Source organism: Mastigoproctus giganteus, chromosome 5, assembly GCF_048544385.1.
Source record: "Mastigoproctus giganteus isolate SK-2022 chromosome 5, ASM4854438v1, whole genome shotgun sequence".
Lineage (NCBI taxonomy): Eukaryota > Metazoa > Arthropoda > Arachnida > Uropygi > Thelyphonidae > Mastigoproctus > Mastigoproctus giganteus.
Genome location: NC_143579.1, coordinates 16510484 through 16721051, shown reverse-complemented (window position 1 = coordinate 16721051; position 210568 = coordinate 16510484). Strand labels below are relative to the sequence as shown.

The window sequence follows — 210568 nt, the reverse complement described above, 5'->3', positions numbered from 1 at the left end:
TAAACTGCTAGGATCTAAAATAAAGACGTTGTATGTGAGGTGACCAGTTTAAAAGTTTCCAGGGAGAACTCCGTTCCCAGTCAGTTTCACAGTTTGCAGGTTTCACTGCCTCAGAGACACTATCGCTACGGCGACCACGTGGGTTTCCAGAGGGAAGATACAACGATATATTCACTCGCTTGTAAAATGGCCTTCACACATCAAATAAAATGATAAAATTTTACCTGCAGGTAGAGGAAGCGATGCTGCGTCCACTGAAATGGTTGTGACAGTCCAGGGAATTGACAATCCAAAGTAGAATCCGTATTTTATGGGAACATATATATATATATGCCCCACAGGTCTAAATCTAAATACATCAAAATTATTGCCCGATCTATTTGGCCCTAGAACAAGTTATCAGCGAACAACCCTACGCTCTGTTAAAATTACAACCGTTGCTTAAGAAACAGCGATCATTTCATTCTCAAATCTGGTCCTAGCCACTGAAATCCCAGGAAAGTAGGTGGCAGGACCCGCCAGAGTACTCTAGAATCAGTGGTGCACCCGGTCAGCCTCCCCGCGGCACGGTGTGGTAACGTTGGGTCCCACTAGGGGCTCGGCGGCTAATAGACCGGAGGAACGAAGGGCACAACACAATATACAGCACATGACCCCCACATACTTCAAATCTCTGCCCCGATACAATGTAAACCCGCGGAGATGGGAGAAATCCCAGGAGCCGTTAGACACTAACATACCTTACACTTTACTTGATTGGACCTCTGTGTAGGCTAGACGATTACCACCGGACCTGACAGTGCAGTTCTGCTGCAATGCGCCCTATTTGCGATCTAACTTGCTCCCTGTCTGGATTTACTTTATACCATCCTACCTGTTGGGGAGACGGTTCTCCATCTCCTCCCCTTCCTGCAACCCCTCCTTTGCTCTGGTAGGGCCCGGGTAGGCCCCACTGACTACCTGGGTCGTCTTCTCTATCATCCCCATTCTTCTGTCATTTTCCCCAGTCTTCAGTCTCCCTCTCTATCTATACACCACAGTACGCTCCACACGTCAAAATTGAACTTCGCACAATAACTTTTGGCTACCAAATTCTAGCGTTTTCCTCCCTTTTTTTTTTATTAAATTATTTTTTTATTTTATTTAATTACTTTTTATTGTAATTTATATTTTTAATTATTATTTATTGTTATGATTTTATTATTCGCCGTTTTCACTCAGCTGGAAGGTAGGTGGAAGGACCTGGCAGAGTAAATAATATCTAAACTACTGGGTACCTGGTCTGCCTCCATGGGGCAGAGTGTGGACAAAGTTGGGTCCCATTAGGGGCCCAGCGGCTAAATGACCAGAGGAACAACGGTACACGACACCACACATATACAAAATACATACACTTTTAAACCTCTGGCATTGACAGTTCTATTTCACACCCACAATGTATAGTACGCAGAGATAGGGGAAACCCCTGCTGCCGTTTGACACTAAACACCCTCTACACTCTACCTAAACATCACCAGTAATGCAGTGGTGCCGTCACCGTCCTCTCCACAAGGGGTGGAAAAGGCTCGGGCTCGAATCCCGTCGATGATGCGAACTTGAATGGGCTTTTTCAACCCTGTGGCTGAGTTAGTTGGTCTCAGGCATAGATAGCAAGGTTTTCTCCCCCAGAAACTGGGATTTTTCGTCCAGTAAAACAGACAAATCGACCATAGAACATACGCAATTAACAGACATAAGATACACAGCACATCAAATGAATATGCTGTACCCACTAATTTTCACAGTGCTATCTCTAACCGTTTTGAGACTAGGGGCTCCTGAATAGGAAAACTTATTTTATGACCACCCAGTACATTGTATTCCCATTATTCAAATGTCTGAGTAAACCATGTCTCTACTATTCCTACATTTGCTGACTTAACCATACTACAAATAAATCAAATTAGCTTCTAGCATTTGTGTGCATGCACGTTTTTACTTTTGTTTCCTTTGCATAGATCCTGTATTTACTAATTCCGTGACCCACAGCAGGGACTGAAATTCCTAACACCTTGCTTTCCCCAATATAAGCAAGCTAGATTCATCTATCTTCACCTTGGCCTGCAGCACTAGTTTGTTTCCCCTCCCTCAAGCTAATTTTCCAACCCACCTATCCCTACCTCAATAGCATCAGAAAACATTCCTGCACCCCTTCTATTTAAGTGTATCCCATCCTTTTAAAACCAGTCGCTCCTGTTAACAAACACAGACCACACTTGGAAAAAGTCTACCCCATTTCTTGCACATTTTCTCCAGGACCGAATTGATTGACAAAGCTCTTAACATATACTCCCTCTTATCGTTTTTGCAGGATTTTAGGAGCGTAAAAACCATGTTGCTCCATAGGCAGTCTCTTAAATTGCATGTTCTGAGGTAGATTTTCTGTTTTTCTTGACAAAAACTCATTCCTGGGAGCAAAAAAGACAAAAAATTGCTATCATTAATAGAACTGAGGTGTTTTCGACGTGGTGTGGAGAGGATGGTGATCCTACCAATTATGCTACCCACACTCCATAGGCCCTCCTATCGGGTCTGACAGAATTGCAAACACTTCCAAATTCAATCGTAACTTGCAACTTGTTCCAAACTTTGCTGAGTACCATGCGTACAATATTACCTTTTGTAATATTGTACACATGGCACCCTTAAAAAAAGTTGATATCTGCTGTATAATGTCCTCAGCTTTTGCTTCTCACAGACATCCCAGTCTTAGTCCAAGATCTTTTTTTTTTTTTTTTTTTTTTTTTAGCTGATGCTGTATAAGCTTGCTTTCTTGCATTGTCAGTCATTGGGCACTAATGGCAATTACATGGGTACAACTGTTGCTACTTTTCCCCTCATTCTGTTAGTGGGCCATCCAGTCTGCAGCTCACTAATTCTCCCATTCGGACCTGCCTTCTTGCTTATTTCCTAATGCTCTTTTCTTAAGAAAAACTTTTCTTTTTAAACTTTCTCTGCTATGAAGCTCATGCAACCGTGGCAGAAACTAGCAAGCCTGGCTGACCTAATGGTGTGTACAGGGTCTCACAGCCAAAATCAAGTTAAGCAGCCACCAGTGGTTATGGGGAACCACTGGTGGCTGCTTAACCTAACCCTATGTATATCCCTTTATTCATATCAGTAACTTAACATTACCAATTGTGCCAATTTGCACAATAATCTCTTTGGTACAACACTATTGGCTTTTCTGAAATCAAAGTATATGAAGCCAAATTATTTTTTGCTCTTAATGCATCATATTATTCAATCAAATTGGATACAGTATCATCCCTTTATTTTCTCTGGCTCACAATTCAACCTAACAGTTCTGTAAATTACTCATGCCATCCTCTGTAAATTAGGGATACATTTCCACATCTCACATGAATCCAAGGGTGATCTCAATTATATCTAAAGGTTTGATTTCCTCTTCATCCATATGGATTACGGTTCAATAGCGAGGTATAACAATTATTCAAGTTAATGAACTGAAGTACAAACTCCATCAACCCTTTTCAGCAAGTCTTAAAACAGCACAAAGTGCTACATGTCTATATATATTTTTTTAATGAAAACCCCAAACACAAGATATTATAACCTATAGTACTTGGGTTGGAAGTTAAGACATTTGACTTGAACTTCTGTAGACTATAATTTTCAAGAAATATGTACGAAAGAAGGTTGTTCCAGAATACGGAGGTTGAATGAATAAACGATGAAAAGTTGGTTCTGAGTTTGAAGTTGGACAGTAAATGGATGTTGGCGGCACAGGTTCGGACTGTTTTCAAAGCGAGTGGGAATAATAGAAGCCAATTCAGAAGTGCTTATGGAAGTATCTGTAGAAAACGCATGCAGAAGAAACAGTACGTCTATAAGACAGCAAGGGGAGAAACTGTTAGTCATTACTTAACCTAACTGCCCTCTTCTAAATGGAATCAAAGCCTGAGAGGTTTTGGGGCACTGCCCCAGATGTGGGAACAATATTCCATGGTAGGGCAGATTTGCTATTTGTACAGATGTTTGGAAGAAAAGTAATGCCAAGAGCAAAAGAGAAAAACAAGCTTTTTTAGATGCAGAGGAAGCAATATTCGTAATATGCTTGTGCCAAGAGATTAGAAGTCAGGGTAATCCCCAAAAGAAATATCAACTTGCCTAGAAATCGGAGTGTCACCAAAGATAAGCATAGGAGCAGAAGAATCATCTACCATCACTGAAGGTAGATGGCAGAGCCATCTACCATCACCTTCAGTGAGCAATCAGAGAGAAAACTGGATAACCAATTACAAAAAACAATTGGCAAATCATATGGTTTGCCTTTGAGATGTCAAGAGCAACTGCTTGTGTTTCACTGAACTTTTCCATTGAAAATGTCCAAAAATAGGTAACATAAGCCAGAATATCACCAGTGGATTGGCACTGACAATCCATACTGGCGATCGTTGATCGGATGTAAGGTTTCTAGGTAGTTTAAGAATTGGCAGTTAATTCATTTCTCCATTACTTTAGAAAGAGTAGAAGTAATTGCAATGCAATGATAATTGGATGGGAGGGATTTGTCACCCTTTTTAGGAACTGGTTGGATATGAACAAATTTCGAAGCAGAAGGAAAACACTTTTGGAATAAGAAAGTGAAAAAAGGCAGCCATGAACAGGAGTAAGTTCGGAGCACAGGTTTTGATAACAAGTGGAGAAATACCATCAGGACCTGAAGCTTTCTTAGCATCAAGATTCGTCAAAATCCTTCTGATATCCTTTTGACGGAAGAACACAGGAGGTATTCAGTGGAGTGTGTTGGGAGGTGTTTTACCAAGATCATCAGTACATGGGATGCTAACAGGTGAGCTTTATCCACAGCTGCAGTGACAACAGCACCATCTGGTGTTGACAGAGGTGGGAGCAAAGATGGGCAAAAGTTGAGGCCAATAGCTTTGGCAAGAGACCAGGATGCTCGGCTACCATTAGGACATGAACAAAGTTTTCTACTCTTAACTTGTTCAAAATCTATTTTGGACTGATTAATAACTGCTTTACAGTTGTTGCAAGCAATGAAACTAAAGAATTGGAAACAAGCCAATTACAATATGCAACATTCTTATCTTGAACAGTCTTAGCACATTTATTGGAAAACCAAGGTTTAGACAAAGGACAAGAATAATTTCACTGCCACAATCTGAGCAAACGTTGACATCAGAAGTTTTGAAACAGTAATCACACCAAGGAAAAGAAATTTCGCAGGTCATTGCATTTTGTATTCTTGTAATGCCAAACAATACAAGGTTGGGAATAGGCACAGATGAACTAATGAGGCATATGGCAGAGAAGAAAAATGCATGGGATACATACAAATTAACACGTGACACGGACGCCTATGATAGATACAAGTTGATCTGTAACCAAGTTACAAAGGAGGTTAGGCAGGCGAAGGCAGATTACAAGAGATCCTTGGCAAGGGATGCGAAGAAAAACAGCAAAGAGTTCTTTACCTATGTAAACTCTAGAAGGAAGGGGATGAATCAGATTGGTCCACTTGAGATCGATGGGTCAACTGTTGATGACCCTGCTCGGGTAGCTAACAAACTAAATGAATATTTTGCATCGACATTCACACATGAGGAGTTATTCAGCGAGGGGAATGCCAGAGGTGTATTCAACTCTAGCAGTAAGCTAGAGAATCTTGTAATAACTGAGAGCAAAGTGGAGGAGAAATTGTTGAAGATAAACACAAGAAAGGCACCTGGGGTGGATGGGATCTATCCAGTTATATTAAAGGAGGCAGCAAAGGAGGTAAGCAAACCCTTAGCCATAATTATGAGAGCTTCGTTGGACTCAGGGGAGGTACCCATTGACTGGAGATGTGCAAATGTGACCCCAATTCACAAAGGGGGATCAAAGGCTGACACAAGTAATTATAGACCTGTGAGTTTAACTTCTGTTCCCGGAAAATTAATGGAGGCACTGGTGAAAGAAGCACTGCAGGATCATCTAGACAAGACTTCAGTTATAGCTAGGACACAGCATGGTTTTGTTAAGGGGAAGTCTTGCCTGACCAATTTGATTGGATACTATGATGCAGTCACAAAAGAACTGGATGCAGGGAATAACTTTGATATTATATACTTGGATCTTAGAAAGGCTTTTGATACTGTTGCACATGGAAGACTGCTGCACAAATTGGAGCAGTGTGGCATTGGAGGCAAGTTGCTGCTATGGATAAAGGGGTGGTTGAGGGGGAGAAGACAGAGAGTGGTAATCAATGGACACTGCTCATCGTGGACTAATGTTATTAGTGGAGTCCCTCAGGGTTCAGTATTGGGGCCTTTATTGTTTTCTGTATTTATAAATGATATTGATGATGGTATATCAGGCTTAATGTCCAAGTTTGCAGACGATACGAAGGTTGGCAGGGTTGTCAAGGACACTACTGACACTATGCTGCTGCAACAGGATTTGGAAAAGTTGAGCAGATGGGCTTCGAGGTGGCAAATGAAGTTTAACATTGACAAATGTAAAGTACTACATATGGGAAACAGCAACCCCAGAGCAACGTATCAACTCTGTGGTACTACACTGACAGTGGTAGAGAATGAAAGGGACCTGGGGGTGGTGGTGCAGGCAGATATGAAGTTCTCTGAGCAGTGCAGACGAGCTGCAAGAGTAGCTCATGGTGTATTGTCAATGATATATAGGAATTTTTCTAGCAGGGATAAGGAGGTGATTATTCCCTTGTATAAGGCAATGGTCAGGCCACACCTAGAGTACTGTATACAGGCCTGGAGGCCTCATTTCAGGAAGGATGTAGAGCTGCTGGAACGAGTACAGAGAAGGGCAACTAGATTGGTGAATGGGACAAAGGGGTTCTCTTACGAAGAAAGGCTTAAGTTTTGCAAATTACAGTGTCTGGAAACTAGGCACCAGCGGGGTGATCTGATAGAGGTGTACAAAGCCTTGAATGGTTTGAGCATGCTCAATGCTGATGGGATTCTTCCTCTAGCTCAGAAAAATCACCTGAGAGGGCATAAATTCAAATTGAGGAAAGACAGATGTAGGATAGATGTGCGGAAATTTGCCTTTAGCCAGCGGGTGGTTGGTGGGTGGAACAGACTTCCATCCCTTGTCGTGGAAGTTGATAGCCTAAATAAGTTTAAGGCTCAGCTGGACAGGTATTTCGAACGAACAGAGGGGTGAAGTGGAAGTGGTTATTTTTATTTATTTATGTTACTTTTTTTTTTTTTTTTTTGGCTGATGCTGCATAAGCTTGCTTTCTTGCATCAAATGCCTCTACTAATGCTAATGCTAGGCAAGAGATAAAGGCTCCATTGGAGAAGAGATAATCACCAAGTTGTGATCTGAGGTGCCTAAAGGACCACTCACTTCAACATGTACTTAAAAGGGTTGTTTGTGAGAAAAAGATCAAGCATGTTGGCTGTATGGTTAGGATTGTCTGGTATTCTTCATAAATACCTATGAAGTGTATACCAAACATTTACAGAATTGCCATATGGCAAAATAACTACATGTAGTACCTTAGATGACCCTGAAGTAATGATTACAAAGAATTAGGATGTTGTATAATTGGTGTTAAAGTGCATTGTAATTTTCATAGCAGATTAAGATGGCCAACATTAAGGAACATTTTTATCAAATTTGGGAAACAGCTTTGTTGACTGTCAAGTCAGACTGGAAAGTGCATCAATGAGGGTAGACAGACAACATACAATATGACATTCTAGGCCTATGCATGTATCATATGCTACATGCTAACTGAAAATTTAATGAGTCATTGCTTACAATCCTATATATAATATTGTTTAGGGTTAGCATAACCCACTTATTGCAACTTTTTTTTGAGAGACAATGCTACATTAGTGCATATTTATAAATCCCTATAGTAATTAAACAGTTAACGTTTTTAAATACAATTGTGGTCATTCTACTGTCTCCAAGTTTGTGGTGAATAGAACAGACGATGGTTTTTTTAAATTATTAACCAAGCTAACAAATAAATTGAATTTATAACACAAACTCCCACTTTATGGAATTTTGATAGGATCATGAGTAGACCAATTTTTGTATTAGATTTTTTTTTTTTGCTACCATTAATTTGTTTCATCTACTACTCTTCATTACCTATCTAAATTTATCTTTACCCACAAGTTCTGTACTGGTTTTAATGCAAGGTAACTGACAGGTTTAGCACAAAAAATAAACTTCAGAAACTACTGCATTAATTTCTTTAATGGTGTAGTTTGAAGTGAAGGGTATTTCAATTAAAATGCATTGGGGTCTAAATATTGCTTGATTTTAGGTTTAGGCTATTTTTAACCTGGAGTCTTCTATATGACAACTTTTTGAATTTGATCTTAAAATTTGACTAAATATAAATATTTGACTAAATATTAAGAAATATAATTAGAAACCAAACTTTAGATTGATTTCTAATTAAAAACTTTTCTTCATCAGCTGATTTCTCAATGGGAAAGTTGTTCCCAGTGCAGATGTCAACTGCATTTGTATCCACCCATGCATACAGAAGATGAATATCACAACCATTAATTTTTTTTCCTTCAGATTTTATTTGAAGGAAAAAAAAATTAATGGTTGTAATATTCATCTTCTGTATGCATGGGTGGATACAAATGCAGTTGTGACATCTGCACTACAACTGTTGGATTTGTTTTAGATAAAATCTGTTTGTTTTTGAAATACAGAGATGGCAACATTTTTAGACTAGATGGATAATGGGGAAAAACTTTCCCACTGATGGGAGAGAAAAAACCCATTGATGCTACAAAATTTTAAATGCAAATATTTATTCCAATTTTAATCTCAATTTTTGATGTGTGAAAGACAATAAGCATGCAGACAAGGTGTCCTAAACCTAGAAGTAGGAGAATAGACTTCCCCACACCTTTTATTGAAACAAGGTATATGCAGAAATGTATGTACACCCAAAATTTTAAATTTGGTTCCTTAAAATAGTTTTTAATAAATGAGAATGGAAGGAATTGATACTTTCATATTTACACCTTTTTAAAATTTGGGCAGAATTAAGTTATTGCACTGAGAATGTAAAATAAAACAAAGTAACATTAAAATGTTAGTACAATCAATTAATAAAGAGTTAACCATTAACTGCAAACAGAATAAAAAAAAATTAGAAAGGAGAGAGAAAAAAAAGAAAAAAAAGCTGGTCACTTATTTCACAACTGTTTGCTACAATTTTAAGCTCAACTACTCCTTGGTTGAAATAGTACTTGTTCAAGCCAGGAAATCTGAGTTGTTTTATGGCCATTCCTGTATTCATCTGTTGTGAAGTCTATATTGTGCCTTACTGAATTTTAAAAAACTTCTCCCCAACAGTACTGCAAATATCAACACCAATCTTGCCCTTTTCTGCAAAATATTTCAACTATTAAGATTGATAGTACCATTAAATATATGAATGCAACATACTCAATAAAAATACATTCCAATATGTTGAGTTTGACAGCAAGACATTCTTTTCATGTGTATAATGCCAAACATTCACAAAAGCTTTCACTGAAACAATACATTGACTCCATACTTCTACACTGCAGAATTCTATGGTCCATATCACACATTGTTTCTGCTTATGGAAAGTAGTGCTCTTTGGCATAACTATTGCACAAGTCAAATTGCAGTAATCAGTTACACTACTCAAACTCATCCCTTCACAAAACATCATTGCCTAACCAATTTTAGGTATGAGTTCCTTTGCTAAAAACTGAAATGACATACAGTCCTGAAAAATAGCCTCCCTGGTAACCATTGAGATCTCTCTGCAACATACCCATACTTAAATTTTTCAGCAGTTTAATTAAAGGACTACAGCTTAACTTCAACCAGTTTTTCAAATATGGCAACCACCATGAAGATATGTAACTTGTATATTTTCCCTTTATAGGTTACTGAAAAGTTAACATGACTTTAAGAAGCAATTAAGACTCAATATGGCTCAAAACACTTTATACTAGTGTACTGCAATAGTACAAAGGCACACCAACTGTAATAAGAGACAGGGGCATTAGGAGCTAATATGAACACTAGTATTAAGTGCATGATTACACAGATGCAAGAGTTAAAAAAAAAAGTCAATTCTGACATAAGATAAATTTATAAGAACATTCTAATGTTAATAAATGTTTTTCAGATTATTAAATGAATTTAATAATCCACTAAAATGTAGTAGTAATGTCTCAATTCTTGAATTGAGTGCCAAAATAGTGTAGCCACCTAATCCCCCCCCCCCTATCCCATCAGGTCTGGTCAATTACTGTTGATGGATTATCAACACTTTTCTGAAGTGGTTAACTACTGGGAGTTTATACAAAGCAAAGCTACATGCAAATTTATTTCTTTACTATCCACTTTTAATCAGAAAATTATTTTGAATGTTAATAGGAATATTAACTCTGAAAAGATGTTGGGTATTAAATTCTATATCCAATGATATGTTTAAGTGTTCAGTTTTAATCAAACTGTTGCTTGACCCTCAATTTTAGCCAAGATGTGGCATCTGCTTGATATCCTTGTTTTAATTATAATACATTAAGCTTTAATGAATTAAAAAATAATGATCCACAAATTATTTGTTAAACCCAATTAAAAACCTCTCAGGCTTCTAGATTCCATTCAAAAGAGGAAGTTGGGTTAATTAATGATTCATCTAACAAGTCTCTCCACTGTCTTCAAGTGGAGAGACTGTTAGAGATGAGTCATTGGCATGGGAAAGGTAGCAAGTGCCAAAAATGAAACTTTTCAGGGGAAGCAAAAACAAATGTGATCACTTTGTTATTGACTTTATTACAACAAATACTTGCAAATTTAAACTTATGGACTATAACTACTTTCTCTGTGCTACTGGCATTGGCATTTACTACCTTTTCCATTCACAAAATGAAAAGCCAAATTTTTTGAGACTTACTACCTTTCCCATGTCAATGCCTCAATTAACATTATCTCTGCTGCATGCTTTTTTATAGATATTTCCATGGGCACTGTTCTTCTGAATTATATTCTATAATTCCCAGTCTTCCAAATCAGTCTGAACACACACCACTACCAATCAACATTCTTTAACAAGTTTTATTGTCCAACTCCACTCCAAAACGTTTCTTCCTCATTTATTCATAAAACTTTTGTTTTCTGGAACAATCTCCCTTCATACATATTTCCTGAAAATTACAATCTAATGTCAATAATTATCTTCTTTCCCCTCAACCTTCAACCCGTGCATGGAACTAAGTACTATAGGTTATAATAGTTCTTGTGCTTGAGGCTCTCTCAAAAAAAAAAAAAAAGGAAATACACAAACACCAATAAAGTTTACCATATTTTAGAATTTAAGGTTACTGATCCTTCAGACCAGAACTCTGATGCTTGCATTACATCTACAAGATGTGACATTGAACATTGTATTTTTGTCAGCTGTGTGATCAGCTGGCGAAATATGGTAATCTAGAGCAATATCTGAAATTCCCATCACTGGTGTCTCGCAGAAGACATGAAGGAATGGAAGAAAGATATTTGCTCACCTGGTCTGTTAAACATTAGAAAATTAAATCTCTTAATTCATAGCATATCAAAATGCAAAGCAGAAAATACCATATAACTAGTTAGAGAATATTGGTGGGCAAAAGGTACACAGGAGGATTTGATTTCATTTACAAATTAAAAAATAGCAAATTAAATGGTGCCTGTCAGCTGCCATTAGCATTAGCTGAGGCATATGATGCAAGAAAGCAAGATTATACAGCATCAGCAAAAAAAAAATTCCCTTCCCATTTCACCCATCCAGTCACTCCAAATGTTTGTTTAGTTCAACCTTAAATTTATTTAAGGTATCAACTTCCACAACAGATGGAAGTCTCTTCCAGTAATCAACTATCCACTGGCTAAAGACAAACTTCCACACATCTTTTCTACAACTATCTTTCCTCAATTTGAATCTATGCCCCTCAGGTTCTTAATCCGAGCAAGCAGACCATCAGTATTGGGACTGCTCAAACCATTCAAGGCCTTATACACCTTGATCAGATCACCCCGCAGGCACCTAGTCTCCAGCTGCTGCAACTTGCAGAACTTAAGCCTTTCTTTGTAAGCACACCCCTTTGTTTGTCTCACCAATCTTGTTGCCCTTCTCTATACTCATTCTAGCAACTCTAGAACGAGTACTTCCTAAAATGAGACTTCCAGACCTGTATACAGTACTCGTAATAACAAATAATGGACTGAAACTTGCTTGAGAAGGAAAGAAGGGGTGTCTGGAGGGGACACTGGATGCATCAGAAGTCATGTAGGCCAGTTGTAACATTAATACCAAGAATGAGACAATTTTATGATTTGATATATAGGTGCACAGTGACTTTGTTCTCTATACTTTAACAGCTTTATGGGGTGTTAAGTACTTAAGGATTTAAGATTTATGAATTTTTATTGAAACTAGAAAATTTAGTGTCCCATAACACTTTCATAGGCATTACCAAAGAATCAGAGCCCATTCTTAATGAGGCTATCCAGAGACCAAATAGCGTAAAGAACAGTTCCTAAAAAAAAAAAAAAAAAAAAATTCTCTACAACTGCTCAGGTCACACAGTATATAAAATGTTTGTTGCTGTATGTTTAATGGCCTAACTTCATTTGCTTTTCATCAGCATTCAAGTTTGCCAAAAAACAATATAACAGTAAAAACTATATTCCTGCTATGTTACTGTTTTGGCACCTTCATGCTTTACTTAATGTGAAGCTCTGGTCAAACAGGATCCTTTAATTGAAGTTAACATGAAAGCCTCAACACATTCAACTGATATGTTTTAAACTACCCTGTACCATTATAATGGTTGTGCCAACTGCCATCTTGATTCTTGCACTTTTAGCAAAATCAGAATTTTTCAGACTGGCTACCTGATGCCTTCCATTGATGTAGTAGTGGCATGTGATGAAGAAAGCTTATGCAGCATCAGCCAAAAAAAAAAAGAAATTAATGCACATTAATGCAACTCAAGGATCAAGTTTTATATCTTCAATATTAATCCTATTGCAGGCATGATGAAAATCAAGCCAAAAACAGATTTCCAATTTGAATTTTAGCTTTCCTCATGTATGCTGTTTTCTTAATTGATACTTTTTTTTGACTTTATGGAAGTTTTTGCCGGCTGGTGCAAACTTAAAATTTTGGAAACTTATGTTGCATCCCATAAGAATGAATGGAAGTATTGTGTGGAAGTATTGTGAAAGCATTGCAATGTGATGCCAATAACTTTTTTCTGTAATTTGTTCCAAGACCTTGGAAGTTGAAAATTTGCTATATAACTAACTAAGTTATTCATATCTCTAAAAGCTCATTTTTATAATGGAGTGCTAGCTACCCTTTCACTGTTATCATATGTTCTATTATAAAAATCAATTTTGAATGACTTTGTTGATATTTTCTAAAGAATTTTTGGAGGTCACGACCATAAAACAATTGGCACTTTCTGGTTTATTGGGCTTTTTTGTTAGTGCAATCTATTATAAATGGATAGCAAGCTATCTTATTGCAGTTGTGATAATCTTGATAATTGTAATTGTGTGGGTTTTTATGTTAAGGTGAAATGAGTTCACCTTTACTTCAATCATATAAAAAACAAACTTTCAGAATCATTTCTTCATTCCTATTTACTTAGTAGAATGGTGAAGGGATCAACAGAAAGTGCAAGTGCTGGCAGTGCTAGGGAACTAAACAAAATTGATTTAGAAATGAAGATAATTAAGTATAAAGCAGGGCAAAGTTTGTCATCTATTGCATGGAATTAGGTCTTGCTGCTTCAACAGTGAATACTATATTAAACAGTGCATGTATAAAAGAACACTTTAAAGGATCAACACATTTAAGATCAACAGTGATCACAAAACAGCATTCAGGTGCTATACTAAAGATGGAAAAGCTATTAATAATATGGATGAAAAATCAGATTCAGAAACAAGTGCCCCTGAGTCTAATGGTCATTCAAGCAAAAGCAAGAAGTATTTATGAAAATATTAAGGATAAGTACAAACTCCAAGCTACATTCGTGGCAAGCAATGGGTGGTTTAATAGGTTCAAGCTTTGCCCTGGTTTCCCAATGTATGCAGTGAAGAAGCCAGTGCCAATTCTGCAGCAGCAGAGAAATTGTGATGTGCTGGAAAAAACCCCTTTAAATTTCCACAGCGGTGGCATACTTATCAGCTGGAAATGTTGATTCTGGCAATGGTGCTCAAAAGGTAAAACTTGCTGACGTTATGTCCTCTCTTTTTTTGCAATTTTGTAATACACTATTGTAATTTTTCCTATGCACAAGATAAAAATTAGAATAAATAATTCTATTTACACGTGCAAACATTTTTTTGCTTCAATCAAATTCAGCAAGCATAGTCAAGTGCTGCATAAGCACTTTAGGGAAATTCCGACTTACGTAGAGTTCTGCAGAATGCAACCTTTACGTAAGTCAGGGAGTGCCTGTACTACTAAAACTGTTTATTGAAAAAAAAAAAAAAACTCAATTTGCACAAACTAAAGAGGACCAACTTAATGACTTGTTTCACCAAAATTTTACATTTTTGGGTGCAAGGTATTGCACACATTTTACTAAAAGACAAGTTACAAATGATTATGAAAAACAGAAAATGTAAGAGTGAGAGAGCAAGTGCATTCATTCTTACATTTTTTTGACTGCTTTAAAGTGCTGGTTATTTGTAAACATGTAAATAATTAGAAGATTAAGTGTATGAGGTAAAGATCGTAGTTTTCCTGGATATGTCAGTTTACACACCAAATTTATAATTACTTAACACCTGTTAACTAAAATGTACTATTATTTTGCCTCAAATGATAACTACATGCTGAAAACTCAGTAAAGATTATGCCCAAAAAAAAAAATCTTCTGGAAGACTACGTTAGTGGAGTCTGATAAGCAAAAAAAAAAAAAAAAATTGCAAATTAAAGCTATTAGTGAAAAAGGAAGCAGGTTAAAGCTATTAGTGAAAAATGAAATCAGAAAAAAAAAAAAGTGCCCACCTCATTTCCCATTCCCACAAGAAGTTGGTCTAAGCTTACTTTATATTTATATGCAATAATGAAATTTTCTTTCAAGTGTAAAAACTGTGCCACTTCTATTCATGTACTGAATGGCATATTAAACCATTCTCATTACACTACAGCTGAATCAGATTTATTCAAAGGGTGTAAACAATTTGTGGAGGTCATTTTTAGAACACAAGACAGAAGTTACCAATAAAAGTCAGATATCCTATAGTCTCTTGTATGGAATATTTAATTCAACCACAAAATTTACAGGATGAAAATAAGTGTAGGAGTGAATAAGCCATGGATGTGTGAACTATAACAGAATGTAAACAATTGCAACAATGAAAGTTTTTCACATAGGATATTCAATAAGATTTCTTTCCCATTTTCTTAGTGCTACTGGTAGTACTTCATGAGTTACACTGACTATTAAACCTATAAGACTCACTGTCTCATGATTTTCAAAAGGTAAGCAGATAATTTAAGAGCTGTCTTTGCAGTGCATATACTTGATCAGGTCAACCACACGGCAACTGTAGCCAAATTCATTGTCATACCTAAGAGTCAAAGGAGGGAAAAAAATCAAAAAAGTTAATTAATGTAATGTATATGCAATTTAAATTTTTTTTAAATAAATACTTAAAGCCACACAAATCCTATTACAAATTTGTTATTGCAAATATTACTATTAAAGGGTTAATACTAATATTAAAGGGTTAATACTAAAAAAGGTATTATATGGAACAAGGCAAATCCTTTCGCAAGTTGTACTATTCATGCATCTCTTCTCTAGAAGAAGAAAGTACATTCTATTTTGTTCTTAGATGCATGTTTTAACCCAGACAGCTTGTTTATTTGGTTTTTAGGAGCATTAGCAACTAAGGCCACATTGCTCCAGGATTGAGGTGGTCATTCCCTGACCTTTCCGCATCCTCCGTATTTGGTGGTGACTGGCTCGAACCCTGGTCTAATCAAGAAGCGTGTGCTGTGCACTGCTGCTCCTTCCCACCTGGCTACGGAGGGGCCTTCCCAGACAGCACATTTCAACATTTCTTAATTGTTAAGTAGGCAATAGGTGCAGGAAATGACAATCCAGTTGTAACTTGAACAAAATAGATGCCAAAAATATTCAAGTAATTTGAAATCCTAATAAATTTAGAGCATAAGGCTTCAAAAGTATGCTCTAAATTTATTAGAGTATTGCAAACATTTTGAAAATATTAAAATATATACAAACTTAAGGATAAAATTTAAAAACATTGCTTTTAACATAATGATTCAGGAGGTTCAAATTCAAGTTACTCTATTCAACTTCTGTAAAGGTTTTTTTACATAAGTGAGACAGTTAATTACAGACCATCTTCAAATGTTGATTTCTTGGGAAGTTCCTTGTTACAAACTACTTAATTCAGTGTGCCAGTTCACATGGAACTTCATTACATATTGTTTCTATAAACATTCATGGGCCAATTTTCATGATGGCAGGAAATTTTAGAATACCTTATGAAGGAATTATTACTCTCCCTGAAACTGTTCTACTTGATTGAAGCAGTCATTTAAATTTCTCCATCTGATGGAATTTCAACCAAGCTCTCCCACACAAGGTGGGAAGTGATAAAAACCATTACACTATCACAGAGGGAAGTCAAAATACATTGCGATAGCTTTGCAAAAGAAACTTGCTTAATACTTGGTTGCACCACCTTGAGCATTTGATGGTACTGGATCCAGGTGCTGAACAGCCATGTTCCACAACATCCCAGATATGTTCAAATGAGCTGAGATAAGGAGAGAGTTTGGTGGACACAGGACTGAGAACTTGCTTTGACACTTCACTGAAGTAGTCCACCATCTTGTTGAAAGATGGTTTGGTGAGCTGAGTGGACTGCCACAGGTGCAAAGTCAAATAATGGACTTTAGTTTTCAATAAGTCACTGATCAAGAGGTACCAGGGGCATTCCATCCAAACATGTCATGGACTCTTATGCTGCCCCCACTGGGCTGTATTTTTTTTTACTTTAAAGGCCCTGCTTTTAATTCCTTGTTTGTCGTTTTGCAGGCAGTCAGATGCAACGTTCAAAAATCTGCAGAAATTTCTTCCTTCCAAATACAATCTTGAAAAATTCAATTCTGTCCATCCATTCTTCAGACTGATATTTCAGTCACACTTTGATAAAAAATTGCTGCAGTTCATTTTGTGAATGTGAAACCCACTCACCATGTGGAACAGTTGGAAACTTATTTGTAAGAGTTCCAATTTTCTTTTAGAAAGGTCTAATTTCAGTTTCCTAACTTCATCACCAGCAACCTTTACTAGATCTTGATAGCAAATCAAAATACTTCTCTAATACAGAGAAACTTACTTTGTGACTTCAAAGTAACTTACTTTGAAGTCACGTGGGGGGGGAAGGCCACCTGCTGTTATCAAATGAATATAAACATCAGTAAATGCAGACCTAGTTTTTCAGATTGTTTATATGAAACATATGGATGGCAGTACAGCAGGAAAACAAATGCCAATAGTTTGATTGAATTTTCGATTTTTTCTATCGAAGTCCAATTCTATTGGACTTCGATGGAAAAAAATAACATACACTGCCTGCTTAATAACTACAAAATAAGTTTTTTTCGGATTTACATGAAGTTAAAACAGACATCAGCATAGTGAAGAGACTCACTGGGAAAACAAATTTCATAATCTGAAACACATTCACAGTGCCACAACATCCAATTGAAAGATGACTTAAAAGTACTACCTGCACTTAACGGATAATTAAGTAATATAAACATCAATGAACACCGATTTAGCTTTTCAGATTGTCTATATGAAATGTAAATAGATGATAGTACAATAATTGCATCAGCACAGCAGAGAAAACAATCCATAATTGGAAATGCTGATGGGTATGCAAGACATAACAATGAACTGGAATTTATGATGTTGGTGGATGCAACATGAAGATGACAAAGGGTTAATACTAAAATTGAAAAAACCTATTCCTATATGGCCAAATTAACATTTGGAATATTACAGCTAAGTTCTTAATATTGTTCTGATGAATGACCATTTAACGATCAGTGCTACAAAGCACATTTAATGTGCTTTGTAGCACTCATCAGGATATATTTTTAAAACTTCAGAGTGAAAAAAAATGTCTTATGCAATTACATAAAAAAGGGTATATTCACTACAAACAAGAAATAAAGCATAGGTTACACAACTACAGCAAGTCTACAGCAAGAATAGGATATTCACAAGTAGAACATCTGTTTGGTGGCATACTAAACTCTTAAACATTAATGTCAAATAAAAAAAATAAATTCTTATTATTACATACCATGAAATTAATTTCACAAAAGTTTTAGTCAAAGAAATTCCAGCTTTGGCATCAAAAATGCTACTGTGTGAATCACCAAGGAAGTCAGAAGAAACAACCTAGAAAAAGAAATAATGTGAACTTTATAATCAATATAGCACTTTGTACACAAAGTTTCTATTTGCTATTTTCAGCAAAATGGCCATGGAATATGCAAAAAATAAAATGTTACATACAACTATGGTAGAACTTAGATTGTCAATCAACCTATTTACAGTCAGTCTCCGTTAATCATCATAAACCCCACTACACCATAATGTATTGATATTGGCACCATGTCACTCAGTCTCACTAATATAGTGAGTTGTGAACTGAGTTCACAGCTCACTATATTCAGTTGTACTTTAACCTCTTGTTTCATATTTTAATAATTTTTATTTATTAAACTCATTGAAATGACAGAAACTTAGCAAGCAGTGTTGTGATTATCACAAAAAATTGAAATAATCAGTAGTCTAAGAAAAGGTGAGTGCTACAAGTATAGCATCCGTTTATGGAATAGGAAGAATAATAAATGACAGAGTGATGCAGACAAAATTGAAAACTGCGTGTTGAAAATGGAAACCATTGATAGTAAGGTAAGGTGTATTTAGTGTCAGATGGCACCAGGGGTTCCCCATTTCCACATAGTTTTTGTGGTACCAGTTTGCTGGAAATGCCAGAGATTTAAAAGTGTATGGATATTGTATATGTGTAGTGTCATGTACCGTTGTTCATCTGGTCATTTAGCCACTGGACCCCTGCTGAGGCCTAAAGCTGTCCCACCTTCGCCCCATGGAGGCAAACCAGGAACCCAGTAATTTTAGTTTTACTCTGGCAGGTCTTGCCACCTAATATCCTGAGATTTCAGTGGCTAGGACCTAAAAAAAGTGCACACTCTTATATGCAAGTACACACAGACCGATCCATATAAACACGATACACGTATCCTTTTTATCGTCTGTTTTGATGATAGTTACGTGAGGGTATCCCTTGTGTAACTATATGGACGAACGGTAATTTGGACATAATTAAGTTGGTGTGTGGGGCATTCACTGGCATAAAGATAGTGGATGGGAGACTGAAGGTAGGGGGTTAAGGTAGATATATGGGGATGATAGTGTAGGCAACCCCAGAAGTCAGTGAGGCCAGCCCATGCCTCACCAGGAGAAAGTAGGGGATGCCAGCTCCGTGTCCAGTTAAGAGGTAAGTTACCTGTAGACCTGGGGAGAACCAGTTTGGTGAGGTTGGGTAGTTTTGTTCAATATTGATGGTAATGTTAAGTCTTAAAACAATGAAGCTTGCTAAAAATGAACAATTAGACACTGCAATGTTTCAATGGTTTGTTCAAAAACATTGCCAAGGAATTCAATTGTTAGGACCTATAATAATCAAAAAAGCCATTGAAATCAATGAACTAGGCAGAGATCCTTCATTCAAGGCTAGCATCAGAAGGTAAGACAAATTTAAGTTTTGCCATGTTGTCAACAGTTATCGATCCAGGGTGAGAAGCCAAGTGCAGATAACTCAGCAGTTTCTGTTTATTGTTAAAAACTACAGAAGGAAATAGCTGATTTAAGTTTGGTTAAAGACCAAATATACAACTGCGATGAGACTGGCCTTAACTGGAAGGCACTGTAGCCGAGTGGTCAGGAGCGGGAGTGCAGTAGCACATGCTCCTTGAGTAGACTGGGGTTCAAGCCCCTGACTGCTGAATACGGTCGATATGCCAACCTGCAATGGACCAGCGTGGCAGATTATGGTCCATTTCCCTCGGCATGAGTTGTTGAGGAGGCTTCCATCCTGCAGTGGGTTGATAATGATAGTGGATTTACTTTTTTTTACGTTTACCTCAAAAGACACTAGCCTCAGTGAATGAACATATGACACCAGGATATAAGATGTAAAAAGATTATATCACTATAATGGTATTGTTAATGCCAGAAGTAGTCAAAAACTGCCTTTGTTTGTTACAGGAAACAAAAAAGGCCTAGATCATTTTAAAATATTAATTTAAATGCTTTGCCAGTTAAATATTTCTTACAAATCAACACATGGATGGATGAGCCAAAATATATTTGTACCATGTGTAACCCTTTTGATGTCAAAAGGGTTACCACAATATGCAATGCTACTGATGGACAATGTGCCTAATCATCCCATATATGCATGGGATTTAAAAAGCAATGATGGCAAAATATCATGCCACTTTCTGTCAGCAGGCACTACATCACTCATTCAACTGATGGACCAAGGCATGATTGAGAGTATGAAACATCATTATCGCAAAATACTCATTTAAAAACATGTTTCAACAGAAAATAAATTAGATGTGATAAGAGTTTTGGAAAAGCTACACTATAAAAGACAATTTAATGTCGTGATGCCTGGAATGATGTTCCAATTCAAACAATACAAAGAGGCTGGAATAGGTTGTGACCAGAAATATTCAACTGATACAGAAACCATTCCAAAAGAAAGTGAAATTTTGCAGTTACATTCAAGCATTCCTGGTTTTAAATATATTTCAATGGAGGAAGTAAATGACTGGCTGGATATGGACATTCGATGCAAAATTTTAGACGAAATTGTGATGACAATTTAAAACAATTCTAAAACTGAATCAAAAGCTGCTGCTGCTGCTGCTCATAGAACAACAAACATAATTAGCCACTGTGAAGCTAAAACTGTTGTCAAAGTGCATTGAGTAGTTTGGAAAAAAAAAAAAAAAAAAAAAAAATATATATGTAATATTGTTTTCTTTTAATATTTTTTTTGACATTACTAGACCAGTGTAAGTCAAAATATTAAAAACAGATGTTGTATGTAGATATCTGTATTATGATTTTTGATGACCTGGTAAAAAATAAAGTTTAATTAAAAATTTTATTAGGTTATGTATTATGTAATAACATAAAAACAAGTTAGATGGCACAGTCTATTGCATGTATAAATGTTTTCAATGTGCATATTCTATTATCCAAAATTGTCTCGGTCCTGTATCCTGACGGATAATTGAAGTTCTACTGTATATATACAGAGTGATGACTGAAGGTGGTCACTGAACTATGACCACCTACCTAATACTTCGTAAGTCGTCCTTTTGCCCTCAGTACAGCAGCTATCTGACATGACATTGATTCAACAAGATGTCTGAAGCATTCGTGAGGTATGGCCAATCAAGCTGCGTGCAATGCAGCTATGGAGGTGACTGATGTATCCAGATGCCTGATATGCCTTTCCATAGTGTCCCACAAGTGCTCCATGGGATTGATATTGGGGGAGTTCAGAGACCAATTGATATGCTGGAAGTCAGAACTGTATTCCTCAAACCATTCCTGCACAACAAGTGCCCAGTGGCTCGGCACATTGTCATCTTGAAAGACACCACCATTTGGGAAAAAGGTAACATAGTGGGATGTACACAGTCAACGATAGCAGAGACTACTGATACGTTGTTCCACATGCACCAGTTAAGTTCCTACCAGTGAAACATGCCCCACACCATAGAACTGCCTCCACTTTTGATACCATGCATGATGAATCAAGAGCCTCCTGCTGTTGATGCCAAATCTGTACACAACCATCCACAGTGTTGAGTAAATAACATTACTCCCTTGACCAGCACACCTTCCAGTCTTTAACATTAACTTGCATGCTCTTTGCACCAGGCAAGTCTTACACTGATGAACCTTTGTTAGGAGAGGATGCTGTTGGGGTTGTCTGCTGGTATAGCCCATATGTGCAATGCATGATCACAGCAGATATTGCTCTGGGTTGGCCCACATTGTATTGGTTAGTCAACTCTTCAACAGTGCTGCACCTGTTGAAGTCATCTGACACAGCACTCACCTCTAACATCAACCTTTTGCTGACCTTTGCAGTTTTGTGGTTGGGTCATTGTTTGACCATTTTGATGCCAGTCCTGGTACACTAGCTACAATGGCTATTGAACACCACCAGTTCAGCCGTTTGGGAAACCAAGGCACCAGCTCGTTGAGCTCCCACAATCTGTCCTTTATGAAAGTCTGATAAATCCTTCCTTTTACCCATCAAGCTTGGAATTTTACTACCTACTGAACTACCAATACCTTATCTATGCTACATAGTTTAACTGCACACTCTTACCTCACATGGTCAACATATTGCATTCACTTTTCATAAGGGTGGTCATAATTCAGAGAACACTGGGCATAAAACATTTTCAGAACATTAGATGTGACTAATTTGAGCACATACACGAAAAAAAGGTTGCTGAAAGAGCAGTGCTAGAAGAGAAATGTTGCTTTTTGCATGGATTACAAGTAGCAAACATTCTTAAATATGGATACTATCCAGAAGGTATACACAATTATATATAAAGAAGAGCACATGCTTCAAGTAGTACAAATATTATGGTGGGGAAGGACTCTGCAGTCCTTGTAAGAGAAATTAATATTTCAGCTATCTTGGATCCCTTTCCACAGAGAGGGAGAGAACCAGGATAGCAGAAAAAGCAAACAAATTTTTTTTATTATGATACAAAAACAAGCACATTTTTTGCATCATTGGCAGTCAATATATTGACTGTCAATGTTTTGTCCACCAATAGTGGACAAAAAAGTGATGCACTTTTTTGTCCACCACTGTATTAAGGAGGCAGCAAAGGAAGTAAGCAGACACTCAGCTATGATTAAGATGGCATCCTTGGACTCAGGAGGCTCGATGGATTGGACATGTATCCCCAATTCACAAAGGGGGGGGGGAAATCGAAATGCAACACTAGTAATTACAGACTTGGTAGTCTAACTTTTCCAGGGAAAATAATGGAGTCATTGGTTAAGGAAATGATGCACAATCATCTAGGTGCTGCAGTTATAGTTCACACAGGGCATGGGTTTGTTAAGAGGAAGTCTTGTCTGACCAATTTGATTGGATACTATGTGGTCACAAAGGACTTGGATCAGAAAAATAATTTTGATATCATATAATTGGATTTTAGGAAAGCTTTTGATACTGTTCCACATGGAAGCCTACTGTGCAAGTTGGAGCAGTATGGCATTAAGGGCAAGTTGCTGCTATGGATAAAGGGATGGTTGAGGACAGAATGGTAATCATTGGACACTGCTCTTTGTGGAATAATGTTATTAGTGGAGTCGCCCAGGTTTTGGTGCTGGGCCCATTGTATATCAGTCTGCCCTTCAGACATGGAAACAAGAAGAAAGTCTAGGGAATAAGGGGGATGTGGCAGAACCTCTGCACCTATAGCAGTAATCACTGCATGCACAATATTAGCCATATGGGACCTGGCATTGTCTTGGAGAAATCATTTCACACTAGAAAGTTCAGCCACACCAGAATACAGCTTACCAAGACACTCATTACCATATGCTTCATTCATCTTTCTGTTTATGATGCATTTAAACCCAGTCTGACAATAATGAATCATGATGTGGGGCTAAAAAACAACAAGCTCAACATGTACTGGCATGCATGCACAGAGTCTGCTCACACAGTTAACAAAAATCTTGCACCAGTCTGAATTAAACAATCACCCCTTTTGTGTGTAAATAAAAATATAAATTTCCCTCTTGGGGGGGGGGATATGATATGTCAAGGTTGTAGTGTACTACATTGTTTAAAAGGCATTTTTACTTTAAAGTTGCCTTAGAATGTAGATGAAAATATGCATATTAGAACTGGGACCACACTTGCAAAACTAAATATGAAGATTTTGGAGACACTTCACAAATATTTTGTCCTGTTAGTCCAACTGCTGATGAAAGCAAAGTTGGGGGGGGGGGAGCTCATTGATAGTTCATATACATCAATTTATGCCTGTTAATTAGCCAGTCTCCAGTAGTTGATTTCATGTCATCTAGGCTGAAAAACCCTGGAATAAATCCAGGATAACTTCCTCTGCCTGAGATCAGAAGATCATAGCACCAAATGATCCCTTCAGAAATTCCTCCTGTCATCAATGGGAATGAAGACAAACCTAGTTCATTTAGTGCACAGTTGTACCCAATAGTAAGTTCATTCAGTCTAAATTGTGTAAACTGATTACAGTATAAATTTAAAAAATTGATTTAATAACAGTAAAAAATTCTTACTTCATCTTCAGTATAACCCAAAATTCCCTTCCAGTTATCACTTTCTGAAGCAGCTTTCACAGCAGCTTTTATGTCATCATATGATGCTTCCTTTGAAAGGCGGCAAGTCAAGTCAACAACCGATACATCAGCAGTTGGTACACGGAAGGCCATTCCTGTTAGTTTTCTATAAAAATAATATTGAAAGTAAGGTTGTGTGTTATAAAGAGTTTTCTCTTAAGTGATTATTTCTATAATAAAGCTGTTCTATTCATGACTGTTTAATTGCATCCAATTATAGTTACTTCCTAATCATGTAGTGACCAGGTATAAACAATCAGGTCTAAGAGACCTGACCAATGGTGGTAATGCTTAAACCAAAAACTTACCCATTTAAATCTGGAATAACTTTCCCTACTGCCTTTGCAGCACCAGTTGAGGCAGGAATAATATTCTGGGCTGCTCCACGACCATCACGCCACATCTATTTATACATAAATAGTAAAAAAAAAACAGCATTTAAACAACAAATTTATAATTAACAATTTCTTGTTCAGTACTGATTAAATGCACAGTAATTCTATAAAAAATGGTTTGAGGTCCATCACTGCTTCCATTTCCTAGTATTTCTTTTTTTTTTCTGGACCTAAGTCATTTGCTATTTCTCAAAGAATGCAGATTATGCTAACAAATTATGCAGAACACTACACACTGAAAAAAAATTAATAACTGGTAACATGTTTCTCTGGATGATTATAAAAAGATTACAGTAGATAAAACTGCAAGTTTTTGGGCTGTACTGGAACATTTCTTTTTTTTTTTACAGAAAAAAAATTTCTTCCAAAAACCTCATCTCTGTTTCTGCTATGAAATGAGATGGAGATACAAATAACTTGACTGAAGTTGTTTCTACCTGTTTAAGACAGAAAACCAAATAGAGAAGTCTGCTCACATCCATAATAACCACTGATTATCAGGGAGGGCAATACTGATAATGCATAGCTAGATATAACCATGAAGCTTTCTACTATTAAAAAAAAAATAAAAAATAATATATTACTGTAAGTAGCACAATACAAATTAACAAGTTTAGGTATAACTATTGAAATTTGAGATGGCTGGAGAGATTTTGTCAATTAATCAAGTTAAGTGACACTATTGTGCTATGTATAGTCTGAGGAATTTCTCAGAATAAAATTATGGGTCAGACACCATCAAATGTAAATTTGATGGCCTAACTAGCCAACTTATTTTCCTTTACCCCTGAGTGGTATGGCATTTAATAGAAGTTTATATCCATGTGGTCCGAGTGCAACACTTTACTGATTATTAATCAAACTATGTACCTGGAGCATGTAATGAACTAAGTCTGTATACAAACTTCAGTGATACTGCTTTACATATATACGTGACCAACATAACAAAACTATAGGTATTTTTTGATGGAAAAATATATACAGAAAAATTAGTTCCTGGAAAATAAAAATGTAACCAACGCTATGCAAACTTGCATATATATTACAGAAAATACTCATAGGACAAACATTACTTGCACAGAATATAAGATTTTAAGGAACAGAATGAAAAATATTCAACACTGCTATTTGGAACCGTTTTTTAATTTCTCCTTGGTTATTATCAAAATGGTAATAATGCTATAGCTTTTCTAAAAGCCTTAAATGAGAACAAAGAATGAAAAAAATCCTTGCTCAAATTTTAGAGCTTGTCATTTTTTACTATAATATTTTCAAGCCTTGAAAGTACAGATGACAATAAAGAGATGGAATGCCTTATTAAGCATAAATAAATAATTGTTACAGGGAAGAAACAAGCAATCATGAACTTCAAACCCTTAGAAGGGCTGTGCAAGAAGTTACCAATTCTGTAATTCAAACAATGACCCTTGATAAATTCACCCACCAACTGCAAGCTGAAATTCAAAAATAATTCAGAAATTGTTGCCCACCAAGAAGTCAGTCAGATTTTAGTGTACCTGTGTACTGCTTATCTTGAATGAGAACAACAATGGACAGATTGTGTTATGGTCTAACAAAGGGCATTTGTATTTTTATGGTGCTGCTAATAACTATTGTGGGCTGTTTTACATTTGCTTTCAGTAACCAAATTACTGTTTGTTAAATGGGCACTATATCCAAGATGTTAGAGATATGCAGATATGTCAGAAACTGCTGTCATTCCAGACTTGAGTGACAAGGCACATTTGCATATTCATTGGATTATGTACTGCATTCAGAGAATATTTGAATCCTGCTAATATTTACGGTTGTAAATTTTTATCTAAAAGGCTGCATATATACAGACATGAACAAGATTATGCATAATTAAGAGGGACAATCCAAATAGCAAAATTACTTTCCTCCAATGCTTAATTTCAGTCTTCTAATTGCAACTGTTACTGAATTAGAGGATTGCCATTTTAGCACTATTTACTTCTTCTTCTTTGGTCCTTAGCTGGCAGCTGGGGGAGGCGGTTGGCCACGCAACCAGTATGCTGCTGTAGGTGCCGCAGGGTTTCGGACTTGCTCTGTGATGTTCTTCCATACCTTACGATCCATGGCTTCAGTCCTGGCCTGGTTAAGGTCGAGACGTCGGCTCTTCAAGTCATCTTCCACTTGCTTGGCCCACGTTTTCCTAGGCGCGGTCCGTTGGATGCTCCATTGGGTGGGTTGTTGTCTCCAAAGGAGTGTGGATGGTATTCTGTTCGTGCCCATTCTACATACGTGGCCAAACCATCTGAGCCTTCGCTTCTGGATTTGGTCGGCAATGGTTGGTTGCTGTTGGCATCTGGCACGGATGGTATCATTAGTGATGCGGTCGCGAAGAGAGATGCCCAAGATCTGCCGCAGGCATCGCATTTGGAATACCTCAAGTTTGTTCAAATCTAACTTGAGACAAATCCATGTTTCCGATCCGTAAAGAAGAATGGGCAGGATCAAAGTCCGGAAGAGTCGGATTTTAGTCTTTGTGGAAATGTTGGTCCTCTTCCACAGACACCATTTGAGCGAGGCGAACGCAGTGGCCGCCTGTCCAATTCTGCTGTGGAATTCCATGGTGGATGCAACTTTCTTCTCCTGGACCAGCGACCCAAGATATTTAAAGTCCTGCACTTGCTCGATCTGGACGCCTTCGAGATAGATGGTGGCTTGCGACCCATCTGTTGTCAGGGCCTTTGTCTTACCAGCATTGATCTTCAAACCGTATGGCCGGGCAATGTCGTAGAGGATGTCCGTGGCTTCAGCGTCATTACCGGCAAGGATAGCACTATCATCAGCAAACATCAGGTCAGTCACAGTGATCCTTGTCATATTGTATGCCCTGTCTGTTTCTGAATGCTTGCCTCATAATGGCGTCAACCACGATGTTGAAAAGCAACGGGGAGGCTACATCCCCTTGGCAGACTCCAGTTTGGATGGTAAATTCCTCTGATAAATCGTTCTGGATGCGCACCTGGCTGGTTAAACCGTTGTATGCAGTTTGGAGGAGTGTGATGACTTTTCGAGGTACATGTTCAACCTCTAGTAGTTTCCATAAGGCAGGCCGGTGGACACAGTCGAAAGCAGACTTAAAGTCAATGAAAACAATGACAGTTCGCTGTCCACACCGGATCCTCTCCTCCATCAGCTGACGAATGGCAAAGATTTGATCACAGCGTCCTCGCCCGGGTCTAAATCCTGCCTGTTCTTCTCGACTGGTTTGCTCGTGATGTTTTTGCAGTCTTGACTGGATGATCTTCATAAAGACCTTTCCGATGATGGAAAGGAGGCTGATGCCACGGTAGTTCTTGCAGTCCCGGTTATCACCTTTCTTGTGGATCGGTACGATAATGGCTTTCCTCCATGTTAACGGAATTTGTTCAGTGCACCAGATGGTTTTGAGGAGTGAGTGTAGTCGGCGAAGCAGTACATCTCCCCCGGCTTTGATCGCTTCTGTGGTGACTTGGTCCACTCCTGGTGCCCTGCCATGCTTCAGGGATTGTATGGCTGCTTTCACTTCTTCTACTGTAGGCTCAACATCGACCATGGAGACCTCAGGGGGGTCGATCGAGAATGCTGTTGCTGGCGGTCCCTGAGGTGGGTCGTGATTATACAAAGCTTTGAAGAATTCACTCCACCGTTGCAGGCGTTCGGATGGTGATCGCACGAAGGTCCCATCAGCATTCTTGATGCTGTCACTAGTCAATTTGGTCTTTCCACTCAGACATCTGAGGGTGCGGTAGAGAGTGCGGTACTCGTTTTTGGATGCCGCCACTTCAAGATCGTCTGCCACTTGGTTCCAGTATGCTTCTCTTTCTGCTGTCATTCTTTGTCGGACTTCTCGGTTTAGCTGCCGGTACCGTTCAAAGTCGACCAACTTTGCCTGTTTCCGTTTGTCCACGAGGTCGAGGCACTCGTCTGATATCCATGGTTGCGTTCGACGTCGGGCAGGTGGACATAGGGGCTTGGCACATTCCAGGATGGCATCAGAGATCTGCTTTTCTTCTTCATTTATATCCTCGGGCACGGCCAGCATCTTGAAGCGGTTGGATAGGGCGATCTGATATGCTTGTTTGTTGGCAGCATTCATTAGCTGCCTCCAGTCCAGCTTGGCTGACCGAGATGATCTTTTTGCATGCCGTAATTTGAGCTGCACCTTAGCCCGGATGAGGTAGTGATCAGATCCACAATCAGGTCCCCTCATGGCACGAACGTCCATGAGTGATGAGCGAAATCTGGCATTGATCAAAATGTAGTCCAGGATTGCTGAGTCCTTGCCAGATGGATTTCGCCATGTAAGTTGATGTTTTTGAGGGTGCTGGAAATGGCTGTTTCCAATGATCAGGTTGTTAGATGCGGCAAAGGACAACAAACGTAAGCCGTTGTCATTGATCTTCCCATGGCCAAACTTGCCCATTGTTGTTTCCCAACCAGATCTGTCCACGCCAATATGGGCATTAAAGTCCCCTGTGAGGATGATCACTTCTGTCTGCGGAATTGAATCCAGCGTATGTTGGAGCTGGTTGTAGAAGTCATTCTTGGTCGGGTCCAGGCTAGTCTCAGTTGGCGCATAGGCGGAGATAATATGGGTCTTGATGGTGCCCTTGACAGTAAGGACTGCCAGGCGGTCCGATATTGGTTGGAAAGCGATCACACTACTGGTGGCCTGAGCATCGACCATAAAGCCCACTCCTGCTTCTCGTTTCTCACCACCAGAATAGAATAGCATAACCGCTTCATTAGGTGCTGGTGGTTGGATGATCATCGTTCCAGACCCGGTGAGCCTTAATTCGGATAATGCCGCAATTGATATCTTGCACCTAAGTAGTTCTTGGGCAATGATTTCCTTTTGTCCAACGTGGTGCCCCGTTCGAACATTCCATTCACCAATGTTAATTGTCCTTTTTGGCATAGAAAGCTTATTGCTGTGGCCAGTGATCCACTTCACACCAGCACCCTGGGTCCCCAGTGCTGGCGCATCGGCTACCCCGGATGCGGTAACATTGTTGTAAGAGCTTGTTCTGAATTTCATGCGGTTTCTTGCCTAGTTTCCCCGGTTTCCCGGTTCTGGTCATTTCGGCAGGATGACCACCCTCCTCCTTTCGCAGCCGGGCTTGGGACCGTCCATGGCACTATTTACTGCCGCTAATCAGATTTAATAGCTGTAAATGCAGCTATTATTAGAGCTTTTCTTGTACAGGGGGGGGGGGTGTCTTTGCAAGGAGACCTTGCAGAGAGAGAGAGAGAAATTTCCATGAGTTTGAGAGTACTGGTAAACTATTTTTTTTTTGCACTCTTACAAGTCTGCTTTCCCAGAACAATCTTGAGGATTCCACATCAATTGCCATCCTCATACTACCTTTTCAATGTTGCCATTTCCAGCCAATTTTTTTTTGCATTTTTTATTCTTCATAAACATTTGGTTATAATAAGCATGATTTTTATATATTAATTTGTTTACGAGTGTTTCGAAATAAGGGCCAAATTAACCAATCTCTCTCCCCATAAACTTTACTGTAAAACAGAATATTTATCTATTAACTAAACTACATGCAACTTAACATTATAACAATTTCAGTTTAACATTTTCTAAAGAAATTCAAAATCCTACCTTTGCACTTGGTCCATCCACAGTCTTCTGAGTAGCAGTGGTAGCATGAACTGTAGTCTGAAATAGAAATAAGTGTTTTTAAATGCGGTTCCATATTAAGAAATAAAGGAAAAGACAGTGAGAAAGAAAAAAAAAGTTACCATTAATCCTTCAATAATGCCAAAGTTGTCATGGATTACTTTAGCTAAAGGTGCCAGGCAATTGGTTGTGCATGATGCATTACTCACAATTGTCATAGATGGATTGTATCCATCATGATTCACTCCCATAACAAACATGGGAGCATCTGCAGATGGAGCAGATATGATTACTTTTTTTGCTCCACCTTCCAAGTGTGGCTAAAAAGAAAAAAGAAAAAAAAAACATTACCATTTAGCTTGTTATAAAATATAAAATTTAAAACTAGTCACATGCACAGGAAATAAAATACTAAGTTTAGTAATTTTGGCCCTGAAAAGTGCAGTCTTTGTCAGAGTATTTTAAGTTTTCTTATGAAGAGAACTTAAAAGAAATTTAATAATCTAAACTATTATTCAACAAACCAAGAAAGTTTCCATATAGAAAAGTACATTAAATTTCAAAACTGTTCTTTCACTTCATGCATGAAAACAGTCTCTCAACACATTTTAAACTTTTGAGCATACCAATGTTTTTATGTACTCAAACAAAAACCAAAAAAAAAAAACCATGGAACACACGTGGCCTTTGAATAACTGGAAAAGATGTGGTTAAATCTAGTGACTTTGGCACACTCAATAGGATCCATAACACTGGTCCACTTTAATCACAACTTTTCTTCATGGGTACACCACAATAATTCACCCTTTATTCAACAAAATGTTAAAGCCGCTTTACAAGTGCCTTAATGAATTGTCCCACATTGAAAAGGAATTTTTCAAAGTCCTGATTAAATCAAATGAACAAACAATCAAGGCTCCAACAAAAGATGCTGCAATGTACTGCTGAATAATTAAGCATTTTATTGTGGTGTGTAAGTGTAGACAATTTGTACCAATCTACTTTTCATATTTTTTCATTTATAATTCAAATGAGGACATAACATGAGATCCACCCTGTGTGAAAAATAAATTCCCCAATTTTAGAGAAAATTCTCAACATTAATAAAAAGCTGGGCTCAGAAACTCCTCAATTGAAAAAGAAATGGTCCAATAATTTCACAAGTTGTTTAATTGTAAATAATTTGCTTACAGTTTGGTTCAAACAACATTTGAGAGCAAATGCTTAGGGTGTTTCAAAAATGGTCAATAATTTAAAGGTAAAAAGTACAAACTAAAATAAGCAAGAAGTCCCACGAACAGTTTGAGATAATGCACACTTTTTGTTAAGATTTTCCACTGACTATGGGAGCACTAATTGAACAAAAATCTGCAAATCCTTTGCTAAGGGTGGTTTCATTAAACATAAAATAAATTTTTAATCTGTTTCAACACCAAAAGATTTTACAGATGTTACAAAAAAGGTATTCAAAATGTCCTGGCATCCGTATGCAGCTTTGTAGTCTTCTCTGCATTGAGTTGCAAATCCTCTCAGGCATTCCTGGGTCATTTCTGATTTGCAGAAAGGCTCCTTCAACCTGATGCTGTAATTTCTTAACTGTGTTAATGTCAGAAGTGTACACCAAGCTTTTTACATGACCACAGATACAAAAATCTGTAGGATTTAAGTCTGGTGACCTGGGAAGTCACATTGCAGGCCCACCTCTACCTATTCACTGTTGACCATACCTTCTAGTTAGATGCAGAGTCACAACTCTAGTAAAATGTGCTAATGCACCATCATGCATAAATCACATATTCTGGCATTGCTGAAGTGGAACATTATCATCAAGGTCTGGAAGAACATTATGCAGGAATTGAAGATACAGCTCTCCTGTTAGCCTGTTTGGCAGAAAGTGTGGCCCAATTACTGTTTGCTAGTAGTCCTGGCCAGACATTCAATGAGAAATGGTTGATGTCATGACTCATGAATTGCATTAGGATTTTCAGACCAAACGTGACAGTTAAGAAACTTAAAATACCATCACTAGTAAACCCGGCTTGGTCAGCGAACAAGATGTTTAAATATTGGGGGTTCAGGACACTGTTGTTGCATCCACTGGCAGAAGTTCAGTCTGTTCGAGAATTAGGAGGGAGTGATTTTCTTTTACCCCGACAAATAATCTGTTGTTTCGCGGAAGTGCATTATCCACATTTTTCTGTAAATTTTCTGTTTACATGGTCACAGTACCTGAATATCCGAATGACACACTTCGAACGATTGAAAAAAAAAAAAAAAAAAAAACACAACAATTAGTGACAATATCAACAAGAGAAGGAAAATGAGGACGAAGGTATTAAACCTTCTAAACATGAAATGTTGGCATTTGGTGAAAATTTAGTTAGAAAATTTTCAATTAGGTTACAGTTAAATGGAAGATGCAATTCATCGATTTTGGGGATACCTATTGATAAGGTTTTAGAAGAATCGAAGCATTTGATGAAGGCTCTGAGTACGATACCAATTTCATCAAGTGAAAGTGAACAAGGATTTTCACAAATGAATCCGATCGTCAGCATCAGCCCAACAAGAGCTTCGTTGATGAAAAAAAATTTTTTCACTAGTATTTCTTAAAATCTCACCTCTGACATGCTTCGATTCAGCAAAAGTCAATTCATGGCTGCTTCAGAAACTTCATTCAGCAACACACACAAACAGTAAGGAAAAGTTAGCATAGTCAGGAAAACTAAGAAAATTGGGATATTCTACAAAACTTTATTATGAAATTATTTTTACTTATTATTTTTTATACTTGAATAATAAGTTTATGCTTAATTTGTTGTTCTTATTCCAAAAACATTACTACTAAAGTAAATCAGGAAAAAATAAAAAAAGTGAGTACTTTTCATATCCTTTTAAAATTTTCCTGGTAGCAAAGAATGAGTACAGGCACCTATTTTTTTTTTACAAAAAAAAAAAATACACCACTACACACAACTCAAGTTGTTGATAATCTGCATTTAGTAAAGCCATGGAATTGGGAGCATTATGCTGGAAGATCCCTTTGAAGAATTTCCAATTAAGTTTGGTCTTTAATTGCTCATGAAATTTCAGCAACAAGGAAGGATACTCACCCAAGATTGAGTTATCCCTTTGAAAGTAATCAATGAATATCATGGCCAGTCTATCATCCCTTAAAAAAAAAAAAAAAAAACACAACAAAAAAAAATTTATTATCTTGGTAGTTTGGCAAGGAGATGCCACCCCACGAACTGTTTAGTTTCTGGATCATAACATGAATCAAAGCAAATTTTGCTAGAGTAGTCTCTTCAAGTTTACCCTCTAAATTGAAGTCTGGATACTAATTTTATTGAAATGATTTTTCACGGTCAATTCTTTGACAAATATATGGATGCATTCATAGGATACATGTCTTTGGTGTACATTGTAATAATGTTGGCCCACTTATGGACCAATAGGGGCAGAATATAAACACCTATGGGTTCAGGTTTAACTATTCTGGATATTAATAAAGTCTAGCAAAGTACTTTTGAATAAAGATAAAAACCAACAATTCCACAATAAGGTTTGCATATATTTTAATTAGTTATCCATTGAAAAAAGGCTTCAGAGCATAAATTCTAGTTCAACAGAACTAGAAACAAAAACATACCTGAGCTTTTTCAATAGTTGTAAATACACCTGTAGACTCAACAACATAATCAGCACCAACTTTGCCCCATGGAATACTTTGAGGTTTCATCCTATATAAAGATTAATTCATAACTAATATGAAGCAAATTCATATTAAAGTTTCAGTTTAAGAATAATGCATAATGAAATGGTTATATAGCAATGGTAGCCAGAATTTACATTAGTCATGTTTTATTTTAATTCATTGAAAATTAAAGTGTAGGGAGATGTGCTCCCTACATTTTAATATTAAGTATTTCTATATAATAAGTTGCAACTACCGTGCAGTTGCAATTTATTATATAGAAATATTTAAAATTTGTACTACACTGACTAAAATAACTTTCAAAAAATAATTTAATCTAATAGAATCTTTGACATAAATGGCTAATTTATTTAATTAGGTATTTCCCCATAAATAATTATTTTTTAAAATTTGCAGACTTTAACAGATACTTAGTCATAAGACTAAGTATCTGTTAAAGTCTGCAAATTAGCATAGACAGAATTATGCTTTTTTTTAAATGCTTTATTAAAATGATTCTTAAATGAAGTGTACCTTTTTCACAGCCTAGAGGGAGAATTTAATATTTTTTGGCAAGAGTTTATTTGAAAAGGTCAGTTCAAGAAGCAACTGTTTTTGAAACAAGATTTAAAAACAAATGTTTTTGAATTACTTCTTGCAAAAAAAAAAAAAAAGTATAGACCAACCATATGACTGAATGGAATCCTGTAACTTATTGATAAGTGATCAATATCTAATTTCAGACATTAGTATTAGTTCTGTTTAAATGAAATTTAAATGAGAACTAATACTAGTGTCTGAAATTAGATATTTTGTACCACTCTTTGTATTAGTTCTCATCAGTAATCATCATCAGAACTAATACAAGGAGTGGTACGAAAGTAATGCCTCATCTTTTTCCTCAGAAAATTTAATTCAGACAATTATACCTTTTACATCAATTAATCCTCAATCTTTAAAAACTATTTTTCTACAAAGTCACTATCATTTTCTATGCACTTCTACCATCTGAGCCAGATGCTGTATCCCAATCCTGTAGAAGCTTTTACTCTTGCTCTGGAGGATTTCACTAACACTGTGCTCAAGTTGGTCTTCATCTGCAAAAATGGGTTCCACAGAGTGCATCCTTCAGTGGGTCAAAGAGGTGATAGCTGGAAGGTGCAAGATCCAGGCTATGAGAGGGGCAAAGGGCAGTGCACCCGTTTTGCATCTTCTTTACACTTGTGTTAGCATTTTTGGACCCCCTGGGCACAAACTTCATAGCCTAGTTCCTTTATGATGGTTATCACAGCAGGTTTCCCTATACCTACTGCATTACAGAATTATTATTATTATCTGTTTATTTCCATAAGGAACCACCCCGGGACGGCAAAGTGCCAGGAGGGTGCTAAGTACATATCAGGGTACGAGATACTACGTGCAATTGGTTACATATACTGTACACGTAGTCTCGTCCCAAAATATTTTGTACACATTTTATGTTTAATACATACATTATTTACACATTTATGATTGTGTACAAACATTATACAGCTCATGTTTAATACATACATTATTTACACATTTATGATTGTGTACAAACATTATACAGCTCATATATTTACAATTCATTAATAATTCCACATATAACTTACCTATTTACATAACTGTTACAGAAGGTGTATTTTTTCCAGTCAACAATTATTATTCTTAAAGTAGAAAGTTTCTCTTTTACTCTGAATTCTTTGGTACTTTGCAGCCGATTCATATTTCGGTAAATCTGTACGAATTCTGGAAGATCTCTTTCCGGTATGTTGCATCCTCACACAGTTTTTCAGCATCTATGTGTAGTGAGTTAAATATTTTCGCTGTATTTGATGGGAAGAATCTTTGCAGGCTACTAAGATTGTTTAGGACTGGACGGAGTGGATTATTTACTTCCCCGAAACGTCTAGCATTGGCACGCGGTTTGACTAGAATGTTATCCAGGACTGGAGCATCTACTCTGCCTGTGAGCATTTGTGCGAGAGTGTGTATGTTCCTGTTAATTGTCCGCTGCATCCAGGGTACGATGTTAAGGTTTGAGTAGAAAATGGCCCTTGAGATAGTAAAGGGTGGCCAGCAACTCTGTTAAGCCATCGCAAGAACCAGTACTCAATCCCAAGGACGGACTTATGTGAATCTGGAGCTGACGACCAGATTTGCGAGGCATACATTGCAATTGGCAGGACACACATTAAAATGTACTTGGTCGCTAGATGATGATCACTAATTCCTACCAGTTCCTGTCTAGTAGCCCATAAAGCGGCGAATATTTTTGTCTTCATATGGGCGAAGTGTTGAGCAAAGGTGAGTCTGTCATCCCACTTAAGACCTAGGTCCAGGTGAGAGTGCACTTTTTCAACGCTAGACCCGTTCACAGAGATCGAGATGTCATTTTTATTCTGCTTGTAAGTTATGGTCATTTGGGCAGACTTCTGTGCATTAATACGGAGCCCGATGCAATCCAGGTAGCTCTCAAATTCTCGGATTGTGCTATTTGCCATCTGGCAAATACTTTCTGCTGATTCATGGTCTTTGGAAGTGATGAAGAATTTTACATCATCAGCATATGTTATAAAGTCATGGTACTGTGCAAGAAACGGCTCCAGGGCGGCCGCGAAAAGGGTAGCCGAAAGAACTCCCCCTTGTTGCACTCCACGCGAGATGGTAAAGTAGGATTGTAGCTTTTGGTGCTTAACGGTAAGTTTTCTATGTTCTAGCAGGCTGGTTATTATAGCTAACAAGTTTCCTCTTACATTAAAATAATTCCTTAAAATCGCAATGAGCGCTGGAGTTGAGACGTTGTCGTAGGCTGCGGAAATATCCAAAAAAATAATATCAATTTGTTTTTTCTCATTTAGTGCTCTCTGCACGCGAAAAAGGGTTTCCAGTAAGTTTGTTATTGTTGATCTCCCCGAAATGACTGAGTGCAAATGTGGTGGTCTATTGCTAAAGCAGTGTTGATTGATGGTGGGAAGCATTGCTTTTTCGAAAACCTTCTGTAGGGTGCAACTAACAGAAATTGGTCTGTAATCCTTAGCCGATTTTGGGTGTTTAATCTTTGGTATTGGGGTTACAATGTAATTTTTCCAAGCTTGCGGGAAAGCTCCTGACCTGATGATTTCCTGATAGATGTGCAGTAATAGATCTATTATAAATGGGCTACTTATTTTAAGGATGAACATTGGAAATTTGTCTGGTCCAACAGTGGCCTTATTGGGCAGATCGTTGATTGCTTTCATTATGCTCTCTTTAGTGATTTGTATAAGTAAAAAATAAGTAGATAAATATATGGCAATCTGATGTTTGTCAAGCAAAGTTTTTGCCTTCATGAATATGTACATGTGTTTCCTTCAAGAATGCATTTACCAGTAAGTGCTGCCATCTCTTATCTATGTTTTATAAGTTACTGTAGACAGTTTTATAATGGATGGCAACACAAAAATAAGATTTTAAAATCATGGGAGGGAATTGTAATCAGAAGCAATGATAACACACATCAATTTAGACAAGAGCATATTACTCTTGTGTAATGTCCATAGACAGCGTTCAGGCTAATTTGAAAGTATGCAGGCCGGGGGGGGGACCTAGAACAATTCTGCATTTCAGATTTTCAATGTTTTAGATTTCCCTACTCTCTTGGCAGAGGGAGTAAGGTAAACTACTCCCTCTGCTTGAGATTAGCTAACTGCAGCCTCAACTGAAAATATCTTCAGAAGACAGGACTCAAACCAGACCCCTCTAAACAAGTGATCATCCATGGACATTTGAAAAAAACATTCACCCTTTGATTCTGGAAGCCACTCGTTCAAATCATTCATCCATACCACTAATCAACTACGTCTTCCCCCATTCCTCACATAAACCTTTTCCCTGAACCCTTAAAGCCCATCAATGACATTAGCAAAGACCCTTGTAAAAACTTCTATTCAAATGTTACGCTGCAAAATAAATTTGCCAACTAGGGCAGGCCACCCTAATAAAAACCTCTGGTCCAAAAATCTTGTAGAGTACCTCAAGCCTAGACAAGTTAGTTGAAAAAGAATAACAAATCTCCCTTATGGCTCCTAAGCAGTCATGCAGAGAATTACATTTTGCTCCATAATTCGATTTTTTTCCCAGCACAAACCTGTACATGTCAAACCAAGTCCTTGGGTCACTGGCATTTAATATCATTAATAAATCGCATGTATAAAAAACACCTGCTACTGCACCCCATTAATCAGTGTTACTCTTGTTCTTCAGATGGGAAAGGCAGTTTGACAAAGGCCAAATTGTAATGGCCAGACAACTGGGTCAGAGCATATCCGAAACAACCTACAATGGGCACACGAGCATTAAAACTGGACCTTGAGTGATTGGAAGAAGGTAGTCTGGTCTGATGAATCATGTTTCCTGTTGCACCATGTGGACGGTTAGGTATGTGTGCATCATTTACCTGGGGAAGTGATAGTGCCTGGATGCACCATGCGACAAAAACAAGCTGGTGGCAGCAGTGTCATGTTTTGGGAGATGTTCTGCTAGGATACCCTGGGTCCAGTCATCCATGTGCCAGGGACTCTGACATCTACAATCTACCTAAAACATCATTGCTGACCAGGTACACCCTTTTGTGGCAACAGTCTTCCCCTCTGGCAGTGCCATCTTTCAGCAGGATAATGTTGGTTATTGTTATTTTGGTTTTTAGGAGCATTAGCAACTAAGGCCATATTGCTCCGGGGATATGCGGTGGTCATTCCCTGACCTTTCCCCATCCTCCGTATTTGGTGGTCACGGGCTCGAACTCCGGTCTAATCAAGAAGCGTGTGCTAAGCACTGTCGCTCCTGCCCACCTGGATAATGTTGGATCAGCAACTCCAATCTGCCACGTCTCAACCACGGACCTTACAAGAGTTAAAAGGATCTGCTGGCTACATGTTGGTACCAGATACCAGCAGGCACTTAGAAATCTTGTAGCATCCATGCCTCATCAGGCAAGAGCTGTTGTGGCTGCACGTGGAGTACCAACGTCATATTAGGTAGGTGGTCATAATGTTTTTGCTCAGTGTGTGTGTGTGTGTGTGTGTGTAAATTTTTTTTTTCCTTTTTGTAATTTGTTTCCTAATAAGCAAAACAGTCAGCTCTTGACAATTAACATCAGATGTGTAAATCAAAAATCCATCCCCTGACATTTAAGTTGATGCATTTTAATGTGATCCAGATCAACAACCCAATTTCTTCCCTTAAAACATGAATGTGTGTTCAGATAGTGACACACCATTATTATACAAAAAATCAGCAATTAGTTATACTATGTTCACCTGCAAATGGCACTACACATGCAGTAAGGAGCCAAACCCAAATAGATTTACTTTTTTTATATCTTTATTCAAAGGTTAGGGCAGTCATTTAGAGGAAAAGTAAAGTAAGGCAGAGAAGAAAAAAACCTAGTATTCTGATGCACTGGAAACAATATTTGTGATGTGCTAATTCATGAGAGAGATCAGATATCAGGATAATTTCTAAGAAATGTGATTTTCCAACTCTGCATGTCAAAAGATGAGGATAAGAGCAGTAGTTTTTTTTTTGCAAGAAAGAATACAGCACTGGTTAGTAAGTGCATTTAAGGAATTGGTGGTCATTATTCAAGAAGCTGGTCATGCAGTGGTGGGTTTCTCAAACAAGGTGAGATGTAGTGTGATATCAAAAGCATGAATAGTTGTTTTAACAGAACCTCGGAACACTAGCATTACAGAAGGTTAGAAGACATTGCCATTTACCTGCAGTGAGAATTCAAAGAAATTAATTGGATACTAGTTGAAAATCCATTAGCTGCCAACTGATGGATTTCTTGATTACTCTGAGAAAGAGTAGGGCTAAATTAAATGGAACAGTAATTGGACAGAAGAGATGTCACTTCCCCTCCTCCCCAGGAACTGACTAGATATAACCAAATTTCTAGCAGAAGAAAAAAAAAAAAATTGAGGAATAACAAAGTATAAAAAGATGCCAAAGAACAAAAGCAAAAGGTTTTGAGAATAAGTGGAGAAACGTCACAAGACTTGGAGCATTCTTAATCAAATATATTTCTGCCAGTGGAACTAATGAGTAGAATATACTGGATATGGCAGGAAGTGGCTTAGCAGGGTCGTTGATACAGAAGTTAGAAAAACAGAATGTTATTTTTGTTAGCTAAGGATTCATCTTAGTTTATCTAAACTCCTGCCTCTATTACAACCTGATGGATAGAATCCATCAAGTTGTAGTCAGTAGTTTTAGCAATAGACCAGAATGCTTAGCAACACTTAGACAAGAAACAAGCTTCTAATTTTAACTTGTTCAAAACTGAATTTTGATTAAAAACTGTTTTACAATTTTTGTGAATTAGTGTAGACAGAAAATGAAGGTGGAAATTGATAAAGCTATTGCAACCTGACAACCTTAACACATTAGGGCACAATGCAGAGTAAAGTATTTCCTCACTACAAGAGTGAGTGTAGCAAAAGTTCTTTTCACATTCAAGCTGTTTTTGATAAGCATAACCCCTCCACCTGTTCTATCTTTCCTAAATGCATTATACATACCATAGTGGAATGGGTGGAGGGTGATATAATAGGGCTAACGTTTCTGTTAGCCCTATTATATCAGCATTAATTGTCCTAATCAGGAGTTCAAATTCAGCCATTTTATTGACAATACTCCTGACATTAATGTAGACACAGTTGAGACTGAGTAATCTTCTATAGTTTACTACCCTGACACACCTTTTAAAGTTATTTAGAGCTGTATAAACCCAAGCTATATCTTACCTCTCATTTGAAACATTGCTACCCTCAAAACATCTTATCACATTGGCTCTTGCAACAAAGAATTCATGAGGTGAGTGCAAGCATTACCAATATCAGATAAATGCAGATCTAAACTACCCTTCTCCCCCTAACTAGGGGTTTCCCTGAACCTTAGAGTATCCTCATTGATGCGGGCAAAAATCCTTGCATCACCTTTGTTCAAATGAATGAATACAATCTTTACAAAATAGATTACTATCTACAAATGTGGTCCACACTGAAAAATTTCCCCCTGGCACCTTGCAGATTCCCTCTCAAGTCTTAAGTTAATCCACAAGGCTTTCAGCAGATAGTCCCTTCTATCATGTCTGGGCAGAATTGCAGACACACATTCTGACCCAACTCTTGCAGAATGTATATTTAAATAGGTACAGACAATACTAATTATTCTCTATGCAAAGTCCAGATAATTAAGTTTATTTTATTCCTATAGTTCATTTCTTGTGTCATTAAGTTAATTTCACTGTTCTAGAAGATCTTGCATTTCTGTAAAAACACAAAATTACAAATATCTACATTAGAAAGATAACCATATTTCTAAATAAAATAAAGCACTTACTCCTGAAATACATGGATTTTTTTCCCATCAACCACTAGCATTCCACCTTCCTCATGTACATCTCCTTTGTACTTTCCATGTGTTGAATCATATTTAAACATATATACCTAAAAAAAAATTAAACAAATCAAATGAAGTAACCCATTTCCTCCACTCTTAAAAAAAAAAATAAATAAAAAAAAGCAAGAAAACTGAACAATTACCATATACTTGACATCTATAAAAGGATCATTCACAGCAATCACATCCACACCCTTCATAAGAGCAGCACGTAATACTAAGCGTCCAATACGACCAAACCTACACAAAAGGAAAAAATTTTACAAGCTTTATTAAGTTGTACAAAATAAGATTTGTAGATATGGGATTAAATAACACAATATTTTATCAAATCAGATGAAAGCCATTTTCTAGACAGTGTGCACATAAAAGAAATTCATGCCATTTTAATGCATGTAACTTTTCATCTTGAATTGCTCAGCTATAGTTTGGCTAGCAGGCTACACTGCTCTTCAGTGTGATTCATTGTTCTATGGTATTTTTCTTCTTGCTTAGAGTAGAAGTTTTCTACTCTTAGCCTGTTCAAACTCTAGTTTGGACCTATTAATAACTGTTTTACAATTGTTGTGAGCTTTGGTGTAGGCAGAAAATGAAACTGAAGAATGAGAAACAAGCCAATTACAATATGCAATGTTCTTCTCTTGAACAGCCTTAGCACATTTATTGGAAAACCAAAGTTTAGATAAAGATCGAGATTTTAATGTGGAGTGTGGGATAAAGGATTCCATTCCTGCAAGAATAATTTCATTGTCATGATCTGAGCAAATGTTGACATCTGAAGCTTTGAAACAGTAATCCGACCAAGGAAAAGAAATCTTGCAGGTCATCCATTTTGCATTCTTGTAATGCCAAACAATACAAGGTTGGGAATAGCCATGAGATAAATGCTCCATTGGAGAAGAGACAATCACCAAGTTGTGATCTGAGGTGCCTAAAGGACCTCTCACTTCGACTGCATACTTAGAAGGGTTGTTTGTGAGAAAAAGATCAAGCATGTTGGCTGTATGGTTAGGACTGTCCGGTATTCTTGTAGATAAATGAACAATCTGTGCAAGGTCATTAGTAATTGCAAAAGCCTCAGCATCTCGACCAGCTGGGTTGGTGTGACTAGAAAACTGAAGCAAGCTGGAGTTGTGAACATTAAAATCACCAAGGAAATTACCTCACTGTTAGGAAACTTGGACTGGAGAAAGTCAAGTTGCAAAGAGAGGAAGTCAAAGAGCTCCAAGTGATTAGTGGAGTTGGGAGAACGGTAGACATGACAGATGAATTTGACACAATGAGGTAGAAAGATTTTAAAGCCAGAGAAGATCGAAAAGAGATTCCAAGTTACCAAGTCTCTGACAGGGAATATTGGAATAGACATATGCAGAAGTACCACCTTTCAAGCAAAATGAATCATATAGCAAATAATTCAGGCAATTGTGATGAGCAGTAGTTGAATCAACCAATAACTGGTTGATTCAACTACCCATGTACTTTTTCTGATTCTGTCAGAAAAAGTACATGGGGTTTGGCAGACTGCAAGTGGAAATTGACATTGTTGAGATTAGAATTGAGACTGTATATTTGTGAAATGAATTAGGAAGTGTTTGGGAGGTTTAGATCTTTTTGCTGATAAGCTTACTCTATTAGTTTGACAATTCATGGTGTATTCAAGGGTAAGAAAAAGTGGGACATGCTGTATGAAGTAATGAAATTTTTGGATATGCCCTACACATGGTAAGAATATACCCAGATCCTTGATATAACGTGGCCTCAACAATGCTCCCCACATAAACACTACTTGGACTCCCTCCAGTCACTATCTGGCAGAGTAGAGGTAGCAAGATTATACACTAGCTAATCCAGAAGCCTCTTAAGAGTTACCAATAGGATCGATCTGGTGTACTAACTAGCGTCCTGCCTGCAAAAACCGTTTTAGAGTAAGTTTTCAAAATGTAAGGAAGATTGGATCTCGCCATGATGTTCATCGTAACCTCAAGTCATCAATCATAATGCATGATGGAAGAGATAGGGAAGGGGTGACAGGAACTTAGCTCTGGAGACTAAACATGGGTTCCACCACTTCAAGCCTCCAATAAGCAAAGTAGCAGTATTGCACTGGCTGACGAGTCATCTACCACCTAGTACTGCCTGGTACTACAGAGGGGCGGCATTCCTCCATGTGGTGTGGGCACCACACCTCGACCCCATTAGTTCACACCTGGGTGGTCACTCACAGTGCTTATGCATGGAGGTTATATCCAGGATTACTAACAGTCCCACCATCGTGAAGGTGCAAGCAGAGGATTCGGCTGTCACAGACCGTTCGGACTTTACCGAAATTGGATCCACTTGACTTGCATATCACCTGAATATCAGTTCCCTCAGCATTTTAGACTCCCAGGTAGAAAGTACAGTTGTCTGGAATATCTGACAACCTCAAACTCTGAAGAAAGCACTCGTCTAGTCCAAGGGAATCTTTCCCAAGTCCAGTGCCTCATTACATATCCAACAGTACAATGCCAACCTTTTTAATCATAACCAATTATATACTATCTTATTGTGGAGTTTCCCCTCTTAATTTCAGTACCGTTTCAAATAAGTGGTTCAGTGAGCTCATTATAATTTAGTTTATGGCAGTCTTGATTCCTTAACATTCTTCAGAGTGGAGCTTGATCTCAACTATAAATATTTACAAGTTATCTGTTCAACTCTGCACAATTTCTACTGGGTTTTCTATGGACCTTCCACTGCAACCATAACTCATTACAAGTACCTAAACATTTATGTCAGTTAAATGAAAATTAGTGTGCATATACAATAATAATAGCAACTATTATTATTCATTGTAATTAATAATTAACCTCTAATTTCAGCCAATTAGGATTTTCTTTTCTTTCTTGTTTAGTGAATTGACATTCTTAGTTCTCTTAGCTAAAGAGCTAAGAATGGGGAGGAGTTCCTCTCATATGAGAACACGAGAAGTAATTTACATATTTCAATAAAACAATTTAATCCATCAAGTGCTTTTAATTAATATTGTTTAACTCTTTCAAATGTATATAAACTTTCACAAACAAAAACCAGATGCACATTAAGTATTAATGCTGCTATTGATCAATGTATATTACGATAAAGCAGTTATTTATTTAAAAAAATAAAATGGCTAGTAGCCTTGGTCAGCCTTTTTTTTAATTTAATGTTCAGTTATGTACTGTATCAAGAACCAGACATTATTCCCTCCTTTAATTTTTTGTCACATACCATAAGTACCAAAATCATTTTGGGATACCAAGCACTAACAATATGGATTTAAAGTTTGTTTTCCAGTATCAAAACTAACTGCAGACAGCAGCATATTGGATTAGATGGGGATCCCACCCTAAATTTGCCATGACTAATCCCTTTAACATTTTTAAATAATGTTATTAAAAAGTTTTGGTTTCATGAAATAATAGGAGAATCCAGCTCTGGTAAAATAATTGCAGATTAGCTCTTGGAGCTTTGTAGAGGTTTACTGAAAAAGCAGTTGTATCTAATAAGTTTCTTATTCTTCTGTAGAAGATGTTTATATGACAAACATCTTCTGAACACAATTTTATTAGTACAGTAAACCCCTGCTATTTGCGGTATCTGTATTCACGATCGCCGATTTAATATAAAATGAAACCTAAAAAAATGTGAATTTTAAAGTGCCGTGAATATTTTCCCCCATAAAAAAACATGGGCGTGGCTAAAATTATCTTTCCCGGTCAAAACAGCGCTCAGTGGGTGGGGGGAGAGGGGGGTGACAAAGTTGCAAGCGTGGATGTTTCTCGCTAATCTTTGTTCAGTATGTGTTATGCGCTTGTCATGGAAGGTTTCGTCGTTTGCTTTTAATTTATATTCTTATAAATTGAAGCAATTTATCAATTTATAAATTGATATGCTTACAAAAATTATAAATCTACTGTTCTGCAGTGTAAAACAGACTTTTTCGAGTGTGTTAACAGAAGAAAGTGACCTTATTGTGGACAAGTTCTTTCTAACCCGTACAAACATATGGCTATGAATAACAAGGGAAATGTGAAAATATCAAAGGTGATGACATTAGCAAATAAAATTGAGTTATTTGCTAAAATTTCTAATGGTAAAAGTGTCTCCTCAGTGGCAAAACAAAATCAATGAGTCAACGGTACGATAGATCAAAAAATCAGAAGAAAAAATCCGCCGTAGTGTCCGTGAAAACGCGCTAATTGCTTCAAAAATTTGCTCTGTGACTCGTGATGTTAAATTACAAAAAATGGAAAAATCTTTAAATCTGTGGATAGAAAACTGAACTCAAAATAAAATTCCGTTAAGTTCACTCCATTCGTGAAAATGGTAAAACTCCTTTATCAACACTTTAGCAAAACTGGTGATAGCACTGGTGGGATAAGTTTTTTGCTAGCAAAGGCGCTGGTTTGAAAGATTTGTTTGAAATTTCTAATAAATATTAGATTTAATATTAAATTTTCTTATTTTCATTTTGATGCCATATGCTGCATTTCACTATGTACTGTCTATGTACACAGTCATATTATGAAGGTACATATAATACATACATAGACAAAATTTTAGACTAGTTTTTCCTTATATATTTCATACTTTGGAACGGAACCCCTTTTATTTCTATGGGAGCCATAACTCGGTATTCGCGACATTTCTCAGGAACGTAACCCCCGCGAATAGCGGGGGTTTACTGTATAAGGTTGAATTTAATCTTACATTTAAATTCATTTTCTATTATCAATATTGGAACTACAGTTAGTATTGTAAGTAGTTAACACTGAGCATAGAAAATTAACTTTGATATTCAGAACAATAAATGTTATTAACTTGCAAGACAGAGTGTGCTTATTTGATCAGGAGTGTTATATTATACTTTTGTTGTACTTACCCATTAATTCCAACTTTTGCCATTTTAGATCTTTAGAGAATCTGAAAAAAAGTTTCAGAAAATTAAGAGTTATGCAAAGTCAGTTATGCAAATTTAATAAACAACTAGAACTGAGAAATTAAAACAAGCATTACACTAAATTTAACAGATTTTTGATTAACTTAACAGGGAAAAGTTAAGGTAGACAATAGTAGTTATATACACAAATGTTTCATCATTCAGAAAAATTGACAATCAAAATAAAAGGAGGGAAAAAGAAAGTAAAGCCCACAGCACAATGAAACTGTAAGCTTCATCTTACTAATTTTATCAAAGTCATCCAAAAAATGACTAACTGATTAAAATAAAAAAGGTAATAAATTATGAGTAGAGTCCCATATGCAGGAAGCAGTGTCTATCACAATTCATTTAAGAATTATCTCCAAACTGGACCCTTCACACTTGTATCAAACTGTGTGGATATAAGACTGGTTAATGACTAGCACAAGAGCACTGCATCAGGACATTATATAGGTTCCACAGATGGATGGTCAGCTCAGTAGCATTTACATTTTAATTCTGCAAAATTCAATGTTTTACACTTGGGAAAAAATAATTCAAATTCAGTTCAAAAACAACTGAAAATTAGTCCAAAGAGTCAAATTAAAATGGTACAGAAAGAAAAGGAATTTGATAGTTGCATCACAGGCAGATAAACTTCTGTGTAGTGTTGACTTTGGTCCTTGATTCTATCACAGTCATTCTCTCAGGTATATCAAAGCTGGGCTCATTACCTGGGAGTCTAAAACACTGATCACACCAATATCTAGGTGACACTCAAGTCAAGTGGACTGAATTTCAGCAAATTCCAGTGGTTCAACCAAATCCTCTTGCACCTTCACAATGGTGAAGGTGCAAACATGAAGAAGCCTATTAAACTTTGTCTTGATGGGATTCAAATCCAGGACTTTCCACATCTGACTATTACTCTTTCAGAAACTGGATTGCCTAGGTTAGAGATTATATCTACTATCTCTTAATCCTAAATTAAGAACTTACATTTATCCTAAATATTTGTAAATCACAGATAAATATAAAGATATTTGGCAATTTGTCAGAAATGAAATACAATCAGTAGAAGCCAATTTGGCTTTATTCAAGAGCTTACAGTGCAGACCTGCTCAAGTTTTTCATTTCTCTCAATTTATCCTGCAAATCAAGCTAGCTTTTTAAAATGTATCCCCTACAAAAATATCAATCTTTCTTTTGGATTCCACATAATCATCCTATCCATGGTACAATGGATTAATCTTTCATGTTTAGTATCATAAAATAGGCAATACATGTTTAAACATGGTTGGTAAAATGTTAAACAATGAAAATTGTAAGAACCATATAATGTGCTAGTTTTGTTTATAACATGACACCTTTTTGTTGCAGTACTGCCATGGTGACCTGTAAAATCTTAACGGCAACTGCAGAAATCAATTGCCCAAGCATGTCCCCTTTGCTGATTTTAAGCAACTTCCAGTTCAATAATGAAAGATTTAATAAATACTCTGAAGACCTTCATGGTGAAAATTTTATTAACACCAACATTATATATACAGTACTGCAATACACAAATAAGAAATCATTCTGCACCAAGTTAGCATTTAGCATTAGCAGAGGCACACGATGCAAGAAAGCAAGCTTATGCAGCTTCAGCCAAAAAAACCCGCACCCATTTCACAACTCCGTTCGTTCCAAATACTTGTCGAGCTCAGCCTTAAATTTATTTAGGTTATCAACTTCCACAAAAGATGGAAGTCTGTTCCACCAATCAACTACCCATTGGCTAAAGGCAAACTTCCACACATCTATCCTACAACTGTCTTTCCTTAATTTGAATTTAAGCTCTCTCAAGTGATTATTCTGACTAAGAGGATGAATTCCATCAGCATTGAGCATGCTCAAACCATTCAAGGATTTATACACCTCAATCAGATCACCTCACAGGTGCCTAGTCTCCAGACACAATCTGTAATCTGTAAAACTTAAGACTTTCTTTGTAAGAGCAACCCTTTGTTCCATTCACTAATCTTGTTGCCCTTCTCTGTATTCATTTGGTTTTTAGGAGCATTGGCAATTAAGGCCGTATTGCTGCAGGGATATGCAGTGGTCATTCCCTGACCTTTCTGCATCTTCTGTATTTGGTGGTCACGGGCTCGAACCCCAGTCTAATCAAGAAGTGTTTGCTACGCACTGCTGCTCCTGCCCACCTGGCTACGGAGGCACCTCTGTACTCATTCCAACAGGTCTACATCCTTGTTAAAATGAGGCTTTGAGACCTATATACAGTACTCAAGGTGTGGCCTGACCATTGCCTCATACAAGGGGATAATCACTTCCTTATTAATCGCTAGAAAAAGTCCTATATATCACTGACAAGCCACCATGAGCTACTCTTGCAGACCATCTACACTGCTCAGATGCAGTGCAGATGGACAATTATCCCCAGGTCCTTTTCATTCTCTAGCACTGTCAGTATAGTAACACTGAGTTGATACATTACTCTGGGGGTTACTGCTTCCCATATGTAGTACTTTACATTTGTCAATGTTAAACTTCATTTGCACACATCTCAGCCCATCTGCTCAACTTTTCTAGATCCTTTGCAGCAGCGTACTATCATTATTTTCATTAACATCCCTGCTGTATTGTCTGCAAACGTGGACATTAAGCCTGATATACCATCATCAATATTTATAAATACAGAAAACAACAATGGACACAACATTGAACCCTGAGGGATTCCACTAAGATCATTAGTCCACGAAGAGCAGTGTCCATTGATTACCACTGTCTTCTCCCACTCAACCATCCCTTTATCCATAGCAGCAATTTGCCTCCAATGCCACACTGCTCCAATTTGTGCAGCAGTCTTCCGTGTGCAACAGTATCAAAAGCCTTTCTAAGATCCAAATATGATACCAAAGTTATTCCCTTTGTGACCACATCATGATATCCAATCAAATTGGTCAGGCAAGACTTTCCCTTAACAAAACCATGTTGTGTCCGAGCTATAACTTAAGTCTTGTCTAGATGATCCTGCAGTACCTCTTTAACAAGTGCTTCCATTAACTTCCCTGGAACAGAAGTTAAAGTAACAGGTCTATAATTACTTGTGTCGCCCTTTGATCCTCCTTTGTGAATTGGGTCACATTTGCACATCTCCAGTCCATGGGTAACTCCCCTGAGTGCAAGGAAGCTCTGATAATTATGGCTAAGGGTTTGCTTACTTCCTTTGCTGCCTCCTTTAATACAACTGGATAAATCCCATCCACACTGGATGCTTTTTTTTATGTTTATCTTCAACAATTTCTCCACTTTCCTCTCAGTTTTTACAAAAATCATTAGCTCACTGCCAGAGTTTAATTCACCTCTGCCATTCCCCTTCCAGAATAACTCCTCATGTGTGAATGTAGATGCAAAATACTCAGTTTGCTAGCCACCTGAGCAGGATCATCAACAGTTGAACCATCAATATTCAGTGGACTAATCTGATTCATCCCTTTCCTTCTAGAGTTTACATAGGTAAAGAACTCTTTGCTGTTTTTCTTTGCATCCTTTGCCAAAGATTACTCAATCTGCATTTGCCTGCATAATCTGATTTGCAACAGACCAGCTTATATCAATCATAGGCTTCCAATGTCACCCATTAATTTATGTATCCCATGCATTTTTCTTCTCTGCCACATGTCTCATTAGTTCATCTGACATTCATTTAGGCCTAAACCTTGAACAATATTTCTTAGTTGGTATGTAAAGCCTAGTAGCTTCCAAGATTAATTCTTTGAATGTCTCCCATTTTGAATTTGCTGTTGGTAACATCATCAGGTGGCCCCACCGTATAGAATTTATATGCAATGGGCACAAAGTGGCAGGAGTGCTGTGACTTGGGGGAGCGATTCTCCAACACATCACAGCCTAAAAAAAAATGTGCAACTTATGAAATGTTTGCCGAACTCTCTGGAACAGAACATATTGCCATGGGGGATGTTTTTGTGTGTGCACGATGTAAGGAGTAAGGAAATCAGGCGACAACTCAGCGTAGTTATGGTCCTATATGAGAGCTTGAAGGACAGGGTGGATGCCCTCGAAGGATCTAAATTGAGGGGCCCATCAAGCTCTCAGCTGCCCACATCAACACCAGAGCTTGCACTTGGTCATCGCACGACACAGCGGCAACCCCCAAGGCAGAATGCACTGGTCCCACAGGAACTAGTAGTTGTTGGTGACTATTGTCAGGGACACGGGGAACATGTGTAAAAAGGATAGGTGGAACAGGACCAGGGTATGTCTGCCAGGGGCAAAGATTGATGACGTTGTAGAGCACATATATTCTTAAGAGCACAAAAGGTGATATAGTTGTACACGTTGGCACTAATGATATTAAGAGTAGGAGACCGGCAGAATTACTTAACAAATACAGGTCACTGTTGAAAAAAAGCCGGGAATTAGGGTTGAATTTGAAGGTGTCTGAAATTCCGCCCAGACACGATAGAAGGGAGTATATGATAAGAGCCTTGTTGATCAATTTGGCCCTGGAAAGATCTGTGCAAGGCTCAAAGGGTAGAATTTTTTTCAGCCTGATCTGTAGTTGTTAACAGGAGAGACTGCTTCTACAGGGATGGGATACACTTAAATAGAAAGGTTGCAAGAATATTTGCTGATGCTATTGAGGCAGTGTTAGACGGGTCGGAAAACTGCTAGCTTGGGGGGGGATACAAGGACTAATAGTTTAACAGTAGCCGCAGGCGGAGATGGTGATTCTTGCACAAGTTCTATTAGAATAAGTAGCAACCTGGAGCAAGGAGTGTTGGGGGTTTCAGGGGACAGATGGCAGTCATCATGAAATAGGTGGGTATATGGGATGTATTCAGGTAACTAGGAATAGGTGCACATATGCTTGCATGTATACCAATGCTAGAAGTATAGTAAATAAATTTGAAGTGTTGGTCAAGACATCAAAGGCAGATATTGTTGCGATAGCAGAGACGTGGTGTTACAAAGATATAAGGAATGCAGAAAACTGGAATTTGGGGAGTACAATGTGTACAGAAAGGATAGGAAGGGAGGAGGGTGTTATGCTGTTAATTAAGAAAAACAAAATCTAAAGAAGTGCACCCAGTTGATATAGATGAACAGTGCACTGTTGAGTCCGTTTGGTGTGACATAAGCGCTGCAAAAGCAAAAATAAGAGTAGGAGTGTGTCATAGGCCTAATGACTCAAATGAGTACAATGAACAATTGTACAGAGAAGTAGAGTGGGCTAGTAAATCAGAATGTCTTATAATGGGAGATTAACTTCCCAGATATTGAACTGGAACTTGTCAGTTGGTCACTCACACACTAGTTAGACTTTTGTGGATTTATTGGATGATTGTTTTCTGCAGCAGCATGTTCGAGAGGCAACCAGAAAGAGTAATACTCTTAATCTGGTTATCGGCAGTGATCATTCGTGTATTAAGAATTTACATATAAAGGAACCACTAGGTGGCAGTGATCACAGTGTACTGATGTGGGATGTACTTAAAGGTTTAATTACCATCAGGGGTAAAGGAAAGTATAGTGGTCTCAGAAAGTTTTTAAATTCTGTACAGTGGGATCAACTGACGATGTTACCAACAGTAAATTCTAAGTGTGAAGCATTCAATGAATTAATCGTGGATGCTACTAGAAGTTTCATACCTATTAAGAAATATTGTTCAAAGTTTAGGCCTAAATGGTTATCAAATGAACTAATGAGACTCGTGACAGAGAAGAAAAATACAAGGGATACATATAAATTATCTAGCGACTCAGAAGCCTATGGCAGATATAAGCTAGTCTGTAATCAGGTCACAAAGGAGGTTAGGCAGGCGAAGACAGATTATGAGAAATCCTTGGCAAAAGATGCTAAGAAACACAGCAAAGATTTCTTTATTTATATAAACTCTAAAAGGAAGGGGATGAATCTGATTGGTCCATTTGATATCGATCGTTCCACTGGTGAAGATCCTGCTAAGATAGCAAATAAACTGATGAGTATTTTTCATCTACATTCACACATTAGGAATTATTAAGGTTTGAAAATGGCAGAAGGTTATCAAATTGTAGCAGGATACGTAATGATTTTGTAATTACTGAGAGCAAAGTGGAGGAGAAATTGTTGAAGTTAAACATAAGAAAGGCACGTGGGGTGGATGGGATCTATCCAATTATATTAAAGGAGGCGGCAAAGCAACTAAGCAAACCCTTAGCCATAATTATCAGAGCATCCTTGGACTCAAGGGAGGTTCACACGGATTGCAGATGTGCAAATGTATCCCCAATTCATAAAGGGGGATCGAAGGGTGACACGAGAAATTACAGACCAGTTAGTTTAACTTCTGTTCTGGGTAAAATAATGGAGTCACTAGTTAAAGATGCATTGCAGGATCATCTAGACAAGACTGCAGAAATAATTCAGACACAGCATGGGTTTGTTAAGGGAAAGTCTTGTCTGACAAATTTGATTGGTTATTATGATGTGGTTACAAAGGAACTGGATGAAAAAAAATAATTTTGATATCATATATTTGGATTTCAGGAAAGCTTTTGACACTGTTGCACATGGAAGACTATTGTACAAATTGGAGCAGAATGGTATTAAGGGTAAGTTGCTACAATGGATAAAAGGTTGGTAAGTGGGAGAAGACAGAGGGTGGTAATCAATGGGTGCTGCTCTTCGTGGACTAATGTTATTAGTGGAGTCACACGGTTCGATGATGGGTCCACTGTTTTGTATATTTATCAATGATATTGATGAAGGTATATCAGGCTTAATGTCGAAGTTTGCAGATGATACAAAGGTTGGCAGGGTTGTTAATGACAGTAATGGCAGTGTGCTACTGCAACAGGATCTAGATAATTTGGGCAGATGGGCTAAGAAGTGGCAACTGAAGTTTAACCTTGACAAATGCGAAGTACTGCATATGGGTAGAAGTAACCCGAGAGAAAAGTACCAACTGTGTGGTACTACACTTAAGGTGGTAGAAAATGAAAAATACCGGGAGTAATTGTGCAGTCAGATATGAAGTTTTCTGAGCAATGCAGACAGGCTGCCAGGGCAAGTCATGGAGTTTGTCAATGATATATGAGAATTTTGCTAGCAGGGAAAATGAGGTGATTGTCCCTCTGTATAAGGCAATGGTCAGGCCACACCTTGAGTACTACGTACAGGTCTTTAAGCCTCATTTTAGGAAGGATGTAGATTTGCCTGAGGATGTACAGAGAATAGCAACAAGATTGGTGAGGGGAATGAAGGGATCCTCTTACCAAGACATGCTTAAGTTCTGCAAATTGCAGTGGCTGGAGACTAGGCACCTGCACGGTTATCTGATTGAGGTGTATAAGGCCTTGAATGGGTTGAGCACGCTGAATTCTGATGGGATCCTTCCACTTGTTCAGATTACAAACCTAAGTGTGCATAAATTCAAATTAAGAAAGAACAGATGTAGAATAGATGTGCGGAAATTTGCCTTTAGCCAGCGGGTGGTTAATTGCTGGAACAAAACTTCCATCTGTTGTTGTGGAAGTTGATAGATTGAATAAATTTAAGGAGGTACTGGACAGGCATTTGGAGTGAATGGTGCGATTTTTTTTGGCTGATGCTGCATAAGCTCGTACACTTGCTTTCTTGCATCACATGCTACTACTATTGTTTCAGACCACCGTAGTTGCCTTTACGAAAGCAAAAACCCTTCCCTTTACCCATGATGGTAGTTACCTCTGAGTAAATCCCACTTCAGCATACTGTGATCATTTTTAGCATTTTAGCATTTAGCATTAGTAGAGGCATTTGATGCAAGAAAGCAAGCTTATGCAGCATCAGCCAAAAAAAAAAAAGAAAGTAACATAAATCAAAATAACCACTTCCACTTCACCCCTCTATCGTTCAAAATACCTGTCCAACTAATAGAAAGCACCCCTGCAGGTTTGTCGCACTGGTAGTGAATCACCCTGTATAAGTACTGTCCAGTTATTAAATCAGCAAAAGCAATGCTTACCGATTAAAACACTTTTAAGTTGCGCGAACCGGAAAAATATTCTGTCTGAACAGCTAACGTAGGATAATTGATGAAGAGGATTCCCGAATGAGGAAGTTGTTTACAAAATAACCGGACAAACACACCACCGTTTATTGCTCTGTTTGATTATATCCTTATAAGAATTAGTTTTGAATGCCGTTGTGATATTTTTCCAAAGCTATTTCTGGAGGTCACGACCATAAAACAATAAAAACAATTTGCACTTTTCTGTTAGTGCAATCTGATTATAAACGGGTAATAAACTGAATCTTATTGCATTTTCAATAATACCGACAGCTGGAAACGTGGTATTTTACGTTATTATGGTGAAATGTGTTTCTCCTTCAATGAAATCTTCAATCATGCAAAAAAAACCCCAAAATAAATTTTCAAAATCTGCTCTTCATTCCTATTTTTGAAGCTTCGTAAAAAAATTAATAAAATAACGCGCAGGTAGCGAAACCCTCTGCGCAATATAAAATTTTGGTAGTATACCTGACCGCGCAAATCGAGGGATGACTGCATATGGGAAACAGTAACCCCAGAGCAACGTATCAACGCTGTGGTACTACACTGACAGTTTTAGAGAATGAAAGGGACCTGGGGGTGGTTGTGCAGGCAGATATGAAGTTTTCTGAGCAGTGCAGATGGGCTGCAAGAGTGGCTCATGGTGTATTGTCGATGATATATAGGAATTTTTCTAGCAGGGATAAGGAGATGATTATTCCCTTGTATAAGGCAATGGTCAGGCCACACCTAGAGTACTGTATACAGGTCTGGAGGCCTCATTTCAAGAAGGATGTAGAGATGCTGGAACAAGTACAGAGAAGGGCAACAAGATTAGTGAATGGAACAAAGGGGTGCTCTTACGAAGAAAGGCTAAGTTTTGCAAATTACAATGTCTGGGGACTAGGCACCAGCGAGGTGATCTGATAGAGGTGTATAAAGCCTTGAATGGGTTGAGCATGCTCAATGCTGAGGAAAGACAGATGTAGGATAGACGTGAGGAAATTTGCCTTTAGCCAGCGGGTGGTTGGTTGGTGGAACAGACTTCCATCCCTTGTCGTGGAAGTTGATAGCCTAAATAAGTTTAAGGCTCAGCTGGACAGGTATTTCGAACGAACAGAGGGGTGAAGTGGAAGTGGTTATTTTTTATTTATTTATTATTATTATTATTTTTTTTTTTTTTGGCTGATGCTGCATAAGCTTGCTTTCTTGCATCAAATGCCTCTACTAATGCTAATGCTAATGCTAACTGAGCCTTAAACTTACTTAGGCTATCAACTTCCAGGACAAGGGATGGAAGTCTGTTCCACCTACCAACCACCCGCAGGCTAAAGGCAAATTTCCGCACATCTATCCTACATCTGTCTTTCCTCAATTTGAATTTATGCCCTTTCAGGTGATTATTCTGAGCAAGAGGAAGAATCCCATCAGCATTGAGCATGCTCAAACCATTCAAGGCTTTGTACACCTCTATCAGATCACCTCGCTGGTGCCTAGTTTCCAGACACTGTAATTCGCAAAACTTAAGCCTTTCTTCGTAAGAGCACCCCTTTGTCCCATTCACCAATCTAGTTGCCCTTCTCTGTACTTGTTCCAGCAGCCCTACATCCTTCTTGAAATGAGGCCTCCAGGCCTGTATACAGTACTCTAGGTGTGGCCTGAGCATTGCTTTATACAAGGGAATAATCACCTCCTTATCCCTGCTAGAAAAATTCCTATATATCATTGACAATACACCATGAGCTACTCTTGCAGCCCGTCTGCACTGCTCAGAGAACTTCATATCTGCCTGCACAACCACCCCCAGGTCCCTTTCATTCTCTACCACTGTCAGTGTAGTACCACAGAGTTGATACGTTGCTCTGGGGTTGCTGTTTCCCATATGTAGTACTTTACATTTGTCAATGTTAAACTTCATTTGCCACCTCGAAGCCCATCTGCTCAACCTTTCCAAATCCTGTTGCAGTAGCATAGTGTCAGTAGTGTCTTTGGCAACCCTGCCAACCTTCATATCGTCTGCAAACTTGGACATTAAGCCTGATATACCATTATCAATATCATTTATAAATACAATAAAGGACCCAATACTGAACCCTGAGGGACTCCACTAATAACATTAGTCCACGATGAGCAGTGTCCATTGATTACCACTCTGTCTTCTCCCCCTCAACCACCCCTTTATCCATAGCAGCAATTTGCCTCCAATGCCACACTGCTCCAATTTGTGCAGCAGTCTTCCATGTGCAACAGTATCAAAAGCCTTTCTAAGATCCAAGTATATAATATCAAAGTTATTCCCTGCATCCAGTTCTTTTGTGACTGCATCATAGTATCCAATCAAATTGGTCAGGCAAGACTTCCCCTTAACAAAACTATGCTGTGTCCTAGCTATAACTGAAGTCTTGTCTAGATGATCCTGCAGTGCTTCTTTAACCAGTGCCTTCATTAATTTTCCAGGAACAGAAGTTAAACTCACAGGTCTATAATTACTTGTGTCAGCCTTTGATCCCCTTTGTGAATTGGGGTCACATTTGCACATCTCCAGTCCGTGGGTACCTCCCCTGAGTCCAAGGAAGCTCTCATAATTATGGCTAAGGGTTTGCTTACTTCCTTTGCTGCCTCCTTTAATATAACTGGATAGATCCCATCCACCCCAGGTGCCTTTCTTGTGTTTATCTTCAACAATTTCTCCTCCACTTTGCTCTCAGTTATTACAAGATTCTCTTGTAATAACTGAATACACCTAATAGTTGAATACACCTCTGGCATTCCCCTTCCAGAATAACTCCTCATGTGTGAATGTAGATGCAAAATACTCATTTAGTTTGTTAGCTACCTGAGCAGGGTCATCAACAGTTGACCCATCGATCTCAAGTGGACCAATCTGATTCATCCCCTTCCTTCTAGAGTTTACATAAGTAAAGAACTCTTTGCTGTTTTTCTTCGCATCCCTTGCCAAGGATCTCTCTTAATCTGCCTTCGCCTGCCTAACCTCCTTTGTAACTTGGTTACAGATCAACTTGTATCTATCATAGGCGTCTGTGTCACGTGTTAATTTGTATGTATCCCATGCATTTTTCTTCTCTGCCATATGCCTCATTAGTTCATCTGACATCCATTTAGGCCTAAACCTTGAACAATATTTCTTAGTTGGTATGTAAAGCCTAGTAGCTTCCAAGATAAGTTCTTTGAATGCTTCCCATTTTGAATTTGCTGTTGGCAATATCATCAGTTTTTTTTTTTTTATGAAAACCCCAAACACGAAAGGTATCAAAACCTATAGTACTTAGTACCGTGCATGGGTTGAAGGAGAAGTATGGGGGGTGGGGGATTCCGGAAACTTTGCTCTAGAGACTAAACATGGGTTTCACCACTTCAAGCCTCCAATAAGCAAAGTGGTGGTATTTCACCGGTTGATGAAAGTCATCTACCACCTACTGTATAGAATTTAAATACTGTCTCAGTCCATTGTAGTCGCCTTTACGAAAGCAATACCCCTTCCCTTTACCCCTAATGGTAGTTACCTCTTTGAGTAACTCCCACTTCAGCACACTGTGATCACTGCCACCTAGTGGTTCATTTATCTGCAGATTCTTAATGCATGAAGAATCACTACTGATAATCAAATCAACAGTATTACTTCCTCTAGTTGCCTCCCGAACATGCTGATGTAGAAAACAATCATCCAATAAATCCACAAAAGCCTTGCTAGTGTGTGAGTGACTAGCCCCCAAATTCCATTCAATATCTGGGAAATTCAAATCTCCCATTATAAGACTCTCTGATTTACTGGCCCACTATTTCTCCCAACAGTTTCTTATTATACTCATCAGAGTCATTAGGCCTATAGCACACTCCTACTCAATTTTGATCTCCCAATGCTTATGTCACACCAAACTGACTCGACACTGCACTGTCCAGCGATGTCGACTGGCTTCACTTCCTTGGATTTTATGTGTTTTTTAACTAATAGCATAACCCCTCCTCCCTTCCTATCCTTTCTGTAGACATTGTACTCTCCAAATTCCAGTTCTGCATTCCTTATATCTGTGTGAGACCACGTCTCTGAAATCCCCACAATATCTGCCTTTGATGTTTTGAGCAATACCTCAAATCCATCAAATTTATTTGCTAAACTCCAAGCATTGGTGTACACGCAAGTATAATGCACCTGTTCTTTTTCTTAGCTACCCTAACACAACCCATGTGTTTACTTGTACCCCAATGATTCCCAGCAGTCTCTGAAATATCCTGCATCTTATTTTCCAGGCTGCGGCTCATTCCAATAGAAGCAGTGCAAGAATCACTTTCACCTCTGCCAGTGGCTACTGTTAATCTATTAGTCCTTGTATCCCCCCAATCTAGCAGTTTTCCGACCCGCCTAACACTGCCTCAATAGCATCAGCAAACATTCTTGCACCCTTTCTATTTAAGTGTATCCCATCCCTGTAGAAGCAGTCTCTCCTGTTAACAAGTACAGACCAGGCTGAAAAAAAAATTTTACCCCTTGAGCCCTGCACAATCTTTCCAGGTCCGAATTGATTGACAGGGCTCTCATCATATACTCCCTCCTATTGTGTCTGGGCAGAATTGCAGACACTTTCAATTTCAACCCTAATTCACGGCTTTTTTTCATCAGTGACGTGTACTTGTCAAGTAATTCCGCCCATCTCCTACTCACTGCCACATACTGGTTCCTTTATCTGCAGATTCTTAATGCATGAAGAATCACTACTGATAATCAGATCAAGGGTATTAGTTGTCTCCTGAACATGCTGATGTAGAAAACAATCATCCAATAAATCCACAAAAGCCTTGCTAGTGTGCGAGTGACCAACCCACAAATTCCAGTCAATATCTGGGAAATTAAAATCCCCCATTATAAGACTGATTTACTGGCCCACTATTTCCCTGTACAGTTTCTTATTATACTCATCGAAGTCATTAGGCCTATAACACACTCCTACTCTCAATTTTGATCTTCCAATGTGTTGTCACACCAAACTGACTTGATACTGCACTGTCCAACAGTGCAGCGATACTGCACTGTCCAACAGTGCAGTGATACTGCACTGTCCAAGGCTGCACTTCCTTGGATTTGTGTTTCTTAACTAATAGCATAACCCCTCTTCCCTTCCTGTACACATTGTACTCCTCAAATTCCAGTTCTGAATTCCTTATATCTGTGTGACACTTCATCTCTGATATCACAACAAAATCTGCCTTTGATGTTTTGACCAACATCCACGTTCAGTATAATTAGTAAAATAATGTAAAGCAGCAGCTTTTACAGCAACAGCAAAAAAAATAAAAATTCTCCAATTTATTGACTCCTGACACCATAAATATGTAAAGTTTAACATTGACAAATGTAAAGTACTATATATGGGAAACAGAGCAACCCCAGGGCAACGTATTAACTCTGTGGTACTACACTGACAGTGGTAGAGAATGAAAGGGACCTGGGGGTGGTTGTGCGGGCATATATGAAGTTTTCTGAGCAGTGCAGATGGGCTGCAAGAGTAGCTCATGGCGTATTGTCGATGATATATAGGAATTTTTGTAGCAGGGATAAGGAGGTGATTATTCCCTTGTATAAGGCAATGGTCAGGCCACACCTAGAGTACTGTATACAGGTCTGAGGCCTCATTTTAAGAAGGATATAGAGATGCTGGAACGAGTACAGAGAAGGGCAACAAGATTGGTGAATGGAACAAAGGGGTGCTCTTACGAAGAAAGAGCTTAAGTTTTGCAAATTACAGTGTCTGGAGACTAGGCACCAGCGAGGTGATCTGATAGAGGTTTGAATGGTTTGAGCATGCTCAATACTGATGGATTCTTCCTCTTGCTCAGAATAATCACATGAGGGCATAAATTCAAATTGAGTCAAGACAGATGTAAGATAGACGTGAGGAAATTTGCCCTTAGGGTGGTTGGGTGGTGGAACAGACTTCCATCCCTTGTCGTGGAAGTTGATAGCCTAAATAAGTTTAAGGCTCAGCTGGACAGGTATTTCAAACGAACAGAAGGGTGAAGTGGAAGTGGTTATTTTTTATTTATTTTTTTTTTTGGCTGATGCTGCATAAGCTTGCTTTCTTGCATCAAATGCCTCTACTAATACTAATGCTAGATAGAAACCAATTCCAATGATCACCCTCTGTTTTAAAAGAAATTTCTATAAATCTATTCTTAAATGTTCTAAGTTTATGCTCATTACATGTCAACTGAGAAAGAATACAGATAGGTTATCAGAATTTTGTTTACTGAACCCTTAAACACCTCAATTAACAGAGTTGGTTGAGTTTTTATTGGCGCATCAGCAACTAAGGCTATAATGCTCCCTCAATTAACAGATGTGCTTATCTAGTTTCCAGACATTGCAGTTCGTAGAACTATAGTCTTCCTTGCTAAGAAAACTCTTTGGTGATGCAAGCTAATCTTGCTCTTCTCATCACCCTTTTCCAGTCATACCTAAAATGACATCTCTAAACCTATATATATGCTTAAACATTGCTTTATACAATGAGATAAAAACCCCTTTGTCCCTGGCTGGACAATTAACTGTATATAATTGACAGAAAGAAAAAAAAAAAAAAGCTGTTCTAAAAATCTGTACTCGCAGGTCTTTTTCATTGTTAATTAAGATTTGGGCTACCCAAGTGATATTTTAAATAGTAATAAACATTTACCCAAATACAATACCTTACATTTGTCAATGTTATACCTCAATTGCTATTTTTCAGCCCATCGACATTTCACAAACGATTAAACATGTAGAGAAGGGTAATTAGTGGCCAAACCCACACACATCCAAATAAGGACGCTATTAAATACCCCATGCAAAGAATAGCATTTAAAACTACTTAAAAACGAAAATCAAGCTAAAATGGGAAGATCGAACCCGTAATTACGTGTATTAAATAATTCAATCTACGATCAAAAATTTGAACTCATTTCCTGGAAACCAGTTCCGCAAGATTCTTACGTAATCTCTCCATTTGGCAATATCATTAAAATCAAGATATACAATTTACTCTAGATGTATATATATCCGTTAATATTACACACTTTATATTAGGTAATCTTGCACCTACAGAACAATGTTTTCGAAAAAGCGACAAACTGCTGTTAATAACTCGAAAGCAACGAATTCGCTGCTCATAGCAACGAATAACGAGAATGGAATGTAATAACTAGCACAATTAGAATTTTTTTTAAAAATGCATTTTTATCTTTCATTTTCCTTCCCTTAGTTAAGAAAACCTTTAATATGAAATAAATATGTGATATACCGTTACTCTCTGCTTGAATTTTTAAATATACTCACAATAATAGAACGCGCTCCCTTTAAATCCCAAAGAGTCACTATTCACCTTTACAAGGTCAAAATGGGCGACCGGCTTGTCCTCAAGCACCCTTATATATATGTATGTAACCTCCAACCCAGATGCTTTAGTCCGTGACGCAACTTTCCTTGGCTTCTTTTAATCACGAATTATTCGTGCTTTAACCTCCTTGAGACATCAGAGAAGGTCAGAGCGGTAATTGTAGCATTCTTCGAGAGTGTTACAATTTGTGTCGTCGGTAGTGGGGTTAAACTCAACTTTTTTTTTTTTCTCATTGGATGCTCGGGTGCATCTTCATGTGTTGGTTGAATCCAGTTAATATAGTTTTCATTTAAAGTGAAAGAAATTTAAGTTGGGTGAAATGGCTTCATCTACCCAAAAAGATGCCCCTCGGACTATGCCGAAGTATATCCGTTTTTTATTTGGAGGGCTAGCAGGGTATGTAATGCAAATATATGGAAAACACACCATTCCTCGAATTTCCCTTTGATTGTATCTTCAAGTGGTATTGATCTCCCATAGGTTATATAATTAGTCTTTGGTATGTGTTTATCCATTTTCACGTCTAAAAAAGTAACTAACTTTTTTAGAAGGATCCTGGAGGACCAGTTAATGACGGCTTCATGTTTGACACTGTGGTTTCCCCTTGTCTGACTTTGAGTTGGGCTGATCAGTTTGTCATTTTCCATTTGTGTGATAGAAAAATACCCGTTTTTAAGGTAGTTTGAAAATATATTTAAAAAACCATTGTTATATGTAATTGGTTTTGTATGCATATCAAAATATAAATGTCCTGAATAAGTGGTAACCCAATACGGCGCTGGTATTTTAGATTTTGATCCACAGAAGTTACACCGTTTGTGCCCTTGAGTGGAGGAAGTATATATATATATATATATATATAGGTGTGCATATATATATATATATATATATATATATATAGGTGTGCATATATATATATATATATATATAGGTGTGCATATATATATATATATATATATATATATAGGTGTGCATATATATATATATATAGGTGTGCATATATATATATATATATATATAGGTGTGCATATATATATATATATATATAGGTGTGCATATATATATATATATATATATATATAGGTGTGCATATATATATATATATATATAGGTGTGCATATATATATATATATATATAGGTGTGCATATATATATATATATAGGTGTGCATATATATATATATATATATAGGTGTGCATATATATATATATATATATAGGTGTGCATATATATATATATAGGTGTGCATATATATATATATAGGTGTGCATATATATATATATATATATATAGGTGTGCATATATATATATATATATAGGTGTGCATATATATATATATATATATATATATATATATATATATATATATATATATATATATATATATATAGGTGTGCATATATATATATATATATAGGTGTGCATATATATATATATATATATATATAGGTGTGCATATATATATATATATAGGTGTGCATATATATATATATATAGGTGTGCATATATATATATATATATATATAGGTGTGCATATATATATATATATAGGTGTGCATATATATATATATATAGGTGTGCATATATATATATATATAGGTGTGCATATATATATATATATATATATAGGTGTGCATATATATATATATATATATATAGGTGTGCATATATATATATATAGGTGTGCATATATATATATATATATATAGGTGTGCATATATATATATATATATATAGGTGTGCATATATATATATATATATATATAGGTGTGCATATATATATATAGGTGTGCACACACACATAACAAACTTCAGTTCTTAAAATTGCAGGATTTTGAAACCAGGCACCCGTGACTGTGCAGAAATTTGCTTTCAGCCAGACAGTGATTACTGTAAGTGGGTAGGTTCAATAAATTTAAACATGACTCAGACAAATTATTAGAGGGAATGGGCAGATGAGGTGGGTAGTATTGTGTTTTTTTTTTTTGCTGATGCTATATAAGCTTGCTTCCTTGCATCAACTTTCATTTTCTTATTATTTGTTTCTTTATATGTTAGCATTTATCAAAATTTGTAGACCAGCAACATATTAATCTTATCAGTCTAACACTGCACAAAAAGAATTCATTGTCAACCAACAAGCTCTTTTTTTCTGCTACTAGTAAAATTCCTTTAAATCATAGATAAAGCATGATGTGCTGTTTTGAGAGGGCTGATTTCCTGTTGAGTTGTATAATTATTGCTGCCTTTTTTATTATCATCTACCCTAAGTTTGTTGTTTCTCGAGTAATAAGGCAATCTTCACCAAATGGAGAAGCTTACAGTGAAACTTGATTGTTCTTTTTTTGTCCAGCTAAATAACAGTGGACAACAAATATTAAGCTTTTTGATATTTCTTTCCTGAAATATGAAATATCACATGGATTTTGATGAGTGGAATCCATATTTGAAGTCAGATATTGCTGATACCTATAGATTTAATGAGGAATGTAGCTTATTTAAATTTTAACAAGTAGCAGAAAGCAAGCTTATGTAGCATTAGTCAAAAAAAAAAAAAAAATACACAGTTCACCCATCTATACCCCCTAAAAATTTGAGGGTACAGATGAGCTGAATAAATTCTTCCTTGAATTTATTCAACCCATCCACTTCCACAACAGATGGAAGCCTGTCCAACAATTAAACACAGTTGGTTGAAGACAAACTTCTGCACATCTATCCTGCAACCATCCTTCCTCAACTTCAATATGAGTGTGTAGTCTTAGCAAGTGGAAGAATGCTATTAACATTCAGCTTACTCAATCCATTCAAGACTTTAAACACCTCATTCAGATCTCCCTGCAGGTGCCTAGTCTCGAGTCATTGCAATTTACAGAACTGAAGCCTTCCTTGGTAAGAGCATCCCTTTGTTCTGCTCGCTTATCTTATTGCCCTTCTCTGTACTTGTTCCAGCAGCTTTACATCCTTCCTAAGATGAGGCCTCCACACCTTTAGGCAGTACTCAAAACATGGCTTGACCATTGCTTTATACAATGGGATGATGACCTCCTTATTTTTTTTTTTATGAAAACCCCAAACACGAAAGGTATCAAAACCTATAGTACTTAGTACCGTGCAAGGGTTGAAGGAGAAATATGGGGGAAGGTGGATGCCGGAAACTTTGCTCTAGAGACTAAACATGGGTTTCACCACTTCAAGCCTCCAATAAGCGAAGTGGTGGTATTTCACCGGTTGATGAAAGTCATCTTCTACTAGCAACATTCCTGTATATCATTGACAAAACCCCATGAGCTGTACTGGTAGCCTGACTTCATTGCTCAGAGAACTTCATATCAGACTGCAAAATTACCCCCAGGTTTGTTTCATTTTTCATTAGCCTGAGAAGTACCATACAGTTGGTATATTACTCTGGGGTTACTGTAACCCAGCGGTTCCCAACCTTTTTTGATTCGCAAACCCATTTCAGCATAATATTTTTTTATTGCAAACCCCTTTCAATGTAATATTTTTAATGCGAACCACTAAGCCTATATTCTCTGAAATCATATAATATTTCTGAATTTTTATTATAAAATATTTCCAGTACCACATTTTTATAAGCGATATTGTGTAATAATAAAAATTATTAAGTTGTAGCCCAGTGGTCAGGAGCGAAAGTGCATAGCATGCGTTCCTTGAGTGGACCAAGGTTCGAGCCCGTGACTACTAAATACAATAAATATTTGTATTGCTGATTTATTGTAAACTCTACTGACTTGGTTGTCGTGCCGGAGTATAAACAGAAATTTATACTTTGTAAAGCAGTTATTAATCAGTCCATACCAGATTTCTAACAAGCTAAGAGTAAAACACTTGCTTCTTGTCCAAATCATAGCAGAGCATTCTGGTCTCTTGTCAAAGCTGTTTGCAGCAATTTTTGCCCATCTCTGTTCCCACCTTTGTCAAAACCAGATGGTTCTGTTGCCACATCAGCCAAAGATAAAGCTGACCTACTAGAATCTTGTTTTTCTTTCAACTAATGTATTGATGAGCTTGATAAATCACCTCAAACCATTCCCAGTACAATGTATTCAATGTCTCCTCTGATCTTTCGTCAGAAGGATTTTGATGAATCTGATGCTAAGTAAGCAGGTCCTGATGGTATTTCTTCACTTGTTCTCAAAATCTGTGCCTCTGAACTTACTCCAGTTTTGTGTTGTCTTTTCACTTTCTTACTCCAAAGGTGTTTTTCCTTCTGCTTAGAAATTTGCTCATATCCAGCCAGTTCCTAAAAAGGGGTGACAAATCCCTTCCATCCAGTTATCATCCCATTGCGATTACTTCTATTCTTTCCAAAGTAATGGAGAAATCAATTAACTGCCAACTCTTAAACTACTTGGAAATCTTTCATCTGATCAACGATCACCAGTATGAATTCAGTCAGTGTCGATCCACTGGTGATATTCTGGCTTATATTACCCATCTATGGACAAATTCAGTGGAAAAGTTTGGTGAAGCTCAAACCATTTCTCTCGACATTTCAACGGCTTTCAGTTGTGTTTGGCATAAATGTCTTCTAAATAATCTTCCATCCTATGGTTTGCCAGCTGGTCTTTGAAATTGAGTATCCAGTTTTCTCTCTGACTGCTCACTGAGGATGATGGCTATCTGTCTTCTAACTTTTCCAGTAACCCTGGTATTCCACAAGGTTCAGTTCCACTATTTTTCTATTGTATTTTAATGACCTTCTTCCATTGGCCGAAAATCCCATCCATAATTTTTCTGACGTTAGCACATTGCATTCCACCTTCCAGTTTGAGAAACCTTGCCTTGCTCAAACAGCTTTGAGTATCCAGTATTCTCGAGTATCCACTGCAAAATCCTTAAATGCTGATCTCCAGGTAATTCTCCAGTGGGGCAAAGACAACTTAATTTCAATCTTTCTAAAACTCAGTCCTGTCTTATATCTCGCAAAAAACGATTCTTCTCCTATGCTTATCTTTGTTGAAGATTTCTATGCAAGAACTTGCGTTTTACCCTGACTTCTAATCTCTATTGGCATAAAGCACATTACAAATACTGTTTCCTCTGCATCTAAAAAACTGAGTTTTCTCTTTTGCTCTCGGTGTTACTTTTCTTCCAAAGAGTTGACTCTGTAGAAATTGTAAATCTGGCCTACCATGGAATATTGTTCCCACATCTGGGGTGCCCCCCCCCAAACCTTTCTCAGGCTTCTAGATTTCATTCAAAAGAGGGCAGTTAGGTTTATTAATGTCTCATCTCTAATAGTCTCTCCCTTATTTGTCTCATAGACTGTTTCTGTTGCATGCATTTTCTATAGATACTTACACGGGCACTGTTCTTCTGAATTGGCTTCTATAATTCCCACTCTCTCTCTTTCAGAGCAGTCCGAACATATGCCACAACCAGTCAACATCCTTTTACTGTCCAAGTTCAAACTCACTGAATCAACTTTTCTTCATTTATTCATTCAACTTCTGTTCTCTGGAACAACCTTCCTTCATACTTATTTTCTGAAAATTACGATCTACAGAAGTTCAAGTCTAATGGCAACAAGTATCTTCTTTTATCTTTTAAACATTCAAACCATGCACATTACTAAGTACAGTACTAGAGGTTCTAAAATAAAAAAAAGCGCCTATACATAATGATCCTTGAGAATGAAAAAAAAAACAGTATGGAAAACATTTATTCAACATGATATACTGTAAGATAGTAAGGAATTGTGGGAGATTGGTTTCTTTCTTTGCCAATTCTTTACTTTTTATTTAATTTTATTTTACTTTATTGTGTATTATTAGTTATTTTGTAGTTTAGAGTAATATACCTATGTAAATCTAAGCAGCTGCCATTACAGAATTTTTAGTACGAATCCCCTGGAACACTTTCGCGAACCACTGGTTGTAACCCATATGCAGAATTTTGCATTTGTAAATGTTTAACTTCAATTGCCATTTCTCAGTCCATCTGCCTAACTTTTCTAGATCCTGTTGCAGTAGCATACTGTCATTAACCATCCTGCAAAACTTTGTACCATCTGCAAACTTATACATTAAGCCTGATATGCCTTCATCAGTATCATTGATAAATTAGGAAAACAACAATGGGCCCAGCACTCCACTGATAACTACTATCTTCTTGAGCAATATGGCCTTAGTTGCTGATGCTCCTAAGACCCTACAACAACAACAATCTATCTTAATATTAGCCAAGACATACGATGCAAGATAGCAAGTTTACACAGCCAAAACAAAAACTTGCCATTTCACCCATCCATTCACTCCAAAAGTTTGTCCAGTCCATCCTTGAATTTATTTAAACTATCAGCTTCCACAACAACTGATGGAAGTTTGTTCCAGCAATCAACCATCTGCTGGCTAAAGGCAAATTTCTGCACATCTGTTCTGAAACTGGCTTTCCTCAATTTGAATTTATCCCCCCCATCAGGTGGATAATGTGAGCAAGACGAAAAATCTCATAAGTATTGACCTTGCTTAAACCATTCAAAGCCTTATACACCTCAATCAGATCACCTCGCAGGTGCCTAGTCTCCAGATGCTGCAATTTGCAGAACTTAAGCCCCTAAGCAACCCTTTGTTCCCCTCAAACTTCTTCAATTTAACCATCCCTTTATCCGTGGTAGTAACTTCCCCTTAATGCCATATTGCTGCAATTTGTACAACAGTCTTTTATGTGCAACAGTATCAAAAGCCTTATTGAAATCCAAGTATATGATGCCAAGTTTAATTTTTGCATCCAGTAACTGCATCATAGAAACCTATCAGTTTTTTTAGACAAGACCACCTGTTAACAAATCCTTGCTGTAATTTCAGTATAATTGCATGCCCATACTTCTTTAACCAGTGATTCCATTATTTTCCCTGGAACAAATGTTAAGCTAACAAGTCTGTAATTACTTGCATTGTCTTTTGATCCCCTTTATGAATCGCAGATACATTCACACATCTCCAGTCCACAGACCTCACCTGAATTCAAGGATGCTCTCATAATTATGGCTAATGGTTTCTTGGCTCCTCTGCTGCCTTCAGTAATATAAATGGATAGATTCCAGATGCCCTTTTTATGCCCATCTTCAACAATTTCTCCTCCACTTTCCTTTCGGTTATCACAAAGCCATTTAGTTTCTCATAAGAGTTTGATAAACTACTAGCATCGACTTCTCTAAAGAATTCCTCATGTGTGAATGTAGATGCAAAATACTTATTTAATTTGTCTGCAATCTGAGCAGGCTCATCACCCCGTGGCCCAATGTGATTCAACTGCTCCCCTCTACTGTTAATATAAGCATAGAAGTCTTTGCTGTTTTTCTTTGCCAGAGACGTCTCATAATCTGCCTTAGCTTGTCTAACCTCCTTTGTGATTTGATAACAGACTACTTTATATCTAGCATAGTCTTCTGTATCACTTGATGCATCCTGTGCACTTTTCTTCTCTGTCACGTGTCTCAGTAGTTTATCTGACATCCATTTAGGTCTAATCCTTGAACATTATTTCTTCGTTAGTATGAAAGGCTTGTAGCTTCTTTGATTCGGGGATTACTTCCCCGAATATTTTCCATTTAGAATTTGCTGTTGATATCATCAGTTGGTCCCACTGCATGTAATTTTAAAACTATCTGAGACCACTGTAGTCACCCTTACGAAAGCAAAAGCCTTTCCCTAGACAAAAGTTATTTCTTTAATTAATTTCCACATTAGTCCACTGTGATCGCTGCCACCCAGTGGGTATTTTATCTGCAGGTTCTTAATGCATGAATGACTGCTGATAACCAGACAAGTATTGCTTCTTCTTGCTGCCTCGCTAACATTCTGCTGTTGAGAACAGTCATCAAAGAAATCCACAAAGTCTTGCTAGTGTGAGAGTGACCAACTCACAAATTCCAGTCAACATCTAGAAAGTTAAAATCCCCCATTATGATACATTTTGATTTGCTGGCCCACTATTTCTCTGTATAGCAGTTTGGTATATACATCATAGTTTTTAGGCCTATAACACACTCCTACTCTCAATTTTGTTTTCCCAGTGCTTATATCACATGAAACTAACTCAATATTGCACTTGTTTCACCCATGTCAACTGGGTGCACTGCCTTAGATTTAATATGCATCTTAAATAAGAGCATAACCCCTCCACTTCTCCTGTCCATCCTTCCTGTATACATTGTACTCCTCATATTCAAATTCAGGATAATTTATGCCTGAGTGACACAGTGTCTCCTCTAGTTCTACGTCTGCATTTTATAACTTAATCAGTACATCAAATTTATTTATAATATTGCTAGCATTAGTGTACATGGAAGTAGGACCATGTTGAGCCATTTTAGTACCAGAGGCAAGAATGAAAAATTGTGTTTTCCCCTAAAATATTAAAAACAAAAAATTTAATTAAAAAAAATATGACTTGGTTAAAATAAAAGGATGACAAAAAAATAATAATAAAATAAAAACTGTTTAAAGTGATTTTTATTTTCATTAGTAGTGTTTATTATAAATATATAACAGATTTATTTATGCTCCCTAAATCCAGCTCATTAGTGACCCTTTTAAAATAGCTAACCAGATTTGTTAAACATGATTTTTCCTTTACAAAACATGCTGCATATCCTTCAGAATTCCATTTCTATCTAAATGATTATGAATTCCACTCTTAATTGCTGCCTCCATGATTTTCCCTACTACTGAAGTTAGACTGACCAGTTGGTAGTTTCCCACTGTACTCTTAGACCCCCCCCTTTATGTATTGGCACTTTTGTAATCCAACGAAATCTCTTCTGAGTCGAGTGCTGCTCTCATAATTAACATCAATAGTTCAATGCCACTCACTTGCTGCCTTCCTTAAAATTATAGGGTGTATGCCATCAACTCGAGAAGCTCGAAAGTTTTTTCATTAAATAATCATGTTAAATTTCAATATCATTAATTACATATTTTTCAACTTCACTCCCATTATTTCCCATTGACATAAAGGATTTTTCTTCTGTAAATATCGATGCAAAGTAACTGTTGAATTCATCAGATGGGGTAATACTATCCCACATCCATTGCATAATGGTGCCATGTGGTTTATCCTTCTTCTTTGTCTTTATATATATATATATGAAAAATTTCTTATTTCCACTTTTGCTCTCTTTGCTAGCATAACCCCAGGGGCTCACATCTGGCGAGTATGGGCTTGGCACACTTAGGGTCCTGAGCTGGATATCATTATTCTTCTCTTTCTTGGTGATTCCCTTCTACTTCTGACTCTCTCTCTCTCTCTCACACACACACACACACACACACACACAGGGTAACTTGGAAATTTTTTTTGGCTGATGCAGCATAAACCTCAGGCTTCCTTGTACTATATGTCTAGTAATAATAATAATAATTTCTCATAATCTGCCTTTACCAGCCTAACCTTTTCTGTGGCACTATTACAGATCAATTTGTAGCTGTTATAGGCTTCAGTACTTTTTATTGCTCTAACTTTTCCATGCCATCTTTTTCTTCTCAAGTAATCTGGCAACTTCATTATTCATCCAACTTGGAATCCTCCTCTTGGAGTTTTTTTTACTGGTATATATGCATTCAAGGCCTCTGTGATTAATGTTTTAAAGGTATACCATAATTCAATTGTATTCGCTCTCTGTGAGATATCTACCCAGTTAACAGATGCTGCGTAGTACCTTAAGCCATTGTAATATCCTAAAATTACAACCCATTTCTTTGCCTTTAACTGCTACCTCTCTCTCTCTCTCTCTCTTCATTGTCCACTGTAGAACTCCATGATCACTTCCTGTTCCTATTATGTCATCTATTTCATGGGTGATGATCAGGTCTAGAATATTCTTTTCCCTGACATGTTGATACAAATAAGTCATCTAGTTGATTTAAAAATTTTGTCCACCATGTTCATATTGTACAGGTAAAGGCCAATCTGTGTAGTGGTGTATTTGTGCCATAGTGTAATGGTAGGTTGTGTTGAATGACTGGCCACTGAGGCTAGCTCACTGTATGAAGTTGCCGTAAGCTGGCTTCCATCTCTGTCATGTGGAACCAGGCCAGGGATTTACTACATAGCACATGTAATCTTGTACCCATATATCCAGCATACAGATCTTCCACTACACTCTTGCGGCCCCTACCAAAAAAAGATGTGGAAGAAAGGATAGTGTAAAGCATTGATTGTCAAGTGGCACCAGGGGAACCCCCCCCCAACTCCACAATTTTATACTCTGCATTGCGGTACAAACTTTGTAAAGGCCAAAGATAATGTGAATTCTAGTGTTGGTTTGCACAGTGTTGTTGGTCTGTTGTTCTTCCAGCCATTTAGCTTCTGGGTCACTGGGGAGACCCTGCATTGCTTATCCTTGCCTTGAGGAGGCAGGCAAGTTATAGTAGGGAATAGAAAGGTCTCTTACAAGGGCAAACCCTAGCAATGCCTTAGCTTTCTGGGGAAGTCCCCAGGAGGGGGGGGAACCTCTGGAAAGTGAAAAATGGAATGGGAAAGACAGGTGAGGTGAGGAACAGATAAAGGACTGATAGGAAGACTTTTCTCCTGGAAATAGAAAGTTAAAGGTATAGAGGAGCATTCCTATGGGAGCAGCCCATCCTTTGCAGGGGGGGGAAGACTGTTAAGAACAAGAAAAGATTTGTGGTGGTGGTGGGAACCACCAGGTGAAAAGGTTGGTTTGGGAGGTGGGGAAAGGAAGCAGGGATCGTTGGGGAGTAAATTCATAGGGCCAGGGTTGCCCTATGTGGGGAAGGAGAGTGAACTATAAATGTGCAGTTTTTCTGAAAGTACTTCCATACTGGCCAGGCCAGTTGAAGCCAGTATCAGTATAACTTATGCAACGCCTCAGATCAAAGACATGATGTCAGCAAGGCATGGGGGATTTCCTAATAGCCCCAACTGTAGTCAAATTTTTAGGGGGGGAAATGTTAGAACAACACACACTACATGAAAGCCCAATTGCATACCTGTCATACTTACATTTACACGATCACACACTTTTTTTTTACATAATTTGTGGCAGACTGGCACATAACACTCACACATTTGTCATTCTTACATTTATCATTATACAAACAGACATGATACTGGTGCCATATAATTTTTGTTTTATACATATATTAATGAAATTCAATCAATCACCTCATAGTTTACACAGGTGGCCTGACATTCATTCACATTTATACAGCTTAACCTGCAAGAATAGCTAATTTAAAAAAAAAATTTATATTATTTTTAATATTTAAAATAATTAAATGCACATGGCATAATATTTTAAGAGTTTAGTATCTATATAATATCGGTGTTTAGATACACCATAGACACTCTTAAAAAAAAACTACAAAGTAGTTGTTGTGGGCATCATTTGCTCTTTCTCATATTGTGTATCTATGGTGAACTGACTCTGGCCATAGATTTTTCCAAGACGCATTTAATGTTGACTGTTTTACTTCTTTGAGCAATAAAACTGATTCCAATACAGTCCACAATTGAAAAATGTTTCCATGCCTCCATCACTTCAATAAATTTGGAATCGATTTTTTCCAAAACCCATTGTAATGAGCTTTAAAGGTAGATATAATGCCTTGATCCAATGGCTGAATTAAAGAAGTTGTATTAGGTGGTAGGAACACTACTTCAATGTTTGGATGACTTAAACCTTTTGGACGGCCTGGTGCATTATCCAACAGTAATAAAACTTTGAAATCTAGATTTTTCCACTTTAAATACTTTTCCACATCTGGCACAAAACAATTTAGAAACCATTCTTTAAACAAATCGGTAGTTACCCAAGCCTTTTTATATGCTTTCCAATATACTGGTAATGCATTTTTATTTACACCTTTCATTACACGAGGATTAGAGGATCTATAAACCATCATAGGTTTTATCATGTAATCTCCTGATGCTTTACTGCACATAAGTAATGTTACACGATTTTTTGATGCCTTAAAACCTGGTACAGTTTTCACCCTTTTTTTTGAAATAAATGTTCTGTTGGGCATTTTTTTCCATCAAAGACCTGTTTCATTGGCATTGAAAACTTGATGTGGTGTGTGTATCACTGGTCTTCAATAATTTTTTGAAATTTCTCTGCAAACTTGTCAGCTTCAAACCAACCTTTACTGACAACAAACTCCGGGTTAACAGAAGATTCTCCGTTTTCTTTTAAATGGTTATAAATTTTTAGTGCCTTTTGTTTATTTACATTTCCGTGTAATAGGATCCGTTTTTTTACTGCTATCAACAATCCAAATGCTGAGTGGTTTTTCCATTTTCTCAATTATTGGTGCTCGGGAACAAGCTGTAATATTTGCAAAAATGAAAGATCCTGTAGCAACAGCAGTTCTTTGTGGCAGACTGGCACATAACACTCACACATTTGTCATTCTTACATTCATCATTATACAAACAGACATGATACTGGTGCCATATAATTTTTGTTTTGATACGTTGATATGCAACCAAGTTGATATGCAACCAAGTTACAAAGGAGGTTAGGCAGGCGAAGGCAGATTACGAGAAATCCTTGGCAAGGGATGCAAAGAAAAACAGCAAAGAGTTCTTTACTTATGTAAACTCTAGAAGGAAGGGGATGAATCAAGATTGGTCCACTTGATATTGATGGGTCAACTGTTGATGATCCTGCTCAGGTAGCTAACAAACTAAATGAATATTTTGCATCGACATTCACACATGAGGAGTTATTCAGCAAGGGGAATGCCAGAGGTGTATTCAGCTCTAGCAGTAAGCTACAGAATCTTGAAATAACTGGGAGTAAAGTGGAGGAGAAACTGTTGAAGATAAACACAAGAAAGGCACCCGGGGTGGATGGGATCTATCCAGTTATATTAAAGGAGGCAGCAAAGGAAGTACGCAAACCCTTAGCCATAATTATGAGAGCTTCCTTGGACTCAGGGGAGGTACCCATAGACTGGAAATGTGCAAATGTGACCCCAATTCACAAAGGAGGATCAAAGGCTGACACAAGTAATTATAGACCTGTGAGCTTAACTTCTGTTCCAGGAAAATTAATGGAGGCACTGGTTAAAGAAGCACTGCAGGATCATTTAGACAAGACTTCAGTTATAGCTCAGACACAGCATGGTTTTGTTAAGGGGAAGTCTTGCCTGACCAACTTGATTGGATACTATGATGCAGTCACAAAAGAACTGGATGCAGGGAATAGCTTTGATATTATATACTTGGATCTTAGAAAGGCTTTTGATACTGTTGCACATGGAAGACTGCTACACAAATTGGAGCAGTGTGACATTGGAGGCAAATTGCTGCTATGGATAAAGGGGTGGTTGAGGGGGAGAAGACAGAGAGTGGTAATCAATGGACACTGCTCATCGTGGACTAATGTTATTAGTGGAGTCTCTCAGGGCTCAGTGTTGGGTCCATTATTGTTTTTTGTATTTATAAATGATATTGATGATGGTATATCAAGCTTAATGTCCAAGTTTGCAGACGATACAAAGGTTGGCAGGGTTGTTAAGGACACTACTGATGCTATGCTGCTGCAACAGGAACTGGAAAGGTTGAGCAGATGGGCTGAGAGGTGGCAAATGAAGTTTAACATTGACAAATGTAAAGTACTACACATGGGAAACAGCAATCCCAGAGCAACGTATCAACTCTGTGGTACCACACTGACAGTGGTAGAGAATGAAAGGGACTTGGGGTGGTTGTGCAGGCAGATATGAAGTTCTCTGAGCAGTGCAGACGGGCTGCAGGAGTAGCTCATGGAGTATTGTCAATGATATACAGGAATTTTTCCAGCAGGGATAAGGAGGTAATTATTCCATTGTATAAGGCAATGGTCAGGCCACACCTAGAGTACTGTATACAGGTCTGGAGGCCTCATTTCAAGAAGGATGTAGAGCTGCTGGAACGGGTACAGAGAAGGGCAACAAGATTGGTGAATGGAACAAAGGGGTGCTCTTACGAAGAAAGGCTTAAGTTTTGCAAATTACAGTGTCTGGAGACTAGGCACCAGCGAGGTGATCTGATAGAGGTGTATAAAGCCTTGAATGGTTTAAGCATGCTCAATGCTGATGGGATTCTTCCTCAAGCTCAGAAAAATCACCTGAGAGGGCATAAATTCAATTTGAGGAAAGACAGATGTAGGATAGACGTGCGGAAATTTGCCTTTAGCCAGCGGGTGGTTGGTTGGTTGGTGGAACAGACTTCCATCCCTTGTGGTGGAGGTTGATAGCCTAAATAAGTTTAAGGCTCAGCTGGACAGGTATTTTGAACGAACAGAGGGGTGAAGTGGAAGTGGGTTTTTTTTTTTCCCTTTTTTTTGGCTGATGCTGCATAAGCTTGCTTTCTTGCATCAAATGCCTCTGCTAATGCTAAAAAAAAATTTCCAAGTTATCCTGAAGAGAAAGAGAGAAGTAGAAGGAATCACCAAGAAAGAGAAGAATGATGATATCCAACTCAGGACCCTGGGTGTGCCAGCCCATACTCACCAGATGTGAGCCCCTGAGGTTGATACTCTTAGTTGTTCTGCTATCTGCAAACCAAGTAGGTAAAATTCTGAATGTGCTCAAACGAGAAGCTGCTGGTTCTTGACTAATACAGATAAACACTGATATTACTCTTGACAGGTATCAGTTTCAAAGTTATGCATTCTGACTGGGTAGGAAACACTCTCTAACCGGCCAGTCTCTTTTGGGTTTGTTTATTTCAGTGAGTGTCTCAATCAGGTATGCATGCTTTTCTTAGCGTGGGGGGGTGTCAGTCTGGGTAGCCATATCTTACATCATGGTTTCTTCTCCTGCTCAAAAAATTTTGAGAATTTGAGCAAATTCAGAGGCAGCCATGTAATGCATTTTATCAGAGATGAATAATCTCATCTCCACGATTTATGCTTCTAGTTTTGAACATTAATCTACATCTGTGGAGATGGTAATTGGGACATTCATAGAGTCCATGGGCCCAATCCTCATCAGCTCCTCAGGTACATTTGGGATCCCAGGTGAGAGAAAGAAAGGACAGACAGGATGGGAGGGGTGGGGGTTATGCTCTTAGTTGAGCAGCATATAAATCTATGCCTGTGCTTCCAGTTGAAATGGGTAGCCAGTGCAATATTGATTCAGTGTGGTGTGATATAAGCAAAAATGAGAGTAGAATTGTGTTATAGACCTAATGACTTTTATGAGTGCAACAAACAGCTGTAAAGGAAAGGATTTAATGGGCCACTAAATCAGAATTCTTATAATAAAGTTTTTGACTTAACAGATATTGATTGGAACATGTGGTTTGGTTAATCACAGTAAAGCAAAGACTTTTGTGGATTTATTGGATGACTGTTTTACAGCAGCATGTTAAAGAGGCAACAAGAGGGAGTAATACTCTTGATCTGGTTATCAACAGTGATTCTTCATGCATTAAGAGTCTACAGGTAAAAGACGCACTGGGTGGCAGCGATCATGGTGTCCTAAAGACTTAACTATTGTCAAGAGTAAAGGGAAAGCCTTTTGCTTTCATAAGGTTGACTACAGTGGTCGCAGACAGTTTTTAAATTCTGTGCAGTGGGACAAACTGATGATATTACTAATACCAAATGCTAAATGGAAATTAATCAAAGAAACTATTAGGCTTTTCATATGAATCAAGATATATGTTCAAACCTTAGACCTATATGGATGTCAGATGTTGAATTATTGAGACATGTGGCAGAGAAGAAAAGTGCGTGGGATGCATATAAATTATCAGGTGACACAGAAGTGTATGGTAGATATAAATTAGTCTGTAATCAAGTCACAAAGAACATTAGTCAGACTAAGGCAGATTATGAAATTTCTCTGGCAAACAATGCAAAGAAAAACAGCAAAGACTTCTAACAGTAGAAGGAAGAGGTTGAATCACATTAGGCCTCTTGCTGTCTATGGGTTAACTGGTTATGTCCCTGCTCAGGTAGCAGAAAAATTGAATACGAATTTATCTACGTTTGCACATGAGGAATTCTTTAGGGAAGGGAATGCCAGAAGTATATCAAACTCTAACAACGAGCTAAATGACTTTGTGATAATCAAAAGGAAGGTGAAGCAGAAATTAAAGAATGTAAAAAAGCACCTGGAGTGAATGGAAATCTATCCAGTTATATTAAGGGAGGCAGCAAAGGAGGTAGTCAAACTCTTAACCATAATTATGAGAAGATCATTGGATTCTGGGGAGGTCCCCATGGACTGAAGATATATGAATGTATCCTCAGTTCATAAAGGGGAACCAAAAGGTGACATGAATAATTAAATACATGTTAGCTTAACATCTGCTCCAGGGAACATAATGGAAGAAGTAATGCAGGACCAGCATGAAATTATACCACAATCACAACATGAATTTTTTCAGGGGGCCATCTTGTCTAATAGGTTACTATGATGCTGTGACTTGGATTCGAAAAATAATTTTGATATCATCTACTTAGATTTCAGGAAGGCATTTAATACTGTTGCATATAAAAGACTGGTGTATAAATTGTGGCATTAAGGGCAAGTAACTGCTATGGATAAGGGGATGGTTAAGTGGAAGAAGACAGAGTAGTTATCAGTGAGCACTGCTGTTTGTGGACTAATGTTGGGGTACAACTTATGGGGTGGAATTTTTTTTTTTTTTTTTTTCCAGCATGGTCTGTGCTTGCTAATAGGCGAGATTGCTTCTACAGGGATTGGATACGCTTAAATAGAAAAGGTGCAAGAATATCTGCTGATGTTATCGACAAAGTGTTAGGTGGGTCGGAAAACTGCTAGTTTGGGGATGATTCACAGACTAAAAGGTTAACAGTAGCTGCAGGCAGAGGCAAAAGTGATTATTTCACTTTTCAGCATAGATTTAGGTTTAGGAGGGACAGTTGCAGAATACTTGTGTGGAAATTTGCCTTTGGTCAGTGAGTGGTTGATTGCTGGAACAAACTTTTCTATTGTTGTGGATTAATCTATGCTTCCCTCGTGTGAAGTCTGAGAAAGAATCACATCAGAACTGAGTTTGCTTAATCCATTCAAAGCCTTAAACACTTTAATCAGATCACCATGCACATGCCTAGGCTACAGATGTTGCAATTTGCAGAACTGAAGCCTTGATAAGAACACTGTTTCCTTTGTTTACCTTGCCAATCTTGTTGCCCTTCTGTACTCATTCCAGCAGCTCTTCATCCTTCCTATAATAAGGCCTCCAGACTTCTATGCAGTACTCGAGATAAGGCCTTATACAATGTGATAATCACTACCTTATCCCTGTAAGCAAAATCCTTTATATCATTGACATGATATAATGCATGAGCTGGCATGGTAGACTGTCTCCATTGCTCAGAGAACTTCATATCTGACTGCAAGATTACCCCAGGGTCTTTTTCAATTTTCACTACCCTGAGTGTAGTACCACACAGACTGTTGCAGTAGCATACCATCATTACTGTCAATAACTACCCTATCAGTCTTTGTATCACTGCAAACTTGAACATTAAGCCTGATGCTCCTTCATCAATAGCATTCATAATTATAGAAAACAATGATGGGCCCAATACTGAACTCTTGGGGGGGCTCCACTAATAACATTAGTCCACAAAGAGCAGTGTCCAGTGATTAACATTCTCTGTCTTCTCTCACTGAACCATCCCTTTATCAGTAGCAGCAACTTGCCCTTAATGCCACACTGCTCCAATTTGTACAGCAGTGTTTTATATGCAACTGTATCAAAAGCTTTCCTGAAATCCAAGTATATGATATCAAAATTATTTTTGAAGACAAGGGTGGAAGGCACAGAGAGAAAATCAACCATTGCTCACTTCGTAGTGAGCAATAGTTGATTTGGTTAAATGGATCAGGATGCATATAGCTGCATCCTGATCCATTTAAAAGAATATTTATTAACTTGTACACATAATAGCAATATAAAAATTACTTTAGAATGTGGCCTAAAGTGAAGGGTACATGCTGCATCTCCCTTTCTTCATAGGTATTATTAATCCCAAGTTGTGTGATAACTAATCAGAGAAATATTTTAATACTAACAAGATATATGACATATATATTATTTTAGTTTATTTATATTTCATGAAATAGATTATTGAGGGCTAACTTGTCATTATATATTTTACATCCCATAGGGTTTCAAATGCTATGGTCTCTATATCCGAGGTAGAACAACTGTTCTTAACTATAAGTTGCTAAAAGAAGCTCTACTTTAAACAAATAACATCACCAGATGAGTAATATGCTATTTATTGAAAACATAACACACCAGTATGACAGCATGTTTTAAGACTTGGTGATCTCTTATCAGATGATCTTGGTTACGGAATTTCTGAAGACTTGGGAATAAAAAAAAAATAAAAAAAAGTAGTTCTCTAATTTCTGTAAGTTTCTATACCATATGGCAATGTAATGAAGTGTGTATTCATGGTATTTGAAAGTTTACTGGCTACAAAAACAAAGGATGAGGTAATTCTCAATGTAAAATATACTGTAAGAAGGGAATTTTAAGAGTTACATGGATAAATAAATAGCTAAAAAGAACACATAAAAACTGCATTTACAGATTGACATAACCTGTCATTCTGCCATGCAAGATTTGAAATGCTGCCTTGCAAATGAATTTTTTTAAAAATAATACAGAAGTTATAACTGTTGTACCATCTCCTAATATGTAACAGCACAGATTCTCAAAAACTTTCAATAAATTTCAAATATTCACATTTTGTAATAAAACATTTTATTATGTGGCCTAAAATGAAGGGTACATGCTGCACTCCCTCTTTTCATAGGTATTATTAACCCTAAGTTGTGTGATACCTAATCAGATAAGTATTTTTAACACTAACAAGATATATATGACATATGACTGTTCTTAACTATAAGTTGCTAAAAGAAGCTCTACTTTAAACAAATAACATCACCAGATGAGTAATATGCTATTTATTGAAAACATAACACACCAGTATGACAGCATGTTTTAAGACTTGGTGATCTCTTATCAGATGATCTTGGTTACGGAATTTCTGAAGACTTGGGAATAAAAAAAAAATAAAAAAAAGTAGTTCTCTAATTTCTGTAAGTTTCTATACCATATGGCAATGTAATGAAGTGTGTATTCATGGTATTTGAAAGTTTATTTATATTTCAGTTTAGTTTATTTATATTTCATGAAATAGATTATTGGGAACTAACTTGTCATTACGTATTTTACAACCTACAGGATTTCAAATGCCATGGTCTCTATATCCGAGGTAGAACAACTATTCTTTAACTATAAGTTGCTAAAAAAAAGTGCTGCTTTTAAACAAATAACATCACCAGAGGAGATGAGATTCTGCAACAGTGAAGTACAGTCCTACTTGTGTCAAATAAAATATATGAATAAAGGTCAAAAATAAGGCTCCAATTTAACATTCAGTGGCTAGTATGTTTAATGAGTAAATTTTCTTCCCTGTGACATGCTTTCTTATTTATATGACTTCTTTCAATACATGATCAAATCCACATCACCTATACTGGATTTGGTCATGTATACCTAGAGTATTAAAATCATGTGTGAAACTGTTTTATCCATTACACTACTGATTCAACTGTTATCATGTTGGTTAGTAATTTTGGACAAATGTGTCAATTAATTTTGTATTTAAAAATTAGCTCATTTAACATCATTCTGGATAATATCAGTAACTCAATTCCTAGTTGAGACTTTATGAATGATATATGATTTTTCTTTTTAGATGCAAAACTTGCATCTAAAAATAAAAAAATCATGACCAAACATGTATTACGAAGTTTTGGTAATGTATAATAGATTTGTGGATTAAGATTTTTTACATATATAAATAAATAATTAATTAGAATTGAGTGCATATTTGGAGTTGGTCTGACATTTTATGACCTATCTTGCCTCTTTCTTCAGAGGCTAAAGAAGACTAAAGAATGGTCTGCTGGGCATTCCTTAGTTTTCTGCAATGGTGAAGTACTGTCCTACTTGTGTCATTATTCACAAGTGCCATTGCAGAATTTCTACAGACAGTAGGCCATTCCTTAGTCTACTTAAGACTTAGAAAAAGAGAGCAGGGTAGGTCCCAAAATATCTGGCCAACCCTCCATACATTTTATTTTATATATATATTTATTTATATAAGAAACTTTACTCCACAAATAAAATTAATTCACATTCATCTATGCAGATGTTTTCTCTCTTTAGCTATAAATTTATAAGGGGCATTCAAAAAGTTTGTGGCCTGAGTATGAAGGGTTTATTCGAGGAGTCTGGTAACATGTTACTATTCAACATGATCCCAGCAGAAGGAATTTGCTTTGTTTGATGGGGGAGAAGAGATGTTTTGCTGTTTAGACTGCTCCTTTCTTAAATATTCTTTTAGCATAGTATGCAGAACTGGAAATTAGTGAATAATTGAGACTTAAACTTCTGTGCAGTGTAATCTGCTTTTAATTTCTTAAAGAATTAGATTATTCTCAGTCATTTTGTGGTACTTCCTGTACCACTTCTTCAGTGAACTGTAATACTGTGCTTACGATACTATCAGCCTCACACCCACTTGTTCACTGAAGCAGTGGTACAGGAAGTACCATGAAACATCTGAGAATAATCTGTAAATCTTTAAGAAATTAAAGGTAAATTACGCTGCTGCAGGTTTAAGCACTTATTATTTCACCAATTTCCAATTCCTTCTGTTTCTCTCTGGTTGAAAGTGATGGTCCGGGCCCGCGTCTCATTCATGGTCACAAACTTTGCAAGGAAATTTGCTGGATCTGCTTCAAAATCCATTGTTTGATTAACAACTTTGCGACCCATCATGCTGATCCCTTTTTTTCATTGCAAGAACCCCTGTTATTATGTGGTACACATGTATCACCAGATTATGCACACTGTCAACTTCTGTAGTTGTTGCACCAGTAAACCCAAAATCAAATCAACTTCTGAAGTGGTAGATATTGCAGATCTTCCACAGCTGGCTGTCTTCTCCAGGCTGTCTCTCCTTTGTTTAAATTCTGCTGCTCACTTCTTAACTGTGGAATAGGAAGGGGCATCCTCCCCCAATGTTGTAGCCATATCCTAATGAATTGCCTTTGGCATTATTCCCCTTTTTTTCCCCAAATATTAGATGACTTTACGGTGACTGATTTTGTCCATTTTTCCTATTCACACAACTTTAATGAATTCAGGATCGATAATTTAAAGGAAAAAAAAAAAAGACTGTTATTGAAACTTAGTGGGTTACTATTTGAAGCCTTATGTATTTACGTTAAGTACAGAAATTTTTAACACTTTACGACTATCCTTTAATAATCAGGCCATGAACATTTTAACCCTCCCCTGTAATAATTTAATTACATGAACTTAAATCATCAAAGAATACATGTAACCACATGCTATAACTCCCTCCCCCACCAAAAGTGTGGTGGAGGGTTACATTATAATATCCAAATTACTTTTTTTTTTTTTTTTAATAAATCCGAATTCTTCTGGATCTGAAAATTGGCAGGGGAACTGGTTATATTTTATTTATATGTCTGTAATATCATAGTTCATTATTATTTAAATTGGTATATTTTATTAGAATGGGAGCCACATGTTTTGTTCAGCCTCTTGACCTGATAAAAAACAGGATGCAGCTTAGTGGTAAGTATATAACATTGTAATAGCAGTAGTATTCAAGTTAATTTACAGCAAAAGCTTCAGGCATACAACTGATATAAAATATTAATGTACAATATCCTGCCAAAAATTATTGCACAATTCTCATATTCCAGGAAATTGTGACTACAAAATATTGTTTTTTATAGACCAAATATTTTGCTCTATAAACACAATCTGCAGTTAGCTCAGAATTCATTCCAAACATTTATGTTGAATGATGAGTACACCAAAAGAAAGAAAGAAATACCAGATTTCAGAGGGCAGTGATAGTTTGGATGCTATCGCTAAGGAATTAAATATTACCAGAGCTCTGTAGACATGATTGCCATGTTAACTAAAAAATTCAAATGAATCGGGAATTTTCATCTCTGTTATTACTTGATGTACTTCTGGTGTTCCCATCCCTAAAAACATCTTCACACATGAATGTATATGCAAAATATTTATTTAGTTTGTCAGCAATGAATAAAATCATTGACAATCATGCCATTCATAACTAGGGTCAATGTTTTTCATCCCTTTTCTTAGTGTTAACATAAGCAAAGAATCCTTTGCTACATTTTTGCAGTATTAGCCAAGGACTTCTCAATACCTTAGTTTGCATAAAATATTATCTACCTTAGTTTGTATAAGACCCTTTAGTGAACTGATTGCAGACTAGTTTGTACGTGCTGTAAGATTCCATATTTCCAGTTAATTTATAATCATCCCATGCATTTTTCTTCCTATTAGTCTCATTAGTTCATCTTACATCCATTTAGTTCTAAACCATGTATCCAGTACAGTGGTCTGAGTAGGTATAAAAAGCTTAACAGATTCTATGATTACTTCCCTGAATGCCTCCCAATTAGAATTTACAGTTGGTCTCACCTGAAAGGAATTTGAAAACTGTCTAAGAGCAAAATCCCTTCTTTTTACTGCCGACAGTAGTTATAAGAAGTACGTTCAAAAAGTTTGCTAGAATTTTATTATAAAAATTTATCGAGTTAACAGTTGAGTTTACTAATCTAATCACTTTAGTACCTGCATTCTGCACACCCACAGTTGCTCATTGGTCTTCGCATGCATTGAAACATTCTTTAAAATTGTGTTTTTAGTGCACACAGGGCCACTTTGGTATTTTCTCTGATGTCATCCACTGCAGTGAAACAATGGCCCCCAAAACCCCATTTTCGGTTTAGGAAACATTTGTCATTTGAAAGAACCTTTATCCCAACACTGCTTCCGCCCATATGCAGCTTTCGTTCTCATGCCATGATTTGTTTCATAACCATAACATTTGGTTAGTAATTTCAACATGAAATATTAGTGACTAACACAAGTAATTTCCAAAATAACAACTGACATAACAGGAATGACCATTTGGCCTCATGGTGGGGACAGTTTGTTTGTTTGTTATTTGGTTTTTAGGAGCATTAGCAACTAAGGCCATATTGCTCCGGGAATATGCGGTGGTCATTCCCTGACCTTTCCGCATCCTCCGTATTTGGTGGTGATGGGCTTGAACCCCGGTCTAATCAAGAAGCGTGTGCTACGCACTGCTGCTCCTTCCCACCTGGCTACAGAGGCGGGTGGGGACAGTGTCTCCACCCCCAACCCTGAGTAACTGTCCCCCCCACGAGGTGGTAGATCACCCTGTCCAGTGATTGGACGTCATCTAAAAGAAGTGACTACAAAGTTAACAAATCTATTAAATAATTCATATGTCTGAGTTAGCTCAACCAGGGTTACTCTAGAGAGGGCAAACGTCCCTCCCTCAAGCCTCACTTGAAGGTCTTCATAAATAGGGCAATCTAGCACAATGTGGAGGCCTGTCTCTGGCTCTCCACAAGAGTAGAGGTCTGAGGCAACCAACCCCAGCTGGTATTGCCTCTACCTCAGGCCATGTCCAGTCAGGACAGAATAGGCTGCCAGTCCAAACCGGAGCCAAGACTTACGCTGGCTCACTGTACAAATGGAGGGGATAAAGGAGTGCAAATTACATCCTTTTTCAGAGGTAGTCCATTGGGTCTGCCATATGGTCTTTCTATCTCATCATTAATCTGCCTCTACTTGGCTGTTATGTTAAAGGCCGCATCCACCTGCCCAACTGTACACGACCAGATGCCGAAAACCAGTCCAGGAATCCCTCTCCTCAAGCAGTATCTTAGGTAGACCTTAGCAACCCGCAGGTCAGCTGGTAACTTACCAGCTAACACACATAAGGCATCCATTGTTACTGTCCTACAGGCCCTAGTTATTCCGAGAAGAGCAGGCCTCTGTGCTGAGAGAAGGACCCGGCAGACATGAGTGCTCAACTCTCCCTCCCCACATAAGCCAAGATTGGGATAAATATATTATCATAAAGGAGGTGGAGGGCCCCTCCTTTAATATCCCAATCAATGCTGGTCACTCACTGGAGCCTGGCATATGCCTGCTTCATCTTCTCCCGCAAGTAACTGGCATGATCCAGAAATGTCAGTTGCTCCTCCAGGATAACCCCTAGATACAGAACTTTCTCTTCTACTTGAAGAGAGAAACCCTTGGAGGGACAAACAGGTAGCCGTGTCTAGCTGAGGCATCCCATCAGCAATACAACCTTATACTTGTTCTCAGAAACTCTAAGCTTATGCAGAGCAGCCCAAGATATTAAATGGGCTAGGCAGGCTTCCTTTCGCTTCTCCAACTCCTTATGGCAGTTCCCCCCCCCCCCCAACAAGGACAAGATCATCTGCATAAGCTCTCATAGCGGTACCTTCCACATCATGCAAGGAATGGTATTCATCCAGACCAAAGTTCCAGACAGCTGGTCCCAGGATCGAACTCTGCAGACAGCCTCTCTCCACAGATCTCTCGATCTCACAATAACCAATCTCTGATGGAAATAGTCCTTCAAAAGATGATAAAGCACGCTGGGATTTTCTTTGATATCAGCCACTGCAGTGAAAAAATGGCCCCCAAAATGCCATTTTTAGTTTGGGGAACAGTCAGAAGCCAGATGTTGCAAGGTTGGAAGAGTAGAGGCTGCTGCATGACTGTGATTTTTTTTTTTTTTTGCAGTTAAGAACTGCTGAACTGCCATCACCATTGGCAGTTCAGCAGTTCTTGGCACGTTGTGGTGCAGGATTCGGCCATCCCATTTTGAGGTCATCTTTACCTCACGTTCTCACACAAATGTGTCAAAACTTTCATATAGTAAGTAGCAGTAATGCTTCTCCCCCTAGTTATCACAGATTCCTGGTGCACTATGCACCCTCACTGTTGAAAAAATGATCAGCATGACTTTGAAGTTGGATTTTGTTGCACAAGACATTTTTGGCGAGTGGAGACATTTTTGTGTGCCATTTGGATGATTCCACCTTGGTCTCTGGGTCATAGGCGAACATCCAATTCTCATCCTCAGTGGCTACTTTTCTTAGGAAGCTCAGATCCTGTGTAGATTTTTCAAATAAAACACCTGCGATGGCTTTCCTGTAGTCCATTTGATCATCAGAATAACACAAGTATAAAATAACTCTATCCTGATTATTTGGCAGCAGTACTTGCTTAGTATGCTATTTTTAGTTATGTTATGGACTACATGAGATTGCATTTCTATTGCTATGTATTTATAGAGTATGGACTTAATAAAACACTTTTAATATAGCTATACCTTATAATACACCATAATTATACACTTATAATATAGCAGTAGAATTATATAAAGGGCAGTTAATTGCATTTATATTGTTCTACAACAATACTGTAATCGATACTACATTTATATTATATGCTGTATATAAATGATATATGCTGTATATAAATGATATATGCTGTATATAAATGACATATTATATCTTTTATATTATATGTTGCAAAAGTTATGGGAGCTACATGTGTTTCGCAGTACAATTTTTATTTATTGATTTGAATTTTTTTTTTTATATAACTTTTGATTTAAATTTAGTAGTGTAGTATTTTTTTGGCCTCTTCTTTGAGAGACTGGTGAATAGATGAGGACTGGTGGACAGAGATTGGGAAGATAGAAGAAATGGAAAAAAAGAATAAATGAATGACTTTTCAATGTTAGGTTGAGGAGAGAACCATTGTAATAATGGAATAAATCCTAAGAAAAGAAGAGAAGAGTTTTTTTGTGATTTTCTGATTAACTGCACAGTCGACTTCTGCCAGCATTGTTTTCTTATTGATATAGCAGATACTGGAAGTTTCTATGTGGCTTGCAGCAGTGTAATCAGTATGAGAAAAGGATTATAAACTATAATATTTAGCACTATCTACTTGTTTTAATAATAAATTTTATCACATAGTGTAACATACAACATTGATATTAGTAGAGCTTTTAGTATCAGTGATTTGGTGTAGATATAATATCATAAATTGCTTGTGCGAGAGTTTGAACCATGTAGGTTGGCAATAGATAGTTAAATTATTATCTATTATAACTACTTGGAATTTACAAATATAACATTATAGCTTAATACTTAAACTTGATAGGAGATACAGACGTGGACATTGTATAAATATTAGAAACATGCTGCAAGTTGCAGCACATTTAACAACAATATACAAATTTTTAATTTGAATATTGTTGTTAATATTCAACCTTTTGATATTCAATTTTTCTTAAATTCAAATATTTTTTATATTTAAATTGCTTGTCCCTTATATTATGAGGAACACGTAATTTGAATATGGAGAGTACAACATTTATAGAAAGAATGGGGGAGGAGGAGGAGTTATGTTTTTGGTTGAGCAGAATGTGCATAGACACTAAAGCAGTGTGCCTGGTTGACATAGGTGGATAATATAATGGTGAATTGGTTTGGTGTGACATAAGCACAAGGAAAACAGAAATGTGAGTAGGAGTATATTATAGGTCTAATAACTGTAATGAGTATAATGTACAACTATACAGAAAAATAGAGCAGGCTGGAAGAAGCAAAAGAATGTCTTGTAATGAGAGACTAAGTTTCTAGGTATTGTCTGGAACTTGGGTTTGTTACTCATACACTCCTCGTCCATTAAGAATCTCCAGATAAAGAAACCACTGTGTGGCACTGATCATAACATATTGACATGGGATTTCATTACAAATATACTTACTGTCAAGAGTAAAAGGAAGATATTTTACTTGCAGAAAGGTGACAACAGTGGTCTTAGACATTTTTTATATTCTTCTCAGTGGACTGTGATAACGGGATGAGACTTGTGGCAGAGAGAAAAAAAATGAATGGATTAAAAATTGAGGTGTACAGAAGCCTATGCAGTACATTACAGTAGATATAAACTAGTCTGTAATGAAGTCACAAAGGAGGTTAGGTACAGACCGGTTAACTTAATGTCTGTTCCCTGGAAAATAATGGAGTCACTGGTTAAAGAATTAATGAAGGACTGGATTAATTCTTTAGCCAGTGAAAGAATTAATGCAAGGTCACATAAACAGGATTGCAGTCATACTGCCATCATAGCATGGATTTGTTAAGGGATAAACTTGTCTGACCAATCTGATTGGATACTATGATGCAGTTAACAAAAGAGCTGGATGCAAAAAATAATTTGACATCATACGAAATATGGACTATTAAATAATGATACTGTTGAAATAAAATAGATATAATTAAATATTTCATACCTTTCAAGTTATCCCCTTCAAAATAATTGCCTTGATCTTGCACACAACGTTCTACACATTTTTTCCAAGAACAGAAACTTTTCTGTAAGCCCTTTTGACACTTCAGTCTCTTGTTTTTCTGAATGTCTTTGTTGGACTGAAAATGAGTTCCCCTAAGTACACTTTTCAGTTTAGTGAAGAGAAAAAAATCTTAATGGGATAGGTCTGGAGAGTAGAACGTATGTTCTCATACACAGGAATTTTTTTTTTTTTTTGGCCAAAAATTGTGTGCTGGAGCATTATCTTCATGAAGTATCCAACCATCCTTCCACAAGTGAGGTCTCTTCCTTCAAATTTTTTCCACAGCCTTGACAGAACTTAAATATAATGTGTTTTATTTAGGGTCTGATTTGGTGGGATGTATTCAGCCTTAATAATTCTTTTAATATCAAAGAAAACAAGACCGCATAGTTTTCATTTTTGATTTTGATATTCTTTCTTTTATTTGATTTGAGGGATTGTTTTGTCTTCCATTGCATTGACTGTCTTTTAGTTTGTGTCATACTGGAACAGCCAACTTTCATCGCACATAATTACAATACTCAAAAAGTCCGAATCTTCAGTTTTTTTTTTTTTTTAAATGTCATCACAACATGGAATCTGCTCATTATTTGATCTTTCAAAATTTTTGGCACCACCTTCAAATGAAATTATTTATCATGCCTAACACTTTTCTCGCACACTTTTTCGTGTCTAAATTTCAGTTAAAATATGTCTGTTTCTTTGTCTATATTGAGCCCCGATGCAACCATTCTGATGTGTAAATGAAGTCACTATAAATGATATTGATGATGGTATATCAGGCTTAATGTCCAAGTTTGCAGACGATACGAAGGTTGGCAGGGTTGTCAAGGACACTACTGACACTATGCTACTGCAACAGGATTTGGAAAGGTTGAGCAGATGGGCTTCGAGGTGGCAAATGAAGTTTAACATTGACAAATGTAAAGTACTACATATGGGAAACAGCAACCCCAGAGCAACGTATCAACTCTGTGGTACTACACTGACAGTGGTAGAGAATGAAAGGGACCTGGGGGTGGTTGTGCAGGCAGATATGAAGTTCTCTGAGCAGTGCAGACGGGCTGCAAGAGTAGCTCATGGTGTATTGTCAATGATATATAGGAATTTTTCTAGCAGGGATAAGGAGGTGATTATTCCCTTGTATAACGCAATGCTCAGGCCACACCTAGAGTACTGTATACAGGCCTGGAGGCCTCATTTCAAGAAGGATGTAGAGCTGCTGGAACGAGTACAGAGAAGGGCAACTAGATTGGTGAATGGGACAAAGGGGTGCTCTTACGAAGAAAGGCTTAAGTTTTGCGAATTACAGTGTCTGGAAACTAGGCACCAGCGAGGTGATCTGATAGAGGTGTACAAAGCCTTGAATGGTTTGAGCATGCTCAATGCTGATGGGATTCTTCCTCTTGCTCAGAATAATCACCTGAGAGGGCATAAATTCAAATTGAGGAAAGACAGATGTAGGATAGATGTGCGGAAATTTGCCTTTAGCCAGCGGGTGGTTGGTAGGTGGAACAGACTTCCATCCCTTGTCGTGGAAGTTGATAGCCTAAATAAGTTTAAGGCTCAGCTGGACAGGTATTTCGAACGAACAGAGGGGTGAAGTGGAAGTGGTTATTTTTTATTTATTTATTATTTTTTTTTTATTTATTTATTTATTTTTTTTTTGGCTGATGCTGCATAAGCTTGCTTTCTTGCATCAAATGCCTCTACTAATGCTAATGCTAAAAAAAACAAGACCTCATAGTTTTCATTTTTGATTTTGATATTCTTTCTTTTATTTGATTTGAGGGATTGTTTTGTCTTCCATTGCATTGACTGTCTTTTAGTTTGTGTCATACTGGAACAGCCAACTTTCATTGCGCATAATTACAATACTCAAAAAGTCCCAATCTTCAGTTTTTTTTTTTTAAATGTCATCACAACATGGAATCTGCTCATTATTTGATCTTTCAAAATTTTTGGCACCACCTTCAAATGAAATTATTTATCATACCTAACACTTTTCTCGCACACTTTTTCGTGTCTAAATTTCAGTTAAAATTTGTCTGTTTCTTTGTCTATATTGAGCCCCGATGCAACCATTCTGATGTGTAAATGAAGTCACTTCTTCAGTATAGTATGGGTTCCTCAATTTTTGAAGGATTGGATGCTCCATAAAGACAGTGCTCCAGCATACAATGCACTCTGTTCCCAGGTTTCTGACCAAAAAACAAATTTCTGTGTGAAGATGCATCATACTCATCAGACCTATCCCCTTGTGACTTAATTTTCTCTTCCATAAACTGAAGAGTATATTTAAGGGAACCCATTTTCAGTACAATGAAGACATTCCGAAAAATACAATTGAAGTGTAAAACTGCTTGCAGAAGATGAGGTAAATTAAAATCTATCAGTGACCTAGATGATTTTGTAATAACTGAGAGGAAAGTGGAGGAGAAACTGTTGAAGATAAACATAAGAAAGGCATCTGGGGTGGATGGGATCTATCCAGTTATATTAAGGGAGGCAGAAAATGGAGTAAGCAATCCCTTAGCCATAATTATGAGAGCTTCCTTGGACTCAGGAGGTGGTACCCATGGACTGGAGATGTGCAGATGTGAGGATCAAAGACAAAACAAGTAATTACAGACCTGTTAGTTTAACTTCTGTTCCAGGTAATTAATGGAGGCACTGGTTAAAGAAACACTGCACGATCATCTAGACAGGACTTCAGTTATAGCTCAGACAGCATGGTTTTGTTAAGGGGAAGTCTTGTATGATTTGATTGAATACTATGATGTGGTCACAAAGGAACTGGATGCAAAGAATAATTTTGATATCATATATTTGGATCTTAGAAAGGCTTTTGATACTGTTGCACATGGAAGACTGCTGAACAAATTGTTGTAGTGTGGCATTGGAGGCAAATTGCTCATATGAATAAAGTGATGGTTGAGTGGGAGAAGACAGAGAGTGGGAATCAATGGACACTGCTCTTCATGGACTAATGTTATTAGTGGAATCCCCAAGGGTTCAGTGTTGTGTCCATTGTTGTTTTTTGTATTTATTAATGATATTGATGATGGTATATCAGGCTTAATGTCTAAGTTTGTAGACAATATGAAGGTCGGCAGGGTTGTTAATGACAGTATGCTGTTGCAACAGGATCTATTAAAGTTGAGTAGATGGGCTGAGAGTTGGCAACTGAAGTTTAACCTTGACAAATATAAAGTACTGCATATGGGAAGCAGTAACCCCAGAGTAAAGTATCAACTGTGTGGTTGCACTGACAGTCGTAGAGAATGAAAAAGACCTGCGGGTAATTATGCAGTCAGATATGAAGTTTTCTGACCAGTGCTTTTTTTGGCACATTATAGCCTAAGTTGCTGATTCGCCAATAAAACTCAGCTAACCAACCAACCAATCTGACCAGTGCAGACGGTCTGCAAGAGTAGCTCATGGCGTCTTGTCAGTGATATACATTAATTTTTCTAGCAATGGTCAGACCACACCTTGAGCTCTGGAGCTCAAGGTGTGGTCTCCATAGGCTCACCATACAGCTCTGGAGGCCTCATTTTAAGAATGTAGAGCAACAAGATTAATGAATGGAACAATGGGTTGCTCTTTGGAAGAAAGGCTTAAGTTTTGCAAATTACAGTGTTTGGAGACTAGGCACCTGTGAAGTGATCTGATTGAGGTATATAAGGCCTTGAATAGTTTGAGTATGCTCAGTGCTGATAGGATTCTTCCTCTTGCTTAGATTAATCACCTGAGAGGGCATAAATTTAAATTGAGGAAAGACAGTTGTAGGATAGATGTGTGGAAGTTTGCTTTTAGCCAGAGGGTGGTTGATTGCTGGAACAAACTTCTATCTGTCATTGTAGAAGTTGATAGATTTAAGGCAGAAGTAGACAAACGAACAGAGAAGTTTTTTTTTTTTTTTTTTTGGCTGATGCTGTATAAGCTTTTGTTTCTTGCATCATATGCCTTTGCTAATGACTTTGAGAAATATTTCTGTGCTTGGAAGTAACATATGAAACAGTATATGCAAGCCCAAGGCAATTATTTTGAAGGGAATGGCTTGTAAGGCACAAAATATTTCATTATATTTATTTTATTGCATAAAATAAATATGCAATACTGCACGATTATATTTAGGAATTTTTCTACAGCAAGGAGGTGATTATCCCATTATGCAAGGCCGTGGCAAATTCTTGCATCATTTGGCACTTCTGATACTAATACTATCAAATGCACAATGGGAAGTATTCAGTGAAAAGTATTCAAAAGAGCTGGATGCAAAAAATAATTTGACATCATACAAAGTATGGACTATTAAGTAATGAAACTGTTAAAATAAAATAGATATAATTAAATATTCAGAAGATGTGGATCTGTTGGAATGGATGCAGAGAAGGGCAGTGAGATAGGCGAAGGGAACAAAAGGGTGAGTTTACGAAGAAAGGTTTCAGTTCCGCAAATTGCAGCATCTGGAGACTAGGCACCTGCAAAGTGATCTGATTGAGGCTTTGATTGTTTTGAGTAAGCTCAGTGCTGATGGCATTCTTCCTCTTGCTCGGACTATAACCATGAGGGCCTAATTTCAAATTGGGGAAGTATGATTGCAGGATAGATGTGCAGAAGTTTGCCTTCAGACAGCGGGTGGTTGATTTTTGGAGTGGGTAATTTTAATAAATTCGAGGAACAAGTAGACAAATTATTGAAGGGGATGGACAGATTATGTGGGAAAGTTATTTTTTTTTATTTGACTGATGCTTGCCTTCTTGCATCATTTGGCACTACTGATACTAATACTATCAAATGCACAATGGGAAGTATTCAGGGAAATAATGGGGATGATGAGTTTCAGTACGGCTTGTATAATGTATTTAGGAAGGATAGAGTAGATAGAAGGGGTGGTGGGGTAATGCTTATCAGAAGCAGCCTGAGTGTGACGATAGCTTTCCTGGATTCAGATGTTTCACATGCTAGTATAGAATCTGTATGGCGTGAGATAGTTGGAAACAAAGGTATAATGCGAGTAGGAGTAATCTACAGACCAGGTGATTGTGAAGATTACGACAAAAGCCTCTACATGCAAATGGAATGGGCAAGTAAGCGTCAATGCCTTATTATGGGTGATTTCAATTTGCCTCTAATTGATTGGAGTAAATGGGAAGGAAACTCAACATGGGGAACAAAATTTTTAAATCAACTAGATGACTGTTATTTGTATCAACATGTCAGGGAAAGTACTAGAGAAAAGAATATCCTAGACCTCATCATCACCCATGAATCAGATGACATAACAGGGCTGACAGTAGAGGAACCAGTAGCAGGAAGTGATCACGGAGTTCTACGATGGATGATGATGAGAGAGGTAGCAGCAGTAAAAGGCAAAGGAATGGGTTTTAATTTCAGAAAAGGAAATTACGATGCCTTAAGGTACTATGTGGTCTCTAACTGGGTAGATATCGTGCAGAGAATGAACACATTTGAACTGTGGTATGCTTTTAAAACATTAATCACAGATGCCTTGAATGCGTATATACCATTAAAAAAATACTCCACGAGGAGGATTCCAAGTTGGATGAATAGGGAAGTTGCCACATTACTTGAGCAGAAAAAGGTGGCATGGAAGTTACAGAGCAATAAAAAGTACTGAAGCCTATAACAGCTACAAGGTGATCTGTAATAGAGCCACAGAAATGGTTCGACAGGCAAAGGCAGTTTATGAGAAATCACTAGCAAACAGAGCAAAGGGGGGGGGGGTAATAAGGAATTCTTCACATATATAAATGCCAAGAAGAGCAGGACAAACCAGATCGGACCTTTACATATTAAATACACCAGCTGCCATTGCAGATGAACTCAACAATTATTTTGCATCGATATTTACAAATGAAAAACCTTTTGTGGCAATGGGAAATTGTGGGAGCGAAGTTGAAAAATATGTAATTAATGATATTGAAATTTCGCAAGATTATTTAATGAAAAAAAACTTTCAAACCTACAGGCCAGTAAGGCTCCTGGAGTTGATGGAATAAACCCCATAATCTTAAGGGAGGTGGCAAATGAGTGCATTGAACCATTGAGGCTAATTATGCGAGTATCACTAGACTCTGGGGAGATTCCCTTGGATTGAAAAAGTGCCAATGTATCTCCCATACGTAAGAGTGGCTCTAAAAGTGAAGTGGGAAATTATCGACCTGTCAGTCTGACTTCAGTGGTAGAGAAAATCACGGAGGCAATGATCAAGGGTGGAATTCAGGATCATTTGGATCGAATTGAAATTCTCAAGGATACTCAGCATGGTTTTGTAAAGGGAAAATCATGTTTAACAAATCTGGTTCACTATTTCGAAAGGGTCACTCACAAGCTGGATTTAGGGAATAATTTCGACATTGTTTATTTAGATTTCAGCAAAACTTTTGACTCAGTCCCACATGAGCGGTTGCTTTATAAGCTGAAACAGGTTGGAATCACTGGGAAAATCCTTAGATGGATGGATAGCAGGATGGCTTCAGGGCAGGAGGCAGAGGGTTATGATAAATGGCTGTTCCTCAGATTGGGTTGATGTAAGAAGTGGGGTTCCCCAAGGATCAGTATTAGGACCACTGTTGTTTTTAATTTTCATAAATGACATGGACGAAGGGATAGAGGATGTGATGTCTAAATTTGCAGATGTTAAAATTGGTAGAGTGGTTAATGATCACTGTCAAGCTGAGCTTCTTCAGAGAGACCTAGATAGACTTCAGGAATGATCAGAAAAATGGCAGCTATGCTTTAATCCAACAAAGTGTAAGGTATTACACCTGGGAAACAGTAATCCCAAAATAACTTATTCACTTGGAGTTCAACCAAACCCAGTTCAGGAGGAAAGGGACTTGGGTGTTAGATACGGTCAGACATGAAATTCTCTGAGCATTGTAAACAGGTTGCAAGGAAGGCCCATGGTGTCCTATCAATGATCTATTGAACTTTTGCGAGTAGAGATAGGGATGTGATAATCCCATTATATAAGGCTTTGTTAGACCACACTTGGAATACTCTGTTCAAGTATGGAGACCGCACCTAAAGAAAGATATTGAGCTTCTTGAAAGGGTGCAAAGACGGGTCACTCGCCTGGTGAGATAGGCGAGGTGAGAAGGAGCTGCAGTGCATAGCACACTCTTCTTGATTAGACCAGGGTTCGAGCCCGTCACCACCAAATATGGAGGATGCGGAAAGGCCAGGGAATGACCACCGCATATCCCAGAGCAATATGGCCTTAGTTGCTAATGCTCCTGAAAACCAAATAACAAACAAACAAACCTGGTGAGATCGGCAAAAGGGCGTCCTTATGAAGAAAGACTTCGAATATGTGGGTTGCAAAGTTTGGACACTAGACACCTTAGAGGAGATTTGATTGAGGTGTTTAAGGCTCTGAGAGGCATCAGTAAAATGAATGAGGACAAAATTTTCAAGATTATAAATGATGCTAGAACTAGGGGATATAAATTCAAGTTACGGGGGGGAAATATTTAGATTGGACTGCAGGAAGTTTTATTTTAGCCAGCGAGTTATAAATTACTGGAATAAGTTGCCTACATGGGTGGTAGAGGCTGACAGTTTGGGGAAATTCAAAGGTCATCTGGATAGTACCTTTGGGTCAGGGAAGTGCATAGGATGATAGGTTTAATGTCATTTTCTTTATTAATTATTATTATTTATTTATTTTATTTTTTTATCATTGTTTTGTTCAGGTTTTTTTTTTTTTTTTTTGGCTGGTGCAGCATAAGCCATAGGCTTTCTTGCACCATGCGGCCATTACTAATAATCATAGAAGCTACTAAGCTTTTGATATCAACTAAGAGATACTGCTGACATTTTAGACCTAAGTGGATGAGAGATGAACTGATGAAATTAGTGACAGAGAATAAAATGCATGGGATGATTCTAAATTATCAGGGGACACAGAAGCCTACAATAGGTATACACTAGTCTACAGTCAAATCACTAAGGGTTAGGCACACTAAGGCAGATTATGAGAAGGCCTTGACTAAGAATGCAAATAACATTTGCAAAGAGTTCTTTATTTAGCATAATACTAGAAGAAAAGGAATGAACCACTTTGGTCAAATAGATATAAATAGCATAACTATAGCTGATCCTGTTCTACATTCACACATGAAAAAATGTTTAGGGATGGGCATACCAGAAGTATACCAACTAATAACTGTAGCTGAATGATTTTTTGATAAGTGAGAAGAAGATGGATGAGATGTTATTGAGGCCGAAAGTAAAAAATGCAACTGGTGCTGGTGGCATCTTTCCTGTTATATTAAAAGAGGCAAGTAAACCCCTTTATCCATAATTATGGGAGCATCCTTGGATTCAGGGGCGATTTTTATGGGGATATGTAAATGTCTCCATATTTGTAAAAGAGATCAAATGGAGAAGTGATTAATTACAGGTCTTTCAGCTTGACTTCTTTTCCAGAGAAAATAATGGAGTCCATGATCAAATAAGTAATGCAGGATCATCTTAACAGGAATGCAATTATATGGCAATCACAGCACTGATTTGGTAAGGGAAGATCTAATCTAAGTTAAAGGCAAAGGAATGGGTTATAATTTCAGAAAAGGAAATTACGACGGCTTAAGGTGCAACACGACCCCTATGGGTAGGTAGATATCTCACAGAGAGTAAATACAATTGACTTATTGTATACCTTTAAAACATTAATCACAGAAGCTTTGGATGCATATATACCATTAAAAAATACTCCATGAGGAGTATTCCAAGTTGGATGAATAATGAAGTTGCCAGATTACTTGAGCAGAAAAAAACAGGATGGAAAAGTTGCAGAGCAATAAAAAGTACTGAAGCCTATAACAGCTACAAATTGATATGTAATAATGCCACAGAAAAGGTTAGGCTGGCAAAGAGAAAAGAGTGGAGATAAGGAATTCTTTGAATATATAAATGCAAAGAAGAGGACAAACCAGATCGGACCCTTATGTAACGGATGTGGGATAATATTATATACCCCAGCTGAAGTTACTTTGCATCGATATTTACAGAAGAAAAACCCTTTACGTCAATGGGAAATTATGGGATGTGAAGTTGAAAATTATGTAATTAATGATATTGAAATTTCACATGATTATTTAATGAAAAAAGCTTTCGAGCCTACAGGCGAGTAAGGCTCCTGGTGTTGATGGCATATACCATATAATTTTAAGGGAGACGGCAAGTGAGTGCATTGGACCAGTGAGGCTAATTATGAAAGTATCACTGGACTCAGGAGAGATTCCATTGGATCGGAGAGTGCCAATGTATCTACAGTACATATGGGCTGTTCTAAGGTAGTAGTCAGAAATTACCAACCAGTCAGTCTAACTTAAGTTACCTCAAGGGTTCACACCTGGTGAGTATGGGGCTTGGCACACCCAGGGTCCTGAGCTGGATATCATCATTCTTCTCTTTCTTGGTGATTCCCGTCTACTTTCTCTCTCTCTCTCAGGGTAACTCAGGAATTTTTTTTTTTTTTTTTTTTGGCTGGTGCAGCATAAGCCTCAGGCTTCCTTGCACCATGTAGCTAATAGTAATAATAATAATAAAAAGTAGTAGGGAAAATCATGGAGGCAATGAACAAGGGTAGAATTCAGGATCATTTGGATGGAAATGGAATTCTGAAGGATACACAGCATGGTTTTGTAAAGTAAAAAATCATGTTTAACAAATCTGGTTAGCTATTTTGACAGGGTCACTCGTGAGCTGGATTTAGGGAATAATTTCGACATTGTTCATTTGGATTTCAGCAAAGCATTTGACTCAGTCCCACATGAGTGGTTACTTTATAAGCTGGAACAGGTTGGAATCACAGGGGAAAAAATCTTTAGATGGATAGTAGGATGGCTTCAGGGCAGGTTTAGATTCAGTTTTGAAACTATTCTTGATGTGCGTGCTCATCTGGTGAGAATGGTGAAAATACCCCCCCCCCCCCAATATGATGGCATAAGGAGACATCATGGTGAACAGGGGCAACAGTTCATTATGATGATAACAATCTCATTTTTAAGAAAGGCATCCAGCTGCTCAAAGGTGTAGAAATGAGATCTTCAAGCCCTCTGCAAGGCTCTTCATATAGGTATCAAACCTGAATCTGATTGAGCATGTTTGTGATGCTTTAGGAAAATGAATTTATGCACATTTACTTCTTCTGAGTGTCCTTTAGCAACTAAGAACTGCTTATGTAGAAGAACAGAATTTATTACTGCTGAGCACTGTCATCAGCTTTATAGATAACATGAGTGTTCCTTATGAGTTGGTTGCAGGGATATCATATTCTCCATTAAGCTTCAGGATTATGCAGGATTGGCTCTTCGGTTTTGGGCACTCACACTTGTGATTCATGATAATAGAGGCATATTTCTTTATAAGACTCATTATACTTAAAATTTAAACTTAATCTTTTATGAAAGAGTTGATAGAATTTAAAAATCCTATCAACTCTTCCATAAAAGATTTGTTAAAATTTCATCAAGTATACTGATGGACTAAAGTTAAGGTGTTAACAGGGCTGTTCCAAACTGTGGGAAACTCCGAGGGGTATCGGTGGTGCTGTTCTTGGAAGGGCAAATTTTAGTATTAATATTGGCAAAATAATGCAAGGAAGAAAAGCATGTGCATCATCAAAAAAAAACTCCTTCATTTGTCCATTTCTTTTGATATATTGTCCAACCTTAATATTTATTTAAATTACCCACTTCCATAAAACTAGTGTAAGTTAGCATTAGTAAAGGCATATGATGCAAGAAAGCAAGCTTATACAGCATCAGCCAAAAAAAAAACCACGTTTATTACAACAATCAACTCTGATTAAATGAAAATTTCTGCACACCTATTCTGTAGTCATCCTTTTTTTTTTTCAGTTTAAATTTAGTTTCCCATTTGTTTGTGTTTTCTGTAAAATAGTAAAGATGTCCAGCATTTAGTTGCTTAATCCTTGTTAAATCCTTATACATTTCATTTAAGTCACCATGCAGATGCCTAGTTACACTGCACCACAGTGTTTCTTGGCAAAAATATCCTTTTGTGCCTCAGCAAATCTTGTTGCTCTTCTCTGCACCCTCTTCAATAGATCCATGACCTTCCCAAAATGAGGTTTCCAAACCTATATGCATTGTTCAAGACGTGGCTTAATTATTTCTTTATCCAATGGATAATCACCTCTTTAAGTAGGGATAAGGATATTTTTATATCCACAAAAGGATATTTTTACCAAGAAAAACTGTGGTGCAGTGTAACTAGGCACCTGCATGGTGACTTAAATGAAATGTATAAGGATTTAACAAGGATTAAGCAAACTAGCTAACTCTTCTATTAAGTTCCTGTATATCATTGACAAAACATTGTGAGCTGTGCACTGCTCTAAAAGGACATTTAAAGAGATTTTTACTTAAAGCAGCAAAGATATTTAAAATATAAGCATGTATAATTATAAAAAAATATTGGATAACCAGACCCAGGTGGGCTGCAGTCTTACATGGATATGGAAGTCATATCTTGCTTATAAATAATTAACAAGATTCTGTTCTAGGAGCTTCATTTTGTTCAGAGTAGAGGCAAAACATTTTGAACCACTCCTAGACATCAATGACAAATGTTTACTAGCTTGCACAATAATTGATAGAATTCAATGAAATTTGGTGCAGAAGTGAATTATAATGCTGCCATGAACAGTAAACTGTACCACCTCTGAAACATGAAGATTAACTCATGCAATATGAAAGCCGGTATTCAACTGTGAGGAGTATTTGGATATTAATAGCAGTGGATATCATTACACCTGACAGCCAGACAACACTCATAATGGACTCATGTTTCTGGTGAGAGTATTCTAGATCCCTGTGAATCTAACTGCACTCTTCCAGTAATGCAGTTCATACTTTCTGGGAGGCAGTTGTCTAGAGTCAGTTTCTCTCTGAGCATTCCATACATTTCTAATCAGATTTAGTGTGGAGATCTTGGTGGCTAATCTGTTCACGAAATATCTCACCTTGAAGAAAGTTCTTTGTTGATATCTGTGGGGAGAGGGGGGGCTATTGCATTATCATCCATTAGAAGGAACTGAGAGAGGGGCGTATTCCTAAGAAATCTTATAATGTTCAAGGATTTCATCTCTACACATCACAACAATAATGATTTATTTTTTTTTAATTCCCTATATGCTTGGATATTATGCCTGCCTAAATAGTCTCTTCCTTATCAATCAAATGTTTGTTGTTAGTTCTAGGTTTCTGTCTTATTTTCCAAGCACATTTGTGAGGATTGCTCAAAGTTTTGTGGATTATACTTATTATAATTAATGTTCCATAATTGTAAAGAGCTTTTTCTGAATAGTACATGTCTAATTCTTTGTTTCACCTTTTTTTTTTTTTCTAGTTTTGATCATTGCTTTTCAAGTATACTCCAAAAATTTATAAAGGCTTCTTTACTATTTTAAGGTTCATCTGAGATGTGATTGAAAAACATGCTATAAAACTCCTAAAGATTGAAAGTAATACCACCTGCTTTAATAGCGTGCTCTCTCTCTCAAAGATTTTAATAATGATTTTAGTTACTTGAAATATAATGTATCTCGTAATAAAGAAGTTTTATGTTAAATTTATTTATAGGTGAGGGAGGTGGAGCAAAAGAACATAAGACTAGTCTTCATGCTATTAAGTCAGTTGTGAAAAATGAAGGTTTAACTGGTTTATATGTTGGGTAAGTGTCAAATCACATTATTTATTAACAGTTATAGAAGAACTCTTTATTGCATACAAAACACACACGCTGTACACAATACCCTTCATGGCTACAAGCCAGGGGTTTACAATATGTATTAAGTAGGCACCTCCATAGCCAGGTGGGCAGGAGCAGCAGTGCGTAGCACACGCTTCTTGATTAGACCGGGGTTTGAGCCTGTGCCCACCAAATATGGAGGATGCGGAAAGGTCAGGGAATAGTGGCTAATGCTCCTAAAAACCAAATAACAAACAAACAAACATGTATTAAGTAAATAAAAGAAACAAATTATTTGTTATAAATAAATTTGTTAAGCAATTCTTTGCATGCTCAACAAAGAATTTATTCACTAATTTATAGTCTAAAAGCTAACTGAAATTTAAATATTAATTGATCTATTGATTTGCAAATATAACAATACATGTTGCAGTTAACTTTGGTTAACTGCAAAGTGTACTGTTTGGTTAACTACAATAAAGCTTGCAACAATTGTAAAGCAGTTATTGATCAATCCAAAGTAAATTTCATACAGACTAAAAGAAGAAAACTTGCTTCTTATCCAAATAGTAGTCTGGTGTCTTGCTGAAGTTATTGGCTGAAACTTTTGTCCAACTATTCTCCCACCTCTGTCAAAAATTGATTGTTCAATTGCATCTTAAGCTAAAGATAAAGCTGACTTACTACATGTTGCAATTAACTTTGGAGCCTCCGTAGCCAGGTCGGCAGGAGCAGTAGTGCCTAGCACATGCTTCTTGATGAGACTGGGGTTCGAGCCCATGACCATCAAATACGGAGGATGCGGAAAGGTCAGGGAATGACCACTGCATATCCCTGGAGAAATATGGCCTTAGTTGCTAATGCTCCTAAAAACCAAATAACAAACAATTAAGCATTTAACTTTGGTTTCTTGTAAGGTAAATTAAATATAAAAATTTTTTATAATTATTTAATTAAATATAATTTTTCTGTTAATTTTATATTTATTTTATTGGCCCAATATAGGTGAGTGATCAGTGTGAAAGTACAGTAGTACGTATATTTCAGCTTTTAAGTTATGAAAAAATTCAGATTATAATGTAGTTATGCATATGCATCATTGTAACACATCAGAATTTAAAACAAACCAAAGTTTGTGAATAAGGCATCATTATACAATCTAATATTATGAAATCCTTCACAGTGAGTTTTCTGACTCTCATACTTCAAATAAGTAATGTACCTTCATTAGAGAAATCTGCTGTTACCTATTTTCAGTTGAGTACCACCACCCAGCTGACACTGTTTTCAAGGCTACTTGGCCTTGGTGGCTGGCAAGGTACCCAAGGTATAAAGCTGACATAGTGTAACAGCCAACAAGCCAGGTTGTCAGCTGTTATACCTTGAGTATGTATCTACCCACTGAGAAGAGGCCAACTAGTGGAAGTGCACCCAGTTAATATAGATGAACAGTGCTCTGTTGAGTCAGTTTGGTGTGAGATAAGCACTGCGAAAGGAAAAATAAGAGTAGGAGTGTGTTATAGGCCTAATGACTTGAATGAGTACAATGAACAATTGTACAGAGAAATAGAGTGGGCCAGTAAATCAGAATGTCTTATAATGGGGGATTTTAACTTCCCAGATATTGACTGGAACTTGTGGGTTGGGCACTCACACACTAGTCAGACTTTTGTGGAGTTATTGGATGATTGTTTTCTGCAGCAGCATGTTCGAGAGGCAACCAGAGAAAGTAACACTCTTGATCTGGTTATCAGCAGTGATCATTCGTGTATTAAGAATTTGCAGATAAAGGAACCACTAGGTGGCAGTGATCACAGTGTGCTGAAGTGGGATTTACTCAAAGAGGTAACTACCGTCAGGGGTAAAGGAAAGGGTTTTTGCTTCCGTAAAGGGGAGTACAGTGGTCTCAGACAGTTTTTAAATTCTGTACAGTGGGATCAACTGACGATGTTACAAACAGTAAATTCTAAGTGGGAAGCATTCAAAGAATTAATCATGGAAGCTACTAGACTTTATATACCGATTAAGAAATATCGTTCAAGGTTTAGGCCTAAATGGTTATCAAATGAACTAATGAGACTCGTGACAGAGAAGAAAAATGCATGGGATGCATATAAATTATCAGGCGACGCAGAAGCCTGTAGCAGATATAAGCTAGTCTGTAATCAGGTCACAAAGGAGGTTCGGCAGGCAAAGGCGGATTACGAGAAATCTTTGGCAAAAGATGCTAAGAAAAACAGCAAGGTTTTCTTTACTTATATAAACTCTAAAAGGAAGGGGATGAATATGATTGGACCACTTGACATCGATGGTTCGACTGTTGATGATCCTGCTCAGATAGCAAACAAACTGAATGAGTATTTTGCATCTACATTCACACGTGAGGAATTATTACAATTTGAAAATGGAAGAAGGTTATCAAATTGTAGCAGTGTGCTTAATGATTTTGTAATAACTGAGAGCAAAGTGGAGGAGAAATTGTTGAAGTTAAACATAAGAAAGGCACCTGGGGTGGATGGGATCTATCCAGTTATTTTAAAGGAGGCGGCAAAGCAACTAAGCAAACCCTTAGCCATAATTATGAGAGCATCCTTGGACTCAGGGGAGGTTCCCACGGACTGGAGATGTGCAAATGTGTCCCCAATTCACAAAGGTGGATCGAAGGGTGACATGAGTAATTACAGACCAGTTAGTTTAACTTCTGTTCCGGGTAAAATAATGGAGTCGCTGGTTAAAGATGCATTGCAGGATCATCTAGACAAGACTGCAGCGATAACTCAAACACAGCATGGGTTTGTTAAGGGAAAGTCTTGTCTGACAAATTTGATTGGTTATTATGATGTGGTCACAAAGGAACTGGATGCAAAAAATAATTTTGATATCATATACTTGGATTTCAGGAAAGCTTTTGACACTGTTGCGCATGGAAGACTACTGTACAAATTGGAGCAGATTGGTATTAAGGGTAAGTTGCTACAATGGATAAAAGGATGGTTAAGTGGGAGAAGACAGAGGGTGGTAATCAATGGGTGCTGCTCTTCGTGGACTAATGTTATTAGTGGAGTCCCACAGGGTTCGGTGTTGGGTCCACTGTTGTTTTGTGTATTTATCAATGATATTGATGAAGGTATATCAGGCTTAATGTCGAAGTTTGCAGATGACACAAAGGTTGGCAGGGTTGTTAATGACAGTAATGGCAGTGTGCTACTGCAACAGGATCTAGATAATTTGGGCAGATGGGCTAAGAAGTGGCAACTGAAGTTCAACCTTGACAAATGCAAAGTACTGCATATGGGTAGAAATAACCCCAGAGAAACGTACCAACTGTGTGGTACTACACTTAAGGTGGTAGAAAATGAAAAAGACCTGGGAGTAATTGTGCAGTCAGATATGAAGTTTTCTGAGCAGTGCAGACAGGCTGCTAGGGCGGGTCATGGGGTTTTGTCAATGATATATAGGAATTTTGCTAGCAGGGAAAAGGAGGTGATTGTCCCTCTGTATAAGGCAATGGTCAGGCCACGCCTTGAGTACTGCGTACAGGTCTGGAGGCCTCATTTTAGGAAGGATGTAGATTTGCTTGAGCGTGTACAGAGAAGAGCAACACGATTGGTGAGGGGAATGAAGGGATTCTCTTACCAAGAGAGGCTTAAGTTCTGCAAATTGCAGTGGCTGGAGACTAGGCACCTGCGCGGTGATCTGATTGAGGTCTATAAGGCCTTGAATGGGTTGAGCACGCTGAATTCTGATGGGATCCTTCCACTTGTTCAGATTACCAACCTACGGGGACATAAGTTCAAATTAAGAAAGGACAGATGTAGAATAGATGTGCGGAAATTTGCCTTTAGCCAGCGGGTGGTTAATTGCTGGAACAAACTTCCATCTGTCGTTGTAGAAGTTGATAGGTTAAATAAATTTAAGGAGGAACTGGACAGACATTTGGAGGGAATGGTGTGATTTTTTTTTTTTTTTTTTTTTTTTTTTTTGGCTGATGCTGCATAAGCTCCTACACTTGCTTTCTTGCATCATGTGCCACTACTACTACTACTACTACTACTACTACTAGCCTTGAAACAGTGTCATCTTGATGGTGGTACTCCACTAAGAATAAATTACAGCAGACATCACTAATGGAGGAGTGTTACTTATTAAAAGTATGATCCAGGCAACTCATGAAGGATTTCACAATATGAGGTGGTGTATATAACGGTGCCTTATGCACAAACTTCATTTTGTTTCAAATTCAGCTATATTGCAATGATGGATATGCACAACTGCATCAGCAAAATATGATTAATGATAGTCTTATCAAATTAAAGATTGTTAAAAGAACTATTAATAAGAAAAATTTATTCAAATGGCTATATGATTACAAGCCTTAGATAACTCATTGTCAGTGGATATCCTTTGTAAAGATAAATATTTGATATTCTTATATTAAAGTATCAATTTCTCCACTCTGCTGTACTTAGCTAGCCATGCATCTAGTTAAGTGCATTGATGACTAGTGACCTTTGACATGTGTTGTTTAAAGACTGCTCACATGATCTGTGTGTGTGTGTTTAAAGTGCACCTGCACATGTTTACCTGAAAACTACCTGCTATAGTAGTACTAGTTTACAGATTTTGCCTACATTAATCTTTATCACTTAAATTAAACTAAAGCCTTGAATTAAATTAAATTAAATTAAAACCTTGTTATTTGTAAGGTCACTTTTGATGACTGTCTGATCACTGTATGCTAGTATGTAAGAAACAAAAAGTGGTTGTGTGAATCCCCTAGCAGTAGGGTAAAAATCAGAGGCACATTTATTTATAAGTATCCATAGTATGCACAGAAGTAGGTGGGGTCCCCATATGGCTGAGGGTGGGAGTGCTAAATTCAAAATTAAAAAATGATTTGGTCTTTTTGAAACTTTACTTCATCTCTGTTGCGCTCAAACAAAAAAGAACAAAATAATTATCATTTTATCATCTCTGCGAGTGAAAATTGAGTCCAGTAATGCAAACTAAATTGGCATGCATATGTGCTAAAATTAATGGTACAATAATATAGGACAGTGTCATTCAGATATTGGCACCTCCGTAGCCAGGTAGGCAGGAGCAGCAGTGCATAGCACACGCTTCTTGATTAGACCAGGGTTTGAGCCTGTGACCACCAAATACAGAAGATGCAAAAAGGTCAGGGAATGACCACTGCATATCCCCCGAGCAATATGGCCTTAGTTGCTAATGCTCCTAAAAACCAAATAACAACAACAACATGCAGACATTTTTGGCTTTAGATCCCTTTTGGTTCCTAGCTTTACCAGAAGATCCTCAAAACAAAATATTGTTTTGTTTCATTGTTCTCGGTGATCAAGCATTGCAGTCAATAAGCAAAACTATTCCTGATATACCTTCAAAATATTTCCCTTCTACATTTCAAATTATGTTTGTTTGTTATTTGGTTTTTAGGAGCAACTAAGGCCATATTGCTCCGGGGATATGCGGTGGTCATTCCCTGACCTTTCCGCATCCTCCGTATTTGGTGGTGATGGGCTTGAACTCCGGTCTAATCAAGAAGCGTGTGCTACACACTACTGCTCCTTCCCACCTGGCTAGGGACACTGCATTTCAAATTATGCAGATTCAAAAAATAAAATTATAAAGAGTATTGTGCAGTACACTCAATACATAATTTTTTTATATCTCAGTTTCCAGAAATGCTGAGCTAAGGAAAGAGAGAAAGTCTAACAACTTACCTCTCAAAATTACTGAATTCATTCAAGACTTGCATATTGAGCGGAGAGTCCACTTTCCCACAGAAGTGGTGAAACCCATGTTTAGTCTCTGGAGCAAAGTTTCCGGCATCCCCCTCCCCCCATACTTCTCCTTCAACCCATGCATGGTACTAAGTACTATAGGTTTTGATACCTTTCATGTTTGGGGTTTTCATAAAAAAAAAAAAAAAAAAACTTGTCTACGGACCACAATTTTGCTTGTCTCTGATATGATATATGATGCTTTGTTACCACTTTTCATTTCTCCTGTGATTAAAGTGAAGTAGAAGAAGGTTTTAAATAGAGACCAGCATGGGCTGGACACACACGCACACACCATGATGTTTTCAGCAATCTATTTATGTAACAGAGAAACTTCATTTTGCCATCTTTGTTTAGGAATACAAAGAACTGTTCTGCACTTTCACTAAAATTATATTTGAGATCCATTAATCACAGTAAAGTGGTATATTTTAATAAAATGAAAAATCACACCAAGAAAATTGTAAAAAGGAATTTTTAAACCAGTTGCAATTGGATTTTATATATTTGTTTGTATTTCATTGTTCTGAGACAGCTACTAAGATTAATTTCACCTGTTATTTATGCATTATCCCAGAACATGATTTATGACATACTGTAAAAAAATTATGGAGGTCCTAAAGTCTCGAAACTTTATTAGACAGTTGGACAGACTACTTGAGTAGTCCAGACCTGCTAATTTTTCTAAAGTCAGACAAATGCTAATAATTTATTGTGATTTTTCCTTGTAGTGAATCTGCGTTCCCATTACAGATTTAAAATATACTTTGTGATTTAGCATTAGCATTAGTAGAGGCATTTGATGCAAGAAAGCAAGCTTATGCAGCATCAGCCAAAAAAAAAAAAAAAAAACCACTTCCACTTCACCCCTCTGTTCGTTCAAAATACCTGTCCAGCTGAGCCTTAAACTTATTTAGGCTATCAACCTCCACCACAAGGGATGGAAGTCTGTTCCACCAACCAACCACCCACTGGCTAAAGGCAAATTTCCGCACGTCTATCCTACATCTGTCTTTCCTTAATTTGAATTTATGCCCTCTCAGGTGATTATTCTGAGCTAGAGGAAGAATCCCATCAGCATTGAGCATGCTTAAACCATTCAAGGCTTTATACACCTCTATCAGATCACCTCGCTGGTGCCTAGTCTCCAGACACTGTAATTTGCAAAACTTAAGCCTTTTTTCGTAAGAGCACCCCTTTGTTCCATTCACTAATCTTGTTGCCCTTCTCTGTACTCGTTCCAGCAGCTCTACATCCTTCTTGAAATGAGGCCTCCAGACCTGTATACAGTACTCTAGGTGTGGCCTGACCATCGCCTTATACAATGGAATAATCACCTCCTTATCCCTGCTGGAAAAATTCCTGTATATCATTGACAATACTCCATGAGCTACTCTTGCAGCCCGTCTGCACTGCTCAGAGAACTTCATATCTGCCTGCATCCCCCTCCCCCCATACTTCTCCTTCAACCCATGCACGGTACTAAGTACTATAGGTTTTGATACCTTTCGTGTTTGGGGGTCTCATAAAAAAAAAAAAAAAAAAAAAAAAAACAACCACCCCCAAGTCCCTTTCATTCTCTACCACTGTCAGTGTTGTACCACAGAGTTGATACGTTGCTCTGGGGTTGCTGTTTCCCATGTGTAGTACTTTACATTTGTCAATGTTAAACTTCATTTGCCACCTCTCAGCCCATCTGCTCAACCTTTCCAGATCCTGTTGCAGCAGCATAGTGTCAGTAGTGTCCTTGACAACCCTGCCAACCTTTGTATCGTCTGCAAACTTGGACATTAATCCCGATATACCATCATCAATATCATTTATAAATACAGAAAACAATAATGGACCCAACACTGAGCCCTGAGGGACTCCACTAATAACATCAGTCCACGATGAGCAGTGTCCATTGATTACCACTCTCTGTCTTCTCCCCCTCAACCACCCCTTTATCCATAGCAGCAATTTGCCTCCAATGTCACACTGCTCCAATTTGTGTAGCAGTCTTCCATGTGCAACAGTATCAAAAGCCTTTCTAAGATCCAAGTATATAATATCAAAGTTATTCCCTGCATCCAGTTCTTTTGTGACTGCATCATAGTATCCAATCAAGTTGTTCAGGCAAGACTTCCCCTTAACAAAACCATGCTGTGTCTGAGCTATAACTGAAGTCTTGTCTAAATGATCCTGCAGTGCTTCTTTAACCAGTGCCTCCATTAATTTTCCTGGAACAGAAGTTAAGCTCACAGGTCTATAATTACTTGTGTCAGCCTTTGATCCTCCTTTGTGAATTTGGGGTCACATTTGCACATTTCCAGTCTATGGGTACCTCCCCTGAGTCCAAGGAAGCTCTCATAATTATGGCTAAGGGTTTGCTTACTTCCTTTGCTGCCTCCTTTAATATAACTGGATAGATCCCATCCACCCCGGGTGCCTTTCTTGTGTTTATCTTCAACAGTTTCTCCTCCACTTTACTCCCAGTTATTTCAAGATTCTGTAGCTTACTGCTAGAGTTGAATACACCTCTGGCATTCCCCTCGCTGAATAACTCCTCATGTGTGAATGTCGATGCAAAATATTCATTTAGTTTGTTAGCTACCTGAGCAGGATCATCAACACTTGACCCATCAATATCAAGTGGACCAATCTGATTCATCCCTTTCCTTCTAGAGTTTACATAAGTAAAGAACTCTTTGCTGTTTTTCTTTGCATCCCTTGCCAAGGATTTCTCGTAATCTGCCTTCGCCTGCCTAACCTCCTTTGTAACTTGGTTGCATATCAACTTGTATCTATCATAGGCTTCTGTGTCATGTGTTAATTTGTATGTATCCCATGCATTTTTCTTCTCTGCCATATGCCTCATTAGTTCATCTGACATCCATTTTGGCCTAAACCTTGAACAATATTTCTTAGTTGGTATGTAAAGCCTAGTAGCTTCCAAGATAAGTTCTTTGAATGCTTCCCATTTTGAATTTGCTGTTGGTAACATCATCAGTTGGTCCCACTGTATAGAATTTAAATACTGTCTCAGTTCATCGTAGTCGCCTTTACGGAAGCAATAACCCTTCCCTTTACCCCTAATGGTAGTTACCTCTTTGAGTAAATCCCACTTCAGCACACTGTGATCACTGCCACCTAGTGGTTCATTTATCTGCAGATTCTTAATGCATGAAGAATCACTGCTGATAATCAAATCAAGAGTATTACTCCCTCTAGTTGCCTCCCGAACATGCTGATGTAGAAAACAATCATCCAATAAATCCACAAAAGCCCTGCTAGTGTGTGAGTATCCAGCCCCCAAATTCCAGTCAATATCTGGGAAATTAAAATCTCCCATTATAAGACACTCTGATTTACTGGCCCACTCTATTTCCCTGTATAGTTCCTTATTATACTCATCAGAGCCATTAGGCCTATAGCACACTCCTACTCTCAATTTTGATCTCCCAATGTTTATGTCACACCAAACTGACTCCACACTGCACTGTCCAGCGATGTCGACTGGCTTCACTTCCTTGGTTTTTATGTGTTTCTTAACTAATAGCATAACACCACCCCCCCCTTCCTATCCTGTCTATCCTTTCTGTAGACGTTGTACTCCCCAAATTGCAGTTCCGCATCCCTTATATCTGTGTGACACCACGTCTCTGATATCCCAACAATATCTGCCTTTGATGTTTTGAGCAATACCTCAAATTCATCAAATTTATTTACTAAACTCCTAGCATTGGTGTACACGCAATTATACCTGCACCTGTTTGTATTCTTAGCTACCCTAACACAACCCATGTGTTTACTTGTACCGCAATGGCTCCCAGCAGTCTCTGAAATACCATGCATCTTGTTTTTCAGGCTTCTGCTCATTCTAATAGAAGTGTAGACTAGTTTTGGAATATTAAATTTTAGAAATATTATATTTTAAGGCAGAAGAAATGGCTGCATCTCGGTGAGATGTAATTCGAAAGGTATTGAAATAGCATATAACTAGTAGGAGGACGAAGGAAAAAGCAAGCTTTTGTCCTAAATCTTCCTCATTCAAAGATTTAGGACAAAAGCTTGCTTTTTCCTTTGTCCCCCCCCCTACTAGATATATGCTATTTCAATACTTTTGAATTGCATCTCACCCAGATGCAGCTGTTCCTGAAGAAACAGTTTCATCCCCAGGTAAGAAAATTCTTCTGCCTTAAAATATAATTTTTCTAAAATTTAATATTCCAAAACTAGTCTACACTATCCTTTTTGGAAAAATCCACAAAGTTTATTTTAAATCCGTAATGGGAATGCAGATCCACTACAAAGAAAAATCACAATAAATTATTAGCATTTGTCCGACTTTACAAAAATTAGTGGGTCTTGACTACTCGAGTTGTCTGTCCACCCAGAAAATGATTTAGTGCATATCTATATAAATCCCATTTACCTGAAAGTATATTATGAAAGGAACATTATGCATCAGGAAGTTATAAATGGAAAATGAAGAGAGAAAGACAAGGAAAAAAGGTAGCTTGTTGCCTTTTATAAAACTTATTCAGTGGGTTTGTGATGTATTACAACAAAGGAAGAAACAGAAACTGTGATAGCTACAAGCAGCTAATGTGGAAAAACAAGTGAAACATAGAGCCTCAACTTCAAAAAATGGCATAGTTGATTTGGTCACTTTTTAAGATAATGAGCTTTAGAAAATACAAGCTATGTTTGATGAAAAACATTCCCAGAAAACACTTTTTATTAAAAAATAAAAGTTTTTTTTTTTTTTTTTTTTTAATTTTTTAACATAAAATTAAATACTCTTAACTTATGTTTAAAGTAGTTATTAATATTAAAAGTTAAGATAAAAACACTTCATTGGGCAACTGTTATTAGCTTTTAAAGGGTGATATACAAAAATTAAATGCACAACTGATTATCAGCACTTAGATTATAAAATTTAAAAAAAGGGCAAAAAATACTGTTTTTGTGATTACAATATTTTAATGTTGCAAAACAAAAAAATGCAAAATATTTAAAACTGCTTGTGTTATTAACATTTTAATTTGGTTATTTTGTTATACCAACACTATTACTGAATTTCATGCTGATACTGAAAAGTTTAATTGTAATTTTGCAAAAAAGAAAAGGTGGACCAGTTTCAAACAAAGTATTTTTACTGGTTACCTGTCATTCACTGTGTTCTGTTGAAAATGGATTACATTTAAGTTATCAATAATTTTATAAGCACATGTATAAACTTATTGCAACAGCTTTTTCTTTTATTAGTCTTCTTAAAAGTAACACAAATAGTTGATTTATTTATTTATTTATTTTTTTTTTTAAGGTTATCTGCTGGACTTTTGAGGCAAGCGACATATACAACTGTTAGAATGGGTGTTTATACATCTCTTTTTGAAAAATTCAGGTATCTATCTCATTTTCAGTAAACAAAAGTATTGTTCTTAAAATGGAATTATTATTAAAGTTATGGTTTAAGTTTAAATTATATATATATTGTCCCTAGGGAGTCATCCTTCCATGTATGACAAGGCCAGGGCTTGCTACCTTGGAGTGTAAAACACTTAGAGAACTGATATTTAAATACCACTTGAGTCAAGTGGTCAGTTTTACTGAAATAGGGTCATTCTGTGAAAAATAAATTCTCTGCTTGCACCTTCATGATAGTGGGACCTTGTAAAGCTGTGTATAACCCCACATGCAAATCCTGAAACACTGCACCTACTATATTAAACCCAGGTGATTTAAACCAATGTAATCACCAGTCAAGGTGTGGTGCCCACATCACACAGAGGAATTCTGCCCCTCTGTTTCACAAGGGAATACTAGGTGGTAGATAACTTACAGCATCTGGTGAAACAGAAGCTGAAAGACTGCATCTAACAAACTGAACTTTGTAACTCTCCAGGAAGGATCCAGATCAGCCAGTGTATAATCTTACTGCATCTACTGTACCAATTAGTGACTAGAGGGACCCAAATAGTGTGTATGCAGGAGCATTGTTGAGGTCATCTTTTGCCAAGGAGCTGGATATATTCTTGCTTTGTATATGTCATAAATTCATGCAACATGTCACTCCGCTATACTTATTTACTGAATGCATCATGAATAGTCAAACCAATAGAATTAACTTATCTGCAAAAAAATCTAAACCTCTCAAAAACTTCCTCATTATTTTCACAAATATGCATAGTCTTACTTCTAATCTCAACGATGGCTATTTCCACCTGCATTATGCCAAGTCCCATTTACTTTTCTGACCAAATCTAAATTATTGGTTGCATAAACCACTACTCATCTCATTTTCCCTAATTATTCACTTTGATTTTTTTCACTTCAGAGACAGTACTTAGTAGTAGTGGCATGTGATGCAAGAAAGCAAGTGTATGAGCTTATTGCAGCATCAGCCAAAAAAAAAAAAAAATCACAACATTCCCTCCAAATGCCTGTCCAGTTCCTCCTTAAATTTATTTAACCTATCAACGACAAATGGAAGTTTGTTCCAGCAGTTTGGCTAAAGGCAAATTTCCATACATCTATTCTACATCTGTCTTTTCTTAATTTGAATTTGTGCCCACTTAGGTTCGTAATCTGAACAAGTGGAAGGATCCCATCAGAATTCAGTGTGCTCAACCCATTCAAGGCCTTATACACCTCAATCAGATCACCTTGCAGGTGCCTAGTCTCCAGCCACTGCAATTTGCAGTACTTAAGCCTCTCTTGGTAAGAGAATCCCTTCATTCCCCTCACCAATCTTGTTGCCCTTCTTTGTACACGCTCAAGCAAATCTATATCCTTCCTAAAATGAGGCCTCCAGACCTGTATGCAGTACTCAAGGCGTGGCCTGACCATTGCCTTATACAGAGGGACAATCCCCTCCTTTTCCCTGCTAGCAAAATTCCTATATATCATTGACAAAACCCCATGACCTGCCCTGGCAGCCTGTCTGCATTGCTCAGAAAACTTCATATCTGACTGCACAATTCCTCCAGGGTCTTTTCCATTTTCTACTACCTTAAGTGTAGTACCACACAGTTGGTACATTTCTCTGGGGTTACTTCTACCCATATGCAGTACTTTGCATTTGTCAAGGTTAAACTTCAGTTGCCACATCTTAGCTTATCTGCCCAAATTTTCTAGATCCTCTTGCAGTAACACACTGCCATTACTGTCATTAACAACCTTTCCAACCTTTGTATCATCTGAAAACTTCGACACTAAGCCTGATATACCTTCATCAATATCATTGATAAATATACAAAACAACAGTGGACCCAACACCAAACCCTGTAGGACTCCACTAATAACATTAGTCCATGAAGAGCAGCACCCATTGATTACCACCCTCTGTCTTCTCCCACTCAACCATCCTTTTATCCATTGTAGCAACTTACCCTTAATGCCATTCTGCTCCAATTTGTACAATAGTCTTCCATGCACAACAGTATCAAAAGTTTTCCTGAAATCCAAATATATGATATCAAAATTATTTTTTGCATCCAGTTCCTTTGTAACCACATCATAATATCCTATCAAATTTGTCAGACAAGACTTTCCCTTAACAAACCCATGCTGTGTCTGAATTATTGCTGCAGTCCTGTCTAGATGATCCTGCAATGCATCTTTAACCAGTGCCTCCATTATTTTATCTGGAACAGAAGTTAAACTAATTGGTCTGTAATTACTCGTGTCACCCTTCGATCCCCCTTTGTGAATTGGGGATACATTTGCACATCTCCAGTCCGTGGGGACTTCCCCTGAGTCCAAGGATGCTCTCATAATTATGGCTAAGAGTTTACTTAGTTGCTTTGCTGCCTCTTTTAATATAACTGGATAGATCCCATCCACCCCACATGCCTTTCTTATGTTTAACTTCAACAATTTCTCCTCCACTTTGCTCTCAGTTATTACAAAATCACCTTGCTACAATTTGATAACCTTCTGTCATTTTCAAACCTTAATAACTCCTCATGTGTGAATGTAGATGCAAAATACTCATCAGTTTGTTTGCTATCTGAGCAGGATCATCAATAGTCAAACCATCGATATCAAGTGGACCAATCAGATTCATCCCCTTCCTTTTAGAGTTTATATAAGTAAAGAAATCCTTGCTGTTTTTCTTAGCATACTTTGTCAAAGATTTCTCGTAATCTGCCTTCACCTGCCTAACCTCCTTTGTGACCTGATTACAGACTAGCTTTTATCTGCCATAGGCTTCTGAGTTGCTTGATAATTTATATGCATCCCATGTATTTTTCTTCTCTTTCACGAGTCTCATTAGTTCATTTGATAACCATTTAGGCCTAAACCTTGAACAATATTTCTTAATAGGAAAATCAGAATGTATGTCCATTCTGATATTCCTTGTAAGAGATTTGCTAGTTTGTTATCTCTGCTGTTTTAAAATCTCTCTACTCAATTTTCAAATTCATTTGTTGCCACTATCTTTCTTACAACTCTACAAAACACATAGATCTTTTTCGACTTCCTTTGTTTGAAACTTGACTTTCTCCATTCTAATTTTCCTAAAAATGAGGTCGTTTTCCTTGGTGATTTTAATGTTGACAACTCCAGTTGGCTTCAGTTGTCTAGTTGCACAGACCCAGCTGGTTGGCATGCCAATGCATTTGCAATTACTAATGACCTCACTTAGCATGTTCATTTTTCTAAAAGAATATCCAACCACACACCCAACACTCTTGATCATTTTCTTATAAGCTCTTTTAAAGTACATGGTCAATGTATTGGTCCTCTAGGCACCTCAGATCAAAATTGGGGGATGATTTCTTCTCTAGTGGAGCCTCGCTCTCATGGCCATTCTTAGCCTCATGTTCTTTTGGCATTACAAGAATGTAAAACGAGATAATCTGTGAGATTTGTATTCCTCTTTTCTCTTGGTTTGATTACTGTTTTAAATCTTTTGATCAGTGTTTACTCAGATCATTGAGTGAAATTATTCTTGTTAGGATGAAATCCTTTATTGCACACATCTTAAAATCTTGTCCTTTATCTAAACCTTGGTTTTCCAATAAATGTGCTAGGGCTGTTCAAAATAAGAATGATACTTGCTGCAATTGATTTGTATTCAATTTTTCAGCTTCCAACAATTATAAAGCAGTTATTAATCAATCCAAAATAAATTTTATACAAACTAAAAGAAGAAAACTTGCTTCTTATCCAAATAGTAGTTTGGGTCTTGCTAAAATTATTGGCTGCAACTTTTGTCCAACTATTCTCTCACCTCTGTCAAAACTTGATTGTTCAATTGCATTCTAATCTAAAGATAAAGCTGACTTACTAGTATCCTGTTTTTTCTTCTAATACCAGTGTTAGAAGAAAAGCATCCTGCATTCTTCTGACATTTGTATTATCTTGGTAAACTCCTCTTACCGTACTCATTACACTCCACTCAGTGCCTCCTGTGAACCTTTAACATTAGCATTAGCAAATGATGCAAGAAGCAAGCTTAATACAGCTTCAATCAAAGAAAGTCATGACACCTCCCATTTCACCTATTCATTCTCTCCAATAGTTTGTCTAGTCTTCCTTGAATTTATTTAAGCTATCAACTTCCACAAAAACAGATAGAAGTATGTTCCACCAATCAACCACTTGCTGGATAAAGGTGAAATTCCAGACATTGATTCTGCAACCATTCTTTCTCAATTTGAATTTTTGTCCCCTTGTGTGTGTGGTTTTAGCAAGAGAAAGGATCTCCAATCAGCATCCAGTTTTCTCAATCCAGTGAAAGCCTTAAACACCTCAATCAAATCGCCTCATAGATGCCTAGTCTCCAGTGCTGCAATTTGCAGAACAGAAACCTTTCTTGATATGAACACCACATTGTTTCTCCTCAGCGATCTGGTTGCCCTTCTCCATACTCATTTTAGCAGCCCTGCATCCTTCCTAAAATGAGACCTCCAGGCCTGTATGCAGTACTCAAGATGCGGTCTGACTATTGCCTTATACAATGGGATAATCGCTTCCTTATCTATTATAGCCAGCAAAATAACTGTATATCATTGACAAAACCCCACGAACTGACCTGGCAACCTGTCTGCATGGCTCAGAGAACTTCATATCTGACTGCACAATTACCCCAGGTCTTTTTCATTCTCCAATACCACACAGTTGGTACGTTACTCTGAGGTTACTGCTACCCATATGCAGTACTTTGCATTTATCAAATATAAACTTCAATTGCCATCTCCAGCCCATCTGCCTAACTTTTCTAGATCTTATTGCAGTAGCATACTGTCATTAACCACCTTACCAACCATTGTATCATCTCCAAACTTGGATATTAAGCCTAATATGCTTTCATCAGTATCATTGATATATATAGAAAACAACAATGGGCCCAACGCAGAACCCTGGGGACTCCACTAATAACATTAGTCCACAATGAGTGGTGTCCATTGATTACCACTCTGTCTCCTCCCACTCAACCAGCCCTTTATCCATAGCAGCAGCTTGTCCTTAATGCCACATTGCTCTAATTTGTACAGCAGTATTGAAAGCTTTCCTGAAATCTAAGTATATGATAACAAAATTATTTTTTTGCATCCAGTTCCGTAGTGGCCACATCAAAGAATCCAGTCATATTGGTCAAACAAGATTTCCCTGTAACAAACCCATGTTGTGTCTGAAATATAATTGTGGCCTTGTTTAGATGATCTTGCATTACTTCTTTAACCAGTATTATTTTTCCTGGAACAGAAGTTAAACTAACGAATCTGTAATTATTCATGTCACACTTTGATCCCCTTTGTGAATTGGGACACATTTGCACATCTGTAGTCCACGGGAACTTCCCCTGAACCCAAGGATTTTCACATAATTATGGCTAAGGATTTGCTTACTTCCTTCTCTTCTTCCCTTAATATAAGTTAATAGATCCCATCTACCCAAGGGATTGTTATGTTAACTTCAACAACTTCTCTTACACTTTCCTCTCAGTTATCACAAAATTGTTTATCTCTCTATTAGAGTTCGATAAACTTCCAGCATCCCCCTCCCTAATGAATTCCTCATGTCTGAATGTAGATGCATAATACCTATTCAATTTGTCAGCACTGTTAGCAGCATCATCAACAGTCAAGTCATCAATATCAATTGGACCAATTGATATTAGTCTTTGCTGTTTTTCTTTGCATCCTTCACCAAAGATTTTTCATAATCTGCCTTTGCTTGCCTGACCTCCTTCGTGATTTGATTACATTAAATTCTGTACGGTGGGATGAACTGACGATGTTACCAACAGTAAATTCTAAGTGGGAAGCATTCAAGGAATTAATCATGGATGCTACTAAAAGTTTCATTACTATTAAGAAATATTCTTCAAGGTTTAGGCCTAAATGGTTATCAAATGAACTAATGAGACTCGTGACAGAGAAGAAAAATGCATGGGATGCATATAAATTATCAAGCGACTCGGAAGCCTATGGCAGATATAAGCTAGTCTGTAATCAGGCGGCGCCTCCGTTGCCAGGTGGGAAGGAGCAGCATTGTGTAGCACACGCTTCTTGATTAGACCGGGGTTCGAGGCTGTCACCACCAAATATGGAGGATGAGGAAAGGTCAGGGAATGACCACCGCATATCCCGGAGCAATATGGCCTTAGTTGCTAATGCTCCTAAAAACCAAATAACTAACAATAACTGTAATCAGGTCACAAAGGAGGTTAGGCAGGCGAAGGCAGATTACGAGAAATCTTTGGCAAAAGATGCTAAGAAAAACAGCAAGAATTCCTTTACTTATATAAACTCTGAAAGGAAGGGGTCTGATTGGTCCATTTGATATCGATAGTTCCACTGTTGAAGATCCTGCTCAGATAGCGAACAAACTGAATGAGTATTTTGCATCTACATTCACACATGAGGAGTTATTAAGGTTTGAAAATGGCAGAAGGTTCTCAAATTGTAGCAGGGTGCTTAATGATTTTGTAATTACTGAGAGCAAAGTGGAGGAGAAATTGTTGAAGTTAAACGTAAGAAAGGCACGTGGGGTGGATGGGATCTATCCAGTTATATTAAAGGAGGCGGCAAAGCAACTAAGCAAACCCTTAGCCATAATTATGAGAGCTTCTTTGGACTCAGGAGAGGTACCCATGGACTTGAGATGTGCAAATGTGACCCGAATTCACAAAGGAGGATCAAAGGGTGACACAAGTAATTACAGACCAGTTAGTTTAACTTCTGTTCCGTGTAAAATAATGGAGTCACTGGTTAAAGATGCATTGCAGGATCATCTAGACAAGACTGACTGCAGTAATAATTCAGACACAGCATGGGTTGTTAAGGGAAAGTCTTGTCTTGCAAATTTGATAGGATATTATGATGTGGTTACAAAGGAACTGGATGCAAAAAATAATTTTGATATCATATATTTGGATTTCAGGAAAGCTTTTGACACTGTTGTGCATGGAAGACTATTGTACAAATTGGAGCAGAATGGTATTAAGGGTAAGTTTCTACAGTGGATAAAAGGATGGTTGAGTGGGAGAAGACAGAGGGTGGTAATTAATGGGTGCTGCTCTTCGTGGACTAATGTTATTAGTGGAGTCCCACTGAGTTCGGTGTTGGGTCTTCTGTTGTTTTATATATTTATCAATGATATTGATGAAGGCATATCAGGCTTAATGTCGAAGTTTGCAGATGATACAAAGGTTGGTAGGGTTGTTAATGACAGTAATGGCAGGGTGTTACTGTAACAGGATCTAGATAATTTGGGCAGATGGGCCAAGAAGTAGCAACTGAAGTTTAACCTTGACAAATGCAAAATACTGCATATTAGTATTAGTAATGGCCGCATGGTGCAAGAAAGCCTGTGGCTTATGCTGCACCAGCCAAAAAAAAAAAATCCCAAATATGGGTAGAAGTAACCCCAGAGAAACGTACCAACTGTGTGGTACTACACTTAGGTGGTAGAAAATGGAAAAGACCTGGGAGTAATTGTGCAGTCAGATATGAAGTTTTCTGAGCAATGCAGACAGGCTGCCAGGCAGTTCATGGGGTTTTGTTAATGATATATAGGAATTTTGCTAGCAGGGAAAAGGTGATTGTCCCTCTGTATAAGGCAATAGTCAGGCCATGCCTTGAGTACTGCGATACAGGTCTGGAGGCCTCATTTTAGGAAGGATATAGATTTGCTTGAGTGTGTACAAAGAAGGGCAACAAGATTGGTGAGGGGAATGAAGAGATTCTCTTACCAAGAGAGGCTTAAGTACTGCAAATTGCAGTGGCTGGAGACTAGAATGGAGACTAGGCACCTGCAAGGTGATCTGATTGAGGTGTATAAGGCCTTGACTGGGTTGAGCACGCTGAATTCTGATGGGATCCTTCCACTTGTTCGGATTACGAACCTAAGTGGGCAAAAATTCAAATTAAGGAAAGACAGATATAGAATAGATGTGCGGAAATTTGCCTTTAGCCAGCGGGTGGTTAATTGCTGAAACAAACTTCCATCTGTCGTTGTGGCAGTTGGTTAAATAAATTTAAGGTGGAACTGGACAGGCATTTGTAGGGAATGGTGTGATTTTTTTTTTTTTTTTTTTTTGGCCAATGCTGCATAAGCTCCTACACTTGCTTTCTTGCATGACATGTCACTACTACTACATACTAGTTTATATCTACCATAGGCTTCTGTGTTGCCCGATAATTTATATTCATCATATATATTTTTCTTCTCTGCCATGAGGTTCATCAGTCATTGTCACATCCATTTAGGCCTATACCTTGAAGAGTATTTCTTAGTTGGCATGAAAAGCCTAGTCGTATTCTATGATTAATTCCTAGAATGCTTCTCATTTAAAATTTGCTGTCTACATCATCAGTTGGTCCCACTGTATATAATTTATATATTGTGTGATAATACTGTTAGCATTAGTAGAGGCACATGATGCAAGAAAACAAGCTTATACAGCATCAGCCAAAAAAAAAAAAACCCTTCCCATTTCACTGATCCATTCGTTCCAAATGTTTGTCTAGTTCTGCCTTGAATTTATTTAAGCTATTAACGTCCACAACAACAGATGGAAGTTTGTTCCAGCAATCAACTACCCCCTCACTAACGGGAAACTTCTGCACATCTATTCAACTGTCTTTCCTTTTGAATCTGTGCCCCCCTCAGGTTTGAAATCTGAGCAAGAGGAAGAATCTCATCAGCATTGAGCCTGCTCAATCCATTCAAGGACTTATACACCTCAATCAGATTGCCTCGCAGGTGCCCAGTCTCCAGAAGCTGCAATTTGTCGAACTTAAGCCTTTTTTCCATAAGAGCACCCCTTTGTGCCTTTCACAAGTCTTGTTGCCCTTCTCTGTATTCATTCTAGCAACTCTACATACTCTCTAAAATGAGGCTTCTAGTCCTGAATGCAGTACTCAAGGTGGGGCCTAACCATAGCCTTATACAAGGGGATAATCACCTCCTTATCCCTGCTCACAAAATTCCTGTATATCATTGACAAGACCCATTGACCTACTCTAGCAGCCTGTCTGCACTGCTCAGACAACTTCATATCTGACTGCACAATTACCCCTAGGTCTCTTTCATTCTCCATTACCCTGAGCGTAACACCACTCAGTTGGTACATTTCTCTAGGGTTACCCATATACAGTACTTTGCATTTGTCAATGTTAAACTTCAGTTGCCATATCTCAGACCATCTGCCCAACTTTTCCAGATCCTGTTGCAACAGCATACTGTTATTAACAATCCTGCCAACCTTTTTATCATCTGCAAATGTTGACCTTAAGCTTGATATACCTTCATCAATATCATTGATAAATATTCAAAACAACAATGGGCCTAATACTGAACCTTGAGGGATGCCACTAATAACATTAGTCCAGTATCCATTGATTACCACTGTTTTCTCCCGCTCAACCATCCTTTTATCCATTGTAGCAATTTGTCCTTAATGTCATACTGCTCCAATTTGTACAGTAGTCGTCTATGTGCAACAGTATCCAAAGCTTTCCTGAAAGCCAAGTATATGATATCAAAATTATTTTTTGCATCCAGTTCCTTTGTGGCCACATCATAGTATCCAATAAAATCGGTCAGACAAGACCATGCCGTGTCCGAAATATTACTGCTGTCTTGTCTAGATGATTCTGCAATGCTTCTTTAATCAGTGACTCCATTATTTTCCCTGGAACAGAAGTCAATCTAACAGATCTGTAATTACTCATATCACCCTTTGATCCCCCTTTGTGAATTGGAGATACATTTGCACATTTCCAGTCTGTGGGGACTTCCCCCGAGTCCAAGGATGCTCTCATAATTATGGCTGTTTGCTTACTTCCTTTGCCCCCCCTCCTTTAATATAACTGGATAGATCCCACTACCTTTCTTATGTTTAACTTCAACAATTTTTCCTACACTTTGCTCTCAGTTATTACAAAATCATTTAACTCCCTGTTAGAGTTTGATAAACATATGGCCCTCTCCTCCTTGAATAACACCTCATGTATGAATGTAGATGCAAAATACTCATTTAGTTCGACAACTATCTGAGAATGATCATCTACAGTCAAATCATTGATATCAAGTGGACCAATCTGATTCATCCTCTTCCTTTAGAGTTTATATAAGTAAAGAGGTCTTTGCTGTTTTTCTTTGCATCCTTTGCCAAAGATTTTTCATAATCTTCCTTTGCTTGCCTAATCTCCTTTGTGACTTGATTACTGACTAGCTTGTATCTACCCTCAGCTTCTGTCGTCTGACAATTTATGTGCATCCCATGCATTTTTCTTCTCTGCCACAAGTCTCATTAGTTCATCTGACATCCATTTGGGCCTAAACCTAGAGCAGTATTTCTTAGTTGGAACAAAAAGCCTAGTAGCTTCCAAAATTACTTTCTTGAATGCTTCCCATTTAGATTTTGCTGTTGCTAACATCAGTTGGTTCCAGGGTCGCTGCAACTTATATGCTGACAGTATGTGAAATCAAATTGCTGCCGAAAAATATTTGGATTAAAAATTAAAATAAGTCATAAATAATTATTATTAATTTATTGAAAAAGAAAAGAATTGCAACGTATCTCACATATAATATAATGAAACAACAAACAAAAATAACAAAATCATTCTGAAAATAACATTTAAATTCTAAATCACAGTAATTGTAACCACAATAATAAAATAAAAGGAAAATTATAATGTTAAAAAAATTTGTTTCCTTGCAAATTTATTAATTATTTCATTTGTTTATTTTTTCCAAAAGATCATTTTGTATTGAAATTATTGCCAAATTAGAGAGTCGTTGTTGAGACATTGTCGATCATAAATAATTTGATTAATTTTAATTTTGAAAAATTCCATTCACCTGAGACAACTGAAACTGGTAAAGTTAGAAAAATTCTTAAATCAACTGCTACATTTTGAAAAGTATCTGTAAAATTGTTTTTAAAAATATATTGTGAAACTTCAAATGGAGTAAAATTGTCTTTAATATAAATTTGAAGTACTCTTAAGTTCTTCAGATAATGTTAAACCATCAATATCAGACTCATTACGATCAATGTCACTTAATTTAATATGAAAATCTTTGCAATGATTTAATAAATCGTCATATGACCATTTTTTTAAATTCGGAAATATTATAAAACATTTTAAATATTTCTCCATGTTCTTTCATTTTTGTAAACCTTTCAGTTAAGGAGAAAATTGTTGTGTCATTTGAAAGAAAAAAATTAATTTTGAAATTTTGTTGCGGATCGTGAATAGCTTCATCTCTGCTTTCATAATCGAAATGATGTTTTTTCAATCTTTTCTTTACAGTGCTTACTTCTGGAAACGATGCTTCAATGCCAATGATAGTAGCCATATTTTTTTGGACATTGTAGACATTCAAGAGCTTCATATATATCAGAATCCTTTTTTTTTGGAGAATTTTACTTACAGATTAATTTTATTTAAAATATCATGCCAAATTATAATCGAACAAAGAAACTTATAAGATGTTATTTTTACAGCTATTGATTTAGCATGTTTCCTTGTATCCATATCTTTATTTTCATCTTCAGCGATTATATCAAAATCATAGCAAAATATTTATCTTCTCTAGTAATTTCTAGTATTTTATCTGTAATATTTTGTGAAATTATTTCAATAATTTCATTTTGTATTTGATCACCCAACTAATGCACGATATTTTTCGATTCAGATTTCTGAATATGGCAAATTTGTTCTGCCATAACTGAATCAAATTTAGCAAATGTTTCACTAAGTTCTAAAAAGTTACCATTATCATTTGCATATAAATCTTTTGAAGATCCCCTGAATGCTATACATTGGCTTGCTAAAAATAGTATCATATATATTATTCTGACTGAACTCCAGAACATCGGTATCTCTGTTGCGGGTGTGGCCGAAGAACGGAGTGATTATCTGGTCAAGTTCTGTGATTGGCTGATTATTGGGAATGCGTAATTCACCTCATTTTGGTTTCTGATTGTTTGATTGGATGCAAATTTGCTTCTGATTTTAGCAGGAAATGCTCAATTATCGTGCTGTTGTTCCGTCTGCAAAAGGATGGATGCAAGACTGTAATTGAATGGTGTTATGAGTAACAGATTTAGTTATGAGTGTGAATTTGATAGTTTCGGAATACAAGTGTTTTCAGTGTGGTTGTTTGATGAAATGTATCAGCGGGCATGAGAGGACTGATGAGGTGAGTTTTTTTTTTTTTTTTTTTTTTTTTCTCAAGTTGTTTCTTGATGATTTAGTGTTTTTCACAGTAATTGTATGAGTTGTTAGTATCAGATTCTCTTTATACTAGCAGGGATGTGGGGGGCAGCTTGGTCCAGACAAAACCAACTTGGATAAAACCCCCTCAATTAAAGTGCAAAGTAGGACAAAACCCCTTTGGACAAATAATAACACAATGTTCTTGGAGAGGTGTTCATTCTTAAAGAACTACAAATACTATAATAAGAATAAAACTTATGGTTTAAACATTTTGTATTATTATTTGTCTGAGGGGGTTTTGTCCTACTTTGCTTTGCACTTTAATTGAGGGGGTTTTATCCTAGGGGAATTTTGTCCTACACACGGGGGCAGCAGCCCCCAGAACAAAAAAAAAAAAAAGCATTTCTGTTGACGTGCATAAGCAATTCCCATTGTTAACACACGTGAAATCACCTAATAATGTATGGGAGGAGGGGGCAAGAATCAGTGGTTGTATGTGGTGCTAATTTTTGTTAGCGGTTTTTAAAAAAAATGCCATTTTGTCTTTTCTTTTTCATCATTTCAGTTCTGACATATTGTGACGTCACGTGACATTCCTCGGTATCGTGCAGGAGAGGAGGAAAGCAGTGAGTGGGAGGTGCCTTCGTGTCCTATCACTGCCTTCTTCCTCTCTTTCTAGCCAAGGTACAGAGTTATACCCATGTGCTGGATAAAACCCTGTGAAATATAAATATGAAATGCAGATTTAGATGATAAGCAAATTAACATAAGTCTGCAATTTCATGTACTGTATTTATTTCAAATGAATTATTTGCCTGCTGCATTGAATACCGGTAAATGTTAAACAATCAGATGACCAATGCAACTTCTGGATATGTGGGACAGGCAGTTGGATAGGTTTTACGAGTACCACTAAGTTGCAGACTAGTAATCCCTTTGGCTCTTAATTCGTGCTTAGTAGCAGCATTAATTGCCTGAAGGCCAGAAGTGGGAACAATCCGTTCCCAATTAAATAAAGTCTCTTGTAATCTGTTCATTATGTGGAAATTCTTTGTTCTACGAAAACTATTTTAAATGTAATTACCAAGGGGGAAATCAAAAAAAATTGCTAAACAGAAAATTTCGCCATAAAGAAGTTTGTTAAACACTGGTCCGACTTACATATGTCAAAAATTTTGCTGCCCTCCTGACCTGCCGCCTGTAAGCGATGCTTACCTCACCTACCCACTTGCAGCGGCCCTGGTTGGTCCCACTTTATAGAACTTATAAAATCTCTGAGACCACTGTAGTCGCCTTTACAAAAGCAAAAACCCTTCCCTTTACCCCTGATGGTAGTTACATCTGTAAGTAAATCCCACATCAGTACACTGTGATCACTGCCTCCTAGTGGTTCCTTTATCTGTAAATTCTTAATGCATGAATAATCACTGCTGATAACACTAGCCAACACAATTTTTACCTCCAAGAACTTAAAAGCTGTTTTTAACCAGTTTTTATGCATAGATTTCAAAAATTACCATGATAGTTTCACATCACGTAACAGTTATTAAATATAGAGGGAATTAAGTTTTACCAAAATATGCTACTTTCGTATAATCTAGCCAGTAATGTATGATATACTGATTTATTATAACAGATATCAGTAATTCTCTTAATTTTAGCAATCGATTCTGGCCTAGGTTTTCTTGTGATAAACATAATCAGACCTATGGTTCTTAGGTTCAAATTCCGATGCAACAATTTGCAATTTGAAAAGAACACACTTGGCATTTTTGGTGAGGATTTTTGTAGGCTGTACCAAGATTTTCCAAGTATTAACTGATCGTGACACTTTCTCAGGATTGTAAATCTATCCTCCAAACATATAATAGAACGTATATTTTTTACACTTGTATTACAAACTTAAATTATATCCCTTTATTTTTACATTAAACATTGGTACATCTTTTAATGTAGATGTGATAGAGACTTTTTATGGTGATTTTTGGAATCAACATGTATATTTCCTCCAGAATCACATATTTTCATTGCCGAGGTATGAAAAAAATATTTTTTGTTGGCTAGTGTAATCAGATCAAGAATGTTACTTCCTCTTGTTGCCTCTCTAACATGCTGCTGTAAAAAAAACAATCACCCAATAAATCCACACGACCCTTGCTGTTGTCGAGTGACCAACACACATGTTCCAGTCTATATCTGGGAAGGTAAACTCCCTCATTATAAGACACTCTGATTTACTTGCCCACTCTGTTTCTCTGTATAATTGTTCATTGTACTCATCAGAGTCATTAGGCCTATAACGAACTCCTACCCTCATTTTTGCTTTCCCAGTGCTTATGTCACACCAAAGTGACTCAATATTGCACCATCCATCTATGTCAACTGGATGCACTTTGTGCTTCTTAACAGCATAACCCCTCCTCCTTTCCGATCCTGTTCCTGTCTATCCTTTTTGTACGCATTGTACTCCCCCAAATTCTAATTCTGCTTCCCTTATATCTGAGTGACACCATGTCTCTGATATCCCAACAATATTCACCTTGGATGTCTTAACCAGCACTTCAAATTTCAGATTTATTTACTATACTCTTAGCATTGTTGTACATGCAACTATACATGCACCTGTTCTTACTCTTAGTTACTCTAACACAGCCCATGTATTTACTTGTTTCATGACTCCCAGCAGTTCCTGATATCCTCAGCAACTTGCTTTCTGGGCTGCTGCTCATTCCAATAGAAGCAGTGCAAGAATCATTTCCACCTCTGCCTGCAGCTACTGTTAATCTATTATTCTGTGAATTCTCCCCAATCTAGCAGTTTTCCGACCCACCTAACATTGCCTCGATAGCATCAGAAAATATTCTTGCACCCTTTCTATTTAAGTGTATTCCATTCCTGTAGAAGCAATCTCTCCTGTTAACAAGCACAGACCATGCTGAGAAAAATTCTATCCCATGAACCATGCATGATCTTTCCAGGGCCAAATTGATTAACAAGGCTCTCATCATATATTCCCTCTTATTGTGTCTGGGCAGGATTGCAGACACTTTCAATTTAACCCTGACTCGCGACTTTTTTTTCAGCATTGCCCTATACTTGCTATGTAAATCTGTAGATCTACATTTAATGTCATTAGTGCCAATGTGTACAACGATAACACCTTTTGTTCCCTTAAAAGATGATATCTCCTCTACAGCATCATCAACTTTTACCCCTGGCAGGCATACCCTGGTCCTATTCCACCTATCCTTTTTGTAGTCTCCTTTATGAAAGCAAAAACTTCCCCGGTAGTTGTATCTTTATTTAAATACAAAATAAATACACTGTGATTGCTGCCACCTTGTGGTTCTTTCAGATTCGTAAAGAATGAATAGTCACTGCTGATAATCATTTCAATAGTATTACTCCCTCTAGTTATCACGTGCTGCTGTAGAAAACAGTCAACCAATAAATCCAAAAAGGTTTTGCTAGTGTGCAAGTGACAAATCCACAAGTTATCTGTAAAGTTAAAATTCTTCATTATAAGATATTTTGATTTACTGACCCACTCTAAAATGGTCTTGGGCAGGACACATAGCTCGAAGACATGATGACAGATGGACTAAGAAAATAACAGAATGGTACCCAAGAGGAGCTAGAAGAAAACCTGGAAGACAAAGGCGGAGATGGATAGATGAAATTCATGAGTTTTTGAGTAGTAAATGGATGGCCAGTGCTCAAAGCAAAAGGAACTGGAAAGTTGCTGGAGAGGCCTTCATCCTGCAGTGGATTGAAAATGGCTGATGATGATGATGACCCACTCTATTTCTCTGTACAGTTGTTCGTTGTACACATCAGAGTCATTAGGCCTATAACACACTCCTACTCTCATATTAGCTTTCCCGGTGCTTATGTCACACCAAACTGACTCAACATTGCACTGACTTGGTCTAAACAGAAGGAGTGCTAGAATCACTTCCACCTCTGCCTGCAGCTGTTAATTTATTCGTCTGTGTATCCTCCCCAAGCTAGCAGTTTACTGACCCACCTAACACCTACCTCGTTAGCATCCGCATATATTCTTGCACCCTTTCTAATTAAGTGTATCCCATCCAGGGCCAGATTTCCCGTAGACACTATAGGCACAGTGCCTAGGGCCTACAAAGGAAGGGGGAAAAAACAGTTTTCTAAAACCATTCCTGTGCATGATATTTCTTTGCAATTGACTCTAGGAGCTTCAATTCAATACACATGCTACTTAACGACTGTTCTCGAAACTAGAAGAATATAAGTGATAGTCGCTCCATCAGTTGAGGTGGTTTATCATTTATTATAGTTGAAACTTGAGTAATCAATTGATTCGCAGTCAAAAGTGTTAAAATAGAAGAAACATTTTGCCCCCTTTTTTTTAGCACATTTTGGAATAAAAGTGCCTAGGGCCTATGAACACCAAAATCCAGCCCTGATCCCATCCCTGTAGAAGCATTCCCTCCAGATAACTAGCATAGACCATGCTGAGAAAAATTCTACCCCACGAGCCTTGCATAATCTCTCCAGGGCCGAATTGATTGGTAAGGCTCTCATCATGTACTCCCTCCTATTATGTCTCGGCAGAATTGCAGACCCTTTCAAGTGTAACCCTTAATTTGCGACATTTTTTGTCAACATTGCCCTGTACTTGTTAATTAAGTCTGTAGATTTCCTATTCTTAATCTCATTAGTAGTAGTAATGGCAAATGATGTAAGAAAGCAAGCTTATATACCATCAACCAAAAAAAACAATTCATCTTGCCATACCCCTCCAACAATTAGTCTAGTTCTCACTTGAATTTATTCACCCCATCCACTTCCACAACAGATTGAAACCTGTTCCAATGATCATCCACTCACTTTGAAGGCAAACATCCACACATTTAACCTGCAACCATCCTTCCTCAACTTGAATTTATGCCCCCTTGTGTGTAGTCTCAGCAAGTGTAAGAATACAATTAACATTCAGCTTACTCAATACATTCAAGCCTTTAAACACCTCAGTCAGATCTCCCTGCAGATGCCTAGTCTCAACACCCTTCAATTTGCAGAACTGAAGCCTTTCTAGATAAGAGCAACCTTTTCCCTTCCCCAATGTGGTTGCCCTCCTCTGCACCCATTCCCCCAGATCTACATCCTTCCTAAAGTGAGGCCTCCAGACCAGTATACAGTACTCAAGATGTGGCCTAACCATGGCCCTCTACTAAGAGATAATCACCTCTTCCTTGTAAGAAAGTTTCTGTATGTCATTGACAAAACCCCATGAGCTGAACTGGCAGCATGTCTGCACTGCTCAGAGAATTTTATATCTAATTTTATCTCAGAGGATTTTGTCTGCACAATTTCCCCCAGGTCTTTTTCATTCTCTGCTACCCTGGGTATAGTACCACACAATTGATAAGTTACTCTGGAGCTACTGTTACCCATGTGCAGTACCTTGCATTTGTCAATATTAAACTTCAACTGCTATTTCTTCTCAGCCCATCGACCCAGTTTGCCTATATATAATCTTTGTTATCATCTGAAAACTTCGACACTGAGCCTGATATACCTTCATCAATATCATTGATAAATATTGAAAACAACAATGGACCCAGTGCTGAACCCTGCGAAATTCCACTAATAGCATTAGTCCACGAAGAGCAGTGTCCATTGATATCCACTATGTCTTCTACTTAACCATCCCTTTATCCATAGCAGTAACTTGCCCTTAATGCCAAATTGTTCCTGTTTGTACAGCAGTCTTTTATGTGTAACAGTATAAAAGCCTTCCTGAAATCCAAGTATATGATGCCAAAATTATTTTTTGCGTCCAGTTCGTTGTTCACTCATCTTAGTAACCTATCAGGTTGGTTAGACAAGATTGCACCCTTGACAGATCCATGCTCTGTATAATTGCATGTTTGTCCAACTGGTCCTGCATTACTTCTTTAACCAGTGATTCCATTATTTTCCCTGGAACAGACATTAAACTAACAAGTCTGTAATTACTCATGTCATATTTTGATCCCCTTTACGAATTGGGGATATGTTCACACATATCCAGTCCATCGGGACCTTCCCTGAGTACAAGCATTCTTCTTTAGGCTTGCCACTGTGTTGCCTGATGATCAAGTGTAATCTCGGCTTTATATGGCAGCTTAGAGCTTGATGGGGGGCCCCCAATTTAAATCCTTTGAGGGCATCCACCCTGTTCTTCAAGCTCTTGTGAAGGTCCATAACAATGCTGAGTTGCTGCCTAATTACCTCCCACTTCTTACATCAAGCACATACAAAGACATCCCCCCCATGGCAATATCATACCCCATTCCTCTAGTCTGCAAACATCAAACAAGCCATACATTTCATAAGGCCTGATTTGGAGGACAACTGCCCCCCCCCCCTAGTTCTTCCCAGAGCCATGGCACTCTCACTTACTTGAGCCCAACTCCCATTACTCAAGCTAATGGGAGTTGATGCTCTGGTCTGAGGCATGATTTTCGTTCAAATTCAATATAATTAAAAATACCCAACTAAACATATTTCTAATGCAATAATAACACTATAGACCGGTTATGTTATGAAGTTTACATTATTAATTATATATAATTAAAATTTGAATGTTCTTATCAATACACCAGTTACGCAGCAGTAATATACTACCATGCTACTAAGTTTGAATTATATGTGTTAGGCTATACCATTATGTTTTAAAGTCATTAATTAATTATATAATATATAACAAAATTATCCAACTAATGCCAACCTAAGTGATTTGAACTTTAGAGCTGCCTATGCCTCCGTAGCCGAGTGGTCAGGAGCGGGAGTGCAGTAGCGCACGCTCTTTGAGTAGACCTGGGTTCAAGCCTCTGACTGCTGAATACGGTCGATCTGCCAACCCGCACTGGACCAGCATGGCAGATTATGGTCCATTTCCCTCAGCATGAGTTGTTGAGGAGGCTTCCATCCTGCAGTGGGTTGATAATGGCTGCACTTTACCTTTTTTTTATTTATCACAATTAAAAAATCTGAGTTCCTCTACCACTCTCTGTAACTATAACAATGGAGGCAATATTCAAACGATACAAAGGTTCTACATATATTAAGTATATAAGTAAGTCTACATGTATTAAAATCTTTAGCTAAATTAAAAAATAAAATAACAAGCATGAATAGAACTATAAAGCTACTTATTGAGATTTAATATGACAATTAATTTAATAAAATGGCAGCATTCTTCAAAAACTTTTCCATTTGTTGGAGCTCAAAATTCTTTGACTAGCAAGTGGATACTTTTGTTCCTGAGTCAGTCAGTGACAGAAGAGTGTTATAAAAATTTTGAACAATCTTGATGCCAAAATATTTATTCCCACTTTTTCTCAAATTCTGTGTCACCTTTTTTTATCACACTGGTGTTTTTACTTCTGCTTTGAACTTTTCCTCATATCCAGCCAGTTCCTAAAAAGGGTGACCAATTTATTGCCCAAGTGCACTAACTGCTATTCTTTCCAGAATAATGAAGTCCATCAAATTCCAACTCTTAATCTATTTTAAACCTTCTATCTGATCAGTGATCATCAGTATGGATTGACACTAATGGAATCTATCATATTTTCACAAATTGATGGAAATGTTTGGTGAAACTAAAGCAGTTACTCTTGACATTTTTAAGGCTTTTGATCCTGTTTGGCATTAAGTTCTACTAAACTGTTGACAACCATATGGATTGCTGACAATTTTTTGTAATTGGGTATCTAGTTTTCTCTTTGACTGCTCACTGCAGGTGATGGTAGATGGCTCTGTCTTCTGGCTTGAACACTAGCATTAGTGAAGAAGTAGATGACAGAGAGCCTTCTACCACCATAACATGAAAATATTATCGCCTAAAATAAAATAAAATTCTAAACACTATTCCCAAAGGTTCAGCTCTTTCTCTCTCTCTCTCTCTCTCTCTCTCTCTCTCTCTCTCTCTCTCTCTCTCTCTCTCTCTCTCTCTCTCATGCCTTTCATCTTATATATTAATAACCTTCCACTGAATGGAAATTTTATCCATAGTTTTGCTGATGATAGATAGCATGCGACATTATACCTTCCAATTTGCAAAACTTTGTCCTGCATGAACAGCTTCAACTTTTAAATATCCTCCACCAGGTCCTTAAATGCCAGTCTCGAGGTAATTCTTTAGTATTGCAAATAAAACTTATTTGACTTTAATCAGTTTTCTTTCAAAACTCAGTCCTGTTTTATTTCTTGCCAAAAAAAAAGGCTGTTACTCCTTTGCTCATCTTCAGTGACACCCAGATTTCTAGGCAAGATCACATATTTTTATTAGGAATTACTCCAGCTGCTAATCTTTCTTTTCATAATCTCATCACAAATATTGCTTCCTCTGCTTCCAAAAAACTGGTCTCTTAAAAAGAAAACAGATTTTATGCCAAATTGCACTACCACTGGTACAATCCTCTTTCACATGTATTTTCCAAAAATTTCAGTCTGTAGAAATTCTGGTGCATACGGGTCTGAAAGCTTCACTTTAGGAAGGACATGGATCTGCTGGAACAGATGCAGAGAAGGGCAACCAGATTGGTGAAAGGAAGGGTGCTCTTACCAAGAAAGCTTCAATTCTGCAAATTGAAGCTTTTGGAAAGTAGGCACCAACAGGGAGAGCTGATTGAGGTGTTTAAGGCCTTGAATGGTTTGAGTAAGCTATATGTTTGATGGCAGTTCTTCTTGTTGAGAGTACACATATGGGGAGGGGACATAAATTCAAACTGAGGAAGGATGGTTGCAGGATAGATATGCGGAAGTTTGTTCCAACTATCAGCCAACAGGTGGTTGATAGTTGGAACAAACTTCCATCTGCTGTTGTGGAAGTAGGTAGTTTGGCTAAATTCAAGGAAGAATTAAACATTCTTGCAGGGTATGGATGGATGAAGTGTGTAAGTTTTTTTTTTTTTTTTTTTTTGGCAGATGTTTTATAAGCTCGCTTTCTTGATCATATACCACTATGAATACTAAATTGAAGTTATATTCTGTCTTCTCAACCTACAACTCATACACTGTACTAAGTACTACTGGTTCTAATATCTTTATTTTCAGATTTTCACTATAAAACCTAAATAAGCAACCAGATAAACATAGAACAGTGAAATAGTCTTAATTTTGATTATACATATATAGTTTACATTTACGAAAGCTAACTTTTTAGCTTTTGTTTTTCACTAAAATTTTTCCAAATTTTAATAGATATATAACTTTGATCTTTTATATCTCTATATCTTTAATTGTTTACGTTAAAAGTCAAGACGTTTTTTAATTAATGATTCTGATTAAAAGCTTTAATATTATTTAAGCATATTACACATATATTGAGTGGCCACTTTATTAGCTACATCTCCCCTTTATATGAAATGAAGCATCCCTTCTGTAACACTATTGCACATTCATGCCATGCAGTATGATTTAGGTGTGCAGATATGTAGGAATTCTGTATATGTGCAATTCAGCACAAGAATGGGCAAGGCAAAAGATTTAAGTGACTTTAAATGAGGGTATGGTAGCCAGCACCAGACATGCTGTTATGAGTATTTCAGAAAATACAACCCTACTAGTTTTCACTTATACTTGTGTCTCCATGTGAGATTAATCCATTAACCAATTAACATCCATCCCACAGCATATATTTGTGGTCAGAAACAGCTCGTTGATGCAAAAGACAAATGGAGGCTGACAAGACCTGTTTAAGTCAACAGAAAGGCTACAGTTAGTCAAATAGCATAGGGTATCACATATGAATGCCTGAATTGGGTTCCACTCCTGTCAGCAAAAAACAAGAAAGTAGAGATACAGTGAACTCAGCAACACCAATATTGGACAGTGGGGGATTGGAAAAACTTTGCCTGTTGTGATAAATCCCTGTTCTGGCTGTTTCATGTGCTGATGGTAGGACTAGAGTATGGTGAAAACAGCATGAATCAATGTACTCATCCTCCCACAGGTGTGTTGACAATATAGGCTAAAACATTCATAGGCAGCCTTTTAAAGGGTTGTGTGTGAAAATTGATATACAAGACAACAGGAAATCAGATCTTAGATTATGAAATTAAAAATGGAAAAAAAGAACTACTGCTTTCGTGATTATAATATTTTTTTGCAAAGCATAAAAATACATTAAATAGCATTAAGCAGTGCAATAATGGTGGGGGGAGGGGGTTATTGTGGTATACATTGGATCCTTTTGATGTGAAGAAGTTAACTCAAAATTGTTTCCAACCAGGCACATCCCTTCATGACTGCCTTGTATATCCATCTATCAAGGTAAATGTTGAAAGTACCCTGCAAGGTCAGAACATGATACCTTTTAGTTCTATCTAAACATTATTTTTAATTTCCTGAATGACATATCTTAATTAGGCTTTGTTTTATTTTACAATTATATGCATATTTTACAATTATATGTAAATACAGCTTGAGACTAAATTAATAAATAGAACAGAAACAGTTTCTGAAAATATTCATGTTATGGTAACAACAGATGTTATCTCACACATATTGTAATAGTATTCCCCTCCTCCTAATATATCTATAGAAATTAACGATCATCCTTTTTAATATAAAATATTTATGAATGTATATAGAATCTAGAATCATCACTCTTTTTAATGAATAAACAGGATAATGAAAAATTATACAAGTGTTTTTCTATAGGGGACACTGTTCTGTAATGTAAATAGTTAATTTTACTTTCCAAACCACATAATAGAAAGGGACTTGCATATTTATGTATGTATTGCTCAGCCTCTAGCAGGTGCCTCCATTGTCAGGTGGGCAGGAGCAGTAGTGCGTAGCACATGCTTCTTGATTAGACTGTGGTTCGAGTCTGTGACCACCAAATACGGAGGATACGGAAAGGTCAGGGAATGACCACCGCATATCCCCGGAGCAGTATGGCCTTAGTTGCTAATGCTCCTAAAAACCAAATAACAACCACCTCTAGCTATCTGAAAGTTATTATTTGTTAGTTAAACTTTGATATTTTACAGGGAAAAGCAATGTGCCATACAAAACAGCCTTAGCAAATTTAAAAAAGTAATTTGCGTTGATTTGACAAGTTTCACTATAACTGGGTAGTTGGGCTAGCACACTTATCATGAATATGTGTAAGCTTGGGAGGAACAAAGCACAACATGATCAGATAAAAATTATATTAGAGCCAGACTTGGTTATAATGGGTACAGACATAATGTCATGACTATAGTGAGCAAATGCTATCTCCAAGTTAAGCTTATGAGCATTTACTTACAAAAATTTCACATGTATAACAAATATGCTTCATTTGTTATATTGTCATGGATGTATCAAGAAAATTTGGTCCACTAATTTCTAAAATATAGACCACTGTTCTCTTTCTACAGTATACTCCCTCAATTTAGACCATTTCAGTTTTATAAACAACAGGACTTCTCTGAGTGTAATTATTGTAAATGTTCAGTTTCTCATCTATCTCCGTCATTTAGAGATGTAATAAAAAGTACATCATCGGTAAGACATTTGTCAGCTGAAACTCAGCTATAAACTTTTATAAAAAAACACATGGCATCCTTTTTGATAGTATCAAGAACAGCAAAAGCCACTGGGTCCAATGAGTGCTTAGTGAGAATCAAACTTACCATAGCATTTAGCAGCATAATATACAGTACTGTATTTGGGTATTAAACGTTGCAAAGTTTTACATGAAAAATTTGCACTTTTGGTGACAAAATACCACCTTTTATTCCATAAATAAAAGGAAGCATCTTTCTGTTCACAAAAAAATTGGCATACATTTGCCAAAAAAGAAAAAAAATTATTTTTAAATTTAATATGTATCATCTACAGTTTTAAGTTTATTGAAAAACAAAGAAGTAATTTTGTCTGCACTAGAAAACCCCACTACTGCAAACAAGAAAATGTGACTTGGGTGATCAGTCAAGCACTGATGGCTGATTTAAGGTGCAGAGTCCCATTTTAAAGGTACAGACGAAAAATGTGCAAAACAATTAGGGCACAAGAATTACACATGTAACAATGGATAGTGTGGTCATTTTAAAAATCAGTTCATGTGACAGTCACTGGTAAAGCACTATCAGCAGATATAAAATGACAAGTGAAAAACATTGTTTTTCGCCCACAGAAAAACTACTCTGATCTTATGTGGCAATCCCAGAGTATAAACATTAGATTATTCTCTGGAAACAAAAATTATCACAATATACTGATTAGGTGAATGAACTTGATGAATCTCAGCATTTAAGCATTTCACACCTCATCTCTATCCCATCATGCATATTTCTTTCATGCCAGAGAAAACATCTTGGATGGCAGTACCCTTATATAGCTTTTTATCTCTAATAGTTATCCAAATTACTGAATCTTAGTTAATTTAAGCATTTGTGGAAATTGCTGCTATTTCCAGTGTTGGAACTTAAGAGTTCTGATCGTGGTGATCCATTGTCATTCTGAGTGACCATCCTCAACTGCTTCTGTTATTTTGACAGTGCCCTGTACATTTTAATAAACAGTGCATACATTTATGTGTATTGTATATATACAGTAAACTTTGTAAAATCTGGCACCTTACAATCCACAATTCTTTAAAATCCAACACATTTTACAAAAATAATAAATAAATATTTAAAATTCGGAAATATTAAGAAAGCAATCCAGCACTTGATCACTTGATATCAATGATCACATTTGTCTTTAAGAATCCAAGCAAAAAAAGACTGGCATTTTTTTCTTTTCAATATGCTTGTAAGACTGTTTTGTCCTTTAAATCTTGCTGGCCACAAAAACAGTTTAAACAGAAAAAAAAAAAAATTTAAACAGAATTAAGTCTTAATTCTCACAATAGAACAAACTTTATTTTGCAACAAATTGCCCTAGTATTGCCCTGCTTTCAAACATAAGGCTTCGCTTTAAGTTTAATCAGCCATTTGTTTAAAAGATGAGGCTGCTAATATAGTCTGTTTCAAGACTAACTGGCCCTTCATGAGACAAAGGTGGTCTGTGGTGACAGTGCTCAAACAAAACAAATAGCTTTAGTTATATTACAACTTTGAAAACTCCAATTTTACATCAAACTTCTTTACAATTGTTTTGTATGCATGTTGCCACTATAGACCACCTACTGGCAGCCTGTAGGTGGTCTATAGTGGCAACAGATGTAAATAAGTCAATTGTTGAAATCCAAAGACTGTTCAACCAGTAGTTAAGCCTCTCTAAAATCCAGCACCTCTCAGTCCCTGAGTGTGCCTGATTTTAAAGAGTTTACCATAAATTTTTTCTTTGAAACTAACACATCTCTTTTTGTTTTTAAGTACTGATGGAAGGCCACCTGGATTTTTCACTAAAGCGGGTATTGGTATGTGTGCTGGAGCAGTAGGAGCATTTGTTGGCACACCTGCAGAAATTTCTTTAATTCGTATGACTGCTGATGGAAGGTAAGTTATATAATTATCTAATTGAAATATTGTTCACATATCTTATATGAGATGTAAGCCAAAATTTTCTGGATCGGGCAATAAAATTAATTTAGAGTTACATTAGTTACACATTGGTGTTTTCCACTTCAGGGTAGTTCTCTGCAGAATTTATAGATTGATCCCAGCATTTCCCACACTGTTTGAAGCATCTCTGGAAATCCTGTTTCGTAATGCTGTCCAACGCTTTCTGCAATTCAGCTTGAATCTCCACATTGTCTTCAGATCTTCATCCTTTTAATGAATTTTTTTTTTTTTCAGGGAACAGGAAGAAGTCACAGGAGGCCAAGTCAGGAGAATAGGAAAGATGTGGGACCATTGCCATTTTGTTCTTGGCTAAAAACTGCTGAACTGACAAAGCCATGTGGACTGGCACAATGTCATGGTGTTGAAGCCAATTCTGGGTGTTTTCTCTTGACATCTTCCCTCAAACACCTTAAGACCCTAAAGTAGGATTGGCACTTTACAATTTGGCCTTGACAGAAGGAACTCCTGATGAACAGTTCCCTTCATGTCAAAGAAAATAATCAGCATGCTCTGGACATTTGATCTGATCCGCCTTCTGTTTTTTTGGACATGGAGATGATGGACTTTTCCACTGGAAGGACTGCTGTTTTGTTTCTGGTCATAACCAAAAACCCAGCTTTCCTCTCCCTATTAAGACCTTGAAGGGAAGTTTGTGTCCTTTCTGGCCTGTGCTCAAGTCCCTGCAAGTAAAAAGCCATTTCTGTTCATCACTCAGCACCCTGTCTGCCAGAAGTGGCTTACCGAGTGTTCATCACTCAGTAAGCAGGGTGCAAATATTGCCCCAGTCCACCTCATATTTAAATTTTAATTTAAAATGATTCGTATGATAGTCTTAGAATGTCACAAATATTGTTAATCGTATGCTGTCTGTCCTCATAAATAAGATGATGATACCTCCTTTTCAACATTTTTTCCAGTCCCACTTGATGATAGGTGATGAGAGTGCTCAAAATCTTCAACCAAAGTCTGGCAGCATTGGAAATGTGAACACCATTGAAAAGTTTGTGTTATACCCATAGCATCATCACTAACTGCTAGCTAGTTTAAGCATTTTGTAAGTCTCCAATGCTGTTTTTTACGTAGTTTATTGGGAAAATTTGGTGCAAATTTGCTGTTCCTCAACATCTTACTTGTGTACAAAAATCACAGGATACGCTCAGCAGAAACACACTTAAACAACAAAAGCACATCCTTGGCATGAAACTTGCCACACTAACTCACAATGAATTACTTCAATGTGAGTTAGTTGTGAGTCAGAGCTGCATCTAATGCCGTACTACTATACTACATGTGGTTGGCACTACACATGACCAGTCTGGAAACTTTTGGATTATACCTCATATGTTAAGAAATTCCACCCTCCTTTTTAAATAATTAATCATGTGTTGCATAATTTTATACATTAGCATTAGTAGAGGCATTTGATGCAAGAAAGCAAACTTATGCAGCATCAGCCAAAAAAAAAAACCACTTCCACTTCACCCCTCTGTTCGTTCAAAATACCTGTCCAGCTGAGACTTAAACTTATTTAGGCTATCAACCTCCACCACAAGGGATGGAAGTCTGTTCCACCAACCAACCACCCGCTGGCTAAAGGCAAATTTCCGCACGTTTATCCTACATCTGTCTTTCCTCAATTTGAATTTATGCCCTCTCAGGTGATTTTTCTGAGCTAGAGGAAGAATCCCATCAGCATTGAGCATGCTTAAACCATTCAAGGCTTTATACACCTCTATCAGATCACCTCGCTGGTGCCTAGTCTCAAGACACTGTAATTTGCAAAACTTAAGCCTTTCTTCGTAAGAGCACCCCTTTGTTCCATTCACTAATCTTGTTGCCCTTCTCTGTACTCGTTCCAGCAGCTCTACATCCTTCTTGAAATGAGGCCTCCAGACCTGTATACAGTACTCTAGGTGTGACCTGACCATTGCCTTATACAATGGAATAATCACCTCCTTATCCCTGCTGGAAAAATTCCTGTATATCATTGACAATACTCCATGAGCTACTCTTGCAGCCCCTTCTGCACTGCTCAGAGAACTTCATATCTGCCTGCACAACCACCCCCAAGTCCCTTTCATTCTCTACCACTGTCAGTGTAGTACCACAGAGTTGATACGTTGCTCTGGGGTTGCTGTTTCCCATGTGTAGTACTTTACATTTGTCAATGTTAAACTTCATTTGCCACCTCTCAGCCCATCTGCTCAACCTTTCCAGATCCTGTTGCAGCAGCATAGTGTCAGTAGTGTCCTTGACAACCCTGCCAACCTTTGTATCATCTGCAATCTTGGACATTAAGCTTGATATACCATCATCAATATCATTTATAAATACAGAAAACAATAATGGACCTAACACTGAGCCCTGAGGGACTCCAATAATAACATTAGTCCACGATGAGCAGTGTCCATTGATTACCACTCTCTGTCTTCTCCCCCTCAACCACCTCTTTATCCATAGCAGCAGTTTGCCTCCAATGTCACACTGCTCCAATTTGTGTAGCAGTCTTCCATGTGCAACAGTATCAAAAGCCTTTCTAAGATCCAAGTATATAATATCAAAGTTATTCCCTGCATCCAGTTCTTTTGTGACTGCATCATAGTATCCAATCAAGTTGGTCAGGCAGGACTTCCCCTTAACAAAACCATGCTGTGTCTGAGCTATAACTGAAGTCTTGTCTGAATGATCCTGCAGTGCTTCTTTAACCAGTGCCTCCATTAATTTTCCTGGAACAGAAGTTAAGCTCACAGGTCTATAATTACTTGTGTCAGCCTTTGATCCTCCTTTGTGAATTGGGGTCACATTTGCACATTTCCAGTCTATGGGTACCTCCCCTGAGTCCAAGGAAGCTCTCATAATTATGGCTAAGGGTTTGCTTACTTCCTTTGCTGCCTCCTTTAATATAACTGGATAGATCCCATCCACCCCGGGTGCCTTTCTTGTGTTTATCTTCAACAGTTTCTCCTCCACTTTACTCCCAGTTATTTCAAGATTCTGTAGCTTACTGCTAGAGTTGAATACACCTCTGGCATTCCCCTTGCTGAATAACTCCTCATGTGTGAATGTCGATGCAAAATATTCATTTAGTTTGTTAGCTACCTGAGCAGGATCATCAACAGTTGACCCATCAATATCAAGTGGACCAATCTTGATTCATCCCCTTCCTTCTAGAGTTTACATAAGTAAAGAACTCTTTGCTGTTTTTCTTTGCATCCCTTGCCAAGGATTTCTCGTAATCTGCCTTCGCCTGCCTAACCTCCTTTGTAACTTGGTTGCATATCAACTTGTATTTATCATAGGCTTCTGTGTCATGTGTTAATTTGTAAGTATCCCATGCATTTTTCTTCTCTGCCATATGCCTCAGTAGTTCATCTGACATCCATTTTGGCCTAAACCTTGAACAATATTTCTTAGTTGGTATGTAAAGCCTAGTAGCTTCCAAGATAAGTTCTTTGAATGCTTCCCATTTTGAATTTGCTGTTGGTAACATCATCAGTTGGTCCCACTGTATAGAATTTAAATACTGTCTCAGTCCATCGTAGTTGCCTTTACGGAAGCAATAACCCTTCCCTTTACCCCTAATGGTAGTTACCTCTTTGAGTAAATCCCACTTCAGCACACTGTGATCACTGCCACCTAGTGGTTCATTTATCTGCAGATTCTTAATGCATGAAGAATCACTGCTGATAATCAAATCAAGAGTATTACTCCTTCTAGTTGCCTCCCGAACATGCTGATGTAGAAAACAATCATCCAATAAATCCACAAAAGCCCTGCTAGTGTGTGAGTAACCAGCCCCCAAATTCCAGTCAATATCTGGGAAATTAAAATCTCCCATTATAAGACTCTGATTTACTGGCCCACTCTATTTCCCTGTACAGTTCCTTATTATACTCATCAGAGTCATTAGGCCTATAGCACACTCCTACTCTCAATTTTGATCTCCCAATGCTTATGTCACACCAAACTGACTCAATACTGCACTGAACGGCGATGTCGACTGGCTTCACTTCCTTGGTTTTTATGTGTTTCTTAACTAATAGCATAACCCCTCCCCCCTTCCTATTCTGTCTATCCTTTCTGTAGACGTTGTACTCCCCAAATTGCAGTTCTGCATCCCTTATATCTGTGTGACACCACGTCTCTGATATCCCAACAATATCTGCCTTTGATGTTTTGAGCAATACCTCAAATTCATCAAATTTATTTACTAAACTCCTAGCATTGGTGTACACGCAAGTATACCTGCGCCTGTTTCTATTCTTAGCTACCCTAAAACAACCCATTTGTTTACTTGTACCGCAATGGCTCCCAGCAGTCTCTGAAATACCATGCATCTTGTTTTTCAGGCTTCTGCTCATTCTAATAGAAGCAGTGCAAGAATCTCTTTCACCTCTGCCAGTGGCTACTGTCAATCTATTGGTCTTTGTCTCCCCCCCCCCAATCTAGCAGTTTTCCGACCCACCTAACACTGCCTCAATAGCATCAGCAAATATTCTTGCACCCTTTCTATTTAAGTGTATCCCATCCCTGTAGAAGCAATGTCTCCTGTTAACAAGTACAGTCCAGGCTGAAAAAAATTTTACCCCTTGAGCCTTGCACAATCTTTCCAGGGCCGAATTGATCGACAAGGCTCTCATCATATACTCCCTCCTATCGTGTCTGGGCAGAATTGCAGACACTTTCAAATTCAACCCTAATTCTCGGCTTTTGTTCAACAGTGACCTGTACTTGTTAAGTAATTCTGCCGGTCTCCTACTCTTAATATTATTAGTGCCAACGTGTACAACTATATCACCTTTTGTGCCCTTAAAAGATGATATTCGCTCTACAACGTCATCAACCTTTGCCTCTGGCAGACATACCCTGGTCCTGTTCCACCTATCTTTTTTACAAAGCATGTTCCCCATTTCCCTGACAATAGAGTCACCAACAACTACTAGTTCCTTCGGGACCAGCGCATTCTGCCTTGGGGGTTGTCTCTGTGTCACGCGATGCCCAAGTGCAATCTCTGGCGTTGATGTGGGCAGCTGAGAGCTTGATGGGCCACTCAATTTAGTTTCTTCGAGGGCATCCACCCTGTCCTTCAAGCTCTCATATAGGCCCACAAGAACGCATATTATAAAGTAAATCATTGTTTGCTACAACAGCATCCTGTTTTATGTTATCATTACTGTACTGATGTGGGATTTACTTAAAGATGTAACTACCATCAAGGGTAAAGGAAAGGGTTTTTGTAAAGGTGACTACAGTGGTCTCAGACAGTTTTTTTTTTTAAATTCTATACAGTGGGATCAACTGATGACGTTACCAACTGTGAATTCTAAATGCCTTCAGGGACTTAATCTTGGAGGCTACTAGGCTTTTCATACCAACTAAGAAATACTATTCAAGATTCAGGCCTAAATGGATGTCAGATGAATTAATAAGGCTCGTGGCAGAAAATAAAAATGCATGGGATGCATATAAATTATCAGGCGACACAGAAGCCTGCAGCAGATATAAGCTAGTCTGTAATCAAGTCAAAAAGGAGGTTAGGCAGGCACAGCAGATTATGAGAAATCTGTGGAAAAGGAAAACAGCAAAGAGTTCTTTACATATATAAACTCTCGAAGGAAGGGATGAATCAGATTGGTCCACTTAATGTAGATGGTTCGACAATTGATGATACTGCTCAAGTAGCTGATAAACTGAATGAATATTTTGCTTCTATATTCACACATGAGGAGTTATTCAAGAAGGGAAATGCCAGACGTTTATCAAACTCTAACAAGGGGATAAGTGATTTTGTAATAACCGAGAGCAAAGTGAAGGAGAAATTGTTGAAGTTAAACATATAAAAGGCACCTGGGGCAGATGGAATCTTTCCAGTTATAATGAAGGGAGGCAGCAAGAGAAGTAAGCAAATTAGCCATAATTATGAGAGCATCCTTAGATTCAGGGAACGTTAGACAAATTTTTGTCAACAACGATCAATATGGTGTTATGTTGGCCCACATGATGTAAAAACTCATGCAAAATTTCAAGTTAATAGGTTGAGTGGTTCCAGAGATACAATGCTGTGACAGACAGACAGACAAAAAGACAGACATCCAAGTGACATTATAAGGGTCCTTCGTTAGACTACGGCCCCTAAAAATAATAGGTAACATAAATAACATAAGTAAAGATAATTTCATAATATAAAGTTTTTGTAGAATATTCCAAAATTTTATTAAGTTCTAATCCAACTTCTTTTCTTCTTTGTGTTTCTTGCTGAATGATGTTTCCGAAGCAGCCACGAATTGACATATTTTGTTGGATTGAAGCGGGTCAGCGGTGGGCCTACAATTTCATCAGGTGAATGTGAATGAGGATTTTCACAAATGAATCTGATCGCTAGCCCAACCAAAGCTTCGTTGATGACAAAAACAGTTTCTTCACTACTGTTTTTAAGAAACTTGATGAAATTGGCATTGTACTCAGTGTCCATCAAATGCTTCAATTCTTCCGAAACAATCTTTTCAATTAGGTATTCCCGAAATCCACAATGCAGATGTATCTCTTTCATTTAACTGTAACCTAATTGACAATTTCCTAATTTTTATTTTCATCAAATGCCAACATTTCACATTTAGAAGGTTTAATTAATACCTTCATTGTTCTTGTTTTCCTTCTCCCGTCATCGGTATTATCACTATTGTCACTTAGAATTCTTAAATTTTAATTTTTTTTCTTTTTTTGAAACTGTGAAAAGTGTCATTCGGATATTCAGGTACTGTAACCATGTAAACGGAGATGGGGGAAATTTACAGAAAAATGTGGATAACGCACTTCTGCGATCAACAGATGATTATTTTGGGGTAAAAGAAAATCACTCTCAATTCTCGAAAGGGGGTGCTTACAGTTGATTCACAGCAGTGTCTAACCTACGGCCTGCCCAGAAAATGAACTAAAACAGCATTTTAAATTTTGTTAATTATCAAAAAAATTTTATCATTAAATGTTTTGTTCAGTAAATGTAATTGTGTATTGTACTTAATAAAATTTTCGAATATTTTCTATTTTACTTTTACATGCAACAAGATATGGAAAATGTAACACACTAAAGAAATCTAACTTTGAATTTTTTATTGAATATGGCCCCTGTACGGGAAAAGTTTGGACACCACTGCAGTAGAAGGTTGACCAGAGCCCATTGGGTATACCTCTTGATCTGCTCACTGCTGACCCAGCACGACTTCTCCGTATGTGGGAGACAGGTGGTCGGATAGGTTTTACCAGGTTGTACCACTAAGTTGTAGAATGGTAATCCCTTTAGCTCTCTTAATTTGCGCACCAGCAGCAGCAGCAGCACTAATTGCCCGAAGGCCAGAAATGTGAATAGTGTGTACCAAGTTAATTCTCTCCTAATCCATTCGCTATATGAAAATTTTCTCACTCAACAGAAATTATTTTAAATGTAACTTCCAAGGGGAATTCAAAATAATTCACTATAAAAGGACTTTGTTAAAAAGAGGTCCGACTGAGTAATTTAGAATTATAAAAATGGTTATACAGTTTTATATAGAAAATATCTTAACAATAGACAGTGAAAAATGCAAATTTAGTTAAATAATTTTAAGTTTATTTGAATAGTAGGTAAACATGTGAAAAAATTTACAGAACATTACAAATTTCGAAGTGCACTGCATCCAAATGTCACTGTTAATAAAGGCGCAGGTTCGCCGTACTGTTGCGCACCGTCCCAAAAAAAGCACTGCTATTGCACATGCAAGACTACTATACAAATTGGAGCAGTATGGCATTAAGGGAAAGTTGCTACAGTGGATAAAAGGATGAGTGGGAGAAGACAGTAGTAGTCAATGAACATTGCTCTTTGTGGAATAAAGTTATTAGTGGCATCCCCCAGGGTTCTGTGTTGGGTCCATTGTTATTTTGTTTATGGATGATGTTGATGAAGGTTATCAACATCATCCATAAACAAAAATATATCTTGGATATATATCAGGCTTAATATCCAAGTTTGCAAATGATACGGAGGTTGGAAGGGTTGTTAATGACACTAATGACAGTACGCTGCTGCAACAGGATCTAGAAAAGTTGGGCAGATGGGCTGAGAGTGGCAACTGAAGTTTAAAATTGACAAATGGAAAGTACTGCATATGGGTACTAGGAACTCCAGAGAAATGTACCAACTGTGTGCCACTACACTCAAGGTAATGGAGAATGAAAAGGACCTGGGGGTCCTTTTTCCCATTCAGATATGAAGTTTTCTGAGCAGGCCAGACAGGCTGCCAGAGTGGGTTATGGGGGTCTTGTCAATGATATTAGATATACAGGAATTTTTCTAGCAGGAATAAGATAGTGATTATCTCTTTGTATAAGGCAATGGTCAGGCCACACCTTGAGTGCTGTGTATAGGTCTGGATGCCTAATTTTAGGAAGGATGTAGAGTTGCTATAACGAGTACAGAGAGAAGGGGAACAAAAGGGTGCTCTTACCAGGAAAGGCTTAAGTCGTGCAAATTGCAGTGTCTGGAGACTAGGCACCTGCAAGGTGATCTGATTGAGTTGTGTATAAGGCCTTGAATAGTTTGAGCAGTCTCAATGCTGATGGGATTCTTCCCCTTGCTCAGATTACGAACCTGAGTGGGCATAAACTAAAATTGAGGAAAGACTGTTGTAAAATAGATCTGCAGAAATTGCCTTTAGTCAGTGGGTAGTTGATTGCTGGAACAAACTTCCATCTGTTGTTGTGGAAGGTTGATGGATTAAATAAATTCAAGGAAGAGTTTGACAAACGTTTGGAATGAATGAATGGGTGGGTGAAATGGGAAGGTGTGTTTTTTTTTTTTTTTTTTTTTTTTTTGGCAGCTGCTGTATAAGCTTGATTTCTTGCATGTATGTTTCTGCTAATGCTAATATGTTTATAGATACTAGCTAATACAAGGAAAATAAAGAAACTTGTCAGTTCAAATTTTTTTTCCCATAATTGTGATCATAGTGAATTTGTTTAAATAAATAGCTTCATTTTTCTAAAATCATCTTCACTTTCTTACTTTTTCATCTATCTATAGCTCCATAACCATATTTCATATGTAATACCACACCAAAAACCTTGAAAGCAAAATGTGGCCCTTGTGCCCCTAAACACCAGAGCAACAACCACAATTGTGACCATCAAGAATCAGACTCATGTTCATAATAAATAGCATCTCTGAATGGCAATTACCTTAGGAATCAGCCCTTGAAGTTTGACAAGAGTTGTGATATCTCCTGAATAGTATTTTATAATGAACCATCAGATTTCATTTATTTTGGTGAAAATAAGAATAATAATAATAACACTTCAGTAAAAGATTTATCATATATATATACATTAAAAATGCTTTTGCATAAATTTGTTTTTTTGAGTTATTGCATTAAATATTATCAAGTTTTTACCAATAATTTATCTTAATTTAGACTACCTCTTTCTGAAAGGAGAGGCTACAAGAATGTATTTGATGCACTGATTCGAATTACTAGAGAAGAAGGCCTCTTCACATTATGGAGGGTATGTTTAATTAGTAAATTAACTTTTTTTTTTTTTTTTTTTTTTTGTAAGTGTTTTGCACTCAGATGTAAATATAATTTCAGTTTGCCTAAACTAGTAACCCACAGGCTATATGCTGCTTTCAAAAGCTTATAGATTAAAAATTAAATTAATGATTTAACACCCTCTGTACACTCTGATCAAGAATAATTTATTAGATACAATGCAACCTTGATTTAACTAGTATTGGAGGACAGCTTTTGTGCCCACATTATAGCCAAAAATAAAATTTAACTAGGTTTTTTTTTTTTTTTTAATTTTGTAAAATGGATACATAGTGGCTAAAAGACAAACCTGTTAAGCAAGCATTTTTATATAAGAAAATTTCATTTTAAACATGTCTTTTTATTTTTCCATTTTGCTACCAGTGGACAGAATGGGTCAAATGTTTCAAATGGCAAATGCTCAGTCACTGTAGGGTTTTTTTTTTTTTTTTGTTTTGTTTTTTTTTAATACTGCTGTACTTTAAAAATATTAAACAGCAATGCCAAATGTCTTATAGCAATCCGACACTTTCAAACGAGACATGTTTAAAGTGTATAAATAGGAAATAAGGAACAACTGCAGGGGCTCACATCTGGTGAGTATGGGCTTGGCACACCTAGGGTCCTGAGCTGGATATTATCATTTTTCTCTTTCTTGGTGATTCCCTTCTACTTCTGACTCTTGTTCTCTCTCTCTCTCTCTCTCAAGAATTTTTTTTTTTTTTTTTTTGGCTGGTGCAGCATAAGCCTCAGGCTTCCTTGCACTATATGGCTAATAATAATAACTGAGTCACATAATCTAAATGCCACTGTAGCTGTTTATTGGTTGCCTCAACCATTGCTCATCTTATTTGTCCTGTTTATTTGTTCAGTGATTATTTTTGCTACGAAGTGCATATGTCTGCTCTGGTAATTTCTGTCAAAGACAGTAATTTGAAATCTTTTGTTTTCAATCTTCTCTGACTTAAAACCTGTTTATCCATTTCTGTCAAATTCATCTGTTGCCACTATCATTTTCCCAACTCCACTAATCGCTTAGACTCTTTGATTTCCCATCTTTGAAACTCACTTTTCCAGTCCAACTTTCCTGACAGTGATGTAATTTTCCTTGCCAATATTAATGTTCACAATTTAATGGCTTTAATTTTCTAGTCACACAGACTCTGGTAAATGAACAGCTTGTTCACGTACCTTCCAAGACCTACCAGACAATTCTAACCAAAAAATAATAATAATTAGAAAACATTGCCGAAAATTCCTTGCAGCTTATGTTCCAAAGATATGCTAGATGCATGTAGTGATATATATTTCTTATAGACCAGACTATTATTTTTTGTCTCGTATCTCAGAGGCCTTAGCTGTCTTACTAGTTTGTCCTCAGATCCCGAGAAAACAATCAATAAAACCCTACTTCTTTAAAAGTATGTGCATCATTAATTCAGTATAACTGAACATGAATTAAAATATGCCCTTCAGCTGTATCTGATTAGAGTTGCCAGTATTTTTTGTTTTGTTTTTTGGTAAGGGTAGGAGATCTGAGGTTTTACTTAACAAGTACGGGGCAATGCAGTAAAACCCTACTTCTTTCTATAAATCTTGCATCTAACAAGTGTGAAATTAGCACTGTTCTTAATGACGTATTTTAATCCAAACCTGGCTCACTCTCTCTAAAGAAAGTGACAGTGGGTTCTGTGATGAGCAAATTCATTCTACACTGACATTTTGTTACATAAACATAGGTGATTTTGCATTTCAGATATGTGCAATAAAATATTTTTTTCCAAAATCTGTCTTCTAAAATGTGAGTGCACCTTATATCCCTCTTCTTCACTTCAATGTGATAATTTCTGTTTTCTGAATTATTCTTGTGCAAAACTCAGAAAAAAGTATGTGCATAATTAATTCAGTAGAACCAAACCTGTATTAAAATGTCCTTCAGCTGTATCTGATTAGAGTCGCTAGTTTTTTTTTTTTTGGTAAGTCATTTTAGAATTAGTACTTCATGACTTCAATGTGATAATTTCTGTTTTCTGAATTATTCTTGTGCAAAACTCAGAAAAAAGTATGTGCATCATTAATTCAGTAGAACCAAACCTGTATTAAAATGTCCTTCAGCTGTATCTGATTAGAGTTGCTAGTTTTTTTTTTTTTTTTTGGCAAGTCATTTTAGAATTAGTACTTCATGGAAATGTGTTGTGGGAAAAACAATGTGGCTAGTTAAGAACAATTCAGATTAAATAAAATAATAATCAAAATATACAAAACAAAAGTAACATCAACTACTTCTCTCTATCCTCAGAGCCATCTCAGTTCATTAGTCATAATTTCCCTCAACCTCCATCTGGGTTTCTTCCCCTCAACTTTTCCTGCCATCACCATCCTTCATCAATCTTCTACCTTGCAACACATGCCCAGTTTCTCTACTGCCTTCTGATTATTTCAGTCAAACATTTCTTCTCACCCACATTCTCACTTTACATCCCATCTTATCTTTTCCATCATTCTCAATGTCCATGTCCATGCTTCATGAAGTATCACACTCCATACCAAACAAAGTACCACTCTCTTCCTTAAATACCAATTCTAATCTTACACAGAATATTCTTCTTTGCTTGTCTAAAGCTTTTTTATCCATTACTATTCTTATTTCTCTACTGCTCTTTGCTTCTTCCACCATTAGGCTACCTATACTAGTTCACCTTCTATTTTCTCTCTCTCTCTCTCTCTCTCTCTCTCTCTCTCTCTCTATTTCAATATTTAATTCATGCAATAAATTTTTCCACTCTCATAACCTTTGTCTTATACACTTTTCTTCTTCTTTTCCTTGGTTGGATTACTGTTTCAAAATTTCTCATATCAATGTTTGCTCAGATCATGTCAGTGAAATTATTCTTGTAAGAATGGAATCCTTTCTTCCACACTCCACTTTAAAATCTTGTCCTTTATCTAAACCTTGGTTTTCCAATAAATGTGCTAAGGCTGTTCAAGAGAAGAACACTGCATATCGTAATTGTCTTTTTTCCAATTCTTCAGTTCCATTTTCTGCCTACACCAAAGCTCGCAAAAATTGTAAAGCAGTTATTAATCAGTCCAAACTAGATTTTGAACAGGCTAAGAGTAGAAAACTTGCTTCTTACCCTAATGGTAGCTGAGCATTCTGATCTCTTGCCAAAGCTTTTGGCGCAAATTTTGCCGATCTCTGCTCCCACCTCTGTTAAAACCAGATGGTTCTGTTGTCACTTCAGCTAAGGATAAAGTTGACCTGCTAGCATCCTATTTTTCTTCCAACTCATGTATTAATGATCTTGGTAAAACACCTCCCGCCATTCCCAACATGCTCCATTCAATGCCTCTGTAGCCAGGTGACCACCAAATATGGAGGATGTGGAAAGGTCAGGGAATGACCACCGCATATCATCAGAGCAACATGGCCTTAGTTGCTAATGCTCCTAAAAAAAACCAAATAATAATAATAAATCAATGTCTCCTGTGGTCTTCCATCAAAAGGATGTCAGAAGAATTTTGATGAATCTTGATGCTAAGAAAGCTCCAGGTCCTGATGGTATTTCTCCACTAGTCCTCAAAACCTGTGCTCCTGAACTTATTCCTGTTCTTTGCTGCCTTTTTTTCACTTTTTTATTCCAAAGGTGTTTTTCCTTTGCTTTGAAATTTGTTCATATCTAGCCAGTTCCTAGATATGAACTGGGAACCTAAAAAAGGTTTGTCAACCTAAAAAGGGTGACAAATCCCTAACATCCAATTATCGTCCCATTGCAATTACTTCTACTGTTTCTAAAGTAATGGAGAAATCAATTAACTGCCAACTCCTAAACTACCTAGAAACTTTCCGTCTGATCAATGATCGCCAGTATGGATTCCATCAGTGTCGATCCACTGGTGATATTCTGGCTTATGTTACCCATTTATGGGCAAATTCAATGGAAAAGTTCGGTGAAATGCAAGCAGTTGCTCCTGACATCTCAAAGGCTTTCAATTCTGTTTGGCATGGATGTCTTCTAAACAAGCTTCCATCTTATGGTTTGCCAACTGTTTTTTTTTGTAATTGGTTATCCAGTTTTCTCTCTGATCGCTCACTGAGGTTGATGGTAGATGGCTCTCTGTCTTCTAACTTCTCCACTAATGCTGGTTTTCCCCCAAGGTTCAATTCTTTCCCCCACTCTTTTCCTCTTGTATATTAATGACCTTCTTCCATTGACTGTAAATCCTATCTATAGTTTTGCCAATGAAAGCACATTGCATTCTAATTTCCATTTTGAGAAACTTTGCCCTGCTCAATCAGCTTCAACTTCTCGAATATCCACTACCAATTCCTTAAATGCCCATCTCCAGGTAATTCTCCAGTGGGGCAAAGACAACTTAGTTGATTTTGATCCTTCTAAAACTCCGTCTTGTCTTATATCTCGCAAAAAGGGTTCTTCTGCTCCTACGCTTATCTTTGGTGACACTCCGATTTCTAGGCAAAATGATATATCTCTTTTGGGGCTTACCCTGACTTCTAACCTCTCTTGGCACAAGCATATTACAAATATTGCTTCTTCTGCATCTAAAAAACGTGGTTTTCTCTTTCACTCTCGGCATTACTTTTCTTCCAAACAGCTGTTCACTCTGTACAAATTGCAATTCCGCCCTACCATGGAATATTGTTCCCTCACCTGGGGCGGTGCCCCCAAACCTCTCTCAGGCTTCTAGATTCCATTCAGAAGAGGGCAGTTAGGTTAATTAATGACTCCTCTCTAACAGTCTCTCCACTCACTGTCTCATAGATGTACTGCTTCTGCTGCATGCCTTTTCTACAGATACTTCCATGGGCACTTTTCTTCTGAATTGGCTTCTATAATTCCCACTCTCTCTTTCAAAACAGACAAAACACGTGCTGCCACCAGTCAACATCCATTTAATGTCCAACTTCAAACTCATAGAACCAACTTTTCATCTTCCTTGTTTATTCATTCAACTGCTGTTTTATGGAACAACCTTCCTTTATATGTATTCCCTGAAAATTACAGTCTACAGAAGTTCAAGTCTAATGTCAACAAATATCTTCTTTCGTCTTCTCAACCTCCAACCTAAGCACGGTACTAAGTACTATAGGTTCTAATACCTCTCGTGTTTGGGGTTTTCATAAAAAAAAAAAAAAAAAAAGTCCCAGGTTCTTTATTTACCTTTAGCTTCAACAGTATATCCTCCTGCTTCCTTTAGTTATCATAAAATCATTTAACTTCCACTTAGATATACATCTGGTATTCCCCATTCCCTAAAAACTTCATGTGTAAATGTAGATTTATTTTTATCCAGTGGACCAATGTGGTTTATCCCTTTCCTTTTTAACATAAAGAAAGAATTCTCTATTATCTTTTTTTTTTTGTTTTCATTCTTTGCCAAAAAATTAATATGACATTATGTACCATAATAACCAAATAGGTTACACTCACTTCACACATCTCTGTCGGCTTACAGGAAATGATCCTCCACAGTGTACATACTGCTCGCAGTCACCTACAGTAAAACGTATACTCCTTCAACGTAGTTTGTTTAACAATGCCCAACAAACTTCTTTCAGTTTAGTTTCAGGTCTACAACAACCTCTGTCTCTCAACAGCATCATAGTTAAAGAAGCAAATCTCTCCAAATTCTTTCTCTATTTAAAACAAATTAAAATGTATGACCATTTCTAACTGCTCCAGCAGTTCTTATATGTAAAGTCAATTGATTTGGGAAGCACAATACGGCCTAAGTAGCCTTTGCACCAGAAACTACTACCACCACCACAACAACAACGATGACAGTTGGCTAACTATAGTCGAGTTAAAGAGGCCTTTAAGAATTTCTTTGTTCTCTGACAGGGATTTGAGCTCACCTCTCCAACCAAGCGAGAAGAGGTGAATGACAGTACTTTAGTGGAGGACAAATATTGGTACCATGTGTAAGAACTATATATTAAATACAAAAATAAGCTTCTTTTTTCATATTGATTGTGTTTTCACTTGTGTATGATAATTACTTGATTTATTTTTCAGGGATGTTTGCCAACAGTGGGTAGGGCTATGGTGGTTAATGCTGCTCAATTGGCATCTTATTCACAAGCTAAGCAGGCACTGCTGTCATCTGGTAATTTTGATAGATTTTTATTTTTTAATACTGTTAATCATTAGACAACTAGAAAGGGAAATATTTTAGAAAAATTATTTTGTGGCATAACGTAATTTAAAATTGTATAAATATCCTAGACATGTAGCATTCATATTTATTTAACTTAGATAAAACAACTTTTTGGGTTTAGTTTAATAGCTCTTTGTTATTAAAGATATCTAACAGTGAGCAAAGTTAATTTTGTTAACAGTGAGCAAAGTTAATTTTGCGCACGGCATGAACAAAATAAAGGATAACTGCATTGATCTTAAATATTCTTTTAGTGGCATGGTGTGTAGGTATATCAAGAAATGGAAATTGGTGAAATAATGAGCACTTAAACATGCATGAAGTGTAATCTGCTGTTAATTTCTTAAAGAATTACAGATTACTCTCAGACATTTCATGGTACTCCCTGTACCACTTCTTCAGTGAATTCCTGTAATGCTGTCCTTATGATACCAATATCCTCACATGAGGTTTACACATGATGTGAAGCTGATAATGTCATAAGGACACAACATAACAGGAATTTACTGAAGAAGTGGTCAGGAAGTATCACAAAATAGAGAACAATTTGTAATTCTTTTAAGTAATTAAAGGCAGATTATGCTCTACACAGGTAGTGTTGTAGATTGGCATTTAGTATTCATTATTTAACAATTCCCCTATTCAATTGGGATAATCACCTTCTTGTCCCTGTTGCAAAACTTGTATATCATTAACAAAACCACACGAGCCAGTCTACACTGTTCAGGGAACTTCGTGTCAAACTGGCTCAATTATCCTTAAGGAATAAAAGAGACTTAAGGATAATTTATACAATTATCCTTAGGTCTCTTTTATTCTCCACCATCTTGAATGCGCTACCATCCAGTTGGTATTTTACATTGGGATTACTGCTGCCCATATGCACAATATATCATTGCATTTATCAATGTTAAGTCTCAGTTGCCACTTCTTAGGCATACCACTCACTGCAGGTCTCTGCAGTGGTATGCCTTGATTTCTGTAATTAACTCCTGCCCGATCTTTGTGTCATCTGCAAACTTAGACATCCACAAGCTGGAGATACCTTCATCAATATGGTTAATAAAAATTGAAAAGAGTAAAGGGCTCTAGTACTTAACTTTGAGGCACTCTCCTAATAACATTAGTCCAAGAGCAATGCCTATTTATAACAACCTTCTGTTTTCTGTCACTCAAGCATCCCTTTATCCATAGCAGTAACTTGCCCCCTGTGCCACACTGCTCTAGTTTGTATAGACGCCTCTGTAGCTAGGTGGGAAGGAGCAGCAGTGCATAGCACACGCTTCTTGATTAGACCGGGGTTCGAGCCCGTCACCACCAAATACTGAGGATGCAGAAAGGTCAGGGAATGACCACCGCATATTCCGGAGCAATATGGCCTTAGTTGCTAATGCTCCTAAAAACCAAATAACAAACAATCTAGTTTGTATAGCAATCTTTCATGTGAAACAGCCAAAAGCTTTACTGAAATCTAAGTATATAATGTCAAAATTATTTTTTGCATCCAATTTCTTTGTTACTCTGTCATAGTAAATAATCACGTTAGTCAAACAAGATCTTCCCCTTAACAAATCTGTGTTGTGCATGCATCATAACTACCTTCCTGTCAAGATGATCCTGCATCACTTTTTTATTGATTATATTACACTGATTCTATTATTTTCTGTGGAACAGACCTCAAGCTTAAAGGTCTGTAATTACTCGCTTTGCCCTTAGTTCTTCCCCCCCCCACTCTTCAATAGGAGAGAGACCTTAGCACGTCTCCAGTCTGTAGGGGCTTTCTCTGAATCCGTGAATGGTCTCATAATTATGGCTAAATTATCAGTAGTTATCAGTGATTATCAGTGATTCTTCATGCATTAAATTATCAGTGATTCTTCATGCATTAAGAATCTGCAGATAAAGGAAACACTAAGTGGCAGTGATCACAGTGTGCTGAAGTGGAATTTACTCAAAGAGGTAACTACCATCAGGGGTAAAGGGAAGGGTTTTTGCTTTCGTAAAGGTGAATATGGCTGTGGTCTGAGACTGCATTAGCAAAGGCACATGATGCAAGAAAGCAAGCTTATATAGCATCAGTCAAAAAAAAAAAAAAAAAAATCCCTTATTTCACCCATCCTTTTCTTCAAATAGGACTATGAGGTTGGGAGAATTCATATTCACAAGCAATTAAATTGATACACCAACCATGTTATATTAAAATAATAATTTAATACTGCAAAATAAATGTACTTAACATAGATATTATAATTAAAACTATTTACAATAAAATAATACAAATAAAATAAAATAAGAGCGATAAAAGTATTATAAAACGTTAAAATACGTTAAAATAAAATACTTTAAAAGACTTAAAATACCGGATACTGAAGCTTTCAGAGGCATCCACCTCCTTTCTCAACAGTACATTTTTAATTGTAACACATCCTTAAATAGCAGGTTCATGGCTCACTTGGTTCCACAGGCGCATGGGCGATATTCCCCTCACGCGTGCTAGAACCGGAAATGGCTCGGGAGTGTGCTAGGCGGAATCGATCATCCCATCCGAGTACTGCAGCCTCAAGGAGGGATGCATACGAACTCCCCTGTCTCTGTTAATGGTATTGTTCTCAGATGAACAAATTCGTAAGCTCTCGAGCCATTTGCAGTCCCGAAATTTCACCCATCCACTCGCTCCAAATGTTTGTCAAGTTCTGCCTTGAATCTATTTAAGCTATCAACTTCTACGACAGATGGAAGTTTGTTCCACCAATAAACCACCCACTGGCTAAAGGCAAACTTCTGCACATCTATCCTACAACCGTCTTTACTCAATTTGAATTTATGCCCTCAGGTGATTATTCTGAGCCAGAGGAAGAATCCCATCAGCATTGAGCATGCCCAAACCATTCAAGGCTTTATACACCTCAATCAGATCACCTTGCAGGTGCCTAGTCTCCAGACGCTGTAATTTGCAAAACTTAAGCCTTCCTTCATAAGAAGAAAAGGCTTAAGTTTTTGTCTGGAGACTTCAACCCTTTGTTCCATTCACTAATCTTGTTGCCCTTCTCTGTACTTGTTCCAACAGCTCTACATCCTTCTTAAAATGAGACCTCCAGACCTGTATACAGTACTCAAGGTGTGATCTGACCATTGCCTTAAACAAGGCAATGGTCAGACCACACCTTGAGTATTGTATACAGATCTGGATGCCTCATTTTAAGATTTAAATTCTATATGGTGGGAACAACTGATGATGTTACCAAGAGCAAATTCAAAATGGGAAGCATTCAAAGAATTAATCTTGGAAGCTACTAGGCTTCTAAGAAATATTGTTCAAAGTTTAGGCCTAAATGGATGTTAGATGAACTAATGAGACATATGGCAGAGAAGAAAAATGCATGGGATACATATAAATTAATGAGTGACATGGAAGCTTATGATAGATATAACTTTGTCTGTAACCAAGTCACAAAGGAGATTAGGCAAGCAAAGGCAGATTATGAGAAATCCTTGGTAAAGGATGCAAAGAAAAACAACAAAGAGTTCTTTACCTATGTAAACTCTAGAAGGAAAGGGATGAATCAGATTGATCCACTGGATATTGATGGTTCAACTGTTGATGATCCTGCTCAGGTGGCTAACAAACTAAATGAGTATTGTGCCTCTACATTCACCCATGAGGAGTTATTCAGGAAGGGGAATGCCAGAGGTCAGTTAAACTCGCAGTGAGCTAGATGATTTGTAATAACTGAGAGGAAAGTGGAGGATCAAATTGTTGAAGATAAACATAAAAAAGGCACCCGGGTGGATGGGATCTATCCAGTTATATTAAAGGAGGCAGCAAAAGAAGTAAGCAAACATTTAACCATAATTATGAGAGCTTCTTTGGACGCAGGGGAGGTACCCATGGACTGGAGATGTGCAAATGTGACCCCAATTCACAAAGGTGGATCAAAGGGTGACACAAGTAATTATAGACCTGTTAGTTTAACTTCTGTTCCAGGAAAATTAATGGAGGCACTGGTTAAAGAAGCACTGCAGGATCATCTAGACAAGACTTCAGTTATAGCTCAGACACAGCATGGTTTTGTTAAGGGAAAGCCTTGCCTGACCAATTTGATTGGATACTATGATGTGGTCACAAAGGAACTGGATGCAGGGAATAACTTTGATATCATATATTTGGATCTTTGAAAGGCTTTTGATACCGTTGCACATGGAAGACTGCTGAACAAATTGGAGCAGTGTGGCATTGGAGGCAAATTTGCTGCTATGGATAAAGGGATGGTTGAGTGGGAGAAGACAAAGAGTGGTAATCAAGGGACACTGCTCATCCTGGACTACTGTTATTAATGGAGTCCCTCACGGTTCAGTGTTGGGTCCATTGTTGTTTTCTGTATTTATAAATGATATTGATGATGGTATATGAAGCTTAAAGTCCACGTTTGCAGATGATATGAAGGTTGGCAGGGTTGGTAAGGACACTAATGACAGTATGCTGCTGCAACAGGATCTAGAAAAGTTGAGCAGATGGACTGAGAGGTGGCAAATGAAGTTTAACATTGACAAATGTAAAGTACTACATATGGGAAGCAATAACCCCAGAGTGACGTATTAACTCTGTGGTACTACACTGACAGTGGTAGAGAACGAACAGGACTTGGGTGTAGTGATGCAGGCAGATATGAAGTTTTCTGAGCAGTGTAGACGGTCTGCACGAGTAGTTCATAGTGTTTTGTCAGTGATATACAGGAATTTTTCTAGTAGGGTTAAGGAGGTGATTATCTCCTTTTATAATGCAATTGTCAGGCCACACCTTGAGTACTGTATGCAGGTTTGGAGCCCTTTAAAAAGGATGTAGAGCTATTGGAATGAGTACAGAGAAGGGCAACAAGATTAGTGAATGGAACAAAGGGTTGCTTGTACGAAGAAAGGCTTAAATTTTGCAAATTACAGTGTCTGGAGACTAGGCACCTGCGAGGTGATCTGATTGAGGTGTATAAAGCCTTGAATGGTTCGAGCATGCTGATTGATTCTTCCTCTTGCTCAGAATAATCACCTGAGAGGTCATAAATTCAAATTGAGGAAAGAGAGAGAGATGTAGGATAGATGTGCAGAAGTTTGCTTTTAGTCAGTGGGTAATTGGTTGGTGGAACAGACTTCTATCTTTTCTTGTGGTAGTTGATAGCCTAAATAAATTTAAGTCCGAGCTGGATAGGTATTTGGAATGAATGGAGGGGTGAAATGGGTTTTTTTTTTTTGGCTGATGCTGCATGAGCTTGCTTTCTTGCATCATATGCCTCTACTAATGCTAAAGGTTTTCTTACTTCTTTTGCCACTTCTTTTAATACAGTTGGATAGATGCTGTAAGCCCCCCATCCCTTATTTACTTTTAGCTTCAAATAATTGCTCTTCCACTTTCTTCTCAGTTATCACAAAATAATTTAGCTTCCAATTACTAGGTATATTTCTAGTATCTCCCATCCTTAAATTTCTTTACACATGAATGTGAATGCAATATATTTTTGATTTGTGAGCAATATGAACAGGATCATTACTTGTTATGTCATTCATATTTTTTTACGGAACGATGTGGTGCATTCTCTTTCATTCTAGTGTTAACATTAGCAAAGAACTTTTTCCTATTTTTCTATATATTCTTAGCTAAAGACTTCTCATCTGCCTTAACTGGTATACCCCCCTCCCCCTTCCTTTATTAATTTTCTTGCAGACCTATTTGTATTTGTTGTAATTTTCTGTCTCTCCTGATAATTATACTAATCACATGCATTTTTCTTCTCTACCATTAGTCTCACCAGTTTATCTGGCATCTGTTTAGGCCTTAAAACCTGAACAGTATCTCTTAATTGGTATAAAAAGCTTAGCAGCTTTGATTACTTCCCTGAATATTTCCTATTTAGAATTTTCAGTTGGTAACATCATCAGTTGGTGCCAATGAAAATAATTTAAAACTAAGACCATTCTTGTCACCTTTATGAAACAAAAGCTCTTCCTCTTACCTTGATATAGTTTTATCTTTAAAGTAGATTCCTTATCAATATGTTATGATCACTACCACCTAGTGGTTCCTTTATCTGGATATTTTTAATACATGAAGAGCCACTGCTGACAGTCAGATCAAGTGTATTGCTTTCTCTAGTAGTCTCTCTAACATGCTGGTATAGAAAACAGTCATCCATTACATCCAGAAAAGCTCTACTGCTATGTTAACAACATCCCACAAATTCCAGTCAATATCTAGAAGTTACAGTGGCAGCCATATAAATTGTATTTACCCTCTTAAAGGTTAATATTTCCTTAACTCCCTCTATAGGTAAAATTATGTTATCTCAAGACGCTATTGCATCATCCTGTAAAACTAGTGTGACATTGCATAACCTTGCAATGCTGGATGCAGGTGAATGCTGGAATAGCATCCACCTGCTGGTCCAGTATGATCAGTGAACTTATTACTACAGCTGCTTGTACACTTAATTAACTCCAAGGAAGAAAAGCATAATTATTGCTTTTGATAGGGAGAGGTTTTTTTGTCAACATATAGCAGCAAAAATACGTTAAAAAAATCTGGAACTGAACTGAAATGGAAAAGTACTGCAGCAGAGGGCAGAATTTTGAAGAGTCTATCTGTCCATGAATATTGTGCATGTTCCACAGACCTAGAATCCATATGAAAGGAGCATACAGGGATAAATGGTAGGGATAGAACTGTCCAACAAAGATTTCTAAAAGCATATTGATCTTGTAAGAAGTGCTTATTGACAAAATCCCTGAGTTAAAAATGACTAACCTGGGCCAAAGAATATGCTAATTGAACAATTTAGTAATATTCTGTAATATTCTCTGATGAATCCAGATTTAATCTCCATGGATCGGATAGTAAATACTAAATCTGCATAGATATAACAAAGCTTATTACCCTGACTGTATTCAATCAGCAGTAAAGTTTTCATTGGACCAGATGGTTTGGAGGTGCTTAACAAGCAAAGGAGTGGGTAGAATACATTTGGTAAATTGTACTACTAATGGTGACTACTATAAAAATTTTAAAGGAGGCTCTTTTGTCTTTTTCTTTTTTTTTAATCTTTAGGTAAAGATGTTGATGCAAGACTTTTACATTGTGATCAAATGTGTAATTTATGCTACATATTCGATTTTTATCACTGACCGGAAATAGTCCTGACCTGAATCCAATTGTAAACTGCTGGAGAGTTACGGGACAGAAAATTGCTGCTAAAAAGTCATCAAGCAAGGTAACATTGCAAGAAACCAGTATTCATGTATGGTATCATGAACTAAGCACCAATTATATCAAGAATATGATACACTCTGTGCCAGGCAGGCAGGTGCAAGTTGGTAATTAATGCTCTTGGTGAGCAAACAAAATATTAATATCTGTTATAGAAGACCTAATGGTATCACAACAATATTTTTTGATGCTGGTATATTTTTTTAATCTTTTTACATAATGTTAATTTGAAATATATGTCAAATGTATGTCACACTGAAAAAGCATTCATATGGCCTGCAGTGTATTTCTGTGATTATTTTTAAATAAATGTGTCTAAATAGTTTTTTCTTTCAAGTTACTTTCTTGTTAGTAAAAAATGCATAATCATTTTACATTAGTGATTAACAAATTTGAGGCTATAGCATTAGTTGAGGCATATGATGCAAGAAAGCAAACTTATACAGTATCAGTCAAAAAAACCCCCATTCCCATCCAGTCAATCCAAATGTTTGTCTAGTTCAACCTTAAATTTATTTAAGTTAACTTCCACGAGAGATGGACGGAGCAATATGGCCTTATTTGCTAATGCTCCTAAAAACCAAATAATAATAATAATAACAACAACAACAAACAAACAAGAGATGGAAGTTTGTTCCATCAATCAACTACCCACCAACGCCTTATACACCTTGATCAGATCAACTTGCAGGTGCCTAGTCTACAGATGCTGCAACTTGCAGAACTAAAGCCTTTCTTGGTAAGAGCACCCCTTTGTTCCCCTCACCAATCTTTTTGCTCTTCTTTGTACTCGTTCTAGCAACTCTACATCCTTCCTAAAATGTGGCCTCCAGACCTGTTCATAGTATTCTAGGTGTGGCCTGATCTTTGCCTTTTACAACGGGATAATCACCTCCTTGTCCCTGCTAGAAAAATTCCTAGACTTGCTCTGGCAGCCCATCTGCACTGCTCAGAGAACTTCATATCTGACTGCACAGTTACCCCCAGATCTTTTTCATTCTCCTCCTCCGCCCTGGGTGTAGTACCACACATTTGGTACGTTTCTCTTCAATTACTGCTACCCATATGGAGTACTTTGCATTTGTCAATGTTAAACTTCAGTTGCCACTTCTCAGCCCATCTACCTAACTTTTCTAGGTCCTGTTGCAGTAGCATACTGTCTTTACTGTGATTAACAATCCTGTCAACCTTTGTATCATCTGCAAACGTGGACGTTAAACCTGATATACCTTCATTGATAAATACACAAAACAACAATGGGCAGAGCACCGAACCATGGGGGACTCCGCTAATAACATTAGTCCACGTAGAGCAGTGTCCATTTATTACCGCTCTCTGCCATATCCCACTCAGCCATCCCTTTATCCATTGCAGTAATGCCCTTAATGCCATATCGCTCCAATTTGTACAGCAGTCTTCCATGTGCAACAGTATCAAAAGCTTTCCTGAAAACCAAGTATATGATATCAAAATTATTTTTTCCATCCAGTTCCTTTGTGACCACATCATAGTATCCAATCAAATTGATCAGACAAGACTTCCCCTTAACAAACCCATGCATTGTCTGAACTATTAGTGCTGTCTTGTATGTGATCCTATATCACCTCTTTAACCAGTGACTCCATTATGTTCCCCGGAACAGAAGTTAAACTAACAGGTCTATAATTATTTGTGTCACCCTTTGAACCCCCATTGTGAATTGGGGATACATTTGCACATATCTCCAATCCATGGGGACCTCCCCTGACTCTAAGGATGCTCTTATAATTATGGCTAAGGGTTTGCTTACTTTCCTTGCTGCCTCCTTCATTATAACTGGATAGATTCCATCTGCCCCAGGTGCCTTTCTTGTGTTTAACTTCAATTTCTCTTCCACTTTGCTCTCATTTCTTACAAAATCACTTATCTCTCTGTTAGAGTTTGATAAACTTCTGGCGCCGACCGGGCTAGCCGAGTGGGTAAAGTACCTGCCCGGCAACCCAAAGGTCGCGGGTTCGATTCCCGCCTCGGGCTTGGATCAAAGTACTGCAAAAACCTTGGGAGGTGCAATATGGCCACAGAAGCCGATGCGCCAATAACTACCAAATCAAAAAAAAAAAACTTCTGGCATTCCCCTCCTTGAATAACTCCTCATGTGTGAATATAGATGCAAAATACTCATTCAGTTTATCAGCTACTGGAGCAGGATCATTAATAATTGAACCGTCTATCTTAAATGGGCCAATCTGACTCATAACTTTCCTTTTAGAGTTTACATAAGTAAAGAACTCTTTGATGTTTTTGCTTTTTTCTGTGTATCCTTTGCCAAAGATTTCTTGTAATCTGCCTTTGCCAGCCTAACCTCCTTTGTGACTTGATTATAGACTAGCTTATATCTGCCGCAGGCCTCTGTATCACCTGATTTATTTATATGCATACCATGCTTTTTTTTTTTTTTTGGCACGAGGCTCATTAATTCATCCGACATCCATTTAGGCCTGAACCTTGAACAGTATTTTTTAGTTATTGTGAAAAGCCTAGTAGCCTCCAAGATTAAGTCCCTGAAGGCTTCCTATTTAGAATTCACTGTTGGTAACGTCATCAGTTGTTCCCACTGTATAGAATTTAAAAACTGTGTGAAATCACAGTAGTCACCTTTGTGAAAACAAAAACTCTTCCCTTTACCCTTGATGGTAGTTACATCTTTAAATAAACTCCACATCAGTACACTGTCATCTGTTACCTGGTGGTTATTTTATCTGCAAATTCTTAATGCATGAATAATCACTGCTGATAATCGGATCAAGGTATTACTCCCTCTGGTTGCCTCTCCAACATGTTGCTGTAGAAAACAATCCTCCAATAAATCCCCAAAAGTCTTGTATGTGAGGGCCCAAACCGCAATTTCCAGTCAATATCTGGGAAGTTAAAATCGCCCATTACTAGACATTCTGGCGCCTCCGGAGCCAGGTGGGTAGGAGCAGCAGTGCATAGCACACACACTTGATAAGACTGGAGTTCAAGCCCGTGACCACCAAATACGGAGGATGCAGAAAGGTCAGGGAATGACCACCGCATATCCCTGGAGGAGCAATATGGCTTTAGTTGCTAATACTCCTAAAAACCAGGTAACAATAACAAGACATTCTGATTTACTGGCCCATTTTATTTCTCTGCACAGCTGTTCATTGTACTCATCAGAATCATTAGGCCTATAACATACTCCTCTCGTTTTCCCTTTCACGGTGTTTATGTCACACCAAATAGATTCAACATTGCACTGTCCACCCATGTCAACTGGATGCACTTCCTTAGATTTTATGTTTCTTAACTAACAGCATAACTCCTCCTCCCTTCCTACCCTCTCTGTACACATTGTACTCCCCAAATTCTTATTCTGAACTGCTTATATCTGTATGGCACCATGTCTCTGATATCCTAACAATATCTGCCTTTGATGTCTTGATCAGCACTTCAAATTCATCAATTTTATTTACTATACTTCTAGCATTAGTGTACATGCAAGTATACATGCACTTGTTTTTACTCTTAGTTACCCTAACACAGCCCATGTATTTACTTGTTCCATGATGACTCCCAGCAGCTCTTGAAGTCCCCAGCAACTTGCTCTCTTGGCTGCTGCTCATTACAATAGAAGCAGTGCAAGGATCACTTCTGCCTGTGGCTACCGTTAATCTTTTAGTCTGTGGATCCCCCTCCCAATCTAGCAGTTTTCCTACCCACCTAACACTGCCTCGATAGCATCAGCAAATATTCTTGCACCCTTTCTATTTAAGTGTATCCCATCCCTGTAGAAGCAGTCTCTCCTGTTAGCAAGCACAGACCATGCTGAAAAAAATTCTACCCAGTGACCTTTGCACAATATCTCCAGGGCCGAATTGATTGACAAGGCTCTCATCATATACTCCCTCCTATCGTGTCTGGGCAGAATTGCAGACACTTTCAGATTTAACCCTAGGTTAAACTATAAGGACAGTTATTTCAATTGTAGTGCTTGTTTTATGAGAAAATTTACAGTGATGCAATTTATATAGCTCCCACTGTGTAATCCCCATTATAAGACATTCCAATTTATTGGCCTATTCTGTATCTGCTTTTTTTTTTTTTTATTTAGATTAGTTTAGTTAAACAGGCAGTATGCTTTAATTTAATGGTTTCTTGTTTATTTCAAGGATATTTTTCTGATAACATCATGTGCCACTTTGCATCCAGCATGATCAGTGGGCTTGTTACTACAGCTGCCTCTATGCCAGTGGATATTGCAAAAACTCGGTATGTCAGTATGTATAAATGCTTCAACATTTATTTTAAATTTATCCTGTAACTGTCTGATAAAGGTCATTGGATTAAAAATTATATTTTATTATCACTGACACAAGGAACATTATGCTTTTTCAGACAAAGCTCAACAGATGATGGAAGTATGCAATACCATTATAGTGCATTGCATGCATATTGTTCTTTCATGATGGTATAGTAGGTCAATACTCATTATGCATTTCGTAATGATCTGAGGATCAGCCTAGTAGAATTCCTGTAAAAACGTTTTTTAAACTAGGGATAAAGTTATGTTTGTAGCGTGAAGATTTTCTTCCAAAAGTTGTGACCTTTGTTGATAGTGTGTATAGTTTTTGCTTTCTCATCCACGTGTTGAAGGCATTGGTTCAATTTCCATTGCCACCTGAAGTTAAAAAATACTCCTCTTCTGGGTAGGAGGAACTTAATGGGCTTTTTCTTGGGATGGTTGAATTAGCATCAGCAAGGGTTGCATAGGAATTTCTCCCTACAACTCAGGTCTTTCTTTCCACAAGCAGGCAAACCAACTACAATGCATGCAGTTTACAGACACAAAATACTGACACCTAAATTTTCTGAAGCAGCTAAGGCTATCTGAAACAACCTCATGTGCTTTCAAACTGGCCTGTAATGCACACTATTTATAGACATATACTGATGCCTCGTGCTTATAGTTGTCATAGCTTTTATCTTACATATCCACTATCATTGAATATGTAAGGTAAGCAGGAATCCCTTTCCTGGGCCTTGTTGAACCAGCTGTGTATTACATGCTATCAGGTTTTTATATTGTTTTAGAAAATAGTTACAATTACAACAATGAAGGCCCTGGGTGCCAAGCATTATAGTGATCAAGCGATTTTCTGAGTGACTCATAGTGTTTACTCAAAGCCACTGGCACCTCCGTAGCCAGGTGGGCAGGAGCAGCAGTACGTAGCACACGCTTCTTGATTAGACCGGGGTTCGAACCCATGATCACCAAATATGGTGAATGCGGAAAGGTCAGGGAATGACCACCACATATCCCCAGAGCAATATGGCCTTAGTTGCTTAGTTGCCTAAAAACCAAACAAAAACAACAACTCAAAACCACAGTTCTTCTTCAGTTTGAAAAGTTCTTTAGCATTCTTTGATCAATAAAAAACTTAATCTTACGAATTGTAAGCAAGTTTAAGAAAGTAAAATCGTTTTCCTTTAAACTAACACTAACGTTTATACCGCTTGGTCACTCTAGCAGCACTGCTCCTGCCTCCCCATGGCGGGGCCAGTAACCTGGGAGAAGAAACCCACTCTCCCAGGGCTGAAAGGAGCAAAGATGGATAACAACATGTTTCTGCCTTTAGAGCCATTGAGCTCAAAACTTGTGACAAATGATATCGATAATGACTATTCCCAACCAAAGAGGTTGAAAACAATCCCTCAAGAGCTTTCCTCATTTTGCATTCTCTATCAGATCAGCTGCTGAGTAAATTATCACCCTTTCTTGGGCAGAAATGCATTGAGTTTGCTGTAGGGTTGTTTAAATCAGTTAGGCGACTCCAGTCAGGTGATCTTCTGATAGACTACTCAACCTCAACATTCTGCAAAGCTGTTACAACTCACAACATTTGGAGGACACCCAATAAAAGTTTCTTCCATGCCACCTTAAACTCCTCCAAGGGAGTGATAACAGAATGGGACTTATTACTTGTATCAGAGGAGGAAATTGTCCAAGAATTGCACGATCAAAAAGTCATCCAAGCAAGAAGAATTATGACCCGAAAAGATGGTACTCTGATTCCAACAAGGAGCTTACTTTTAGCACACCTAATTTACCGACATCTGTGAAAGCAGGCTACGTACATTGCCTTGTCCGACCATACATTCTGAATCCCATCGGTGCTACAAATGCCAAAATGGACACTCACAAACTGCATGTCGAGGTGAGGCAATATCCGAACTGTGGTTCAAAGGAGCATAACCAATCAGACTGCACCATTACCACCCTGTTGTCCAAACTGTAGGGATAACCACCCAGCTTTCTCAAAAACATGTGAATTATGGAAGCAAAGAAAAAAATTCAGAAGTATAAAGTAGAAAATAAAGTGACTTACTCAGAGGCGAGAAGACAGATAATTAAAACAGAAACAAAGCGCACATATGCCACAGCAGCTCAACATTTCCAGTCTGTAGGAATCCAGACTGAAGTAACAGTTCCTCTGAATATATCTGTTGCGAATTGGGCACGTTCATTGCTCTCTATTTCAAAACCTACACAACAAACAAGTGAACAAGCCAGTAATACCCCAATTACCATACCAACCGATGAGGCGCCTCTGTAGCCAGGTGGGAAGGAGCAGCAGCAGTGCGTAGCACACGCTTCTTGATTAGACCGGGGTTCGAGCCCATCACCACCAAATACGGAGGATGCGGAAAGGTCAGGGAATGACCACCGCACATACCCGGAGCAATATGGCCTTAGTTGCTAATGCTCCTAAAAACCAAATAACTATACTATACTATACCAACCGATGTTTCCTCAACAATACAACTAAAAGTGACAGAAACCATGAAACCACAATCATCGCTCTCAACCAGAATGGACATCGATGAACATCATAATTCAAATGATGGCATTTTAGAATTACATCCGCTCCATCTTCCTAAAGAAAGACAAAATAAAAATAGATCGATTCAAGCAAACTACAAGCAAAAAACTGTCAGAATCAAAAACAACGTATAAAACCACATAATGGAAAAAATCCTCCAGTGGAATTGCAGAGGCTTTCGGAATACAAAAGACGATTTGCAGGATCTAATCGATCAGTATGAACCAGCTGGCATAGCCCTACAGGAAACTTTTAAATTCACGAGTGTATCCTTCTGTCAAAAATTATACCATCTTTAGACTAGATAGGAGTATTGACACCCCAGCCCATGGAGGGGTAGCAATCATTGTCAGAAACAACATTCCATCCAAACATGTTTCTCTTCAGACTCCTTTTGAAGTAGTGGCAGTGTGTATTGTTATTGGAATCACCCTTACAGTAGCTTCTATATATCTCCCTCCTAATTTCTCTTTCTCCTCAGATAACTTAGAAAACTTAGTAGATCAGCTGCCATCCCCGTTCTGTTTACTGGGTGATTTTAATGCTCATCATCTGCTATGGGGATCTCCAACAATTGACAAACGGGGTAAAATAATAGAAACCCTGCTTGATGCTCATAACCTTACCCTGTTAAACACTGGTGAATCTACCTATATCCATTTTTCTACAGGCTCCACGACTGCAATAGACTTTTCAATGTGTTCTCCTTCCATATATGCCAATATGGAGTGGAAAGTTCTTGATAACCCACTTAATAGTGATCATTTACTGATTATTTGCAATATTCAAACACAAGTAAACCTGTCCCTTGCAGCGATCCACTTGGAAATTCCGTAAAGCAAGCTGGCATGAATATGCCTCCCAAATTCAGTTTGATGATGAGATAGTCCAGTCCCAGCCGATATATATTGTCACCGATCATATAACCAATCAGATATTACAAGCCGCAAATTCTGCAATATCTAAATCTTTGCCTGGGAAACACAAACACAGCAGTTACTGGTGGAATCAGGAATGCACACTTACTAAACAGACAAAAAATAGAGCTTGGAATTTATTTTGCAAATTCCCTACAACTGCTAATCTTATTAACTTTAAATGACTCAAGGCTAAATTCCGCCAAATAATAAGAATCACAAAGAAAGACACCTGGATAAGTTTTGCTTCCACCATTAACAAAGACATGGACAGGCGACTCATCTGGAAAAAAATACAAACACTTAATGGTAAATACGTGCAGTCTCCAGTTAATTCTAAACTGGAAAGGGCAGGAATTGCCGCTCCAACAGAAATAGCAAAGGCATTAGCTGAGTCATTTGCCAGTATATCATCAGTGTCCACATACAGCCAAACCTTTCAAAAAATTAAGGCATCTGCAGAAAAACACAAAATAAACTTTTCTACTAGGGTATCACATCAGCCATTCACTTTAAAGGAACTTTTGGAGTCTAAATAAAACATATAGTACTGCTGCTGGTCCATTGGAGAAGAGACAATCACCAAGTTATGATTTGAGGTGCCTAAAGGACCACACACTTCAACTGTGTACTTAGAAGGGTTGTTTGTGAGAAAAAGATCAAGTGTGTTGGCTGTATGGTTGGGATTTTCTGGTATTCTGGTAGGTAAATGAAAAATCTGTGCAAGGTCATTAGCAATTGCAAAATCCTCAGCATCTCGGCCAGCTGGATCGGTGTGACTAGAAAAGAGAAGCTAGTTGGAGTTGTGAACATTAAAATCACCAAGGAAAATTACCTCACTGTTAGGAAAGTTGGACTGGAGAAAGTCACATTGCAAAGAGAGGAAGTCAAAGAGCTCCAAATGATTAGTGGAGTTGGGAGAACTGTAGAGACAACAGATGAATTTGACACAATGAGGTAGAGAGATTTTAAGCCAGAGAAGATCGAAAAGAGGAGATTCCAAATTACCAAGTCTATGACAGGGAATATCAGACTGGACATATGCACAACTACCACCTTTGAGGCAAAAGGAATCATACATTGAATAATTTGGGCAAATGAGATGAGCAGTAGTTGAATCAACCAATAACTGAGATTCTGTCAGAAAAAGTACATGGGTTTGGCAGACTGGAAGTGGAAATGGACATCGTTGAGATTAGAATTGAGACCACATATATTTGTGAAATGGACTAGGAAGTGTTTGGGAGGTTTAGATCTTTTTGCAGATAAGCTTACTGTATTAGTTTGACAATTCATGGTGTATTGAATAGTAAGAAAAAGTGGGGGAGGGACATACTGTATGATGTAATGAAATTTTTGGATGTGGTGTACATATTAGCATTAGTAGAGGCATTTGATGCAAGAAAGCAAGCTTATGCAGCATCAGCCAAAAAAATATATATAAATAAATAAATAAGAAATAACCACTTCCACTTCACCCCTCTGTTCGTTCGAAATACCTGTCCAGCTGAGCCTTAAACTTATTTAGGCTATCAACTTCCATGACAAGGGCTGGAAGTCTGTTCCACCAACCAACCACCCACTGGCTATAGGCAAATTTCCCCACGTCTATCCTACATGTCTTTCCTCAATTTGAATTTATGCCCTCTCAGGTGATTATTCTGAGCAAGAGGAAGAATCCCATCAGCATTGAGCATGCTCAAACCATTCAAGGCTTTATACACCTCTATCAGATCACCTCGCTGGTGCCTAGTCTCCAGACACTGTAATTTGCGAAACTTATGCCTTTCTTTGTAAGAGCATCCCTTTGTTCAATTCACTAATCTTGTTGCCCTTCTCTGTACTCGTTCCAGCAACTCTACATCCTTCTCGAAATGAGGCATCAAGGCCTGTATACAGTACTCTAGGTGTGGGAATAATCACCTCCTTATCCCTGCTAGAAAAATTCCTATATATCATTGACAATACACCATGAGCTACTCTTGCAGCCCATCTGCACTGCTCAGAGAACTTCATATCTGCCTGCACAACCACCCCCAGGTTCCTTTCATTCTCTACCATTGTCAGAGTACCACAGAATTGATACGTTGCTCTGGGGTTGCTGTTTCCCATATGTAATACTTTACATTTGTCAATGTTAAACTTCATATGCCACCTCTCAGCCCATCTGCTCAACCTTTCCAGATCCTGTTGCAGCAGCATAGTGTCCGTAGTGTCCTTGACAACCCTGCCAACCTTCGTATTGTCTGCAAACTTGGACTTTAAGCTTGATATACCATCATCAATATCATTTATAAATACAGAAAACAATAATGGACCCAATACTGAACCCTGAGGGACTCCACTAATAACATTAGTCCACGATGAGCAGTGTCCATTGATTACCACTCTGTCTTCTCCCCCTCAACTACCCCTTTATCCATAGTAGCAATTTGCCTTCAGTGCCACACTGCTCCCATTTGTGCAGCAGTCTTTCATGTGCAACAGTATCAAAAGCCTTTCTAAGATCCAAGTATATAATATCAAAGTTATTCCCTGCATCCAGTTCTTTTGTGACTGCATCATAGTATCCAATCAAATTGGTCAGGCAAGGCTTTCCCTTAACAAAACCATGCTGTGTCCAAGCTATAACTGAAATCTTGTCTAGATGATCCTGCAGTGCTTCTTTAACCAGTGCCTCCATTAATTTTCCTGGAACAGAAGTTAAACCAACAGGTCTATAATTACTTGTGTCACCCTTTGATCCTCCTTTGTGAATTGGGATCACATTTGCACATCTCCAGTCCATGGGTACCTCCACTGCGTCCAAAGAAGCTCTCATAATTACGGTTAAATGTTTGCTTAGTTCTTTTGCTGCCTCCTTTAATATAACTGGATAGATCCCATCCACCCCGGGTGCCTTTTTTATGTTTATCTTCAACAATTTGTCCTCCACTTTCCTCTCAGTTATTACAAAATCATCTAGCTCACTGCCAGAGTTTAACTGACCTCTGGCAGTCTCCTTCCTGAATAACTCCTCATGGGTGAATGTAGAGGCACAATACTCATTTAGTTTGTTAGCCACCTGAGCAGGATCATCAACAGTTGACCCATCGATATCAAGTGGACCAATCTGATTCATCCCCTTCCTTCTAGAGTTTACATAAGTAAAGAACTCTTTGCTGTTTTTCTTTGCATCCCTTTCCAAAGATTTCTCGTAATCTGCCTTCCCCTACCTAACCTCCTTTGTAACTTAGTTACAGATCAACTTGTATCTATCATAGGCTTCTGTGTCACGTGTTAATTTGTATGTATCCCATGCATTTTTCTTCTCTGCCATATGTCTCATTAGTTCATCTGACATCCATTTAGGCCTAAACCTTGAACAATATTTCTTAGTTGGTATGTAAAGCCTAGTAGCTTCCAAGATAAGTTCTTTGAATGCTTCCCATTTTGAATTTGCTGTTGGTAACATCATCTGTTGGTCCCACTGTATAGAATTTAAATACTGTCTCAGTCCATCATAGTCGCCTTTACGAAAGCAATAACCCTTCCCTTTACCCCTGATGGTAGTTACCTCTTTGAGTAAATCCCACTTCAGCACACTGTGATCACTGCCCCCTAGTGGTTCATTTATCTGCAGATTCTTAATGCATGAAGCATCACTACTGATAATCAAATCAAGAGTATTACTCCCTCTAGCCTCCCGAACATGCTGATGTAGAAAACAGTCATCCAATATGGTAAGAATATACCCAGATCCTTGACATAACGTGACCTCAACAATGCCCTCCGCATACACACTACTTGGACTCCCTCCAGTCACTATCTGGAAGAATAGAGATAGCAAGATTATACACTAGCTGATCCAGAAGCCTCCTAAAGAGTTACCAATAGTTTCGGTCCAGTTTAACTATCGGCCGGCCTGCGAACACCGTTTTAGAGCTGTACCCTTGAAATATAAGGAAGATTGGATCTCACCATGTTGTTCATCATAATCTCAAAAGTCATCAGTCATACTGCATGATGGAAGAGATGGGGAAGGGTTGACCAGAACTTAGCTCTGGAGACTAAACATGGGTTCCACCACTTCAAGCCTCCAATAAGCAAGTGGTGGTATTGCACTGGTTTATGAGAGTCATCTACCATCTAGTATTGCCTGGTAACACAGAGGTGGCATTCCTCCATGGTGTGGGCACCTTGACCACTGCTTACGTTGATTCACACCTGGGTGGTCACCCACAGTGTGCTTGTGCATGGAGGTTATACCCAGGATTACTAACAGTCCCACCATCAAGCAGAGGATTTGGCTGTCACAGACCGTCTGGATTTCGCCAAAATTGGGTCCACTTGACTTGAATGTCACCCGAATATCAGTTCCATCAGCATTTTAGACTCCCAGGTAGCAAGTACAGCTTGTCTGGCATATCTGAGAGAATGTCTGTGACAACCTCAAGGACCTTGAAAACAATATAAAACAATATCAGTGATTTATGGTGACTCATGCATAATGCAAAGATGTATTCAATTTAAATTGAATACATCTCTGCATTCAATTTCAGATTTATGAAAAGTATTGATTTGAGTCAACAATAAACCATTAATTTATTGTATTTAAATACAACCTTGCAACCTTTATAAAATCACCTCTAAAAAAATAGGTTCAGCCTAATTGCATTCACTTGTTACTTGTAAAACATAGAGTAAAATACATGCAAGATTTTCTAACTGTGAATGTTGTTTACTTCATGGAAGAATTTCTGCTGAATAAACAAAGGGAAACTTGCACAGGAAAATATTTTTAATTTTTTTTTGTTAAAAATTGGATCATTAAAATTCATTGGATAAATATGATATTAAATTATTTAGTAGTGAAATAAGTGGTTCTGTTGTTTATTAAATTATTTGTTATGTAAGTAAATCTTGTAACTGTTTTTTTTTTACTTATAATATTCATCTCTATAGAAAAATAATAATGACATGAAATAATGTATCCTTACAGTATTCAAAATATGAAGACTATAAATGGTGTTCCTGAATATTCAGGTGCTGGTGTAAGTATAATATATGTATATTCTACTTGTCTGTATCATTTGATAATTGCGTATATGTAATTTATTCTGCGGTAGAATAATTTCGCTTCCACTTGTTGGCCAAAAGTGTTGTCTTGTTTATTTGTTTGTCTTCAAACTCATAACAGTTGCTGGGTGAACAGATAAAATTTAGTATTGGAAGTTCTAAATTAATTTAAAGAAAAGCTTATGTAAATTGAGACTTGCCTATCAATCTGTATTATTTAGTGTATGAAGAAACTTAAATCAAAAATTAATAATTTTGGATTAAAATTTAAAATATTAACATACCTTTTTGAGAAAAGTGGGCACTTTTCGCATCAGTTTGTCAGAATTAATTAAGAACAGCTTGAAACCAATTTAGTATTAATGATTTATGGTAATGAATTAAACTATTAAATTTACTTTTGGTCTCATGATGAATAACTAAATTAATCAAAATCAAAAGGGCTGGCTTTACGCACTTTACAGTTTTTAAGTAACTCTGACAAGCTGATATGAAATGCATATACATTTTTGCATTGATCCATAACACTGACCAGTAAATTTAAACTTTTTTTTTTTTTTTTAAATGAAATATGACAGTCTTTATGAATTTTTTTGATTCTGAATCATCCAAATATAATTTATTTATTCATTCAAATAAAGTGAATAAAAGTAGATCTTTCTGGCACAATATATCTTGTAAAAAGAATACAGGTGGTTCTTGACTTTACGAGTTAATTCGTTCCTAGCGCGCACTCGTAAAGTGGGAATTTATTTCTCATAGACATAAGGTTAAAAATAGGGTTACGTTCTCAACAATGAAATTAGTTTGTTTAAACAATGATTGATTTATCGAAAGAAATGAAAACGTAGCCTGTAAAATCAAGCAAATTATAATAATAGAGAAATTATTTACGACTTACAAATGTCAAAGAATATTTATTCTTCCCCATCATCATCGACTAATGCACGCTCGTTGATCACTCATTATTGGGTTGGCATTCATTGGTTTGTTGCACAAGGAGTCGTCTTGTTCATAAATGTTTCAAGAGGCATTGGTTTCCAAGATAATCTTCTCTTTTCTTTATAAATTTCATGATTGCATGCATAAGCATTTTTTAATGAGACACACAAATTGCAACTAACACAAACGATTCATGTGGAGTAACAAGTTTACGAAGCTTTAAAAAAAAAGGAATGAAGAGAAGATTCTGAAAATTTATTTATTTTTTATACGAATGAAGATTTCAATGAAGGGGAACACATTTCACCATAATAACGTAAAAACCCACAATTCCAGCTATCGGTATTTTCGCAAATACAATAACATTGCGTTTACTACCCGTTTATAATTGCTGGTACTAACAGAAAAGCCCAATAAACCGGAAAGAGCAAATTGTTTTTATTGTTTTATGGTTGTGACCTCCAGAAATGTGCTTTAGAAAAATATTACAAAGGCGTTTAAAATTGATTCTTATAACGGGAACATATGATAACGATGAAAGGATAGTGCATTTTAATGATTTGAATTGGTAACTAATACAATCTACAAACCACGCTCACGACCTTTTATATGGCCTTAAGGTCACACTCGTGACCTTAAAAATGACATTTTAGAGAGATAAATAGCTTAGTTATATAGCGAAAATTTGAACTTCCGAGATCTTGAAACGAATTACCAAAAAACACTTGTTATTGGGTTCACATTACGATATTTTAACAATACGATGGTGTCTCTGGAACTAATTAATATCGTAAAGCGGGGTACACTGTATTGTATAGCTATGCATGTGGTTTGGAATGCGGTATTTATGAATGTTTAACATTCATTTTAAAATAATGTTCATATTTTCAATTTTGTTGACACTTGATATTTGGGAAAAAAACTCAAACCCGGGAACTCGTAAAGCGAGAACTGCCTGTATATGTAATATGACCATGGGTATGTGTGCCTGGAGCAAAAGTTTATGATGTAGACCAGCTATCATCCTTAAGAGCAAAAAAAAAAGTGATATTGTTGTGCACATTGGTACTAATGATGCTAAGAGTAGAAGGTCTGATGAATTGATTAACAAGTACAGGGCAAAGTTGGAAAAAGCTGTGAGTTAAGATTAAATTTGAAAGTGTCTGCAATTCTGCTTAGACACGATAGGAGGGAGTGCATGTTGAGAGCCTTGTCAATCAGTTAGGTATTTTTCTCAATGTGCTCTATGCTTGTTAACAGAAGCGGCTGTTTTTAAGTGTATGGGATATACATAAATGGAACAAGTGCATGAATATTTGCTGATGTTATGAGACAGTGTCAGGGTCGGTCAGAAAACTGCTAGCTTGGGGGGGGGGTGGGATACACAGACTAATAGTGTAAGTGATTCTTGGACTGCTTCTATTGACCATACAGCAGCCTAAAAAAAAGTCACTGATTACAAGGTCCTGGAGTTCTTCATGGAACTAGCTTGTAGTTCAATAAACAAATTTAATGAATTTTTCTGTACCGATTAAGTCATCAAAAGAAGACATGGCACCACTCAGATATAAGGGATGCAGAATTTGAATATGAGAGTACAGACAGGACAGGAGGGTGGAGGAGTTATTCCCTTAGCAAAGAAACAGAATATAAGGCAGCACCCACAATCAACAAAGTTGACCAGTGCAATGTTGAGTCAGTTTGGTATGACACTGGGAAGCCACACTCCTACTCTCGCAGTCAACCCACTCCTATACTTGTCGTCACGATCATCAAAAATAACTGTGATGATGAGAATAATGGACAACTGTAAAGTCAAATAGAGTGAGCCAATAAATCAGAATATCTATAATGGGGGATTTTAACTGGAACTTGTGGGTTGGTCACTTACACAGTGGCAAGACTTTTCTGGATTTAATGAATGATGGCTTTCTATACCACCATTTTACAGAGACAATGACAGAAAACAATACTCTTGATCTGATTATCGGCAGTGACTATGCATTAGGAATCTGCAGATAAAAAATCCTAAGTGGAAGTGATCATGACATATTATTATGGTATTTACTTAAAGATGTAGCTGCTGTCAAGGGCAAAGGGAATGCTTTTGCTTTCATAAAGGTGATTGTAATGATCTCAGACAGTTTTTAAATTCTGTGCAGTGTTACCAACTGATGATGTACCAACAGCAAATTCTAACTAAGAAATATTCAGGAAAGTAATGCTTTTTGTACCAACTAGGAGATACTGTTCAGTGCTTAAGACTTAAGTGGACGTAAGATGAACTGACGAGACTATTGACAGAGATTAAAAATACGTGGGATGTATATAAATTATCAAAGCATATAGAAACCTATAATAGGAATAAACTAGTCTGCAATGAAGTCACAAAGTGGGTTAGACTGAGACTGATTACAAGTCTCTGACAAAGAATGCAAAGAAAAGCAACAAAGCTTTTCTTTGCAAATGGATGAATCACAATAGTCTACTAAATATGAATGATAACTGTTGATGATCCTGTTCAGGTTCTGACAAACTGAGTAGATATATATTTTGCATCTAAGTTCACATATCAGGAATTTTTTAGGGGTAGGAATGCCAGAAGGATATCAAATTCTAACAAGGGACAAATGATTTTGTGACAGCTGAGAGGAAGGTGGAGGATACGTTGCTGAGACTGAATGTGAATAAGGCATATGAAGAAGGTGGAGTCTATCCAATTATATTAAGAAAGGCTGCAAAACAAGCAAGCAAGCAACCCTTTGGTGCTATAATTATCAGAGTATCATTGGATTCAGGGAAGGTCTCTCTGAACTGGAGAAGTGCAAGTGTATCCCCAATTCACAAAGAGGGGAGGAAATCACAGGGTGACCTGTAAGCTTGACTTCTATTGCAAGAAAAATAATGGAGTCACTGGTTAAAAAAGTAATGTAGGACCATCTATACAGAAATGCAGTTACAGGCAGGCCTCGCTTAACGCGAGTTCGATTAACACGGTTTTCAGTTACCGCGATTGGAAAAAATGATACTACTTTTTACTTTACGCGATGCAAATTTCCAGTTAACGCGATCTTTTATTTCTGATTGTTGAAAAAGATTCGAATCGCGCACTAAATGTCTGACTGCCAATAAACAAGCGTTTGTCCGCTTCCCGCCTCAGTGTGTTCCATCAACTAAGTAGACGTGTTACTTGATTGTCTCCACCTAATAAAGTCACGTGCAGACGTATTTAAAAATTCTAATTTTCTGCCCCTGTTAATTATGGATAAAAGAAAGAGTGAAAAACAACGTGATTGTAATAAAAAAAAACGAAAAGTTATTACTTTAGCTGATAAACTTGAAGTTATTAAAAAACATGAACGTGGTGCAAACCATGCGAAAATCGTAAGAGATCTAGGATACAGTGAGTCTACCGTACGAACTATCTTGAGCCGTAAGAACGAATATAAAGAGAAGGGTAAAGTTTCATCATCTTCTTTTGTCTTACAAAATACTAGAAACAGAACTCTAATAATGATTGAAATGGAAAGTCTTTTATCAATTTGGATAGAAGATTGCAATCAAAAAAGAATTCCATTATCTAAGGACAATATTCAGAGCAAAGCTATTAACCTTTTTACTAAGCTCAAAGAAACAAAATATCAAGGGGAGACTGAAATGTTTGTCGCTAGTTCAGGGTGGTTTGGACGTTTCAAAAATCGAGCACGACTGCATAATGTTAAAGTAACAGGGGAAGCTGCTAGTGCTGATGAAGATGCTGCAGCCAAATTTCCTGCAGAATTGCAAAAAATCATTCAGGATGCTGAATACGACGATCGGCAAATATTTAATGTAGACGAAACGGGCGTATTTTGGAAACGGATGCCAACTAAAACTTATTTGGCTGCAAATGAAGCATCACAACCTGGGTATAAAGTCTCAAAAGATCGAATAACACTTTTATTAGGAGGTAACGCTGAAGGTGATTTTAAATTGAAGCCCATGTTTGTGTACCGTGCACAAAATCCTAGGGCTTTAAAAGGATACAGCCATCGCACTCTTCCAGTCATTTTTCGTTCAAATAAAAAAGCATGGATGACCAAAGCCCTATTTGAAGACTGGTTTACGTCTTATTTCTGTCCAACAGTTGAAGCCTATTGCAAGAAAAATAATCTTACTTTTAAAGCTCTGTTGCTTTTAGATAATGCACCTGGACATCCTTCTGCACTTGGTGACTTAAATGAAAATGTGAAAGTTTTTTTTTTACCAGCGAATACGACTTCGTTATTGCAACCCATGGACCAGGGGACAATTGCAACTTTCAAGGCTTACTATCTCCGCAGAACCTTTGCACAGGCACTTGAAGCTATAACAGGAGATAATGCAATTTCTGTACCAGAATTTTGAAAAAAATATAACATACGATTGGCCATTGAAAACATTCATGCAGCATGGGAAGAAGTGACAGCCAGCAATATGAGAGCAGTTTGGAAGCATCTTTTACCCCGCGCCAACGATTTTACTTGCTTCAAAGATGCAGTTCAAAAAGTTATTGAAGACATAACTAATATTGGTAATGACCTTGGTTTCAAAGGCTTGGATGCGGCTAACGTTCGAGAATCACTGAATTCGCATTTAGAACAGCTAAGTGACAATGATCTCTTTCAAATAGAGCAACAGCGTGCGCACGAAGAAGCTGAAGAAAAAGAGTGTGAGCCAGATGAAAATGTTACCTCAAAGGAGATAACGGTAAAAGAACTAGGCGAAATCTTTCGTATCGCAGAGAACCTTAAACAAAAGGTAATGGATGTTGATCCTAACATCGAAAGAAGCATGTTATTTCGCCAGGGCCTAGAGAAGCTTGTTGTCGGCTATCGGAAATTGTGTGATGAAAAAACGAAAGCCAAAACTGTTCAAACGACTGTGTTCAAATATTTCTGTAGCAAATAGTTAGTTTCTCCATTATATATTTTGAGCAATAAACATTTAATTCTATAATTTTTATTATCTTTTACATGGCATGCAGTTAAAAAGTTATTTAAAAGGTATTTTTAAAATTCTTTATTCACATTCCAGAAGGTCAAGGACCAATTATAATTTTTCCTATTGGTTATGATATTCGATTAACGCGTTTCCGTTTTGCGCGATGCGCTCGCGGGACGAATTAATCGCGTTAATCGAGGCCCGCCTGTATATGTTTGTCACAGCATGGATTTGTTAAGTGGCAATCTTGGCTGACCAGTCTGATTGGATACTGTTAAGCAGTAACAAAGGAACTGGATGCAATAAATAATTTTGATATCATATACTTCAGGGATAGAGGACATAATGTCTAAATTTGCAGATGTAAAAATTGGTAGAGTAATTAATAATCACTGCTAAGCAGCACTTCTTCAGAATGACCTACACAGACTTCAGTGATTATCAGGAGAGTAGCAGCTATGCTTTAATCCAGCAAAGTGCAAGGTCTTACACCTGGGGAACAGTAATCCCAAAATAACTTATACACTTGGCGGAGTTGAACTAAAGTCAGTAGTGGAAGAAAGGGGGACTAAGGAGTCACAGTACGGTCAGAAGTATACACAAGGACAGCTCATGTCATTGTAGACAGGTTGCAAGGAAGGCCATAGTATCCTATCGATGATTTATCGAACATTTGCTAGTAGATAAAGACATCATAATCCCATTTTATAAGGCTATTGTGTTGGACCACACTTGGAATACTGTGTTCAAGTGTGGACCACACCTAAAAAAAGACATTGAGCTTCTTGAAAGGGTCCAGAGACGGGTAACTTGCCTGGTGAGATCAGCAAAAAGATATCCTTATCAGGAAAAACTTCAATATACAAAGGGTACTAGGAAAGTTTTGCAATATGACGCAACAATGAATCACAGGAAGCTGCTTGTTGCTGCATGTTGAGACATGTTCATACGTGCATAGTAGCCGCCGCGCCAAGTCGATGGGCTCAGTTATTCATTAGTAGTGAGAGTGTAAAGTGCTTGCGATGGCATCGTGGTCACGAAATGAGATAAGGACAGTTTTGCGGTATAATTTCGTGCGTGGTTTAACCATAGACCAGTGCTCAGAAGAAATGACTCTTGCACTAGATGATGATTGTCCACATCGTACAATGATATTCAGGTGGTATAGAGAATTCCAAAGGGGAAATTTCACTCTGGAGGATTCTGAGAGGCCGGGAAGGCCACGAACGTCAGTTACGGAGGAAAACGTTACTGCTGTGAGGAAAATGCTTGACGAAAACAGGCGAGTGACCTACCAACAGATAGAGGATACTTTGGGCCTAAATGCACCAGCAATTCGTTCGATTCTGCAAGATCATTTGCATGTGAAGAAACTTTGTTCTCTCTGGGTGCCGCATCAACTGACTGAAGAGCAGATGACACGACGTGTGACTTGGTGCCGGGAGATGTTAAAAAAGTTTGATAAGGGACAATCTCGGTATGTGAACAACATCGTGACAGGTGACGAGACTTGGCTGTACTATTACGATCTGCGACCAAGGCTCAAAACAAAGTTTGGGTCTTTGATGATGACGACACACCCGTAATTGTCAGAAAATCCCGATCTGTAAAGAAGAAAATGAATAGCTGTATTTTTCAAATCGAGTGGAATTGTGGAACGTATCGTTTTGGACACGAAGAAGACAGTCACAGCTAAGTGGTATACTGAACAATGCCTGCCTAAAGTCATTGGATCTATGAAGAACCTGCGGCCAAAGTCAAGAATGGACACCTGGTACCTCCATCACGATAATGCTGCAGCTCACCGCGCCAAAGCCTGCACCGAATATTTGACCACGACAGGACTGAAACTTCTCGAGCACCCTCCCTACAGTCCAGAACTTGCTCCCTGCGACTTTGCACTGTTCTCGCATGTGAAAATGAAGCTAAAAGGGAGGCGGTTTTCCAGTGATGAGGACCTTCTATGGGCTTGGGACAACGAGTGTGCTTTACTCCCTAGTGAAACTTGGCAGAACTGGTTTAAAGATTGGTTTCGGAGGATGGAGAGGTGTATTGAATGTAGAGGAAATTACTTTGAAAAAATTAAATAAACAAAGCTGTATTGCAAAACTTTCCTAGTACCCTTTGTATGAGTTGCACAACTTGGAAACTAGGCACCTTAGTGGTGACTTGATTGAAGTGTTTAAGGCTCTGAGAAGCAATAGTAAAATGAATGAGATTGAAATTTTCATGGTTATAAATGATTCTAGAACACGGGGCCATAAATTCAAGTTATGGGGTAAGATGTTTAGACTGGATTGCAGGAAGTTTTATTTTAGCCATCGAGTTATAAATTACTGGAATAAGTTACTCACATGAGTGGTAGAGGCTGATAGTTTGGAGAAATTCAAAAGTCAGCTGGATAGTTACCTATGGAAAGAGGGAAATGCATTGGTTGTCTGTTTCTTTTTCTCTTATTATTAATTGTTTATTTTATTTTATTTTTTTATTATTATTATTTATTTATTTTTTTTTTTTTGGCTGATCCAGCATAAGCCTTGGGCTTCCTTGCACCTTACAAATACTTACATTGCATAAACACTTTTGATACTGTTGCACATGAAAGGTTGCTGTACAAACTGGAGCAGTTAGCATTAGAGGCAAGTTAATACTATGGATAAAGGGATTGTTCAGTAAGAGTAAACAGATTGATTAAAGATGGGCACTGCTCTTTTTGGACTAATGTTACTAGCAGAGTCTCCCAGAATTCAGTGCTTGTTGGTCCCATTGTTATTTTCAATATTTATTAATGATGTTGATGAAGGCAAATCAGGCAACCAGATCTAGAAAAATTAGGTGGATGGAATGAGAAAGGGCAATTGAAGTTTAATATTGACAAATGCAAGGTACTTCATGTGGAGAGCATTAATCGCAGATAAATATTCCAGCTGTGTGGTACTATGCTTAGGGTAGTACCACACAGCTGGTACGTTGAAGTGCAGTCAGATATTAAATTCTCTTAGCAGTGCAGATGTGCTGCAAGGACAGCTCATGAGGTTTTGTTGATAATATACTGGAATTTTTCCAGTAGGAATAATGAGGTGATTATCGTGTTGTATACGGCACTGATTAGGCCACTCTTCCATAATGCATGGAGGCTTGGAAGTCTCATTTTACGGGTGCTGAGAAGAGCAACAAGATTAGTCAAGGACAAAAAAGTTGCATAAAAGACTTAGTTCTGCAGGTTCCAGCATCTGTAAATTCTGAGGAGATATGATCGAAGTTTGAAAGCCTTAAATGTTTTGAGTAAATTAAATGCAAATGCCATTCTAACTCTTGCTCGGAAAATAGATAGGGACAAAAATTTAAATTCAAAAAGGATACATGTAGGATATATGTATAGAATTGTTTCAGCCAGAGCACGATTGATTATTGGACCGTTCTCCCATCTGATATTATGTGTAGTTCGGATAAATGTGCAGAACTATAGATTATAGAAAGGATGGACAGGAGATGTGGTAACTGGTTTTTTTTTTTTTTTTTTTTTGTAAGTTTTGCTTTTCAGACATGAAAAAAAAAAAGCAGCCTATAGTGCAGTTTTTGCTTTCTTATTATAAGAAATTATAGTTAAAATTTCTGTAATTCATAGGGTTTTTTTTTTTTTTTTTTTGTCTTTCAGGATGTACTCTTAAAAGTAGTACGTAAGGAAGGTTTTTTCAGTCTCTGGAAGGGATTTACTCCATATTATGCACGCCTTGGACCGCACACAGTCTTAACATTTATCTTCCTTGAACAGATGAATCAGTTTTATAAACGTTATGTGTTAAAAGATTTTTCTGGTGGTGGTGGTTTGTAAATATGTACTGTATTTGAAATTCGTAAAGACTCAGATTATGACAATGAAAAAATATACTAATTGTTATTAAAATTAATTTGTGCCATCATAAGTAAGAGATTAAGAAAAGAAAAGAAAAAGCTGTGGGACAATTATTTTGGAGACTTAAGTGATTATAACTTGCTTTGTGTTAAATATAATTGTGTGTAATATCTTTCAAATGTACAAATGGCATTTGTATAGTTTTTCAAGACATTTATGAGAGAATGGCATATATATATATAGTTTTATGACAGGTAGGACTTGTTTTTTAGTAAAATTTTTAAGACTGAAATAAAATCAGTGAACGTTGTTTGTTTTTAATTATCAAATATTTATTTTCCAAAATTAATTATTAAATAATGCTATCTTATACTTCTGAACTGCTTTTGCATTCTCTAGGACAGTGGTCTCCAAACTTTTTTGGTCCGTCACTTATTTTACTTAAAAGGACTAGCATGCACCCCAGAAAAAAAAATTAAATATATGTTTAATATAAGAGTAATAACGCGCATCCAGTGGAAACAGTAACTAGATTTTAATAAGTAAGGTAAGTTAAGATAATACATGTAGCTTTCAGGGTAACAAACCCCTTCTTCAGCAAGTGAAAATAAACACATACAGATTACTAACCAAATATAGAAATTAGCAATAGAATAAAATAAATACTAAATGAGCTGTGCGTGCTCAGATGACTTTGAGAGTGCACACATGACTGTGAGATTGTGCAAACATTCATTCACTAGATCGGCACTCATTGTTGGTGCACAGACGTGTATGGGATTGCTGCCAGCGTTGGTCAAGTTTCAAAACTGTTGATTCTAAGATAGGGTGTAGCCTTGTACCCTTGCAGCAATTTAAGGCTTTTGGACAGCTTGATATATTTAACAATTCTAACCAAAGGCGGTGATGGTAGTGTTGGGAATGGTCAATCACCTCCCAATCATGTCTGAGGTTAAGGCAGTGGTTTCAACTGGGGTGCCACGTAATTTGTGTTTAAGTTACTTAAACTTATTATTATTTTTTAATTTATGTGGTTTTTTTTTTTTTTCATTATAAAAAGATGTACAGTATCTTTTTAATTTTGTGATGATCTATAATTGATGTTTACTTAGTACCTCTATATAAAGAATAAAATTATATACTGTGTATATATATAATTTGTATTAATTATATTATTGTAATAAATATCATATAACATATATATTTTTTTAATATTATATATATATATATGTATATATATATACACACACACACACACACACAGAGAATCAGATCTAACAGGCAGAAAATTGAGTAGGGGTGCCGCAAAATAAAATAAATTACTTAGGGGTGCTGTTATTAAAAAAAGATTAAATCACTGGGTTAAGGTAATGATAAGTTGACCAGAAATGTTCCGTGGTTGCGGAGTGTTCAGTGTCACCTAGGCGAATCAATCTATCATGTTCTGCGAGGTGATCCTGAAGATGCCTTGAGCTCTCCCCTATACAGGGTGTCTCAAAAATATTGGTACAAAACATTTAGGTGAGGTAAGTATCATCTAAAGGAATGTGAATCGCATAGGTACCCATAACTGGAAACGTCACGGGAAAGTAGTATAAGAGTCACAAGAAGCAGAAATGACACAAGACAGTAATTAGTGTCAAACATTTATTTGACATAATATTAACAATGGAGTACGAGATGGATGCATTTAGCATTAGCATTAGTAGTGGCATTTGATGCAAGAAAGCAAGCTTATGCAGCATCAGCCAAAATAAAAAATAACCACTTCCACTTCACCCCTCTGTTCATTCGAAATACCTGTCCAGCTGAGCCTTAAACTTATTTAGGCTATCGACTTCCACGACAAGGGATGGAAGTCTGTTCCGCCAACCAACCACCCGCTGGCTAAAGGCAAATTTCCGCACGTCTATCCTACATCTGCCTTTCCTCAGTTTGAATTTATGCCCTCTCAGGTGATTATTCTGAGCAAGACGAAGAATCCCATCAGCATTGAGCATGCTCAACCATTCAAGGCTTTATACACCTCTGTCAGATCACCTCGCTGGTGCCTAGTCTCCAGACACTGTAATTTGCAAAACTTAAGAAGCCTTTCTTCGTGAGAGCACCCCTTTGTTCCATTCGCTAATCTTGTTGCCCTTTTCTGTACTCGTTCCAGCAGCTCTACATCCTTCTTGAAATGAGGCCTCCAGGCCTGTATACAGTACTCTAGGTGTGGTCTGACCATTGCCTTATACAAGGGAATAGGCGCCTCCGTAGCCAGGTGGGAAGGAGCAGCAGTGCATAGCACAGGCTTCTTGATTAGACCGGGGTTCGAGCCCGTCGCCACCAAATACGGAGGATGTGGAAAGGTCAGGGAATGACCACCGCATATCCCGGAGCAATATGGCCTTAGTTGCTAATGCTCCTAAAAACCAAATAACTAACTAACAAGGGAATAATCACCTCCTTATCCCTGCTAGAAATATTCCTATATATCATTGACAATACACCATGAGCTACTCTTGCAGCCCACCTGCACTGCTCAGAGAACTTCATATCTGCCTGCACAACCACCCCCAGGCCCCTTTCATTCTCTACCACTGTCAGTGTAGTACCACAGAGTTGATACGTTGCTCTGGGGTTGCTGTTTCCCATATGTAGTACTTTACATTTGTCAATGTTAAACTTCATTTGTCACCTCTCAGCCCATCTGCTCAACCTTTCCATATCCTGTTGCAGCAGCGTAGTGTCCTTGACAACCCTGCCAACCTTCGTATAGTCTACAAACTGGGGATTAAGCTTGATATACCATCAATATCATTTATAAATACAGAAAACAATAATGGACCCAATACTGAACCCTGAGGGACTCCACTAATAACATTGGTCCACGATGAGCAGTATCCATTGATTACCACTCTCTGTCTTCTCCCCCTTAACCACCCATTTATCCATAGCAGCAATTTGCCTCCAATGCACACTGCTCCAATTTGTGCAGCAGTCTTCCATGTGCAACAGTATCAAAAGCCTTTCTAAGATCCAAGTATATAATATCAAAGTTATTCCCTGCACCCAGTTCTTTTGTGACTGCATCATTTTTTTTTTTTTTTTTTTTTTTTTTTAAGGAGCATTAGCAACTAAGGCCATATTACTCCGAGAATATGCGGTGGTCATTCCCTGACCTTTCCACGTCCTCCGTATTTGGTGGTGACTGGCTCGAACCCCGGTCTAATCAAGAAGCGTGTGCTATGCACTGCTGCTCCTTCCCACCTGGCTACGGAGGTGCCGACTGCATCATAGTATCCAATCAAATTGGTCGGGCAAGACTTCCCCTTAACAAAACCATGCTGTGTCCGAGCTATGACTAAAATCTTGTCTAGATGATCCTGCAGTGCTTCTTTAACCAGTGCCTCCATTAATTTTCTGGGAACAGAAGTTAAAATCGCAGGTCATTTCACGATGTTACAACAGATGCTTGAAGGTTCCACCATGAGACACGATGCATACGTGACACCGACACAGCATGGAATGGCAGACACAGTCGAACACACCTGGAATTTCTTTGACAGTACCAGCAGCAGCGCAGACAAGTCTTGCCCTGAGATTCATTTCTGTCTCCACAGGCAATTCATACATGATAGATTTGAGGCACCCCCCCTACAGAAAGAAATCAAGGCTCGATAAATCAGGTGAGCGTGGGGGCCAGGCAACGGGTCCACCACGGCCAATCCATCAACGCCCAAAACGCCTGTTCAAATGGTCACGAACACACCTTCCATTATGGGCAGGCGCCCCATCATGTTGAAACCAAATGTTGCGTCTCACATTTGCTGGAAGTAACCCTGGTAGAACTTGTTCAAGAAAGATCCGATATTTAGCGGAGTTCATGCGGGATGGTAACAGGTATGTTAACATACCTGTTGTTGCATAACCAAATGTTGCATCTCACATTTGCTGAACATCGTCAAGTAACCCTGGTAGAATTTGTTCAAGAAAGATCCGATATTCAGGCACCTCCGTAGGCAGGAGCTGCAGTGCATAGCACACGCTTCTTGCTTAGACTGGGGTTTGAGCCCATGAGCCACCAAATATGGAGGATGCAGAAAGGTCAGGAATGACCACCGCATATCCCCGGAGCAATATGGCCTTAGTTGCTAATGCTCTTAAAACCAAATAACAAACATCCGATATTTAGCGGAGTTCATGCGGGATGGTAACAGGTATGGGCCGACTAAGCAGTCACCGACCATACCTGCCACACGTTTATTACGAAGCGATGTTGTGCCGCGTGGAGCACACACCATGTTAGTTGCGTGAGCCCACACATGAGCATTGTGCTGATTGAATAACCCTTCCCGAGTGAAATAAGCCTCATCCGTGAACAAAACATAGGCTGGAAAATTCAAGTCTTGAGCACTTTCTTGGAGAAACCACTGCGCAAAAGCCACACGTGCAGGATAATCTTGGGGGAGCAGTAACTGAACCCTTTGGAGATGAAAAGGGTGTAAGGAATCGTCGTGCCAGACACACTGTACATTGCACGAGACACTCATAAGGCAGAGGGCAACGGCACGTGTGTGCTGGTAGTAGGATTATTCTGGACAGCATTCAACACACTTTCTTCCATGGCGGTAGTTTGTCATCAAACATGGTCTGCTTGCACTACTGCTGTTACCTCTAAATGACCCATAATCGCACAAATTTTGATGCACACGCAAACAAATGGTGGTCTGGTACACGTCTGTCTGGGAAGCATTCTCCATAAATTCGTTGAGCTGCTCATCCATTGCCCTCTACTAATCCGTACACTAGTGCATGTCTGCGGGCTCACAGTTCGTATATCGATGCATTGCTCTTTCGTGCGGCCACTACTGCTTTGAGTAACCAGAAATTTTCCGTCTCGCAAACTGATGAACAGTGCCGTGTACCGACCTACGTTGACGTTTCCGGTTATGAGTTCCTATGCAATTCACATTCCTTTTAGATGTTACCTACTCCCCTAAACGTTTGTACCAATATTTTTGAGACACCCCGTATAGCAACTGCCTGCAATCATGGCATGTTACGCGGTACACCATTCCACTATGTAAGAGAGGGGCAGTGGGAGTTTTTACGTTTGAGACCAGAGAACGTAAGCTCCTACCAGGGAGTTGTATGCATTACTCACGTTGTATCTTAGAAATCTCATCCGACGTGCCCGGATAGTAAGGAATATAGGTAGTGGGTACACTGTGACGGGGGGGGGGGGGACAACGGCCTTGGATGAGTCTCAAGTTCTTGTGCTTGCAAGCACCTTATCTAATACATGGTTTGGGCTACCCACAATTGAATAGGTCAGCTTTTACTCTGGAAATCTCGGTGCGCCTGACTTTCTCTGAGCTGGAATGGCTCCAAGCTCGAGAGAATAGATCGCATGTAGGTGCTGTTTAGATGATAAGGGGCATTGGGCTGATCTGTAGTTAGTAAATTACCTGCACCACACACACCGAGGTTTCCAGGCGTGGGCCCACCGCTTCACTAGAACATCCAGGAAGGGAAGGAACCCATTCGCTTTAACTCTTAGGTGAACGGGATGAACGGAGATAAGGAGTTGAGGTACTCTATAACAGTGTTGCCTCTGAACTACGTGGATGATGGGTGAAGATATCATCAGTGGATCTGCACCACATTGTAATCGGTACAGGCGGGTTTAGGAATAACTGTTCCTCTAATTCCTCCATTGCGATGTTAGCAAGCGATGGAGCTGACAGGGCCGCCCATAGCCGTATCGTGTATCTGCTTGTATAGAGAATTGCCAAAAGCAGTGACACCACCTGACAAGCAATAGGTTGAGGGCAGTACAGATATCTTCTGTAGCTAGCGATGTTTTATTTGATAGGTTGGGATCACTGTCTAGAATGCCTGGTACAGACGATGGCCTGTTGGATGTAAACAGAGAGACAACATCGAAGGATGCCGTGATCTTGCTGTCAGGGACTAAGTTGCTCGATGAGGAAGGAATTCCTCGCTGTTGATGACTGTATGGATGGTATTTCCCACTAGAGGTGTTAGAGGGCAGGCGATGTGCTTAGACATTTCGTATGTCGGTGAATTGCAACAGGACATAATCAGTCTGAGAGGAATGCCTGACTTGTGAACTTTGGCAGCCCATGGCATGCAATTGCCATCGTGTCAATATTGAAATCTCCCAGATTTGAACCACTTATAGATCAATTTTGTTGACATTTGATTCCAGACATCCTTAGACTTTGGTGGTGAGTCACTTGGAGAAAGTCCTCGCCCTCTGTTTACGAGCCTGTTAGGGACCCACCCATCAAAGTCTTAGGACATCTGGAATCAACAATTCCTTATCTCCATTCATCCAGTTCACCTTAGAGTTACAAGTGAACAGGTTCCTTCCTTTCCTGGATGTTCTAAGCGGTGGGCCCACGCCTGGAAACCTCTGTGTACCACAAGCCAATGTGGTTCAGGCAATTTACTAACTACAGATCAGCCCATACCCCTTGTCATCTAAACAGCACTGCTCGTTCTCTATTCTCTCGAGTTTGGAGCCATTCCAGCTCAGAGGAAGCCAGATGCACTTAATTTCCAGAGTAAAAGCTAACCTAGTCAATTGTGGGTACCCAGACCATGTATTAGACAGGTGCTTGCTACAAGCACAAGAACTTGACTCATTAAAGGCCGTCCCCCCCCCCCGTGAAAGTGTACCCACTGCCTATATTCCTTACTATCTTGGGCACGTCAGACCAGATTTCTAAGATCCTACGTGAGTCTCACGAAATGTGTACAACTCCCTGGTAGGAGCTTACATTCTCTAGTCTCGAACATAAAAACTCCCATCGCCCCTCTCTTACATAGTGGAATAGTGTACCGTGTAACATGCCATGATTGCGACAGTTGCAATATAGGGGAGAGCTCAAGATACCTTCAGGATCGCCTTGCAGAACATGATAGATCGATTCGCCTAAGTGACACTGAACACTCCGCAATCATGGAACATTTCTGGTCAACTCATCATGACCTTAACCCCAGATGCGATTGTGATGTGATTGACCAATCCCGACGCTACCATCACCGCCTTTGGTTAGAATCATTAAATATATATCAAGCTGTTCAAAACCCTTAAATCGCTGCAAGGGTAAAAGGCTACACTCTATCTTAGAATCAACAGTTTTGAAACTCCACAAACGCTGGCAGCAATCCCATACCCATCTGTGCGCCAACAATGAGCGCTGATCTAGTAAATGAATGTTTGCACAATTTTGCGGTCATGTGCGCACTCTCAAAGTCATCTGAGCATGCACAGCTCATTTAGTATTTATTTTATTCTATCTCTAATGTCTATATTTTGTTAGTAATCTGTATGCATTTATTTTCACTTGCTTGAAGAAGGGGTTCATTACCCTGAAAGCTACTTGTATTATCTTAACTTAACTTACTTAATAAAATCTAGTTACTGTTTCCACTGGATGTGCGGTATTACTCTCGTAAATCATGGAATCCAGTACAACAGGCCCATTCTCCTTTGTATGTTTAATATATATTTATTTATAAATCATTTACATGGAAGGCATTATATCTAAAATCACATTTATAATATCATTTGTTTGATTGTTTGCTTGATCTACATTTGTTCAGTAAGTTAAACAAGGATGGAAGATATACTCTGAGCCCGAAGTGAGTACAAGGCTGCTTCATTTCGGACATTGGAGAAACAGACAGCATGATTAAATAAAGCCATGCCATCAAACAAAACTGCATATTGAAGTGTTAACAAGCATTTATTTATAATTTTTATTTTCAATTACGTTTCAAAAAACTAAGGTTTTCATAATTAATAAATATTGATTTTCTGCAGATTATCTCGCACACCCCTAGGGGTGCATGTGCCCAACTTTTGAGACCACTGCTCTAGAATATAGGAAAGCAATTATTTTGCCAGTGTTTGGTAATGGCAAAAAATATATTACAATTGATATTCTTAGGTGAGTGTAATAGGAAAAGTGAAAATTTTTATTAGTTGCACACGTCACAGATATAAGAACAACAGAAAAATTAATCAAAAAAAAATATATATATATATTGCAATGATAGCCTTTCAGTTGAATCACAATTTCATGAAACTTTCTTTAGATAAGTTGATGCTGTTCGTTTGACATTACACTATACATTCACAACACTAGATCTTATCATGGCTACCACTGGCATTTATCCTTTACACTTGAAGATGCTGCTTCACCTGAAGCTTGCTTCAGTGCACCTTCCTCAAAACAGTTCTGGCAGAATTCATAATAATTGCACAATCATTCACCAACCATTATTAAAAAATATAAATAGTGTTATGTTATATTAAAATAATGATGTAGATAAATGAAATAAATAGAATCATAAAATTCCACTGGATAAAACTGATAAAAAGGTAACTGTCTGTACAATAAAATATGAAATTTTTAACTGCAAAGAATTATTTACAATAAAACAATGTAGATAAAACACAGGATGATAAAAGTGCTAAAACACTGTAGCTTTTAAGAGGCATCTGCCTCCTTTTTCAACAGTCAAAAAAAAAAAAAAAAATTCTGGCAGAAATTGGATTGTTGGTACCTTCCAGCTGTCGGCTCCTGTGGTTTCAAGACACATCAATAAGTTCATTTGTCTGCAGATTAGAGCATCTCGATCATGTGTGATGGACTGTTAAACCACACTTGCCGACCGGGCTAGCCAGGTGGGTAAAGTGCCTGCCTGGCAACCCAAAGGTCGCGGGTTTGAATCCTGCCTCAGGCTTGGAACAGAGTACTGCAAAAACCTTGGGAGGTACATTATGGCCACAGAAGCCGATGCACCAACAACTACCAAAAAGAAATGTTAAAACACAAGGAAAAATGATAACTTTAGTATTTTAGATCTTCACATCTGATTCTGTCTAGATAAGCTATAAATACATTCCACAATAAATGAAACTCCACACTTAATGGAGATGGGCTGCTAGATACTCATCTGAAACTTGCAGAAATCCTCAACATGAATATACACAGACTGGATAAGGAGTTATATTGAACAACCAAGAATAATCATGTATATATATATGGCTGCAGTGGTAGGTTACAAATCCTCAGTTTACAAAAATAGTGATACTGCACAACCTTTGACTCCATGATGATGATAACTTATAAAGCAATTTTCATCCTCAACTGCACTTTTCCCTAAATGCTATTCAATACTTGGCTTATTGAAAAAAAAAGGGGGGGGGTAATCAGTAGGAGTATGGTAATTAAATTCATGATTGGTCTTGAAAAATGCTATAGAAGGCATTGTTCTCATGATAGCCATTGTTCTAATTCTTGCCATTTCAATTGTTTAAAGTAACAGTATTTTCTAACAGAGATAGGTGTGGAACAGAACCATGGTGTGTCTGACAGGCTAAAAAGTTAATGATAATGTTGAACAGATTTTTAGGCAGAATAGATGATAATCTTGTGTGTACTAATACTAAAAATATTAAGCATAGATAATCTATGATTTTTTTTATAGTTATGAGGTAAAATTAATTAAACGCTCAATGTGAAAACAAGTGGAATTTATATAAAAATTATATAAGGAAGCTTAAGGTTTGAGCCATGGCAATGAAAACCCACCTTAAAAGGATTTGCAAGTCTTATGAGACATGTTTTTTTCATCAGCATAGCCTTAGTTATTGACAGAAAGGGCAATTTTACCAACATGGGATACAATTGAAGTGCAAGAATATTTGCTGAGACTGTTGAGGCAGTGGTAACTCTATTGGGAGACTGCTAGTGCAAAGAAAGGTAGAGAATAAAAATTTTATTGCACCTAAAAGCACAGGGAGATTCGATTATTATGCAGTTGGGACATACAGTAATTTGCAAAGAAAAGAATGTGCAAGGCTCTTTTTCCTCAGCAAAAGCCTCTAAACTGGAAACTGCAAATTGTTTTTGTCTTATGGTAGTGACCTTCAGAATGTGCTTTAAAAAATATCACAAAGGCTTTCAAAATTGATTCTTATAACCGAGCATATGATAACGATGAAAGTGTAGTGCATTTTAATGTTTTGAGTTGTTTTTTTGAAATTAAAGAGGCTGATTCCACTAACCAGTTATCATGTTAATCGACACCTACTTATTTCACTTTATAATGAGATGTGCTTATGATTGTCTCCGACCAGACCACATGGTCCTTCCTCTCAGCCAACAGCAGCATTTGTAAACCTGTTGGCCGCATGTTTTGTATTTGCATTCTTTAGTTGAAGTGATTTTTTGTGTTGTGCTTTAATCAATATATTAGTTTTAATCGATACATACAATTTCCATTATAAAAATCACCTTTTAGAGAGATTAATAACTTAGTTATATAGCAAAAATTTCAACTTCCAAAGTCTTGGAACAAATTACCAAAAAACAATGTGTTATTGGGTTCACATTACGATATAATCACGATACAGTGTCTGGAAAGGATTAATATTGTAAAGCGGGGGGGGGGGGGTCCACTGTATATGATGACAAAATTAATGTTTGCATTCAGTTCCTTAATTAATGTGTCATAGTAGCTAATCAGATTGGTCAGACAGGATCCCCTTAACAAACCAGTGCTCTGATTTCCATATAAGTCAATTCATGTTAATTTCAAATCCTGCAATAGTACTTGAACTCCTGGCTCCATTATTTTCTACAGAAAAGAAGTCAAGCTTTGAGGGCTGTAATTGTTCATGTTGCCTCTTGATCCTGTATATATTATTGACAAAATGCCATGAGCTGTTCTAGCAGCCTGTCTGCACTGCTTAGAGAACTTAATGTTGACTGTACAATTACCTCTAGGTCCCTCATTCTTCACCACCTTGAGTGGTACCACCAAACTGGTATGCTATTCTGCCCATTAATCTTGTCACAGACATTCTCTCAGGTATGACAAGCTATGACTTGCTACCCGGGAGTCCAAAACAATGGAACTGATATTCAGGCAACACTTAAGTCAAGTGGGCTGAATTCCATGAAGTCTGGTCATTCTATTGATAGCCAAATCCTCTGCTTTCACCTCCACATAGGTGGAAATGTTAGTAACTCTGGTATAGCCCCTCCCCCAGGAGCGGATTAAGATCGGTTGAGGCCCCGGGCGCAGAAGGAAATATTGGGCCCCTTAAAAAAAAGAGAGAGACAGGGAAAATAAAAATACATGTTAACCATTTTTTTAAATAAATAAAAAATATTATGTACTAATAATGTTTTATTTCCAATAAAATTTGAATATAATATATGTGTAATATAATTAATAATAGCATAATAATTATCACAAAGTTTTGAACTAATATGTTCAACTAATTTGTTGGGGTTTTGCGTGGGCCCTTCAGAAGTCGGGGCCCAGGGCGCGTGCCCGGTGCGCCCGCCGTTAAATCCGCCTCTGCCCTCCCCCCCATGTGCAAGTCTGGATATACCATACCAAGTATACTGGAGGTGATCACCTAGGTTTAAACCAATGTAAGCAGGAGGATCAAGTTGTAGCATGAACACCACAAAAAAGGAATGCCACCCCTCTGTGTTATTCTACAGTACTAAGTGGCAGATGATATATCAACCTTTTTTTTTTTATGAAAACCCAAGCACGAGAGGTATTAGAACCTATAGTACTTAGTACTGTACACTGGTTGGAGGTTGCGAAGATGAAAGAAAATATTTGTTGACATTACACTTGAACTACTGTAGATTGTAATTTTCAGGAAATACGTATGAAGGAAAGTTGTTCCAGAAAACAGAAATTGAATGAATAAATGCTGGTTCTGTGAGTTTGAACTTGGACCATAAATGGATGTTGACTGGTTGTGGCACATGTTCAGAGTGCTTTGGAAGAGAGCTGGAATTATAGAAGCCAATTCACAACAGTGCCCATGGAAGTATCTATAGAAGAGGTATGCAGCAGAAACAATGTCTATGAATGTGGAGGAACTCTGTTAGAGATGAGTCATTAATTAACCTAACTGCTGCCCCCTTTTAAATGGAATATAGAAACCTGAGAGGTTTTTGGGACACAACTCCATACATGGGAAAAATATTTCATGGTGGGGTGGATTTGTGATTTTTACATGGTGAACAGCTGTTTGTAACAAAAGTAATGCCAAAAGAGAAAGAGAAAACCCAGTTTTTAGATGCAGAGGAAGCAATATTTGTAATTTGCTTATGCCAAGAGATTAGAAGTCAAGGTAATACCCAATAGAGATGTTCTTGCCTAGAAATCGGAGTGTCATTGAAGATAAGCATAGGAGTAGAAGAATCCTTTTTATGAAATACAGTGGTAGACAAAAAAACAGCATCACTTGTGAATTTTGCAGATAATGTTTTGTGCTGCATTGTGGGTTGCAGAAATGTCAAAATGCTTTTGTTAGATGGGATATATATCTCTGTGAATGATATCGAATAAAAAGATTCCACCGGATATTTTTTCATTCATTTGTTGATTGGCGGATCCCAGGGTTCCCCCCATTAGCCGCAGTTTACATGTGGAGAGAGCAGAGTAACTATGTAATTACACAGAATTATCTACAGAACAATCAACAATATCTGTAGTTCTATATACCATTTCTAACAGGTTAACACTCATAAAATACAAGGATTATCTTAAGTAAACAACTTAACTAGCCAGATGACCAATAGAATGGTTAAAATATATTTAAATACATCTTCAGTTCGAACACAAGGTAGAACAAGAAGTTAAAAATAGTGTATTACTCAAATCTCAATAACAACTTTATCATAATCTCAGTGTGATTAGAAATCAACATAAAAGCTAATTAAACATAACCATCAAATACATTATCAAAGCATATACCACACTCAAACCTTACACAAAAGGCATAAGTAATTAATGTGACATTATGTACCAGCAATTTTCAATAGGGTTCAAATCTGCACTGTTGCTGGGCCACTCCAACACTGTAATGACAGCATTTCTGAGATATGACTGCACCTTAAGGGAGAAAAACAAGGGAAAACATTGGTGTATGTTTTAAGCCTTGTGAGACAAGAAAACAAACTCATCATTAAATCTAAATAGCATAAAACTTACCAATTTTGCTGTGTGGCAAGGTGCTGAGTCCTGTTGAAAAATGCAGTTTTAGACATCTGTGTGGTGATCCCTAATAATGGGTTTCAGACATTCCTCCAAGATAGCAGTGTATGTTTCTGCATTCACTGTTCCGTTAATAAACTTAATTCATTCCAGACATTGTTATGCATCCCCAGGCCATCTGACAGGCGGCAAACTTTACAGTTGGTGTTATGCAGTCAGGATGGTATGCCTCAGATTTTTGTCTTCTGACATATCCCTTACCATCCAAGCCATGCAGGTTGAATTTCAAATTTCGATTCGTCATAAAAGATGGTGTTCCATTGCTGTTTTGTATGTGAAACATTCGTTTTAGCCCAAGCAAGTTGCTTCTTCCTCATTTTTTAGGTCAACAAAGGCTTCTTCTTGGGCTGATAGTCATGCAGACCACATTCCAAAGGCTGTCTTTGGATAGTTCATGCACTTGTTTCAACACCAGAGGCCACCTCAAAGTCCAGTTTTAGATCAGGAGCACTAGCATGACGATTACGAAGGCATAGCAGTTTCAAATATCGATCTTAGGAAGGCGTAGTCACTCTCTTACAGCCTGATCCAGGTTTTCACTTCACGTCACTGGTTTCACACTTTAATTTCAGTGCCTGGGATACTGTTGAATGGTGGAAACCTATTTTATCAGTGATAGCACTGCAGAAAACCCTTCCTGGGACAGAGCAACAGATACTGTTTTTTCTTGGTATCAACCGAACATATGAAGCCATACTTACCCCACCACAAAACAGGATACTAATGAGCATGTATACCCTTCCAATGCCATATTTATAGAAACAGCTAATGCACCCCAGGGGCTGACATCTGGTGAGTATGAGCTTGGCACACCCAGGATCCTGAGCTGGATATCATCCTTCTCTTTCTTGGTGATTCCCTTCTACTTCTGACTCTTGTTCTCTCTCTCTCTCGCACAGGGTAATTCAGAAATTTTTTTTTTGTCGGGTGCAGCATAAGCCTCGCGCTTCCTTGCACTATATAGCTATTAATAATAATACTTTGCAATTATTGTCTGATGCAATACCTTTGCTTTGAGACAAACAATATCTTATGTTTCACTACAAATATTACTGTTTTTTTTAGGTGATGCAGTTTTTTGTCTGCCACTGTATAAGACAGGACTGAGCTTTAGAAGCATTAGCATAGGCACATGATGCAAGAAAGCAAGCTTATATAACATCAGCCAAAAAAAAAAAAAAAAAACACACCCTTCTCATTTCACTCATCCACTCACTCCAAATGTTTGACTAGTTCTGCCTTGAATCTATTTAAGCTATCAATTTCTACAACAGATGGAAGTTTGTTCCAGCAATCAACCACCTGCTGGATAAAGGCAAACTTCCACACATCCATCCTACAACTGAGTTTCCTCAATTTGAATTTATGCCCTCTCAAGCGATTATTCTGAGTAAGAGGAAGAATCCCATCAGCATTGAACATGATCAAACCATTCATACACCTCAATCAGATCATCTCATAGGTGCCTAGTCTCCAGACACTGTAATTTTCAAAACTTAAGCCTTTCTTCGTAAGAGCAACCCTTTGTTCCATACACTAATCTAGCTACTATAGCAGACTACTATACTATAGTCCAATCTTTAGTTTTCACATCAAGTTCTTTATCAATCATCCTTAATTCGCACTAATTTTTTGGAGATTGGTGATAGTTTTTTTTTTTAATTATTGCCTGTATGCCATTGTATTTTAGAGCATTTTCTACACAGTGAAAGGCTCCACAAAGTTTCAAAATCTGCCAACATTTCATCTTACCAGTTAATATCTTAGTTGCCTCAATCCCCCCCCTCTACGTTTCTACTGCCACTAGTTCTTTGAATACAGTGCAAAATGTTGGAATCGCATGATTATTCTGCTACTGTGACCATGTAAACATGGACAGGAGAAATTTACTGGAAGGCACGGATCACTCACTTCTCCGAAAAACATATGCCCGTTTGTCAGAAACCACAATACAGGTTGACCAGAGGCTATAATCCATGTCGAGAATCTACTTAATCCTCTGACTGGCTGGCTATGGAAAGCATATTGACTAGTGTGACTTCTCAGTATGTGACTGCATAGGTTTTACAGACACCACTAACATTGTGGAATGGTAATCCCTTTCACCCTCAATTTGCACTTTCTTATCTTGTCTTCCTTCACGGATTAGGCGATTCGCCTGTTCCGATCTCAAAGAGGTCTGCCATCTTTTCTTTGGTCTTTCTCTGTCTTTTTCGTTTTGATCTATATGTGTAAGCTAAATTAGGGAATCTATTATCTTACATTCTTTCCATCTTTGTCTATATTCTATATTTTTTTCATTAATTGAGTAAATCTTTAATTCCTTTCTAATATTTATGTTTGGTATTTTATCTAATTTTGTACATCCTTTAACATATCTTAAAAATTTCATTTCTGCAGCTTGTATTCTATTAATGTCTCTTTGTTTCGGTATCCATGTTTCAGAACTGTAAAGAAGTGTTGGTATTGCCATTACTTTCCAAATTAAACTTTGTTTTCTATTATTTGTTTCAATACAAATATATTATCTGTATATGATCTTCCTTTTCTGAATCCTACCTGTTCTTCTATTAATATTTCATCAGAGATAATTTTAATTCTATTATTTATTATTTTGCTATGCATTTTATATACTAATCGCTCTATAATTCTTTGTATCATTTCTGTTTCCTTTTTTAAATATTGAAATAATTTTTACTATCTTCCATTCCTCTGGTATTTTATATTTTTCCCAACATTTATTAAATAAATTTAGTATCCTATCTTTTAAAAAACTTCCTCCATACTTGATCAGTTCTGCATTTATACCATCCATTCCCACTGCTTTCCTATTTTTTTGTAGCTTTCAATGCCTTTTCCAATTCTTCCTTCGTTATCTGATCTATGTCACTAACTGTATCTCTTCTGTTTGATATAAATAAATTTTCTGTTTATACTCCAGCACGACAACCAAGTCAGTAGAGTTTACAATAAATCGCCAATACAAATATTTATCGTATTTAGGAGTCACGGGCCTGAACCCCGGTCCACTCAAGGAACGCTTGCTATGTACTCTCACTCATGACCACTCGGCTACGTCAGGCCTAATGTTGGGTCTTTCCACAATTCTTCATAATTGTTTTTTCAATTGTTCTTCCTTTATTATATTTATTCTTGAAGTGTCTTTCTCTGTGCTATTCAAATGTTTCATGATTTTATATGCCAAATTTTGTCTTCGTCAACATCATGTTCTATTGTACTTACAAATCTACCCCATGACTGCTTTAGCCTTCCTTGTTATACCTTTAGTTTTATTACGTTCTTGTTTATATATTTCTTCATTCACGCACGTGTGTTTGATGTTTTAATAGAACCATATTTTGAAGTGCTACCAATGTAACATGCATTACAGTTAGGTTGGCATTTTATTAGGTAAATAATATTGTTCATATCGCTGATATGATATTTTTGTGCGTCTTTGTATGAATTAAATAATGAGCCAAGTTTATTATAAGTTGAGAATGTGAGGGTGATGTCAGTATCTTTGAATGTGCGGTGGAACTGATTGTAAAAATTACTATGGTATGGTAGGATAACACGTAGATTATTATTAGAGGTGTGTTTGGGTGGATTGTTAATATTATTTTGGACGGTGAAAATGGTTTGTTGAATTAATTGAGTAGGGTACCTTCTAGATATGAATTTTCTAGATCAAGATTTGAATTAATGCAACTGTGTCTTGATGAGTATGGCGCTTTTCCTTTATATAAGGTAATATCGGTGTATCTCTTTATTGCTAATGACTTGAGTCTGTTGAACATAGCTCTTGCTCTGGAGTATAGGATTCGATCTTGGGTTGTGCCAGAGATTTTCCACTGCCTGTGAAGGTACTGCTTGTTGTGGAAACTGCGCGCTAGATCTTTGGTCCACCAAGCTCTAGTTCTTGGAGAAATGTGTACGGTTTTGGCTGACGCATAGACGGTGACTGTATTTATCCATCTTGTGATTAGGTCAACTGCAAGGATTGGGTCACATCCATCAAGCACATGCCATGGAATAGACTGCGCTGCCTCAAGGCACTTTTTTGGATCCAGAAAATTCGGAGAGAATATGATTTTCTTTTCAATTGAAGCTGGGCATAGGCAGAACAAGAAGTAATGTAATTGGATCGTGATCTGAATTGAAGGATGTTTCTGGTGGAATGTCGACTGCAAATTCCAGAACATAGAATCAAGTCGAGGCGATTGGTGCCTCTCGTTGGCTCCTCATTGATGATCGTGAACTTTAATAGAGAGAGATTGTTCATTAGTCGTTGAAGGAGAGGGCTCAGGTAGGGTGGAAGGTTAAAATCGCCGCAGAGAATGTACGTAGCAGAAGGGTGTAACTTACTCATTATCCAGCTGGTAGCAACCTCAATTGTTGCAATATCTGGAGCTGGGGGTATGTAGATTGCCACTAAATCGATTAAACAGGCATTAAACTTCACAGTCACGAGTATTGCTTCATAAAATAAGGAGTTGCTAGATGCGATGTGCCCAAATTTCAGGTTGGAATCCTTGACGAAGATGGCAACACCGTCGCCTCTAGATTGAGATCTTGATGTGAAGAACGATGAAAATCCAGCGGCCGGTGCATAGGCTATTGACTCCTGGTCAGGTTCAAGCCATGTTTCTGATAGACAAATTACATCCATGCTGTTGGACAACAAGAGTTGTTCCAGAGTTTCAAGCTTATTTCGGAGGCTCCGGACATTTTGGTAGAAAACTCTAATGGTGAGTTGAAAGGGAATTTTTATAAGTGCTGATCTCTTTGTAGATGCTTTTGAACACCCAAACAGATTAGGCCTGGTGGAAATTATACTGTTAATTGAAAGTGATTGAAAAGCAGAGTTATGTGGTATCATATCGGTATGTTTATAAGCAGTAGCTGAGGCAAGAAAGTGATTGGAGCTGGACATGTGGTGCGGTGGTTATTTTAATTTTGTTCTTGTTTTGTTAAATTATTTGAATTAATATATTTTTTTTGTAGAATTTGTATTGTTCTATTGTTTCAATAAATTAATGAAAATATTAAAAATTGTGTATTATTTAGAAATCCGTCGCCTATTGCACTATACTGTCATTCATTGTATTCACAAGATAACAAGTGTATTGTAGGCCTACTCACGTTTTCAGGAGCTCACATTTTTCTGTTCGAACAGAAATTTCGTGAAGCGTGATAGCGTACAAGTTAGCACAATTGCATCATTTTTGTATGTAGCCAACTACTTAAATAGTTATGAATTGGAATCATTAAGTATATTTCATATTGTGAATACCTTCACAATGAGTTTCCATGATATTGCACTATCTCGCTAAGTTACGCTTCACCATAGGGGGACTACTGTTACCCATTCTCAGCGGATACCACTACCCATACGGCACCGTTTTGGAATTTATTGGCTCTTCATCAGTGGGTAGGCAGGTACCTTAGTGTTGCAATGATGGCAATCCAGTTGCGAAGTACAACTCCACAATGTGAGAGATGCCTGATGGTGTTTGAAATTTATATTACAGAATAGTTTAGGGCTGAAGCCTCAGGTTATGTAAGGTTGTCATCATTGCAACAATTACAGACCTGTTAGTTTAATTTCTGTTCCTAAGAAAATAATGGAATTATTGGTTAAAGAAGTAATGCAGGATTTAGACAGAGGTGTAGTTTACTTCAGTCAGCATGGGTCTGTGAAGAAGAGAGCCTGTGTGATCAATTTGATTGGATACTATGATGCAGTAACAAAGGAAGTAGATGTAAAAAAGGAATTTTGATATCATATACCAGCGGTTCCCAAACTGTGCGCCGCAGTATATTTTAAAATTTCCAGGGAAGCATAGCGATACTCGACATCTGTCAGACACCATGCAAGATAGTTTAAAAATGAAAAAATTACTGAAACGCTAAGGTAAACGTGAACCAAGAAAGTTGGGACCCTCTGTCATATACAGTAGAGCAACGTTTCTCAAACTGTGTTCCACGGAACACTAGTGGTCCGTGAGATATGAACAAGCGTTCCGTGAAAATTCGCAATTAATAATTAAAAAAAATAAAGCAAATTTTGCATATTTGCAATATCATATCATTATAATATTTAACATATTTTTTTTCAGTTATTAATATACTGGCATAGAGTAATAATAAAATAGACCGCGGAACACTTTATATTGAGGGGCTTAGCATAGAGAAGTATGCGTAGAGGTAATGACATCTACGAAAAAGTAGCAATGTGGTGATCTAGTATGCCATTCGTATGCGATTTAGCCTGGAGTACACGGATTGGAGAGGAGGAAGCGAACCAATATCATAACTAAACTCACTTCGTTGTATAAATTTTTTTGATAATTATTAGTATTTCGAAATATTAAAATATGTGATCATGGATTGGTGGTTGAAAAAAGGAACTTTAAAACGGAAAGAAAAGTACTTCTAGTAGTGAAACTGTGGCCGATGAAAACGAACACAATATTCTCACACTTCAAATTGAGAATGAACAATTGCAGCCTTTTGTTCCCCAAAAATCTGAAGTGAATAAAGAGAAACCAACTAATAAAAGACCAAAACGAAAGTATGACAGTTTTTGAATTTCGGCTTTACATGTGTTGGAAATAAAGATGCTCCTGATGCACAGTGCATCGTATGTAATAAAGTATTAGCAAACAGTTCTTTGGCTCTCTCTAAACTTGTGTTTCATAAGTGTTCCGTGAATATGTTGTGAGATGAAAAGTCTTCCGTGACTAAAAAAGTTTGGGAAACGCTGCAGTAGAGCGTCGAAATCCAAAATGTCAATAATCTGAACAGCCAGCATTCATTTTTTTATGCTGGTGCCATTAGACCGGTTATTGTGATCACGTTTGCAAATTTAATTTTGATTCTATTAAACGGCAATTCTAATAAGAGAAAATCGGAAAACTATTATCCACAGACTATAAAAGTGAAAATATAAAGCACCAATTTACACTTTTATTAAGGTGGTAGATGACTTTCATCAACCGGTGAAATACCACCACTTTGCTTATTGGAGGCTTGAAGTGGTGAAACCCATGTTTAGTCTCTAGAGCAAAGTTTCCGGCATCCCCCCCACTCCCCCATACTTCTCCTTCAACCCATGCACGGTACTAAGTACTATAGGTTTTGATACCTTTCGTGTTTGGGGTTTTCATAAAAAAAAAAAAAAAAATTAAATGATACGTGATAATCGACAAACGATCAACTGAATACAGTATTGTACTGTCCAACTCAAAATCGAGAAGAGTGAGATATCTGGCAATAACGAAACGAAGTTCGAAAATGGTGCAGCAAAAAATAAGTAATTATTTTCATTAAAGGCCCATACATATGTTATTGTGGCTTAAAGGTCAATTTGTTTTGTTACCTATGATAAAAATATGCAAGTACAACTTAGTGTTTTTATTTCTAAACTTTTTTTTTTTAGTCTCCAGAACAGCATGTTTGATAAGTTCGAAAATATAAACAAATCGAAGTCGAACTACCCCCAATCCCAATTATCGACGCTCTATTGTACTTCGATTTCAGGGGGTTTTGATACTGTTGCACATAAAAGACTGCTGTACAAATTGGTGTATTGTGATATCAATGGCAGGTTACTGCTATAAAATGATGGTTAAGTGGGAGAGGACAGAAAATGGTTATCAATGGCCAGTGCTCTTCGTGGACTAATGTGATTAATGAAGTTCCAGAGGGCTCGGTGCTGTTGTTCTTGTAGGATTTTAGGAGAATCAGCGACTAAGGCCATATTGCTCCATGTATACTGTCTGTAAATTGCGTGTTCTGCAGTGAATTTTCTCCTTGGTGGACGAAACACTCAAGTTTCCGGTACGGTTCGGTGCTGGGCCAATTGTTTTCAGTATTAATTAATGAAGGTATATGTGATTAATATCTAAGATTGCAGATGATGCAAAGTTTGGTAGGTAGGTAGGTAGGGTAGTTAATGACAATAATGAAGGTATTATGCAACAAGATATAGAAAAATTAGGCAGATGGTCTGAGAAATGGCAATTGAAGTTTATCATTGACAAATTCAAGTGCACATGGGTAGCAGTAATTCCAGAGTAATGTATATATTCTGTATAGTTTTTCAAGGGAAAATATCCATTTTAATTCCAAAGAACAATATAACCAGAATAAAATCGAATTGTCTAGTTCTCGATATTCAAATTACAGCTTTTGAGAAATATAACAATCATTGTAGATTAAACTGACAAAACTTCAAGGAAACAGTTTAATTTTCAGTTTTTCAAGGATAGATGGAACTCTGGAAGGAAAAAAACTTTGTAAGAATACGGATTTTATTTTCAGGTCCCAACATCAGATGGAAATGGCAAGGAATTTATCTTTCAGGAGAAAAAAAAAATTTCATCCTGCACACAAGGTGCCGCGTCTGCAATGCGGGATGAGCAGCGGCGGTGGGAGGGAGGGAGTGTGAGCGGTGCCTCTCACAACATAAACACTCCAAAATAGACCTTCCCATTTAACATCCACAATGCATCGCCACAAAATAACGTTAAAATTATTCACAAAAATTCACTATGACGTCACAACCAATGCATTCAAAACCTACATCAAACCCAAATCTAATGGGGGCAAGATGCCCACTCACTAAGCATAACAACCCTGGTTCAAGCACCAGACCAAAGGCAAAAATAAATTGATAATTAAATTCTGAAATTCCCACCAAATAGGGACCCACCTCCTCTGGGGGGGAGGAACATGTGTCCCTCTCATTCGCAAAGAATTCTGGGTCAATTTCGTTCAAATCTACATCCACTACTACTAGTTTTAGGCAACAGTCCCATGAATTTTCAAAGGGTATAGAGCAATGTTCTAGGGGTTGAAATAAGAGTCTAAAACAATGATACTAGCTGTTGGGCCTCTGCATGACATGGCATGATAGTTTTGTGTAGCACAGTCCCAGACTTTCCAAAGAAGATTAAACTTTAATCATGGCTTATTGGTAAAAAACCCACATTTTGAAAATAGCCATGACTACAGCCTCTGACACGGACCACCACTGCTAAGGGGTGGTCCCAAGTACCATTTCAAAGTTCTGAGGTTTGAAGGACAAACATTAACTGTATACCTTATAGAGCTGTTAACAATGAAAAGATTGCAGTAAGATCCAAAGCAACTAAGGCTATGAGACATCAGGACATCAGCATGTGTCCATAATAGTAGCATGGATTCTTCACTCATTTTTTGCTTGCTGATCAAAACAGCCGAACTTTTGGGACATATGATAATGTAACCATCATCTGAGGACAATTCAGCCACAGAGCTATTGGTATTCAATATTGTTGGTACTCACTTGAGTTGCTAAATGGCCTGTTCCAAATATTGTATTGCTGAGAGCTCTCACATGCTCTAGGTGCATTTTAAAGTGCCATTAGCATGGCACTTTAAAATGTATCTACCAACCCAAACAAAGTTGTTTGTTTGTTATTTGGTTTTTAGGGACATTGGCAATTAAGGCCATATTGCTCTGGGGATATGCGGTGGTCATTCCCTGACTTTTCCTCATTCTCCATATTTGGTGGTCACAGGCTCGAACCCCGGTCTAATCAAGAAGTGTGTGATACGCACTGCTGCTCCTGACCACCTGGCTACGGAGGCACCCTCAAAGTAGAGCTTTACAAAGCAAAATTCATTCCCCCTCTCACATGTAAGTTTCATTAGATTATCTTCAGTAAGTAGTACCACTAATATCCACATACAGCAGACTCTCGATTTACCTGGACACTTCAAGATTCCAAATTTAAAAAAAAAAACCAAAAAAACCCCCCCCCCCAGAAATCGTAAATTGAAGTAATAACTAGAATAGGTATAACAGATGTTTTGCAAGTCATAAATAAGCGGCGTTATAAGGCGTCATTACCAGATTAGTGTGCCTATTATCTTGAAACCCCAGCTGTCTTCACACCCACCACTAAAAAAAACACAAAAAACCAAATGTTTAGTTTGTTTTAGTGCATGACGCACTAAAACAAATTGTTGTGTTCTATCGCACTGAAAAAAGGACAAATTTTGTTTCGTTATGCATGTCAGGGATGTCGGAATTTTTTTTTTATAGTAACATTTTTTTTGTTCAGAAATCGCGCAAATGGACAAACGCAAGAGTTGTGCTTTCATTTAAACAAAAACTTGAAATTATTCAAAGTTTAAAAACTGTGCATCCGTTAAATGTCTAAAGAACCATTATAATCTTGGTGACCAAACCATACGCAACATTGTAAAAAATAAAGGGAAGCATCATATTTGACATGCGAGTAGTGCGTGGTAAGTTCTTTATCTATCGGCACTTTTTACACAGGTTGTAGAACTTTTTCGATAGAGCAAGTCCCCAACTTACATAGCTTGATTTACATTATTTATAATTTTTTATGACTGAAGATTTCAAGTGAAGGAGACACACACTTCACCATAATGTAACAACTCAGAATTCCAGCTATCGGTATTATTGCAAATGCAACAAAACGAGTTTACTACCCATTTATAATTAATTGCAATAACAGAAAAGCCCAGTAACCCAGAAAGTGCAAATTGTTTTTGTTTTGTTGCAGACCTCCAGAAATGTGCTTTAGTAAAATGTGAGCTCGTGTGGAGTGATAATACACTGGTGTGCAAAAATTAAGGACCAACACTTTCTGAAGGTTGGCTATTTGGTTTTTAGGAGCATTCGGGATATGCGGTGGTCATTCTCTGACCTTTCCACATCCTCCGTATTTGGTGGTGACGGGCTCGAACCCCGGTCTAATCAAGAAGCATATGCTACGTACTGCTGCTCCTTCCCACCTGGCTACGGAGGCGCCACACTTTCTGAAGGTTACAACCACAAAATCTTTACTTAAGGTATCCATATCCAGGCCTCCGATTTTGGATTAACCAGGTATACTTTACTGATGAGAGTAGATTCAGTCTCAACAGCGATTCTGGACGTCAGCTAATCTGGCAAGAGGTTGGCACATGGTATCACCCCCCAAACATCACTGAAAGAGATCGATATGGCGGTCGAGGCGTTCTCGTTTGGGGAGGCATTATCTTGGATGGACATACACAACTACAAATACTGGAAGGCGGTACTGTAACTGGTGCACACTACTATACTAAGGTAATCCTTCCCCATGTGCATCTGTTCCGAGGTGCCACTGGCCCCCTAGTTTGTGTTTATGGATGATAATGCCACACCCCATCGCACTGCAGGTGTTATGCTTTTGAAAAGCGAGGACATGGTTCGTATGGATTGGCCTGCCGTTCCACCAATCTAATCCCATCGAACACATATGGAACACTCTGGGGAGATGGCTACACAGCACGTCCACACCCACCAGAAAATGTTCAGCAGCTGAAGTTGGCACTGACGAAGGGATGGACGATGTTACTGCAAGAACTTATCAACACTTTTAAGTATGGAGAGGCGGTGCAAAGCCTGTATCGACATTAGAGGTGGCCATATATCCTTCTGAGGACCGCCTCTTCTGTTTGCTTCATCTTTGGCAGTGATGCATCTGTATCATGGCAGCCAGTGCAATGTTGCCATTTTTGAATAAAGTCCCTCTGTTCCGTTTTGTTTCCATTGTTGTTTCCTTCATCATTTCTGTACCTCACGAGGTTCCTTTGGTATGCTTTTCCCATATCCAGGCCTCCTATGAGAAGCTACAGGTGAAAACCTGACTGGTCCTTAAATTTTGCACGCCAGTATAGTGAGTTTTCGCCTTAATCCTGTGAAGTCTAGTTTCAGAAAATTTCGTCAAAACGAAATTTTCAGTCAAGGCCGAATGACACTGTCAGGAGCTGATTTTTCTGCTTGAACAGAAATTTCATTTGGTGTGACCACGTGACACCAGGAAAATGGAGGAAACACTAATAGAAAATTAAATTAGAAGTAAATAATCTGATTTGAGCACACAAGTAATATCCGAAAACAAATAACATCAAAGACGTTGCACCTGTGCCTATTCCGAAGCACCCTCCACTTCGACCAACTACCCGGCATACTCATGGCAAATGTCCAGTCACAGAGATGCTCAAAAATGGCCAAAGGAGGAAAATAGACCAACAGAATTACAATTAACAAATTGAGAGGACGAACAAGTCGATCATTTCAATTTGTACAACTCAACAATTTCTTTCATGTTCCATTTTTAGGGTTGAGTAGTAGTTTTTTGTTGTAATTAAATTTCATTAAAAATTTTTGTTTCGTATTTTTACAGAATAAATCCTTGTTCAAAATTAAACTTGCAGTATTTCAACTTTCTTAAATACACAACTAATTTTTTCCTTTGTGCTGATTGAATTTCGAAATTACGTATTTTACCCTTGAATGTCATCCTTAATTGGATATAGGAAATGAAATTAGCATTAGCAAAGGCACATGATGCAAGAAAGCAAGCTTATCTAGCATCAGCCAAACTTCCTTCCCCCTTATTTCACCCATCCACTCGCTCCAAATGTTTGTCAAGTTCTGCCTTGAATCTATTTAAGCTATCAACTTCTACAACAGATGGAAGTTTGTTCCAGCAATCAACCACCCGCTGGCTAAAGGCAAA

The 210568-nt window shown here is 37.6% G+C and overlaps 2 protein-coding genes across 2 annotated transcripts; one reads left to right on the top strand and one right to left on the bottom strand.

Annotated features, from left to right (window-relative positions):
- Window positions 1–15310: 15310 nt before the first annotated feature.
- Window positions 15311–62199, bottom strand: LOC150085205 (glyceraldehyde-3-phosphate dehydrogenase 2-like). The gene is made up of 11 exons (XM_090373922.1): window positions 62105–62199; window positions 46700–46740; window positions 41940–42036; window positions 41737–41843; window positions 34285–34375; window positions 30755–30952; window positions 30615–30671; window positions 24899–24993; window positions 24531–24696; window positions 18421–18518; window positions 15311–15639 (listed from the first exon to the last, which is right to left on the bottom strand). Exons 2-11 carry the CDS (start codon window positions 46720–46722, stop codon window positions 15564–15566), a joined length of 1008 nt encoding a protein of 335 aa, XP_090230048.1. The 5' UTR covers window positions 46723–46740; window positions 62105–62199; the 3' UTR covers window positions 15311–15563.
- Window positions 62200–62263: 64 nt separating this feature from the next.
- Window positions 62264–185190, top strand: LOC150085204 (mitochondrial 2-oxoglutarate/malate carrier protein). Its single transcript, XM_090373923.1, has 10 exons — window positions 62264–62561; window positions 83752–83813; window positions 102150–102240; window positions 113371–113451; window positions 139084–139206; window positions 148719–148809; window positions 154871–154961; window positions 166434–166533; window positions 175044–175095; window positions 184683–185190. Exons 1-10 carry the CDS (start codon window positions 62485–62487, stop codon window positions 184857–184859), a joined length of 945 nt encoding a protein of 314 aa, XP_090230049.1. The 5' UTR covers window positions 62264–62484; the 3' UTR covers window positions 184860–185190.
- Window positions 185191–210568: the final 25378 nt, after the last annotated feature.

Coding starts and splice junctions, on each gene's coding strand:
- LOC150085205 (XM_090373922.1), bottom strand. CDS start 46,722: ATGGCAAAAGTTGGAATTAATGG. Junction 30,953..34,284: donor CAACTATTGAAAAAGCTCAG/GTATGTTTTTGT, acceptor TTTTCTTTTTAG/CCACACTTGGAAGGTGGAGC. Junction 24,697..24,898: donor GTTATTCCAGATTTAAATGG/GTAAGTTTTTGG, acceptor TTATTTTTATAG/AAAACTAACAGGAATGGCCT.
- LOC150085204 (XM_090373923.1), top strand. CDS start 62,485: ATGGCTTCATCTACCCAAAAAGATGCCCCTCGGACTATGCCGAAGTAT. Junction 102,241..113,370: donor TTAACTGGTTTATATGTTGG/GTAAGTGTCAAA, acceptor TTTTTTTTTAAG/GTTATCTGCTGGACTTTTGA. Junction 154,962..166,433: donor GCAGGCACTGCTGTCATCTG/GTAATTTTGATA, acceptor GTTTATTTCAAG/GATATTTTTCTGATAACATC.